Source organism: Chironomus tepperi, unplaced genomic scaffold (genome assembly GCF_022539635.2).
Source record: "Chironomus tepperi strain 1889 unplaced genomic scaffold, CSIRO-AGI_Ctep_v1 contig_171, whole genome shotgun sequence".
In the NCBI taxonomy this organism is placed as follows: Eukaryota; Metazoa; Arthropoda; class Insecta; order Diptera; family Chironomidae; genus Chironomus; species Chironomus tepperi.
This window is the reverse complement of record NW_027226293.1, coordinates 309,354-559,286: the sequence shown is the minus strand read 5'-3', so window position 1 is coordinate 559,286 and position 249,933 is coordinate 309,354. Positions and strand designations below refer to the sequence as shown.

The window sequence follows — 249,933 nt, the reverse complement described above, 5'->3', positions numbered from 1 at the left end:
TTGAATTTAACGATCTTTCACGATGTTTTGGTTTGAGAGAATACGCAAATTTTCTTATTATTTTTAGACTGCCGAGTAAACGAAATCCTGGTAGATCTAGTAGCCTGGTAGCCAAGTCGATTGTTGTATCGGACTTAGTAGAGGGATGTCTGAGATTTTGAAATAAATGAAGGATATTATGAAAAAGCCTTTGGCAGGTTGTTATCTGTAGACAGGAAGATTTGAACCTTTGCAGGTTTGATCTATCTGTGTTGGAACATCTTTTGACAGAATCTGCCATCTCTTTCTATTACATGAACTTGCCATCGCAACCCTTAATGAGAGTATCAAAACATCCAGTATTCTAAACTACGTGATAAATGACGGCCACTAAATATGAATTTAATACACGATTCTAACTCATGCAATAATACTGAGTAATACTTCAAAGTCTGCTTTGATGTACTCAAGCCATATCAAGCACAAAATCTTAAAATGACTGCATATTCAAGGAGCATGATGTAATAATGACTTGAACAAAAAACTTAAACTAAACACAATTGTTTTTATTAAACATCCTGACAGTCAAGTTTTTGCTCAATGCTTCATACCTTCCTGGAAAAGACATCCTAATATATCATAACTCCAGACTCTCGACTCATCATCCATCCATAAATATTTAAATTCGACAAAAATTGTCTTATATCTAAGATATTATTTTTTTGATTGATGGAACCATCATTAGCCTTCGCCATGAACATTTTATAGTAATAACTGGGTAGTGAATATTTTTGTGTGCGATCATCGTTTATTTCTTTTATCGAAACACAATTATTTTTTGTGTTGTTGAATACTTAATATTCCTATTCATCAAAAAATAAAGAACTTTTAACAGAATCATCATCATCAACATTATTATTATCGTAATCCGACTGACATCATTTAATAAAAATGTCTGAGAACATACACGAATGTACCAGATTGAAGATCATTTAGCAATATAATACTGCTGATCTGTTATCAAAAAATATGCAGAAATAAATGCTCATTTCCATTTTTGTAAAATTAGATTCCGGTGAAAGCAGAAAAAACATTTGCAATTATTCAAAATCATGCTCATTGTACATCATATGCCGTGATAAAGAGTTTACAAAAAATAATAAAACTTGTATCATAATTATTCATTGCAAAATTGTACAGGCAATATTTTTGCTGCTCACACTTATTTTGCATTTTTCATGACATGTGAGATAATTTTATTTTCCGTAGTTTTTTGGGTTTGTGTATCTATAGCGTTGCTCGTATTTACTTTCTGTGCACTACATATGCGGTCTATTTTGTAGACAATTTTATTTTACAGCATCCAAATTGATATTCTGTTGTGTAGGATAAAGGAATTAATAATTCAATTGAAATTTTACACTTATTCAGGTTTAACAGCTGGAATTAAATGGCTTGTGTTAGAACTATTTTCTATTTTCCGGATGTAATGTGTGTTAAACATCCAGTTACATTGTTCAAATTGTTTTGTCTTTGAGAAATTGTGTTTTATGTTCAAAACTGGTGCTTTTTTACGTAATTGAATCATAGCTTATGACTAATCTACACGCTATTAACTAAATCAAATCAAATACCAACTGAGCAACTTATTATGACGATAATATAATTAATTATTATAATATTAATTTAGAGCTTGGATCTCACAATTGAATTAATATTCACAATTTGTTTATTGAAAGGTTAAAAACTTTGAATTGAGGGTAAAAACTACGAATTTACCAAAATTTGTATTCAAATCCAAAAGAAATCGTTAAAAACCGTTACAAAATTAACAAGTTATTGCATCTTATCCATGAAAACAAGATGACTAAGGATGTTGCAACTACTAATTATCACTACAATTACATCATATGATGTTCATGTACGATTTACTCATCCTTGATATACCATTTAACTTTGGATGTCGACGATTTTCATTTCATAATTGGATCTCGCTTGAATTCTTAATAACTTGTACAAATATTTATTCTTTGTCACTTTCAATAGTCATTAATCCGGTGTTTATCCTTTAAAAAAAAACTTGACATGCAAACACTATTATTAATAAACGTGATTCTACAAAGCGAAACGAATATAAATTTATATTAATAGAAATCATCAGAATTATATGTATATTCTTGACAAACAACTATGATGATTCTACATTCATGACTTGTACATACATTGGCCGTGAGAAATGTATGAGCGAAAAATATCAATTACTTTTGAGACCGTGCAAAATTTCGCGATATTATAAAATGATTATTTTATTTAACACTGGTCTGTGAACTTCCAAAAATAAAGGAATTTAAATGGATGAGTTTTGGGATAGTGACACTTTGTCAGTTTGATCTAGTGGATCTGTAACTCTGGTATTGTATTGAACAGGGTCCATCAACGATCATTAAAGGTTATAGCGATCTTGGTCATTGCTCGATCAATGATTGTCTCTGATTTTAAATGTATAAATTAGGTGATTTTTGGATGATCAACTAGGTATTGGCTGTTCTGATGACAACAAATTTGAATGTTGTCTACAAGACAGCCTAATTGATAGTGTAGACTAGTGATGGGCAATGAACCGTACTTGGTGTAGGGTTTTGGTCGACGCCTATCACGACCGACATAGGTAAAGATGATAGTTGGTAAAGATTGTCATTTGAATGCCGCTTGAAATCTGTTGCTAGGCGGATATCGCTTGGAACGCTAGGCTGCCCTAAGAATAACATCAAGATATACGTCGATCGGATAATGTCCTTAAAAAATGCAAGATTATCAAAAATTGTCATTAAAATCCTTTATGCCACTTGAAATAGCTAACAGCACCTCTGTCACTCTCAACCCCAAACAATTCCTTACCGTTTTATTACCGAAGATCTCAAAAGAAAGGAGAAGAGTGTGAATATAATAAAAAATACGATTTAATTGTGTGAGCGTCGAATATCCACTATCTATTAATTATTTTAGTCTTACTTTGTCATTTACAATTTTCTGCAAAATATTTCTATTCCTTCTTCTTTGTGTTGCGGCATTCGTTCGTATGATTACTTCTCGAAAAAAAAAAAGTATGTGAATAATTATTAAGCCTTAAGCGATGAATGAGGCTTCTTCTTCTTAGTTTAAAATATTCTATGAAATTCATCTTTTAAAAATCATTCCCGCAACTTCCATCTCACATGCTTTTCTACAAATATATATATATATATATATTGAGATACAAGTTCATGTTTATGTATTTGCTAGCTCCACAAGGTGTAATAATGCATGCAATCAATTATTGAAAATTATTAAAGTATCCATACATGAAAAACTCGTTTGCATGCCTAATACTTAAAAAAATCAAACATTTCTTTAAACATGGAATTTTTAATTGAGAAATTATAGCTTATTTCTTGTTGGATTTGAGAAAAAGAAAATGATCTCGAAACGTTTTGGAATGAAGTTATTTGAAAGTAATTGATGAATGCATAATCCAATAATTTTTGGCTTTCCTTTCAAAAAATCTTACAAATTCTCACGAAATGCAAAAATTTAGTCGTTTCCACTCATAAATACATATATTTTAAAAACTATACAAATTCTAAAAAATCATAAAAAACAAGTTACATGCCCCGGCTCAGCTGTTGAATGGTTTTGAAACTCAAAAAAATAATTGACAAGAAGGAACAGCTTTCCTTTCAAAAACCAAAACAACGAGAACATACAAATTCTACTAAAAATTGACAAAATCACTGAAGGAGAGAAATACCTGGTTTACACAAATTCAAAAATATGAGAGACTTCAACGGACATTGAACTTGATTTTCTCAAGAATTTCGACAGAAAATTTGTAGGAAAAGATTAAATGCATTTTAGACGCAACAATACAGGTGACTGAACATAAAACACTCAATAGCTGTCGAGGTGTTATACGAGCCTACGAACTCCAAAATGAAGACAGTGAAACACTCCTCAATTACCTACAACCACAACAAGTTACTGATGTAAGAATGCACACAAAACAAATAAACGGACATCCAGTAAATACGGGCTTAGTTTTCGTCACCTTCGGAGTGAATTTATTACCGGAACTGATGATTGTTGCATTCGCGTCAATATTCCCTCTCCGAATGAACGCTTGCACAAATTCGGTCATTTATCCAAACACTGCAATAAAAAGGACAACCCTAAATTGCTACAATTGTAACAATGCAAAACATATACAATAAAGAAGATAAATGCACACGCAGTTTCTGTGTTAACTGTAATCAATTAGGACACAACAGCTATTTTTACCGAATACAAACGACAAATTGATATACAAACAATAAAAGTTACTCAAAATGTTTCTATGGCTTGAAAACGATCCAATTTGAAAAGAGTTACATATGCTGAAATCACATCAGCTCAATCAGACACAATCTGCAAACACTGCAATTTTCACAGAAAAAAGAAACAGCTAACATTACGAATAAAAGAATTAGACCTTTGAAAGAGAACAGCCAGGAACTGTGAAGAAACAAAAAGAATAAGAAGTTGACATAGAAATGGAAGATTTAACATAATGACTAACACCACATCAATCCTAATTGGAACATGCGTGGCTACTAACAAATAAATTTACAGGTTCATTAACGAATTTAATCCAATTTTCATTTGCATCCAGGAAACAATATTAAAAACAGATATTAATTTAAAAAACTACACATCATACATAAAAAATAAACAATGTTCATCAAACTATAGCTAGTGGAGGTGTGCTATTTAATTAATAATAATTTTCATTCTTTACCTTTCAATCTAAATACAAAAAAGCTATAGCTGTGCATCTAACATATCCTCTTAATTTTATTCTTTGCAACATTTACATAGACCATAGAATACCAATACAGACACTAAAAGACGAACTTTTCTTTTATCATTACAGGGGATTTCAATGCCCATAACTCTCTCTGGGGCTCACATAAAACTGATAGAAGAGGAACTATCGTATCAGAATTAATTGAAAATTTCGCCCTTACTCTAATCAAAAAAAGAACCAACTCACTTAGCAGACTCCAACGGAAGATTAACATCAATAGACCTAACACTTTGTACACAAAACTTATCCATTTTATAATTGGACAGTGCTAGACGACCTCCATGGAAAACTTTCAATCCTGATTTCCTTCCCCCTCAATCACTATTAAAATACTTTGTACAGGTATATTCATAAAGAAAATATGGAATGTTACCAACGAAACCTGAACTTTGATAACATAGAATTTCCGACAATTTTTGTTTCACTCGTAGGATCATCAATGCTGCTAACAAGTCTATCCCGATTATGAAAGGCAAAAATAAACTGCCATTTTGGAACTGACATCAAAAACAAAATAAAAGAAAGAAAAAAGAACATACGGCTTTATTTAAATACATTAAACACAGACACTCGAAACAATATTTCAAGACTTACGACTGAAATTAAGGAATTGATTCAAAAAACAAAACTGACAGTTGGAGAAAATTTACATCAACAATTAATCATAAAGAAACATTAAGGACATTTTCAATAAAGTCACACTTGGCAAAAACATAAGCACACAAATCAGAAATATGATAGACAAAAATGGTCAACATGCTACAAATCAAACAGTAATTGCAAACATATTAAAAAATACTTTCGTACATCTACAGCGATTCTCAACCCAACGCTTTAAAGATCAGACAAACTCAAATATTCCAATACCTGACGACACAAATCATGAACCATACAATGATTTGAAAGAACTTGGAAAGTCTATTTCACCAGGGCAAACTTATTCATTAGATGATAAAAAATCTTACTCAAGAAGGAAAACAAACATTATTATTTATGTTCAACAATTAAATGAAGGACTTCCAAAAACATGGAAACACTTCTAATAATTCCCATCAAGAAACCGGGAAAGGATCCTAGACAAGCAACAAGCTATCGCCAATAGCACTAAAGCTTCTATTCAATTAATCAACAGAAGAATTCAATGGACAATTAATCACAAATTACTCAACATCTTTCAATCGGAGCTTTACTAAAGGAAAAAGTACCACAGACAATATCATTTACCTCACCGACAACATTCAAAAAAGTTTCGCAAAAGGAACAAACAACAGCAATCTTTATAGATTGACAGAGTCTAAACAAAGTCACAAGCAACATGATCAAATTAGGATTAAAGGCAGGATCATCAATTTCGTCACCAGCTTCTTAGAGCACAGAACCTTCAACATACAACTGGGAAACATTGGAAAAATGTTAACGGGATCCCACAAGGCTCAGTGCTATAAATTTAATATAGTATTCGATGATGTTCTGAGCCATATTGATTCCCACACCAAATTTTGTGCTTACGCAGACGATTTAGTACTTTTCAAGAGTGGAAAAGATACCAAGTCGATAGAAAGGACTTGCAACAAACATTAACAAACACAAACATGCATTGAACAACAACGGACTAGAAATTTCACTTGAAAAAACAAAATTTTTTTACGACACAACAACAAAAAAACATTCAAACTCCCACAATTAAAATCAAGTTTGAAATTTCTAGGAATCATACTCAACAATTTAAATCATAAATCAAATGTTCAAGAACATTACCTAAAAAATGTTCGCACACTATTATGGAGCAGAAAGACAAATCTTACTTAATATTCACTCCGCACTAACCATCAAATTTTACTCAGCATTAATATTCACAAAATTGACAAAAAAGGACGAAAAGAAAATTAACAGTATACTTTGATAGGAGCTTTTGTAACGTTGCAATATGTTGAAACCGGAATGATTCCACTTAAACAACAAAGAAAAATCCAGCTTATTAAAATGGATGTAAAATTATGAGAACAACTCATTCACTCCAGCCTGAAGATGACACCAAAGACACCAAATAAAAACCTTAAAAATTATCATATGTAATTAGACAAGAACTTCTAAGATTAAATATAGACAAAGACACATAAGTCCATAAACAACTTCCTAACAGATAATCCACCTTGGAGAAAATCATACCTTAAATTTGACATCAATTTATAATTCACCACCAGAAATCATACGTAGAAAATTTACATAAATACAAAAACAACGGATATGAATTTCACTGACGGATCCAAAACAATTCACGGATACGGAACGGCAGTAGTAACAGAAAACAGAACATATAAATACAAGTGCCATAATTATTCTACAGTCTATACAACAGAATTATTCGAATTTTAAAAGCTCTACAACACCGACATAAAGACAAAGTCTCATATGTACAGACTCTCTCAGTGCTTCTTAAAAAACACGCAAAATAAAAATTCTTGTACAACAAATACAAGACAAACTACGAGATTAACAACACAACAACAATAATGTGGATTCCCAGTCACATAGGCATTAAAGGCAACGAGGAAGCAGACAGACATGCAAAAGAAGCAACAAAACAAAACCTTTATTCAAACTTTAAATCTTAACTGGTGACATCACTTATAAAAGCCCAGAATTGGCAAAAAGAATTCAGGAATGGAAACATATTAGGTAACATTAAAAAAACAACTATGGACAAACATTTCATATAACAGAAAAGCAGACAATTTTAACCAGACTTAGACTTGGACACACTAGACTAACACACCTTTATCTAATAAAAATCCTCAGCCCCAATATGCTCATGTAAAAAGTCCAACATATATTTGAATGCACCAACTACCAAACAGCTATAGACAATCACCAATAGATATACCTTGCTTGAAAAAGATGTAAAAAAGAAACAGATTTAAATTACATCAAGGAAATTCTTTATGACAAAATTTAATCTGATACACACACACACCAAAACTCGTAGTGTCCGTTTTTCTCTTTTCTCTTTTTTATGAATGAAAATGAATCATTGTAAAAACTATTGGACTTATATAGGTCTTTATTTCTAAAAACGGACCATAATAAAGATAATTATAATAATAATAATAATTTTTGGCTTTCATTTCAAAAAACCTTACAAATTCCCACGAAAAATACTTTTCAATGGTTTTGAAGTTCAAAAAATCGTCTTTCCTTCAAAAAGCTATACAAATTCTCTCAAAAATTACTGTTGAATGGTTTTGAAATTCAAAAATATATTCAACGGACATTGAACTTGATTTAGCAATTTCGCAAGAAATTTGTAGGAAAAGATTAAATTAATTTTTACTCAGAAATCGTAAAGACATCCAGACAGGCAAGAACATGACATAATAAGAAGTCATTTCATTAAATTCTGTCATAAGGCACGTTTTTTATTTTTCAACTATGATTCATTCAACTCTTGAATGAACGTTTTTTAAGTGAATGGACATGAAAACTCAATTTGAAGCTAATTAACTGAGCAGTTTCTCACTATTTGAGTGTGCAAAAAATGGAAGAGGAATCGACATGAAATTTAAGAATTAAACTTTATAAAATATTTTCATGAGCATTTGACTGGATATAAAAAAGTCGTAAATTTTAAAATGCATCGAAATAAAATAAATTTTTTTTTAAAAATAAACAAAAATTGTTCAAGCACAGAATGTTATTTTTTGCGGGATGTAAGACATAGTACTTTGATGCTATTTCTGTTTCTTCAAAAAACACTTGAGCATTCTTCTCCAAAATAAGTAAAAAAAATCTTCAATCCTATTCAATATTCCACTTTGTGGTACGATGAGAAATATGTTAATAGGGAATTTATAATTAGTTATATCCAAGTCGCAATGAGAGCTCGTGAGGAATTTAGTTTTTTTGCTATTTCGAGTGAGATAACATCAACACTTAAAATTCGTGTGAAGTTTAAAACACATAAAGTAAATGTTATTTAACTATATATCACCATCTGTGTGATTTGCGGATATTTGAAATATTTTGGAGATTATTAAGCTGAAAATTAAATTTTAAAGAATTGCTTTAAACTTGTTTCAAAGTTTTAATTTTGAATTTCATGAGTTTGATGAAACAAATTTTTAAAATTGAACATTTAAAATTTAAATTGTACATTACAAAACTTTTAAATTTCAAATTTCAAATTCTAGATTTATTTTTTGAAAATTTAATAAATTCTTTAATTTCAACTCCAAAAATCGTTTAAATTTTGAAACTTTAAAAATTCGTAAAAAAAAAATTCTGAAATTTTATTGATTTTTAATCAAAAAAATTACAAAAGTACTCGTTCTTATCGAGTTACTTCAGCGCATTTTTGTCCCAGCGATCAGTAATTGATCAATAAGTCACTTTCAGACCTAAAAAACGAGATCCAGTAGGATCCAGGTCACTTCCCGATCCAAAAAACAAGATCCAGTAGGATCCAAGTCACTTCCAGGACTTCAAAACGAGATTGAGTAGGATCCAGGTCACTTCCATATAATTTAACAGATATTTATAATTCAAACCACATAACGGTCATGACAAATTTAAATTTTGTACACTAAAAATTATTTGAAAAACACTGTCAATGAAAAAATGTTAAAAATTGTTAATTATAGTATTTACGCGTTGATTTGAAACTTTTAAATGCCCGGCGCCGCAATAACTTAATGGAACTGATCTTTTAAAACCATTCCGAGCTCTCTACGATGTCTAGTTAAAAAGTTTTTAGCGTCAGCCGAACGAACGAACGAACGAACGAACGAACGAACAAAGTGTCTTATTAAGCTACCTTTTTGAAAAAAATTTCAAAAATGCGCTAAAAACTTGGATTTTCCATTTTAAAATTTTATTACCTTTAAATTTAAATTTGGATCTTTATTGGTGTTACATTTTGTATTTAAAAAGTTCGATAAAATTCAAAAAAATTAGATTTCAAGTTTGAATTTTTAAGATTCATTTTAAATTTGAAAACTCAAATTTGAATTTTAAATCTTAAAAGCTCTGTAAATTAAAAAAATTTCAAATTTGATTTTTTAAAGCTCATCTAAACTTAGAAAACTCAAACTCGAATGTCAAAAGTCTATTAATTTTAGAAATTTCTTAAAATTTTCCATTAAGTGCACAAGAGTTTATAACATCCATTAAATCATCCGACCTCATAAAATCCACAAATGCAGACGATCAACGAACTATAAATTGCAACCAACATTAACCTGCTTAAAAATGGCTATTATCAAATTTCGCTGATTTTTAACTCTGTAATTTATTGATATATGTATGCAATACATGCCTCGCAACAACCCAATAGACTCGTGCATATAAAATAATAAAAATTTAAGCGAAACGACTCAATTTGCTTACATCGAAGGAAATTTAGTACGAAAAGAATTCCATTGAAGTTGGTTGCTTCTTCTTTAATGAAATTGAGCCCCACGATTCAGCAGAAAATCATCAATCAACGAGTATGAGGTGCATTAGCCTTATTGAGGTCGCATATTTGCATTATCTTTCTGCATGACAATCAGTTTTTGTGTTTATGCTCAACACTCAAAATGATCCTTAAATAATTTGTCAATTTCATTCATTAAAATCATATTACGTAGGTTCATGTGAAGTCATAACTTACAATTTTTTTAAAGTAAATAATCTGAAGGAGATCAGCAGTTCCATTGAATCAATAGTAACTGTGACTGAGTCAGACTGGGTAATTCTCAAATTGTGCCTACATAGTCTTCCGATGAGTCACGACAATCGTCATAATTCATCGTTAAAAAGCTATCGTTTACAAAAGCGATTTGATTTTTTTTTTTATTTTATTTTTCAGAAGCGTTCAGCCATAAAATATCATAAATGGTTGTTTGTGGTTTGCCATATTAATAGTTACAATTATGATTATATATATATTTTTATCAAATATATATATGTGTTCATAAAATAAAATGACATGCAATGCCATCCGTTCATTATCAGACATGTCCTTGGTGATCACCATAAATGATGTCTTGCATACAAATTATTTTTTTATTCTTATGAATAAATTAAAATGTAAAGTTATTGTGAGGATGACTGCCTTAAATAATAATAACGATTATGTGGAATTAATGTATGCACATAACTCATTTAAAATGATTGAATGATTTTAAAGAAGTAAATTTTTTACATATGGCAAAAAAAAGAAATGTTATGTAGGTATTGGGGTCGGATGTAAGTGACGTCAAACATCAGCTCAGTATCCATCGGGTTGGTTTTCGGCTCAGTAGACGTCGGGTTGATCTTCGGCTCAGTAAACGTCGGTTTTATCCTTGGCTCAGTATACGTCGGGTTTATCTTCGGCTCAATAGACGTCGGCTTTATCTTCGGCTCAGTAGATGTCGGGTTTGTCTTCGGCTTAGTAGACATCGGGTTGGTCTTCGGTTCAGGAGACGTCAGGTTTATCTTCGGCTCAGTAGATCAAGTTGTTCTTCGGCTCAGTTCTACGACGTCGGGTAAAATCGTCAGTAGACGTTTGGTATTCGGCTCAATATCCATCGGGTTGGGTTGGCTCAGCTCAGGTACGTCGGGTTGGTCTTCGTCTCAGTAACGTCGGATTAGTCTTCGGCTCATTATAATTATTGTTTTAAAATTCTAATTTAATTTGAGATTTACAAGATACAATTCCTAAGCAGACATCACTTGACGACATCCACTATGCTATATTAATGAGAGAAACAGCCGCAACATTTGGTGCATTAAATTAGAAATGATTTTTTAAGCGGTGAGAATTTTTTCTGCATTCGTTTGTTTGCTTTTTGATGTGTTCAATTTAAATATTATGTAATTATATGCGAAAAGCGTGACGAAATCATTTAATGGATGTTATTATTTACATTTAGTAAATGTTGATGCTATCTCGCATTGTTACCCAATTTATTAATTAGTCTACTAAAAATAAGTAACATCAAATGTGATGATATTTATATTTAGAAATTGAAATTAATATACAAAATAGGTTTAATGAACTTGATAAGTATTTTGATATCAAAAATAATCAAATTTGAAGTGAATTAAAAATTAATATGCAAAGCTTGCTGTTTTTCAAGGTTCACGGGCTGTTTAGTATTCCTCGTAATTTGATACAATTTTTAATTAAATTTTTTCATTCATATCGTGTAGTTGACTAATCAGTGAGGTTGATTTAAATGTCTGAGTAGCGATTGATCGAATCAATGTCGACGAATTTGTCGATTTATTCAGGAAATTTGCTGAGATTTATTATTGATTCCTGACTTTTGAGTATTTGATATTTTGTAAGAAAATCTACCTATGATCACTATTAAAAGGGAAGTTTTGGATGTATTCCTTTGTTCTCAAGAACAAATACAATAGATTCTGAAAGTTAAACTAATTACAGTTCATTAAGTCCTTTTTCGGCTTTGATTAACATCAAATGGGCCATTTGGTGATGATTAGTTTAGTTCCTATTGATTCACTTTAACATCAGTGTGTCCATAAAACAGTTGAACAGGTTTCTGTTCCTGACTTAAACGGCTATTTCTGCCAACTTATTTTTCTGTCTTCTTCAATTTACGTCAAGTAATTCTCCAATACTTTATTTGCTTTTTACAGCTTTTAACTTTCCAAAACAATCACTGTCTAGCAATACCTGTTTTATGCTTTTTTAATGTGTGATCCGTCCAAATTCACTTCCGTGTGTCCATCTTGATGTAGTCACCTTTACTTCTTGATTCAGAACATCCTTGCAAAACCCAGTCTAAGTTGCCAGTCCTGAATCTAAATTATTTGATATCAGTCTAAATCAACATTGTAATACCGATACTCTTTTCAGTTAGATTCGTATCCATAATGCTCAAGCCATTTCACTTCTCATTCTCTTAATTCATATTTATTTTGCATTCTTTTCCGTTTTGTCTCAAAACTTTCACTTTGTTTGTTTAACATTATTTTTATCATCTGCATGAATTTCAATTGGCGAATCTTCTCCTGTGTATTTTAATGCTGTTATGCCAAACATTAACTGTCGTTCTGTCTTTCAGGTTCTTACGGTATTTTTATAAATATCGATAATAAGACGTTCGACTTCCGTCAATAGATGTAATTACAAGAATATTTCTACAAGAACAAATTACATTATCATGGTATAATTAATAGGTTGGCATTAATAAATTAATTAAAGCCATTTATCGAGCCGTGCAAAAAAAGAAAATGCGCTATTCTTTTACGTGTTGTAGCAATCTTCATAGTTTTCATACCCATTGAATGTGAAATCAATTGAAAGAGTAATGCAATCATGAGATAATCTTGATGCCACTGCTGTTGACTTCCTTATAAATAGTTGGCATTATTCTCTCTTTTTTAATGTCATTGAAAAGGTTGTTTAAGTTTTCCTTTCTTTGGCTGCTTTTTAGCAACATACTCTGCAGCTAATATTTTTTAGGTTGAATAGGATCTTGTATGGTATTATAAAATATTATTTACGATGAGTTAATTCCTTGTTTGCAGCTTACAATGTTTATATTTCAATATTTATTCGTAATTTGTTGGATTGAGGTTGTTTTTCTAATTTTCTTACTTGTTCTGTAAATGAGGAATATTTACAAGTATATTTCTTGTAAAATATTGAATTAGTTGTGTTACTTTTCTTAATTTACTTACTATTTTTCTGAAGAATTCTTGTAATTGTCCGATTTGTTTGCAAATTAACAGAAAATGAGGTTTTTGGCGCGAATAATTAGTTAAGGGCAAAAAATACGTTAAATCACTTTTCTATTATGAAATTTAAATTTTAAAAATACGTTAAATCTTCCAATTACTTAAATAAAGCAATTAAGTACTAAATCAAAATAGATCATGAAATGATTTCTCAAAAACAAAGGAATTAGTAATCTCTTTACTTATTACCTATTAAATATTCTGTATTACATTGTGTGCAAAGCGTATAACATATATTTCTGATCAATCCCGATAAAGCCACCAATAATTACAGTCATAATAATGTGTGAAAATATCGATAATTATGAACAGTCTAATTACTTGAACTGATATCTCACATCTTTTGTCACGAAATGTGGATAATTAGGTCTGGTTACTTCTGTTATATTTGTGTAATGAACAAAGTATTGGGAACAAGTAAATGCGATGTCAATAAACATCTACACAGCCTACATACCAATACGCTATTTTTGGACACACAATAAAGAAAATTTCAGCAATTCTTTTTTTTTGTGTCTTATTCAATTGTAAAACATTTTTTTTTATTTGCAATCAAATGGGAAGATAAGCACTAACTTTATTGCATTGAATTTTTACTTCATTATTTCCAGTACTTCGGCTTCTATTTGACACTCATTTGATCGTACATAATACACGCAGCTGATTGAAATCTTAATTAGTGCTTTTTTTTGTATGAAAATGTACAATCGAGCGAATGATCAGCAAGAAAGTATGTATAGAAAAATATGTAAGAGAAGAGAGAGATATTTCATAGATTTAAATTGCATAACGGTGCTTTTTCATTCATCTTACAATAAATCAATTAAATCATTATGAAGAAAAATTTTCTTCTTTTATTTCTCGCACTAATTGAAACTCTTCTATTTAATTAAGCTTAAACATTTAATTTTTATAGATTTTTAATGAGTTTTTTTGTTTAAGAAAAATTCACAATTTACATTAAACACTTTATAGTGCGCAGTGAAGCACTGTTTGAACATAAATGGTAGAATTTGTTGTAAAAATTGTAAATTAGCATGTTTAATGATTCTTGGTAATTTGTTCTTTATAGTACTTTATAGTTAATGCAAATTATTTCATGGGAATATATGAAAGATTTAATGTATTTTGCATAAATGTGGTTTGTATGATAATGAGTGAGTTCTTCATGAAATCAAATATTAAATTTTTAATTTTTATGTTGAATATTTAACTGCTTGAAGAAATTTAAATGCTTGGTGAATCTGATTTTGATTTTGTGAAGGAAAAATATTGAGTTTTTTGAAAGCAAATTCAGAGATTTTGGAGATCAAATACAAAGCTTTATAACAGCAAAATTCAGAGCTTTTTTGACAGCAAATTCAAAGCTTTTTTAAAGCAAATTTTTGACAGCAAATTCATAGTTTTTTGAGCAAATTTAGACCTTTTTGACAACAAGTTCATTTTAGACATAAGGCTTTTTGACAGGGAATTTAAGTTTTTTGACGAGAATTTTTTTGACAAAAAATTCAGAGCCAATTTTTTTTTGACAGAAAATTCAAAGCAAATTCAGAGCTTTTTTTAAAACAAATTAAATGAAATTCAGAGCTTATTTGACAGCAAATTTAGAAACATCAAATTTATATTTTGACAGCAAATTTTTATAACATATTTTTATAGACAGCAAATTCACAATTTTTGACAGAAAATTCAGATCAAATTAAAAGCTTATTTGATGGCAAATTCAGAGCTTTTTGAGAATTCAATGCTTTTTGAAAGCAATTTAGAGCTTAACAGCAAATTCAGAGTATTTTGAAATCCTTAGAGTTCAAAATATTCAAAAGAAATTTTGAAACTAAAACTCAAGTCCATTCATCTCAAGCATCATTCACTCATTCAAGCACCACTAACCACATCATACCTTACAATCAAAATTTATTACATTCATTAAATTAACCTCTTATCAAAGATATTTCTCATGAATGAAATATTTCTCGCTTTATCGCTTCTGAATGCCAGTTAATTATTTTACTTTTAATGCAATAATGATTTCAATAAATAAATTACCATCCTACCTACCTCTTACTTACCTACTTACAACAGAATCGAGTCTTATTGAATATAAATACAATAATAATAATTTCAATAAACTTCATTGTCTTTTAAAATTTGGGCTCGGTTGATTAAGCAATATCGATGAGTTACAATAAATCATCATATGACACATTTATGCCAATTTGAATGGAATTCTCTTCCAATAAATGACAAAAATAAAAGAATATGAATATTATCTTATGCAAGTCACTAAAGAAGTCACACGAGGATGATATTATTCAGTGAATATCATCAAATGAGATTGGAAGACAATAAGAGCAAAATTATCATATGAAATTTATTCACATTTCCGAAAAGTAAGTGAGTAACAAAAATACAAAAAAGGGAGTCTCGACACATGACAGTTGAGAATGTTATGGAATAAATTGCAAATACGTGTGAAAATTCTTTAATGACTCGCACAGCTCTTTATATCCATTTCGAATTGTAAGTGCAGTTTTGCATTTCATTTTTTGTCTTCATTAAGTATGGAATTGATGATGATGAAGATGACTGGAACGATAACATCGCTCTATATTGCATACCTAAGTTCTTTCCTCCTTCTGAATAAAAAAATGAACAGTTAGACACAGCGTCGAGATTGGCAAGGAGAATAGTGTCAAATAATTGAAATAAAGGCTGCGGCATTAATATAAATAGGAATTGTGGCTTTGTCGACTTGATGACTGCATTCTAAACAAGTTTTTGTACTCATGACTATCCTATAAAAAACGTTATAACTGGGTCTCTGCATAAATGTAAATTACTTAATCCTGAATTCCTATACATATTTGCTTATTACACACACCTCATTCAATGTCACGCGTGCAGTTCTAGGTACGATCATTTACCGTTAATGAAAATTTCTTCTTTTTTATTCACAAGCTTCCTAAATATGCTGAGAAATATCATTGCAAATGGTGCTAATGCTTGGGAGGTCATTTGTGAGTGATGTAACTTCTTAAATTGAGAATGATGTTTCAAAATATGTGGAATTGGAGTCAGAACATGTCATACCTTCTCGTGGTGTTCACTGATATAGCTAAATACACCACTGGCGACCGAACTATGTGCCGGGATATCTACACTAAAGAATAGAGGAAAAGCCTATCCAAACCACCTTGTCTGAAGGGTAACGTCAGCTCCATGCGCACGTCATTAACCTCTTAGGCCGGTCTTTATACAACTCATTATTGTCCGAACATCTAATAAACTTGGGTGCTACTAAATAACCCGAACCATTTCCTTCCCAAGATATCATGGAATTACTGTGTGAGCTACGATGCAAAAGTTCGGGATTTAGAAACTGGCAGATATTACCTAAAGACATTCCCCCTTTCCTCCAACTCAACTCTTAACTTGCTTGATAATAAGCCCGGTTGTGTGCATTCGTCAAGTAAGTAAGTCTACTTTCTATGTTGAGCCATGTCATTGAAAATTCTTGTTGGTGGGCAACTCAAGTGCCGTGACTCACTGGTGTGAGTTGATTCGGTTTTCCAACACAGACTTTAACTGTGCTTCCTCCATCTAGTAAGTCTACATATAAACCTAAAAATTTGACTCTCAAGCTTCATACTTTAAGACATCATAACCAAACAATCCCCAACTAAATACTCCATGTACCGGACTCATTCAATCTCTGATTGTTGGTTATGATTTAGTTTTAATATAAGCGCTGCAGGAATGTTTTAGCTGATGGGAAACAATTTATTTTTGAAGGTTCAACGTCTTCACCACAGTGGCCTTTAACAGCGCATTTCTTCTTTACAAAACAAAAAAATATGAAAAATTTTAAACTTATTCTCAAGTTTCTGGGTCATTGGTTGACCTTTTCACTTACATCATCGAATTATATCCGAAATGAAATTTTTTTCCGTGCCTTTTTCTCACATTTCGAATAATTTTGATGTTGTGGTAATTTGTGAGACAAGATGTTCTTTAAGGGATCCATAAAGCAATAAAGCTAGACAAACTGTAGTGAATGGAGACTCATTTGTAGTCATAAAAGACACGATGGAATGAACTATTGTCTATAAGATTTAAAAAAAAGCAGTAAAATTATATCTTAAAGAAATATTTTTTTTGGGCGTGCAAGGACGCCGTTCATACATTTCCACCAACACCACGTACTATAAGCGTGCTATATGTCATGTTCAATAATTAATTAATTTAAATTGTGATTTATATTAAATCGTTTCAATTAATCTTTTTCTCATGAATTCAATATTTTATTATATTAGAGATGAAAAAAAGCTTCGAATAAATTTTTTTACACAAAAGCTAATATTAATGAAAATTCATAACCAGCATTTGTGAGCAGAGGCATTATGCATCATATTATGGCATGAAAAGAAAAAAATGGAAAGTATTTCTATTATTATTATATCAATTACAATTACAATTCAGCGTAATTATTGCGTATTATTTTTTATGGCAATTGTCAACAGAATTTTTATGGTAATTTCATCACATTTTGTTGTGAGCATTTGTGACAGAATGTTTTTCCTGATTGTTTTGTGCTTATGGGTTTGCAACGGTTTTTATTTTGAAATTTACTAATACATTCAAATTATTCAGCTGTAAAAAAATGTAAAACAAGGTTTTGTAAAATTGTGTTTTTGATTATATATAGTGAAATTGACAGGAAGAACTGCAACAGAACTCATCAGTAGTATTCAAAAAGTGCAAATACAATGTTGAATTTGGAGTTTAATTCTAAAATGATTGATAAAACGTGAAATCAGGTAATTTTATTATTTTGGGAAAAGTTCAACGAAATCTGTCAAAAACACAATATTTATTTATTTGAGTGCATTTAAACTCTATAATGCCTACAGTTTCAAAACAGAATGATTCTAAAATTGGCTTAAATGTTATATTAATGTCTTTAAATTCATCAAAACTATTATTTATCCAAATATTCGATTGTTTGATAGATTTTTCAAGTGTGTTAGTGAATAATTCAAATCTTAAAAATTCGTTAGAATTGTAATCAATTTCTTAAGGAAAAATCTTGAGTATCATCCCAAAAGACACCAAGGAGGCGTAAAAATCAGCATGGAATCCATTCAAAGCACCATTTGGCTTCCAAATTTTGAGTGGAATATGCTTCCATTAGACAACTTTATTTAAAGTTCAAAATTTGACTTTTTTGGGACTTTCCATGATGTATCTAGTCTTTTATAAGACTCGCCACAGCATATTCTACTCTGAAAGGTATTTTGGTGTCATCCATGGATTTAATAGACGTTTTACCCAAGAACAAAAACCTGTTCAACCGCTTTATTAAATCCATACAATTCTAAGTAAATCAATACAAAATAGTCATCATCCAGGCATTTAAATCTGTGAATACCAAACGACAACAAAATTTGACCACCAAAATTTCCAATAAATTTCCATAAATAATGCACAAAAAAGTATCAGTTTGTGATTCACGTTGTGTCATACTTCAAACTCTTTACATTTTTCATTCGACAGTAATACTCACGAACATCTATCATCATCTTTTATATTTTACCTCCTTTTTAACAGTTCTCAGTGTATTTTTATTCTCATTATACATTATTTTTTGAAAAATAATTTCTTTGTTGTATGAGAACAGTCATAATTCATAATTGGACGTCATCTTCATATAGAAGGTAAGATTCATTCAAGTCTATTGTGGGAACCTGTGGCAGCTACTACATGTTTACAATGCTATTTCTAAGTCACACTTACTTATTCATCATCATTATCATCATCGTCGTCATGACCTTGTTCTGAAAGCTTCTTGAAAATATTAAAAACTAATGTTGAGCTGGCTGACGACGGTTAATGGCGAAAATTAATTGCTTGTGCGACTTTTTTTTTACACAGCCAGCTAATAATGAGCTTCTTTTGTCTGACGTTGTATGAATTTCTTCAAGAATTTTTATTTATTTTCGTTCATAGCATTGGAAATTGTTATTTTTGTGCATACAGTGCACACTGTGTTATTTTTATATTTTTTTTGCATACAACATTCTGACTCGTAAAAATAATTTATGCAATTTAATTTAATTCGCTATGAACAAAATAATTTTTTTTTTCATTGCATTATTCCACATTCCTACTTCAAATCCATTGGCGAATTTTTATTCTTACGTGAGTGCACTGTCTGTTTAGTCCCCGAAAAAATGTGATGAAATTCTGAATCTAAAGTTGAAGTTGTAGATGGTGACTGAAGAAAGCGCATTTACTTAGAATATTCAGAAATTTTATAAATGTTGTAGTTGTGTACTTTAGGAAGTATAATTTGCAGCCACATTCAGTTGCTGCATCATAGAATGGAAGTCACTTATTCAAAATATATAGATTTAAATTCACAATGCTAGTTTGGGGTTAGCTCCGGGGTATAAAAGAATTAGAATGACGTAGTACTAGGGCAGTGCTGTCCAAACTGTGTGCCGCGGCACACTAGTGTTCCACTCTTTATGATTTCGGTCTTAGATACTTCCTATTCAATTTATGTTCCGTAGTACACAAAACTGGATCTTTATTAAAACTAATCGTCGACACAATATCAATGAAACGGCGACACAGAAGGGTATTGCTAAGAATAGATTAAGAATCACTGTTGTCAGTCCATACTCTAGAGTATAAAACCATAACTATCGGACATAGACATAAACATTAAATAGATAAGTCAAAAATCATTCAAAACAAATCTAATGCAACAAGAGTAAATTACCTGACCTGTAGACAGACTTTAGACAAACAAAATAAATTGTCTGCACAACTACCCAAAAAACTGAACATGCTGATATTCTAACAAAATAGTCTGTTGACATTATTTAAAACAGTAAAAGTCATTCATAAAAAAAAAATTATTTTCTTTCAATCATCACGAAAATATATCCACAAGTCTATTTCAAATAGTTAAGTTAGGTCAGGAACAAATTTCTAAGGTGCTTCATTCAAACAAGCATGTAAGCACACACAACGTTGAATGAAATGAAAAATAAAACTTCACATTTTGCATAAGTAATGAGCTATTCAAATACGTAGACCTTTTATGAAATGAGCAAATATTCTCGCATAGAATTCTTGATTTTAGAAAATTGTTTGTGGATGGAAAAAAAAATCTTTTATTTCTGTTTCTCATTCAGAATTTAGATTGGAAGCTTGTGAGCATGAAAGATTTCAATTGGAAGTTGCACAATTAAAATGTTTATAAAATTCATATATTCAGTGAATATTTACAAAATCTTCGTCAGTGAGAAACAGAGTTGCAAAAAAAAGCACATGTGACAGGCAAAAACCGTACAATTTCTTAATAATTTGTATAGATTCGTAAGAAAAAAACCATACAAATTATCAAGAATTTGTAAGGTTTTTGCATTGATTCGTAAAAAACCATACAAATTTTCAAGAATTTGTATGGTTTTTGCCTATCACAGTTGCCTGTTTTGCAACTCTGCTGAGAAATACAGAGAAATATTATCATATTTAAGAATAATTTCACATCCGAGAGAGAAAAACAAGCGACAATAAATTACTTTATTCCTGTATCTTATTTAATCTTGTTCTTCATATTGTAAAATATCCAAAAATGCAGTTGTCAAACAAATCGTTTTTTATAGCGTCATAAATTTTAATTTTGATTATAAAACGTCAAGTACACATCAAAATTTAAAGATTTTTTAAAGCTTTTACGGGATGTGCTGTGACTCTTTGCAATTTAACGTGTATAATCATGAAGTTTATAGTCATCTAAAATACAGCGACGAAATAATTTAATTTTTGAGGATTTTTGAAATTTAAATTTAGTAAATTTTTGGTAAGAGAATGGAATTCCTCGATTCAAATTTCTAAGAGGATTAAGACAGTAAGTATTGCAATTGATATTGGAAATTGACAGACAGAAGCCAACAATGGATCCAAATTTAGGCACACTCTGAGGGAGTGCCATGGATTACAATTGATATGTACGACCAGCGAAATAAGAAAGTAAGTGATTTGACAATCAAGAAGAATAATCAATGATTGTAGTATGTCGAGAGCACTGGGTGCTCGCTCTCTTGTCATACCGACGTCAATCGTATAAATTTCTCTAACGACTGAAATATCGATTATTTGATGAGAATCGAACTCAAGTCCTCACAGATGAGATGCTTACAAATTTTATGGTCTTATGACCAACTACTCGGCCACGGCTGACGAACCATAGCAGAGGCCAATTAGCTTATATACGTCTCGATATTCCAAGTTCCACTATACTTCCATACCATAGATAGGGATTCCAAAATGGTTGGAAAGTACAGTTTAAGAACTACGCGAATCAAATTCATATTGGCTAACATTTTTATGGTATTAGAGAGATTGACCTCTTTTGGGAATCGAACCTACATTCTTACAGAAGAAAAAGATTACAGATATCTGGTCTATTGCTTAACCAATCAGCCATAGTTGCCTTATTTTTCAATGGTAAATTCGCATACATATGGCTTGATATCCCAGATTCCACTCCATTTCGAAACTACAAATAGAGATTTCATGGTGGATGTGTAGTAAAGTTTAATCGCTTTTAGCAGCACATATCTTAAATATGCTAATTCAAACTGCATTTCGAATGTATCATTTAGTTTCGATCTTTAGCGTTCAACATTAAAAATTTAAGTTTAATAGCTTAATATTAAATCTCATATTTAAATATGCATATCAATCTTAAAGGTCGATTTGAACTATTATAAGATGGCACTGCAGCAGTTGATATACAATCTGCATGCACCCATAAACAATATCTCATGGATGCAGCTATAAAATTATCCGAAAAAGCTTTGAGTCAACCAAGGCTGTGACATTTTTAATCTTAGATATGCAATCTCTTCTTCTAGGATGAATAAATTTAAAAAAAAACTTGAAAACAATGAAAGTTAAAGTCTTTTAAATTTTAATTTAAGCTGGTTAGAGGAACTCAATTAAAACTGCATTTTATGCCAAGACTAAAGATAGTGACATTGTGTGAGAAAATAAAGCTTTAATGGACGGTGTTTAATATTCTGAATTGGCAGAAGTTCTCGAAGGATAAAGCCGAGTTTGACGTTCTATCCGCGGTAATGGGGCAACGTGCGCCTCCAGTCAAGGAACGCAAATGAAGTCATTAAATGGACAATCGTTCTGTCTGTTGGAATATGTCACTAACGTAAGGAATTTTGAGAATTTTCTAGAACTCGATCATAGGACAGAGTCAGCTTCAAACGACATCTAACTTAGGCCATGTATCACAATTGATCTGTACAGCCAGCAAAGTATGCAAGTATCCTGAGTGGACTCATCTATGATTAATCTAGTACATATCTAGTTATAAGCAACACTAAGTGCATCCAGATGTCATTTGATGCTCCTTTTACTAGACTTTAACTTGATAAATCAGCAAGTTTCTTAATCTGGTAAATACTCATTAAACATCATAATTTATGACTAAAATTACCTTCAAAATATTAACATTTCATAAATTCAATTGCAACTTTCTTCAAAATTTAACAACATTTAATTCGGCATCTTGTTGGCATCACACATGAATCACTGCTAATTATTGGGAAGATTACGCGGTTGTTATATAAGATAAGGGAAAGTTTATCTCCTATGGTTTTTGCAATCTTGCTATAAAATTGTGATTAATTCCGTGTCATCAGTCTCGGGACATTATCCTTTAATGACCTTTATGGCTAGTTCCATTTGCAAATCAGCCATCCAGAATAAATGTTCTAGCGCTCTACCAAGCACTCATAAATAGTTTAGAATCAGCTGATTCTGAAACGTAGAAAAAAAACTCACAAATCAGCTTAACTTAAAATCCAGTATCGAAATGCCATAGCTTCAAATGCTGAATATAAAAATATATCACAGTTCCTCTGATCTAATTCGAAGATTAAATCGAGCAAGATATTATTGCAAAATTATTCAAATTAAGTTTCAGTGTTGATTTTAATGGAATTTTAATAGCAATTCCAGATCATTGATTTGCTTCACAAAATCTCAACGAAACTGCTTCGATTTCGTATTTACTTAAACACTATAATCGCCCAAAAACACCGCCATACTTTACCAATTCGTGTGATTTTTAAGTTGCATTGAAACAAAAAAAAAAAGTAAAAAGCAAGAAAATGTTAATTGGCTCACAGATACCCGCAAATTATACGTAATCATCAATTCTACTCCTGTCTGCTGTTACCTTGCAATTTTAAAACGCAACATTTTTTTTTACTCCATTCCTTCGTTTTCTAATTCAAATTCATGTCATTCGCCTATAAAATGCGATCTAGAGGCGCAAGTATTTTATTGAAAAATGCAGAGAAGTAGGGGTGTAGATAGAAGGTCATATGAGGATGTCGGGGTGTGGATTTAGGATTTCTTAAAATATGTGGAGGACTTTGGGATACATTCAGATCTTTGAGAGTAACATACTGAGCTGTGGAGACTCATGGAGACATCCAATGATCACATTGGATCTTTGGGTGTATTTAGAGTTCATATGGAGATCTAAGCAATCTCGTAAGGATCAACGGCTTCACAGGGATTCTCAAAGATTCAACATGTGATCACAAAGCGATCTCTCAAAATCAGAAAGTATTTGGAGTCACCTTGAGACATAATCAAGGATTATAAGAATCTTAAGATGCACACAGGTTCAAATGAACTCTTAGTATTAAAAAAGCACGGTTTGCTCAAATGTCGATAGCTTTGGTCATCCACTCGAGGATTTTTTGAACAAATTAGGACATCTAATGATCTTAAATTGAAGGATCTTTGGGTAACATGGAAATATCGAGTATCACATGAGGATCTCTAACATTAGTCTGCTGATATCTGTGAAAACGTGGACGATCAAATCCAAATTGAATCGGAATGAAGCTGTCAATATAGATATTAACATTGTACTTGATATTGGAAATGGTGGACGAAAGCCAATGATAAAGCTTCAACTTTAGGTGCCATCTAAAGGAGGCCATGTATCATAATTGATCTGTTTAGCAGCAAGTAAGTAAGTAAGTTTATATCTGAGAATCTTAAGAGCTACATTAGGAACTTAAGAATCTAATGATTTCCTCTAAAGTCATAAGAGTAAAGGCATCAAAAACTCATGAGGATCTCTCGTAGTTAGGATCAATGTTGCTTACAGAAACAAAAGGAATATCTTAGTCCACCTGAAATAGCCTGAAATTTCCCTGAAATCAATCACAAATTGAATAAAAATAATTCAAACAACAATTCCTGTCTGCCTACACCACTGCCGAATGAGAAGTAGAAGAATAAACAAAAGTCACGTTTTGGAAATTCACTCGAAAATTGCAAATGAAGTCTCGATCGCTCCACATATTTTTACATCAATTGGTCTTCATCTTCTTCACTCCATATTTTATGCAACTAATGATCATTTTTTAAGGCACTCAAATTGTAGCATACTTTTGATTAATTGCTGTAATATAAAATGATTTAATATAAGTAAAGTATAAAAAAAAGACTGCTGAGATTTCTTTTTCAATTAACTTTTTTTTCCTCTATTATAGTGACTTTTTTATTTCACATACAATATTTTACAACTTAAAAGCAATAAAAAAATTGTTCGAAATTATGGAATATTAAATAAATTATGAGACTTTTTTTTTTGTTATAGCTTATTTAACATTATAATTGATCTTGGCTCGCAATCTTGCGTAAAGGCACTTGCTATGGTGATTTTTTTATATTTTTTTTTTTCTTCTCTAGAATGAAAATTTATCTTTATTCACTTCCGATTTAAATCAGACGCGTCAGTGCCTTTGGAGCAATTCTTTTTCATAATAATTTATTGATTGGCTGCTGAGAAGATTGTCTGGGATGATGCTGGTTTGGGGATGCGATGGATTGAGCTTTGAGTAATTTTGTGGCTTTATCGAGGTTTTTTTGAGTTACAGCAAGCTTGAACTGAGCAACTACTCAAAAGAAGCCCAAAATAAGTTCATGATAATCTTCCTGGAAGTATTTGATCTCATACTAATCTTTGGATCCAGTCTTAAGTGTCAAGATCCAGAATTTGAGCCATACATAATGTAATTAATAGACTTCTAGTGAGAATTGAACTCACGACTGCGACAATATTAGAGTATAACAGTGTTAATCTGTTCCATAATCACTAAGACACAGAGACCTAACTCTAACTATAGAAAATTCAGCTAAATATGGCTATATACTTCAGAATTTTATTACATCAAATCTGGAATTAAGGATTAATTCATCCTTAATACTCTATATTCTAATGCTTAGAAAATCAATAAAGATTTAATTCCTGCCTGATTTGACAAAAATATGTAATAGAATATGATTAGAATTTTGATTAGCATGCAGGGAAACGGAATTAAATGTTGATGATTGGTTCCTATTGATCCACAGTGAATCGTAGGGCGTTAAGGCGCGAATCGGAATTGATCGGCAATATACTAAGAACCAAGAGGCAGCCAATAGGCAGAACAACCAAATTAGCATTTGTTAGCAGCATTTCAATTCTTGCCATTTGTTAACCAGTCAATGGCAAGTAAATGTCGTGTTGATGTCTAATTCTAGCGTATTTTTACTCATTTGGACTGCCTAAATGCTTGAAAACTGATTGAAATTCGCACATTTGGAATTAATCTAGTCCTAACTGTTCAATTTAACTCAATAATCAGCAAATTTACTTCCTCTACCAAACATTGACCCCAAATAATCTCCTCATCAGTCTCATCAAACTTAATTTGTTTTCTATCTAATTATACACAAATAAATTTACAGGTTTCATACGTATGAATATTATAATACAATACAGTAGTCAGTCAGTTAAATGAGAAAGCAATAAAAATACAATTTTTTTTGGCTTTTTTGAGAAAAAAAATTAATGAATCTTTAAAAATTTATCGATTTATGATTCGATTAACATATGCAAATCCTCTCATTGATGTTGTCAGATTCACGTCAGGAAGTTAAAAAAATTACAATTTGATGTTTTGGTACCGAGACGTTCAGGTAGTTTAAAAGATGCTTATTTAATGATTCAAGGATATTTCTTCATTATTGGATTAATATGAAGAAGGATTGTTTAAATATTATTGGATGTGCATGCTCCCAGGCTATATCCCACACGGAATCTGACAAAAAGTGCATCAATGAGAATTTAAATAAGAAAAAACAATTTCCAAAGTTAAAAAAATGGCATTGAATTTTGATTTACGCGCGAGAATCTTGTCTATTGTGATGCCAATATTGTTCATTCATCATATTCTACATGATGTCGGAACAAAGCATCACCAATAATAAATTTGTATTGGATGTACATGAATTTGATTTTTTTCAAGGTTTTTTAATTAACAATAATGAGATGATTATTAATACAGAAATAATATGGATATAAATGATGATGATGAAATTCTAATGATAATAAATTTTGTTTCCCCATAACAATCATTTAATGTTCCCTGATTGACGATGAAAAAAAAAAGCATGAACATTCAATGAAAATGATATGCAAAAAAATTAATGATTTTTACATGGCTGAATTTTGAAGGGGAGTTGTTCATAAATGACGTCAATATTGATAGTATTGAGTAACTTTACAACCTTGATTTTGAGAGGTGGTATAAGCTTTATCTCTGGAGTTACTACCTTAAATAGATGAAAATAGACAAAACACTAGTGCAGTGCATCTCAACTATGTTTCCAGAAACACTAGAAAGTCAAAAAAGGCTCGTCAAGTGTGTCGCTAAAACTATGACAATTCATCAAATTTACATTACAATTGTAGATTTCTGAGTTGTACTCCAAAAAGGTTGGGAAACACTGCACTAGTCTGTTGCCAAAATCTTTAGTCATCTCGTCCATCTATAGCGGGGCGCTATCTAACTATAGCGCTATATCGATATCTATCTATAGCGGGTCTTGCACTTGGAATATTGAACAATACTATGCTACAACCTCAGACCACCCAGTGTGATACCTAGTCACACCTAGTCTGCTTTTATAAGTTAATTCTTGCAAAGCTTCTTAACCTCTCCTCTGTCCTTTAACAGACGAATCGAGCGTGTTTAAGAGTTTTGATCAAAATGTACTGAATGCTTGAATTGATCAAATGATTTCCATGCAATCCAGTTCCGGGATTGAAAGTCTTAATGAATTGACAAAATAAGAATTCTTTAACATGCTCAGTTAATAAAGTGACCCGAGTGACAACAAAGATGAAGAAGACTCTGCCACAGAACTTTAAAGGCTCTAGCTAACCTCTTTTGCACAGACGACCACAGGATTCCCCAGTATATAGAGTAACCTTTGCAGACTTTGTGGACGGCAAAAGATCAAGAGGAAGACCGAAAATGTCCTGGATTGGTTGTGTTGATAAGGACGCTAGAGCTTCTCCTTCAATTTCTTCATTTCTGTTACTCAGTTGAATGCACTTAAGAGCATCCTCTTTGTCTGTTTAATTAAACAATCCACGTCATTTATGAACTCACCCCACCAATGCTTTTTAAACTCATTTACAGATTCATTATCAATAATATCGTTTTCATTCGTTTTTGATGTGTATCAATTATCGCTTTTTTAAATTAAATATTTAATGACAGCTTAATTTAATTATATTATTATAATGTGTATCAAACTGACAATTTATATCTTTTTTTGGATTTATTATTATAATCACGGACAGTAGCCGGCAAAAATTTTTTCCTACAATATTTTGGGGATGGGGTTCTCAATTTATGTATATGACTGTATTTAGTCAGCTAGCAAATCCATCTTTTTAAAAGTTGGACAATTTTATTTAGAATTTTAGGGAATGTAAAGAGAATTATTAAGTTTTGCATAAGCAGTAAGCAGTTAGCAGTTGCAGTAAACAAAACTCAATAATCCGTCCTTGACCCCTTATTTATTTGATATCCGGAATTATTAAATCACAAAATATCTAAATTTATATCGATAATAAATAAAATTAACATTAACTGACCAAACATCAGCCGTCACATAATCACATAAACAAATATTCGGTCCAACAAATGTCAATTTTATTCATCAATAATCCTAATGAACGTAATTAATCAACTAAGCTCTCGTATTGACACATTTTTGGATGATATTTGGGTTCAAAAATCCCAAAAAAACAACAACAATTTTTTTCTTCATATTATTATGATTAGTTTCGCATTGGAACTAATTTATTTTAATATAAAACTTCTTTTTTTTCTATTAAGTAATTTTATCACACTTAATACCCAAAACCAGAGTTGCAAAACAAGCACTTGTCATAGACAAAAACCGTACAATTCCTTGATAATTTGTATGGTTTTGTAAGAAAAAACATTCAAATTATAAGAAAAACCATACAAATTATCAAGGAATTCTACTTACAAAACCATACAAATGTTTCTTATAAAACCATACAAATGTTTCTTACAAAACCATACAAATTATCAAGGAATTGTACGGTTTTTGCCTATGACAGATGCCTGTTTCTCAACTCTGCCCAAAACACTGTTCCTACATATTTTTTTTATCCCATTCCTTTCTATTATTTATCACAATTTTTTTTATCTTCACTTCGAATTTTATTTACTTAATTGAATAGAATGACACTCGACGCACTTAATATATTCACGTCCAATTTCAGTAAACCTCATTTTCACGATATGAAGTCTTTTGTTGATTTTTAAAAAAGCCTAATGTCTCTAAAGTTTTTGTTGCTCGTACTATAAGTTGATCTTTAAACTTCCATATCGTTGAGTCTTTCACTTTATTTTCTTTAAAATCTTCACATGATTTTTTCAAAGTCTTTACACAATCGGCACGATAATGTTGTAGTTGAGCATCATCAGTGTCAATTGAGAATGATTTGCATGGTCCACCGAGACATGCGAGTGGGAAGTGATTGTGAAGTGTCAATACACGTTCGGGATTATGGAAACATTTAATATATTGATTTGGTTTTGTAAAGTTTGCAGCACGATTAATATGTTGTAGCATGTGCATGTATTTAGGCATACCGGGTATCCAATCATGATCATGATGTGTCTCGTCAAAGAAATAAACATTACGTACATTGTAGGATGGATATGTTGTATTACGTAATTTTTTGCCCTTTTCAAGTACCCTTACCATTAAGTCATGCCAACTCATATCATCATGTTTTGGCATTATTACTTCGTCTATATCCAATAATGCAATAAATTCATATTTATACATATTCTTATACAAACAGTCATTATATGGAATTAATTCATTTTGCCTTTTTTGACTTGTCTTTTTTGTCAAATATAAATGTTGTAGGCCGGGTATATTAGGTTGACCTCCTGGTAATGTTAATGGTGTCACATGTACTTTACCCTCCTTCTCATAATGCTTTAATACTTTTGATATATTTGGATGAACTTGTAATTCATAAAAATAAATTTTGTCGGCACCAAGCATCGTAATTAGTTCAATCCATTCAATCATCTTGACTGATAAATCATCGTAAAGAAAATCTAAGCCCTTGACACAAACAGCAAAGCCTTTTTTACGATCATCGGCTGGTAAATTATAAATAACACGTAAATTATTTGTTGCTGTATCGCATTGTTTCTCGACAATTGACACTGAAGTTGGAACAAGTGCATGAAAAGGTTTTGGTATTTGACATGCGATAAGGTATGGTTGATAGACATTGTTAAAGTAATTACCCCATCGCGAAAACCTATTGTATAGAAGATTAGAAGTATTGAGAAATAATTTAATGCCAATTTGAAATACAATTAAGCAGGTTTAATTTAATTTACTACTTACCAAATGTATTTATATTCAAATGTCTTAACAATTGTTGGATCTTTTTGTCCGTCAAACCAAAATTGACAGTATGTTTTAACACTTGGATTAATTCGATCAATCATACCAAGAATTCTTACAGCAGGACCGATTTTGGAATTTTTTCTAATATCATAATAAGCACCAAATAATTGAAATGTACCATTTGTTGTCTGTAATGTCTGCCAGTAAATATTACTGAATTGTAGATCGAAGATTGATGGATATTTAGCACATTGTTTTGAATTTTTATTGTTTGCTTGCGCTTGAATGGCTTTATGTTTCGTCCAATATGCTATTGGTAGTGATGGTAATTTTTCTTCTACATCTTTCACTAGCTGCTCATCATCAATACCTGTTTTGTTTAAATAAGCAGTGAGTAAAGAAAAAAAAAAGAAAAGAATTTTTATTTGAAATTGAAAATGTGAATGTATTCATGAGTGATGTGATGTGTTTAGGTTTGGGGTGAGAGGATGTTCTGATGTCAAAAGACAGTAGGTTCGGAATAACAGTGTCCAGGAGTAAAGCTCAACCGAAACTTCATGAACCGGATTGTAAATCTGAAAAATCGTATATAAACTAGAGGATCAAGTGATTAATAGGTATGAAAGAGACTATATACTAGTGCCCGGGGATATAAACGAGTTTCCGGGGCAATAAACAAGTGCCTGGGGCTATAAACGTATGCACGGGGCTATAAACAAGTGCCCGGAGCTATAAACAAGTGCCCGGGGCTATAAACAAGTGCCCGGGGCTATAAACAAGTGCCCGGGGCTATAAACAAGTGCCCGGGGCTATAAACAAGAGCTTGGGGCTATAAACAAGTGCCTGGAGCTATAAACAAGTTCCTGGGGCTATAAATTCCTAGTGTATCCAGGGCTATAAACAAGTGCTCGGGACTATAAACAAGTGCCCGGTGCAATAAACGCGTTCCAGGACCTATAAATGAGTGCCCATGGTTATAATCAAGTACCCGGGGGTATAAACAAGTGCTCGCGGCTATAAACAAGTGCCTGGGGCTATAAACAAGTGTCTGGGGCTTTGTTTCCTATACAGTCTATATAATGGGACAAGCCACACTGTGATAAGTTGGGGAAAAGCCACCCGAATCACAAAAATTCATAAAATTCTCAGATTTAACAAATTGTAAAAGAACCCAAGAAGTCAAGAGCAGACATCACTTATGAACAAACCCGCCCAATAAATGTACAGCTATATAAACATCCTCATACCAGTTCTATTATCGACCAGAACTTCATTATCAATATAAGTCATTAGTCTTTCAGATGCAGATGTTGTCGATGTTTGATCCATCATTTGATTCCATTTCTCTTTTTGCAATAAATTCCTATGTAATGGAATTTTCTTGAGATATGTCTGTGATGTTATTGAGACGCCAGCTAAGTCTATGTTGTCATTGTTTATTTTTATTACGCCTATCAATAGAAATGACCATACTGCCAATATAAACAGGAACTTGAAGAAATTTCGCTGTACGTTATTCATAATGTCTGAATTTAAGGTAATTTTGGTATTAAATGCCGTTTTTGTGGATGATGCGTGGGACCCAAACTCTTATTTTTTTTTTGTTAACAGATTGATGCACTGGAAGAAGAAGAAATAATAATCATAAATATTTTCATGTCATGTCTGTTAATGAATTTCGAAAATTATACATTTTTTTTGGATATGATACGAGAGATTCAGTCATTAATGAATGGCTTAATAATTTTCTCTTTTTTTCGCATGCACATTTCAATTCATAGATAAGCTTTTTGTTTACAACTTAACACGAATTTAGTGGTCGGCTGGTTGAAGAAGAGTGGCAAGACAGGCACCTGGCATAGGTAAAAACCGTACAAGTGCTTGGTAATTTGTAAGGTTTTGTCATAGGTAAAACCGTACAATTTCTTTTGGTAATTTGCAAGGTTTTGTCACATACAAAAACCGTAAATTTTTTGATAATTTGTAAGGTTTTGTAAGTAATTGTTCGGTTTTTAAGTCTGTTACAGATGCCTGTGACAAAACCGTACAATTTCTTGATAATTTGTATGGTTTTGTACCTGACAAAAACCGTACAATTTATTAATAATTTGTATGGTTTTGTAAGAAATTGTACGGTTTTTGCCTGTGACAGATGCCTGTTTTGCAACTCTGGTTTGAAGGTCGTGTGTTGATCAGTCACAACTCAATAATTCATGCCTTTCAAAATTCACATCTAATTAGACAGGAGATTTCAATTATGAACAAAAACAGATCGCAGTAGGCGATAACCCTTCAAAAAAATTTTATTTTATTTTCACGAAAAGTTTATTTAATTTTTTTGGATCTCGATAATGAGATAACGATTAAGCAACTTCACAACTAGCTATGGCTGTATTATATATCGATCTCACGGAATCACGCTAATGCTTTTTTAACATTTTTAACATTTTTTATTAATTTCCCGTCATAAAATTCGTTAGTTGACTGCTAAGGCATGCCAACTTTGATGTGAGAACTTTTTCGTGGAAAGTATTTTTAAGTACTGATTAATTTTTTGTGATAAATATTAAAAGGAAATATATTTTATAATTTTTTTTAACAATTTTTTTATCAGTGAACGACAACTTTATGGATAATAGTAGCTGTAAATATAAAAATTATTTTGTTTATCTTATCGTCAGGTATTTACAATGCAGATGGGGGGAATTTAATTATTAAGATTGTTTTATTTGAGCTTTGGAATGAGGATAGAGTTTTGTTATGCAGTTTCTAATGATATTGCGACTTATTGATGTGAGGTCTGATGGTTGGAGGATGCAGATCGCATATTGCAGTGCCTTTTCGACTTTAACGGACTGTAAACTTTATTTGATCTAACTTTGGATAATGGAAGTCTAGTCAAGGTAAGGATTTTGTCATTTTTATGAGAGTTTTCAATTTTTCAGAAAATACTCGAGTCGCATAAAGTGTTCATTGACTAGGTGACACAGGTACAAGTCTTGTTCACTTAACAAAATGCCCAGATGACTGATTTTGAAACAATTAATCATTTGTCAATCACTTGTCTGGTTATAACCAAGAACAGCACAACGTGTTCGATAGGATATGGTTTCATCCCTGAGTCGTTTGCCCTGAGAGCACCGTTATGGCTTATTCCGAACTATTTATAGACCAAAAATGCTATTTGCTGCACCATTTTGCTCGGGAAAGTGAATAACTTGTGAGAAACATAAAATTTTGAATTCGAATTTGAGTCGAGCCAGTATGTCGACTTCGAGCTCTGGAATATATTAATCATATTTGAGTTTTTTGGTAGCTATCCGAAAAGGACAAATTAGTTGATCGATAGAAAATCTGGCATAAGGGTTTGCAAGGCTGAGCCATGGTGATGGATTTAGTTCCATGAAATACGCCGTCCTGATTCCTGATTTTAAATGACTTGTGATATTCGGGCTGCTCATAAATAAGAATATCTTTACTAACCCCTAACATGAAACTCCAATTTCACCAATCTACAGCTTGATTGACACTCTAAATTAATAAAAAGATATGCCATCCTCAACAGTATTTTACAACTATTTATTCAAAAAAATATTCACTCCAAAAAGTCGGCATGCCTTGTTCAACTCTAATAAAAAATGTGATATTTTTTAACGATAAAATATTTTATATATTTCGTAAATTCTCATGCTAAATATGAATTTCAAGATTGCAACAAAACAAACGACAAGCGTGGTAAGAGAGAGCACAAGAGCTGAAAAAGGCCACAATTGAAACGTCAAAACGTGATTCGCATTCTTGCACCCCATTTTTGAGAGGTATTTACTACATCTTGACATTATTATTAATTTTTTAGAGTTATGCTGCTTTCGCTGAGCATTCTTCAAACTTATTTTTATTTTGGAGGCGGAATACAAAAGACTTAAAATGTTGCTGATCTCTTCAGACTTTAATAATACTCAAAGTAAGCTACAAACTAGATCAGTTGAGAGGCCATATTTGGGGATATTTAAATGGATTAATAACTACCAAGAATCGAGACCTTGAGCTTATTTATAAATAATGGCATAAATCGTGTGTGTATTTGGTGATTCAATAAAGAGTTTTTACTGTTCGAAAAAATGATAATTATCTGCGGCATTAAAAAAACTAAGGTTTGTCAGCGGCAAACAAAGAGATCATGAAGAGATGACGAAATTATATAGAAATACTACAATCAGCGGGACACAAATAAAAGCAGCTACAGAAAAAAACCTTAAATTTCCTCAATGCAATTCGCGTGGTGTGAGTCATTGAACAATACACGAGTGTGTACAGCCGTACATAAATTTGATTTGTCAGCAAATATTATTCATATTGACTATTTAACTTAGTACTACTCATTTTAATGCATATGTAAAAGAAGTCTCATTTTTTATTTGTTATGCAAGTCACCTACACGTTCAATCACAATTGCACAATCGGATGCACTTCCCTTACAGTATAAAATTTACGTATTTTGCATACATTTTCCTGAATTGGTTGAGTGAAATTCTGATGGGATTCATTGGTATGTGATGTCTAGCATGTTGAACTGGTAGAAGTTTTTGAAGGATAGGGCAGGATTACGAATAGGGCAGGCCGTACGGATAGTGTTACGGATGCACATAGGCTTACGGATAGGACAGGCTTACGTGTTAAGGTGCTTTTAAACTAGAGTTACATGCTCAGCAATCCTCGGACTTAATAATAGACCTCCTTGTTCATGTGTCATCAAACTAGAGTTATATGATAAACATACTTTCTGAGCGGCAATGGGTCAACGAACGCCCCAGTCATGGAAGTAAGTAATAAATATGTCTAAAATTTAGATTGTTAGAAACAAATGACGGTATTTTGAGATGAGTTTAAGGATTCCTGATGTCTCAACACTTCTCCCCAACATACACCGAGTAGGATTCGAACCCACGTTATCCGAATGTCAGTCGCATGATTCAACAACTAAGCTATCGGAGGATTGTTAGGAAGCGTGGCACTAAACACACTTAAACCTTCTTCAGCACCGGATTAATTGCAGATTTAATCGTTGCCCTCACTGTCTGTATGGACGTTTTACTTTCCACAACTCTGCACTCTGCATGACCCAGGGTATATCAATGCAACGTACTTAGCCACAACTTGTGAGTCGCGAATCACATAAACCGAGTTGGTGTGACTAGAACAGTGAAAAAGCATGCGAATCCAACTAGACTTTCCCTGGGATTGAACCCGGAACGTTAGAATGGTAGTCCGATGCTCTAACCACTTGACCATTGCTGTTAGATCATTGCCCTGAATCACAGCACAAATTTAACAATTTCTAGGAATGGAAGATGAATTGCTCTAAAAATTCTAACATGACGTCATTAGCGAACATGACCCGTTCATGCAATGTGTATACTTAATCATATGAGAAAGGTCTACAAATCATTAAATCAAACAAGAAGAAGAGGTAAAAAAAATGTAAAAAAATAGAGAAGATTAACAACAGTTATAATCCAATGAAGCGATATATCATAACTTTAAATTTTTTTTATTATTGCACTTCTCATGTGTGTATGATGAGGAATAATAAAATACCGTAGCATAAGAGGAAAAAAGGTGAGAATTTCATGCCATTTCATACAAGACTTGAATTGATATTGGCGGTCAGCACACCGCATGAACTTGAGGAAGGAAAAAGCAAAAAAATCTTTATGAAAGACTAAACAGCGTGATGACAAGATTGTATGCTTTTTGGATCATTGCGATGAATGAATCTGTAACTGTAAATGTTTATTGACTTTTAATAGTTTTTTATTGAACAATAAAAAATTGTACTTTATAGCATAAGACATGCCTAAAATGTATATGGTGTCGATTCAAATTTTATTTATTGCATTGTCATGCACCAACCAAATTGACAATTTTGGGTTATAATCCAAATGACCGTTAATATTTTTCTTTATTTTTTTTTTGGTAAAAACAAAAGAAGATAATCAAATTTCTAACAGTGTTGTGGCTCTAATAGATGGATAGTGTTGTAAAATTAAGAGGTTTTCGTGTGAAAATTTGGATGTTTTTGGGGATTTGAAGGGAAATGCTGTCAGAATTGGACAGCATATAATACTTGAAGGACAATGGCTACGATACCGAATTAATGACCAGTGTTGATAATTACGTCAGTCAACCTTAAAAAGCTATCAGAATCTATGATTCTCTTGTTTTAACAGAAAAATTATAATTCCGAATAAAACATCCCGAGTGGGATTCGAACACACGTCCTGTGACTTCCGGTCGCATGCTCCTACCACTGAGCTAACGGGGCTTATTTGACTGAATGACAAAATGCTATATACTCAAAGATACACCTTGGTCGTCATTGTTAGATCTAGTCCGGTATTCCATTCTTTGGGTTTCGTAGCTTTTGCTTAAAGATGGTGGCTTGCTAGACCAGTTGACCCTGTATTAACCAGAGTCCCGATCGTCTCTGTTCCCACATGTGGTTTGGATTAACGATTTCTCACCACGAGAAGGTGGGGATTGTGGATATTTCACCACGTGATTGGTTTAAGGCTAAATGTAGCACTAGGTAATAGCGTAGCCAGGGGGGCCATTAGGACTAGGGACCCCTCCAAAGATTGAAAAACTGTTTATTTTGTAACGATTTTTTTATTTTCAAATTTTTTATTTGCTTTTTTAAAAAAAATTCAAATAAAAAAGGCCGATCCCTCTGGTAAACCTGGCACTAGGCTGCATGCATTCCCAATTCACCACCTTTAGAAAGCTAATCCAACACTGCATCCACAAAAATAACAATCTCTCCCCTGTATCATTTACTTCATTTTTTATTGATTCTCATATTCCATCTTAACACCTTCGTGAAAATTTCTGCATATTTTGGCATCTCCAATCAATTGGAAGCAGTTGCAATATTATTTTATTGAACAATTGTAATTTTTTAAGGGGATCAACTTGCATTTTGAGCAATTTGTGAAAATATTTTTCACCACACATTGTGCATACATGCCCATGTTGAAAAAAGTGAGAATTTAAAAAATTTCAATGGATTTACTGTAGCTATAAATGCCGGATTCAATGAGGTCTATACGTAAAGAATTAATAAAATTTTCAATCAATTTCCAGTCGATCACAATCGTTAAGGCTGAAGCACAATTGAGAGTGTTTAAAAAAATTGAATTAATATCTTTATAGATTGAATCGTTCTTATTCAGCACGAATACATTGTATTGTATAAATTGGCATTAATCAAATATTCATAATTCATAGGCACTAAAAGTTCTGAATGTATAAAAAATTAATTGTTTGTCTTGCACTATTTGTGAATAATAATAATAAAGCATCAAGGAATTTTGTCGGCGACGATATAAAAATTAAATAATTTAGGAGCAGTGGTGGGCAACCTTTTATTTTGAAGGCACACCTTGGTGGTTAGCTTCGAACGAAACTGCACATGGCACACGGCATTGAACACAGGTTCATGGCATTTCAAGAATTTAGGGCGACACACTGAAAGGGAACTTTATTTTGTGGATCGAATAAGAGTTCGTGCAATGCAAAAGACTATACTGTCGATAAAGTCAGTAATCCACTTGGTATTGGTAAATGGGAAACGGAAGTCAGCGATGGAGTCGGCAACACCTTGACAACTCGGTTATAGGCCATGGATCATAATTGGTCTGTCCGGTCACGAAGTGAGTTAACAGTTCTTTTGGCGTCACACTAATGTGCCACACTAGTTCCAGTAGCGACACTGGTCACACACTAGCGACACCTGTGGGCACATTTGCTTCAAATCCGATACAAAGATTGCCCATCACTGATTTACCGACTTCTTATTATCTACTCTATAAATAAGATGTCACGAGAAAAAAATGTGAAATAATTTCATTGTCAAGTGAAAGTGAATCGCCTTGTCTACAGCACATTTAAAAAAATATTTAAATTTTCTTCATAAATATGGTAAACATCATCAAAAAGTAATGTAAAAAAGAAAGAGCATCGCGGAGAGTCAAGATAGCGTAAAAATATAAATCAAAAGGTAAACAGACAAAAATTGTGCGCGATCAGTTTCGCTTTTGATTGCGTACGAAAAAAAATATTAATGGATGATGATGATGAAACAGAAGAGAAGAAGCTATCAAAAATGATATTTTTGGGAGCATTTATTTACGATGTATCAAATTTTAAAGATGATGGGGGACGCTAAAGATGTGTGAATTTTTACAAAATTAGGGATTTTACTGATGTCTCAGTTTTGCACTCAAGTCTCGACAAATCTATATCACTCTTGGCAAATCGCGAGCAGTAATCAGTCTCATCAAATCTCGTCAGGGAAGTCTTGGTCTTGTTAGCGAGAATTTGTACACAATAAGACATCAGTGGGAGTATCTTGAAATTTATACTATAAAATGGGATTCGAACAGTCGAAATAGTTAAATTTTCAGACTAGAGCTTGACTTCAGTCTTCAGAACTGATTACTAAGATGGCTAAATAGGCTATCTATGAGTGGGTGTACGTGGGCTTTATTTGGGAGCCGCATGATGGTTTGTTGCATTTGTATTGCTTGGGAGATTCCAAAAATTCAGATGCTTTCAATTTTAAGGCAGGTCAGTTATTGATTCTCGAAAAGCACACGACTTGAATTGGAAAATCCATCTTTAAGTCAATATGAAAGATTCGATGAAATCCAGCCTTAGGCCAGAATCAAGATAATTTAGCCCAAATTATCGATCCTTATTTCTAAGTGGTGTGTCTTTTGGTTGCAATTTTATAGATTCCAAAAAATTAGAATATTTAAGTGTTTTCCAAACTTTTTTGTGCCATAGCACGCCTTGTCGGTAAGCCACTACCGAAATTGCATACAACATGCTGTTCGAACCACTTCCCACATGCGCTCATAGCGCACACAACACTGAAATATTGCATCAGTAAACCACTTCATTTCACAAAGTTAGAAACCCTCAGGGGGTCCAAAAAGTATTCAAGGCTATGCTCAGATCCACGAACTACTCATTTCTGACATAACTAAATTAAATTTAATCAATAACCCAATAATTGACACACGCAATTTGTAGTCGACCCCCTACAAATTGTATAAATGCAGTGCAATTTCTATGAATGAATCAATAGACTAATTTTAAATAGCTTTTAATAGCTCTTTCCAAAATTATCGACTATTACCATAGAAATTTACACAATTAAGCCTTGTGATGTTTTCAACCAAAAATAATTTCGTGAACTGATCCTATTGAAATGCAATTAAAAGCGACAGCTGATTGTTGCTAAATCTTCATGTATCAAAAAAACACGTTGCTAAATACCAGAGTTGGAAAACAGGCACCTGTGAAAGGTAAAAACCGTACAATTTCTTGATAATTTGTATGGTTTTGTGAGAAAAACCATACAAATTATTAAGAATTTGTACGGTTTTTACTTTACAGACAGAAACCGTACAAATTCTTGCTAAATTGTGTGGTTTTTCTTACAAAACCATACAAATTATCAAGAATTTGTACAGTTTCAGTTGTCTTTCTTAAAAAATCATACAAATTGTCAAGAATTTGTACGGTTTCTGTCTTTCCAGGTGCCAATTTTGCAACTCTGCAAAATAACAAGTTTTGTGTCAAACTGAATGAAATGTCGCACGTGCTTTCTCAAGGAAACAGCTTGTTGAAAATGAAATTTTTTTTGTGTTTAGTTGACTCATTTTGATGCTCGCATACGATAATAATCTTCACTTTTATGATAATTTAACAATTAAATATTTACAATCATTGACAAAACTTTTTTTTGCATTTTCCATTTTTGTTTGTTGTCTCTTTTATGTAACTAATAACTCAATTCAGTCTTTTTTTTGTATGACAATCAAAATCAAAGCATTATTTTCTGTTTGTGCATTTCCACTTCCGTTTGATTCCGCAATTTTATATAATCACTAAACATTCTGTCTTGTATATATTTACACATGTTATGAGATGTACAGATGACAAGCTATGTATTATAATTTTTAAAAGAAGAGTCTCTCAGCATTGTATGGAATCATATGTATAATTTATTGGGTACATGTGTTTAAAAATCTGTGGATGGTAAGCAAGTTGTGGGAGATATTCAATGGTTATGTTCACATATTCATTTGCCATAACCAAGTGTTGAAATTCACTAAACTTGTTGTTAGATATGTACATATGTTGGATATGCTGTTTAGTCTAATACAGCGATTAGAGCTGTGTGATGGGGAAAACACAAGGAAAGGATTTAAGTGAGCATTAAGCCACGCTTCCTAATAGTCCTCGGTAGCTCAGTAGGTAAGAGCACCAGACATGCAATCAACAGGGCATGGGTTCGAATCCAACTCGTGCTATATTCACTTCTTCTCATGAACCTTAGTAAGTTGTAAAGTTCTGAACAAGTGTTCACATTTTGTCCATCAAATTGTTATGATAAACTATAACTTGGAGGTTCTTTTTGGGCAAAGTCAATGAAAATTTGACCCAGAGTTTTAAAACTTCATTCCGAATCAAAAAAGCCGACCCTACTCATTCTTCCGATTAGCAACGTCAAACTTTATCTGACTAGGGTTGAATGATTCCTCATCTGACAATTGTTTCTGATTCATCTGACTGGGGTTTCCTGAATTATCAAGCTCGATGAATCTTAAGACGTCTAATCAAGATCGAAACTAAGTCTAGGACAGAGACCCGAGAGAGTACGCGGGGATGGCCCGAAGTCTCTGTGTTGACAAATCTTGAAACTGAGATCAGAACTGAGACCAGGACAGAGACTGTGACAAGAAAAGAGATTGAGACCAGAACACAGACTAAAACTAGAACAGAGATTGAAACCAGAACGGAGACTGAGATCTCGACAAATCTTGAGATCGAGATTGGGACTGAGACCGGGACAGAGACCGACATTGTGACCCGAAATCCCAATCCTGACTATTCTCGATTCCAAGACGTGAAAGTCTTGATTACAACATAGAAAACTCTTAATCTATCTTATTAATTTACGCATTTGACTTTGTCCTTCACATCACTTACACACGACCCCCTACAACATAAGATTTGTTGCACTTGCATTTAAGAATAAGAGAGAAAAAAGAAGAAGAAACTGAGGATGAACAATAAGAATAAGAAGAACCAGAAAAACGAACAAAATGTTCACACATATGTAACCAAGAATGAAAAAAAATAAGAAAAGAATTGTGAAACTCTACAAAAAATAAAAAATCTGGTGGATGTCTCTAACTGTACATTGCAGTCTCCCATAAATAATAATTTTCATGTTTAAGATAGAAAAATTGTAGACAACTAGATAAAGTGTGCGATAAAAGCTTTTTCTTCTCGACATTAATTTTATTAAGCTAAGAGCACACAATGTTTGCGATGAACTAATTTCACTCAGTTCCAGTATCTTCCTCTATATTATTTTTTTGTTCACTAATATTCTTTATTGTTATTTTATCTCATTTTTATGTTCGTGTGGCGATCATAAATGATTTCTTTTAGTTCTATTTGAGAGTTATTGAGAATTTTTTTGTGTATTTGAGGACTCAATACTTTATTTTGGGTCATGTGGAGTTCCTTAGAATAACAAAACTTATTGAACCAGTTTATTTACTTTTGGGAATGGTCATGTATGGATGTGAAATAATGAAAGTAGTTTTGTGTTTAATATGTAATAAATCATAAGTAAGGTGTCCATTGAGTATTTTATTTGTTGATATAAATTGTTTAATGTTCTGGATAAGATAGTCCATCTGAAGCTGTGGATGGTATTTTGGTGCCAAAATAGATTTGAATCTAGTATCTAATATTGAGTTTAATATTGAGTTTGCCAGTGAAATGTCTAAAGGTTAGTTCATAGATTTTTAGAATTCAAATAGACTAACTTAGAGGTTGGAGCGAACCCAGAATGCTGGATATTATGTCTTAATGCAATACAACGATAAGAACTGTGCAATGATGAGCATTGTATAGAGAAAGAAGATTTAAGTGAGCATTATGTCACACTCTCTAGCAACCTCTGGTAGCTCATTAGGTAAGAGCACTTGATTTGCACTTGAGATGTAATTGAAAGGTCGTGGGTTCGAATCCCACTCATTTTATATTCTATTGATGTGTAAATTTGCTTTAAGACAGACCCTTGGTTGCAGTAAGTGTTTTTGTACACAGAAATCAAGATATTTTGATAAAACATAAGGCACTCATGCTCAAATTCGAAATTTAAGTATGGTTTGTAGCATAGCCAGTCTCCTAAGCCGTATGCAAGCATAGTAATCAAACACTCATGTTTCAATTATACTCAGCATCCTCATTTCTACAGGTCCATCCGAAATTATATGTCTGTAGACAAAAAACGCAGGGTTGCAGTCTTGGACGAACTATGTTGTACAATCCAATAATAAGTATCCTTTAACTACATGATGGACAGAATGCAAGCCTGCACATTGAAAATACAGATCAAACTCTAAATTTAAATCATCAAATTCCAGTTCCTTTATACTAAATTCAGATTGTATGACATCTGATATTTCACACCATCTTAGTATTGGATATCATTTAGACTCAGCAAACACAAACATGATCAAAGATATCATCAGCATTGCCAATAAACATCATCACACGATCATTTATCAGAAGCAAATCTTAGATCCTGTCAACTTAAGTTTTCAATCAACAATTTCTTCAAATTACATCCAAAATCTCATCCAAAAGCAGCTCAAAACCAATTCATCTGTTCACAATAAACTCATTTACTCAACATTTTATTTTTTCTCATCCACATTTTGTTTACTTTAACATTCTTTTGTTACTTTTTATATGTCTTTTCTTTCCTCATTTCTTTTTCCTATTACTTCATCGAGTGATTTTTTATTGAACTTAAATGCTTAAAAAATAATAATAAAATGAAGATCTTTACAAAAAATCAAACAATAAATGATCGTCAAAAAAAGAGAGAATATATAGGCACTTAAGAGGTACCAAAAATGTAAGAAGCATTCTTTTCTTCTTGCTAATAAAGGTAGATTAAGGAAGTAAGATTTTGTTCCAGACTCTACATCTGCAAATGGTAAGCATTAAGATCTTTTTCTTTAAATTTTCGTTTATTAAGAAAATCAAATTTCGAAATGTAATGAGAGTTGGAAGTGTTGTGGGGGATATTTGGATGTTATGTGACGTCATACTTGGGTATTGAATATTATTCGAAGGGAGTGGGGTGTGAGACTAAGGAGAGGAGGTGAGACTCCCTCCGAGTTCACCTTTTGGCTATACCTCTAGCTTAACGAGTGAGGATTCTCCATATCTCTCGCTTAAACCTAGACCTACAGTTCAAAGTGGGATCCGAACCACATAAAAGAGAATAAGAAAGTATATCAATAGTATGACATAGTTGCGTGCCCCTCGATATTGCTAAGAGAGAATAACAAGTTTGTTGCACCGACAATGGATGGAATTTGCATAAAAAGTTGCCATGCAGCTTGCATTGAGCTCATAAGGCTACATGACGTAAATAAGCGATGAAAATATGCCAGCTTTACGTGTTACCCGGCTTGCTCCTCCTTCTGTTTTTGGAAAACACATGGCCGGTGTAAGTTTGGCCTGGAACTAGTTTATTCGCCATTTCTACGACATGCATCTTCTTCGGAGATGTAACCTAAGTTACACAAAGATAAGAAAATGGTTCCAGAAATTAGCATGCCCCTCGAAACCCATATTACCATTGGATCCACCTTCAAACAGACCCAAGTTACCCAAATTCAGTTTCAGAGCAACCCAAACCTCCGTAACATCCGCACAACTCCCAACCAGATTGCATGATTTTCAAGCAAGAGAAGAGAAACAAAAAATTAAGTAGCATTAAAGAATTGAAAGTAAACTTTCAAAATTAGTTATCGCAATTTTTTCAAGCAGCACCGAGCACCGAGTAATGTAGAGAAAATAAAAGAGGCGATTCATTTCAGAAATTAAACTCATTAACGATCTGAGTGGATTTTTTTTATAGCTAAATATCATCCAAATGATCATTTTGGGTAGATATGATATTTGACTATTGGCTATAAAAATATTGATACTGGTTTTTGTGGACATCCGTATTTGAATATCTAGAATTCTTGACATTTTTAGACTCAAATATAAATGTTAGTAGAACAATAAAGTTATGAAATTTATGGGAATTATTTCAAGGAAAAAATGTTGAATGCTATCACGTCGTACACGTCGCGACAAACTTCATTATCACGTGGAAGCGTCACCGCAAATCTGCTGTTTACTCTATATTTGAGATTAGGTATCATTTTTGCAAAGTGTGGAATATTAAGATTAGTTATTCATGACATTTGGATGGTATTTTTAGCAGATTATTATGAATATTTGGGAATTTAGAGCTAATTTTATAGGATTGACGTCAATTTTCAGATTCAGAACCCGAGGGACACGATGCAGGGAGTCACATGTTGTACGACGGTTGCATGGACAGAAATCAGCCGAAACGGTGCAACATGCAACACGGTGTCGTTAGATCAACTTGGCACCTTGCAGAATCAGTCTAAATATACCATCTACAGCACCTCATTATGGTGTCTAAACAGAGTGGAGTCTGGGGTATTGAGTCATACATAGTCAAATCTGCCAATGGGAGCTTAAAACCTCTATAGCCGAGTGGTTGAGCAGTTGACCGGATATCAATGTCAATCTTTTTGTGAGGACGTGGGTTCGATTCCCATCATAGTCTGACCTCTCAATCTTTGTATAGAGTCATATCTAAATGTCAAGGATTCGAACAATGCTCACTATATTCCTCCTCATACATCCCAATCTATATAATACCCAACAAAATGCACTCTAATGCCCATCAACTTCATACAACATTTTCCAACGAGTTTCTCTTCATCCAAAAAAGCAGCATTTCACTTATTCGTCTATGAAACAAAATGCACACTAATGTGATGTAAATTGAGATTGCATTTCGGTAGAAATGAAATACAGCAGCATATATATGCACTTAATGATGTGGCTTATTAATTAAGACAATAGTATCATTATTCCATTAACCGCGCACAACATATCTTGTCATGAAATTAATTTTTTGCATGTTTGAAGGTCATGTTGGGTTAGATCATATATCATGCCTTTTTTGTTTTGTTTCATACAAGAAATTAGGAATGAATATTTTTACTTTTTTTATTGTTTAAAGTCTTTTTATTTATGAAATGTTTGACACCTTCAGTGCTTCCGTTATTAACATTTTTTATGTAATAAATTGCTGTAATTAAATTTCCAAACATTCGCAAATAATTTTTTTTATTGATTTGGAGAATGTCAGGGATACGTGAAGTACTTATATGAAGTTCAAAGGAACAAATTAAAATAATAGTTTAATAATTGTGGTTCAGAAGCGTAGCAAGGAATTTTTTGAAGGATGAAGGGGGTTAGAGATGCAGGGTTAGGGTTAGAGTTAGGAATGCATGAATCGCTTAAGCTTAGGATGATTTTTGGGACCAAAAACCGTTGCAAATTGAAGCAATTATTCAAAAATGGGGAGAAGAGTTAGAGGTCAATCCCTTAGGTTAAGGTTCGACATCTTAGGTTAGAATATGACCCCTTAGGAAAGTATTTGACTCTTTAGCTTGGGGTTTGACTCTTTAGGTAACGGATTGTCTCTTTAGGTTGGGGTTTGACTCCTTAGGTTAGGGTTTGACCTTTTAGGTAAAAATTCAATCAATTTGGTTAGGGTTTGACGTTTTAGGTTAGGGTTTGACCTCTTAGTTTAGGGTTTGATCTCTTGTGTTAGGGTTTTGACTTCTTGGGTTAGAGCTTGACTCCTTAGGTTAGAGTTTGACTCCTCAGGTAAGGATTTGAACCCCTTAGGTTATTGCTTGATCCCTTGAGTTTGAGTTTGACTCCTTTGGTTAGACTTTGACTCCTCTGGTAAGGATTTGAACCCCTTAGGTTAGAGTTTGACGCCTTAGGTTATTGTTTGACCTCTTAGGTTAGGGTTCGACTCCTTAGATGAGGGTTTGACTCCTTAGGTTAGATTTCGAACCCTTAGGTTAGGATTCGACCTCTCGTCCCTCCTAAATACGTCTCTATTTTACTTCCATTTAGATTCTATTATATTGAATTAAAGCTTAAAGTACCTACATTAATATATTTTTTTTGCAATTGTTCTTTAATTCGCTTAATTTTGACACAAAGCACTTTAACATTGTGTATGCTTATTCAAATATCTTATTCAATCGTGTTTCTTCTTAGCTCCTTTTTCTAGCAGAATACACGCCATTATTCATTTTATTGTCTAGTAGTCTGTTTGATTTTTCAACGATTTTTCATTGTTTGAATTTTTTTTAAAGAAATTGTAGATTAAATTAGGCGGATTGAAAGAAATTGCTGGCATAATTCTTGGTAGGTTTATTGTTTTGCAAAAAAAAAAAGATTGAGTTTTTGAGGTTTTTTGAGTCTTTTCAATTATTTTGAATGGATTTTGAGGCAATAAATCAATAAAATTTAAAAAAGAGTAAAATATTTGAAAATCCATTTTAAGCTTAGCTTTTTGTTGAAAATTGACATGTAAATGATGTTAAGAAATGATCTGGTATTAGGACAATAGAGTGAATTTGGATTATGCAACTCAAAAGCTGATTATGTTTTGAAGATTTTGCATTAATGTTGACTCATTTTGAAACTAAGTAAGAAAAGACAATAATTTTGATGAATTGCGGCAATATATGCTAAAATTGACGAAAACCGCTAGAAATTTTGGAAAAGAAGCAAACATTTAGGGGGTTTAACACCCTAACTCCAGCTGAATATGTTTATGACGTGTGACATGACGTGTGACATGACATGTGACATCACAAGATATTGTGGACTGGGAATCTGGAAGATCGGTCCTTCAAATGAGGGACGTTTCCAATTACTAGGTCGACTACTCGATGAAGCATAGCAGTATGGTTAGAGTAAGTAAGTAAAAATGCGCTCCAAACCTTTAATTCCCTCCATACTTCCCAATGATCTTCTATTCTGTTTACAAAACTTATCGTAAATAAATTTTTTTTGTCTAAGTAATTTGCCTGACGTCAGGCAGTATTTGGTACTGACATTGAGAAATAAACAGTAAAATAGCCAAGTTATATTCCGCAAATATTGCATAACTAACTAAAAAGAATTGACAAACGATGCTTAGAAACAGATTGAAAATTAGTAAGAAAAAATTCCGCATGATTAATCGCTGAAATTTAAAATGTGCTTAAAAAGTTATTTTTGTGGCATTTTTCTCATCTTGTTGGACTTCTTGTTCACATATGTGAGTATAAATATGTCGGGGGACTGAATTTTACGACTAGCTATTTAATGGAATTTAATGTCCGGTCTGAGAAAATTAATACTTTTTAAAAAATATTTTGTTTTTGCGAGTTTTTCGTGCATTTCAAACAAAATAGAAATTAAATTTCCAGTAATAATCGCATTTCCAACTCAAAAAACTTTTGTTTAGAAACTGCAGTGCTTCTTCATGCACCAAATGCTACTTAGATAGAAAATAAAACTTTTCCATCATAAATTCAATTTGAGTAAGGCGGATATTGAATTTAGTAACAAATAAAGCTTTTGCATTTCCCATGTGTACAGCATGTGCAGCAGCAGCATCTACATGGAAAAACTTTTTTTGCTACTTTTAAGAAAGGTTAATGAGCATCTCTCCTTCAAATGTCTCAGTAGTATCTATAATTATTTTCTAAATATGTTTTTTTTGTTATGCAACAGACAATAATTAAATATTAATTAGGAATTTCATGTTCCAATGACCGTCATTGACTAATAATCATTGAATTGCTTGGTACATTCTCTAAATGCTTTGTGGTCGTTAAAAAAATAAATATTTTAATGAAATATATTTGATCGTAGTTGACCATGTGTGGATTGGGGTTCGATCATAGATGATGTCTATTTAGGAATTAAATTTTGGGCTCAGTTCTTGATTCCAGAGTGGGCAAAAATACGTTAGAATTGGACTGCAAATGTAAATTAACTGGAATAGTTAACTAAGCTTCAACTGAACCTTAAACTACCAAATTGAAGAATATATTGCAAAAATGTGGAAATTCGACCCACAAAATACCCCCTTGAATATGCCCCTGGGGGGCATCTAAGCAGAGTGGAATCTGGATTGTATAAGCAAATCTGTCAGTGCGAGGGTAAGGTCTCTGTGGTCGAGTGGTTAGCCAACAGACCGGATAACTCTATCACTCTTTGTGAGTACGTTGGTTCGATTCCCAATCTCTCTACCGTTGTCTTTCTGTCCTTGACAACACTCTATAGCAGTAATGGACAACCTCTGTGTCGTTGCAACACTAGATTGTTGCTAAAAATATTTGGAAATGCCAATTAAATGGTGGGTACGGCGGCTCCGTCCGAGGCTTGGCACGCTGGTTTGCTTCCATCTACGTTCGCAACATATGCTGCGAAAAATTAAAGGTTGCCTATCACTGTTCTATGCTGTCAATATGACAAGGGTTAAGACAATGCTCACGATATTACAATTAAGATACTCTATCGGCTACAATTTGAGGATCAAATGTCACCGGAAATCTGTAGTGATGGGATTTGAGTTAATGGATTGTGACAACCATTTAAGACATCTGATCTTCACTGGATATTAACATTATTTGCACAATTTCTAGGTTAGCTGCTTATTTCAGCCTCTTATTCCCCCTGGATGACTCTCTCCATACTGGATGTCTGGATGCTTAATCCAGGCAAGATGCCTGGACGCCTCTCAATTGTCTACGTTCCAATTGGATACATCATTACCAAACTACCCCCGTAGACTTTTTTTAAACATATTTATTATTATTATTTAGAGATCAATTGAAGATAATTAAAGCCCACATCCTGCAAGATTCAATGATTGTTATTCGCAAAAACAGCAAATGAGTCAGGCAATAAATTCAGGATTGAGTCAGATGGGACTATAAATAAACAAAAATATTCAGCTGTATTTTCTCTTTCATTTTGGACATCTTCAGTTGTGCTACATGAACTAAAAAATATTGTTGTTGATCTGATAAGTGTATAAATTATGTAGTCATAGTAAATATGCCAATTACATCAGTTACAGTTATAATAAATCGATTCATCATGATAAGGTGAGACACAAGCAATAACCGGAAAGACTAAAAGCAATTTTGAATACATTAAAAAATATCCAACAGCAAATTCAGTTAGTCATGGATCATTAAATACATTCAGAACTTGTAAGCACATAAACATGGAAGTGGCGCTAAGAAACTAACTTTAATAACTTCCATTGACATTGCCATCTAGACGAGGTTACTGCATGTTTTGTGCACATTATTATTACGTACTTCAATGTGCAGCACATCCAAAAACTGGTTTTATTCGCTTAACTGATTCGATTCGTAACGTAAAGGCGAAAAGGCAATACGACCTTAAAGGTCTACAATTTTCTCCGCTTTACGACATTCTTCATTAAATTATTTTCTTTTGTATCATCATTATTCCCTCTTTATGCTCAGACTATTCCATCAGTCAGTTTTTCTGTTATGGACGTAATAAACGTTCGGCTGCAAAATTACAGCTAAGTCTCCTCATACACTTTTTTTTTATCAACTTTAATGAATTGCTTCCTGATTACGATTCATAAAGAAGAAAAAAAGAGGTTTTCATTCAAAGCTCCGATTTACTATTGCATTGTTTTGTATCTTTTTAATAAAAAGTTCTCAAGCATAATTTTTGGATTTGGTTTTGTATCAAATCTTTCACTCTTTACTAGCTACTTTGTAATTCTAAGTTTTTTCATTATTTTACTTAGTTTGTTTTGAACAATGTAAAGAGATTGTCTTCATGAGAGTTATGGACTAATGAGTTGGAGACGATAGACTGACTTTGAGTGTTGGAAACGCATTAGGAATTGAATTTTTAAATGCTTTAAAACCTGAATTTTAACCAAATTACATGCTAACGGTCAAATATAATTTGAAATTTACAATATTTTCGTAGTTTTACACCCTTTTAGTTTCGATTTGATTGAATTTTAATCAAATTAATGTTTAACGGTCAAAATTATTTTGAAATTTTCATAGTTTTGTCCCCTTTTTATTTGATTGAATTTTAACCAAATGACATTTTAATGGTCAAATTTATTTTAAAATTTTCAAAATAATTTCAATGAAACAATAATTTTACATACTTTTGCGCCCTTTTTGCTTTGATTTGATTGAATTTTTAATCGAATTAGCTTTTAACGGTCAAATTTATTTTGAAATTTACCAAAAATTGCATAGTTTCTTACCCTCTTTGTTTTGATTTCATTTTCAGTCAATTTCATAATTCAAGCAGTAAACATCGACATAATTTACGTTAATTCAATTATTAGACACTGTTAATTGCTGTTTAGCAATACATTAAGTAAGTAGCTTAACATAAGTCAAATTTAATTGCGCGAAAAAGTATCTCAAAATTCATAATTAATAGCATAAAGTCATGCAGGTCGTAAATTTGACAGCAAATCAAAATATTTGCTGGTCAAAATGAAGTCTTTAGCAGTCATTCATTCAGTAAATTGTTATACAAAGCATATAGGAAGAGAAATTATAAAGTCATTTAATGAATTTTGAATGACTGTGAAAAAAAAACTGCGTAAGAGAACCCAGCTTGAACCTTCTGCCGCTTTAAAAGAATTTCCATTTTAGATTTGAAAAATTATTATATAAGAAAAGACGCATCAGAAAAAAATGTCGGTGCATCCACAAAGTGCCACTTCATGCTTCTATCATAAATCAAACTCAACTAACCGAGAAATTAAAGAGATAGAAATGAGGAATTCTTATTCCTTATGCGTTATCTTTCATTTATCAAATTTCATTAATTCATTTTCTCGAACGCCCTTACTAAAAAGAGAAGAATGAGGAGAGGAATAATCTAGTCTATTTACCCGAGTCTTGTGTCTTTTTTAATTTATATTTTTATTATTATTAGCTTATCTTACTACTGTTGTAGACAAACTAATACAAAAGTTTGTTGTTTAAAGCAGTGTTGTTTAAACTGTGTGGTGCGGCACACTAGTGTGTGGCCGCACATGTCGCACATGTGCGATGTTGGTCGAGGCTCACAACTAAGGTGTGGTGCGGCATAAAAGAGTTTGGGTTTTGGCAAAGGAGGACCAAGGATAGACAATCTGTTTCGTGTGAACCGCATGTCGTGTCCAGTTTCGGTCGTGGCTTATAATCAAGATGTGCCATGACACACAAGTGTTTGGACAACACTGCTCTAAGCCAGTGATAGACAACCTGTGTGTCGTGGCGCACTATCGTCATAAAATGCCATGCAGTTTGTTCGTGGTATTCCAAAAAAGTTTGAGCAACACTCCTTTAAACCAGTGTTGCGCAACATGTGCGCGACGGCACACTAGTGAAAGTTCTAAATTTCTTGAAAATGCTATGAACTATCCCATGCGGTTTCAGTCGAAGCTTACCACAAAAGTGTGTCCATAGCACAAAAAAGGTTGTCCACCACTGCTCTAAACCAACTGTAAGCATTCAAAATGCAAACATCATTGTCTATTAATTAAAGTTTTAGCGCTTGTGTTCGTCATTAATTTAATTAGAAGTTAGTCAAGTCATACATGCCCCAAAATAGACCTGAATTTTTCTTACATGACAAAATGCAACTAATTTTAGAATCTTTGAAGCACAATGTAAACGACAGAGGCAGGCAGTCATAAATGTCTAGACGAGTGCAAAATATCTTAATATGAGGAGATCATTTTTAGAGCTCTATCCACTCAAGTTTTACTTAAATTTACATAATTGCTAACTCACGAATATTTTTTTTTCTTCTTTTTTGCACATACTGCTGACTACCTTAACGTTTATACTGTATAAAAAGTTTTTTTGCATACCAATACACATTACCGAGTAGGAAGTTTGCAAACTTCTTGTGAGAGAAATGACATTGATCATTAGACATGAAATTGAGGTAAATTGCACAAAAAATAAATTTAAGAAGATTATTATTGAGGATAATATGGGAATTTTCTTAATGTGCCAATTTTTTGTACATACATAAGTATTCTTGGCTACTCGGAATGGGAAATGGGTTAATCGAGGTAAAATAATGACGGTCCATATAGCAATTGAAATTGATGTTTTGACAAATTATTTCCATTAAATTATTCAATTAATTTTGAGAGGTTTTTGGAGTTGAGATGGTTTTGGAGTTAATGATGATAGGGAATGTAAAGTTATGGATTGTCAATGATTTTGCGCAGGGACTTTAATGGTGTTCAAGGTTCAATTTTTTATACATTTTAAATTAATACATTGATGTGCATAACAATAATTTCTACTAAATTAAGATTATTCGCATCAACTAGCTGTTTTATCTTCTAAGTTTGACTTGACCCTGTCTATTGTTATACTTAAGAGAGTCCTATGATACCTGATTTAGTCAATAACGCCCTAATATTCACAGTAGATCAATAGGAACTAATCATCATCATTAAGTTGATTTGGTTAATAACCTCGGACAAACATCGGTCTCTCAGAAGCAAATAGGAAGTATGCAGAGAAGTGTACTACAAGCTTGGTGCTTGCTCTATCCAAACAACTCATCGTGGTCATTAACGTGTCGCTATATCATCAAAGTAACGGCAAGATTTGAAGAGTCCCTGATGGATGTTCATCACGATCTTTACGGCTGTTTATGGCCCATTATACCTATATACTTGAATGCTTCTAAACTCCTAAAATCCTGTAATTCTTCATCATTAAGATGATCCCTTACGTCAAGAAATTCCATGAGCAAAATAGCTTCTGTTTATGCAGATAAGAAGTCTTAATACAATTTTTATCAGTAGCCGACATGACAAATTCCTCAAATTTTTTACATTCACTAAAGCAATTCCAGTAAATAAGATACCAAAAGCAGACTTTATGGATTGCAAAAGGTCACGCGTACTGCCAAAGAGCTCATGGAAAAAAGCCATCGATCGAGATATCGCGTTTGGAATTGGCAATTGGTAGCTGGCGATAGAGCTAGTTTTAGGCGACATCTAAGGGAGGTCATGGATCGCAATCGATCTGTACGGCAAGCGTAATTAAAGACGCAAGTAAGTAATTAAAGACGTTGCATAAAAAATCTCAAAAATTCACAAACAACCTCTCAAATCTCAAGTCACAAGCCAAGGCACAAGACACAAAATATTACGAAAATATCCATCCATCTGGATACAACCCATATTTAAGATGATTAATTTCATTTGCCTCATAATTTTTGGCTATTTTTTTCAAGTGCAATTGCCATAAATTGTTCCATCTTAATTATGAGAACTGCAAACACAATTACAAAAAACACGAAAAAAACAGATTTATTTCAACTGATCATCATCAAAGTAATTGTTGTGGAAACAAGATTGAAAGTGAAACGTTTACGCTCTCTTTCTCATCCTCACTCTCTTGAAATGCATCGTCAGCACTTTACTCAATGACTTGATATGTTATGGTTGTTTCTAATGAAAATATGCACTTTTTACACATTTTGCCATTCTACTCGCATTCGTTTCTCACATTCAATTCTCTTCTGCTTTTTTTGTGGTTGGAGTAAGAAAGCTACACAAGATATTCTGCAAAAAAACTAGCTTATCGCTTGTTTCTTCTCCAATTTCCAATTTTACCTTGTTTGTTTCTTATTTCTTTGATTTTTTTTTGTTTGTTTTGTGTCTTTTGTATAACTAGATAAAGTTGAAATTTAATGCCATATAGCTATCTTGTATTGTCTATTGGAATACAATTCGACATCAATACATAATTAGTTAGAAAGGCATTGCTAATGGATGATTCTCGTGAGGGTATTGAGATGGAGGAGATTGAGAACTTTGAACTTTGGTTTTGGGGTTCTTAAGATCATTAAGTTTGGTTAGAATTTGGACTAGAAAAGTGTAGTGGACAGTATAGCATTTGGTATTGGCAATTGGCTAAGACAGCCATTGATAGAACCAGTTTTAGACGTCCACTGAGAGACGCCATGGACAACTCAGCTCATCTGTAAGGTGTTGAAGTAAACAAGTAAGTGCAGTGGAAGGCAACCTTTTTCATCCATAACCATGCACTAACTTGGTGGTAAGACATGACCAAACCAAACACGGAATCTGATTCATGGCATTTCCGATTTGACGGCCCACAGGTTGCCGACCACAGAAACAATGAACAGCTACCAAATACTGCAAGAATTCTGCTTTAAATCTACATAAACAAGGCAAAATTTGAGCAAAACAAGTCTCGAAATGATTGACGTAATAATGAATAAACACTAGATAAGATAATCTTCTGCCGAATAATTGAAGTCGCCACACGAATGTGTAAAAAGTATCTACAAGTTCAGAAGTACTTTGCAAGGCCTTGACATGAAATTCGTGTCATTTATAAAGAAGGCTACTTTTTGTTACTTCTTAAGTCTTTACACAATTAAGAAAAGTGAAGGAATAGAATATGATGAATGATAGCAGAGTTGAGAGGAATTTAATGTACTTTAAGGAGTTCAAATTCTACTTTTATTTGAATTTCTGACTCTACGAAGTCAACCAAGTGAGAAAGCGCTTACACATTGGAGTCCTGGTCATTCTGGATAATAGAAGCGACTACTGAAAGTAATTTTAAGAATGGAAGATGTAAAATTTGAACGAAATATGGAGTATCGAAGTATGAATAGGCAAGTTAGCCCATTTAAAAGTAAAGCCTATATGGCCGAGTGGTTAGATTAATGACTGAATATCTGAAGCTTTCAGTTTTGTAAGAAAGTGGGTTCAATTCCCACCAAAGTTACGTTAAATCAATAACAATATAAAATGGTGAGAATTAGATTTGGAAAGAGGATGTAGGTTCGAATCCTAGTTGTAAATTAGGACCTGAGTCGAAGTCGACTAACATTTTGTACGGAGCCGACTTTTCATTACCAAATCCGAGTTTACTTAGAGCTTCTTCGAGGCCTGGCTAGCTATCTTCTAAATATTCAATCTAGAATTATTCAATGCGCCCCTTAGAGTCATGGTTCATCTTCAACTAAACACCTACAAATCGACCTTCAAGCAATAAATTTCTTCTAAACAGTTTATGTACTTTATATAGAAGTCATCAGATCTAGACAAAATCTGAAATAATAAACAACGAAATTGGCATTGAAAGTTTTATATTTAGACTCAAAAATTCATAAATATTATCGAAGATGTAACGGATTTTAAGATGAAAAGAAGACCCTAACTCGTGATTAATTTTTGATGCTAATCTAATTCTATGCTAATAAAATTTTCAGAATATCCATTAACTGAATTAATTATAGACTAGGCAAAATAATTTTCTGGAGCATCTAAAATGCTCAAAAAATCTATAGAATAGATTACCATAATAAACATGAGTATAAATAAATATTTATCATGAGTCACGAATAAATAGTCAAATTTATCGGTATATTTTTCTCACGGACTTGCACTAAAAATAGAGAGATAGAAGAGAATGGAGCGGAAAGCATTTATTGTCACGAATCGATTTATCGATGAGTTGGTTATTGGCAAAAAAACGTAAAACAAATATGCACACAATACCTTTAGATCCATATTCTGTACTTTAAGAAGCAAAAAAAATCTGTGTCTTGCTAATTAAATATCTGTCGTGAATGCTAACATAAGATGAATAGCTGATAGCGGAAACTGACACATTTTCAAGTAACTCTCGAGCTATGAAATTTATGTCATCATAAAATTGTATATATGTTCTTTGCACTACATTATAGTCATTTTACGCGGAATAATGAATATGTGATAAGAGTAATAACAACGTATGATAATTTTTCATTTACACCAGATGATGACTACATCTGCAACTTGCGGATTTGTGGGGATACAATTTTGTGGGAGGAATGTTTGAGGCAGTTATTAATAAGGCGCAGTTTAATCAATTTGAAGTCAAAATGATAAATAGTTTAAAAAGATTTGAAAATTCAACGGTCATAAAATATTTGAAAAATAACGGTCTTTTTGTTTTCAAATTTAAGTTTCCAAAAATTCATTTTTTTTAAAATTTTAACATCAAAAAAAAAATTTTTAACATTTAACGCTGAATTTGATTTTGAAAACTTAGAAGTTCAAAAATTGAACTTTAAGAAATTGTCCGATTTTCAATTTTGAGTTCAAAAATTGAACTTCAAAAATTGAACTTCGCGAAATGCTTCAAAATCTGTTTTTAATTTCAAAATTTGAACCGTTTAGAGATCAAAAATTGAACTTCAAAATTCAACAGCCTTAAGACATTTGCAATCAACTCAAATCTTACAAAAACTCAACCCGACAGACTGCAATCATGCAAATATCACCACAAAGACACAGAAGGCTGAAGATTTGTGTTTTTATGATGACAATGCATTGTGATGCGCTTGAAAAATTGCCGAGACTGATGCAAGAGAGTGAAAAGCCATTCATGTCATCACAATGTTGACATTTCCTTGATTTTTTTGTTTTCATTTTACAAAAAACTTTTCATTACAATTCTGCATAAAAGCATTTACAGCGACATGACTTTTCAATGAAAAACCGAAAATAATAATAATACTTAATATTAAGCAACAAAAGAGGTGATAGTCTGTGACTTTCTTGGTTGTCAGCGAACACACCACAGTCACATGGGTGAGACTTGGTGCAGCTACGTGTTTATGATGCAATAAATTTATGTCATCTTAAATATATTGTGAATATTATTAAACAGGTCATCGATGACAACACAGAGAACTTGAGGACGGAGAAAATTTCACTTTCATTTCTCTTTTTTTTGCCAAAAAAAGAAAACAGTCTACCGGATTTTTTGGAAATATGTTGAGCATTTGTGTCTGTATATGGCAGTGGTAGACAACCTGTGTGACGCGGTACGCCAAACACATTGGGAATTCCAGAACCATACATCGTGTACGGTTTTGATCGACGCTTGTCATCAAGTGTCTCTCGAAAAATCAAAGGTTGTCCACCACTGCTCTATACCGATAAAAAGTAGTGTACGGATGATGAAACTATAAATATTTAGCACGTATGAATAACAATGATGCGGTATAATTTTAGAATGTGGGCATGTATAGTCAGATAAATATGTACGTATGAGAAAAAAGAAGAAATTATATCCAATTCCTGCATAGCTTGTTAGGATGCAATAAATCAATGAGCTATGCCAAGTCTACATAACTTCAAGTTCTATTTTTTTTTTTTTGCTCATAATCATAATAATAATAAATTGCTTTTGTTGCCTGCCTGCTTCATCGCATTGTTATTCACTCAGGAACAACAGCAACAAAAAAAAATCTCATCATCCTTAAAACACGTACAGAAATTGAGGAAGAGAGGGCAACGGTCGAGTGAGAGAAACTCCCAATGAATGCTTTTTGTTGTTGTTGTTGATACTGTTAAATCCTGCAGTTTATTGTATCAAGTGCATATTCTCTCGTTTCTCTTGGGGAGGTCGTGAATGAAGTTTTTTTTATTTTTTTCAAAGACTACGATTACCTGAGAAATTAACACCTTCCATTTATTATTTTATCGCATTCATCCGTGAAAGACAAAATTTATTTTTTTGGTAGAAATAGAATTTTTAAGTAAGAATGAGATTTATTTTGGAAATTGGATGGTGATGTTGTGGGAATTGGGCGCATGGCATGATTTGGTTTAACTGTTATGTAACTTATAAAATTCAACGGCTTTGTAAAATTCAAATTTCAACGATTTTGTTCAATTCGAATTTTAACGATTTTGTAAAATTCAAAATTGAACGGTTTTGTAAAATTCAAATTTCAACAATTTTGTAAAATTTAAATTTCAACGGTTTTGAAAAATTTAAAATTCAACGGTTTTGTAAAATTCAAATTTCAACGGTTTTGTAAAACTCAAATTTCAACGATTTTGTAAAATTTCAATTTCAACGGTTTTGTAAAATTCAAGAATTAACAGTTTAGTAAAATTCAACTTCTCACGGTTTTGTAAAATTCAAAATTTAACGGTTTTGTCAAATTCAAAATTTAACAGTTTTATAAAGTTCAAAATTTAACGGTTTTTTAGAATTCAAAATTCAGCGATTCTTTCATGGAATCTCATCTACTATTATCATATCCAAAAAAAAAAAATCAATCTGCTCCATATGTTTACAATAAATTATAACAAATTTCACAGAAAAAACGCATCCAAAAATTCAACTTTATTTACCTGATACTTTGCAGTTCCGTAAATTATGTCCCAAGATGGTAAAATAAACTATGTGCACAAAATACTGCTGAGTGTGAGGAAACAAAATTTACAGATATGTGTTGAATTTATTTCACTATACGTATCACATGTTTTAACATTATTTGTTTCGTCATCCAACCAAGTGCAAATCTTTGACTTTTGTTCTCGCTTCAAAGGAGACAAAAAAAGCATACAGCAAGCACATAAAATTTATGATTATTTGTATGTCTGTAAAAGAATAGAAAAAAATGAAAGAGAATAAATAAAAAATGTTGAAAAACCTTAAGGTTATTTATTTTAAATTAAGACGATGCCCACACAAACATAAGCAAACAAGACAGGAGAAAAAAAAAGAAATAGATGGCATTAAATGAGGTCGTGGTGCTCCTTTTTATTTTTAACAGAGATTTGTTTCTTAATGTTCATGGTAAAAATTTGACAATTTTTAACGGTTTTCAAAATTTCAAGTCTATAACGGTTCTCAAAAATTTGAATTATTAAGGCTTTCCAAAAATTCGAATTCTTTAACGGTTTCTAAAAATTTGAATTTTTAACGGTTTTCAAAATTTTGAATTTTTACCGATATTCAAAAATTCAAACTTTTTAACAGTTTTCAAAAATTCTCAATTTTTACCGTTTCTTAAAATTTGAATTTTCAAAGTTTTTTAAAAAGTTGAATTTATTTTAATAATTTCCAAAAATTCAAATAATCTAACGGTTTTCAAAATTTTAAATTGTTTTGGTTCATTTTAAAAATTTTAATAATTTTAACGATTTTCCAAAAAATGAGTTATTTCTTAACGGTTTTCAAAAATTTGAACTCATTTTAACGTTTTTCAAAAATTTGAAATTTCCCTCAGTTCTTGTAATTTAAAATTCTTAAAGCATCTCAAGAAAAAAGCAATAAACAATCTCGTCCATCATGATACAAAGTTACTAGATCTCCATCATTATTTACATTTATCTCGAAGGCAGTTCCACTTCCATACCACAACATCGACATCCTCATTTTTATAAAATACAAGAAAAAGCATCAAGTATGTAAATTGTAAATTATGATGTGATATGATCAGCATATCATTACATATCAAAATAGAAATTTAATAATAACATGACGTGCAATTGTTGATTTATATATTAAAATTAACTTAATATAACGATAAATCAAATTTCACCATTAAAGTGCATAGATATAGGAACAAATAAGTTCACTTGCTGTCATAGACAATCAACCACATCCCAGTTTTGTATTTTTATTACAGTTTAACATTTTTTTTTTCATCTTGTTAGACCACTTATTCAGTTGTTTAAATGCGCGCGCGAGATATTTCATAATTTACATAACAACATTCAGTCACAAAAGATTGCCGAAAAACACCAGCAAGTTGACGACGACAACAAGCAATGAAGTTGAACACAGAGTTGTAAAACAGGCTATGATAGGCAAAAACCGTACAAATTCTTGGTAATTTGCAATGTTTTCTTCTAAAACCATACAAATTATCAAAAAACCTTTCAATTTCTTTAAAAATGTGTATGGTTTTATAATAAATTTGTAAGGTTTTGTGAGAAATTTGTATGATTTTTCTTTCAAAACCATACAAATAATAAATAAATTGTACGGTTTTTGACTATGACAGTTGCCTTTATTCAACAACTCTGGCTAAACACAGAGAAAAATTGATGGAGATATGCAGTCTGAAGAGATAAAAAAAGACAACCTTGACGATTGTTTCACGATTAATAATCTAAGTCCGTCTATTCACACAAAAAAAAACCACATCATCTTCAGATTTGATGTCGCAAAAATATCACCATGTGAGGAGAATTAGTTTCACATTAATTTTCGATTTATAAGCAATTTGAGTAGGGGTTTTTGAAGTTGTTTGGTGATTGAATGAATTTAATTGCTGTTGGAATGGGAATGAGTATCGGTTGAGTGTGGAAATGGTTTGAAAAATGACTTAAATTGAAGTTTGATAATAACGAACTTTTGAGATTTGAAAAATAACGGTTTTCAAAAATTCAAATTTTGAAATTCATAATAACAATTATTTTTCAAAAATGAAATGTCAGTTTTTTTTGTCAAAATTGAAATCACCGTCATTTTTCAAAATTTAAATGACCGTTAATTTTCAAAAACATAATGACCGCTATTGGCCAAAATTAAGATGTCAATTTTTTTTCAAAAATAATTGACCGTCATTTTTCAAATTCAAATTCAAATTTAGAATGACCGTTATTTTTTAAAATTTCAAATTTCCGTTAATTTTCAAAATCCAAACAATTCTTTATTCCTCAACATATTGTCCGACTAGCAAACCAGCAACTCCCGTTAACAATATTAAATTACTATCCACATATGCCCCTTTGCAAACTCCACTAACCATGCTAATTTTACATGATCTCCATTTTGCTTCAATTATAAGACAATCTTATAATTTGATAAACCCAATTTCACGGTCACAAGTGGAAAATAATTACATTTATGTGAACGAACGACAAGAAGAGAGACACGAAGTAGTAAATGACTAGTTTTGAGTACACAATTATGAGTTAATCATTCGACGTAATGACCGTTAAACATTTCATCCGTTATGTTTCTTATTTCTCATCTTGAAGGTCGCCTAATAGCAAAATAGATTTAGTGAGAGAATAAATAATATAAAGATTGACAATTTTTGTTGCTTCCGACAGCTTCAATTGAAGTCCAGATGAAAAATGTTATTTATTTTTGTGCTAACTAGGTCGACATGAAAATGCAAGTTTATGTTTCAAATACTTTTTTAATGCTTTTTTGATAGTGTAGTGAAGTGGGGGGAGTTATTCGGGAATGAGGTGTAGTATTGAGGCAGGGTGTGTTGATGTCTTAAAATGAAACTTTAGTGATTGTTACGAATTGAATGGTTTTTAACGTCTAAAAAATATTTAAAAATTTAACGTATTTTTGAAATTTGAATTAAGGATCATAATGTTTCTAAAATTTAACGAATTCTTCAAATTCAAACAAGCTTTTTATACTTTTTTAACGGTTTTTCAAAAATATGTTTTTAAAATTTAACGGTTTTTCTAAATTCAAATAATTGTTGAAGTTTATTCAAAAATTCATTTAAAAATTTAACGGTTTTTCAAAAAACAATTTTGTTCGAAAATTAACAACTATTTGTTATAAATTCAACAATTTAAAAAAAATTTGAATTTTTAAACATTGTTTTTAAAAATAATTTTAAACCTTAACGGTTTTTGGAAATTCAAATGTTGGTTTTCCTTTTAAAATCATCGTTTTTGACAGAATGTAGTTGAAAATAATTTCGTTTATCATTTACGAATAACCCCCACAATAAGAAAAATATGGCAAAGAAATTAACGTAAATCCATTGCATGATTGACAGTCAAATAATGATAATGTGTAAAACGAGTAATAATTTTTAAAAGTCTGGAAATAAAATCTCGATGGAAATGTGTTTTATATGTTAAGGAAAGGCTATAAACTTCTGTTGCAATAGTAAACGGCAAAGTTTTTTCGAACTGCATGTTTGAAACTCGTCTTGCATACATGAAACTTTCTAAGGATTCTTTTTTTTTTATTATAACTGTTGTTGAAGTAATTTAGTTCATACAGATGTACACATGTGAACCATACATTAGATGTAATGCTCGATCGTCTTAAAAACATGTTATGAGTTATAAACATATTTGCAATCAAAAATCTATGAAAGAATTCAATTAAAATTAATTGAAATTTTTTTTTTTGTAACGGAAAAATTTCAAAAAAAAAATTATAATTTAAGACACATAATCTCATTCATTAAAAGTTATAATATCATCGTACGGAAATAACCATTCATACAGCTTTCAATATTGAAATTGTTTTCTTCAACTTTCCACAATTTCCGTTAAGTTTTCATATTTTTTATTTTAATGAAAGCTTTTTGAAATTTATAAACCTGATATATGTATGCAGATGTATATGGTTTAATTGTTAATCTATCAATCAGTAATAAAATTCAAGTCATTGTGTAGAAATGAACAAGAATTATTAAACATGAAATGAAATTTTGTGTTATTCAAAGTTGGCTATGATTTTTGAATGTTTTTGCTGAGAATCAAGCGCATTTCTTGAAAAATATTGTTCAACGGTTTTCAATAATTCAAACTTCATCGATTTTCAAAAAATTCAAATTCCAACGGTTTTCAAAAATTCAAATTCCAACTTTTTAAAAATTTCAAATTTTAACAGTTGTCAAAAATTCAAAATTCAAATTTCAACGATTTTCAAAAATTCAAATTGCAACGGTTTTCAAAAATTCAAATTGCAACGGTTTTCAAAAGTTCAAAATTTTAACGGTTTTCAAAAATTCAAATTTCAGAGTTTTTCAAAAATTCAAATTTGAACGTTTTTCAAAAATTCAAATTGGAACGTTTTTCAAAAATTCAACATTCAGTGGTTTTCAAAAATTCAAATTTCAACTCCTTCAAAATTTCAAAATTCTAACGATTTTCAAAAATTCAAAACTATTTCTTCATTTTCAAAATCATGATTTATCCATTACTCATTCCGCAGAACTCAAGTTCTCTCTCTTTATAATCCCGCCATAGTAACCAATATAACCAATATAACACCTTATTGCTAATAAATTGCACGAAAGGCATTTATGGTATATTTAGGTTGATGAAAATCAATGAACATGTTATTCTATTATTAAGTTTTGTGCCGAAAATAATTGATTAGCAATGCATCAAGTTAATTTATCCTAATTGATGAACTAAAGAATATGAAGAACATCTCTTTGAAATTGCTGATAGCTTTATCTCGTCCATTCATTAATTGCTTTGGGAGTAAAAAGAACTACAAAAAAATAGAACACATGGATGTGAATACAGTAGAATAATAAGAATGAAATATCGCTCTTAGCGAATTGAAAGAGTTTTTTTATATTTTTTTATAAAATGGGTCAAATATACTATGACTAAAGCATGTGTTAAATATGCTTGCACGCTGATTAGTTTTCCAACTTGAAAGAATTCCTCGACAACTAGTTTTCTTCGCGCGGTCGCTTTTTTATTATTTATTTTATTATTTTCTTCATTTGCAGCTTAAAACACACAACAATAATGTCAAATTTTATTATGAGATTAAATGCAATTCCAGGCACTTTGAGTGGGTGTTATTGTGTTGAAAGAATTTTTAAAAAAATAATTCTGAAGCTTTTGAATGGAAATTGAACAATAGAATTTAATTTATGGATTTACCGGTCATTTTTGATTTGAATATTTGGATAAATTGAAATTAACTCTTTAGAATCATTGTTTTGACTCTTTTTATCGACTTTTTCATATTCTGCTGAATACTAATTTATAGTTTTACACCTCTTGAAAAAATATGTTCATAGTTTCACACCCCTTTTGTCGTTTTTTTTTCAAATTATTAGTTCAAAACTCTTTTATCATCAATATTCATAGTTTTGCGCGTTTTTGAACTCTCAACTTTTATTTCATAGTTTGAGACCCCTTTGCAAAATAAATTCAAGTTTCAAGTCTTTTTTGCTAATTTATTTTTTAAATTCATAATTTCAAAACCTTTAAATGCAAAAACATTATTAAATTCATACTTGAGGACTCTTTCGAAGCATAAGTCTCAAAATTCATAGTTTTACACCCCTTTAATAGTTAGTTTCATAGTTTCACACCCTTTTTGCAATCAAATTCTCAATTAAATTGTTTAAAAAGCTTTAACCTTCAACAAATGCATTTCTAAGTGTTAAAATGCGCCAAAATCTCCTCCAAATCAACAAAATTCCATCAAATCATTCAAAAAAGGAGTTCACACAGACAGCAGCGGCATCGTTGTCAAAATATATACACATATTTTATTTCAATTTATCGATTTCAGGCCTCTCGTTTTTTTTATATTTTCTTTTGTTCTCATTCATTTGCAGAGAATTTCGCTAATTGCACATTTCATTTCAAATATCGATTTTCGAATACCTAAATAAAAAAAAATATAAAAAATGAAATTAAAAGAAAAATGAAGGCACTGCAGGTTTTTTTTATTCATGCACCAAATACATTATTTCGAATTTTTCTGCTTTTGCTTTTCATTATTTTTTTTTTAAATTAAAAAGATATTTTTTTGCGGAAAGAAGAAAATCGAAAACAGAATTGGTTTAATGATCATCGAGTAATGATGAGAAAGAATTCTATTCCTGAAAGCGTGAAAATCATAAAAAATAAAAAATTACTGCACGGAATCACAGAAATGAAATGAAAATCATGCGGATAGTTTCAATTTGAAAAGAGAATTTTGCTCTTTGTTGCTCTGTAAATCAGTAAATTGATGATTATTTATGTTTATTTGTTCAAAATTCAATGCGACTTTGTGTTGTAAATTGATAAGAATTTGTCTTACGAGTCACTTATTCAATTGACGATGAACTTTTTGATTGTGTATGATCTTAAAGCTGTTAGATCTGCTTGTTATTGCATAATATTGATGGAATTAGAATTTATGAGTTCAAAAATTCAAATTTGATCAAGTTTGAAGCTTAAAATTCAAATTTTAAGGAGTTTGAAGTTTTAACATTCAAATTTGATCAATTTTGAAGTTTTAACATTCAAATTTGAACGAGTTTAAAGTTCAAAAATTCAAATTTGAACGAGTTTGAAGTTTAAAACTCAAATTTTTTTTAAAAAAATTTAAATGAGTTTGAAGTTCAAAATTCAAATTTAAATGACTTCAAATTTAATGAGTTTATTCAAAATTTAAATTTGAAAATTTGAAGAAATTTGAATGAGTTTTAAGTTCAAAATCCAAACTTGTACAAGTTTAAAGTTTAAAAATTCAAATTTGAATGAATTCGAAGTTTAGGTAAAATTTCAATTCAAAATTCAAAAGTTAACAGAATTTGAGTTTAAAACTAAAATAATAACGACCTTTTGACCCTAAAACATCTGCAATTACCAATCATCCAATTTCTCATCTTAAAATTGCATTCGAAAAATAAGTCCATAATGCAATCTGATTCATTGTTCATTTATCGCACTACATATCATAGTTTCTGCAAGCTATTCTTCCTCCTTTTACCACCACAATAATCTTCAACTTTCGAATCTTTTCTTCAGGACAAATTTTTATTTTTTTTTCGGAAATTCAATCACAAAATTCGATACAATGCAATCAGATGATGAAAGAAAATAGAGGAAAGAACTAAGTTTTTCCGGAGTTATTTTGATGAATGTGGGTCAATTTATTTGTTTATTATCCAAGATAGATACACAAAACTCGTTATATTATGTTTGCTACATCTTTCAGACACATAAATGTTGATGTTGAAAACATAAAAAGCAATTTTTACTCTTTTTTTTCTTTTCGTACATCCACCCACTTTCAAGATACTCTTTTTATTGCCATTTCTTGACTTTGATTTTTAATGAAATTGCCTGATTGATGCAAGTGAACAGTCGCTCATGTTCTATCACTGTTTGCTCGAGAGAGGCGTGTTAAATTTTATGTTTACATGGAGAATGGAATCAAGTAAAAAAAACAGATGATCAAATTGTGAAGTAACTGGAAATAGTCGTGAAAGTTGAGTCATGTCGGCACTTTTTTTCACTTATCGGCTGTCAATCAATGCGTTTGGTTTCAACCCTAATGGGGGTGCAGTCAATAATGTCGTTCGAAATGAAGATTCCTATTTGGTTCCCTCAATTAGATTCTTAGAATGCAATTAAGGATCAACAATCAGGGTCCGATTTCATTAGTAATGGGTTGAGACAGTGTAGCCACACCCCAGGATCTGGCCTGAAACAGAAGCATGTTAAATCGCTTTATTACACTCTACAATTCACAGTGGATCAATAGGAACTAATCATCATCAGCCCGGGCAGCACAAAACGGTCTGCAAGACGCCGCTACATCACCGTATTGACGACAACATGTGAAGATGTCCTGACAGCAATTTGAGCCATATTCCAGAAAGTTGGGTTGATACATATCGATGTTCCAACATTTCACCAAACATCACTTACAATCTCTTCCATCTCCAAAAAAAATGGAAATGAGACATTTTTAGGCACAAAATAATAGAATATTCAATAAATGTTCTATGTGAGAATGTTTGTGATGGGAGGAACTGACATTTGATCCTTTATTGATAAGTTTAATGAAATTTCTGTTTTTTTGCAATTAGACACATTTGGAATTTCTCAACAGAATTTACGCTTGTATTGGATGTACAGAAATGTTTTACTTAACGATGTGCATTTTGTTGATCAAATAAACAAACAATTAGTCGAGTTAATGAATCATTTAGTGGGATATTCCAGAATTAGAGTTGATTTTATTATACAGTTGTAGTACGTTGATTTGATTAGCTTAATGGGAATGTGTATTACTTGTTATTGATGGGAATTCGCATCAAAAAGAGATTTGACTGAATTAATCTTAAGATTCTGGGGATTTCCGAGAGGCACAATGCAACAAAATGTCTTTTAAGTAACAAAAATGGGTCAAAATTGATCATGATGGTGCTGTCAAGACAGGTTCATTGATTAGTTTTAATATGGCAACATAGATGTGGTCTAGTGAGCAGATTGTGGTGTTACTATCTGAAAATGTTCTAAGTGAGTTGCTCCGGAGTGCATATGATGCTAGATAAGGTCCTTACCCTACTAACCAGATCATTGACAAGTTGGTTTAGGATAGCTTAGAGCTTGTTTGAAGTTCACATTAGGGACTGAATAAAAGCCGTACATAACAATTAGAGCATTGATAGGCTACGTGTGTGTCACGACTCACTAGTAGTGCCGTCAATAATTTTTGGAAATAGCATGAATCGCATCTTGCTCGAAGCTACCTAGGTGGATGCCACCAAAAATGAAAGGATGTCCACCACTGTTTTAGAGTATCCATTTATGTTATACAGTATACCTGATTATTAAAAGCAATCCCAAGATCAAGACATCCTTAAGAAGAAGCACTCAAAACTCCTCAAAATCGTCAAAATTCTTCTTAATCCAGTCGCTTAAATTCCTTCCCACCTTCACTTAATCACATCCTCAACTCTCACTCAATTATAGTCCCAACTCTCACTTAATCACAGCCCCAACTCTTACTCGTTCACAGCCTCCTTACTAACTCTCACTCAATTACACCTAATCCCACAATAATCAACGGACACAACCCAACAAAGTTGAACCACAAAAACCCCACAAAATTCACATTCAAACAGAAATTCAGCACCAATAAGCCATTGACTTTAAAATGATTTAATGTCACAATAATGAAACTCATCTAACAAAAAAATAAATAAAAAATTTCATTCAATAAACCTTAAAACAAAAAATTGTCGACACAACGTACGAATGAACAATGAAGTGAGAATTTCAAAACAAGCAATTTTGAAAATGCATTGCAAATTGAAAGCAGCAATGAGAATGATATGGTTTATGTTAGATGACGAAATGGATATTTTATATGTAGGTATGTAAAGGTAAATTCAAAACGATTCATTTATTTGCCATTTATCGGCAATATTTTCTTTAATCTCAATGCCTTATAGCTGTAAATATACTTTTTTTTGTTTCATGCATGTGTGAGTCAGTTCAATAAACCAGATCCCACAATAAGCTTTCAATTTTTTTTCATTTACAATTTTAATCCTTTTTCGGTCTCATATTGTGTGTATGGATAGGCAATTCTTTTAACAAGCTTCTCGATAGATTCATAAAAACACTATAAAATGTTCTATTGTCTTCTTTCAATTATTGGCTGCTGAAGATCTGAACCCTACATATAGTATTGATACATTCTGCTAGCCTCAAGTGGATGTATGAGAAATTTAGTCATGTGAATATCATCATCATCATCATCATCATCATCAACAGAAGAGGTATAGGCATAGGCAGAGTTGTTGATCTAAGTTACTTTCACTGGGGTTAATTATGGATTTTTGTGGATTTGATGGATTAAAGAAGGCTAGCTGCAGTTGTTTAGGATTGTAGCAGATGCAGATCATCGTAAAACTGACAAAGGCAGTCTAGGTTCGAATCTCACTTTACGGCAATATGAATTTTGAAAATTACTTCCGAGATAAATTCTGAAAATCACAGAAATTAAGGGTCGGTTGCTCATCATACCTAAATAGTTAAAGGTATGATCCATCCATTGGATGAGGAATTTTGAAGTCAATCCACAAAATTTGTACATTTCGTGCTTTGGGTGCCGGTTTAACGGCGTCTTTTACATATTCACTTGTGATCATCACACCTCCATATGGTGTAACATAGGTGATACACCAAGAATTGAGGCAAGTACAGATATAGATATAGGTATACACTGACTCATTGAGTAACCACTCCCCCTCCTTCCTCCATTACCTAAAACAGCCTATTTTATGAAATAAAGCAGTGTAGTCCAATATTTATTCCACAAAAACCCCGTAAACCTTGGGTAAATTTGGTCATAGTATACCACCAAGGTGTGCCATGACACAAGCAACTTTGGACAACTCTGAAATAGAGTTATTCCTGAGTCGCACTGCCTGACTACATCCAAAAACCCAAAGCAACCAACCCTGCATTCAGAAATTATTTCATTATGTTGCGTGCCTATTCTCATCCGTACATATAGATAGATACTAGATTGGATTTTAGAGCCGGATGTCGCATAGTTTTTTGTTGAACGAGAGCTAAATTTATTCTTCTTCTGTTGTCAATGCTGCTTGTTTCTCGTTATTGTTCATAATTATGAACAAAAAAAATAAATCTTCTTGTGTATATTATTAAAGTTAGTGAAGCATTAATGCGATGGAAATTATATTGCGTTGTAAAATAAAAAAAAAATCACACAGATGAGTAAAATTAACTACATTTATTGTGATTATAGAAGAAATGAGTGGACGTGAGCATAGAAGATGATCGTTAAAAAAATAAGTGCGAATAAAAAATGTTCTTCTGCCTGCAGCACATACTTTCGCAATTGTTGGATGGAAATTTGCATTACAATAGAGAAATAAATTTTGCATAAATATCGCCATGGCTGAATGTTATAGAATAGAACAAAAAAAGGCAACAGCAGCAACAGAAAAGGGTTAAACGATTGATGTTTTTCTCCTTGTTGTTATTTTGCACAGCACAAAACTCATAATGAATGCTAAATAATGCTTATAAACACACATGACCCACGGTAAAAATACAAAAAAAGAGTAAAATATTCATGAGAGTCTGGCGAGTAAGCAGGCAGGCAGGCAAAGAAGAAGAAGAAGGTAAAGAATGAAGAAGAATAAAACAGTTCGTTGAGATTTTCAGATGATGTTGTTTCTCTTTTTTTTTTTTGACAAAGATTATGCGATTATGCATTTAGTTTGGCTTGTTGGATAGATTCTGTTGAATAATTCTTTAGTTAGTTCCTTTTTGGATTAGTTTTGTCTGGGGATTTGGGGAATTTTTGGTTTTTGATGTTGCTTTGTGGTATGTTATGGATTATTGCTCTTTAGAATTTAGAATGTTAGCTTTATAGAACATAGATAATGGATTTTGAAAATTCTAAATTCTAACGTCCATCAAAAATTCAAAATTATGGCAGTTTTGGATATTCAAAATTTTATCAGTTCTCAAAAATTTAAAATTCTAACTTGCTTTCAAAATTTGAAATTTTACCGACATTTTAGAAATTCAAAATCAATAACGTCTTTCAAAAATTTAAAATTCTTCAGGTTTTGAAAATTCATGAAGTTCAAAAATTTTAACGGTTTCAAAGAATTCAAAACTTAAACGGTTTTTGAGAATTCAAACAATTTTCTAAAAACTATTTTTTTAACGATTTTCAAAAACTCGAAAGTTTTTAAAAGTATCAAATTAATAACGGTTTTCAAAAATTCAAATTGATTTTAAATTTTCTAAAAGTTTTAAAATTTCAATATTTTACCGGTTTTTTGAAAGTTCTAAATTCAAACGGTTTCAAATTCAAAAATTAAAACAGTTTTCTAAGTTCAAAATTTTTAACGGTTTTCAAAAATTCAAATCAAATTTTCAAAAATTCAAAATTTCAACGATTCTTAAAATTAGTGCATTATTTCAGAATTTCTCTAAACTTCAGAACTCTCTCGTCTTCCAGAAGTTCATATAATCCTTAAAAGACACTAAATGCGCTCTAATCCTCAATTCCTTCCAAACCTTGCTTCATCAGTTCTTTCACTCTTTCAAAATAAAAATCCATTTCATTTGCTGTTGCAGTGATTCATTCATTTTAATTGTTAAATATTTCCCGTTCTTTGTTATTCCTCCTATGTTTATGTGCTTCACAATTTTTATGAACAAGTTTTTAATGTGAATTATCAAGTATTATTTAGAGAGTCACAAATGAGGAGTGAAAAGTCTCATTTTAATAATGATTTTTAGTTCTTTTATATTTTTGTTAAATTTACAATCCCGTCTACAAAAAAGAAGGAATTATAATGAGGAAAAATATTAACAAAAGGATAAAGAACATTTCATTAAATTTCGATAAAAATATACATTTGAGTTCTTTATCTCTAAAATATGGTCAATATGTGATTCACTTTTTGCGATTAAAAGCGATGCCTAAAAAACTTAAAATCACTTTTGCGTTAATGTCGTCTTAAATTCCCCCACAATGAGATTTTTATGCAGCAAAATTTGCTTTAAATATTCAAGAGATTCGTTAGGGGTTGGAAGTAAATGACGTCAATTGCTTTAGAATTGATATGCAAGTTTGGTGACATATCAAAGTCTTCATCTTGATGATAAGCTACAACCAAAATTGCACATGACATGCGGAATTTCCATAAAATTTCGGTAATACACCGTGGGCCGCGACACACAGTTTAGACAGCACTGATCTGAGAGAACAAAATGTAAATACGATCAATTTAAGAATTTTTTTTCGCATTTTCGAAAAATTCGAAATTCGAGGAAAAATAATTCGAAATTAATTTCGAAATGTTCGAACTAAACTGATACCAGGTAAGCTCTTTCCTCTAGGACTGATCTGACGGCGTTGCCCTAGGGAAAATCATTTCTAAACACTACTTTATTCTAGTTAAAACTAGAAACCAATTTGTTGTATATATCCTTTAGTTAAACCCTTAAGGAACACAGTATGGCTAGTGCATGCCCTAGCATATAAAGAATAACAAAATTCATTGTCTGAATGAGCAATAGGGGCATAGCTCGAAGAAGAAGGGAGGTGGCATAGGGTAAAAACCACGTGGTATTTAAAAAAAACTCATAATTCTTAAATCCATTTTCCGATAATTGAACAATTTCTGGATAGGACACTGATCTTTCCTCAAGAATAAGTCATAAGATTCACAAATATCCCATTTACATTATTTACATCACTTACAAACGACTCCCCAAATGAATACAAAGAGGAGTTTTATGCACGAGTTTTTTGTTGACATTAATTAACCTGACAATTTTCTTTTTGGTTAAAAGCATAACTGCAACGTAACATGCGCTTAGTCCATAATTGAACTCTATAAACTCAACAGTAACGGAATATTCATTAAAATTTTAATTAAAATACAAACAAGAATGAAAACTTTTAATAACATCCAGGCAAAAAAAAAGAAAGAAAAAGAACAGCAACAAACATTAATTTTATAATACTCTCTTCCTCCTTTTTACTTGTGCTCCTCTTGTGTTGTGTAGTTTGATTAAGTAAAGAAAAAATATCGAAGAGATGAGAATGTTGAAGAAAAAAATTGGAATGAAAGAGTCAGCAGTAGGCATATGAAACGCAACGGATGAAGAATGTGTATCTCAAATAATGTAAAACTGGATTTTTTTTTTATGCTTGTTTCTTTGCTCATTGATCTCCTTTCTTTTTTTTTTTTTTATTTTATCTCTCGTTATTGCGAACATATTATTTTATATTTGAAGCTATAGCTATGCAATGCATGTTTTGATGATGTTGATAATTTATACAAAGAAGCTTAAAAGAAGTAACTTTTCTTTTGAGGATGAAAGTCTAATGCAGAGTTGCTTTTAGAACTTACGATTTAAAATGCACATTCCTATTGCTGGCGGGATTAATGTGACTACAAAGAGATTGATGATGTGTTTGATGTTGTGTTGAGCTTGGAAATGACGTTTTTTTGTGCTTGTTGTGCTGTTTGTGACTTGAAATATTAACAATATGAGAGATTTTTTTGATTATTTGAGGAAAGAGCTGTGGATTGGTTTTTAACGGATTTTGAGAAATTGAAATTGGGATTAAGAATGTTTGGTGTAGTTTTGCATCCTCAATCGATCAAAATTTATAGTTTTAAACCCTGAATAGAAATTTTTTTAATTTTTACGCCCGAATAGATCAAGATTCATAGTTTTACACCCTGAACTGATCAAAATTCATAGTTTTACACCCCGAATTTAATAAAATTCGTAATTTTACATCCTTAAAAGATCATGATTCATAGTTTTACACCCCGAACAGATCAAGATTCATTGTTTTTCATCATAAACTGATTAAAATTCATACTTTTACCCCCGATTTCTCAAAATTCATAGTTTAATACCCCTATATGTCAAAATTATTACTTTTACATCCTGAATTGATCAAAATTCATAGTTCAATACTCAAATTTGTAAAAATTCAAAGTTTTACACCCGAATTTGTCGAAATTCATAGTTTTACACCCCAAATCTATCATAGTTCATAGTTTATAGTTTCACACCCTTAGTTGTGATAAAATTCTCAGTTGCACACCCTTGATTAATGAAATTACAATTTGAAACCTCAAATTGATTAAAATTTATATTTTTACACTCTCAATTGAGAAATAATTCGTAGTTTCACACCCTGAATTAAGTATAAATTCGTCATAGTTCAACACCCTTTTTGCTTGCAAGAAACACGACAGTGAAATAAAATCGTAAGTTAATTAAATTTTCTGCTTTAAACTGTTTAAAATAATCAAATTAATTATGAAATTCAATTTATTTCAATTTAGCATAAATTTAAATAACAAATTACACACGTAACCTTTACAATTGACAAAATATCAACAAATTTATTGCAAAATTGATTAGGAAGTAGGAACAAAAATCAATAGAACTAAAGCATTTTAAGAGGTTTATCACTCAAGCTCTCAATTACACTTAAAGAACTCGAGCATAAATTTGTGAATAACAAGAAGTTCTGTTAAGTGCCAATCAAAAGCAAATTTTCGACCATATTGTATTCTACTTGACTATGAGATGTCAACGTGAACAACTCTGATCATAAATTACGTGGAAACAAACTCTTACGATTGTTTGTTGAAGAAGAAATAATGGAAAAGTTACGATTCATACATCAAAATATATAAAAATAAAAACTATTTTTGTTTTAATCTCTTCATCAACATCAAGAGTCATATAAACAAACTGTCGATGGAAGTAAATTCAATGGAGATTTTTTTTATTTTTTTGTTTCTTAACTATTAGTTTCGTTGGTAACTGGAAATGGCTAGTTTATTTCACATTGACATTGGCATTACTCGAGGTTAAATATTTTTATCCTCCTTTCTACAGTTTTTTTTGCGTGTTTTTGATGAAGAAATGTAGCTTGATGATGCAGTTTGAGCGGTTGAGTTGATTGTCGAGGTTAATCAAATTATATTGGCTGTAAAGGAACCTGTTGCTATCGAGTTACTAGATTTCTGGTCAATTTTGTTCAAAAACTTCTTTAAAATTTCAAATTCGTAAAAACCGTTAAAAATTCAACTTTTTTTAAAAATTGTCGCAAAATTTAAAACTTTAAAAATGAAATAAAATTCAAAATTGCAAAATCGGTTGTAAAATTCGAATTCAAAAAAGCAGTTAAAATTCAAATTTGCAAAATCCGTTAAAAAATTCAAACGTTAAAATTCAAATTTTCAAAATCTTGCAAAATTCAAATTCAAAAACAGTTAAAATTCAAATTTACAAATTCGAATTCAAAAAAGCAGTTAAAATTCAAATTTGCAAAATCCGTTAAAATTCAAGTTCAAAAGCAGTTAATTGTCGATAAAATTTGCAAATATCCCTCAAAACATCAAATTCAAAACAAAGCTCAAATTCGCAAAAAGTCGTTGAACTTGAACTTATTTGAAACCGCGCTTTAGTCCCTCAATCTCCGAATTAATTTTTATTTTTATCATTTTTTTTTTTATTATTTTTGTTTGTCGATTGAAACTCGTTTTACTTTTTTTTCTCTCTTTCTTATTGCCGTTTTATGCTCTGGCACTTCCCCATCGCCAAAAAACGAAAAAAAAGATTCAATTAAATTTAGACGAGGAAAATTTATTACAAAAGTTTTTCTTTTAATTCAGAATCTGCGTTTGAAAATTAATTTTCATTTTTCAAAAAATCGGCCTTGAGCATTTTTTATGAAAAGGTTTTTTCTTACGGAATTAGCATGACTATGGATGAGAATCTTTTCATCTTTAGTAATTAAGCATGAACTATATTATTTTTTGTGGTGATAAAGTTGAGGTGTGGATGATGATTATAGCGCATTTTCATGTGATTTATGACTGCCGAGGTGGCTCGGTGGCTGAATTGTTTCGTACTTGGGTACCAAATTATTGTGATATCGACCAAGCGGTCATGTGTTCAAGACTCGGCAGGGAAACTTTTACAACTGTCATTTTTCGAATCATTTGCAGTGGAAACGCGGCTCACAGCCTTCTTTTGGAGGATAAAGACATATTAGGCTGATAATAGCGTCATCAAAGGAGTGGTTCTGATCCCACTATAAACTATAGGTCTTCTTAGTACACAAGTCTGGCGCACACTCTATCTCGTTAAATAATCATTAGCCGAGAAACGTCCTAGCGCAGTTTTGGATCAGAGGTACAAAACAGGCACCTGTCATAGACAAAAACCGTACAAATTCTTGATAATTTGTATGGTTTTGTAAGAAATTGTACGGTTTTTACCCATGACATGTGATTGTTTTCTAATTCTGCCCTGGATCTCAATCATCTGAATATCTAAAGCTTTGTTTTAGTTATTTATGACTGGAATTGCAAAATTCCATGATTTACAGCCCAATAAAGATCAAAAAGTCAAAACATTCACAGCCAATAAATGTCTGCACTTTAGCATAAATATAAAGTCAAAATATTTTTGCACAAAAGAATTTAACGACCTGAAAAAAAGGTATAAAAAAATTTAATTCATTTTTATACATTCAAGTTGTCCAATGTGTGCCGCACTTATAATCCCTTTAAGCAACCGATTGTGCCTACATGTAATCTTCACAAGCTACCGTTCGTGTAATTAAATTATCCACCTTTTTATCAAAAGAAAAAAAAAAACATTCAACAATAATTGAAGTATGTGGCAAATCACGGAAAATTTCATTGCCAAGCTGAGACACACAAGTCGAAGTGTTTAAGGAATTTAAAATATAATTCATACAGCATTCATGTACATTGAGTCATCAATTGATGATTATTAACAATAAATTTTTTGTTTCTGTCATAAATTGTTAAAATTACGTAAGATGTGATGCTTTGTTGATGCTTTATTGATACTCCTTTGTGTAGTGAGGTTAAGTAAGGGTATAAGAGCATAATGAGGAATTGTAAAATATGTATGATAGTTTGTCGTTTACTTCCTTGTATTGGGTTTGGGAAAGCGCATTTTTTGGGAGGAAAATTGAATTAACGGTCAAAACTAATTCAAAAATTAACGGTCATATAATAAAAATAACGGAAATTTCATACAATTTCATACAAAATTTTTGTTCTTGTGAAGTATAGAATTTCACACAAAATTTTGATTATTGTGAAGTATATAACTTCATTCGTGAGTCGAAGTGGCTTTGGTTCTACTGTGAAGTATGTAATTTCAACACCGATCTAGCGATTCAAAAAATTTTTGTTCTTGTGAAGTATATAATTTCATACAAAGAAGTGGTTCGGATTCCACTATAAACTTAGGTTAGGTTTGTCTGGCGAATTATGATAATTATAAACGCGCAGCTATGGATCTTAAGGTCTGCAAAGCTAATGTTTATTTTATTTTTTTTTTTTATATAATTTCATACAAAATTTTGGTTCTTGTGAAGTATATAAATTCGTAAATTTTTTTTTTCTTGTGAAGTATATAATTTTACACAAAAGTTTGGTTCTTGTGAATTATATAATTTCATACAAAATTTTGTTTCTTGTGAAGTATATAATTTCACACAAAATTTTTGTTCTTGTGAAGTATATAATTTCATACAAAATTTTGTTTCTTGTGAAGTATATAATTTCATACAAAATTTTGGTTCTTGTGAAGTATATAATTTCATACAAAATTTTGTTTCTTGTGAAGTATATAATTTCATGAAAATTGACCGTTATAAGATTCATTCCCTTTAAATTCGTAGATTCAGCCTTAATTCACTTCCTATGAAGACTCAGTTCTAATCCTACTAGACACTCTGACACAACACCAACTCTCCATACCCAACAACTTTAACAAAAACCCTCATAAATAATAAAAATTCATTATTTTTCAAATGGTCATATTGAAAACATCATCAACAAGCATAATCTCCATCAAAGTGCAATGAGGAAAATGTTGAGTACAACAATACAGCGAAAATTATTTATGACGATGCTATCGAGGAAGGTTGTTCACTTCACTCTCTTTAAAAATGAGGAAAGAAACGCTCGTCTCATTAAAATCAATTGATTTGTTGGCTATGAATTATGCGTACATAATATTCAAAATTCAATTAATTATTATTATTATTGTTAATGTTATAGTTTTCCTTAGTGGAATTACGCAAGCATCTATTCAAAATATTACGAAACTTCACATTAAAAAATATGGAAATTTCATATCCATTTCTGACATTTCCACATTTAGTTCTAAAATAAAAATTATGAAATCCTTCAGACAATCAGTCTCGTTTGTTGAGTGGCATTTTTTAAGCATTGATAAGTACTCACATTTCCATGTTCTGTTTATTATTGCTCGATACATTCTGGAATGAATGATATTCGATACAATTCGATATTTGACTATGTCAGGCGATTTATCGTTAATTACAGTGTATTGGAAAAATATGAGCTGACTTTAGTTAAATGAAGGGGTCTTTGACTTGTACAGGAAGGTGCAGCTTAGGATAGGATGGAGTAACGCACTGTTAATTATTCATATAGACATGTGTTAACTGTATAACTGGATTGGATGGAGATTTTTTTGTTCGTTTCTAAAGGTGTACAAATAGGAGAAAGAATTTCTATAAGGAAGGCTGCTCATGTTTGTTTATTGTTATGGATTATTGAGAATTGAGGGGGTTTGAGGGGTTCAATTACATTTGAACTATAGCTTTAAGGTTCAGCTGCCTCCACATTAGAGATATTTAGGTTCAGGTGCCTTCACACTAGAGTTATTTAGGTTCAGGTGCCTTCACACTAGATTTTTGAGGTTCAGGTGCCTTCACACTAGAGTTTTGAGATTCAGGCACCTTCACACTAGAGTTATTGAGATTCAGGTGTCTTCACACTAGATTTATTGAAGCTCAGATGCCTTCACACTAGGGTTTTGTTATTCAGGTGCCTTCACACTAGAGTTATTGAAGTTCAGGTGCCTTTAAAATAGAGTTTTGAGGTTCGGGGGTCTTCGCTCAAGAGTTATTGAAGTTCAGCTGCTTTCACACTAGAGCTTTGAAGTTCAGTTGCCTTCACACTAGAGTTATTGAGATTCAGATGTCTTCATACTAGAGTTATTGAAGTTCAGATGCCTTCATATTAGAAGTTTGAGGTTCAGGTGCCTTCACACTAGAGTTTTGACATTCAGAAGCGTTCACACTAGAAATTTAAGATTCAGGTGCCTTCACACTTGCATCAATTCCTCAATCATCTACAAACATACTCTGTCGTCATCTCAAGTACATCAAAAAAACAATCATAATTTACATTTAATGACTTTTTAATATTCAAATTTCCCAAGACTATATCCATCTCACCATCGATCATCTCATACTGCCAAAAACAGTCAAAACATCATCAAATCATATTCCCGATAAATTTTTTTTCTCACATGCCTTCTATAATTAAATCATAACCTATAGTATCAATCATTGTAATGGAAAAACGTACAAAATATAAAAAATCAATAAAAAAAACTTTTCACAAATCAATATTTCAAAAGTTTCTCACTTCATTTTTCAATGAGGCACAATCACAGCCATTTTTTTACAGTACATGAATTACATATTAAAGTCAACAATGTATAGCATTATCGATAATTTCGTATTATTTCTTTAATATGTACAAGAAACATAGACTTTTTTCTTTATTGTGCAAACAGCAAAGATTGGTCTGGCGCTGGATGTTTTTTATTTCTTATTCATCATTACATTGAAAATCAGATGAAATAATAAAAAATCTTGGAAGTTCTTTTGTTATTGGTTGAGGGATTTAGGCGCATTTTTGTGATGAGTTCAAACTTTGATCATCAAATAACGGTCAATATGGATTTGAAATTAACGGTCAATTTGGTTTTGAAAATTAACGATCAATTTGGATTTGAAAATCAACGGTCAATTTGGTTTTGAAAACAAACGGTCGGAATAATTTGAAATTCTTTGAAGGAAAAATTCCACGTGTTTTTTGCATATTTAGTTTAAAAATCAATAATTTAAGCATTTTTTAATGCTTTTAAGCTATCAAACTAATCAATTAGTCAATAACTCGATGGCACAGAGCTAATGCTTCAAACCAGAGCTCTCTACGATGTCTGGTTACTGAGATTTTAGATCTTAGTCATTCACCCAGCCAAGCAAAATGGAATTTTAATCAAAAACTCTTTGAAAATGAGTTAAAAAATCTAAAAACGAATAAACAAAGAAGAAATCATATCAAAAAAAGCATATTTTCATTTTTATTGAACTCCATAATGTAGAAAATTTCATCATAAATCATTAACATTTTGAACTGTTGTGTAAGAATGGGAACTAAAAAGGTTTTCAAAACAATTTTTATAAAAAAAAAGTCGAGAAATAGAAATAAAAGGAATAGAAATAAAAGGAGCTTATTAATATGTATATTGATGGTGAAGAATACATCCATAATACATAATAAATTGAGTAGAAAAACGAGATGTAGATTAAAAATTAGAAATAGCCTCTTAAAGTTATTTGACAGTTTAGAAGGGCCATTAAAGTAATTTTTTATTAATTCACTCATTTATCTGTCTAGAATAATTTAGTGAAAGAGGACGCCCCTCACATAAAAATACATCTGAAATTTAATAAGATTTTATCAGCAAGCCTCATCAGCTTATGAGTAAACAACAAACGGGAATGTTCACATGTTGGAAACCTTTTTTTCTTTTTCTTTTTTTTGGATGAGAAAAACCCTTAAAAACAATTTTTTTGTGTGTTAACAATTGAGTCAATCATGGCTAGGGCATTAGAAAGAGATTTGAAATTTTGAATATTTTTTGACCGTTAAATTTTCAAATTTATTTTACCCGTTAAATTTTTAAAATTAACTCTTGCAATTTCACAGATATTTTGACCGGTAAATTATTTAATATTTTTTGAACTTAAAAATTTCAAATATTTTTTAACCGTTAAATTTTCAAATATTTTTTGACCGTTAAATTTTCAATTTTTTTGATAAAAATCACATATATTTTCCACATGTCCACACCATGACCACAGTTAAGAATATCTATGAATAATGTTAATGTGAAGGTATTCAGTAACATAATCGGACAGAATGCATCGCACAGTGTGGGACATCGTAAATTTCATACAAATTTATGTCGTCTGAGGTGTGCATGGTAATTATTATACTCAGTAAATTGTTTTTATGAGTCTCACAAAAAAAGACACAGAAAAGATGAAAATTTGTCAAGATTAACATCATTCCATTAGTGACTCAGAAGCTGACATCGCGATTTTCATCCTTGACCCTTACATGCCTTTATTTCCAGCATGTGATTTAACACATTATTAAATTTATTTTGTAGAAAATTAAAAACTCTTTTTATTGGACGTAAATGCGATACGTCTGCAAAATATATGAACTTGCGTCTGCAATATTTATTGAGTGACTTTTTTTGTTCGTTCCAATGAGAAACTTTTTTGCTTTTAAAATGCCTTTTGTAATGTAATTCTTTAAATTGTTCACATAAAAGTAAATTTTTAAAAGCCTGAAAATTAGCCGCAAATTCTCAATGATTCTCGCAATATCATATTGTGTACGACTGTATGTATGCAAAGAGAAATTTGAGAATTTTTAAGATAATTCTTAGTAATAGAATTTGAGAGATTTTTGCTCGCTGTACATGAATCTTAGTTGTTTAGTCGGTTTTGAGACATTTTTAAGGACGTTTGAGGATGCCGTCGTGGTTTTTATCAAGAACTGTTTGGCTTTGAACAATTTTAGATGCGAAATAATTGGAATGTTTTTCAGTAAGTTGGCATGAGATTAATGAGAGAGGAGTTGCTAATGATGTCGTGGAATCAAGGTTGCAGAACTAATTAAATAGTATTTTCATCAATTTTTGATTAGTTTCACACCCTTGAATTCAATGCTTAGTGATAGAATGTATCAAGTACATCGTTAGAGCGATGATTAAGTGAACTTTATTGAAATTTTGGATTTTTAAGTACAAAGTACTGATAAATTAACTCCAAAACATCCTCCTAACTATTCGTTGCCTATTCCCAACATCTTGCACACCATATCCCAATCAACACTACTCCTTAGTCATATCCTATCTAATCCTATTGATTAGTGTATTCCGAAGTCTCAGACTTGACAAATTTAAGAATCGAGACCGAGAGCAAGACCCAAACTGGAACCAAGACTACAAGGGAATATCTCGTCTAGTCTCAAATCTCAGAACCTTAAGAGTCTTGATCTTGTAAGCTCTTACAAACAAAATCTTACTAAAAGTATCTGGTGAACTTAGAATGCCTTATATGACTACCAAAGCGAAGGCAAGAATCAATTTCTTGAACTTTGATTATCAGCATTTTAAAAATAAACAATGTATTCAAATGCTTAGCAAATGAAGAAAACAATTCTTATCGCAAATTTTTTGAAAAAAAGAGAGAATTATGTCAGAAATGTTTACTGATAAGATGGCTATGTATATATTTCAAGGTATTTTAGTCTGATTTCTTAAAAATCAAGAAAAATTATTTGAAATTGCTTTTTAAGCCGTGGATTCAGTTGTTTGATAAGTTATTAATGATTAGGAACAGTGAGGTATTTGGAGGTTGATTTGGGTCACATAAACCATCACAGAGTTGCTGTCCTATTTATAGAATGTAATTGTCGCTTATTGCCATGCAGTAGCCAGCGATAGAGCCAGCTTCAAGAGCCGACTTAGGAAGGCCATGGATCACACTTGATTTGTACGGTCAGCGAACAACAGAACAGAATTGTCGCCTTAAAAAATCAGATTCATGCATTTTCTAAGAAGCTTCTCAAATTTCAATTGATTTGCTTGACCAGCACCAAGAACGTATTCAGGAGGAAGAGGGTTCGGGGGTTAATCAGCGCAGTTTTGAAAAAGATCTTCAATTTTCGTGAAAAAAATCTCAAAATGCTTCTAAATGTTGGTGATCAATGCAAAAAATTCTGACTAAGTCCCTAACTAGCATAACAGAACTCTAAGTCAACTAGAATTTTTTATGGAAACTTCAACTCAAGTCAACTCAATTCCATATAAAATTCAAGTAGACTTCGAGCTCAACAGCATATTAAGTCACTTAGTTTATTCTAACCAGCTTCATTCTTAGTTATTTTCCTATTTACTTCCATTTAACCTACTTCTTTTTATTATTTAAATCTCCTAATATTTACATATGTATCATAAAACGTAGTAGATTTATGACTAAATCAGCTGTTGACTACGCAGTCTTATCTCTTTTGATTACTCAGTCTTATTCTGATTACTCAGAGAATTCTTCAGAATTTTTGTTAATCTTGAATATTTAGTATGAGTTGCTCTATGAATCAGTGGATGTCCACTGACATTCACTTTTAGTTCTCATCATGAGATGAAAAATTCTCTCACAATTGTTAATTCAGTCCAGTGAATAATATTTTTGTGTACCATTAATTTCACTTCTATAGCCTCAATTTAAGCAGTGAGCGGAATTCCAAAAAAACTAGCGCAAAAATTCTTCTTCAAAAAATATTTTTCCTTTTGTCTGCCTTTGCTCTTGCTTTTATTTTTATTTTTCTCGCTCAATTGTTATTAGTTCTTGTTTCTCATTCCCTTTTTCGGCATGTTTCTATTTTATTGCCAACTGAAATATTATCGTCATGAGATGTATGTCTACAACATAACCCATTCATAAGTCTCAACTCATTCAGTTCTGGCAGAATTCAAACAGTAAAAATGAGGTTTTTTTGTGTATGTTCATATTTTTAAAATTAAACATGTGCTGAAATTTTTATGTTATAAATATTTTTAATATAATTTTATTTGTTGGACTTGATGACTGGAGATGATTTTCATTTCGAAATATTTTTGCGAGTCTTTTTTCGAAGTTTGAATTTTGTAGAGAATATTTTGGTTTTAAATATTGAGATTTTTAACTTTTGAAATTTGAATTATAAGATTTTTAAGTTTTGAAATTTGAAATTTTTTAAGATTTTTAAAATTAAATTTTGAACTTCTCAAGATTATAAAATTTTTGAAATTTAAAGATTATTAATATTTGAAACATGAAAATTTTGAGAAATTAGAATTTTTAAACACAGTTTTTTAAGATTTTTGACTTTTAAATTTTAAAATATATTTGAAGATTCTTCAAAATTCAAAATTCAGCTAAAATTGTTAAATTTCAAAATTAAAAATTCTTAAATCTTAAACTGGTAAATTATTGTCATTCAAAATCAATTTTTAGAAATCAAAATTAGACTTTTTATTCTTTTTCGTGAAATTTTTCAGTTCGAATCGTAAAAGATCAAGTTATTGAAAATCAATTTAGAAATTATTTCTAAAATTCATTTTTTAATAATTCACTTTAAAACATTTTTAAGTTTCAATTTACATTTAAATTCAAAACATTGAAAATTAAAATTTAAGATTTTCAAAAATTTAAATTCAACTTTTTAAGTATTTTTAATTTTTAACTTTTAAAATCCAACATTTTAACTTTTACAAAAATTCAAAGTTTTTTAATATTTCATATTTTTCTTATATTAAAATTTTTTAACTTCAAAATTGAAATTTTCTAAATTTTTAACCTTTTAAAATTCAACTTTTTTAAGATTTCCTGACTTTCAAAATTTTAATTTCAAATACTTTTGTCTTTTCAAATTCAAAATTTCGAAAATTCAAATTTTTGATATTTTTAATTTTCGCAAATTAAATTTAAATTTTCAAAATTCAAATATTTTTTTTTTTTCACACATTGTTTAAATTCATTACTAACCATAAACATTAAGGAAAAATTGTCAACCATCCAACTTAACAAGACTGTCAACCAAAAATTCTCTTCCAAAACAGAATCGCAATGATCATCAACTTTGAAAAAATAACAGAACATTTTATGTCCATCAACACTTCATTGGCTTATGTTGCGATAAATAACATCACACAAATATAAAAAACATATAAAAACGAGTTGGACCACTTCAAAGTCACAATATAAAAAATTGTACACAAGTGAAAATAATTAAATTAAATTTTAAGCACTTCTTATTGCATCTAATTCCCGGCCACAAAAAGTACATAATAATGATGGTATTTTTCAAGACGTGTAAATTATTAAAATTGACGAAAGAGAGAAAGTAATTCACAGACAATTTTCCTACCTGCTTTTTGTGGACTGCTCTTCTTGTTAATCAAGTAGAAGAATTATGTATAACAATTTTATTTTAAATTTTCTAAACCTTATTGTTTCATCATCAATAGCGAAAATTTCGATTTCTATGAAAATTTTTTTTATTGCTTCTTCTTTTTTTTAATATTGAATATTTTTTAAGCAGCACGAAACAAAAAAATTTTATATATTTTTTTTCAATAACCGGTTTATATTATCGATTTTGATATTTTTCCTTCTTTTAACACATATTTTTCCTATGAGATTATTTAACATCGATTCCAATGCATAAATTTTGTCATCACTTTTGGTTTCACTTAATTTGCGATTTTTTTCATATTTTTTTATTTTTATTTTATTTTTTAATTCCACCAAGATTTTTATTCCGAATAATTTTAACTATCAACAGCGTCCGAGCACATCAATGCGACTGTTAAGACTGAAGATCAGATAAAATGTACCAAAAAGAAACGAACGAAAAAAAATGATTTTTTTTTTCTTTCGGTCGACGGCAGCGTGTTGCCTTTACGAAATCTCGACATAGACTGAAAATGAAACGCGCATTGCTGAGCATGAGATTGTGACTCTCTCGAAAATTTGCTGTTGAGCTCGCTCGCGAAGAAAAGAATTCTTTTTTTGTTGTGTTTCTCTCGCTCAGTAGAGTAATTTGCTGAACGAGCCTTGTTGCATGCATTTTTATGTCATTTCTTGTGAAGCAACTTTATCGGCCTTTTTTTTCTTTCTATCTCTACAATTATCTGTCGATTGGAATATGTGTGTATATAAATATTATTGTGTGGGGCGTCGTTCGTTTGTTGCGTTTGCGATTTTGGAGTGTTAGATGCAGATTTTGCAAGTGGTTCGGATCCCATTATAAACTGCAGGTCTAAATGGTGTGGTACAGCAGATTTAAATTGCAATGCCTTCAGCTAATAAGGCTGGGACCTTGAAGCCTTACATATACAGATTTGTGAGTATTTTTCAAGTATTAATAGGGTTTTATTAGGATTAGCACATACAGCTTTCAACTTGGGTAGTGCACAACCTAGATCAGTGGTGGACAACCTTTTATTCTTCGTGGAACTCCTTGATGGTGAGCCGTTGATCATTTTTGGCTGCACACTAGTATGCCGCGGCACACAGGTTGCCCACCACTGCTCTAGGTTACAAATACCCAATCCATGATTAATGCCCGAGTGGATAATATTGTAATACTTGAGCACTAGTCATCAACTGGACATTAACTTCCCATCAACTAGTTATAATGTATTTTAGTCTACTCAAGATATCTTCATGTCTATGAGCTGCTAACTTCTTAGAATTCCTTATCTGACAAGTTTGAGGTTGGTGCACGTGACTTGTTGTTTCTTGAGGAATCTAAGTGTATCCATCAATACCAAATTCTCAACTTCTCTCGTTCCAAAGACGTTTCGTATAAGTTCTATTCAGAAAGACTCAATAATTCGCATTACTTGCTGTAAAATTAGTTGAATCAGCCATTAAAGTGACATTAAGGTATTTACACGTATTCTTGATACTTTTTCCGTTGACATAGCGATTTAGCGATTCCCTTCAGTCCACCTTGGACTACGATGTGCAACTCATCAGTGTCACACATGGTATTAGCATTCGGTAACCAACATCCGGCATCATCTAATACAGTCTAATACAGTCCATGAATCACAATTCATCTGTACAACCAGCTCAATATATGTATACACAACCAAAAGCATACAGCGCTACACAACCAGCAATCGACCCTATACATGATAATTTATCTATTTATTTAATTCATTTTTATGCCCGCGTAAAATTTCATGTTATTCAACATTTGGCATTTGTGTATCAACGTTGAGGCTTTTCTTATGCTCGTAAAAATTTTCTTCTCTTTCTTTTTTTTTGTTATCATAAGTGATTCGTTTATTTACGCTGTTTGCGGTGACATAAAGTCATTATAATAATAATAATAATAATTGGAGCAGGCACACGGGGTTAATGAAATTTGCTGACTATCTTTAATCTAAATCTCAGCTCATTTTCTTTTTTTCAATAAGTCAATCTTGAGCATAATCAATTTTATTAGCATTAATTTTTGCAGCTGTAGGATGGAGGGTGTTGATGCTCTTGTTTTGTCGGTATGGTCGAATGATTTAGATGGAGTCAGGACTTTTAGTCTTCATTTATATCAGGACTTGAGGTTTGTGTGAGACCCAGTCGATTAAATTATGCAAATAATTGAAAGGGATCGAAGGGGTATGAAGCTATGTTTACAAAATCAAAATATCAAAGGGGTATGTAACTATGTTTCTAAAAAAAATCAAGGGATCAAAGGGGTATGTAACTAAATTTACAAAATAAAGTATTGAGCACACCTTGGGTCATGCTAAGAAATGAAAATGATTCTCTAAACTCCTAAGCAACGCTCTTTGGAATGTCCTAGAGTGCAAAGATGGTTAGAGCATAGTCTAGGCCATAGCCTATGGTCCGGTCCGTTACTTTGCCTATCCAGGTGTACTACCATACCTACTATACCATACTAGTGACTTACTACTGTATTGTAACAGTATCAATACCGTTCCGTGTTATACTACCGTACTATTGGAAAAATCGGTCCAAGAACGAGGAGCGGACAACTCATGTAAAAAGTGACAAAAAGGTGAAAAAAGTGCCAAAAAGATGAAAAAAGTGACAAACTATGTCATCTGAGTTGACCGCTTCCCCGTCCTTGAACCATCCCTTATCAAATTCCCATTCCCCAATCAAAGTATTCCCTCAACAGCCACATGCTTCCACAATCCAATAAATCCACAATATTTTCAACCAGTCTTTTCATTTCCTCTCATCGTAAAGCAGCACTCGAGAATCATTGACACGCAAAGTAGGTGGCAAAATAAGTAAAAGGTCGAGTACCATTAAGATACTCTTTAAAAGAAAAAATCCATTATAAAACTGATCGATATTTGATATTCTCAGGCATTTACGATGGAGAGAAGAAAAAAAACGAAATCGAATTGCAATCAGTTCTACTCATCCGCAATTTTCTCTTTCGTGTAATCGTCTTAGATATGAAAAAAAAAAAAATATTTGGAAATAATAAATCATTTGTTCCTGCTTTTATAAAAAAGTCTGTCAGCTGATAGCGTCTTTCTATTACCGAATAAGTCACGAAATTTCGCAAAAAGGTCAATGAAATAATATTTTATGATTGGCTACGTTGTTTAATTTCGCAGATTAGAAGTTTAGAGCGTTTATGTTTTTTTGTAATGAAATATGACTTTTTAGAATAAGTTCTGCAAAGAACACACGAATGCCAATGATTCATTGGAAGTTTTGAGAAGAATGAGAAAATTGAATAAGCATTGATTGTGATCAGATTTGTGAATAGGAATTCAATTAATCATTTAAATTTTAATTGTCCACTGTTCATGGGTGAATACCACCGCGGGTGTCTCGATTTTTTGTTTCCAGTTGCTTTTTGATGTGGCCATGTGGTTCAATAGATGTGATGCTCCTTCCATTACTCCTTGGACTATAGATTGAGGCGATGGAGCTGGCAGGGTGGGGAATGAAGTTAGGTTAAGTATTGTTTAATTTATGAGCTAGAGCAGTGGCGGGAATCCTGTGTGCCATGGAACACTTTGATGATAAGGCTCGACCGAAACCGCATAATATTGCCAAAATTTCCATCAGCACACATGTTGCCCACCACTAAGCTAGAGAATGATTCGGGGCTTAAAAACGGATAATTCTTCAATTTTCTTGAGCTTTTAAGAATCACGGAGAGCAGTAATACGACGCAGTGTACATAATGAAATGTCAAAATACCGTTGAGTTAGTCATAATGACCAGACGAAGCTTGCAATTCGGGACTGATTTATAAACATTCTTAGCCGAACTCAAGAAAAATGTTCGAATAGTACAAATTGGTTAATCGATAAAAAATCCTGCTCCAAACCAGCGTGACTCTGATTTGGTGCCGTATCCGATTTAAATTCGACAACATGTCTAAGTCACGCAAGTGACGAATGCTCCGGATCCAATTATTAACTGTAGGTGTAAAGGGTATAGTGCAACAGATTGTTAATCGCAGTGCCTCTAGCTCATATGGCTGGCCCTTCATGCACTATATGAATCACGTCTTGGTCACGTCGGCCTGATGTCCAATTTCAGATCGATAATCAACTTGCGCTACTCAAGGTATGACTTAAACCCATTCAACAGAAAACAGCACATTAACCACCAACTCTGCCATCACTCAAACAATAACTCCATGAAATATTGAAGGATTTACCTCTTTTTATGTAAGCCACGAGATGAAAAAAAAAATTGGGGAAGAATTAACCCGTCGAGAAGGCCACCTAACATAAAATTTTAACCGCGTTTCTTCACGTAAAAAAAAAATTATCCTCGATTTATTTCTTCAACATTTTTAAAATTCAATAAGTTTTCAATGCTGCATCATTTTTATTTTAAAAGCTATTTTTTTGCACATTGCCGACTGAAGATTGCTTAAGTCTTATTCATGATGATATCAAAGATAATGTCCGAGAAAAGTAAAATCGCAAAGAAGTGAATCACACATCAATTCAGACAGAAGTGATATTAATCGCATTGGATGTATAGTATTGAAGTGTAATGCTACAACGACGGATTAATCTTGGAATTCCATAATTCTTTTACATGCAAGGTCGAGTAAACAGATATCAAAGATGGATAGCGTATTTTAGCATAATATTGGAGAAAATGTGCTTTTGATTTGGCTGAAAGCATCCAAAATCTCAGCAACCTGACATCTTAGAGAGCTCGGATTTGAAGTAATTGTTCTGTGCCATCGAGTTATTGGCTTATTGATTAGTTTGGGAGCTTAAACTCATCACAATTGCTTAAAATGTTGATTTATTAGCTAAATATGCAAAAACCACGTGGAATTTTCTCGTCAAAAAATTTTAAATTATTTCGACCGTTAATTTTAAAAACCAAATTGACCGTTATTTGCAGAGCAAATACCAAGAATAAATGCGCTGAAATCCCTCAATTAATCACGCGGACTCTCAACACATCTTTTTCTTCTAAATGTGGAGATGCTCATCACACAAAAAAATGATCATAAAATATTATATAGTCCAATTAAATCCTCAAGGTTGTTTTTGTGTAAGAAAAAAAAAATTGTATTTTTCTTCTATTCCTCACATACCTTTTTGCTATTTGCTATATTAAGAACAACACGGGCAAAAAAAAAAAGTATAAATTCTCATGTCTTAAAGAGAAAGAAAAATTAAGCAAATTATTGCAGGTGCCGCACGGCAGATATATAAAATACCTTAAGACGAGCAACAAGAAGAAGCTCACTCGATGTAATTAATTTATGCTTCATTTCATTTCTATTGTGAAAACTTTTTTATATATCTCATCCATCTATCCATTCTAATTCTAATCTTTTATTAATTAAGAGAATGAGAGAGCCATTGAACTCATTTGTACGTTCGTCTGCCTCTCAATATTATCATTATTTTTTATTGCTGTCATCTTCCTTCTTTTTATAGACTTCCACTCTTTTTTTTGTGTACACTGAGGAATGCATGGATTTTAAAATAAGATTTATGGTGCAAATATTGAGAGGTGATAGCACATTTTTAAGTTAGGAATGTCTAGTAGAGTTTGAAATACAATATGTTCTAGTCTAAGGTATTGGAACTTTAGGACCAGACAACATAACACAGGTTATTGCCCAGCTTTGATGAAATCCGGTCCCTAACCAGAATTTAGTTGGTCTAAAGAAGGATTTTCGGTCATTTTCAATCAACATTCTTTCCAGGAATTAAGATGAAATCTGAGTCCGTTAATGTAAAAAGCCACCATGCTTGCGCCAACGTCAACTTCCACTTAATATGTAATGTTGTGACATGTTGAGGGAACATTTGTAACATTGACAAAAGCTTTATGAAGGTATTGAAAGATTAGCTGCTAATGAGATTTGAACTCTCATCTAAACATCAAAAGGAACTGAATATTGCCGGTTCTGTTGACTGACCACTTGACAAATAAGCTTTTCTTGATAATAATTATTAAGCAGGATTAGCTCCTGTTTTTATCGGTAATCATATTTTTTAAAGCTCTGAACAACTGGATGGCACAAGGTATATGAATGCACATAATCACAAATCATGAAAAGAGGTCGTTCACTTATTATGTTCAAGATAATTTTAGGGGAAATTAAATTGACGTTCCCTACCCAAAATAGAACGTTAATGTTCCTTAGTAACGTGGAACATTTTATTACATGGGAAGTGATTGACCCTAAATTGGTTGGTTGAAGCGTAAACTCTAATCCAGTTTAATTGAAGCTAACTATTTTCGTACCAAAACGTACCTCATTACTAGAAATATTTTCGCGGCATAGTGTGTCGTGGAACTTAGGTTGCTCATCACTGCTAACCACTATGCCTGTTTTTGTACTGCTTAATTGTGCAATAAAGATCCAACTCGAAAATCACAAGCCGTTTAGTTGACTCGAAATCCGACACCAAGCTGACTTGACTCAAGCATAGTGTCAAATTCAAAACAAATCTTGTACTATGGCAGAGTCACGTCTACTTCAGGACGATTTCTTAACTAATTAGACCATTGCTATTTTTTCACTGCTCAAGTTTCGGGACGAAATTGATTGATTAATCGATTTGATGTTTGAGCACTGCAAATGACAAGCAGTCATTCATACCATACCCAATGAAGCATTGAACTTCATATACCTTACTCCATAAAAATTAAACATAATTTTTCTCAAATCATTATCAAATTAACAGATGACAATACATCCAACATTCATTAATAACAAGTCTCCATAAATTTACCGTTTTACAGCGCCAAATATGTCAGTATTTCGGATAAAAATTATTGTTGTATATCGATATAATGTTTGGCACACTTGCCTGTTACTTTTTTCATTCCTCAAACAACATTGATTTATGTTCATCACAATTGAGAATGAGATTAAAAAAGCAAAAAAAAAAAAATTGAAAAAGATTTATTTTGGTCAGTTAATGATGCCATGCGATGATTTTAGCGTATGTGAGCTGATTCTTTGTGCCGTTATTGCTCTCTTAAATTTAATATTTTGACAATGCGGAATGAGAACTTTTTCTTTATATTGACAATTTTTATGCTTGATTGCGCAGCATTTGGATGATGTGTGATGGCTTGACAGCAGTAAAAACTAGAAACTAGATATTTAAAGCACGTCTAATCAAGATTAAGAAGTTAACAAATTTTTAATGAGGAGAGAAAAAGACGAAATGAAAAAAAAGTGTCAAACAGTAGCTCTAAAAATCTATTCAATGTGTGTGAAGCATATTATGAAATACAGCATGAGAATGAATTATTGCGCTCACGCAGTACACAGCATTAATACAATATGCTGAGTGATCATAATTATCTCTAATGAGTCTTTTCATTTTCAGAATATTTTGTGTCATTAATGTCTTAGATTTATATTCTCTCATGTCATTGGACTTAACTACAACTGTTGCACATGTTCATATATTTTGGCTTTTATTTGCTTTTGGGTTGATTAAGAGTGATGGAAATTTGATCATTGTTGGATTTTCGAGATGGAATTAGTCATTCACAGTGATTTGGAAAGGATTCTAAGAAATTGGTGTGGAAGTTCTAAGTTGAGGTAAATTATTCGCAATTTTTTAGACCAAAACTTACTAATCTTATTATCTGGTGCTAATAAAGCGCACAGCTACAAATTCAATACAGATGATAGTCGATAAGAATCGCAGTGCCTCTGCCTTTCACTTCGTGTAGTTACACATCGCATTCCCTGAACGAAGAAACGTCTAACAGGCAAGGCATGATAGCAAGGAGTACCACGTGAAGGTAAACACTTGACATAAGGTCTCCTAACGAGTCAGATCGATAGCTTTCCCAACTCCCCTATCAGTTAGATATCAGATAGTTGTTCTTCTGTATTCTAATGAACGGTCGACTAATCACAGACTCTTCCACTCGGAAGTATGTCACATACCATAGTTTTAGCAGATCAGCTCGTGTTTTGATTGTAGATTGCTTCTTTGATTCTTTACATTAATAACTAAACATTCTCGAGACAGAATCGAGATTGAGATATTCCGGGAATCTGGATGCTTAACTTCGACAAATTTCGGGCATAAAATCTCGTGTAGTTGCTAGAGACAATGACTCCAGAGGTCTGAATTTAAAGATTCGATTCCAGTTATCACCCAACTCCTGCTTCATTGGACAATAACCTAAAAATTATCCGAGATATTTCCTAATTTCCCATTCTCAACTCAGTTCCAGATTCCTGTCTTCCTCAATTCAGTTCCATATCCCTCTCCTTCATCTTTATACAGTAGACATCACTTCCATTCATCCATAAAATTTCTTTTCATCTGAAATCAATCATGGTTAAGCTATTTCCGTAGTAACACATATATTTTTTTTTGTTCTTTTATTTACTTTCCGAATCTCTTCTTAATTCGATAATGAATAAAGATGACTACAACTGTTCATGTGTAAATATTATAAATGGCAAATTATGAGGTAACGGCGACGCATTCAATGGATTGTTTGTTTTTCTTTGTCAAACGCGAAGTGAGAATGTTTGAATTTCTAAGTTGGTATTCAGATGTTTGCGGATAGAATCGAGAACAAATAGGAAGAAGTCGTAGATTGTTGAATTGAGCGCATTCTTAATGTGTTGGTGGAGATGCTTTCACTTATCTGGGATTAGAATTGAGAGAATTGGGTCAAGTTTTGGATGAATGTTTGGGTTTGGTTGAATTTTGATGTGATATTCATAGGATTGGTACCAGAATAAGACTGCGTGGTTGCAAGGACATTGCAACTTCGTTGAATTTAAGGTAGGACGCGATGTTGACGGTATCGTGACGACTGATTTAGACCCATTTTTACGATGAGGAAAACGGTCAGCAGCATTAAGCCGTTCGGAGTAAAGGTTAGCACATCAGATTTTGATCAGTTGAGCAGGTGAACTGTATTATTCCTCTTTGCGTCTTACCGTTAATACTGCATTAGTGAACACGCTGTGCTTCTAAATAAAGGATGGGACATCAAGCACTGTTCTATACTTCCTTGGTCAGCTCTAGATGCACCAAATTCTAAATAAGAATTGATCACTTCACTTGTATAATCTAGTTCTAGTTCTTATTCTAGAGAACTCTTATAAGCTGTTCTAAATCATATCATCAGCAATTACAATTCCATTCCACTTCCTACGTGTTAAACTTCAATTGACTTAATAGTCAAAACGAATTCTAAATTACATTTCCATCTATATATATATTGCGAAATTGCGCTTTAAGAATCTCATGAAATAATTTATTATTATCATGAGCTTACGTGTCTTCATTAATATAGCTAAAAAAAATTCCATTCTTTATAATCCCCTCGGAAACAAAGGAACGAGCAAGCAAGAGAAGAAAAAAAAAACACAATTTTTATGTGTAATTAGCTGCAAGCATTAAAACATGCAATTAGTGACGAACTCAACAACTAAAAATACCATAAATAATTATTTTTTGAGAATCATGACTCAACACATTGTTGGTGTGCTGTTGATAAGAAAATTCTGAGCTCACTTAGAGCATTTCTGTAATTGTTTAATCACGATGTGTATTATTCTTAGTCATGTCGTCAACAAGAACATTGATTTTCAATTTATTTTCAATTATTGCTGTTCTAACTTTATGATGTAGTTTATGATTTATGAATTACTAAACCAGAATCTTGATGGAATCACTAGTTACTGCAGAATATTTGACATTTAAAAACCTGAATTTATGGAAAATCTAGTATCTGAGTGAAATTTAAAAATAGAAAAAATTTAAATTTTCGGAATCTTAAAGCATGTTCTGAGGCCAACATCTGGTTTATAGACGAGACGCTTAGTAAAACTACTTCTGTCGTTTGTGTGTTAAAATTCTTGAATATTCATGTAATTACACCATGATTCAATATAAAAAAATCTACAAAGAATACAAAGCGATCGTGAATTAATGGGCTATTTGGATATGATGTCTAAAATTGAAGTTCAGATCGAGTTTAAGCTATGTGAGATATTATTAAAAATAACTACGTAATAGCTCAATTGGTAAAGTGTGTGTCATGAACTTTATGGTTAAGACTCCCGGGTTCGAATCCCACCAAAAGCTTAAATCAACTTCAGAGACTTAGCAGAATTTTTTGACCCTCCAATTCGACCTCAAACCCTACTTCTTAATACCCCTGAACTATAAATCACTGAAAAGCTAGAGCAAGAGTTCCAGAACCTCAAGAACCTTCTAGGTGTAGAACAGTGATGAAAGAATGTGTCAGCATTAATATGCAGACAGAGAATTTATACTAGCTAGATAACAGAGCCAATTACAGTGTTTGAAGTAACCAGAAAGTTTCACACAGAATTATGATTACAAGAGTTCTAATACCACGTCGCATGTAAAACCAAAAAGTAATCTAGGGACACCTTTATGGTAGCTTGGAGTCAGATTTAAGACTAGCCCGGTTGCACATTGGTCTAATTCCTGCCTCGTGCTAGATTTGTCCCTTGTGTACTCTCTGGGATTCAGCATCAACTTAACATGAATTCTTAGAATATCGCAATATCAAATGTTAGGAACAGGTCTTAAAAGACACAGTTATTAATAATATAGAAACAAATTTAAGAACTAATCCCTAATCCAATCCAATAAGCCACTCCACCTCACACATCACTTAAGAATTGACCCCAAAAAGCAAACAAGCATAATATTATTCAAATCATTCTCATCTTCAAGAATCTAGAATCAAGCACAGTATGAATTAAAATTAAAAGTTTGAACAAAAGTAATTCCATAGTCCATAAAATTAATAGACAATAGAAGCACAACAAGAGAGTTAAAAAAAAATCTCAAAGATTATCTTTGTTCATAGGAAGAATAAAAAAAGGTTGAAAAGGAAGAAGCATGAGGCATCTATGCTGTTTCAACAGTCGTATACATCGCTATATAAAAAAATCAGTAATTTTTTAAGTGTTGTTGTTGTTTTCAGCTGCTTAATTGATTGATTGACTATAATAAGATGATCTCACATCCATGACGTGATGTTTCATCTCTTTTTTCCATGTTCTGTTTTACTTAATTTATCATTAAGATCCACTGATGATGTTCAAATCGTTTTGAACTTATAGCTTTTTGATATCGAAAGATCACAACTCTCATTGGTCACGAAATTGTGCTAGAAATAGCTGAACCATATAGCAAAATAAAGAAATATATAAAATTAGATTACTTGCAGCATCGCTGAAGCTTTTGTTTGTTTCCCACAGACAACTTAAATGATATAATTTTTAGTATTTTGAAGGCATGCAATCAAATGCAGATTGCAAGCTTCTCACTCAACTTGCTTAAACTCATGTGATTTTTTAGCTGGTTTTATGTAGGAAAATGGGAATTTTTGTCTGTCTGGCTGGGTGGGCAGCCAATCCACTGGTGGGTAATCAATTATTATTCGCGGTACAACTAGGTGGTAAGCCTCGATCAAAACCTCACAAATTATACGGTTCATGGAATTTTCACAAATTTTAGATGGTACGCTTGTTTGCAGCGGCACATAGGTTGCCCATCACTGGTTTAATCTAGGTCTAATCACCAATCAATTTGTGTGTTTAACATTATTTTTCGAATAATTCTTTGACAGTTAATTTTCAAATATTTATTGACCGTTATTTTTCAACTGCTTTTTTACATTATGTCAAAATTTTCCTATATTTGCTGATCTTTTTTTCATTTTTTTTCCTATAATATGAAATTTTCCTTTATTATGTCGAAAAACACTCGGAAAAGCCAAGTTTTACCACAATTTTCCTATATTTTTGACCGTTATTATTCAACTGATTTATGCTTTTTTATTTGACATTAAAAAAGCATTTAATTTTTTATTAATTTCCCAATAAAATGCACTTTTTTCAACCATAAAAATGTTTTTATCTCCAATATTCATTACTCTGCATACTCTAGCGGAATTAATTAGCATCCAGTCCTATGATAGATGCTCCCTTTCTCTCTCTTTCACTTATTATTATGCAACAATAATATTTATTTTTCTTTCGATAGACTTTTTAAAAAAAACTGCTCGATGAATGCAAAAAATACATTAATTTGCTGATGCATAATCATCATCATGGTTAAACGATTAAGTCATTAAATTAAACTTCAATTTTCAATTTGGTTATTAATGCATTTTGGTGTATATAATGCCTTTAAACATTCACTTTGACTGAATTGCGCATTAACCAGCATTCAAATAAATTATGAATAACATTTTTGGGATATTTTCGAATTATTTTAGCAGATTAAATGTAAGAAAATTTCAATTTGATGGTTTTATGTTCAAATTTTTGTGTTGCGTCTTGTTTTGTAATAAATTTAAGACTTTGTTTCAATTTTAAATGCTGGTTATGCATTGATGGTTAAAGCGTTATGTATTAAACATTCTAAGAATTAAGGATTGAGGTCATAAAGTTGAAGATTTATTGACTTTAGGTTTCTTTGAAGGAATATATTGTGAAAACAGCATTGTTGGACTAATGAGATGGATACATTGTAGCTTTTGGGATGGTTTGATGCAAATCAGACTGCATTTATGTGAAACATCATCCTTAATAACTTTAAAAATTCAAGAATTTTAAGATTCTTATCTAAAAACTTACAATAATCATTAAATTGATACAAAATATTCACTGGATCTCACTAATTAGACGAATATTCACAAAATCTTAAGTTCCTTTCCTTACAATCAGTAAGTAACTACACATCTGACTCTTAATTCCCGAATAACTTTCTTCAAAACATATGCAAACTCGCAAATTCACAAAATCTTACTGTTTTGTTCCATAAAACGTTTTTTGATTATATTTAGCAAACTTACCTTATCAGATATTCTTGTAAGTATGTCAAGAAAAAGAATTTGTTAGTCTAACAACACGAAAAACGAGCACAACAATAAATTTAATTTAAATGTTTATCTTTTAAATTTTTTAGAACAACAACAAAGGGGTGCGCTACTATGATTTTAGAAAAATAAAATTTAAATTATTTTTGAACGTTAAATTCTGAAAATTCAATAAGAACCAATTTAACTTGCATCGAGAACATTATTTAAATAAAATAATGAGTTTGCTGAAAGCTTCGATAATAAAAATGCTACATAGTTAATGTTCGTCGTGATTATTAAAAAAATCGAGACTTTTATCACATTATTAATAATAAAAATAAAATGATGAGTTTGAGCTCCAATAATTTTTAATAAAAAAAAGCTGAATTAAAGCGAATATATCACAAAAAAGCGGAAACCGAGAGTGGCACATCGATGATAAATATTGCTATTGGTTAAATATATCCTTGAATAAAATGAACAAAAATAAATGTTTAAGCTTTTCTGCTTTTATTGTTTAATGAGAACATGCAGAATATGGCTCGCATAGCATATTTAATGTTAAGATTGCTTGTTGTGATAACATAAAAGCATGACAATTTAAATAGTTGCCACTTGTTTCCAGGAAACAAGAAAAAATGTTGTATGATGGTCAGGTGTGAGTAATAAAGGCGCTTTGCTAATATTTGCAAAATTAACGCTCAAAAAATATTTGAAAATTAACGGTCAAAAAATATTTGAAATTTAACGGTGTTAACATATTTGAAAATCAACGGTCAGAAAATATTTGAATCTTGACGGTAAATAAGATTTTAAATTCTAAAATTTAATGAAAATTTATCGGTCAAAAAATATTTAAAATTTAACGGTAAAAAAATATTTGAAAATTAACAGTCAAAAAATATTTGAAAATTAACGGTCGAATGGACATAGTTTGGAAAACTGCAGATTTAACCGACATTACCACATTAGACAATATGCAACAACTTGCACAAACAAAAAAAAATCACCGTCCACTGACGCTAAACAGACACAAAAAGCAGCTATCGTTTCATAAATCATTCACGCTGCGATGAAATTAACTAAATCTGCATGATAAATAGCTTGAAATGCATCGATGGTCCGAACATTGATAAACGAGAATATTACATTAGTTTTAATGATGCATGCTAATGTCAATAACAGTATTGACGAATGTATTATGAGTGCGTAGCAAAAGATAATGCTTTATGACAGTGATTTCGTGATGATGAGGATGCTGTGATGAAAAATTAATTAAAATATAAATGAAAGTAACAATCACTTGTGATGTAATTCTATTTCATTGTCTAATGTCTAGACTCGACACGAGGTTTCAAAAAAAAAGCACACTGCGTTCTTGATTCGTGATTTTTAAGAGGGAAACTTTTTGTGGATTGGATTGATGATGAATAATATTTTTTTGCAGTTTGATAGGAAGGAACTTTTACTTTCTTTTTATGGAGTTATTAAGTAATTGTTCGGGCAGGTTGGGTGTGCAGAGTTACTACTTTCGATAAAGCTCATGGAGTAGCGTTTAAGGAAGGATTCATGATGTCTGCGAATCGTGGGAATCTCGAGTGAAATGTATCAAGAGGGACACCCTCTGATGTTATACACTTCAAAGGGTGTCCTCTGGATTCGATTTGCTCGAGAATCCATGATGTCTGCGATATCCATGAATGCCATACGATGTCTGAACATATTGGGATTCTTGAGCAAATCGCATCCAAAGGGACACCCTCTGGATACAAATCAGGAGAAACACCCTCTGGATACACTTTAGAGTGGCACCATTCATCCATAGATATCTGGATATCTGGATAACCTTCAGTTTTATCCTAGGTCAGTGATTAGATCACCTTATGTTATACTAATGAACATCGTACTTTTAGAATAGGAAAAAATGTCAAAAATACCAATCCGGCAAGATTCTGACATAGTGTCAAGTCAGAGTTATGAAAGCTCGAGATCGGATTGTTGATCGGTTATTTACTCTGTGCTTAGCAAATGACGATCAAATGAGATTAAAGTAATACCTGTAGCTCTCACATAGCGCTAATCATGTTTGTAGCCGGATGCTTTCAAATTACCATTCCATCTAGAGGTCAAGGTCCTGTTTCTCGGGTATACACTTGATGATCAATGTCATATGAGCTGGTATGATTCCTTCTTCTTCTTAAAATTGTTTTGACAGCCATTTAGTTACTTCCGAGAGATCATAAAACATAGATGGTTTGCCTAACTGGCCAGCTTATCATGCAAACTATCTATGATCCTTAGTTGCCATCTGAGCAACTCTATCCCTGGTTGCCTCCTGTCACCTACCAATACCAAATGTAACACTGTTTTTGGCAGCATCCCTGACATTAATCTACAAAACACCATCGTCAATTTACAACCCAAGTCTGGCATCTGGTATTGTTTAATTGAATTTGTCACCAATAAAAAAAAATATGAAAAAAGAAAATTTGCACCTCAGCGACGAGACTTAACAGCATTTTAATGACTTTTGTAATAAAAAAGTGTTTTATTCCTTAATTGGAGATAATTAAAAGTTTGAAACTTTCTTATGACTGTTATGAAGTTTTTAACTTATCGTTGGATGAAGATTTATTATTTAATTCGGGATATCAGAATTGTGTGAATCTTAAAGGGGGGATTCGTAAGTGATGTTAGTTGAAAATTGAGAGAATTCTAGGCATCAAGGCATATTTAAGCTCGCTTACAGCTTTGTAAAAACTGATTAAAATTTACATTGAATTTTTTCTGCTGGTTCTTGTGAAGTATAACATTTCATATAAATGTTAAAAGGTAATTTCAAACTCTATCAAGCTTATGTCGACTCCAGCTTCTGCATCTTTGACGCTTTTGACACAGAAAGTCACAGATACTTCCTCACCCTCCTTACCATCTGAACATCACTTAAGAACAACCCCCCAAAGGGAAATTCTTGTTTGATTTTTTTTTACGACAATTGCCAATAATGGCTGTAATATCCACGGGATATAGGCGATTATCGAGAATTTATGATGTGCTGTGAAGGGATTGAGTGTTGATTTAATAATTTTTTGCTAGAATTTTTTATGGCTTGCTAGAAGTTATGATTCTTTGATTTTAGGTGTTCAACATCCGTTGTTTGAGATTTTATTGGTCTGTGTAATTAAGGAGGATTGACTTTAGGTTTCATTGATGTTTAAGTAAAGGTAATAATTGCCATAATACAGGTATGGATTTATGTGACATCTCTGACATTAAGCCATAGGTAATCGAGTATTTTTCAGTTGGTATTGGTAATTAGCAAACGGTAGCAAGCTTTTGACACATTCAAAGAGATGCATTTGTTCACAATTAATCTGTAGAGCCGATGAAATAAACCGAAGTAAGCAGGTGAAATTTCCAGGATAAGAGTAACATGTAAATGGCTAAATACACAGACAGCAGATCAAGAATTTGGCAACAAATTGGCAAGGAAAGTGCGTTCGATTCCTATCAAAAGCTGGACTTTATCAGGATTATCAGAAAAATGATCATGTTGTCGTCTCTAACATATTAAAATGTTGTCACAATCGGTTGCCATCATGACGACCTGAGGCCTAGCACCAATTGGCAGCCTTGTGGCCATCGTCATCGACAATAATTTCAATGTGTGAAAATCGAGAACTAGCCAAATAACAACATGTCAACTCGAGCTATATTCTAGAATTACATGATCTTCCAAAACCCACAACATGTAGTCACCCTAATCACACCTCATCAATCTGACTCTGACTCAATTCACCATCCACATCATTCCTACCATACCCGAGCAAATTCTACAGAAAATTGATTTTATCATCAATATAACAACAAAACCTCCGTCTATAGCTTCAATTGTGCTGACATGTTAATGCTTCTCTTTCTATTCGCAAACACAGCACATCTACTCGAATGACCGGAAGCCATACTTTTGCATTTAAAATGTAAAAAAAAAGTATTAAAATTACTGGAATATATTACAGACAAATTAGATCAATTAGCAAGCAATAAAGCCTGAACATTACTTATTATTGGCTTTTTATAAAAACTTTTCTCAAATTTCACACTTTTTAATGAAAAATTATTGCTGGCTCAGTGCTTAAAATTCCAATATAATCGGCTAATGTTTGTTTAATGTAAAAAAAAAATATTGAGGAACAACTTAACGTACGACTCATCAGATAATGATCAGTTTGATTTCCCGGGTAGATTTAATTAAATTAAATAGAAATACGATAGTCATTAAATTTGCCAAGTGCCTAGAACCTTGAAAAGCTATTTACAAATTATCTTCGTCTCGGAGCATAATGCTGTTTGATGTTTACATCCATAAAAGATGACGAGATTAATGTTCATCAATCAAATCATGAAATCGGACGAGACAAAATCAAGCTTTGCACAATATTTAAACAGCAATAGCTTTTTTTTTTGGTGATTTTTTATTTCTTATGCATAAAAAGCATGCTTTGATTTGGATGGTTACGTTCTCAGACATAAATTGATTTTTTTTTTTTCAGTTCCTTGAGTATTTCTTAAGTTAAATGACTGCACATTTAGTCAAGCAAAAATTGTTGAAATCGAATTAATCTTGATTAAGAAATTCTCACGATCAAAAGTCGTCTAAAACGTAACGGTTAAAAAATATTTGAATATTTTATACTAGTTTGAGTGAATTTGTCATCTTGGGAAAAGGAATTATACCAGTTTTTTGTTTACAAACAAAATGAATTGAAATTTGTTCCTAAATTGGCAAATATTGATGAATTTGACAGGACAACTGTTAAATGAAGACTTTGGTGACAAAGATTAGGCTTTGCCAACAGCGGATGAATTGGAATTGCTGGAAAAACAAATGAATCAACTCCAAAATTAAACCAAATTAAGCTTTTAACTTGACAATTCTTCAATAATATCATTGCAATCAGACTAAGTGCTTATTAAGGACATAAGTAAAGTCAGAGCTCAAAGTCGATCCAGATTACGAATGGAAAAGTCGACTTCTTCAAGATAAGACATTAACAAGACAGAACAACAACAAAACAATCCAGCAAACCCAATACATCATTAAAACCACTTCCTTTCAATTCCTAAAATTCAATCTTTATTTCCATCAATAATCACAGCAATCATCCTCATTAATCCACGAACCCGAATTCCTCCTGATATGTTGTATTCCAATGATCATCAGGAAAGGCTTCACATGGATCCATTTTGACATCAAGTTTCCTTGCAGGCGGATGTTTTCTGTCAAGCATTTCCTTTGCATTTGGACAAACTTTTATTTCGTGTCTCTTTGCATTTGGTGCTTCTCTTTTGGGTTTTGGTTTTGGAATCTGATGATTGCAAGGTTTTGGTTGTTGACTTTGATTACTGCAATGCTTTGGCTGTTGAACTTGATTATTGCAGGTTTTAGGACGTTGAATTTGATGATTGCAAGGTTTAGGTTGTTGAACTTGTTGGCTGCAAGGTTTTGGCTGCTGAATTTGTGGATTACAAGGATCTGTTTTTGGAATGTCATGATTACAAAGCTTTGGTTGTTGAACTTGCTGATTGCAAGGCTTTGTCTGTTGAGTTTGATGACTGCAAGGTTTTGGTTGTTGACTTTGATTACTGCAAGGCTTTGGCTGTTGAACTTGCTGATTACATGGTTCTATTATTGGAATTTGATGATTGCAAGGTGCTGATGTTGGAGTTTGAGGGCTGCAAGGTTTTGGCTTTTGAATTTGAGGTGCTTTGACTTTTGAACATTTACAGTTGTTTGTGATGTTCTTGCTTTTGTTGACATGATTGACGAGAATCGTTAGATCTGGATTGCTGTTGCGTTTCTCACAAGAAAATTGACCTAAATGACAATTAGGATTGATTGCTGTTTTTGGACGTGCAGTGATGTGGAAGTTGAGACTGTTGGGTGATTTGCAGCTATTTTGTTTACTTCCACATGAAATAGTTTGGAAATTTACTTCCTTTGCCTCACAGATGTTGATAAAAACTAATTGTGGAGATTTTTCACCCACTTTGCAAGGATTTCTTGATGCAAATTCTTTTGTAGGTTCAAATTCAATTTTCTTTGGTTCTTCTTTCGTGCAGCTATACTCGGTATTGAAAACCTTAACAGGCATAATTTTAGGCCATGTGTAGTCGTCTTGATAAGACGTTGTTGGCTGATTTAGTGCCATTTTATGATACTTTAAATTTTGAAGATGTTTTAGCCGAAAATTTTGGAAAATTAATGAAAAATTTGAGTGAAAAAAATTTCAATGCTCACTTTGGTTTTAAGTTTATTTAAAGCTGTCTAAAATCACAGCACTAAGTCTACATATTACTATAATCATTAATCTCATCCCACCGCTGCATTGCAGTTCCATTGACATATCCAAATTCCCACCTCTGATAGTCATTATATTCATCACATTCCTCAAAATTGAGCTTTCTAGTCTCATGGTTTGCAGTCAGGCACACAGTTTTGTTCTTGTTGTTATTCATTATCTGCATTGTTCCTGTATCATATTTAAATAGCTGATTTCCACCTTCATAATGACAGTCAAATAGACTTACACCTGCTGTATCCATGCACAATTCTGTGCTCTTTAATGATATTTGCTTGTAGAATGTCAATAGCCAATACATTGGTAAAAATGGCTCGATTAAGTTCGGATAACAATCAGTCAGTTCCATGTCAATGTAAGGAACATTTTCAGCATAGATACACAAATTTGAATCATTAGCGACAGACTTAATAGTTCCGGATGCAAATACTGGAACTTGCCTTAAAGGTGGATACCGTGCAGCCATGTCTGGTGCCACAACATCAAGGAAATGCTTAAATGGCTTACAATTTAGATCTCGTCTGATTTTCTTCTGTAATGTCAAGTCTCCTGGATCTACATTCTCAAACTTTTCAGGATCCCGAGCATAAAGAATCTCTTTGTAATCATCCAGCCACACTTCCGCAACTCTTTTGAAGTTTCTAGCTACATAATCGTACTTCCAACTTCTGGATGGATTAATCTCCCTAAATGTGTGTGCTACACGACTGCATGGAACCTCGAACAATCCATCAGCACATAAATGCAGTTTAAAGCTTAATTCATAATTTTCGCCATTCCAAATGTCCAATTGCTCATCATATCCGCCAAGTTCCTCGATGAAGAACTTCCTGTCAATAGCAAAAGCACATCCAAGCATAATTGGTGTTGAAAATGGCATCACTGGATCTTCCAGTTCCTTCCTGATTTCGTGAAAGATCCACATCCAGTCAATGACACCACGTGTTGGATTTAATTCATAATATCCGAAATTTTTGGCATCAAAATCATCAATAATTGGAACTGTGGATATCCTTCGATTATCCTTGATCGGTGCTAGTAGTGGAGGCAAGTAGTTATAGCCAACTTCCATGTGTGAATCAAAAAATACCAAAACTTCTCCAGTTGCTGATCTAGCACCTTCCATTCTCGTCCTTATTAATCCCTTCCGTTCTGGTAAATTAATAATTTTGACCTTCTTTCCAAAATTCAAGTCCACATACTGCTGCAGCTCATCATAAAGCTCTTTCTCTGTGCTTGCGTCATTCACGAGGATTATCTCATGCAATAGACTTGACGGCGATCGATTCCATACACTGTGTATCGTACGTTTAAGCACAGACAGCACCTCATTATGAAAAATAATGATAATCGATGCTTTTGGCAATTTATTTGAATATTTTTGTTCACGACATTCAACTGATCGTAGGTCAGGGACTGAACGATTGACTGAAATTTTATCGGACACAACAGCATAAAAACCAGTTTTTTGATAAAGCTTTTCGTTCCGTTCAATCTCGTCTGGATCATCTAAAAAGACTGGTTTACCTATTTCACCATCACCTACGCGTCGCAATTGCTCGACCATGTATTTATAGTCATTATAATCAATTAGTTCTTCCTGTACGACTTCTGTTCTTAACTCAATCACTTCATTTTCTGAATTGGAACTAAAATTACTATACACAGCAACAATAAAAAGAATTAAAATTGCAAAAATTGAATAAATTTTTAGTCTCTTTTTTGAATGCTTAATCATCTTTAAATCTTCACTGGATATGCTCTCGCGACAAAAGACATCTTAACACTGAACAATTTGTCTCTCAAAAATTGACTTTGGAATGAGATAAATAAATGCAAATGAGGAAGACTTGTGACTAAGATGTGATTTGTTATTGTTTATTTTCGAGGTGAATACAGGTATCATGTTTTGGGCATGGTGTGAATGAGTTGATTTATTGATCAATGAGTATCATGTTTTTATGCTTAATATAAATTTTTTTATCAAAATTTGAAATCGGCATTCAGAAGCTAATAATAAAATTGTGAGTAAAAATCCATTCGCCAGCTCACTAATGCGTCGCTGGCCACAGGATGACCACCACTGTCGTAAATAGAAATCATCTTTATATGAACAGCCTTACGAGCGTGGTCAAAAACCTATAAAACTAATTATTGGCAAGTTGATATCATGTTCTAACTTGCATTCGACCAAAAATCATAGTTTTGCATTTTCAGCATCTTAGACGCGTTAGCCTGGAATTTTTGGTTGCAACTTATAGTTCATCCAACGCTACTGGTCCGTGTTTTTTGTCTGCAGGCTTACAGTTTTGAACCAAACCTAGTTCTGGTTTTCTGAATTATATCTACCCAAAAGGTCAAAACCACCTTAAATTTAAATGTATCTAAGGTAAAATCTTTGGCTCGTGAGAAAAAAAATTTGGGTTCGAATCCTATCATGGTAGCAGTCAGCTTGACAACCAACGTTGGACTGATTAAGACAGATTCTATTTATTATGTCAAATTATTAACTTTATTATATACACTTGAAAAGTTAATACAGTCTATAAGATAATCATTGTTCAAAGTTCAGAGTTTATAGTACGATCCATCACTGCAACAATGTATTGCATAAGATAGACATGTTGATTCTTCTATAATCTTCACCAGTTCTGTCAATCGTCTGCTTCATACCCAACAGAAACTAATAACTAGCACGCAAGAAACTAAACCACAACTTACTGATGTTTAAACCCTTAAACTCTGTCTAAACTATCCTGCTCAATCAGCAGACAGACATTCAACCTTTCTTTACTTCCTCAATGATACTTTATACATCACTGTTTCCTTAGGTGATAACACAAAGGAATTTGGATGGAATTTAAGTTCGCCATACTCCAAAGTCTTATCTTGCAGTTCAAAATTGAATTTTTGAAGAATAGTGACAAGTCCTAGTTTGGTTTGAAGCTTTCCAAGACGACCTCCGATGCAGTTTCTAGATTGGGGAATAGAAGATTCTTAAGCATTAATATACTCAAAATTAGCAATAGAACTCACCTAGGTCCATCTCCAAATGGAGCATACACAATTCCAGAACTAATATTAGCATTTCCATTTGATGAATTCATGAATCTTTCAGGCTTAAATTGCATTGGATTTTCATAAATTTCAGGATCACGTTGCATGCCTATTATTGGAATGAACACTGGAGTGTTCTTCTCAATAACGACATCCGATCCGGATATCTTGTAATCTTTTGTGGTAAGTCTAAGGATGACTGGAAGAATTGGATATTTTCTGAGTGTTTCATCGATGCAGCAGTCAAGATACTTCATTTCAGCCAACAATTCGTAAGTAACTCCCTCAGGTCCAGCTGATGCCATAACTCTGTCAATTTCTTCTTGAACTTTACGTTGGATATCCTTATTCCTGGCTAATTCAAACATACAGAATGACATTGTTGAACTTGATGTCTCAAAGCCAGCACCAAAAAAGACAAAAGCTTGTGCAGTCAATTCATTCATTGTGAACTTTGTATCCTCATTTTCAGTCATCCATTCAATTTCATGTTCATCTTTCTTGTCGGCAGATACATATCCTTTATTTTTAAGTTCTATTAAAAGTTGCATGAAGTCATTACGTTGATAGTTGTTTTTCTCACGGTACTCGACAGTCTGATTGACTACGGAGAACATAAACTCGGTCACATCGGCCGGGAATGGATTAATTTTAAATCTCGTGACTATATCGGGTGTGAAGAATACTAAAACATTGATAACTCCATTTCTTAAGCTTGGTGCGAATAATTTAAGACCCATTTTACGAAAATCATTGTCAGGCTCATTAATGCAGTCATTCTCAACCCCAAATCCAACAGATGAGATGATATTGATTGTCAGTCTTGCCAATAAGTCCTTTAAATCGACAACATTTCTTCCATTTTTGATATTCTTTTCTGTGTAGTCTTGCAGAACTTTACAGCAGTCTCTCATAATTGGAAACATGGCCTTGAGCTTGCCAGAAGTGAATGTGGGAGATAATTTAGTTCGGATATTCTTCCACTTTTGACCTTTTAAATTGACTAAATTTCCAACAAGTGGATGAGCATCAGCTACCTCGCCGGGTGTTGGACGGTCGTGGAATGTTGTGAAGTCTCTGATCATGATATCTTGGAACAGGACAGGATCGTGGACAATTAACATTGGCCGATAGGACATATATCCACCGAGGAATCGTTTATTCTTATGTTTGAAGTAAATGTCAGTAAAAATGTCGGCCATATGAGCCTTAAGTGTGAATAATTTTCCAACATTTCCGACCAAGAATGTCGGTTCCACTTGATAGACATCTCGTCTCGTCCAATATGAGAAGAAATATTTATTTAACAAATAAATAATTGTGGCAATAAAACTAATAAAAATGTACGTATTCATTTTGATGCGCGTGTGGTTTATATGAGAGATGCCGAATTACTGAATTTTTTATTCTCTTCGCTCAGCACATTTATGTATCTCAATAATTTTTGTATGTGTGGTTCCAGTGATAAGTTCTTAAAAGTTCTATGTTATTGAATGCATAACTTAAGCGCATTTTTGCTTAGAGATTAGGAATGATCAACAGATTACAGTCAATTTGGATTTGAAAATTAACGGTTGAAGAAAATTTAAAATTTTATTAGAAAAATTTCATGATTCTTTGCGTATTTAATTTAAAAATCAATATTTTAAACACTTTTCTTCAATTTTTAGGTTCCAAACAAATCGATAAGCCAATAAATCGATGGCACAGAGCAAATAATTCAAATCCGTGCTCTCTACGATGTCTGGTTGCTGACATTTCGCTCATCAGTCAGCCACCCAGCCGAACAAAGTAAAATATTAACGACATTTGTGTTCAAAAATGCGATAAAAATCTTAATACCAATTTTTTCGCGTGTCGATAAGAAAAACAAAAATATTTTAGAATATTGAAGATAAGATTTATGGTAGATAAAATTAGTTAATAAAATTTTAGTAAATGTTTTGAATTTTTTTTAAATTTATGAAAATTTTTGTAAAATTTATGAAAATTCAGTGAAATTTAAATTTTATTCGAAGACTTTTATTTAAAAATTTAAAATTTTGTTAATATAATTAAAATTGTCTAACATTTAAGCAAAATACTAAACATTTAATATAATTAACATATATTTTAAAGTTTATTTATTATATACTTCACAAGTATAAGCAGAAATGATTGGGTCAACTAAATTTTTTCAAGCATTTCATCAAAATTTAATAAAAATTTCGCCATGCTAATTTTTTATTAAATTTTTATCAAACTCTTTCTATGAGTGTACAGATTAATCGCACGTGAATTATTCGCAACAAAACTTTGTACCTTTAATGAAGGTAATGCTCTTAATGACGCATATCATTGTTGCTATGCTATGTTTATTTTGAACTTAGATCCTGCTATCCACTCTCCGAACTTAATCTCGAGTATCCTAGAGGATTAGTGGGCTTTGATCCAAAAAAGAGTTTTGATCCCCAACCTCCCTCAGAGGATCTCCTTGTCAAGAATGCTCCAAGACATTAAAATTTTGAATTTAAATGAGGGAAGACTTTTCAAAAACTTTACCCGCTGCGCTAAAGCACTACCCCACCACTAATTCCTGTCACAAGGTTTTTAAGGTTCAACAATTTAGATTTATAGCTACTAAACAACTTTGACTAAAATTCTTTAAGTCTCGAAAAAATCCCAAATAATCCGTTAGAAAAAAATTTAAATTCAGTATCCGAAAGCTCTTCATGACACCTAAAACCAATTTAAGCTTTCAATGATCATTCAAAAACTTCCATTAGCTTTTACTTTCATGTTAAAAGAGAAATATTACAACATAGTAAGGAAATATGTAACAAAAACTTAAAAAAGTTTCTTATCTTCTAACAAAATTTATCTAATCACTCAAGTAGATCTCCAAAAAAGGAGAAATATTCATTGATAAGCTCTTATCGGTACGGAAAAAAATTATAATTGGAATCACATAATAAATATCATTGAAGTTTATAAATGTTGATGAGCGGAGAGAATAAATTTAGTAGTTCGCGAATAGTCGTTTAATACGCACGTCTCTAAAAATGAACGTGTTTATCGTCATAAGCTTTATAGCCACAATTATTTATTTGGTTAATAAATATTTCTTCTCATATTGGACGAGACGAGATGTCTTTCAAGTGGAACCGACCTTTTTGGTCGGAAATATTGGAAAGATGTTGACACTTAAGGCTCACATGGGTGACATTTTTGGTGATATTTATGAAAAATACAAGCATAAGCGATTCCTTGGTGGATATTTGTCATACAAGCCAATGCTTATCGTCCACGACCCAGTCCTGTTCCAGGATGTCATGATCCGAGACTTCACAACATTCCACGATCGTCCAACACCCGGTGATGCTGCCGAAAACTTTCCACTTGTTGGAAACTTGTTCAATTTAAGAGGTCAAAAATGGAGAGACATTAGAATTAAGCTGTCGCCTACATTCACATCTGGCAAGCTCAAGGCCATGTTTCCAATTATGAGAGATTGTTGTAAAGTTCTTCAAATCTACACAGAAAAGAATATTAAGAATGGAGATAAATCATTTGACTGTAAAGACTTGCTTGCTAGATTGACGATCAACAACATCTCATCAGTTGCTTTTGGTGTTGAGAATGACTGCATTAATGAGCCTGACAACATTTTCCGTAAAATGGGTTTGAAGATGTTCGAGCCAAGCTTCAGGAACGGAATTATTAACACATTAGCATTCTTTACACCGGATTTATTCACAAAATTGAAGATTGATCCATTCCCAGAGGACATAACAGCCTTTGTCTATTCCTTAGTCAATCAGACTGTCGAGTATCGTGAAAAGAACAACTTCCAGCGTAATGACTTTATGCAGTTGTTGCTTGAGCTTAAGAATAAGGGTTATGTGACTGCTGACAAGAAGGATGAAGATGAAATTGAGTGGAAAGAGGAAGCAAAGGCAAATGGTGATGGAAAGACAACAAAATTGACAATTGATGAATTGGCTGCACAAGCTTTCATCTTCTTTGGTGCTGGATTTGAGACGTCAAGTTCAACAATGTCATTCTGCTTGTTTGAATTAGCCAGAAATAAGGATGTCCAGCAGAAAGTACAAGAAGAAATTGACAGAGTTATGGCATCAGCTGGACCTGAAGGAATCACTTATGATTTACTTAATGAGATGAAGTACCTTGACTGCTGTGTAGACGAGACACTCAGAAAATATCCAATTGTGCCTGTACTCTTCAGAATTGCCACAAAAGATTACAAAATTCCAGACTCAGATACAGTCATTGAGAAAGACACTCCAGTATTCATTCCATTGATGGGTATGCAACGTGATCCAAAAATCTATGAAAATCCAATGCAATTCAAGCCTGAAAGATTCCTCAACTCTCCAACTGGAAATCCTAATATTAGTGGTGGAATAGTGTATGCTCCATTTGGAGATGGACCAAGGTGAGTTTGAGGTTATTTTAAGTATTTTTCATGTTTAAGAATCTTTTATACCTCAATCTAGAAACTGCATTGGTGCTCGTCTTGGAAAATTACAAAGTAAACTCGGTCTTGCTATGATGCTGCAGAAATTCAATTTCGAGCTTAAGGACAAATCCTTACAATATGGTGAACTTAAATTCCATCCAAATTCTCTGGTGATTACTTCTCTACAACCACTGACTTTGAATGCTTCAATTAGAAGTTAAATTATGATGTGGTCATAATGATGGCACGTGAAAATCAGGGTACTGCTTAGCTGTTGATCAATTTCAATATCAGCAGAAGAGAATTAGAAGTTTGGAGTGACAATTACAATTATTTTAAATTATTTATAAGCTTTAAATAATCTACAATATCTAATAAAATGGCAAATATTCTCGGGTATTTACTAACTAATTGAAGTAAAATGTTTGTGTTTCTTTAAACGTCATTTTATAGACATTTTATAGTCTAATGACTACTACCAGAAAGAACACTGCATACGAATGTCCGAAAACCCAGCAGCACGACAGAGTGATTCTTCTTTCAGGATAGATTTGATCCCGGATTCAATGAATTCCGGTTTCAGGCAAGAGTCAAGTTAGCAAGAGGTAGCATATCCCCTTTACTATTGTATTCCCAAAGATGTAACTAAACAGTCAAAAAAGCATATACTTGAGAGAATGCTTACCTTAAATTAAGGGTTCCCGATGCTCGGACCGACTCGTTCTCGAGAAAATGGGCAAACTTAATTGTCGAGACCGAGACTTTGGACAACTATGCCTAAAATATACTACATAGATAAGCATGCAAGTGAGCGTTGTCCTCAGCTTACTCTTTTTTAAGAGCACGCTATTTGTCTGCTTAGTGATACTGAGCACAAACCGTTAAAGGAATTCCATTCAAACATGTTCATAATCTAAAATAAATATGAGTGCCTATTAAAATAACGAATTTCAATAATTCGAAACTTCATTTTTGCGAAGCTTCATTTGTTCGACCATATCATTTTTCCGAATAATTTTTCATACAAATCTCTATAATTTTTAAATTTTAAAAAACCGTTGATGAATTCAAGAATTTTATTTTCGTCAAAAATATATTTTGCATTTAAATTATCTTCTTATTTTGAAGAACTAAGCTAATTTAATCGTTTTTAAGGTGTAGAAGAAAATAATTTAATTGTAAAATATATTATAAACGAAATTAAAATGCTTGATTTCATCAACGGTTTTTTAAAATTTAAAATTTATCGAGATTTGTATGAAGAATTATTCGGAAAAATGATATGTTCGGAAAAATGAAGCATTCGTAAAAATGAAGTTTCGAATTATTGAAATTCGTTATTTCAATAGGCACTCAATAAATATAGCTCAAAATCTAATCAAGTCCATTGTATTCATCAATATATAACTTATTTCCAAACTCGACATCGACATTTTTAGAAATTTCATCTGATAAAGATTTAGCTTTCGTCAGTAGACATTCCGAACAGCACAGGAAGTTTCCTAAGGCATCGCTATGTAACAAGCAAAGTTGCTGCAACTGTACATTGACGGCTGATGCTGACCTTTTTCCTGAGTTGACAAAAATACGTTAGAACTTGATATCAACTTGACATTAGCTTACCATCTAGAAAAATGCAGTTGACTGCTTGTGAAAAATGCTTGTGCCACTCAGGCATGCGACAGTATTGTTTGGAAAAATTCTAAAAATTAATGGTAAATTATTCCTAAGTTGTAAAATGTTCCTGCTTAATATGCAAAACTAAAGATCTGTAAAGATTAAAACTTACATATTTAAAGAACTGAATGAGATGAGAACTTTTAGTCAGTCGTAAATCGTCACCGGTGACGATAACAAGTAAAAAGATGTACACAGTCATTGTTCTAGTGCTGATTGCTACCGTAATATTCTTAGTGAATAAATATTTCTTCTCATATTGGTCAAAACGGAATGTCCCGCAATTGGATCCAACATTTCTAGTCGGAAATATCGGGAAGCTCTTTACATTTAAGGAGACAATGGCTGATGTATTCTCAAATATTTATGAGAAGAATAAGCATCATCGATTTATTGGTGGATATTTGTCATACATACCAATGCTGATCATCCATGATCCTCAACTAATTCAGGATGTCATGATTCGAGACTTTAAAGTTTTTCATGACCGTCCAACGCCAGGCGATGCTGCTGAAATATTTCCACTCGTCGGCAACTTATTCAATCTTCGTGGTCAAAAATGGAAGAACTTGAGAGTCAAATTGTCCCCAGCATTCTCATCAGGCAAACTCAAAGTGATGTTCCCGTTCCTTAAAGACTGTAGTCAAGTCCTTGTGGACTATGTCGAGAAAAATATCAAAAATGGAAATAATGTGTTTGACTTTAAGGATTTATTGGCAAGACTGACGATCGACAACATCTCATCAGTGGCGCTAGGTGTTGAAAATGACTGCATTAATGACGATGACAATATGCTGTATAAAATTGGACTCAAAATATTCGAGCCAAGCATAAAAAATGCTTTAGTGCTTACAATGGCATTTTTCACACCAGACTTGATCACCAGATTCAGAATTAATCCTATCCAGTCTGAAATTGGTGACTTTATCTATTCTTTGGTCAATCAGACAGTCGAGTATCGTGAGAAGAATGATGTCCACAGGAATGACTTCATGCAGCTTTTGATTGAATTAAAAAATAAAGGATTTGTGTCAGAATTGAGGAGGAACTCGAAAGTTAATGGAGATAATAACTGGGAAGATGAAGTTAGTGAGAAGGGGAATCGATTGACAATTGATGACATTGCAGCACAAGTTTTCATATTTTTTGGTGCTGGTATGTATCTATTATGTTAGGATTGAGTGGAATCTAAAGTATTGAGGCAGATATAGCTTGATTGGAGCAGGCAGTGATTAATCGACCGTCTGTATAGATGGAAACTAGACATTTAAGGGGAAGATCCAAAAATTCAAGACTGGAACCAGACATACGGTCGATTAGTTGCAGCCTAAAGCAGGCGCATCTGCCAGTTCCAAAATAAGACAGAATGATTATATAATAACCGAATGTTAAGGAAATGGGTTCAAATCCCAACAAATATGGATCAATACTTAAGTTCCTGTCTATATAACAAGAATTCACATGATACCCTCGACTTAACATTATCTAAAGTTTATCTCCAACTAGAAAATATCCATTTTACCTTCTAAATTCCAGGTTTTGAGACATCAAGCTCCACCATGTCATTCTGTTTATTCGAATTAAGTCGAAATAAACAAGCACAACGAAAAGCACAAGAAGAGGTCGACAGAGTCTTAAAAACAGCAGGTTCTGATGTAATAACTAATGATCTGTTGCATGACATGAAGTATATTGAATGCTGTATCAATGAGACATTAAGGAAATATCCAATTGCTCCAGTTCTGTTCAGAACTAACAATAGAGACTGTAAACTTCCTGGATCAGATGCCGTTATTGCGAAAGGAACTCCAGTGTTGATTCCGTTGATGGGAATTCAGAGAGATCCAGACATTTTTGAAGATCCAATGAAATTTAGACCTGAAAGATTCCTTAATTCACCTAATGGTGATCCGAAGGTTAAGACTGGAATTGTTTATGCTCCATTTGGGGATGGACCAAGGTGAATTTTGCTATTATTTCCATCATTTACATGCTTAATGTTTTTAAATTCTTCTAAAACAGAAACTGCATCGGAGGTCGTCTTGGAATGCTTCAAAGTAAACTTGGACTTGCCATGATTCTTCATAAATTCAACTTAGAACTTCAAGATAAAGCCATGGAAAATCAAGAGATCAAGTTTCATACATATTCTTTAGTCTTATCGCCATTGAACAGAATTCCATTGATTGCTACTCTTAGAAAATAAGGATCTAATTTATTAGTAGATTAAGTAGTGCTGTTTTGGATGATTATTGGCATTGTAGGCTATAAATTTGTATTTTGATGACTATATGGCTTTATCAGTGATGTGATGCTTATGATCAAAATTAAATTACAGATCATTATAAAGTCAATGGAACAGACAACGATTAGTCGACTGTACATAAACTTGGCATTATCAAGCAAATCACACAAATTTCAAGCCATTAAATCGACTAATCGCAACCTTAGAAATGCCACAAGACACCTAATTAATAAAAAAAGGAACTGCCCTTACAGGCAAAGAGCATGCTTACATGGTATAAAAATCCCATTATCAAATCTAGATTCTAACAAAGCTTTGAATTGATTATATCTTGTTGACGTCACTGTAACCGAATATCATTAAAAAGTTCTTAAAACCGTTTGGCACAGTAACTTAGTAAAGAATACTTATAAGCACGTGAGAGAAAAATTTTCTTATCAGCCCATGTCTCCTTCCTATCGTCTACTGTAGTTGTTTACAGTTAGTAAACAAGAGCTTTCTTACATGCATTATGTCAAACATTATTTTGAAAACAAAGTCCATTAATATGACAAATCTTGAATCTAGGGTTAAAATAAGATCAATTGTTACTATGTTGATGTTTAAAATAGCTTTAAAAAAAGATCTAAATTTAAATTTATGGTGGCTAAAATTAGCTTTTTTAGAAATTTTTGTCTTTTCAGTTTCTGGAGTGGCTTTTTCGTGTGGCCGAATAGCACACGTTAGTTAATCGGCCAATAATTCTGCTTCATGCCTGGGAGGCTATGACACCTGGCACAACGCCTTTCGATTTTGGATCGATTAACCGACTTGTGGCATTTGAGAATTTGAATTGCACAAAGTCAGTGTCACGCTGACACGGGGGCTGATTTTTGACTGACTAAACGGTTTGTTCTATTTGGGATTGCTTGTCAAATATCTGATCCTCTGTAAGTTAATCGATCAATGCTATGATACTATAGAACAGTGGTAGACAACCTGTGTGCCACGGCACATAATTCCTCTGAAAATGCATTGAACTGGTTGTCGTGTGCGGTTTCGGTCAAGGGTAACCACTAACGTGTACCGTGAATTATAATAGGTTGCTCACCACTGGAGTAGAGTAATAGGCAATTAAGCTTGAGATCATAGGTTCGAATCTTTCTCCATTAAATTTTTTTCATAATGTTTTAAGCGATTTTTCACGTGTTTAGTCACGATAAGTGAATGACCCCTAAAACATTTTTGTAACTAATCCCAACAACAACCAAATCTACTAAATATTTTAGTAAGCAATCAATGTTTTTAAAATAAAAACAAAACTGATAATAAGTAAGTCATTAAGAAACTCCTTTTTCGGAGACTTGATAGCGTAAAACTGTGTCGTCAACTGATGTTATTGCTTACCTTATTTGGAATCTCTGATCAATAATCCATTTTCTTATCAGCATAAAGAGAGACTTTTTAATAGAAAAATATTTTTGGCCCAAAAGCGTGGCTTTCTACGATTAACAATAATTTTGTTAGGAATTTAATAAATTTTATCAGCAATAAGTATTAATTGATGGATCAATATTAGCACGTTTAAGTAATAAACAAACTTTCAAATAGAATTATTGTAATTTTTTACTTATTAATATTCGCTGATGTAGCTGAAAAACAAGTTTTTACATTTCGCATTTACATTATTAATTATTCTGTTTAGGAAGCATGACTTGATTTATAATCGATATTATACTCAAATTTGAGACTTTTCATTTCCTGAATTTGAGTTTGAATTTTGATTTGGTTTCAAATCGATTTTGTTCTTAAAAGTGGAAAGGCAGGGTGTAGTTTAGAGTGAGCTGACCTTTTCGATCCCAAGGCAAGGATTTAGATGGTTTCTCGTCACACCAACTCGGTTTAGGTATTTGCAAGACAAATATTGGGATAGGTACATTGTGTTGGTAAATATTGGAACAATGCAGAGATTTATCAGCTATACAAAGAGGCAAGCTGATAAAAGATGAAAAACGAAAATGACTCGTTGGGCTGGACATGTTGTAAGAAGGCCTGTAGAAGCTGTCCTATAAATATAGCAGTGATTGGCAACTTGTGTGTCCAAGGTGTGCTGCGAAAAATAGAAGATTGTGCATTACTAGAATAAAGCTTTCAAATCTGCCTTTGTAAATGATAGAAATTTACGAAGACGTCCAAAAAATTCGTGAATGCAAGTTGTTGACAGAGACAATGTTGCATTTGATATTAAAAATCGGCAATTGGAAGCCAGTGATACGGTCGGTTTCATGCGACATCTGAGGAAATCCATGGACCACAATTGATATGTACGACCAGAAAAATAAGCAAGAATGTAAGTTTCATTGGTACACATTTCGCTAATGATGAACTTTAAATCAACACAATTTTGAAAGCAAACTCACATGCGAGAATACAAACAAGATAAATAGATACTTAGTAAGTAAAAGCTATAATTGCAAATATTTTTAATTGTCGGTTTGAAAACGTTTTTGATTGACAGTTGCTAACAAATTAACATGTGATTATTATTTTGGTACGAAACTTTGAACTCAATTTTTGCTAGCTTTATTTTTAACATATCTAATTAAAGACCTAAACAATGAGTTGATGATGACATTTTTGTTTTTGGTAATAATAATAAGTTGTGTAGATCAGTGGTGGGGAACCTTTGTGTGCCATGGAACACCTTGGTGGCAAGCCTCGATCAAAAAAGCTCGTGAAATGCGTTTCAGAACATTTCCTAGCACAATTGGGTACCACGGCACACAGGTTGCCCACCACTGTTCTACTGCAGCCTGTTTCCCTGCAGAGTAGGTATCAGAAGATCCAGAACCCTTTCAAACAGCCTAAGAATCGAGCACACTTGTCAAAACGTGACATTTCCATAACTAACTGTCAAGATCAATGGCATATCACTTAAATCTATATGCGTGCGAATGTAATTGCTGCCACAACAATGTTCTCAGCTTTATACTCATTTACATACATTTTCAAATTTTTTGCATTTAGTTGCAATTTACAGCTGTTGTTGATTTAGTTCCTATTCAGCTTTGTTTCTGTAATGTTCTAAAGTCTATCTAGTGATGATTTTACTATCTGTAATATTTTTAATCGGTGTAGTTTATTTGCTGAATATTTACTTATTCAGCTACTGGAAGCGACGAAACATTCCGCAAGCAGAAGGTCAAAAGATACTTCTCGGCGATGCTGCGTCGATGTTTTTGGGAAAGCACTGTCTTGGTGAATTTTTCCAGAGTTTTTACGATAAATACAAGCATCACAAGATCATCGGTGCCTACCTGTCGTACCGTCCAGTTCTAATCATCAATGATCCAGAGCTTATTCAAGACATAATGATCAAAAGCTTCACATCATTTCACGATCGTCCAGTTCCAATAAATGAGGAAGTCGATCCACTGACTAAAAACTTATTTTTCATCAAAGGTCAGAAATGGCGCGACTTGAGAGTCAAAATGTCACCGACATTTACTTCCGGAAAGTTAAAACTAATGTTTACGATCATGACTGACTGCGGTAAAGTCCTGCAAGACTACATCGAGAAAAATTTACAGGAAAATAAAAATATTTTTGAATTTCGTGACTTACTTGCTAGATTTACAACAAATATAATCTCATCTGTTGCATTTGGCATTGATAATGACTGCATCAATGAACCTGACAATATATTCCGTAAAATGGGAATGAAAATCTTTGATCAAGGAATCGTTCAAGGCATGAAGAATGTGATTGGATTATTGACGCCGGGATTCTTTATTAAGCTTAATATCTCACTATTTCATAGGGATATTTATGACTTTATAGTCTCACTTGTCAATCAAACAATTGAGTATCGAGAGAAAAATAATTTTCATCGTAATGACTTCATGCAGCTGCTAATAGAACTTAAAAATCAAGGTTACATTTCAGTTGATAAAAATGCAAAGGATGAAGATGAAATTGAGTGGAAATTTGAACCGACAAATGGACATGAGATGAAAAAGCTATCGATTGAGGACATTGCAGCACAAGTTTTTGTATTTTTTGCGGCAGGTAAGCAAAAGCTTCGGCTTTATAAGAGTTATATTCATGGGATTTGAATAGTTAGGGAATGTTGTATCTTCTCATCTTCTCATGCCTCAGGAATTAAAGCTTTACTCTGGGGCGGCTCAAAGTAGTCCGAATGGACTCTGAACTCCGTTTGACTGTCAAATGGAATCATGTGTTGCTCGGACTTGATGGCATATGTCAATAATATCTAAAAGGTGGCCTAAGAGCAGCATCGTGCCAATTTTATGTCATATCCACTTCCCCCATCCCCCAAACTACCTAAAACTGCTTAATAATCTTCATCATTCTAGGTTTCGAGACATCAAGTTCAACCATGCAGCTCTGCCTATATGAACTTTGCAAAAATCAACACATCCAACGAAAAGCCCAAGAAGACATCGACCAAGTCATGAAGTTTTCTGGCTCATCGGAAATAACCTACGATATTATGCATCAAATGAAATATCTCGAGTGCTGTGTCGATGAAACCCTTAGAAAATATCCAATAATTCCAATACATTTTCGAGAGTCAACAAAAGATTACAATATTCCAAATACGGACATTGTGATTGATAAAGGAACGCCTGTTTATATTTCACTGATGGGTGTTCAACGTGATCCGGATATTTATGAAGATCCAATGGAATTCAGGCCTGAAAGATTCTTGGATTCTCCAACTGGAAGTCCAAAAGTGACTAAGGGATTGGTGTATTCGCCATTTGGTGACGGACCAAGGTAATGTAGAGATTTAGAAAGCCGAGTGGAACAGATTGTGATTTGTTGACTGAATGTCTAGTTATAAACTTGACATTTCATGGCAAGTTGCACAAATGTTGATGCTGTTCTACTCGGAAATGAGCTTTGATGATCTAAGTAAGCTGATCAAGCTCAGTTTCAGATACTTGCACTAGGAAGAACCTAGAAAAAATTATTAAGAATTCTTCGGGTTCGTTTGCTTATTCCTTAATACTCTTGGAAGTCTTAATCAAGAGGGTACACTACCCAGGAGCCAGAACGACTTCCTTTCCTTTAAATTTACCCTTAATTAAGCATCAATTTTTAATATTTTCCTACAATTTTCTTTCTTCAGGAAGTGCATCGGAGCTAGAATGGGAAAATTCCAGGCCATCCTCGGACTATATCTTTTGATTAGTAAATACAATGTGAGCTTTACAGATGAAAGCTTAGGAACAAAGGATCTGAAGTATCATGCAGGCAGTTTTGTGTTGACGCCGTTAGAAAAATTCAATTTTAAAGTCACTCCTCGCTAGAACAAATGAATTTTTAAGTACTTAATTATGGTTTAGATTCTGAGTTATGATAGAATTATTGAATTATAAGCTATACAGCTGAAGCTAAATTTATTTGTAATATTTGAACTAAATTTAAATGGTGCACCAAAGCAGAGTTGACAGTACTTAAGGAGTTCATAAATGCGGTTTTGATGTAGTCCGAATTTCATCGGAGATACTTGCAAGTTGAAGCCTTGCCAACTCTGCATTATAGTTTATAATTCATTCTAATAAAAATGTGTATTATTTTGAAATTTTCACAATTGATGTTTATAATTTAGATCACTGTTGTCCAAATTGTTCTGTGCCATGGAACACCTTTGTGATAAGTCGCGACGATAAAGAGTTATTTGAGATTTATGGAGGGGTTTATAAGCTCTTGGCTTCAGTAGAAATAGCTAAAGCGATGTAACACGTGTCGTGAGGGTCTTCGAATTAGAAAATTATATAAATGGTGAGTAACGACAGGTATCGTATGAATCACACAGTTCATAATGGACGGCAACTAGAAGCGAGAAAGCAGCAGTGATTTTTTGCTTAAAGCAGTGATGGGCAACCTGTGTACCGCCAACATTATTTGGAAATGAAATAAACTGTTAGTTTTGTGTGGTTTTGGTCGAGCTAACGAGCTTCCTGTTTCGGTCAGCCACGAAAAATGAGGCCTTTCAGACGAAAACCACAAATTTTAGAAATTGTATTTCTGACTAGTAAATAAAGTATGACATATTATATATTATAAAGGTCTTTCTTTTATAATAGTTATAGTTTATGAAATTGTCCAGGGTTGGAACACAAGAGCTTTGAATCATGACAAAACCATACTTTTGAATCACCCTAGTGGCATGTTCCAATAACTCAAAAATTTTGTTGTTATGTTTTTATTAGAACATCCAACATACTAAATTGCAGTGAAGAGATATTTTGAATACAACTCTGTACAACTGAAAAATCGTATTTCAACTCTGCCTATTTTTACATGACATTTTCACAAAAATCAGCATAATTAACCACAGCGATTTTTTGAATGATCTAAACGGATTCTGGTAGACAATTTAAAGCATAATTTTATGAGCATAAAAGTTTTTTGATTACATACATTTTGAATTTAAATACGTTAAGTGCTGCAACTAGCAACGAAAAATTAACAATAGTTTTTTAGTTAGAGCAGTGATGGGCAACTGGTTTGCCACAAGCATTAATTGGAAATGCCCTGAACAGTACAACATGTACGGTTTCGGTCGAGGCTTACCACCGAGGTGTGCCACGAAAAACAGAAGATTGCGCACCACTGGGTTAGAGAGTCGACCTTCTACTCTAATAATTTCCCCGAATATAACAGGTGTCGATTAGTCTGCATTACATCCAGATGAATTTGACATAATATGACAAGTTACACAAACGTCCAGTTTACATATTACAAGATTGAAGCCGGCTTAAAATAACTAAATCTCTCTATAAATAGATTTTTATGAATTTAACAATATGTATGCACAGACTCGTAGAGCAACAAATTAAGCCTAATGAGTTTATAATGAGAATTGTTTTGACGACTTTGCCCAAAAAACACTTAAAATTGAGTCAAAAGAGCGAATCCGAGAGCATAAATAAAAAAACGAACATTGCGTCAAGAGTAAATGTCAATTATCAATCACACGGCGTTTACTATAAATTAAAGCCATACATCAAGTAGCTGTTTCAGTATAAAATATAAATTCCAATTGTAAAGAACCCAAAAAAATATTAAAAAATTATGGAATGGGCAATAGGAGTTGCACTCTTTTGTGTTTCTGTGTATCTTGTGAATAATTATTTCTTAAATTATTGGAAGCGACGAAACTTCCCGCAAGCAGATCCAACATTTTTAATAGGAAATTGTGGAAAATTACTCAAACTTAAAACGTGCTTTACGGAGTTCCTTTACGACTTTTATAAAAAATATAAACATGAAAAAGTTGTCGGCATTTACTTCTCATATCAGCCAGCCTTAATAGTCAATGATCCCGTAATTGCACAGCAAATATTAATTAAAGAATTTGGATCATTTCACGATCGTCCAATGGCTATAAATGAGGATATTGATCCACTCACAGGAAACTTGTTCTTCCTCAGAGGTCAAAGGTGGCGTGAACTTCGTGTCAAATGCACGCCGCTGTTTACATCTGGCAAACTCAAGGTCATGTTTCCAGTTATGAGAGATTGTGGAAATGTCTTACAAAATTATATATCCAAAAATATTGAGGATGGAAGTGATGTTATTGACTTTAAAGACTTACTTGCTCGATTTACAATCAATATAATCTCATCGGTTGCTTTTGGCATTGAAATTGACTGTATTAATGAACGCGATCACATTTTCCGACAGCGTGGAATTGACATATTTACAGGAAGCTTCAAGAGAGCTTTCCTTAACTTTTTCATCCTTTTCTGGCCAAAATTAATGCAAAATTTAAAAATTCGATTCTCAAGTCAGAATGTTGAAGACTTTTTCATGTCAATGACCAAACAAACTGTTGAGTATCGTGAGAAGAACAATATTAAAAGAAATGACTTTATGGATTTGATGATACAGTTGAAAAATAACGGTTATGTAACAGCTGATAAGGAACAAAATGGTGATAAAATTAATGGAAGTGAAAATGGAAATACACCAAAGATGACCAAGTTGACGATGAATGAGATTGTGGCACAAGCTTTTGTGTTCTTTGCTGCTGGTAAGTAGATTGGATGTTGATTTTGGATGTTTTAGTTGTAGGTGTGTTCAGTGGGAGTGATTTTGGTGGTTTGCAGCTTCATATGTCACTAAAGGATCTCAAAATGAGCTTCTAATCAAGATATACCGAGAATGACTTGATCTCGATTGTTTCGTGACATTTCGAGAACTTGATCGAGTCAAATTGTAAGAACTGGCTAAGTGACACTGAGTGTACTTCCCGAGCAGCCCATTGTAGTCACTAGAGTGTCTCACGCCACCTTGTTGATGACAGGACGTAAACAATCAGAGTACGGCATCGCAGCTGGTATTTTCGGTCCATTTTAATGGAAAAATTAAATATGCCGCATGGTACGGTTCGGGTAGGAAGCAACAAGCCCTATATAATAACTCAGAATCCATACCACTGAAACACACTTACTAAATTCCTGTCCTAGATCTATAAATCCAATGTTTAACACAATTTTAATTACAGGCTTCGAGACATCAAGTTCCACAATGGGTTTCTGTCTCTTTGAACTCTGCAAGAATCCAGAACTCCAAAGGAAAGTTCAAGATGAAATCGATCAAGTTCTAGGATCAAATGACATCGAATCCATCACATACGAATCCCTGCAAGAACTAAAATACCTCGAGTGCTGCATTGATGAAACTTTAAGAAAATATCCACTAGTATTTGTGTCCAGAGAAGCCGCTTCAGATATGACAATTCCTACAACAAATCTTGTTGTTGAAAAAGGAACGACTGTTTATATTTCTGTGATGGGAATGCATCGTGATCCGGATATTTATGAAGATCCAATGGAGTTTAAGCCTGAACGGTTCCTTAATTCATCAAATGGAAATGCTAAAGTTAAGAATGGAATTGTGTATTATCCGTTTGGAGATGGACCTAGGTGAGTTGTGACTTGATTTTAAAGAATTAAAGCCTGAGCTCAGAGTCGACCTGAGTCGAATCGACATAGAACTCTGGTTAAAGCTTTTGAATGCTAGCAACCTTGCTCAAAGTTCAAGTTGAGTCCAGCAGAGTCTCATAAACCGATTAATCATTCCAGTATGCTGTAATTTTCAAGGTCTAATCTATATTTTTGTTCTGACTTTGACATCATGAGAATTCTATTCTTCTTTACATTTAATTGAAAATTTGCCGTCCGCAGCAACCAATTAAAATACAATTTTTTATTCGTTATGGTCCCAAATTCGTTTTGATTTGATTCAATTTTAATTGATGCAACGCCGTTCGGTTGTTGGTATGAACTTTTAGACAAACTGCGTCATTGTTTCAGTCTGTGCAATTAGAAGGCATAACCGGGTAACAAAATGTATTATCAGCAAGCCATATGCACACAAATTCGGTATATTCTCTGGTGTTAAGCAAACATGGACCATATATTTAGTAAGAACTTACTGTTCTCCTCTGTCAAAGCCAAATGGGACTACATCAAACACACTATCGTTCTTTTCCTTTCTGACTACGTCCTTTAACTTCCACTTGGTCTAGAAAATTAGTCAATCTGCCATAATCAATCTAAATTTTAAAGACTTGGTCAATACTGAGATATGCTTTATAAGCCGATGATTTTAATTTTCCTGTAACTAGACTAATTTTACTTTCTTTTTCTCTTCCACAGAAACTGCATTGGAGCACGAATGGGTAAACTACAAGCTAAATTAGGAATAGTCCTTGTGCTTAGTAAATTCAACTTAGAACTTCATGACAAATCAATGGCTGATAGAGAATTAGAGTATGATGTTATGGCTGCAATTTTGAATGCTCGTGATAAACTTAATTTTAAGGTTTCAGCTCGTTAAGATTTGTGTTAAGTACAAAAAATAATAAGTTATAGGGTTTATAAATAAAGATTTTTTAATTTACTTTTAAAGGGAGTTTTTTTATATATTATTTAATTCCAGAGCTTAGACTTTATTGAATTAAAGCTGAAAAGATCAACATGAGTCCACTTCACTCGATTTAAAAATTTGGCTTGAACTGAAGATGAATAAATGTAGTTCCAATCCTATTTAAATTACCTGACAAATATTGAAAGATGTAAAAGATTTCGGAAATTGTCGGTTGAAATTGTCGGTCACCACCCTTCCGGCAAAGTGTTTTGGATAGGCTTTTATTCTATTCTTTACCAAACGTATCCTGGTACAATAACTTGGTCAACAACGGTGTATGTAACTTTATATTAGAGAATGACGAAAACGCATAACTTGACTTTTGGTGAGCTTCTAATTCCGTTTTCAATATTCTATGTACATACATAAAGATTCTTGAAAGCTTTCGAAAAATTGTGCTAAAAAGCTTAATTTCGAAGCTTCGAACTTAAATAAACTTGAAAGCTTTATTGAAGAAAAGTATCATTATCTAGCTACACTTGATGTACGAATACATATACCAATGAAAGTATAGTAGGTATGTATACAATAGCTTTAGTAGTTAATAGCGTAATTTAGGGGAAAAGAAGCTTTAAGTGCTCCTATATACATAGATACTCAAGTACATTAATCTTTGATGCTCCATTCAAATTAAATCTCCAACATATGAATTTTCATTAAAATTTTATTTCGATTCCATAGGTAATTTAAAATAAATAAATTAAAGCCTTAAAGTCTACCAAGTCAAATCATTTCGTGAATCCTGAAAACTCTTACTATTTGCTGAATAAAATTGTGAGAACCAATTTCTGTACAATTTAATCTGCTTTTCCTCTTTCGGAAGGATTGGATTCCTTACAAATGTTTTATAGTCCCAAATCATAGCATCTCTGGCTACTTGAACAGTCTCGCCATAAATTGATATTTTCATGATCAGCCCTAACATCCCAGATGCATAAAAATAATGTGAAAGTTTCTGCTTGAGCGGCTCAATTGGCGTAACTGTTTGAAGTACCAAAATATCACCGAAAAATGCTTTGAGTTTGAGTACCACATAGCCGGGTCCTATCTGATAGATATCACCATCCACTTGAAAGAACTTCCACAACCAAAATTGGATTATGTGAGTAAGTTTGATATTAGTCATGTGCTTCAAATTTTCACTCACAGACCATCTGAAATTATATATGTGTCAAGCATGAGACTTATCTTATCGGAATCACGTTAATGTGACGACTTACTTTGCATCCCAGAGATGCGTTCCTATGGCTAATATACTTTCACGGAATGTATTAATATCTGTGCCAGCGAACATGCTTGGTCCATGAACAGCAGCCAAATGAGCTGGAATGTTTAAAAATTGGAATTTAAAATTATTTTGACAATTAAATTTTTTGAATTTAAATATTTTCTGGCCGTTTTAAATTTAATTAAGTTTAACCGTCAAAAACAATTTAAATTGGGTTCTCGATTATTCAAAATTTATGGTTTTTTGAAAATTCAAAATTAATTAACGGTCTTTTGAAAATTCATAAATTTAACGGATTTTTTCAAAATTCAAAAAAATACCGGTTTTTTTTGAAAATTGAAAAAAATAACGGCTTTTTTTTTTAATAAATTCCCATTCTTACCTAAATCAGCACCATTCTCCGGAATATCTTGTATGTGTGAATGAATCATAAACTCATTCGTACCATGAAGCCAAAGTTCATTATTCTCCACTTCAGAAATTGCCGGAATTTCCCAAGGTTCCTCATTTTCCACATGATACCAGAGAAAAATCAACTTGTTGACCTCCCTGCATGTCCATTTCTTAATCCTAGAGAACTTTTGAACTGAAATATTACCAAACACTAATCAGTACACACGCACTTTAAGGTTTATGAGCAATCAATCAATACAAATGAAAATAGTCTAGACGTAAACGTGCCAATATTGTTTTTCATCATTGTAAACCCAACTCACCACTTTTAAGATCATCACTGTATGGAATATCAACTAATGAACCATCTTTGCCATCGAAATTCCAATGATGGAATGGACACTTGATGCATTCACCATTCACAATACCCCCAACACCTAAATTTGCACCCATATGTGGACAGTATGCATCCAGCACATAAACTTGTTTCGTCACTGCAGATCTAAACACAACAAAATTTTCACCAAGGCAGTCAATGCTTTTGGCTGTTCCTGGCTTGATCTCATCTGACGTTGCAAGTGCAAACCATCCATTTGGATATGGCGGTGGAATGTTTGTGCCTGGTTTTCTCAGTCGTCTTGCTTGATTGATTGCTGCTTTCTTGTTGCCGGAATCACCCTTAAATGTTTATATCCATAATAAATTAGAATGAGTCATCATAGCTGACATAAAACTAAACTCACACATTTATAATGTAAAGGCACAAATGTTACGTAGTAAATCACGGCTGCAATTACTGCAGAAATTATGTAATACAGCCACATGCTGATTAAATAATTTTAAAATTTGACAAACCGTCTATGTGACCAATTCAACGCGTAAAGAACAACTGACATCCATCCACTATGCGTTAATATTTTTTCTTTATCAATAATCAATTTTCTAATCGTTATCAAGAATTTTTTACGGCTTGATATGAACTTCTAGCATATTTTTTTGGGCTTCAAAATCACAATATTAATCCTTTGGTTTTGATGTTTGCATTTGCAGCTGGTTGACGTAAATGGATTTAAATGTGGACTTTAAATATTAATAAATTGGAACTGATTGTGAGAATTTTTGCAAACTTTTGGCGGCAAAGGTGCAGCTGCATGAAGTCGATGATATAACTATGTTAGGTCTAATGTGGATTATCTCACAGCCTACTTTTACGGTAAATAGTTCAAAACAAAGTTGAACTTGATGAATTTACATAATTTGGGCTTAAAGAACTTAGAAGATGAAACCAGTTGGGTAGGCATCATTCTGGAATGTGTTGGATCTAGAGATTGATCTATGATGAGAATCGAACCCATATTCTTACAAATGCAGTGATTTCGAGTCTGCTGACTAAAAGATTCCTGAATCTAACAGAAAAGGCATGATTCGGAATAACTGGATTCGATTGAGATTCGAACTCTCGTTCTATGATCTCTGATCACATGCTCCTACCACTGAGCTATCGAGGCTTATTCGACTTTACACTTACACTGGCAGATTCACCATTATATGGCATAAAACCCCAAATTCCACTTTGCTCAGACACGTCACCAAGTACGTCACATACTTACATAAGTGCCAAAATCCCAAAAAATCCAACTTTTATTACACCATAACTGACGTACAAAATTCCAATTTTACTCATAATATTTATTTTTATCAATAAAAAAAGTTATCATGATCCACGAGTAGCTTATCGTCTACGTACACTCTTTTGAATCATAAATAAACAATGGAAAGAAATTAATCTTTTTTGTTGATAGCAGAATGAGTAATGTAACATTGAAATTCTCTGAATGGGTTAGTAGGAATCACGTTTCAATCAAAAATTTTGCCTCTTATCTTGATGTTATGTAGTCAAGAATGTTGATAAAAAGTATTAATAAAACTCGTGGGTGTGCCGATGAACTTGAAGATTATGAGTTCCGACAATTTTGGATATTATAAAATTGCTGCTTTAAAAACCGTTAAATTAAAAATTTTGAAAATTATTTTTCTGAAATTTTTTTCCCACAAAAAGATTTATTTTGTTAATTGTAAAGTTAATTTACCAGCAAAATCCAACTTAAATGCACAAATTGATAGAAAAAGTTGGCACACATCCATTCATTTATTCAAAACCTTGAAGATTAGAGATAAATATGACAAATTTAGATTAAATCTTGTTTGTTTACATTTAATATTCGAAATAATGTTCGAAAATTCGAACACCGAATCTTCGAATTTCGAAACATCCAATTTAAGTCTACCAATTTAAATTATTGCTAATATCCTGATAACTTTTACTATTTTGTGAATAAAACTGTGAGAACCAATTCCTGTACATCCTAATTTGCTTCTCTTCCTTAGGTAGTAACGGACTTCGGACGAAAGTCTTACTATTCCACACCATAACATCACGTCCAACATTAACTATTTGTGCAAATAAGATCAATTTTACATATAATCCAGCTAATCTTGATCCATACAAATAAATCTTAAATTTCTGCTTTAATGGCTCGAGTGGAGTTCCAGTTTGAACTGCCAGCGATTCACCGAAAACTGTCTTCATCTTCACAACAGCATATCCAGGTCCTATTTGGTAAATATCAGCATTTAGATGAAAAAAGCTCATTCCAAAAATTCTCATTGACTGAGAAAGGCTGATGTAAGTTGAGTGCTTCTTTTCCTCACTTGGTGTGAATCTAGAATTGGAATTGTGAACTTAATTCTTTAATTTAAGCTGCATTGACTTACTTGGCTTCAAACTCGTGTGTGCCAATTGATAGCTTGCTATTGTGTAGTGTAGTTATGTCTGATCCAGCAAACATATTTGGACTGTGAATTGGATCGAAGTGAGCTGGAAATTTAAAGAACTGCTGTAAATATCATTTTTTTAACCCGAGCAACACACATAAAAAAAGCTCTGTTAAGGCTTCGTCATGGATACATCTATCAATGTCAAATGATAGCCGCTTCCATGTAGAAGCCAAAAGAGAGTCGAAAGGAAGCACCCTTAACCACCTGGAAGTTTTATACTCGACATCAGGCACCCTGAAGCTACTTCTATTGCACGTTACTAAACACATCCGTTCAATTTGTGCTCAAGCAAGATGTGCTACCCCAAAATTCAAACAATTCTCACCAAAATCAGCACCATTCTCAACAATATCCTGGATATGCGCATAAATTTCAAACTCAAGACTGCCATGCTGAACCATTTCACCACTTTCAATCGATGGAATTGCTTCAATTTCCCATGGATCTTCATTTTCGGCGTGATACCAAACAAATATCTGTTCATTGACCTCTCTGGATGTCCATTTCTTAAGTTGAGCAAACTTTTTGACTAAAAATGATGAATTTATCTTTAAAATGTATAGTTTCTATATCTGAAGATACTTACTGCCCTCAATATCATCACTGTATGGAACATCAACTAGTGAACCATCCTTGCCGTTAAAATTCCAATGATGGAATGAACACTTGATGCATTCACCATTCACAATACCTCCAACACCTAAATTTGCACCCATATGTGGACAGTATGCATCCAGCACATAAACTTGTTTCGTCACTGCAGATCTAAATACAACAAAATTTTCACCAAGGCAGTCAATGCTTTTTGCTGTTCCTGGCTTGATCTCATTTGATGTTGCAAGTGCATACCATCCATTTGGATATGGCGGTGGAATGTTTGTGCCTGGTTTTCTTAGTCGTCTTGCTTGATTAATTGCAGACCTTTTGGTTCCTGAAATGTTCTTTAAAAAGGAATTCGGATCGAAATTTGTAATTTAGAATGAAATCTCGAGCAGCTATGCAGTTCCATAAGATGACAAAAATCTTGAACTTTAGAAAATGACTAAACAGACGCATGTATTTTTGATTAAATTAAATAATCAGTTCCAAAAATAATGAAAAATTCTTAACACCGGCAATCTTGTTTGTAAACTTAAAACTCACATGCAAAACTGGTTTAGAGACTGGTTATCAGCTTTTGATATTTATAGCACACATTCCAAATTTTTAAATAAGTTTATTGACTTACTTTTTTATAGTACCATGGCACAAAATTAATCCAGTATATTAGGACTGCTACAACTACCGAGATTACGATGTAAAATATCATTTAATTGATGATACACGTTTCAAGTTTATTGAAAATTAAACAATTCTGTTGTCTATTTTTAGCTTAATGCTAATGAAAATATGTTTTACGTTTACAATTTCAACAGCGTCTTTGTTGTAAAGCAGTTGATAAGCAAATGGATGGTGTTTTATTTTGAATATTTTTTGAGAATATTTTAATCAATTTAGAAGAGAATAAGCATCTCTGGAGAAGAATAAATGTGCGAGAAAATATAAATGTTCAAGTTCAAGTTTCTCAATAATCAAAGATTGTTATGACTTAAATTAGTGTTGGACAACCTTTTTTTTAGTGGCGTATTTTAGTGGTAAGTCTCGATCGAAACATTAAACGGTCTATGGTTCAAGTCATTTCCAAAAATATTTGGCGGCTCACAGTGGTAACATGTACGAAAATGCAAATCATAATATCAGGACAACCCCGTGTCATATGGACTTCACGTGCTGATTTGCTGTCATCACAGTGGCGTAGCGGTGTTACCTTACCAAATACGAGTGACTCATCAAGTCTATGACATTATAAATGCCTTCGTTATAACTTGTTGACGATATTAAATGATTGACTTGTACTGAAAAAGCGTCATGACGTCGTTAAAAAGGGTTCTCGAGGACAAGACTTTGCAGAATTCTCTTGTAGTCTCGGTTTCGATCTTGGCTTCTGTTTCGAAAATTGCTTGACTAAAGAGAACTTAATAACAAGACTTCCTCTGCTTGCGAACTTAATTCAAATGTTTCAGGAACTGTCTTTTGTAGCTGTTGTCTCTTGATTTCTTTCGGAAAGATAAAAGTCTACCAAGTAGCCGTTTTGTTCTTTTTTTGAAGGAGAGGGGGAAAAGGGAAGGTATTTTGTAAGGAGAGCTGATTAATTTCGGAACCAAGACCAAGTCACTTTCTGTCAAATTTTTGACTGAACACATCAAGCAGTTCATCGTACGTCAGAAATGTGATCAGCAATTTTTTTCTATCAATATAATCTGGAAGGATTCGAACTTAGTGAAATGGTCAAAAACTTAAAGAATCTCCAAGAAACCTGAAAACAATACCAAATCCTGTAACATAAAGCTAGTAAATAAAAAAAAAGTCCTCAATTCTTGCTGCATCTTGTAAAAGCTTACATTTATTCTATAATATATCTATAATAATAATAATAATATTAAAATAATAATAAGTGTATATTTTACAAAAAAGTTTTCTCATTCCATCATTTTATTCTCTTAAAAAGCATTGTGTAAGGCCATTAATTAAACTATAATGAGCCCTTAATATTTTTGTATATTACTTCCATTAAATTTTACATGAGTGGAAATAAAACTGAATGAATTTTTGCTCAAGAGTATGTATAAAGTTGTGGTGTAGACATTTACACAATATGAAAATAAATGAAATTTGAATACAATTAAATTAAATAAAAATAAAAAATCTCAATAAGAATTGAGCCTATACAGACATAAAAGCATCTTTCATCTAGATTATGCGCGTAATCATAATTAAGATAGAGTTCCTTAATAAGTGCTTAACTTTCTCGAGAAATTGTCTTAAAATCGGGTTTTTTTTGCTTTATCCATCTTCACATCTTCACTTAACAGAATTAATAAAAATAGATTTAGAAGAGTTAAAGGAGGAAAAAAGTAGTTTTTTGTTTTTATACATCACATGAAATTAATTAAATTTCCAAAATGAATGATGTTTTTTTGACACATAATAATATTAATGTAATGAGTTATGTATCATATATCAAGTGTTATAGATTATTATTGTAAGATTCGAGTTGTTAGGGGTTATTTTTGGGATGGATATGTTTTCTGTTGGATTTGATGGCTTCTTTACGATTTGGATTTAGTGTGAAGGCACCTTTACAATTCAAATTTAGTGTGAATGCGCCTTTTCAACTAGAATCTAATGTGAAGGCATCTCAACAATCCAAATTTAATGTGAATGCACCTTTACAACTTCAATCTAGTGTGAATGCGGCTTTACAATTAGAATTCAGTGTGAATGAGTCTTTACAACTAGAATCTAGTGTGAAGACACCATTACAACTAGACTCTAGTGTGAAGACACCTTAACAACTAGAATCTAGTGTGAAGACACCTTTACAACTAGACTCTAGTGTGAAGACACCTTAACAACTAGAATCTAGAGTGAAGACACCTTAATAACTAGAATCTAGTGTGAAAGCACCTTTACAATTTGAATCTAATGTGAAGACACTTTTACAACTAGAATTTAGTGTGAAGACACTTTTACAACAAGAATCTAGTGTGAAGACACCTTAACAACTCAAATCTATTGTGATTGCTTCTTTATAATTCAAATTACTGTAAATGCGCCTTTACAATTCAAATCTAGTGTGAATCCACCTTTACATTTCACCAAATGTGAAGCCACCTGAACCAAAAATCCAGTTTTCATCCCTCAATCCTCACAGAAAACAATATCCAACCACGACTCATAGTTTTACATTCATAAAAATCACAATTTTTCCTTTATTTATTATCGTTTAATGATTCATAATGTCATCGAGTGGCAGTTCCATCACTTCATCTCAATAACGATAGAGTTCTTTCACATTCTTTTTTATCTAAAAAAAATTTCAATTTCTTTGGCAAAAAATTATTTTTCATTATTTTTTTATAATTTTTCAAATATTAATAATTATTAATAATAATTTTTATAATTTTTTTATAATAATATAATTATTATATTAGTATATCCAGTCCAATTTTTTTTTTAAATTTTTAAAATTTAATTTAATTATTTTCTCATTAATTATTGCATATCCGTCGTCGATCCGTTAGTCGAGACACTAAGTCGTGTTGATGAATTACGTACGGGTACTGGTGGACCGCGAGATCTTCTTTGTGGACTTAATGGAAGATTTTGTTTTACGTCACGAAAAATGACTGGATTTTGCAATGTTCCATTTGGACTATTACTATTACTACTTCTATTAACATTACTAGTATTATTATTATTATTATTGCCATTCCAATTCTCATATAAATTATCTCCATAATGCTCAATCACCCAATTTGTCGTTGACGTTTCACGATAATTTAAATTTGTCTCATAAATTGGATCAGCATCACGAAAACCCAATACTTCACCGGGTGTCATTTGTAGATCCATTTTACACTTTTGTGCAACACTCAATTTTTTATTAACTACACGTTGTAAATCATTCCAAAAGTCTTGAGTTGGATTACATACTGAGTCACAAAGGCGTTTTGGTGATGAATTATTTGATGATGTAAGATGTGTTGCCCGATCGCGTATTGGTGGTGGTGGACGTTCATTTCTTGGTGATAATGGAATACGTTCGATTTCATCATCGAAGCAGACTTTCTTTCTCAATATTACGGGCGGTGGTGAGTCGGCAAATGATACAGACTTTTGTGGTATTGGCGGTGGTGTACTGTATTTTGTATTATGTACGGGTGGTGGTGATTTATATGGCGGTGCTTTTAATATAGTCTTATAAATTGGTTCAACTTCAGGCATTTTTTGGTGCTGTACTATTGTTGGTGTTGGTGCAATAATTGTTGATGGTGCACTGTATGTTGGCTGTTGTTGTTGTATTGGAACTGTCACTGTTGGATTGCTAGGCATTACTAATGACTCGTCAATTGTCGAATCGATCAACGATTCGCGTGTTATTTGCTTAAGTGTATCCTCATCTGGAGGTTCTGGTAATGGTAATGAATTTAATGACAAGGTTGATGCAGTCATGATGCATTCGGTTGTCGTTTCGGGTGGTGGTGGTGGAAGTGATAGCATTGAATCTGTCATACAGGAGGGCATTTTTGATACTGAGTCAATTGTGTCTGTTGATTTGATCAAAGGCTTATATGACACTTCATCGGGTGTAACTGGTGATGGGATGGACTTAAGGCTCTCAAATGAGCATCGATTTGAGTTCTGTCTCTTTAATGTACCATTATTATTGTGTATATTACGACGTGTTAATGTTCCATTTTGATCGATTGTATCATCATTACGTGATGCTGGAGAGTCATCAACTTCCTTAATGAGTTGACGTGTTTTGGACGTTAATGGAAGATTTGGTTTCATTGTTGGCTTTCGTTTTATTGTTCCGGTTGTAAATTCAGCCTCAAATCCATTATTATCATCGGATAGACAACCACTGGAACTTGAACTTGTACTTGCACGTGATAAACGTCCATTTTGACTTCCGACACTAAGCTTATCAGTACTCAATTGTGTTGTTATTGGCGTAAATGAGAGTCTCGTTGATGCTATTTTATCCAAATCCTCACGTGCTAAGTCATCTACTAAATTCTTATAATTATCAAATAATTTCTTTCCATACTTTGCAATACGACAGCACATAATCCACTTTTCAAGTGTCTCTGCATCCTCAGCACACAACATTTTCATTCCTTTACCAGTTATATTAACTTTGGGACATTTTAATGCAAAACCAAAATCTGACGGTGCTTTATACTTTTTCTTCCATCCAATACCTTTGTATACATTGTGTGCATTAAATAGTGCCAAGCACATTAAATCTTTTGATGATTTTGACTTTTCCTTCTCTTTTGGATAATAATATAATCCAGATGCTCTAAGAACAAAATGATATCGTTTCCAGCCTTTCTTTGATTCACTTTTCAAATATAATGGACCTTCGAGTGATATTTGATTATTATTTGTAAAAAACTCTTCGAGTAATAAATTTCTAAAATGAGAAAAGAATTGAGGAATTATTAGATATTGTTGGATATATTGAGGATGTGATAGTATTAAGATAGGGGATGCAATGTAAGGTATATAATGGCATTTGGTATAGTCATTGGGTACACCAATTGATACACATTGCTATGGAGGACAATTTAGATCAGTTGAGCACAACCTGTATGCCGCGACACACTAGAGTACCGTTAAAAATGCTTAGAAATGCCATGAACCGTAAGTCATGTGCGGTTTCGGTTGAGGCTTGTATGTAACATAGTGTAGAATAAGATACATGGGAGTATGCATTATATAAAGGGAATATAGAGTCATATGATGCTTTAGTGAGTCGAATTGGCTCGGTGGCGGAATTACAGGCAGTAATGTCATCAAAGGAGTAGTTCTGATCCTACTATAAACTGTAGGTCAATTTATGCAGTGGTCTGGCGCACCCTCACTCGTTAAACAATCATTAGCCGCGTATCGCCCTGGCGCAGCTCTGGATCTTAAAGATCTGAAAAGCTAAAAGGTTTTTTGATGCTTTGATGATTCTAAGTGACTCGATGGTCTAGTGGATTCATTATTTGACACTCATTGATTACAAACTGACCAAGCGATCATGGGTTCAAGTCTGGGAAAGGGAAAACTTGTTACATGTCCTCGTTCGAATCATATCCAAATAGACAACTTAACAGAATGCATCGTTAATCACTAGTGCTACGGTCAACTATGACATAAGGTAAAGGCAGATTCTGGATAAAGGATATGTGGATAACAAGTCTATATTAATTAATCCTAAGAATGAGGAACTCATCAGTTCCGCAAACTCAATAAGTCCCTTTCCAATAACTCACCTTGATTCTTCATCATGCTCCGTACCCGGTGCCATTTCAAATGACGGTAAATATTTTTCGGGTGTATTAAATAAGGACACTCTGTCATTACGTTTGATAAACAAAACACGATTTTTACTATCGCTACTCCACATTAATAAATTTTCAACTAATTGTTCATGATCTTCAAAAAGGCGTTCAATAAAAAGCTCTGGCAAATACTCTATCAATCCCCATGAGACTTCCATACTGACATGATTTTTATCTGCAAATAAATTAAATAATTGATTATTATGTCATTCATGCTGAATGTAAATGCTTTGACATACCGGCTAATAATTTAGTCACAAAGCCACAATTCATCCTCTCATCAACCAACAATGACTTTGATGAGCCATCTTCGGTAAATGCTTTGACAAACAGCCTCCTCACTGATGCATGCTCTAATTTTTGTAGGGCGAGTTGAATCTTTGAAGATTTTGAATCCTGCAGAAACGTAAAGTAGGTCAAACAGTTAGTCATAAAATTCTTGCCAATAAAAAAAAATAACAAGTATGTAGACTTACTTGAACAAGATTATTTTGAGATGATGGAATTATTTTACTAATATTATTATTATTATGCAATGAACTAAGTCCACTTGATGCTGATGATTCACTTGATAACAGTGATACAGTATCACTGAATGCTGAATCATTATCAGGACTATCAGTACGTTCTGTTGACGTAATAGTTGCTGTCGTACTTGTCGATATTGTTGAATTAACACCGGACACAATAGAACTTGATCGGCTATGGGTTTGTGTTCGACTTTGTCTTAAATCACCTTTTTGTTCCAACATACTTAATTCGGTGAGAATTGAGTCGAGTTCGGACTCTTGTGTCTCTTCTAGATTCGCCATTGAGAATCTGTATGAATTTATTCGTTCTGTTTTTGGTACCGAAAGTTGCTCTTTCGGTCTTAATTTGACGGGAGATTGCTGATAAGTTTCTAAGCCCTGAAAGAATCAAACAAGAATTAGAATTAATTAATAAGCACAAATTTTTCTGCTGATGTCTCACATGAATCTACAACTAAATCTACAGTTCTATGAGCAAACTTTATCATGACCATTAAGGCCGATAGTAAAAAGTCTTTTTATAGTGCACTGCAAGCATGTTTTCCAATGCACATGCGCAAAATTTCTTAGAAATAAAAAGTGCAATCGACTGCAACATTTTGACGATGCATCGAGAGTAAGAGAAGGACGTACAACAACAACAACAATAATGGAAATTTTATGCTGCAATATTTTTTTTTCATTTGCCCCGACTCTCGTGTGTTTTTTGATTGAGTCAGCAAGCAGTTTCTTCTTTTTTACGGTTAGGGATTCTTCATGGGAAATTTTTTGAGAATTTCTTATTTTTCCTCATAACTACAACAACAGCACAGAGATAGATTTATGACTTTGGAACTCTCGAACGTGTTAAACATTTCAAGGATTCACTGCATGTAAATTTTTCATGAATGCGCCAACATATTTTAAGCACATTTTTAAGGAACTTGGGAAAGAGAATGGAACAAATTGGATTATGGATTATCCTGGCAGGACAGGCTGACTTTGTCTATTGTTTATTTTACGAATTTAGAGGTAACTTGGATTGTTTTGGGATGTGCATAATGAGTGATTGATACTCTAGAGGAACCAGATTTGTCTAGTTGAGTGACAGAATACCGGCATTTAAGGGTGGCAGGTAAAAGAGCTCAAATTCAAGATTAATGATATTTTAAGCATGTAACTAACAAGATTGCATCTAGAAGAAGGCTAAGTCACGGTCTAGAGCTGTCAGGACATCAATATAGAGACGCCTAAAGTGTGGACTATTAAATTCTTGCCAACTCTGCACTGTCATAATGATATGAGCTATTCTTAGGTATATAAGATGTAATCAGATTGATTCCTACATCTAACACAGTCGTGGGCAACCTGTGAGCTGCGACACTCTTGTGTGTTTTAGAAATCTCAGTTGTGACTCGAAATATTCTCAAAAAACCCATAAATTGATTTTTTTGAGTCCTGAGTTTTAAATAGGAAATTGTTCAATGGTTGGGGTGTGCCTTGGTCTGAAAAGGTTGTGCAGCACTGGTATAACAGTTGAAAAACTTAATTCTAATTCTACTTCAAACTAATGAAATATTCACCAAGAACCCCAAAGACTCTCATCACACTCAAGTCTACAACAAATGCGCTTTATCCACCATCACCCCATCAAATATCCGTTACTTCCATTTGAAAAAGTACTTAAAAATTCATCGCAGGTACCGAAAAGAATATTCATCTTTTTTATTTCATTTTTTCTTTCTTTTCTGTTTTCTTTTCCATTTAAATGAATGAAATTTGTGAGTCTTTATGTGTGTTTGCAAAGATGGAACAGGATGCACTTATGATAATGAGTGTTGATGCCTACATTTATGACAATTCATTTAGCAACTGATTATAATATGTAATAATAATAAACGTTCGACGCCTCTCTTATCTTTAACTTTCAATGATAACATACATGTACATATAAAAAAAAAAATCTACCCATATATTTCCTGTTTATGTGAGGGCATGAATACAAAGTATTTAGTGTCGCCGACAAAAAAATATTTTTTTTTATGTCGAATATCAAAAATTCGTTAATATTTTTACGATTTTCGCAATTTTTATTTCAATGTACACGAGCACAACATTGTAGGTCATGAAAAAGAGAACTGTTCTATGCTGTATAAATGCTGATCTAGTCACTAAGAATTTTTTTTCCACTCGTCAACCAGCTGCGTCAAAATCATGAACTGAAATTCGATATTTCTCTTCAGATGTTTGTTAAATATTGAGTTAGAAAAACTTCTTCTTTTTTTCCTTCTTATCCATTGTGTAAACTTAAATGATTTAACTTTTTTTTTTTTGAGTAAGCACATCAATATGTTTACTGGAAATGGAGACTTCCTGACTACGCAGTTCTGATGCGCATTTTTGGAGTAAAAAAGTCAAAGTACTTAAGTTAGTGTGTAAATTTTGATAGGAAAATGGGACAGAAGAAGCAGATATGCTGACGGACAAGCTTACAAATAGACTGGCGGACAGACTGACGGACAGAATGGCGGACAAGCGGATGGACAGACTGACGGACAGAATGACGGACAAGCATATGGACAGACTGACGGACAAACTGGCCAAAAAATTGACGAATAGACAAAATGTTTGATAAACGAACGGACAGAATGGCGGACAGACTGACGGACAAGATGACAAACAGACTGTCGGACAAACTGGTCGAAAATGTGACGAATTGACTGACGAATAGGGAGATTGACGGAATTACTGACAAATAAATGAATTGTCGAACTGGCGGACAAAATGACCGATAAACTGGCCGAAAAGTGTCCGACAGATGTGTAGAGTGATGGAAAGTTGAATTCTTAGAAAATGTCAATCTGATTGCCATACTGTAGGACAGATGGACAATCTAATCAACAGAAATTAAAGGACTACCGGAAAAAACAAAACACGAATATCAGCAACATTCTGTTTACAGAAGAAAAACCCTCAAAAAAAAGTTTTAACAAACAAATTCTTTTTAATATTTATTCCTCAATCGTCTCCTAACTGATTCTTCAAACATGTAAATGTAAATAAATTCTAGTCGTTAAAGAATATAAAGATTGATAACACAATTACTGGAACTTTTCCATTCTAATTCATGTGAATTTTTTTATGTAATGTTGTTTATCGCACTCAACATACAAGTTTGAAATAAAATTTAATTTCTAGTCTTTTGTAATAATTATATTTTATCATAACAATGTGATTGTGTAAAACATCTAGAACAATATATAATGAATTATATTAAATACAATGAGTTCATTAGTCTACATATAAAATCTCAAATGACCGCTACCTCATTAAAACGTGATTTTTCATGCCATAATTTAGATAAAGTGAGAAAAGGTTCATTTTTGTTTTCAACTGTCTTATTAATCAATCATAACTTGTAAACACATTATTCTTTAGACTTGTGGGATATTTTATGATTCTTTTGCCATTTTTTTAATTCAATTTTTATTCTCATAACTTTAAAATGTTCACTTTAAACTTCATTAAAATTCAAAAAACTTTTCGAAGTGGAGGTCCAAAAAATTCAAATTCCAAAAGTCCGTTAACTTTTTTTCTAATCATTCACTCATGTCACAATGTGAACGTGTCACATCAAGTGTCTATAAATCCATTAAATTCAATCTAATTTGCATATATCAAAAGAGGTCAAGAACTTGATAATTTCAAACCTTTTTTTATATATATTTGTTTCCGTTAAACCTTGAACGAATTTAGAGCACATCCATCCTCGTAGACAGATGATTTTGTACTGAATATGAATTCTCTCAATTTTTTTTTATTACTTTGAAGCTTATTTTTGTCAACTCAAATAATGTCGAGAATAAGAAGAACAAGAACAGAAATAATTTACGTAGAATATAATTTTGCACAACTTCTGACGGAGCTAATTGAAGCCAATGTCAATGTTTAGATAATAAAAATATGAATGAAAGTTCTTTATCACTTTTTTTTTGAGTAGAAGTTATTTTTCGTTAAATATTTGCTTCCACTTCCTTTCCACATACGATAATCATTGCAAACTGACACAATTTAAAGAATGTAGTGAAGACAATATAATATCATTGAGACATATTATTGTTTATTCACTTATAATGCGTCACTGAACCTTTCAATATCACATTTGATATATCAGAGGCTAAGTCACCTTAATTGTATTTAATTAGGAGGATTGTAGCGTGTTTCTTTTTCTCGTGTGACTCTTGTTGACAGTTTGTTGAATTACGTTTGCTATTTTTTCGAGACATGAGTTGTCATGGAGACTTGATCCGGTTAATAATTGGACAGATTGGTCAAAAATCAATCATTTTTGGTATTTTTGGCGGGAAAATACACGTGGCGATAAATAAATTAAAGATATACTACTATTTAGAATGAATCAGCCTGAAAAATTTTATTAATTCAATTTGCTCACGATAAAACAACAGCTTAATACATTTAAAGTCACATAATACAGCTTATTCAGCTTAAAATTACATTCCAAAGTCTTCAAGTGAGAAAATTTTTGTTGAAAAAATTCAAATTTCTCAAGTTCGTTAGCCTCAACATTATTTCAACTTCTGCAATTAACATAAAGTTCAAAAAACTCTTCCATATGTCAATACATCTACCGCATTAATCAAACCAGCTGATATTGTCGCAGACGACCCGAACGAGGAACATTCAATGCTCAATAAAACTGTCTCCAATAAAAACTGATTAAATTAAAGACAAATTATTGAAAATATTGCTCTTGACAGTTGTTAACATTTAAAGCGCCTCGTTTGTAACATTTTGTTATATCCATATTTTAATCCCAAACAATGAGACCAATAGCTATGTAACACATATTATGGTTTATATTTTTGTGATAATAAAAAATGAGAACTAACGGAGTCGACATTTGGAATAACATTTAAAAAATTCAAATTCCAGATGTTCATATTAAGAAATTATAAAAACAAATGTATCGAATTATGCTTTGGATATTTTCATATGAAATTGTCAAGTCGACGACTGTCGTCGCCTCAGTAATTATTAGTCATCAAAGGCTATTGTAGCAAAAAAATAAAGTTGCTTAAGCTAAATAGTTCTTTGATGTGTGAATTGATATTCAAATTGTTTTTATTATTTTTTATACATATTTGTAATTTTCAACACAAATTCTTTGCTGGATGAAACGCGGTCACGTATTTAGCTTTAATTTTGTTTATGTTAATTGGACAGTGGTGGAGTAAGAAGGGAGAGGAACTGGGGTTTGCTATAAAATGTTCTTGAATATTCTAAGTTAGAATTTTCAGACTCAGAATAGAATTATTCAGCAAAAACCGAAAATTCCCGAACCGCTCGGTACACGAGTGACAGAACCGAACAAATATTCGTGTTGCTTCTAAGTAAAGCCTAGAGCTGCATGAGATAACTTCATCGATTACTCATTGGTTGAATATTCTAGGTTAGGATTTTGAAACTTGAACTAGAAATACTCAACAATAACCATTAATTCGCTCGGTACCCGAGTGTCATACCCGAGCAAAAACTCTGTGTGACTTCTAAGTCTAGTGCCGCATACCTCATTTGAATGAGTTCATACTTAGTCTCGAATTGGTAAAATGGGGCTAAATTGTTTAGAACGTTTAACTTTAAAACCCTGACCCCGCACCTCTACCCCCACCCCTCTTCCTTTAGGTAGATACGCCGGTACATACAATTGTTTAATGGTCATTAATTCATACAAAACGTCACTCAGACACTCGTCCGATAAAATCAGTTAAAATCTCAAAACAATAACTCCACAGTTTCGATACCCAAAAGTCAATCTTTCACCATTGGAATGTTCATTTCATCAATTCTCTTCTATTATATTGTTTAATTTTAGAACCAGGCAATTTAGAGCCATCAAACCTTTTTTTTTCAATGTTTACCTTCTGTCCTTCTGTGAAAACATATAATTAACCTCTCAAAACTGAATCATTTATAATTTAGGTTAAAGTTTTTTTGACTATTTTTTTTTTCTCACGTGTCGCAAAGATGTAAACACACAGCACATAGCATAGGAGAGAAAAAAAAGTTTTTTTTTTCTCGAAACTTATTCATAGGGATTTCTATGAAGATATGCCACACATTGAATGTATGAATGGATGCAATAAATATTTGTCATATTGCAGATTTATTTTTATTTCAAAACTTTATTTCTGGTTTTCTTTTTTTTTTTGTTTTTTGCTTAATTGAGCAAAAATGTTGAAAAAGAAACAGTTTGGATGCACGTGATGTTTGAGACTTTGAACAGCTGAGTAGGGAGAGAAATTGTATTCAAGGGAGATGTATTGTTTGAAATATGATTGGGACGCATTTTGTGCTGTGTCATTTTTTGGGATGGAGTTTTTGTGATGAATTTTGAAGATTTTTTTGTTTCAAATTTAAACGGATATGAAATGTTTGAATTATATTGATGACATTTAGACATTTTTTAACGAATTTATTCAATTTTTTAAAATTTAGAAAATTTAAATTCTTGGAAATTTAAAATTAGAAAATTATATTTGAGAAATTTTTGAAATTTTGAAATTTAAAAAATTAAAATTAAAATTTAAAAAAAATTAACTAAAATTATTAAATTTTAAAAATTTTTGAAAATTTAAAAAATAAAATTTCAAATTTTCAAGATTTTATCTTAAATCTGTTTGAATTCAAAAGATTTTTAAAATTTTGCAATTCAAAATTTATTTTAAAAAATTCAAAAAGAAAATTTTAAAATAAAATATTAGAACTTGAACTTTTAATTGGCGAAACATGAATTCAAAAATTTAAAAAAATTCAAAATTTCAAAATCTTCAAAATTCAAAAATCAGTTTTTAAAATTTAAAATAAATAAATTCAAAAAATTTAAAAAAGTTTTAAAAATTCAAAAATTTCTAAATTGAAATTTCAACTCAAATTAAATTCAATTCAAATTTATTTTCACAATATTTTTAAAAATCTTCAATTTTTAAAAAAAATTGAAATTTTAAAAAAATTTAAATTTAACTTTCCAAAATTTAAAATAAATAAATTTCAAAAAAGTTTGAAAAAATTAAAGTTAAAAAATTCAAATTTCTAATTTCTTTTCAAAAAAAAATAAGAAAATTTTCAAAAAAGTCAAAAAAAATATTTAAAAAGTTTCAACATAAGAATAAACATTTTAAAGCTATAACAATGCAGTATGTTAACATTTTAATTAAAACAAAATTGAATATGAAGAAATTTATATTAAGATTCTTAGTGGTTTCTTATACGATGCCGGTCAATCCATTAACAAAACCGATTCCCTCCAAAACTTTAATTATCCAATAAATTCAATCCAAAATTGCGCTCTAACCTCTTTTAACCTAATAATAACCTCTTTAAATCTACTTACTTCACAAGAATATGTAGAAATCGAATCAAAGTCGGACCATCGATTTGTATTATAATCCATTCTATCCACAACTAATTTATATTTTGCTTATTATAATCTCACATACAATGTATTTTCAGTCTCAACAAAGGCAAATAAACAAAAGAATGCAAGCAACTACAAAAAATTTTGTATTTTTTACGTCTCTCTTTTGTCAAATTTCCTTCGACTTAATTTTCATTTAATTTACTCAATTTACTTCATTAGTTTAAACTTTTTAGATCATCACTGTACATAATGTAATAATAAAAATCTAAGGGTCAATTCTCATTCAGCTTGACCCCTCACTTTCTATCTTCTTTTTCTTTTTGATGTTGCTTCTGCCTTCAAAATTAATGCACATAAATTTCACTTTTTTTCTTTCTTTTTTTTATTTTTGGATATGCATTTCACTTGAACTAAATTCTCATTTTTATTCTTTTGATTCCATAAAGCATGCTCTCCACATGTTTTGATGCTTTTTGACGATAGCGTCGTCTAATGTGTTCTTATTATTATTTTCATGAATTTCACAAAAAATTTTTATTTATGCTGCTTACAATTGAGCGCGACTCAAAAGATTCTTTATATTATTATTTAAGGCACTACCGCAAGTCTCTTTTCATTTATAAAAATATATATATATTCACTGATCATGCCACAGGAAAGATTATTAGAAAGTGCAGCAGCGATGAATCAGCAACTCGATATATTGACGTCTAAAAGAATACTAAAAAGGGAACGTTGTGTACGGGAAGAGAATTGAGAATATTTTGAGAGAATTTTTGAGAGAACTGAAGGGTACGGGATTGTTAATGTATTGTGGCATTGTGTGTATATACACAGCTATAGTGAAGATGCATAACGAATACAAAACTAACCATTAAAAACTTTAAAAAAGTCCATTAAACAGCATGTATAGGAATAAATAAGATGGTGTGAAATATTCTATACATTGAGCATATATATTTTTAATCGTCACTTATTACCCATGTTGATGCTATACTCTGCAACTTTACTCTCTCCTCCTTCTTGATGTTCATGTTTTTGTTATATTTTTAGGCAATAAATTAAAATGAATGAGGGAGAAGTGCCTTCAACTTAGAGTTTTTTTATGAATTTATTCGAGCAGAAGTGTGTTGCATGCGTTCTGGCTGGTCGATTGACTGGATGATTTGAGTTTTGTATACAATTGTTCAATATTAGGCTTGGAATTTGTGCAATTATAATTTTGCCGGCTTGGAGATTCACTTAAATGACAATTATTCAATCATTTCGCAGTTAAAGTCTCAGAAAATGGCAAATAAATGTTAAAACTCAGCAAAAAAAATCACGTTGTTCAGTAAAAAATTTCAATTCATTCCAGTTCGTTTCATTTGTCATGGTCGTAAATCAGCGATTAGAGCGTTTGAAGATGTCGCAAAATTAATGTGATATGACGTCGATGTACACAAAATGATTGTTATGCTGATGTGATGCTCGTGTTGTTATGAAATTGATGGAAAAGATTTTGGAGAATTTGTTGTGAAGTTCAAATTAGTTCAATTTTGTCAAATGCAGTTCAATTCATCTCAATTTCAGTTCAATTCAGTTCAATTCAGTTCAATTCAGTTCAATTCTAGTTCAATTCAAATTTAGTTCAATTCAGTTCAATACAAGTTAAATTCAAGTTCAATTCAGTTCAATTCAAGTTCAATTCTAGTTCAAATTCAGTTCAATTCTAGTTCAATTCCAGTTCAATTCTAGTTCAATTCTAGTTCAATTCTAGTTCAATTCCAGTTCAATTCTAGTTCAATTCTAGTTCAATTCCAGTTCAATTCTTGTTCAATTCTAGTTCAAATTCAGTTCAATTCTAGTTCAAATTCAGTTCAATTCAGTTCAATTCAGATCAATACAAGTTCAATTCAGTTCAATTCTAACCCATTTAATTCAAATTCCAGAAATCCCTTACAATAAATTCAACAAATGCGCTTCAAAACCACCAAAAATCCAGAAAAATTATTACATTTTCGTTTATTTTCGTTTAATATTTCATGAGGTCTCTCAAATGAACAAAATATTCAGCGAAACACATAAAAATTCTTTATTTTTTATTTTATTGACTTCTTCTTGTCTCTTTGATTTTACACAATGAAATTTCATTCTCATTACACACAACACAGAAGAATCATCGAAGAAGCATTTCGGCATCGCAACATTTCCACATTCCTCTTTTCCCTCACAGACGCCAGTTTGAGCTAATTCCGCGAAATTTTTCAATTCATCATTGCTTTCGATTCTTTTATTTTGCCAATAATATTCTCTCTCTTTTGGCACTGCATGCAGTTGTTGGGGTTGTGTGGGAATGATGGGTAGTCATTTTGTGAGGGTGTGAGGGGGGTCTGGATGTGGTGTGGGTGACATGGGGTAGTGAAATGGGACGTTAAAGTTCAAAATATGAGTCTTTAAGTTGACGTCATCAATGGGCATCCCCAATATTCTGTTTAGGGGTTGTGCGTGTATGACGTCTAGCATTCTGTAGGGTATGAAGGGACTTGGAGGTGTTGTGGGTGGCATGGGGTAGTGGCATGGAAGTTTATAGTTCAAAACATGAATCTCCAATTTGACGTCACTGATGGACATTCCCTTAATGTTTTGTTTAGAGAAAGGAAAATCACATTTTCTTAGAATGACTGTGCTACAGCACGAGAAAGAAAAAACAGGGAAAATACATTTTCTTCTTTTTTTCAACTTATGACTCATCGCCTTCATGCATAAAACATTTTCCATTCTCTTTACTTCTCTTCCACTCCATAACAGAAATAAAAATTATGTGGGGAGAAAATCTATTTGATTGAATTTATATAAAAAAAGGCATAGACATTGTGTGTAAGCAATAAGAAGATGGATGCATGACTGATTTATTATGCGAGGGTATTGTCAAAAATGCTAGACATTTGTAATCGTTAGTAGGTCGTTTACAGGTTCACTTTCCTCTTTACTCTTGTCAAAAAAAATAAAATTTTTTTTTCCTTCCGTTCTTTAATAAATTCCGTAGGGATTTTGAATGAATTTCCATGAGACTGAACTTTTATTTTTACTGTATGTAAGTGAAATGTATGAGTCATCTTTTTCGCCAACCAGTTGCTATGGATGTCTTGTGTATATTTCCATTAAAGAATAAATTAATGCTTAGGTGTTTGTTTTTGTTTTATTTGATTGATGTTTCTATAGATTTCTAGTAATTTAATAGGATTAACCCTTGGGATAGAAAAGTAATTCGATGAATTTCTAATGAAAGTTGATTTGTTATTGGTGCTAAGTTACAGAATTGACTTTAATTTAAGTAAAATGCATTAAACGTTTTATTAAAATTGAATCAAACTTAAAAAATCATTTGAAACTTGTAGAATTTTTTAACTGTCAAAATTTTTTTGAAATGTTAAAAATTTTTGAATTTTAACAGTCAAATTTGAATTTAAATCAGTTAAAAATTTGAATTCAATTTTTAAACGGTTAAAAATTATTAAAATTTTAACGGTAAAAAATTTAAAAATCATTTGAAATTTGTAAAATATTTAAATTTTAAAAATCTGCTAAATTAAAAAAAAAATTGAAATTTGAAAATTTTGTAACTCAAAAAAATGTTGAAAAATGTTCAAAAATAGAATTTTTTGAATCTGAATTGAACTTCTAACGATCTAAAACTTTGAATTTTAAATTAAATTGTTTGAACTTTTGTGCAATTAATTTCACCAATCAAAAATAATTTGAATTCTTAACGGCAAAAAAATTATTTGAATTTCTAGAAATCTTTAGAATGTCCTATAATCATCAAATTTCAATTTATCACATCCACCAGCAGCCTGCCATGACAACATTTGGCAAGAACATCAAAAAAAGGCAATAAATTTTCTTTTAAAAACTTTCAAAAAAATCACCTAAAGGACCTTAAATGCGTAACATCTTGTGTAACCCAATACTTTATACAGATAAAGTTGTAGCAAATGTGAAGTTAGAAATATCGATGATGAGTATGACAGTTGACATTTCTCAGAACGTAGAAAAAATGAGGAAAAAAATGTGGATATGTAATTAATAATTCATACGTAGATGCAAAATAGCTTGAATTATCTGATGACGCCTAACAAGAGCACTATAGGAAGTAAATAAAAAAAAATATAGCCATACTTTTTTAAACTATTCAAATAAGTAATATTAAATTAAAGTACATAATTTCACCCTCGAGTCAATCCCTCATTTGCTGACAACATTAACGCTGAATTTTTTATCTCCTGCATTTATTTTACGTCCTTTTTCCATCCATGCACCCCGAATTATTAACTATGGGTATTATGCATATATCATATGGGGAATATCCAACGACTACGCTTCAAATGTGAATGTTCTTTGTGACTGTTTATGTGTTAAGACGCACACAGTTAAGCATTTTGTTGAGAATTCTCACAATTCAGTTGCTGCATTTGTGTAGGTTGAATTGAGAGTTCTTCCACTTAAACGTCGTTGCATAATATTTCATTATTGATGCTACTATTCTATGTCTGTATATATATTTATATATACACAAAACGTTTAAGTACTCGAGATTAAAAAATTCTCGTAATCACCTACGCAAAAATAAACTTCACTCAAATTTTTCTTTCTTTATTTATTTACTTTACCCGAAAAGAATTTATTTATGTTTGCTGGATAGAATGTTTAAGAAACATTAAGTAATAGAATCAAAATCAAGGATCTTCAATGTTTTTTTATGAGAATCTTAAAAAAAAATTCTTCACATTCAATGGGCATTCATTTATTTTTATTAAAAAAGGGTCTATTTATGCAGAAGCCTAACATTTTTCTTTGTCTCAAGTAAGTCCCGGGCGGTGTGTGGATGGGGAATGGATGTTGAATGAATGACTAGTGAATGACTGTTGAGAATTTTGATTATTCATTCTTTAGTATTGATAGTTGATGACTTATTGTGAATATTATGAATTATCAAATGCTGAACTTAGAAAGTTCTGGAAAATTTTGTTGATTTTTCTAATATTTGTTTTTCTTTAAATTTTCGAAAATTAGTTCGAATTTTTGAATTTTTTGAATTTTCAAATTTGTTTAAAATTTTGAATTTTTTTAAAAAAATTTTTGAATTTTCGAATATTGTTCAAAATTTTGAAAATTTCAGTTCGAGTTTTTCCAATTTTCGAAAATTCTTTAGTTCGAATTTTTTTCGAAAATTATTTTTTGAATATTATTAATTTTTTGAATTTTTGTCGAAAATTTTTCGAATTTTTTGAAATTTTCGAAAATTAGTTCAAAATTTTTGAATATTCATTGAATATTTTTTCGAAATTTTTTAAATTTTTTCGAATGATTTTTCGATATTTTTGAATTTTTTCGAAAATTTTGAATTTTGAGTTTTATAATTTTCGAACAATAGATCGAAAAACATGTAAACAAATACATTTTTAAAAAAAAATTTGAATAATTAACCAATTTATGCTTTAAATTACAACTCTCAAGTCATTTAATGGTTTCTTGCCACTTTTTTCGGACAATTTGCGAGCTCAAATCGATACTATCTTATAAATTAAGCTATAAATTTCAAAATTGAATCTTTTAGTGAAGAATCAAAAATGGCGGGAAAAATTGCAAAATTGTCGAAATTTCAATATTTTTTTAACATTCAAACCTTTTGTTAACAAAAGTCAATATTTAAACCAAATTCAGGCTACTTTGGTTGTTCAATCACCTCTCACTAGACTCCCACATAGCAACCACGTTACATCCACTCCCAAATCCCACACTTCCCGGTCACAACAGTCTGAAAAATTATTTTTATTTTGACTCAAAAAACGACTAAGAATTTCTTCTGTATGACCGAAAATATATAAAATAACAACATCGCATTTCTTTTTGTATATTTTCTTCTACCGTACATTTTTCTTTTGTGCCCTTTTCATGTTCCACAAAGAACATTAGACAGAATAATGAAATGAGAAAACGGAAAAAATTTGTCTTATCGATAAAATTTGATCTTTCGGGGCTTAATATTATTATAAAAAAAAATATATAAATTATATCGGAATATTTTTCATCACCAAGAAAAATGAGAAAGAATTAAAGAAAGAAATAAGTCAGTTTAGAGTGAGAAGATCGTCAGCCAGTAGTGTGGAATTCTTTATGGGATTTGTTCATTTTCTTGATGGGGAGCTATTATTAGGTTCAATTTGTCTCATAAGTGATGGAGTAGCTTGTAGATTGAAGGTTAGTATACGATTATGCTGGCTATATTCGATCGAACATTACGGAATGTTCAAGACGGAAGAAGTCGAGACAATATTGCACAAAAGTTATGCAAATTTCGTAATAATTAACGACTATAGTCCACTATGTAGGCCAATTATTCGCAACTGAACGGAAACACAACAAGTTTTGGCCACAAAAATACAATCAATGGCATTCAATAACAATTAATCAATATGATTTTATAGTCTATATGAAAAAAATACGCGGAAGAGCTACTCTTCTTTTGATAGAGTATTAAAAATGATTCAAAAGAAATAAAATGTTTGCTATGGCATTTAATAATTTATAGTAAATTATGTCATTTGGTGAGTTTTTATCATTTTTTGAGCGGCATACTAAGGGGTCGTTCACTTATTACGGTGGCATTTAAGAATATAAAAGCAATGAAGCCTAGTTGTCTGTGGGTTTGATGACAAAAGGTTTCTATAAAAACGACCATCCTGTTTACACGTGGAAGTTTAAAAAATGAAATTTTTTAATAAAAAATCAGGCAAAATTTACAATTGTATGAGACCTGTTAGTTGTAAAGCAAGTTTTTCGACCATAAAAATCGATCATCCTTGTTCCACGCGGAAGTTGAGAATTGAATTTGTAATAAAAAACTAGAAATTACAGTCGAAATCCAGGCAAAGATCACAATTGTATATGACTTGAGGATGACAAAATTTGTCTAACATAAAAACGATCATCCTTGTTCCACGTGAAAGTTGAGAATTAAAATTTTGTTAAAATTATTTAGTCATTATAGTCAGAAATTCAGGAAAAGGTCACAATTAAAGGATTTTTGAATGACAAAATATTCTGTCGTAAGAAGCAATCATCCTTGTTCCACGTGGAAGTTTAGAATTAAATTTTTTATAATAACACAGTAATTATAGTCAAAAATCCCCAGATCACAGTTTTATATAATTTATGAGTGGCAAAACTCGTCTACCACAAAAAAGCAATCATCCTCATTCCACCCGGAAGTTGAAAATTGAATTTTGCTATGATTAATCAGTCATTATAGTCAGGAATTTAGGTAAAGATTACAATTGTATATAATTTGAGGATGACAAAATTTGTCTAACATAAGAAACGATCATCCTTGTTCCACGCGGAAGTTGAATTGAATTTGTTACAATAAACTAGTAATTAAAGTCAGGAATTAAGACTAATCGCAATTATATATGATTTGAGGATTACAAATCCATAAGAAACGATCATCCTATTCCACCCGGAAGTTGAAATTAATTTTGTTATAATGAAGTAGTCAAAAAAAATAAAAAGCGATCATCCTAATTACACCCGGAAGTTCAAAAATATAATTAGTCAAGAATTAAAAGCAAACCTTCCAAAAGAAGCTCCAGAACTATGTCAAATATAAATAAACTTCTAATCTCCGATCCCAATCAAAAAATGCGTCACACAAGCCTCAATCCATTATTCAATCAACATTCCAACTTCTTTAACAAATGCGTCTGCATCAGATCGTGATCAAACATTAGAAATTTATTAATAGGCGTCTAAAAGTTGTCACTGAAACATTTTTATGTCATTCAACATGAACAGAAATGAATGAATTTATGACATTACTTTTTAAATAATCTATTTGTATAAACAATTTCACTCATTAAAGAGTTGACTTTAAATGTGTGTGCATTTACTGTGGATGTGGAAATGACAAAAAAAAGTATGTATATAAAACAACAATTTTGCAAAATTGCATAGTGCATGTACGACAATTTCACATATATACATATATATTTTTGCATTTTATCTCAATTGTTAAGTGCAGGAAGTTGATCTAAATTGATATTTGAAAATTATAGTCAACCATATGTCACAATTCCCATTTAAGACTGAATTTTATGTTTACATACGACTGTATACAGCATACTATCCTGAAGCAAAACATAAAATCAGTTTAAACAGCTTGAATTTTACGCCTCTTAACAGATTTTTTGTTGCCTTTTTTTTACTATTCATGCCAATCTCAAAAATTTTTGTTCCTTGTTTTGTCGAAATAATGTCAAGAGACTAAATGTGTCTGAAAATGTTAATTCCTTCCTTCCATCCATGCCAAAAAGTTTAAAGGCACTTGAAAAATCAAGGAATGTGGAAATACTCCTTAAGGGGTGGGAAGTGCCTGTCGTTTCATATATATTCGTCTTATGGTAGTAGTATGATTAAATTTTATGACTAGACGCAATGTGAATGGAACTGTAATATTTTGCCTTGGCATAGAAAAGAGAAATGCTCGACATTCAAGTTATGTGGGTTATGGGGAAGTGATGTCTAGTGGTAAATTGAGTCTCGAATTACTTTAACGCTAATGTAAAAGGGTGTAGAAGAGGGGGGGGGAAGGGGATGATGACCCCAAACCTCAATTCTCCTGGATGCGGATATGGTAGTATGGCATGACCTAAGAATCTAAGGAATGTCCAAGAAAGGAGCCTTACTCTACCGTCCTGTCGATTCTTATCCTTTCCTTATTCACGAACACTTTCCAGACCTTCTAACCAGCATCTCATCCTGGATACATATCCTGTCCCTGCAGTATCGAGTGCATTGCCCCCTTCATTTCCCTACCTTCCTTACTTAGAACTATTCGTAAAACGTCACATAGTTTCAATTAAATGTGATTTACCCTGGGACGTATACCAAACCCATCAACCTCTCATTCCATCCATATCCTCCCGTCACCCAACTTACACACAACCCCCAAATATCAAAAAAAATAAAATTAATATTGAAATTGTCGGACATAATCTCGTATTAAAATTTTTTGAAATTTCATACAAATTGAAAATAATTAAAATTTACATTGAATAAAAAAGGGGTCGTGTTGGACACGATGTGATGAAATTTTTTTGAGCATTTCTTTAACAATAATCTCCCCGGCCACAGCGACTTATTTTATATTTTTTTTCTATTTATCAATTTTCAAATTCACTGAACTAATATTGCACAGTTGGGAATCCCATTCAATCCAATCAACGACAGACAATGTGTGCATGAACATCGATGGAGGAGCAGGCAATGAAAAAAAAAAAAAAAAATTTTTTAACCACAGCCACTGAATCTGAATTATGTTCCCCCGGAGAGAGTCATCATACAAATAATATTGTTGCCAATGTGCTATAGCTCATAGATATTTTGTTCTCTATAGCATTTACTTTGTCATTTTGTTATGTTTTTTCGATATTTGTTATTTTTTTTTTTCATACGTCCAATATCCATTTCGTAATACACTTTAATGCTTTCTACCAGAGATGTTAGATTGGGCATGAATTTGATGATTTTGTTTGGACAGAACTTGAGAGTTTGTTGATTTCAGACTCTTTATTATTGCGATGCAGTTTGATGGAAATAAAAAATGAGAATTTTGAGAGAATTATGTAGTCAGGGATGGAATTTTGGTTGAATAATGGTAATTAACCCTGTTAGTGACTTGCTTCTTGGAAAGTGACTTGTCCGTTTGAAAGTGACTTGACTCTATGAAAGTGACTTACCTCTTTAAAAGTGGCTTGTCTCTCTCAAAGTGACTTGTTTCTCTCAAAGTGACTTGTCCCTCTCAAAATGACTTGTGCCTTTGAAAGTGACTTGTCCCTTTGAAAGTGACTTGTCCCTTTGAGAGTGACTTGTCCCTTTGAGAGTGACTTGTCCCTTTGAAAGTGAATTGTCCCTTTGAAAGTGACTTGTCCCTCTGAAAGTGACTTGCTCCTTTGAAAGTTACAACCACATTTGAAAGTGACTTGTTCTTTTGAAAGTGGATTGCCCCCTCTGGTAAGTGACTTGCCCCTCTGGTAAGTGACTTGTTCCTTTGAAAGTGATTTGCCCCTTTGAAAGTGATTTGCCCCTTTGAAAGTGACTTGTCCTTTTGAAAGTCCAATAAATCTACAGCAACAAAATCATCCAATAATCCACCATAAACCTAAAACATCATCAATTTCAACCCTGAACTTCATATTTTCCTCAACTTCTGCTAAAGCGATAAATATTTTATGATTTTCATTTTCATTATTATTGTATTATGTTTATGCAGTATGAAAACAATTGACTGAATGCAATTTAAGGCCTTTTATTCGATCTCTGGCTCTTTAAAGCTCAAAATTAAATTCTATATTGAATATTTTTTGCTGGTTTTAATTTAAAAGTGAAAATGAAAACTGATTGCAGCAATTTCCTCGCCAATTTTTCAATTATCACTTTAAAACCTCAATATTGAGTGCTATATACAGTAAGGCATCAAGCTGGAAATTGAGTAATAGTGCGATGGAAACGAATGGAAATGGAAAAAAATTGTTCCTTCCGTTTCCTCACATCGTCATTTACACCCAAGTATCATATCCTATAAATTTTGAACTATAGTAAGTTTGCCATCATATCGTCATCATAGTCATAATGTTCTGGTGTGGTAGAGTTAAGGGATTTAAAGCTGAATTTCCAAAAAATTCAAGAATTTTGATGCAAAACGTTGAGATTTTAGATTGAAAAATTCAAATTTTAAATGACCGTTATTTTAAAAATCTCATTAATTGAGTCGGGACTCGTTAAGGTCTTGTGCTGCAAAATTTAGGGGGCATCAAGTAGATCTGGCAAATTTTAGTGCAGTTTTGGCGAAAATATCCAAAAAAGTTTGAAAATTAAAAATTCAAATCTCAAATGACCGTTATTTTGAAACTCGACTAACTTTACTAATCCCGGACATCTAGAATCCCTACCTCAAATTACACAAGATGTATCAACATCACCAGTATACTATTTTACAGCATTTCACTGTCTATGGCATCACCGATCATTGGATATGATACAAAAACATTAAAATGATTCATGACTAAATCAAAGATCGGTTTATGTCGAGTGTATAGTACACAGTCTCACATCTCCTTCCTCCATCCAACACTTTATAATGCTCACATTGAAATACGTTCATAATTTATTGCGCAATGAATATCGTTCAATTCGTTATCATTCACACTCAGCCATATGCTGCATCACGTTGTATTAACACTCTATGAAGCATACAAAATTTAGTCGTTCAATCGTATTTTTTTTGGTATTGGTATAGTGTGTGCGAAGTTCGACCATAAATTAATGGTATATCGATGAATAATTGACGAAGCTTCGTAAATGCATATTTATTACAATTGAGCTCACAAAATTTTATTTACGTTTTGGGTTTATAATATTCTGGATATAAGCATTTTCAGTCTATCACAATTGTCTCATCAATTACAATTCTCACATGAATACTTTACTTCATTTTGTTGCTGCTGTTGTTGTGTTTTTTTTTTTGGGGAGCAACTTATGTGCATTTTTCAAACATAACATACACATATCTTGATTAAATATTAATGAGAATTGTTTTCGAGTTTAGTTACTTTTAAAAGTTGTGCTATACTTTTTGGGGAGTAAATTGATTGGTGGATATACGGGTTGGAAGTGCTAGACATTATAATGTTTGTAGAATATGTTGTTTAGTTTGTTTTCCTGATTGTACGTGAGAATTGGTGATATGGTTTTCTTGTAAAGGGTGTGAAACTATGAATTCTTGTACCCTTGTCATAGTTTCACACCCCTAAATGTTACTTTAATTCTTATTAATTTCAATATATGTTATTTTATCAAATTATCTAAGATTTGTCTAGGATCGTTTTTTTATAACTTCAATCATTATTCTTCATAGTTTCACATCCCTTTTTTTAAATTTTCAATATTTTGCATAGTTGTTTGCCCCTTTTATTACTTTAACCTTGCCAGTTTTAGCATAAGTTATGGTTCTAGACTATCCAAGATTTGTCTTAGTTTGACACCTTTTTTGGGTAACTTCAAACACTAAAATTCATAGTTACATACCCCTTTTTTGGAATTTAATTTTTTTTTTGTATACTTTTATGCCCCTTTTATTATGTGAAGCTTGCCAGTTTCAGCATAAACCATTTTTCCACGTTTTCTAAGGTTTGTCTTTGTTTGACACCCTTTAAGTATTGCTTCAAACATTTGGATTCATAGTTGCATACCCCTATTCAGAAATTTTCATTATTTTGCTCTTTTATTCAGAGTTTTTGAAGTTCTTCTGCTGTGAAATTAAACTAATTAGACATATGTAGTCTCATACCCCAAACTATCAAATTTTTCATAGTTTCACACCCTTTCCAAACAATATTTCATATTTTTTATTTTATTAAATTATCAAAAATCTCCGCCAAACTGTAAATTTATGTAAATCCAAAAGACATTATCGTCACTGTATCTTAAATCTCTTCCTCCAAGCAGCTCAAGCATCACACAACGTGATAATTATAGCTCATAATACACAGCCGCTGGACAATATTAATGTTTTATCATTTCACATTCCGTTATGCATGATGAGGAAGAACTCCATTCGCTCATTCCACAAGCCACGACAATCAATTTAAAAATGAAAAATTTTTGCTTCAAACCAAAAATGCAATTCAACGTCTTGTCTTAGATTAATTTGCGTGATATTTATTTACACGTGAGGACTTGAGCATCTTTATATATGCTGGTTTTTACTCCCTTACTCAACATCATTAAATTACATCAAAAATCATGATCTCATCTTCTTCTTACACTCGAAAGACATATGCTTCTGCTGCTCTTACTACCATCATCATTAAACATCATCTCTAGTTCCATCACTCGTGTTTCTATTTACCTACATAATATAATAAAAACAGCTGCAAGACGAACGCAGTCGACATAAAGGCTCATTTTTCTTACTTATAATCATTTTAATTCCTTTTTTTTTGTCTTGCACGATGCCTCTCTTGTGTTTAAATCATAAGCACGTGGTTATTAGGAAATGATCTTATTAAAAAATGATTTTTTGATACACAAGAGAGCATTTGTTGTTGTTGTTGCTTCTGACATGGGGTGCGTAATGAAACAAGAACTTTCACTCACACTCGTGAGTATAAAAAATGAATTTAATGGATAGACAAGTGCTGTTGTGAGACACAGTATGATATCAGGTATATTCTACCCTACCACTCTTTTTTATGTACTTTTCCTTGATTATGCCCTCATTTTTTTTATTGCAACTTTGAGCGAGCAACAACGAGGAAGAGCAGCATTGCTGAATAATAAGAACTTTTTCTTTCTTTTTCTTATTTTTAAATTGCTTTCTTTTCATTATGACTCTTTTTTTCTGCGCATTTATGTTAAATAATACAGGGGATGCATTTAGTTACGTCGTTCAGGTCGTTTACTTGTGTATTCTTTTGTTGATGAGGAGAATAAACAAAAAAACATAAGAAAAGAAGGTAGATTCTATGACAATCTTTGAGTACCTTCGGGGATATTGAATGTTATTTTAAAATGACTTAATAGAAAATGAGTTGAAATTGAGATGCTGCTTTAAATTTTTTTTGGTCAATATTTGGGGTTGTTTAGGATCAGTTTACGAGTTTTGAAGAGGAAATGAGTTTGGAGATGACTTAAAGAGATTTTAAGGTAATCAAAATGTTAGTAATCAACATTCAAAATATCATCAAAAGATATATATAAAAAATGAAAATTCAAGATGGCGGAAACACGTGTTCTCCATATTTAAGAAAAAATTGTCAATTATTCAAGAACTATGATGTTTTAGATGTTGAAATTAGTCTTAAAATGAATAAAAAGATGGCAAAAGGACATCTTAATGTAGTTTGATAGCTAAAAAGTAAATAATAATGAATAAATTAAGATTTTTATTAGTTTGCTTTAATAAATAATATTAAGTAAGAGAGAATTGACTCAAAAGTGTATGAAAGAGTGATATTATTGGAAATTATGACCTTAAATGCATGTTTGGCTCTGCTTTTGACTTAACCTTCAATTATGCTACTATACTGGATTTTAAATGGACTACTGGACTCCAAAGTCGTACTCCTCTTATTTTTGGAGTCGATATTTAGAATAGCACTTTGCCATATAGTCCAATATTCCCCGATAACTCAGTGGTAGGAGCATGTAACCTGAAACCGTAAGACGTGGGTTCGAGTCCCACTCGAGATCTGTTCTTCCCCATTTATTCCGAATCATATCATTTCTATTAGATCAACAAATGAACATCACTAACGAACAAACCCCAATATATTCATATCATCTTAGAAAATTATTCAAAACTCATTCATTCAAAACAAAAAAACATTTCATCCATTATGGAAATTGCGCCACAAAACCATCGCCAAACTCATTCTCCTTATTTAATGCTCACATATACAGTGCATAAAATTTTTCATCAAGATGATGATAATAATAATAATAAGAAGTGGCATCATAATGAGAACGAAGCACATCCACACTGTGTTGTCGAGAATTAATGAAAAAATGAAAAAAAAGTAGCAATTTATTGGATTGAAATATTCAATTAGTTCTGGGTTGTAATTAATGATCGAATAAAATAGAAATTTGTTAAGGTAATTTTTCCACTTGTTAAAAAATTCATTAAAAAATTGGATACAACTTCTAGAATTATTTACTTTATAGTTTATACCCACCGGTACGGTTGATGATAATTAGGTCAAATCCCAAGTGAGAGTTAAGAAATTGAAATTGAAACCGAAAAATTAGGGAGAAAGTTTGTCTATCCACCCCCGCATTTATTTGCTTGATGAAGGAAATAATTAAAATGCCATCAAAGCTCATCATCTAATTTTCCGGGATTTTTCGACTATAATAACATTTAAAGTGTGAGACCAACTCCTATGATGATTGCTCTTTAAGGAGCAAACTTGAATTATTTATCAAACTACGTCATACGATGGAGACGATGGAAAAAAATTTCTCAAATACTTTCTTCATTTTCCACATGACATATTTCTCTAATCCCCCCGATGACAATTCCTGAGATGAGGAAAATTTTCTTTTTTTTATCAACTTAATCAGAAATGAGGAATTAAATGGAAACGACAAAAATTCCATTGAGATGGTGATTATTAAATCTCGAGAAAAATAAGTAAATCATCTTCGATCGAGAATGGGATTCTTGGTTTTTTTGCACACACACTTGACATACGTGTGTGTATGAGTTTGCAATAAAGAAAGTTGAAATGAGTCTGAACTGGTTGTTGCGCATTAATTTATGCTAGTGTTATTGAATATGACTAGAAGTAGTAAAAAAGGATCAAATTTGACTTGACTTTGTCTGGGATCGAACCTGGGTCGTTGGCGTAGGAGACTGTCACTCTACCACTTGGCCATATTCACTACTTTACAAGCATATTACTCAACTGTCAAATGATATTTGAATTTTAGCAGCTTTTCTCGAAATCCAAGATGGCAGACTTCCATATTTAGATTTTTTTCGGTTAATTTCTGACCTAATATTCACTTTAGAACTTCAAAATCTATTCAACAAGCAATAAAAACATGGCACAAGTGCAATTTTGAAAATCCAAAATGGCGGACTTCCATATTTAGATTTTTTTCCAAAATTTCTAACTTAATATTCACTTTATCACTTCTAAATCCATTCAATAATCAATAAAAACATGGCACAAGTGCAATACAACACAAAATACCAGCATAAACTCTCAAATTGCTCGTAAATTCATCAAAATAAAAAAAATGCCATCAGCACAGCACATGTGCTTTGTGCAAAAAACATGCTAAAATTTTTTTTTATACCAAATCGATATAATGTGTACGTGCAATGCATGATAATTAAATTTGACATTCATCAATAAGAGTTATGTAAAATGAGATTGGCAGTTTCGAAAGCCCAAACCAAATGGATTTTTTTCTCCTCTTTCTCTGTCGTCTCTTCCTGAAAATATTTTTTTGGGTTAAATTGATGGGTAATATTTTTAGGAGGAACGGAGGACGTGTGATGACAATTTTTGGTTCTGCCATCTGACAAAAAAAAATATTTTTTAAAAGACTCAACACAGAGTCCATTTGTACGTCTGAATATATGTAATGATTTTCATGTTGATGATATCGTAGCCCCCAGGTGCATGAACATGTTAACAGGAAAGCATTGAACGTGACTTGAATAATATTTTATTTTCCTGAATTTCTTGATCAAAATATAGTTAGTCGCATTAAAATTGATGTGTTGATGAAAATTGGATATTATTTACTTACTCTTTCTTTAGAAAATTGTAGCATAAACTATGTATTTTATGTATTCAGCATTAAAATCACAAATGCTTTCGATAAAATGTCAATAGAATCAACCAGTCTATTATGTCTAGGATTCTCTTATGAAAACATACAATATAGCAATTCTCTACGGTCTATGACAGAGGTGGGTAACCTTTAATTATTGAGGCACACCTTGAAAGTTACATTGCACACCTTGAAAGCCACACTAGTACGACACACTAGTGCGACACACTAGTACGACATACTAGTGCAACACACTAGTGCGACACACTAGTGTGACATACTAGTGCGACACACTAGTGTGACATACTAGTGCGACACACTAGTGTGACATACTAGTGCGGCATACCAGTGCGACATACCAGTGCGACTCACTAGTGTAACATACTAGTGCGTCACACAGATTGTCCACCACTGGTCTATTATGATGATGATGAAAACCTTTAGTAAATGACCAATTAACACAACGAAATATGACCAGAATTAAATTTGGACTTATTTCCTATTGTAACAAGATTGAAATCGGGGGTAAGTTATAGAGTAGAAAAAAATGAGAAAATTATATGTTATTCTTTTTCAATACTCCTGTGTGTGCTCCTTTCATCCTACATATTATTGAATTGAAAACAAATGTCCAGACTGCAGAGCAGATGTTACACACTCATGCCTTTATGAGTTTGATTTTTTTTTAACATCTTTTTATTTTTTCTCTTTTTTTCCTTTTGTCTTCTTCTTATTTTTAGTTTTGGAGCTGTTTTTGAAGAGTTGTGGGATGATGTGGTCGGTTTGGTTGGTGTTTTAGAACAATTTGGGTATTTTTGGTAAAATTTTCTGAATATTGAAAATTTGAATTTTGAACTTTAAAACTTCGTTTGAACTACGTTCATTTTTAAATTTTAAGTTCGACAACTTTTAAACTTTGAACTGGAAAGTTCGTTCAATTTTGAACTTGAAAGTTCGTTAAATTTTGAACTTGAAAAGCTGGTTAAATTTTGAACTTTTAAAATTCGTTAATTTTGAACTTGAAAAGTACGTTAAATTTTGAACTTTAATAGTTCGTTTATTTCAAACTTGAAATTAAAAATTTGAACTTGAAAATTTCGTTAGATTTTGAACTTCTTCGAATTTGAATTTGAAATATCCTTTCATTTTGAAGTTAAAAAATTCGTTAAATTTTGAACTTCTCAAATTTGTTAAAATTTGAACTTAAAAAGTTTGTGTAAACATTGAAAAATTTCGTTTTTAACTTCATTATTTTACGCAAAATTGTGAATTTGAAAAATTCGTTGAAATTTGAATTTTTTCATAGCTCCCCAAAAATTTAAATTTCCAAGATACGTTAAAATTTTACTATTTTAAATTAAAATCTGATTTAAATTGCTAAATCAGAACAAATGCGCTTCAACCAAGCTCAAAATTCACAACCAACATCAACTTGCACAATATTCTTTTTTACACTAATTCTCTTTTAACTTTCAATATACAATAAACAACTATGGTTATTTCAAAGACGTTTAATTTAGAATCGACAATCAACAAAGAGAACAAGCACTTATGTGTGTAGATATGATGCATTACACAAAAAAAAGAAAAAAAAAAAATAGAAAAAAGAGAACTCATCCTTAATGCATCACTGCATATTATTGAACAAACAACATGTGCACCTTGAGCATGTCATGAGGAATTGAAAAGAAGATTTTTACAAGAAAAAGAGTCTCGAAAAATACATTTTTTATTATTCGATTATGTGTCGTGTGCCACCTGCTCGTTAATTCTACTCTTTTTTATTATAGCAGCACTAAACATACACTGCACAGCTGAAAAAGGTGCATAATATTTTAATACGGCCAATTTTTTTCATCAAAGCATTTAAAAAATTGAAATTGAAATGTGCATGAATTTTATGGAAATGAAATACACGCGCCGCGACTAAATGCTGATCATCTTGATGATATCTTTTCTCCTTTTCCTTTTTTTTTAGGTTCCAAGAAGAACCAAATTATGATTAAATATGCAAATTGAGTTTCTCAGTTGTGTAAATGAAATGAATTTGATAGCATTTGACACCTCTAATGGATTCTTAAAACTTAATATTCCAGAGAATCTCAGAACAAAAAAAGATAAAGGGAGGAAGTACACTCAAAAAAAAAGGAATATCAAATGAAGTAGACTCACAATGATGTCATCAAAGGATCTTAGTCTAATGCTTTTTTCTATTCTACTACAAGGTTAACAGGGTTAAATGTTGAATAATAACGAAGGAAATTGAATATACAGTAAGATATGGGCACCCCTAAAAAGCAGTTAACGCAATTAACATAAATGAATTTCCATTTGAAGTGCACTCTCAGTCGATGTGTTTATGTATTCATGCTGCTACTGACAATTCCTTTTAGCGGGATTTTTAATGCGATTAATGTGGATTTTTTTGTGTGGACGGATTGACTGGATTTTTATTGACTGGTGTATTTTGGGGGGTTATAAATGCTTTTGTATTGAAATTGTTGATTGGATTTTGTGGGTGTGTAGCTTTATGAGATTAAACTCAAATGGGAGTTTGGGAATTCGACTTAAAATGTTGAATCCTCTTCGAAGTATCAAAGAGGATAAAAACCTCATTCAATAAGTTGAAATCCTCCACCAAGAAGTTGAAAACCCCTTCAACAACTTAAAACCCCTTTTAGAAAATTGAAAACCCCTTCAAGAATTTACACACCCATCTAAGAAGTTGTAAGCCCTTCAAAAAGTTGTATACCCTTTCGGAAAGTTGAAAACCTCTTCAAAAAGTTGAAACCCCTTTCAACAAGTTGCAAATCCCTTCAAGTAGTTGAAAACCCCTTCAAGAAGTTGCAAATCCCTTCAAGTTGAAAACCCTTCATGAAGTTGAAAACCCCATTCAAGAAGTTGTAAACCCCTTCGAAAGTTGAAAATCTCCATTCAAGAAGTTTCAAACTCCATCAAGAAGTTGAAAATCCCTTTCATGAAGTTGCAAACCCCTTCAAGAAGTTGAAAACCCCATCATGAAGTTTCAACCCCTTCAAAAAGTTACAAAACCCTTCAAAAAGTTGCAAACCCCTTCGAGAAGATGAAAACCCTTCCAAAAAGTTGCAAACCCTTTTAAGAAGTTGAAAAAGATCAAAATGCGCTTTATACACTCACCACCAAAGCCTTTCTAACTCAAATCACTTTCTTTCAAAATTTGTGGGGGAACTTAGTACTAAAATCAAATTATATTCCTTCTTTTACTTCCATTTCTACTTCAAAAAATTGCTTTTCATGTCACTACATTTCATGGAAAATTTTGATGAAGTTGATGAAATTTTTGTTGATTCGTTTCCCCCTTTTAGTACCTAATGTGTTCATATGTGCCTATCAAATATTCATAATTATTTCATTATTTTGTGCTTTGTAGACCAAAAGAAGCAATAATAATAGTAATAACAATTCTACGGTAAATGGAGTTATTAAAAAGTTATTGCCTGCCTTTTTCTTTCTTTTTATTACGCATTGTGTAGGCTTTAATGTTGAACTTTATATCAAATGAACCAGAAAGAAGCATATAAATTGGTAAAATAAAAAAAAATTAATATTTTTTGAAGTCAAAATTGTATTTTTTTAATATACGAATATACGTCATCGGCCACATAAATAAATATTAGGTGAAATTCCTGAAATAACGAGTAAGGCGAAAATCTTCATGCGGTAAACGGTGCCGCTTTTTATGGGGCCATTATGATGCTCAGCTTCTGATGATGAGTTTGGGTAGAGAATAATAAATGGGAATTGGGGTTTATTGTGGCTATGTGACAGGTGGTATGGCGCATATTTTATGTGATTTTTGGTGAATTTGGGTCAGAGATTGATTTAACGGATTTTTAGGATTTGAAAAAAAAACTGTCAAAATTTTAAAAATTTTAAACCCGTTAAATTTGAATTTTCAAAATAAGTTAGAAATTCTTAAGTCGTTGAAATTTGAATTCTTAGAAGATTGAAATTTGAATTTTAAGTTTTATTAAATTCAAACTTTTGAAAACCGTGAAAATTTGAATTTTAAATTGAAGGTAATTTTGAATTCTTAAAAGTCGTTTGAAAATTTAAATTCCTAAAAATTTCTAAAACTTGTGATTTTGAATTAAAAATCAGTTAAAATTTCAATTCAGTTAAAGCCATTGAAATTTGAATTCTTAAAAATCGTTAAAATTTGAAATTTAACAAAGTAGAGTTGATTTTGAATTTTAAAAACCGTTGAAATTTGATTTTAATAAAATATTAAATTTGAAATTTGAAATCTTAAAATTGTTGAAATTTAAATTCGTTTGAAATTCGAAATTTTAAAATCTGTTGAAATTTGAATTTTCTAAAACCGTTAAAATTTGAATTTCAAAAGTCAGTTGAATTCTTAAATTCGCAATTTGTAAATTAAATTCCCAAAATCCGTTAAAATGAAATGAACCTTTAAAATACCATTAAAGACTGAACACTTTCTACCTGTAGCTACCTGCAGCCTCAAGATTTGCGCCTCAATTCATCACTTAACCCACATTTCATACCTAAATATCAAAATTTTTTATACAAGCATAAAAGAAATGTCTTTTCTTCTTCTCCTTTTCATCCCATAACAAACGACGACAAAATATTATTATTATGTAGGTATATGCTTGAATGACACTTTTAGTGAATGTACGCACAACATTAAATTGCTAAGAAAAAGACAGGAGTAAAAAAAAAAAAGAAATTTCTAAAGGCGTATATTTCACATGTCTTATTTTTTTTGCGAACATAACACGGTGCCTGAACTTTAAAAGTTGATAAGTGTGAAATTTGATGATGCATACAAAACGAGTACGAATGTGGAATATTTATAGAAATTCGAGATGGCAAGGAATCCTTTTATGTATTTTTTGAGGAAAATGAATCCGAAATTTTACGGGATCAATAGTTTAAAAATTGAAAACAGAATAAATATCCACAAAACGGGAATAAAATCACGTATAGCCTATTATTTCTTTTAAAAATTGATATTACCTTCTTTTCAGATATATCAATATTCAATATAGATAGGGGATATCCATAACAAAACCATACACATTTATTGGATTCTAATGTGTTAAGCTCAATGGCTTTATACCTCTAATTCAATAAAATTATGTTAGATATATGAGAGAAATTTTTAATTAAATTTTACTGTGAGATTTGCCTATAATTTATTTATAGCCAGTTCATGCTAAATGTTAGAATCATGTTGCAAAATAAAAGTTTTATATTTTTCATTCATTTCTCATTCTAAGTACTTTTTAATGAATGTAGGAATGAAATTAATGTCTGGATTATGGAATGGGATAGTGACATTGGCTGAATATATGAATTAGTAAAGAATTTTTAGTTATTTATTGGAATTTAAATGGAAATTTTTGATAATTGTTTGTTTACGTTCTCATATGGAGATTTTGAGTTGATATTTTGAAGTAATTTTAAGGTTTTGAGGTATTTACATCATTTTAGAGCATTAATTAGGAGTGAGCAAAGCTAATTACATCATTTAAGGTTGGTAAAATGTTATCAATCACTTTTTTTGAAGAAATTAGCTAAAATTTAGTTAGGAGTAAGCAAGCAATTTTAAAGTTGACAAATCAATTTGGAAGTTAAAAAATTCGTAAATTTTCAACTAAAATGAAAAAAATGTGGTTTTTGTAAAAAAAAAAAAGTGCGGGAAAAATTTCAAATCTCAAAAAAATAACGGTAATTTAAGCTAATTTTGGTACGGCTTAATTGTTAATTGAATTTCTGTAAACTCCCAATCACATTTAGAGGCCAAGCTCTTAAGACCCCCAGGAACAATGCCACTAACCTCTATCCAAATCTAGTCAATTATCAATCCCACAAAATTAACAATACACGCGCTTCAAAAAAAATCACTTCCATTTAGGTCAATAAGGCCATTTCATCGCTATTCAAAATTGTGATTCTTCATTTTATTCCATGTCAAACATTCAGTATCGCAGACTCATAAAATATATTCATTCAACTTGAGAGTTTATTAGCATTCAAAGTACTTATTAAGACATAAAAAATTTGATACGTGCTCCTTAACACTTAAGCCAATCAGACTGTTGACCATTTCGCAATAAAATGCGCTAAAATCATCAATCGACAAAAGCTTTTTATTTATATGTTTCTATCCACATGCTGTAGATTCTATAAATACTGAAAATGCTAATTCATCGGAAAAATGCCTTCTGTGATGTCGCAGCACATACATAGGCATTGCCATTTTCATAAATTGAATTTTCACAAGTTCAGCATGGCAAGAGAAATTCTGAAAATGTTTTTTTTTTTATTCCATCCAACAACAATTCAAGCAGGCATGAAGAAGAACAAGAATGTCAGGCGCCTGCCATCGCTCAATTGTTAGCAGAACAGAAAAAAATACGAGAAAATTTTAAAAATGTGATACGAGACGAAGAACTTTATTTCGTACTCAATGAATGGATAATGATCAGAACTGTGTGGTAAATTAAGTCGTAAATAAGCATTGCACGCATTCGATAGCTTGTCGATTAAGTTGGCGCTATAATTGACAAGTTTTCACAATTATATTTTTTTTCTTAATAATTGACAAGCGTCAACAAGCATGCCATAAGCGAGTGAATGCAGCATAATAAAAAGGAGGTTTATATTATTTCTTTTTTTTGTGCTGCTGAATAGTTTTTTTTTATGTCAATTGACTCTTGTTTTCTTCAATCATTCAATCACTTAGGCAGAGTTGAGGTTGATGATTGTAGAAGTTATTGACTTGATGGTGGTTGTTGAGTTTTGTAGAACAACTAGAAACTAGCAGAAGTAGCTGTTCTGGCCAGTAACAGAAACCAGTTCAAATGCTTTAGTAACGCCCTACGATTCATAGTGGATCAATAGGAACTAACCATCACGATGAGTTTTGTAGATATTCTAAGAGTCAAGACTGTATTCTTTAGGATTTTTAATATGACAAGATTCAACTATTACAGACAATTGCAAATGCTAGTCTTAAGTCGAATATAGCTCATTTGGACTAAGGATAGTGCTTGTGGTTCAGATTATTGCAATTTTACCACATCTATCCAAGGTTCGAATCTCAAAAAATTAATAAATTATTGGATAACTCATTCTTGTAAAGTTTCCTGACTTCAAAGAATGCTTGAAGTTAGCTAAAAGTCAAAACGTGCCCTTACCGCTACTTAGCATGCTCCTGACTACCATACCCATCTTCTGGTGGATCAGTGGCATCATCTGGCAATATATTCCATACTCCATAATTCTATAGATTCAATGGATTCCACAAGTTCCACAGGTTCAACAAATTCTATAAATTTATCCATAGAATCCATGAGTTCAACAAATTAATCCATAATTTCCATTGATTCCATTGATTCTACCAAAAAAATCCATAAATTCAATGTTTTTTATAAATTTATTCATTAATTCCATGTATTCCGATTAGATGGAATCCATGGTTTCTACCAGATGATCCAAACTCCCCTTCCCACTTTCCCCATTTCCTCCCAATAACCTCAACATCTCTAAATCACTCGCATCTCAATTTAAAAATTCCATATACATTCCAATATCAATCCAAACCACAAAAGACATCTCAATCCTCACCCATTACAACATCCAAAAGTCATTCTAACCCAAAACACACCTATTACCCCAACCCTGTCAAATTCCCATTCAATACTTAATTGCTATATGTACATATGTGAAAATAAATGTCCAATTCAAGAGGCCTCGAGAGTTGAGGTCTGACTAAGAAAGAAGAAAAAAAAAATCAATGTTTAATGTTGCATAAAATTGAATCGCAATTGAGTATTGATTTACCGTAAAAACAGCGCAAGACCATAACCAAGTGAAGGAGTCAGTCAGAGAATCCAATTCATTGTGTTATGATGTTCACTTATCATTCCATTCACATTTCTCTTTATTGCTTTTATCGCAAGAATGTCTTAATATGGACAATTTATCAGTATTTACGTTTATACACTACATTATGCTTATTGTACACGTTGTGCCGTTTAAATTTATCTCAATTTATGTTTGACGCTTATTTTGTTGTAAAAATGAATCAAGTTTTGTAGATCTTAAATTGACTTATTAATCAATTACTGATTGCTGTGACAAAAATGAAAGCATTTCTCATGTAATTTTTTTAAATTTATTTAAAAAATTCTTATTTCATGTGACATACAGCATTGCTGCTACCGAATTACACATAAAGTCTCAAGACTTACCATTATTAAACTGTCGAGCTCTCCCAGCCAATTATTCAACAATTTCTCGGGATCGTCTGTTAACTGCGACATCTTCTTTGATTTTATTCTTCTGCTTTCTTGCCTTATTTAATGCTTCACTTTGATGATGATGAAAATTATGATAAAATATTCTGTAAAAAATAAAAAAAAAATATTTTTTGGATAAATATTTAAATTAGGATCAAGTTTGTTTGATATTAAAATGGGGAAGGAATTCTTGGTGCGCAATCTTTTGAGAATCGATTTTATGGATGATTAGGTAAGGGTTCACAATGAGATGCTGTGCTTTTTTGAGATTTAATTTGAAATATAGACTGGACTGTATATGGATTTATAGAAGTCAAGATGAGTTTAATGTCGTAAGCTATATACGAATTCATGTCATATCGACAAGCACTCGATATAATGATTCAGAGATAGGACTCAAGTGAGAATCGAACCCACGTCCTTCAAATAGAGATTGATACAGATATCCGGTATGTTGTTTAAGCAGTCGACCACTTAGTTCTTATTCAAGTATATGGCTCGGTAACCCAGAATCCACTAAGAACCAAATTTTACAATATATGAAGTAGATATGATGCCTAAATTCACTATTTAATGGTGTTAATAAGTGAAACGATTGAGATTCTAACATTTAGTGTCGCTACCATCCAGGTACTACAGATAATACCTAGTAGCACCTTAATCAATATGACGTTTAGCCATATCGACACTGACACGGCAATATACTGACTCCCTAAGTTAAAATGTCTAAATTCACTAATTAACTGCCCTTTTGGCTCTAAGTATACTGTAGTGTCAGTTCAATTTCAGTAACATTTGAAGGTGTGCTGATCGAGCAATGACTAGGGAATTCCAAAAATACCTAAATATAATATTCACATCACAACACGAATAAGAATCAAAATCCAAATTCCCATCGACTCACATGTGGATTTCCATTCACAAAAAAGCTCAGCAAAATCACATTGACACAATAATTCCATGAGAACATAACCATACACCTGTGCATAAATCAGGTGTCAAATATATGACACAGATTGAATCATAAAGCAGGTCAGTAAAACGATTCATATAAGAGTCGACAATGACATATACACAAAATGAAGACAATCTCAACAATGTCACATGAAAAGCATGCTCAAGAGATATTATATCTTTTACATTTTTCATCAATGAAATTTCCATGCCAATTTTCGCACTGAGATTTATCCACTTGATGAATAATGAATGAAATTTGTATCATCACAAAGTGATACAAATTATTCTTCTTTTCCCCTTCCTCTGTGGAATGTTTGGCGCCATCAGATACCCAAAAAAATGAAAACATAATCCAATTTTTTTTTTGAAGACATTGAATACATTTAAAAAGACAAGTAGTTGGAATTTATAAAACACGTTTTTATGACCGAAACGAGGAAAAAAATCAATTTTCATTTTCAAGTTCATATCAATCTTGTTAACAACGACATAATATCAATTTGGTAACTAAAGGTAATGGATTTTGGCTGATTGAAGCGCATTTTGTGCTTCATAAAGTCAAAGGACTTTAAAATTAGTCATGTTGTGAAATAAAATTTCATCAAAACCTAACGGCCATCAAAAATTTGAAAATCAATGACTTTTAAGAAATAACGGTCTAAAAAATTTTGAAAAATATTTGAAAATAACGGCCAAATTGATTTGAAAAAATACAGTTGAAAGAATTTTGAAAAGGAACTGCCAAAAGAAATTTGAAATCTAACGGCCTAAAAATTTTCAAATTTAAAATTTACTCAAAAAATACCTCACTTCGAAAAGTTTTTTGGCTTTATCTTGCCCAAAAAGCCATGAATTCTCAAAATTCGTTGGAATTCTTGTTCTATAGAGTGGCAAGCATCATATAAGATAGAATCTGCATCAAGAAAGCTTCGTTTAGCTACGTTTTTAATTTAACGTTTTTAATTTAACTACGTTTTTATTCAATTCCCTCATAATCAATCCACAATAAATATATATTACTTCCAGTAGTTTATGTTGCATGTCCATAGAAAAGTTAACGAGAATAACGAAAGAAGAAGACAAAATATTTATTGAAAGACAGTAACTTGACACCCGAACTGAGAAATAAAAGAGAAAATATTTTTTCGACAATCAAGCGACGCTTAATCTTTTTGATTAATTGGAAAGGGCGAGCAATTACAGTAAATGAAATGGTTGCTGTTTCATCATAAAAACTGTCATAAAAAGGAATTTTATGTACTGTATTAACTGATATTAAATATGATGTCTAACAATTGCGATACGGATTGTAAAAGAATTTTTTTTTGACGACAAACTTAATGTGAGCGCCTTAAATGTATGCAAACGTTGAGGATTCTTCCAAAAATATAAAAATATAATGCGAAAATAAAATAAAAGAAGAACGAAAAAAAGCAATTTCGCGAATTGTGAACAGCACATATGGATGTGTGTCGCGATTTTAGTAGGCTGACATGCTGTTTGATTACTTTTAATGGGTGTTTGACCTTGATCAATTTGTTGAATTTGTATCAATTTTTGGTGGTCGAATGAGAATTGAATGCGGATATTGATATAGATTATGTCATGTAAAATAGAACTTGTTTGGATTTGATTAGTAGTTTTTGGTACGAAAGGTATAAATTCTTAATTTTCTTAATAAATGCTTCCTGTGACCACTTGTAGAGTTGGAGTTGAGTTATATCTGAGGTGTAAAGTCTTCACTAGAGAGTCATGTGACTGAGATTTTGTTGATTCTAACTAAATGAATTTGAGAGGTCAATGGGTTAGCGTTACTTCGATGGATTGAAACTTTTGTCAAGATTTTGACGATGTGGGTTCGATTCCTAACATTGATGATGACTTATTTCGATCTAATAAGATGTGAAAGTATGAAATTTTGTTTATTCCGTGTTTCGTCAAACATTTCTCTAAGATCGTATGCATCTAAGATCGTGTCATGACCCCTGTAGTGAGTCATAGACCACAGTTTGAGTATCCCTGCACAAATGAGAGTCAAATCGAACTTTCCTATAAACCAAAGGTCTAGATAATTATTAGAACTTTGAAAAATCATCAATCGTCTACCTAAATCTAGAATTGTGCAGGAATTTGGGAGTTTGAACTCCAAAAATAGACAAAAGTGGCTCAAACTTTTGGGAGTCATGCCAACTCTGCTTAATCCTTAATTGATTACAATTTGAGCTGATTTAAGCTCACCATTTAGAGTTGCTTTTGCCTTTTTTGTACAATTTATACTGTACTCCATTAAAGATCAGCTTCAACTTGTGCACATAAAAAAACCTTTAGCTATTCAGATCTTTAAGATCCAGAGCTGCGCTAGGGCGATTCGCGGCTAATGATTGTTTAACGAGTGAGGGTGCGCCAGACCACTGCACTCAATAGACCTACAGTTTATAGTGGGATCAGAACCACTCCTTTGATGACGCTATTATCAGCTTATTGTCTCTAGCCTACAAAGGAAGGCTGTGAGCCGCGTTTCCACTACATATGATTCGAAAAAGGACACGTGAAAAATTTCCCATGCCGAGTCTCGAACCCATGATCGCTGGATCGGTGTAGCAATAATTATGTACCGAAGTACTAAACCATTCCGCCACCGAGCCACTTCGACTCAACTTGTGCACATGCTCTCCTAAAACTTCAGATTCCATTCAACCCAGCCACTCCAACGTCTGAAATAATGACAATCCAATTGAACTACCTCAAGTATTACTTACTATAATAATATTAAGTCAATTTCTCACTTAAAACAAATTTGTCACCATTTTGGATTTACATTAAGTCTAATACAATAAATTGTTGTTCAATTAACCCTTTATTAGGTAAATTTTATTGAAACAATAGCAATAAAATCTATAATTTATGTATTGTGGTTTTCGCGACAATATGGAGGTGGAATTGACATTTTTTCTAGTTCTATTTCCATAGAACATGATCAATTAGTTCATAATTTACAGTTTAATACCTCATAATGAGGCCTTGAAGCTTCTTAATGATTTTCACGACTAAATAGAATTTCCCAGAACTATTAAGCACAGTCTTTCTCCAAGCAACATTAAATAGTATCAACATCTGTTCATATATCCCCCAACTATAAGAATTAAATTCTTTCTGTGTGGTTGCGTAGCTCCAAATTCAATGGAAATTTAAAGCAACTGTCGCTTTAATTTGATTCCGCTATTCTGATTTGATATTGATCCAAACTTTTTTGTCTGTCACCCAGGAAATTAAATTCTAGACGCACGAAGAAGATGGTAAGAATACATTCACATTAAAGCTATTAAAATTGCCAATATTTCCATAAGTTACCGCTCTTCGGAAGTGGTAAGCCTTGTTTAAACATTTATGGCTAAAAATTTTAACAGTTAAAAAGTTTTTAATGTGCCGAGCAGCACACAAAGTTTGCCTTTTTTTGTGTTTTTGTTCCTAGTCATCGACGCCTCTTTTTAACATTGCTAAGAGAAACAAGGAAGATTGGAAACAAAAAACTTTTTAATTTACTTGTATAAACTGCCCACGGCATTAAAAATGGTCTATTTAATTTTCCGAGGAATAAGCTGAATATGTGCATAATATTTTATTTGGCAGAGTTGTTGATTGAGATTTTGTGCCTTTTTGTAATCAAAATCCGTTATAATTAGCAACTTTTAAATTTTCCCGCACTTTTTGAGGATTTGTTTACTGAAAAATTGAATGAAAATTTGTGGTTTTTGAACTATTTACTGCAATTCAATTCAAAAAAGTGATAGTTATGGCTTTGCTCACGATTTTTAAGCAGTTTGCAATAATTTAAACAACCAATAAACCTTGAAATAATTTAAAATTCAAATTCGAAAACTCGATGTGAGAATGTAATCAAAACAATTGAATTTAGTCAATATTTGAATATCAATATTGCATTCTTATAAGCTCAGAAGCTTAATTTCATCACATTAAGTCATTCTTCACTCAATTCTAACTCAAATGTTCTACAATCCTCATTATATAACCTTCAAAACATCACCACTGCTTATTTCTTATTCACCGTCTTAAAATTATTGTTTGTCAAGTGTTTTCGTGCCAAAATAACTTATTCCTTTGTTTCAGTGTCTCTGAGTTCCTTTGAAATTGAATATTATTTTGCTGGAAGCAAGTCAAACAAACAAACAAACAAGAATAATATTTATACCGCATTAATATACAATTTTTTTATGGCTTTATATTGTATGAAGAGAAAGGTAGGTAGTCGCTTAATTATTAATATCATTACATTCGCAAAGCATGAAGCATAATTAAATGCTAAACAGATTAATTAAATTATATCAGAAAAAGAAAAAAAAAGGCTGAAGTTTCATATTAATTTTAATTAGATCCTTTTTTTATCATGTTAAGCAAATTAAGGTTCTCTTTTGTTATGGAAATTATTACCTGTAATTTAGTTCATCATTACTCATTTCAATTAACTCAAGTATTTGTTATTGTCAATTTCTCTTGTTGCTTCTAGCGACCGTTACAAATTTGACGAGAGGATAATCGCATTAAAAATCCATTATTCTTATCAGTCAGATGACTTCCATCTCTTTCTCGCAATAAATTCTGCCTACTAAAAGGTTTTTTTCAACCCATTTTGCGGAACAAATGTGGTTTAATTTTCACTTTTTTATGCTGATGAATTGGATTGTTTGTTTGGTTAATTGAATCGTTAATAACTTTACAACGACGAAACTTATCGACATTGGGGTTTTGTTAATTATTTTTTTGCCATTTTGGAGGATTAATTGCCGTGGATAATTTTAAAATTTGTTATTTGCAAGGCTGGCAATTTTAGAAAAACTTTTTGAGGTGGAGGATTAAAGGGGAACATCAACTGTATGGTGTTTTGAATTTTTAAGTGCCGTTAGGTTTGAATTAGGAACTTTTGAAGAAAATTGAAGAATTTTGAGGGAAAATTGAAGATTTTTCAAGAAAAATTGAAGACTTTTGAAAGAAAATTGAAAAATTTTGAAGAAATTTTGAAGAATTTTGAAGGTAAATTGAAGAATTTCGAAGAAAATTGAAGAGTTTTAAAGGAAATTTGAAGAATTTTCAAGAAAAATTGAAGAATTTTGAAGTAAAATTAAGGCTCTTAATAATTTGATTTCAAAGCCTTAACCTCAAAACTCAATTCCGACCATCAGATTCATATAAATCTCTCCTAACAAACTAACACATAACCTCATAAATCCTCACAACCTCAATAAATCAGTTCCCAGAAAGCGCTTCATTCATGCCAACACCTACATCATTCCCCGTTCAACTTCACTTAATCAATTCTTTATATTCTTACTTTCCTCATTCTCAAGCAAAATTAAGTTTCGGTTCATTTAATTTATCATGCAACTGTACACACAAGTCAAGAACCAGTTCCTTCTCTTTCGCATCATTCATTATGTGGCTTGTCATAAACTCTCAATTGAGGCTTTATCAATTTCCGTTTCAATATTAACAGCAATAATAATAATGATTCCCTCCCCAAAAAAAAGCAGGCAGCAGCAACAACAAGGCTAATAATAATGAATAAACAGAACAGAACAGTGAACATAATGTGAAAATTAAATTGGAAATGGAAACCCCCAACAATTGAATGCAATAATTTTCCTCGATAATGAAAATTCATGAATTAAATTGGAGTAAAAAGCGATGAAAATTTATTGAACATTGTAGTGAAAGTCATATCTATACGTTTTAATCGGCAATGACTCAACTAGAGACCAGACTCACAATCACATATGTTTTTTTATCCACATATATTTTAATTAAATTTTTGCATCCAACAACAACAAAGACAATGTACATACAATATTCATATGGCTCGTTGATTGCAAAAAAAGACACAACCAATGTGGGATGGATTGTGAAGTCACAGAATTGAGTTGAAATTTGAGATTTTCGGGCAAAAATGGATTTAATTATAATATGCATAGTCATAGCCTTTTTTTGGGGTATATGATGATGACGATGATGTTAATAATAATAACAAGGCTGATGGGGTTAATTGTTAGACTTGGGCCAAACATTCCAACAAATCCCCTAATTATGTTTTTTGGGGGTTTGTTCATTTTAAAGCTCGGATTTGTAACAGAATGTGGATAAAGCTTTAAATTCCTTTCAAAACAATGGTGATGATGATAAAAAAAACTTTTCATCCCCTTCTTCGTCCTTTTAAGCATGCCTCATAAAATTTCATGCTGTCTAATGTACATTAAAATGAATAACAAGCAATAATGTGCTTTTTCGCATATATATAGAGCGAGGAATGAATAACATGAAACTAACTTCTGAGCTGACAGATGGAGGGGATGGGAAAGGCGGCGATGATGATGATGATAATGTAAATGAGATTCAACATTTCATTGAAATACCCAAACATCATCGCGTTACATATTTTATCTTTCTGTAAGTTCGCGTTAATAACATGCGTTAGCATGAGAAAGGAAGTTGATGAGGGATGATGTTTTGGAGAGCATTTTTTTGGGTGTTGAGTGACATTTTGGATTAGTGATGGAAGTGAATTTAGTCAGTCTTGAACAAATTCGGACAATTTTGAACTACTTCGACCAGTTTTGAATCATTTTAAACACTTTCATCCAGTTTTGAATCATTTCGGGCAGTTTTGAATCATTTCGGATCAATTTTAAACACTTTCGGCCAGTTTTGAATAGTTTCGGGCAGTTTTGATCAGTTTTAAACACTTTCATCCAGTTTTGAATCATTTCGGGCAGTTTTGAATCATTTCGGGCAGTTTTGAACACTTTCGGCCAGTTTTGAACACTTTCGGCCAGTTTTGAATAGTTTCGGGCAGTTTTGATCAGTTTTAAACACTTTCATCCAGTTTTGAATCATTTCGGGCAGTTTTGAACACTTTCGGCCATTTTTGAATAATTTTGGGCAGTTTTGATCAGTTTTGACCAGTTTTATATCATTTCGGCCAGTTTTGATCAGTTTTGAACACTTTCGGCCAGTTTTGTATCATTTCGGCCAGTTTTGATCAGTTTTGAACACTTTCGATCAGTTTTGAATGATTTCGGACAGTTTTGAAAAGTTTTGATCAATTTTGAATACTTTCGGCCAGTTTTAAATCATTTAGGACAGTTTTGATCAGTTTTTAACAAATCCACCCAGTTTTTGTACCAAAACATCAAGAATATTCGACAATCTGACAACCATGGCAACTTTAGCACAATTTCAGTCACTTCAAAGACCATGAAATCTCGTTTACTTCAAACTGTTTACAAAGTCCACTTCCTCCTCATAAAAAAAACATCCAAAGAGCAAACTTTCGCTGATTCTCCATCGTTTTATGCACAGGCACTACTTCATTTCATTCATTCATTGAATGAAGTAAAATATCTCGTAAAATGTATTCTCAGTGGGCTTTTATATAATTTATTTATATCATGATTCATTATAGCGTTCGTCGTCGTCACGGATATTCTGTTGAGCGGCTCTCCTTTTATGTATTATGTGTCTTTGGAGAGAAAGACAACATTGCAGACCAGAAGTGGAGTAAAGTTAAATAAATTTATAACAATGAATGAATGCAAAGAATAATGTAAAGATTTATTAAAAGCTTTTGCACTTCTTCCCATAATATTCGAGTCGAAATTGAACCATGAGAGAGCAATATGTGTAGTTACAATGAAGGGATATAAATGGGGGAGATGTGAAAAGGCAGATTCATGATGCAATAAAAGTTAATGATGTTACATACTATACTAAACCCATCCAATACAGCCCACAATATAAAAACAACTACAGCATATTCATTTGTCATGACAATTCCGCTCATTTTCCTTCCTTCCCTTTTTGCCGTTATTTTTTTTTTTTATTATATAGATTTTATTTATCATCGGGAATATCCAACAAGTTTCAGGATGAGAATATGACAAAAGCATAGGAAATGGAAGTAAAATTTTTTATTACATTGGAAATGAATCAATTACCAAAATAATAAAGAAAATCATGAAATGATTTTTTTATTGATTGTATGAAGTTAGCTGGAGATTTGAGTTGGTATTGTAGATATAACCTCAATCTTTAGATAAAAACAAAGTAATCTTAGTCGATATTCTAATAAAAACCAAAATTTCAAATGATTTTCCTGAAATTTAACAATTTTCAAACTTTAACGGCTTTTGGAAATTCAAATTCTAAATCCGTCATTTTTTTTCTCACTTCAAAAAGTTTTTCTTGAATAACTTTCATTCTAGAATGATTTTTAATTCCAAAATAGTGCAAGATTGTTCAAAAAAGTGGCAAGCATCTATTAAAATTAATTTTACTAGCAGAACATAACCAAAACATAATAATTTTGATGTTTTTTCAATTTTCATTGCAGTATACTTTGTAATGATGTCAAAATATCCACAAATATTTCACGACAATTGCCTCATTTCATTTCAAGAGCCATTTAAGATCCAATAAACTACCAATTATATGAATGTCATGGTTTGAATCTTAAATTTTCTATCCAACAGTCAATATTTAGTGCCAAAAGAATTTAATCGCCTGTGAAAATTACTCAATATGAGGTGGATGGATCAATACAATTTTAAAGGGTAAAATGATATGTGATTAGGAACCCGAATTCGATCTTATTTCAAATTAAATAAAAGGATTCCTGACTTGAGTCCAAAATCGAATCCAATAACATTCAATGTCAGAATAAAATCTTGTTATCGTCTGAAAAATTATATTAACTTCACATGACTCACGATTTTCGATTAAAGTTATCGAGAAGAACTAAGTTCATGTTCATGTATTATTGCCCCAATACACATTTTTATAAACGAATTTCTCTAAGCAAACAATTTTTCTTTTCCATATTTACTTCCCCCTTTTTTATTGTACTTCATCCATATCCATAACAATCTTTTTCTTCTCATGGTCTTACCATTCATCCATTCCTCTTACCGCCACAAAGTAAAGAAAACTGAAACATTTGAGAGGGTGGATGGGGGACGTTGAATGATGCGATGAGTCATCAACCATCAAATAAAGTATACACAGTCATAGACGACTGGGGTTGTCGTAGAAGGAGAGAAAATATTTTATTTGTGGAATAAAAGCGTCTCCCGCTAAAAGTAAAGAAATATTGAGTTATGCTGAAATAAAAACGATATTTAGAATTGTGAATTGATGGCTGTAAGAGCAGTTTATTGATATATCCAACACACAACAATTGAAAATCGATTTTTTTTATGTACTTGATATTGTGATGAGGTTTAGCAATCGGAATTAAATATAACAATTTTTTTGTATGGAATTCAATAATGTTGATGCTGTTGCTATAGATGCTTGATTTGAGAATGAAAAAAAACAACTTGACAACCAATAACAGTCAGATCTCATTTAATTCTGTATTTTTTTATTTCAACAGTGCAATTATCCATGAAATATGAGTTTATATGCACTTTAGATTGTTGGCTGGGTAGCTTGACTGAGATGAAGTATTAATGGCACAGAATGTGTGACTTTATTTATGGTATTGAGTTCGCTGTAACGGATTATTGCGCAATTAATACGATCAATTCATTATATCTGAAGCTTATTTGGCGCTCAGTCAATAGAATTGGGAGCAAGTCGGGGAAATTCAATTATTAAGAGAATTGGAATTGAATTGATGATAGAATGATGCATAATGGGTTTGTAGATGGTTTGAGATTATTGAGGAATTGAACTAAATAGAAACAATTTTTTGCTTTCTTAAAATCCATTAAAAATTCAAATTTTAAAAAACCGTTAAAAATTCAAATTTTAAAAAACCGTTAAAAATTCAAATTTTAAAAAACCGTTAAAAATTCAAATTTGATGCTTTAATTCCCTACAAAATTTCAAACCTCAATTTACTAAAATGCGCACAACTCCAATCCAACTCTAAATTCCCCAATAATATCAATCTAACTTCATTTTAATCTGTCATTTGAATTGGAATTACACTCGATATCAAAAAAAGAATTTCACACACGAAAAAAAAGCATACTTTACATTTTCGATTTGTGGGGATTTCATTGTATAGTCACATGATGATGTTTGAAAAAAAATCCGAAAAGAATACATAAAACGAAATTTGAATGTCAAAACAAGTTGATTGAATACTCTCATAAGAAGCAATAAGCCTGACTGCATAAGCATTCAATCAAACATGAATATTCACGTCTATAACAAGAGATTCACGTGAATTTGTATTGTGTATGACGATGGATTTACCGAAATATTTACACAAAATAAATCACGATTTTGCTGCTGCTGCTGCCTGAATTTCTATGTAGTGCGCACCTCGTTTTATTTCCACTAAAAATTGAGATCCATCAAAATTGTTTCCATCATCAAATCGAGAATATAAATCCCAAATAAAAATTTATTCAGGCTCCCCTTTTTTTACACTTACTGCACCGCTACCGTAAAAATTCCTCAATTTTCCATTTAATTGAATCTAGACATACCGTAGTGCAATCTCATGTTGAACAACCCCTCGCCAAAAAATAAATAGCGTAAAATATTTTACGCATCTGAGACGTCGTAAAAATGAAGCTTCAAATGCGATGAAAATCCCTCAAAAAAAAACTTTTATTATGACAATATCGGAGGCATTTAATACCGATTAAATTGTGATATTTTTCATTTAAAATGAGAAGCAGTTCTCATCTGGTTGTCTTACATTCTGTACTAACCGCATTATATTGTAGTTTTATAGAGTAATGGGGGGTGTTTGTGAATGATGAATAGGTAAATAGGAAGGAATGAGATTTTGATGGTTTTCTAGGGTGTAGTTAGGGTTTGGTCAGGTAAGGCTCTCGATATAGTTTTGGATCTGCACTATCAGAAAAGAAATTTTCATGAAAAACCCTATATATAATGCTTGAAGAGCCCAGCCTTATGAGCTGGAGGCACTGCGATTTGAATCTGTTGTACCATACCCTTTAGACCTGCAGTTTATAGTGGGATCCAAACCACTTACAAGCTCTGCACATGAAAAACCCTAGAAAATTGAAGAAATTTGTCCAAAAAAGGAGAAGATGGGTTGGGGGTTGAAACGTGAATACGCCCCTGTCACTAGCTATGACTAGAACACTAAATCAGGACCAGATTTGTTACCTGAGACTCTAAAGCAGAGCTCAAATTTGACTTGTATGTCAAATGAAGTCAAATCGACTCAAATAGACATTTTCATACAATTTGATTCGACTTCGAGCTCTGCGAGTATAAAGTGTTCTTAAACTCATGAAAATAGATTGTAAAAGTGATTAAATGCAGTTTAGTGTCTCTGTGGAGCATTCGGCATGATGTTATTTCGATGTTAGTTCGAAGTAAGTTCGATGTTAGTTCGAATCCTATCATTCCCAATTTTATGCAAATTCTCTCTAAATCTGGCACTTATCTAAAACCATGCCAAACTCACACCAGCCAAGTGTAGAATTTCGGATCCATCAATGGATTTATGCTATTCGGGACCACATCATTCATACATAATCCCCCACATGAACGTCTTGAATATATTCTCGCTAAAAATTCATTCACACATAAATTAGAATTCCTCACTACTTTTCAGTGCACACTTGGAAATTAAGTGAATCGTGTAAGTAAAGAAACGGAAATGATTCTGTCGGCAGGAAACGACAATGTTTCATTCTACTGTCGAATAATAATAATAACTTCTGTGTGCGCTTATGCTCAATACTTTCTTTCGTATAGATTTTAATTCTTTCATTTTCTCTTCTTTCACATCTTTCACAATTTGAAATACAAACCACGCGCGTATACATTCACTCGCATTTAATTAATGAGTCAATGGATATATCCCAAAAATAGATAACAAGTGTAAATTCACCATGTGGGTGTTGAAATGACGCATTTTTCATGAAAATCGGTTGTAAATGTCAATAAATTATCGTTTGTTTGAAAAAGTTTGTGAAAGAAAATGAAATCGGAAATAGCTGAAAACTGATTGTACTTTTGTGTAAAGGTTTTTCCATTCATAGTTCGTGTAGCGTTAAAAGAAGCGATGAGAAAATCATGTGGAGAATGAATATCGAAGTATGTATTGTAGACTGAGTGGGATGGTGAGAATCGGTAGTTAATGATTCGATAATGTCCAGACTTAACAAGAAGAGATCAAATAGAAATACTAAGTAGCTTTTAGAGTTTTCTAGAAAAATTACAATTTCGCTCATTTTAGACACAGAACTTCTAGTTAGAACAGAGGCAAATTTGTCAAAATTGTCATTTTCAACGTATTTGGTACAGTACATTATTGGCTAAGAATGTCAAACTTTGAGAAAATTGAGAACGACTGCTTAATAGCCCTTAATATTGTAGTAAAGAACTTCTGGAAGGAAGCTGTCGATAGAGACAGTATTGCACTTGGTATTGGTAATTAGCAGACAGAAGCCAGCGATAGAGTCAGCTCTTAAGCGCCATCTGAGGTCGTCATGGATCACAATTGATCTATACGATCAGCGACGCAAGCAAGTAAGCTTTAGCGATTATATCGGTCAAGGTTAATACTCCTGGAGTACATCTGAGGTCATTTCACACGAATTTTTTCATCTAATGTTTACATTATAAAGAATAGGAGGTAGTCAATGCCAAATATTGTGATAGAAATCAATACTTATTGAACAAAAATGGATATTTATGATCAGTAATCTTATATTTTATGATAATCCACAAGATTCAAGTAAGAATCATGCATGATACGTTCCATGTTTGGACATCATCATAGTTTTGATCTACTACAAATGTGTTTATAATGACTGTTGATGATGAAAATTGAGAATTTTATTGTTTTTAAGCCAAAAACAGCTTTCAGATCTGTCAATATAATTGAATTAGTTGATCTTTTGCTGATCTAACAGAAAGATTATAATTTCGCTTAGCGAATCTCGAGTGGGATTTGTACCCACGTCGTAATGCTTTAAGTTGCATGCTTTCCGGTCATATGCTCCTACTACTGAACTATCGGAGGTTATTTGACTGTATGGTAAAGTACTTTATTTAAATTATACTCTATCTATGCTAATACTGTACTTCCAATACAGTTGATAGGTCATTTCAGGAATCCCATTCCAACAAATTTGAAATTCAGTCAAAATGTGGTTTTGTAACAGAATGGAAACTAGCGTGTTGCCATATGAAGGCAAATCTGCCAGAAAGACAGTTAGACGTCCATAATCAAGTAATAATCAAGTAATTGCGCGACAGAGACCGGAAATCAGGAGCCAACTATTTAGCAATGATAAAGGTTTGATTCCCATCAGAATCCGAACCGATAAAAATCAGTCTCTAAGACAGTGGTGGACAACCTGTGTGCACCGCACCACAAATTTCGAAAAATGTCATTAATCGTATGACGACTTTGGTTTCGGTTGTGTCTTACCACCAAGATGTGCCACAAAAATACAAAGTTGCCCACGATTGCTCTAAGATCTCATTAAACAATCTCTAAAGCTACTCTGCCCAACATCCGACATAACAAATCTTAATTAGCAATTTTAACGATCTCTATCCACAGACACAAACCATAATGTACCCACAATATACAGTCTAGTCCATTAGATTGTCTTAAAATAACTCTTATCCGACCGCCCATCTCATTTTCCATCAAAGCAAACTCTAAACACAAAGTAGAATTACTGCAAAAAAAAGAGATATATCATTAAGCACTACCGGCCGGATGAGTAGTCAAAATACAAACGGTCATTGCCTTATTTTCAACAATATTAAGTATATACCATAAATTCTTGGTGTATATTTATTATTACTGCCTAGAAAAGGAAAATAAATTTTTCTAGGAGGAAGTCCAATGCACTCGGGGTGCCCATAAAGAATTCTTTATATGATTCGATTTGACATAAAGCATGTGAATGTTGTACGTGATTTAAATATAAATTATATGATTAATGTTCAATGCATTTTTCTTCTATTTTTATGGCGCTAGCTTATCATCCAATCGATGCTTATGCTTAACATTTTTTCACTACTTAGTTCTATTACGCAATTTAAATGCTCAGCATAGCGGAACTGTAAAAAAAGAGCTTTAATTTTATTACTTTACGGTTCATTAAGTCTCTGTTTTTTTGGTCTGCTGATTGGTCGTGTCTTTATGGTCATGCACAAATAAATAAAATTAAAAATTTTATAAGGAATTGATGATGCACCAATAAAACTTAAATTACTAATTATCGATGAATGTCACACAATGCATTTTACTTTGGCACTTTCATTTTAGCACGTTTTTGACACAAGTATAGTTTCTTGCTGAATGCCTGAGCAGTTCATGAATGGAATATCGATTTTTTTGGTTTTTCGGTGTAAATTTGCTAATGCCGAAATTGTGAGAATGAAGGAACTCATTAACATTTAATTTTTGACATTTAAGCAGTGGTATTTTGTAGGTTGCTGATTAAATTATGTTTTGTTATGTTCTGTTGGTTGTTTGGGTATGATGAACATTTTTTGTTGATTTATGATTTGGGTGGCATTAGGTGGTTTTGTTTGTATGTCAAAAGGGAGCTTTTTAGAGAGTAATAGAAGCTTTAATCCTTTGAAGGAAATAGCAAAGAACAGTGGTGGGCAAGCTGTGTGTCGCGGCACATTCGAGTGCGGACAACAATTTTTGAAAATGCCATGAACTGTATGCCGTGTGCGGTTTCGATCGAGACATACCACCAAGGTGTACCGCGAAACATATAAGGTTGCCCACCACTGGTATAGAAGATAAATACTGCATTTTAATTAGTCTTGATAATCAATGCCAGAACAAGAAGCTGATTCGGATTTTGTATTGAAAGTAGAGTGCTTGCTAAAGCCATAGTCAGCGTTACTACTTTAGAGCTGACTTCTTGGAGACTCATTACACAGAATAATGAATAAAGCTTAAGTATTCTCTAGAAAGGGAGTTGTAGATGAAGGGATGGGTGTGATGGGGCGTCAAACCGCATCCACCCCTCCCCTTATTGGACAAAATTCTTTAATTGCTAGGGTTTTTCCAGAATGAAATCTTAAGTAATTTATTTGCCATTTACAAACCAATAATCAGGATGGTTCATCTTATGAAACAGTACAATCAAGGGCGCACTGGGGGAGGCAGGGAGAAGGCAAACTCGAATTTTCAGAATTTTTCGAGACTAAACTCTCATATGTATTAGTGGCCAGTAATTAAAAATTTAAAAACCAAGCCACCCTCCTTAGAAAAGTCTAGCTCTAGATTAAAGGCTAGCGTGAGAGCAACAATCCCCCTAAAAAAGCGCTTTAAACCATCAAAACCCCCAAAAAAAACCCTCCAACTTTCTCTTACTTCCAGTCCTCAAAACCTCAACTTTTTTTTCTTTATTTCCTCTATTCACGCTAAAGACGAATAATTTAACAAAAGAAAGTAATGAAAAGGCGAAAGCTCATCCTAATTTGTGTTCATGCCACTCAGTCATCGATCTCCATTATGTGCTATTAATTAATAATTTCCTTTACATTCATTAACCATTTTTATTATGCATATAATATAGTTTTTTTTTTTGCAGCCGGCAACTAATGATGTTTTAATTAACAATAGAATGAATAAATTGCGATCAATTCCATTCATCATCACTTCGCAGAAGTCAATGGAGATGCGAAATAGAATTGGCGAGAAAAATAAATAAATCAATTGTTACATGGCAACTTGATTCCGTATATTATTGGGAGTCAGTAATGAGTCAATCAACGATATCACAAAAAAATATAATTAATTACTTGCTGACTTCCATTAATAAGTACAAAAACTTGCTTAACCGAAACGACTCAAAATATATATAAAAATTATGACAATTACTTTCCTGTTGTATTCGCTTCCATGATCATAAAAGTAATTTTTACTTTGTACGTATTTTTGTTGTTATTTATGATTGACATGGGCGTACATGTATATAAAGTTTATCGTCTCGTCGATTACCGAGTGACATACAGTAGGCAGAAGTAATGAAAAGGCGAAAGCTCATGTAGAGACTATGTGGACATCGATCTAGTGTTCGAAGAAGTCGACTTGAATTTTATTTAGAGTCGTCGGGTCCACTGAACAACACAAAATATGAGATAACTAAGAGGTATGTGGCTGATATAGTTGGAATCGGGAATTGGCAAACGGTAGCCAGCGATAGAGCTAGTTCTAGACGACATCTAAGGTAGATCTTGGATCACAATTAACCAATACGGCCAGCGTACAACGTATCAACTGTAATAGATGCACCTTTAGAATATGTGGTGTCTGAACAGAATGGAATCTAAGGTATCAAGCCATATAAAGACGAATTTGTCAGTGCAAGAGCACGGCATGTGTGTTCGACTCGTTAAGCAATAGACAGGATATCTGTATCACTCATTTGTGAGTAAGTAGGTTCGATTCCTACCAAAGACCGATCTCCTAATCATTATATAGAGTATTGTCGATTTGAAAGAGATTCAAACAATTCTCACGACATTTTATTCCAGATTCCACTCTACTCACGGTATAGTAGGGTTCAATACAACTTAGACAACAGGCATTTTGCTAGGTGTAGTCGTTGACAGTATTGCACTAGACATAAAAATTGCAAAATGGAAGTCAGCAATAAAGCCAGCTTCAGGTAACATCAATGGAAGGATCACAGATCAAAATTGATGTTCACGGTCCGCAAAATAGGTCCCAAGTTGCCAGGCATAGGAAAACCGTAACCATCACCAAATTAATCTATCTAATCTCCAATCTCGATATGCCTGCCCAGCTACACCATGTGTCGCTCGGCCTTCACAACAAAAAAAGGTTATTCATGTACACAAAGAACCAAAATAAACATGCACAAAGTTCATGATAAAGTAATGAAATATAATTTTTGTATGAAATTTAAAGTTTATTAATCATGTTCATGTATTGTCAAGTTTTCACGTTAATTAAATAACACAATATTAGGGTGTTTCCTACTCATCTCATCAGTCATAAAGAAGCACTACAATTATGTCAGTAAGTTTTTTGAGATGGAAATTGAATTTCTCAACACATCCTATAAATACAAAAACTTTTCCTTTAGGTGGAAATTTCCCAATCAATGTAATAAAAATAATAATTCACACTCGTCCAACATAATTTTCATTACAGTCAATGCCATCGTGCATAAACTTTATGTTGTTGCATGATTATTGGGAAGTTAGAAAGTCAAGTTCTGTGGATGATCATAAGGCGCATTTTGTAGTATACTTAATGTTTTAAGAATCATAGTGACTAGACACATGTCATATAGCATGCAGCACAACAGCCATCCCAAAAAACACATGCAGACCATCCAACTAGACATCATCTAATTCCACTCATACAACAAAATATTTGCTAAAAAAAAAACTTATTCGCTTCTCCATAAATTCGATTAATTTCAATCCTCAGCTTATTCCAATTCTTGCCATCCACGCACGAATGAACACATGCCATAGCATTGCGACTCAATTTAATTTATGCTTTGTATACTTTATTTTTTTTTTTCCTTCTTTTCTTATGTAATATTGAATTGTGAACCAGCAAAACGAAAGATAGAAGATATTCATAAATTGATGTGAAGGACACAATTTCATTTGATTTTTATTTTTATTGTTTCCATGAATATGAACGTATGGAGATATGAAAAATTTTAACTGTATTCAGTCTCATTTTAATTGAACTTGATTGAATTGAAGTTATATTCAATCAACGGTTGCCGATTTTGTCTTTGTTACTATTATCTGCAACGTATGGAGTGTTTTATTAGGGGGTGTAATTTGGGAGGGTTTAGATCAGTGGTAGACATCCTTTGTGTCGTCAAAAATGCACCTACTGGTTTAGAGACTCTTATAAAGAGATGGAGGAGGCCCCCTAATGGTGATTTCAGGGGTTTGGACTGGATCAATTCGTGGCTAACGATAGCTTAGATCAAGGATTAGGTTTTGTCAGGCTACTGTATTTGAGTAAACCAGGGCACTTGAGTAAACCAGGAGCATATTTGAAAATGTAGCAATTCAAGCTTAACCAAAGAATATGGACATGTTCTCGAGTATGCTTTAGCGGATTTTAGTAATATTGTCTGGTTTAAATGAGGTTAATCTAGTTATGATCAAAAACTAGCTCCTAAAGTTAAGTTGCTCAACTTAGCTTATATAACAGCAGCCTAATAATGCTAGAAATTATACAAAACAAGCAGAACCCCGTTCAACCTCTTTATGAACGCCCAATGAATCACAGTCGATCAAAGGAACTAATTATTAAGCATTTTAAGGTTAACAGGATTAATTTGTCTCAAAAAGGATACTATAATGTCACCAGTCATCAATTTCTCGCTTTTCAGACACGACTACAATAAGCAGAATCAATGTGCATTCATGATCAATCGCATCATTAGAACTCAATTAAGAATAGAGTGATTAAGTCAACTCAACAAATTCCCAACTATAGCTTTAGTAACAGCTATTATCAATGCATATCAATTGTAATCCATAACCTCCCATATCTGCCTGAAGCTGGCTTTATCAATGCCATCCATTTGCCAATTCCCGATTCTAATTGCACACCACTGCTTCATCCTCTACATCCTCCCCAAAAATCGAATCTTGATGCCATTTTATCTCAAAAATTTAAATCTTTTTGGTTTTGGCATAAAAATGTGGAAAATAGGATTACGAGATGAATTCATATAATAAGTCGCAATTGTCTCTAGACAATTTAATTCATCAAAAAAAAAAAAATCCCCCGTTATTGTATTGACAGTCGTGTATAAGACAATGAATTTAATCCGGTATGAGCTCGTAAGCATTTTGTTCCTACACACAACTCACAAAAATCCTCAATGAATATAATTCAATTACTTTACAGACTTTTATTTATTTTTACTCACTTTAGCCTCTCCTAAAGACATTTACAATGTTGAGTAATTTTCTTGTGCCATTTTATTTAAGACATAAAGGAATAAAATCTCATTTTTTGTTTATTCAAACTTAATGAAAACAGGAAATGTTTTTACTTCTATTCCTGCTCGTACGTTTTTGCTTTGTTTTGCTAACAAAACAAAATAAATAATTTAGAAATAAAATGGAATGTCTTAAATTAAAGTTGGAGGGATGAATTTTGGTTTCTGGCTGTGTTTAGACGTGGAACAAGCAAAAACAAGCAATGAAGTTAGCACTATTTTTTTGAGAATGACATGATGAACATTTTCTAGACGGTGTTAAGGTACTCGAGTTGTTATTTTCAATTACTGCAACACTTGTGCATTATTTTTCAACAACATGCCAACATTCTTCCGTTGTGTACCTTTTAATTGCAAACTCACTTGCGGAATTTCATTAATTTTTTTGTTTTTTTGCTCTGATCTCAGATGAAATTTTCTCGGTCGGAGATTTTTTACACGAATTTTTACAATATCTTATCCTTGTATGAATTTATGTATGCTGAGTACTTGTGGCAATTATGAAGGTTTCTATGTTACGAGGTGTTCCGCGATTCAGCTTACTTACTTCGCTGCCCGTGCAGATCAAATGTGATCCATGACTTCCCTTAGTTTGTGTCTGGAACTAGCTCTATCGCTAGGAACCGAAAGATTGCCAATTACCTATGCCAAGTGCATTATCATCTCTTTCGATCCAATACAGCTAGTCATCTATAACGTCGTGAGTATTGTGCGAAGCCTTGCCATATTGACAATATCCTATATAATGAGTTGGAATTGGATTCGTGTCTTTCAACGGTAAATCATTTGGAGTGCAGCAGTATTAAGGGAGATACAGCAAAAGTATAATTTATATATGTCACTTTGTCATATAGTCGAGTAACCCTCGATAGCTCAGTGGTAGGAGCATGTAATCGGAAATCGTAGGTCGAGGATTCAAGTCCCACTAGGAAACCGTTAATCGGAGTTACGCTTTTTCAGTCAAATCAACGTAATGATCGAGAATTCGGTTTCCGATGGGAATCGAACTCACATTCTCACATAAATATTGATACAGATTTTCAGTCAGTTGCTTAACCAATCGGCCACGAAGGCCTTACTCTCACATTGGCAGGTTCGCCTATAAATGACTCGACAAGGGCTTATTAAGGGGAGGGGATGGGTGAAATAACCCTTGTGGCTCGATACTCCAGATCCAACTCTACCCATTTATCACATAGCCTAACTAAATCCCCCTCCTGATCAGATACTACACAGATAAACATCAGATACTGCATACAATTAATTGAAAATGCATTTCATTCCGGATCGTCTCAACCTTGATCCAAATTCTCCACCCAACGCAGCATAAAATATAATAATGGAAAGTATGCGCCAAGAAGAAAATTTAAAACTTTTTAATTATTTTAACATGAATTCCTGCTGATTCATGTTGATGATGAAACATGATACGACAAATCGGGCCAACTCCGCAATATATTTTAGTTTTTTTTATGCATTGAATGATGTTTTTATTCAAGGAAATTCTGAAATTCTCTTCATGTAATAATAAACTATTATATTTCTGGAATAAAATTAAAATGTCATTGGACTACATTGTTTTTGCTGTTCTTACTCATTCCACAGCTCTACTCATACATTACAATTTAAGAGTAATTTCTTTCATGTACTTTATTTTGTCTCATGAAATATTCATTTTCAATCTGACTCATGATAAATTATCAATGGAATGTAATTATGTTCGTTTGTTTGTCATTTTTTGTTCAAGGAATTGAAGATAAATTTGGAGTGATTGTTTCGATTGTTGAATGGGATTATGATAGCTACAGTAATTGTTGGTTTCTATGAATTTTATGATGATTTCTGTGAGCATTTAATCGAAGCACTGTCATGCAGAGTTGCAAAGCAGGCACCTGTCATAGGCAAAAACCGTACAATTTCTTAAAAATGTTTATGGTTTTCTTACAGAACCATACAAATTATCAAAAAATTGTACGGTTTTTACCTGTGACAGATGCCTGTTTTGCAACTCACCCTTAGATTGGCTATAAAACTGAATTCTTTTGTACTGGTGTCTTGACTTACTTTAGTCATGCTCATTGAGAGATAACCTCCTTAAGCAGTCTTCTCAAACTTTTTCAAGTGCAAATCACTAAAATTCAATTGAAACCAACTTTTATGCTGAGGGACACTAGTGTACTGCTTATAATATTATGGTAAGCAACCAAAATTCATTTATAGTCAAAGCCCCATAAAGGTTGAGCACCACTGCAATTAATTACTGTTATGAATGTACAAACTCTGTGTTTTATTATACTTTTTGCAACCAACTAGTGTAGGTAGAACAACGGCTAGGCAATAATCTATCATTAGCCCAAATAAGGTATTCAACCCTTAAGTATACATAACACTGTACCTATGCCATGCAATGCAGTCCCCTACAATGACCGGGAGACTCATCAGAAATTTGAATATTTTAACAAAATAGCTCAAATTTTTGCATCTTACAGCTTGTAAACGACACCTAACTTCTTCTTACACTAGATGTACTTGCAAAGACCTTACAAATAATAACCTAACCTCAAAAATTCCCCAAAAACCCCACTCAAACCCCAACAATAATTTATCAAATCTTCTCCATCATTCCCAACGAGCCCCAAGCAACTAGTTTAATTGAGTTGTTAAACATCGAGAAATTTTCATCACAATTTCGATAAAAGAAAACTGCGATAATTTCATACTCATTCCGTTTCACAGTCAGTTCCTATACAATTTGAAATTATAATAAGAAAATAAAATGTTTTTTTATATAAAAAAAAATAAAATAAAACTTTTCATTCTGCTTTCAGCAACAAAGAATTTCAATAATTTAAATCTTGATAAATCTTTAAATTACTATATTGAATTGAAATGAATTTTGCACGTTAGTGAGATTATCAAGTGCCTGAATTTAATGAGCTGAAAGTTTTTCATTTGATTTTATCAACAATTAAATGTTTATTTTGCGTTTAGTTGCATTACTTGCATAAAAATATTATAATAATAATGGAAAAATTGTAGTGAGGATTACTAGATGAGGTAATGGGTTAAGTGTAGCATGAAGGAAGGGTTTGCCATAAAAATCGGGAAATATTTCAAAAATTGTAATGAAAAAGACTAGATGAGGTAATTAATTAATTTGTTAAGGAAGGATGAGGCTTGTTAATGAGGAAGACTAAGAAGCACGAGAAACGAGTTGGGCGGGAAAATTGGGAAATATTCTGAAAATTGTAACGAAGAAGTCTAGATGAAGTGATGGGCGAGGTGTGATTTGCATTAAAAGGAGCATGTATAGAGTGGTTGGCGGTAAAAATCGGGAAATATTCTAAAAATACTGTAAATTTGATCATTCTTAGTAAAAACTCATTAAATTTGGGAGAATATCAATCTAATTATATGACGCGGTTACTTGTCCTGAACATCATTTTAGTGTGTGCGGATCTGTGTGGTCCACAACCTTTACGTTGCTTCCATATAAATTACAAATGTCACCTTTAAGTCATCTAAATACTCATTCAAAACACAGTCCAAAAGTCCATCTATTCCCACAGTTAAACAAATTCCACAAAAACATACCAGATTGACTAACAACAACTGTCACAACCAACGATGAGTAACTGACGTCTATTACAAAACACATTGTGACTCACTGACACATTACACTTAGCAATACACGAGCTAGCTAGTCAGTTCTCTATAAATTGTCTACAAAATATCAAACAAGAAAAAAATTAGCTAAAAAAAATTTGAGATTAGATGTTCAAGCTTCTGTTGCCTACTAAGGCAGATTTTTACGATGCCATTAGTCGGCAAAGGCAGCAGCAAAAAAAAATCTCAATGCATATTGACAAATGTCGCATATGGCGCCAGTAAATTATAACATAAACTTATTTAGAGTTAGAAGTGGTGATGAAATTTTTAGTTTTTTGCATAACCAACAATTTTATGCAAATGCACTGCCGTTGATAATAAAGAAGTCATGAGAAAATAACAAGGCCTCAAAAGTTGACATGAAGCTGACACTGATACGATTGTACATGGCTTTATCCATTGCGATTATAATATAAAAATTGATAAATTGTGCATTGTTTTCTGTCATGATTTAAATGCTCGTTAGTAGCGGTATTGTGAAAAAAATTGAAAGTAGCACAAAATGCACATTTGGCTGTGCACGGAGAGTCAAGTTATGTCAAAGTTTACAGCACTTTCAAACTCTTTTCGATTAAGCAACTTTGATTGGTTTTATTTTAAACTTTATTTTTTTGGACATGACTACATGAATGGAATTGAAAAAAGCAACAAACACGCCTCCGATACATTCAATTGATTTTTTACGAAGAATTTTATATTTTGCCTGAAGTGTAAATTTGAGTAGAAAATTGATTAATGGATATTATAGTGTAGCGCATCTGCAGCAACTATAATGAACTTAAGGTCACTGCAAAATTATTTTTTGCATATTTATTTCCGTTTAACGAAATGAGAGCAGATGGTTATTTGATAGTGGCTTAAAAGGTCAATGGTATCATTACAGTTAAATCATGTGGGTAGTTTATGGACTTTTCCGAGCGACACAAATGAATTTTAAGGCTCTGCTGAACCTCTTTTATTGATACCAAATAGAAGCAGCCTGTTTTTGACTACCATATGGACATCAAAGAAAGAGACTTCATTTGGTGTTAATAAAGGAGGTTAAGTAAAGCCTTCAAAAGCTCTGTGGCAGCCTGCTTCTTTTGTGTCACTCGGGTTTAGATTATTTTAATACTTAAAGTCAATTTAGCAAGATTTGTTTTCATGGCTAAAGTGCATTGTGTGTCCAAAATAGAAACAAACTTGCATAATATAGCAGCGTTAAGGTTCAAATCCTGATTTAAGATTTCAATGAGATTATGATGTTTTGTACCGTCTCTTTCTTTTGGAAGGGTTCGAATCCCAATGAGTTGTGTATAGTAAAGTCAATTTTATAAGTGTGACTGTTATCTCTTTTTAATCCATAATAAACTTCAAATTATTTTTTTTACTTCCCATAGCAATCACACATTCCACATCTCATTTAAGCTTCTGCTTTGCAATAAAATCACTAACCCAATCCTCATCTCCTTCCAATTTACTTAACCCTTTTCCTCAAGTGCCATTGTTCACACATTATTCTTAAAACTGAACTATAAACAGTTATATTTACACAAAATCCATTACAATGTAAGTTTTTTCCGTAAAAACAGCAAACAGACAGTCAACCAGAAAAACTATAAATAAAATAGCACATATTTGCAAACATGCACTAAAATAATAACTTTGTTTTCAATTGTGCGGTCTTGTTAAGTTAAAAAGAAAGACTTGAATGTGTGCTCATAAAGTGAAACAATAAAGAAATGCTCCATCTGGGTGCCAATCGATATTAATCAAATATAATGTGTTTATTGACGCCAAATAAAAAAAAATCGAATGGAAATGATTGAAAGAAAATTAATTACATGTCTGTTGCATCGCTGCAAGAATAACGCCTACCGATCATATGAATTGCATGACTATACATTTGGGGGTCATTTAGTAATGGCGTGGGATATTTAAAGGACTCTGCTGCATTTTAGGGAGGATCTAAGACTGAATGAGATTCAGATTGCTTGTAAATTACTTACTTATTGGAACCATGCTCCGACTTGGAACCTAGGTTGCTGCTAAATGCTTTCAACCTGAATCTATTGCTGGCTGAATCAAAAAAACTGTACAAATTCTCAGTTTGACATCTAAATGACATTTCTTCATTACCGTCCTACACTATGTTGCTCTTGAAGCACCAGAACACCTATTCCCTTGTGGATTCCAACCAAGGGCAGTATAGCAAGAGTGTGTCTCTCCCCCAGCTATAAGACTATTGCATGTTAATTGAATTTCATGAATCTGAATTGGTTCGAGTCCTTAAAAATTTCATTTTGTTACAGTCATCATTTATGCACGATCTGCATGAGAGGTTTTATTGCAGAAAAATTTCAAAATGCGTGGGTTCAAATCCTTCAAATACCCATTTTGAGAGATATGTCATTTGCGCACAACAGGCGTGAACTATCATTTTATGAATACTTGAAAGCTTACTGGACTTGAATCTCAAAAATCTCACTTTGTCGAAATTTCATGATTGATTAGGTTCAAATCCTTAAAATTCTCATTTTGTGGCGAAAGTCATTTGCGCTTGATCTGCAATAGAGGTTTTGTTGCAATAATTTCAGAGCGAGTGGGTTCAAATCCTTTAAATACTAATTTTGTTGCAGACTTTAATTGCACTAAACCAGCATATGAGCTTTCATATAATGAAAACTTGAACGCTGAAAGAATTCAAATCCTATAAATCCCCTATTTCCAATAGACATCACTCACGCACAACCCCAACTCACTCAATAACCACTGAATAAGCAGCAAGTATGCATGTAAAAGAAGTAACTGCCTAAATAGTTAATAAACAAAAAAGAAATATCTGCAAATATTGCCAGGCTGTGTTTGCCGTCTTGACCTATTTTAATGAATAACAAAAAAGGCTGGTGACTTTATAAAGTCAGTAGCACAAACCACGAAAAAAGTAATAAGAAAAAGAGAGACCTCAGATGCGCGTAAACATAAACACGACAAATGGTTCCAGCAAGTACCGCGAGAGTCTCTCCGCAAGATACACAAAGTGAAAGTAATGTTTATATGTAGAAAAAAATAATAATAATGAGCCGATGGATAAAATAAAAGTAGGCGACTTTACCATGCATGGCATTATTACTGTCAAGAACTGGCGTCACTTATAATTAATAGTTAACTAATCTGCAGCATTAATCCCACACGTCATTTACTTAGCAATAAAATATCACTCTAACTATATAATAATAATGTGTAAGGCATAGCAGGTCTCGATTTTTTGTGTGTACTAGGCTTGTCAGTAGTCTATTACTCTTTTACGTATTGTTTGCTTGTGGCTGCCGTTGTCAGCTATGATATACCTCTCATCCATTTTTATAATCCTTGTTATTCATGTATTATTATTATTACAATTACTTTTAATATCCAATAATAATAACAAAATTTAATGGCGTGGGGACTTCAAGGCATAGACACAAAAGTTTTTCGGACCGGATTTTGAAGGTCTTTTTTGCATTCTTATTGGCCTGAATTGTTAGATATTAAAATTGCAGAGTAAATCGGATATAATTTTAAAGAATCTGTAGCAATGGTAAAGGTTGGTCCAATGTCATCCAATTCTATTGCAACAGCTTGTCATGCTTGGACATAAAATTCATTATTTCGACATTTAAGCACTTAATTTAAAGTTTTTTGATTTGTTTTAATTTATTTGATTGATGTGCTTAATTAATTTATTTATTTTTTGAATATTTTTTTTTGCATTACTACTGGTGAGAGCTTTAATCCTGTGAAATGTGATGTACTCAATTATTCATGATATATTAAATGAGCTTAATCGCCTGCTGTGACTGTTTTTGTTATTTGGATGTTTTGACAAATTTGATTGAAATTGGATGAATTTTTAAAGGAATTTTCGGCTTTTTTTATTGAGTTTAATAAGGTATGGAAAAGAAATTTTCAAATTTAAGCTTTTATTATTTCAAATTTGCAAAACTGTTCAAAATTGCTCACTAAGTTGAACTCAAATGAGCAAACCTCATTCAAATTTTACAAATCTGTTAGAAATAGTATTTGAAAAACCGTTACAATTTTATTCAAAATTGCTCAGTGAAAAGGTTTGCTCAAATTTCACAAAACCATTACAAAAAGTCGTCAAGAATTATTCAAATTTGCTTAAAAACTTCAAATAATATTTTTAAAAATTCACAAAACCGTTAAAAAATATTTCAAACTTGAATATAAATTTTTGATAAATTATAGTAATTTTAGAATTTTTAAGAATCGTTACAAATTTAAAAAATAAATTTATGAATAAAACTGAATAAAATTCAAATTATTACATAAAAATTGCACTTTAAGTACATGAATACTTAAGTATAATAAAAATCCCAAGCCATTACCACTGCATCAACTGAAACTAGCTTCCAATCCCTTTAATTTACACACAAATCACATGTAAATCACATTTTTGTGTACGACAATAATAATAATTTTTATTTTTTGCACTTTAAAATAGTACAAGACTAACGATCATTTGGTTGTGTCATTATAATAATGATTGCATGGTAATACATGTCTCACAGTCCCGATATATATAATATAATTTGCGTGTGCACTTAAAAACTTTTATATATTCATTTCATGCATATGAATAATGTGTTTAGTATATTTACATAAATTAGTGTCACTTCCCGTCGAACATGATGGGAATATCCAATAATGTGTGTAAAAGGACAGCGGTGCACTTTGAAATGCATAACAGAAATGCATGATTTGGGTCCGGGATAGCTTGAATAAATTATAACGGAATCAAAGCATTTTACGTCTAAAATTTCAAATTTTCATGTCTAAACCTTGAAAAATTAATGAAAAATTGATGAAAATTAGTCAACATATTTCAAAATTCAGCACATCATAAGCTCTATATCCAAAACTAAGGACAAATTAATAAAGAAAAATCTTAAATTTCAGGCGCCGGATTGAATAAAAAATGAACACAAAATAAATTATGCTCAAAATTTTGTTATGAGTTTATTTTGTCACAAGTGGCGAGGAATGAGTAATGTATAGCATATAGCATATAGGAATTTTCAACTATATCATTTATTAATATCTCACTGAATTTATTAACACTTTTCTCGTCTCATACATATGTGACGCAATTTGTTTTTCAACATATTTAAGCCTTAGAGATAAATTGTTCTCGGTGAAGTACAAACGTAAAGTGGAATTTTTGAAGGGGGCTTCATTAGGGGGGTCGTTTGTTAGTGATGGATGATGATTTGTGGTTTTTTAGGGGTGAGAAGGGATTGAGGTGCTAGTGCGTACATTTTATGTAATACAGCAGCAAAGGGTTCATTTGGATTGACCTCCCAAACGTCCCACTTAGACGTTTGATTTCACTTCTTCCTACATATTTTGCATTCAAAGCTTCACTTGCTGGCACCCTCTTCCCCTCCTACCCCTTGCCCTCACCCCTTACCCTTGCCCATTATCATCACCCCACCATTACGCTTTTTGAACGTAACTCTTTAAATTTCTAAGATTTATGAAGCCAACAACCCAATTCCTCACAATTTTTGCAGTTCATAAGCCTCAAAGAAGGCATGCAAATAAAAATCTCACCTCCAGACGTCATTTACAAACAACCCCCAAATCAAAAATACAACCTTCATCTTTACACTTCTTTATCATCTGATTCCACCGCCTATCTCTTGATAATTCTCTTCTATTGAATGTAGATAAGATATTCATCTTATTCCAATTTTCCCTTGGATTTATTTTTTATCAAATATCTATATTTGTGATGTTTGTGATTGGCACATGTGAAGTATTTTTGTTACAAGATTGTGTAAGCACTCAAAGTATTTCCGGTCTTAAAGATTCATAGACACAATATTTAAAGCATATTGAGACATATTTTGCGATGTGGATTGGAATTATCATAAATTTATTTATTCAGGGTGGGCCAATAGTCATGTATTCGCGGTTTTTTTGGGAATTTTGGGGCAGGGATGCTCAAACTTTGGGTCGCGGTACGCAAATGAGTCGGCAAATGCTTTAGGTGTGTCGAAAAGAGTATAGCAACAAAGTTAAGGCACACTAGATATGTAGGTGACCGTGCCACACCCAAAAAAGGTCGAGAACCCCTGATTCCAATGAACACAATGAATTTTGCCAATTCCAAAAGCCTTTTGTTGAACATCAAAGACATTAGCTTTGCCTCATCATAAGACACAGAACAATACAATCCCGATTTTACATGCCTCATTCATACACATACATGCCATAACAATATCTGACAATAATTCCGCCCAAGGATCTTCCCCTCCGCGCCACATCCACATCCACATCAATGAGATGAAAATGAAACTCGTGTCAAAATGAACAAAAGAAGATGAGAAGCATAAGAAACAATATTTCGTCTGTATATATTATCGTCCTTTTTTCAATTTATTTCCACAACACTTGTTGGCACAGTACATAATCAAATAGAAACAACATTCAATCCGTTATCATCATCATCTGATGTAATCATTTTCTTCCCTAAAGGATGTATATAGACATAAAGATACATTTTTGCGTATGAGACGCTTGTGCATGTAGTGTTATGTATATTTTAAATAATTTTTATTTGTTGAAAAAATATTTAGTCTGAATATTTTCATATTCATATGATATGATATGATTACAAAAAATAAATTCATAACGTATGTACATACGCTTCTGGGCATCTTTAAAGAGCATATAAAACATACATTTTTGGGGATATTTAGCATGTTGAAAGGAGGTATTGTGTACATTATGGAGCTTTGATTGACAGGTTGAATAGAGGTTGAGGTTCTTTGTTATAATGTTTTAATTTTTTTTCAAAGAATTCATTCAAATTGAATTTTACTAAACGATTGTTATTTGAATTCTACAATATCGTTGAAATTTAGATCCTACAACACTGTTTGAATTTGAATTTTATAAAATACGTTGATTTGAACTCTCTTAAAATCGTTGATATCAATTTTACAATACTATCAATATTTGAATTCTACAAAACCGTTAAAATTTCAAATTGAAGAAACCCAGTAAAATTCAAATTTTACAAATCAGTTTTGATCAAAATTTTACAAAACCGTTACAATTTGGATTTAAAAACATTGACATTCAAATCTTCTAAAGCAGTTACATTTCATTTTAAAAAACCGTAAAAATTCAAATTCTACAAAACCGTTAAAATTTCAAATTTTTCATAACCGTTAACTTCTTCAATTCTCCACTCAATTTCCAATACTCCATCGTAAATGCATCACAAACAACCCTCAGTTCATTCACTTATTCGTCATTATTCATTCACCATCCTTAGTATCATGCCATCATTTGACATTTGATGCCTTTTTACGTCAGAGTCAGAAACAAAATACACTCAATAGAGAGAGAGAGAGTGAGCCTCTCATTCATATTATTTGTATACTGATGGTCAGCTCATGTTTACTTTACTCATTGCTGAAAAATATTCAGCATCCCATCCCTCCTTTATATTCAATTCATTTCATTTATTCAGTTCTTTTTTTTTTTTGGTATAAAAAACAAAAAAAATAAAAGTTTTTTTCATTTAATGAAATGTTTTTATTCTATGATGATTATGATATTCAGCCTCTTATACTGACTCATTGCCAAAAAAAAAATGTTTTGACAGTTTGGAGTCATGACTTCTCAGAGTTTGCTCTTTTGAAAAGCAAATTTAATATTTTTTGATTCTTTTTTCGTTGCTTTTTCGTGATGTTTGCCACCTTTCAGCCTGATCTATAGACTTTTTGATGGATGTCGGGTGGTAACTACATGGTGTTCATTAGGGACTTATTGTGGAATGACAGAAATTGAAATTTTAGATGCCCGGCATGCTTTAGTACTGTCAGGCATGTTTTAGTACCGCCTGTCATGCTTTAAAACTCTCTAGAATTCTTTAGAACTGTCCAGCTTGTTTTAGTACTGCACGGCATGCTTTAGGACTGCCTGGTATTCTTTAGTACTGCTTGGCATGATTTAGTATTGTCTGACCAGCTTTAGTACTGCCCGGCATGCTCTAATACTGTCCCACACGATTTAGTCCTGTCTGGGCATGCTTTAGTACTGTACGATAAGCTTTAATTCTGCCTGGCATGCTTTAGAACTGCCTGGCATGCTTTAGAACTGCTTGGCATGGTTTAGAATTTCCCAACATGTCTTAGTACTGTCCGGCATGTTTTAGTTCTACCTGGCATGGTTTAGCATTGTTCGACATGTTTTAGTATCGCCCGGAATGTTTTAGTTTTGCCTGGCATGCTTTCGTTTTGCCCAGCATGCTTTAGTATTGCTCGGTATGCATTAGAATCTGGATCCGCATTTTTGGGCACATCCCCGACAATATGTAAGCTGTAGATAGCTGTAGAATATACCCAGAAGCATGCGCTAATTCACCATGCACTCACGACATGACATCCATTCAAAACTCTATACTGCTCGGGTCATATTGTATAATTTCGACCTTGTTAAGTATATAGTTCACATAAATCATAACATATCAAGTCAGGGGATGTATAAAAAAATATTTAGGTCAGAACATCGACAACAATTAGAAAGGAATTCTTTTCTATTTCTTATGAGCTAATCACTGACATGGAAAAACAAAAGGAGAAAGAAGAAAAGAAGCCTTTTTTCAGTCCTCAAGCAACAGGAAATATTGTACTTCCTCCATACACTGTTAATGCTAGGAAAAATAAACATTAGACATGCATGAATGAGCTCTAAGTAGCATAAATTTTGCACGCTTTAATTCTTTTTTTCTGTCTCTTCCTTGATAGCATATAGCAAGTGTATATGGAAGGAGATTATGAATGGGAACACATAGAAAGATTACAAATGTTTTATGATGTTGTATTATCCTTTTGATGTCATAACTCATGCTATAGTTCTCACAAATAATACTGTGAATAGCAAACAAGTAAGGGATGCAACTGAATCTGAGTTTAATCTAAAGCTAGAAAATATCTTGTTTGATGCGATAAGACATGATTACTCAAACAACAAATGTGAAACAATTTACTGAGTAATTGTTAAACTAAAATGATAATTTGTGAATCTAAAGCGATAAAAATTGTGATTTTTGCTCAAATTTTAGACAGAAAATCATGGAAAAAACCAAGGTTTAGTGAATATTTTGATGACATAGTGTCATGAGTAATTAAATGTTTTAAGTATATACATGAACGCTTAGGTCATTTTACATTGTATTAGCAACTTAAATGAAATTATAGGTTGCTGACTGTTCAGCATATAATGCAAATTTGAATCAAATTGCCGTGAATTCATAAATGAATTGAAAGCAAAACTAGACGTTATTCCTTGAAGAAAAAGAGCCAATGAGTATGGTCATAAAATAGAAGATTCTCAAATATTCTGAATTAGTATACTCAAGACCCAGTTATTTAAGTCTGTTGAAGTTAAGTTTACAATGGATAAAAAACTGATTTACAATTTCCTGATAATTTCGAAAAGTTCCTCATTTTTGGAGTGAATACCTGGATTATAGTCGGGTTCGATTCTCATCAGAAACTGAACTTTTTCAATATTCATCTATACTGAACCTTTACCAAAACCAACCAATCCTACTAGTATATATACAAATGAGCCAATTCTAGGTTGTACTTACCTAACTCAAAAACGAATATCCATTCATTACTTAAAGTGAAGTCAGTATAACCAAACTATACTTCAGTGTTACTCAAAATTTGATCTGCGACACACTAGAAGAAGAAGAAAAATATAGAAAATTTTTAATTAAGATACTTATAAAAGAAAATAAATGCAAAATGAAATAGTAATACAATATAGTGTAAATATGATCGACCCCTCCCCCTCTAAAACTCCAAACTTAATAAAAGCATCGAAAGTTAATATGTGCAAAATTTCCTATTTCGAGATAAATTTGTCTTTGGCGTATCATGGAAGTGTTTAAGTATCAAACATCTACTCCTTGCTTTTCTGCCAATGTTTCAATTTGCTAGGGATTTCCGAAACATAAATGCCTAACTCCCCAAAATTTTTGCATTCCATATCAAAAAATTATCAAATTCAGATTTAAAAAATGATTGACTACATCCCTGCATAGCGGTACCCTAGTAGCTCCACTGTACTTCTCCAGCAAATGTATCACATTGTAAAAACTTTAAGTAGCACCGCTAAAACTTGTAAGAGCTCCCTCATATATACGATAATCTTTAGCCAAGTCATTCTAATCAAGCTAAACCACAAAGCACCCCTTAAAACTTTTAATCGCATTAATGCATCAACTAATCATTTCATGTAAAAGTCATTTCTATTACCCATAATAGAATTACTGACCATCAAATGTCCCAACATTTTCCGCATGAAATAGCAAAAACCGGATAAAGTGCAAGTAATGCCATAATTCATCCATAGCAAGACACAAAAAAACGTGCTAAAAATAACATAATATGTGATGAAATATGTGAGTAGGTAAACATGAAGTGGCTCGTTCATAATAGAAGAGCTTCTTAAAAGCTTTATGATAGAACAATAAATCATAGAAGCTAGTTGTAAGCTAATTGGCCCTTTTTTCTTTCTTTATAAGAATAGAGTGTGATATTTTGTGGATCATCACAAACAATGGATTAAGAACAAAGGGACATTCCATAGCAGAATGAAAGTGTTAGCATGTGACTTTGTGTATATATAAAATGCAGAAAAATTCTCCTAATTGTCTCCACAATGGAAATAAAGGAATGTTTTTTATATTTTGCCACAAAAGAGCAGTTCTTGCTGCTTTTTTTCGGGGTAAGATATAAAAACAATTGAAGTCATTTTTATTATTCACACAGAAATAAAATAAAAGTGAAACAGTTCTTTTTTGTGCCGTTGGCAAAGAGCATAGCAAATTTAATGAAATTTTATTTTAATTTCTTCTGATTTCATGTTCATTTACAGACAACTGTGCAGATTATGTGGTTCTATGTTAGCAATTATTCATCTCCTTTTTTGTAGTCATTTCTTTTATAGCTTTTTGTGAATTTTAAAGTTGAGTTTTAGTGTGCTTAAAGTGTCTTAATGAGTCTAGTAGATGTAATTAACAGAGAAATAGGCTGGATTGTATGATGTTGGATGATTTGGAGCCATAAACATGACTTACATCCTACATATCAAAATTTAAATCATTTTCTACAACTTTGAAATTTTTCTTTGATTTGAATTCAAAAGGTTCAAAATTTGAACATCAAAATCCGTTAAAACAATTTAATTTGAAAATTGTCAGTCATTGAAGTTCAAAATTCAATTCTTAAATATCCGTTGAATTTTATTAGTTCAAAATTTGATCTTTTGAAAACTATAAAGTTCAATATTCAAAATTTAAACATCAGTTGAGTAATTATTGTTCAAAATTTAAATTTCTAGAGTTCAAAAAAGTTCAAAATTCAAATCTCATAAGCCCGTTACAAAACAAAATTCCCAAATCAACTCAAAAAATGCGCTTAATCCATCAATAACTTTTTATCCAACACCACACAACTGATATTCAGATTCATTCTATAATCTCTTATATTTTTAACATTTTGCTTTCTTATGAGAATCACCAGAAGCAGCAGCAGCAGTGAAATTGAAAGAATAAAAGAACGAAAAATGTTCAAAAGAATAAGAGAAAATTGCTTATTTTTTTACAGAATTTAATTTTAGATGATAAAAAAAAGAGAACTTGATAAAGAACTTTGCGCCTCCGTTCAAAATGAGGAACAAGAAGATACCGGAACGCGAATATTATTCTTTAGATTTATCTTATACAACAATCTACTCAGCATAAAGCATAGCAAGAAGAAGTGAATTTAATGAATCATTTGATAAATGAATTATGCTCGGAACTGAATGAAAAATGGTGATAATTCAATAACCTTATGACCAATTCAATCAATATCGATGAGTTTTAAGATAGCTGAAAGAGCGTGAATTGTAATCTGAGATCTATTATGGTGACCTAATTGATGAAGCTCTTGAGATTCACAACAATAATGCTATACACAGTCTCTTCCCATGATCTTATATTATCGCTTCTTTTTTGCTCGATGACTTTGACAATTATGTCCAATGTATAGCGATATAAACGATTCATTTCTCTTGTGGTCGTTCCAATTTTTTTTGTTGAAGCAAATTTCTTATTCGAGTCAATTAAGTGTGAGTTGAGCTAGATTTGATTTGGATGTTGATAGTTTGTACTCGAAGGATGGGTTCATGGAGTTAAGACTCTAAGCTTCATTCATAGAAATCTTGAATGTGTTCACGATTCAGAATATGCACATCATTGGACTGAACCAATTGAACGTCACTTGAAATTACAAATGGCCCTCCAGTCGGTACCACTTGGTTCTATGTAATGATACTTTCCATAACACCACCTCACGGACTAAAAGCATCATCTATGGACATCTAGAACGTCACAGAACATAAAAATCGTTGTGCTGAACCAATTGGGGTTCACTTACCGCTACCAAGTGGCTGCCAAGCACTTCTATATAAAAAATCCTATCCATAAGAACTTATAGACTCAAAGCATCATCCATAAACAACTAGAACGTCCCAGAATATGGACATCGTTGTGCTGAACCAAGAGAGCTACACTTGACACTGCCAAGTGACTCCCCACTCAGTAGCGCTTGGTTCTATCTAAGTGATTTTACTTAATCTTGCTAAGTGACTCCCAAGTCGGTACCGCTTGGTTCTGCTTAATCATGCAATCCACAATACCACCTCATAGACAGCAGCTCACCATATACCGTTCGGACCAAAATTCCCAAGACAGGAACTTAAAAGATTCTTCATTTTTGGCGTTTTTAAAAATCTCTTTCTGGATTAACTCACATTAGATCTTGCAGATGTAAATCATATAAAGCAAGCAATTTTTAGATCCGCAAATCATTTTCAACTCATTTTCTCTTTCATCTCCTTTTACTGCTTTCTTTATATTGCCTTTCATTAATTTCTCTTCTTCTATTTTTTTCAGTTGTTTTATTCCAATTCTATTCGCATGATTTGCGCCACAAAGCATAAAACCGAGCCAAATGGCTGTCGTTTAAAGGTATGATGAGAAAAGCCACACACAACTTATTTTTGCATGGAATATAGGTATGGAATGGATATACACTAAGTGTCATAAAATAGCAAAATAAGAAAAAAAGAACCAAATGTTGGGGCTTGCTGGCTTGCCTGAATATATACATAGATATGTATAAGACTGCTCGTAAAATTAGAAAGTAGAACGAGTCATTGGTACGTTTGCAGAATTTTAAAATCATTTGAAAATCATAAATTCAAATCTCCAGCTGGATGCCTTGAGGCGCACTATGAATTTTATTTTTTATGCTTCTCCTCACTCCTCAATTCGACTTGGACTTGACTTCTTTGTGAGGTATATAATGGTTTATGCTTTATAGTTCGTTTTTAGCTGATTAAGGTCTTCTCTCTTCTCTTCCATTTGAAATGTACTTTGCATAATTCACGTTTTGAACTTTTAATGAAATTTTATTTATTTATTTTTCTTTGGTGAAATTGTGGTTTGTGGGAATGGAGTTCGTAAATGTTGTTGTGACTGACTGTCTACTAATCAGTTTTAGAACTTCAATTGAATTTCTTTTTTTGACAACTAACATTCAAAAATAGTTTGACCGTTAACTTTTAAAAATATTTTGATCGTTATTCAAACATTTGGAAACACAATTCAAAATAATTTTAACCGTTATATTTCAAAATTAATTTTATTGTCAATTTTCAAAAAAAAAAAGTCCGTTAATTTAAAAAAAATTACCGTTATTTATTTTGAGGGAAATCAGTTACATAATTCAAAATAATTTTAACCGTTAATTTTCAAAAATATTTTAACCGTTATTCATCAGTTTATGAATGGATTCTCAGCTTCCTACTCCTTAACCAAAAATGCGCTTTATCACCAAATCGTCCTCAATTCCTTGTCGACAACCAACCCACAAGTCAAATTTTTATGTACCATTCCAGTCGAAATGGTTGGCAGTCATTAAATTTCATTAAAATCAATATTCAAATTTTCAGTTGATTTATATTTACGTGGGTTATAATATTTTATTTCCTTCCCGTCAGTAAATTTTCATTAGCGTACGCATTCGAAAAAATGTCTGTTTGCAAAAAAAAAAGAATCTCAATTCTGTCGATGGATGGAGATGAAAAGCATTTTTTGTGTATAAATCCTTTCTAATATCTTTAATTAATATTCAAGTGCTAATGCTGAGATTTGTTTATCATGGTTGTGGATTTACAAGTTCTCACATTTTCGAGATTGAAATGTTAATCTTAGAATATCGAATTAATGCATCTATAAATGACTACATTCTCGACTATAGATGAGAAAAACAATTACATTAAGTGCAAAATAGTGTATCGAAACTTCTTAACAATCTCTGTTGTTGAGTCAGAAAATTTAAAGTTTCTTCCTTCCCATCTCAATGTACCATAAGTATAATGGATTTCCTTCGACACAAAAAGGAAGTTTTCTACAAAATATAAATATACAGCAACGAGTAATGAAGCATTTAATGTAACATACAATAGTTTTAAAAGCTTTGCGATTAGACTTGAAGGAGGGTTGTGTGCTTAAAGCATTTATAATGAGAACATCGAGTCCTATATTATGTGACTTGACATACTTATTGCTGCTTACGGTTAAAAGCTTTTAAAATCAATTTATAAATGGGAATTGTTCGTTTTGAGTTGAATTTTTAATTTGTTATAATAGAACATGTACTTAAGGTTTGCGATTGTTCACGAATGACGTACGAGCTGGAGGAATTGATGATTTAACTTGTAGATAGTCTTCTGAATGGCTTTTCACTTAATTAAATTCTGCTTAATTACTTCACAATCAATTTAAACTAAAACGTGTGTTTGTTTACATAAATTTGAACTAAAAAAGTTTAAATGTTATGACAAAATCGGTCAAGTAGTTCATTTGAATTGTAACGACTTTTTAGAAATTGCTTGCCCCTTTCAAATTTGCTAAATAATTGTAATTTTCAAATTTAGTAAACTGTCAACGTACCGATGTCCTACCGAACAAGCTGTTCTTTACGGACAACAAAAACCCAATGTGTAGGACGACATGCATTCTTACCCAAAATATCTGTTCCATAAATGGCTTTCGAATACATATCTCACTCCATAGATTATTAAACTTTACATTGCTTTACATTTCCAAAAGGAATTTACGGTTCTCCAAAGGTTGCCATCCCACAATCCAATAATTCTATTCTCGATTCACCCACTGACATTGTCGGTTTTTTGCATTAGGATTTGAAGTAATAATTTTTCACCCCCAACAGTTCAAGAATTCGAACAGAAAATTTGTTAAATAATTCAAGTTAATTCATAAGGAATTAAATTTATATCCACAATAATCTATCAATTAAATTTCGAAAATTTGTGTCACATAAATCCGATCCAATCTCATTTATCTTACATAAAAAAGAAATAAGTCTGATAAAAAAAATGAGAAATCGTAGGAGTTTATAAATGTGTAGGAACAGTGGTGGACAATCTGTGTGTCGCGTTGCACGAAGAAATGCTATGAATCGCATGTGACGTGTGGTTTCGGTCGTGGCTTATTTCAAAGGTCGTGACACAAAATAGTTATCGTGACACAAAATAGGTTAGACATCACTATAATCTGTGTGTCACGTCACACTTGTGTGTGACAATAAGACCATTAAACACATGTCGTGTGCGATGTTGGTCTTGACATACCTCCACGTGATGCCGTGCCACAAAGGGAATGGACAGTACTTTAACCTGTGTGTCGCAGTAGACTCATATGCTTTCAAAATGCAATAATTTGCATGTATTTTTGGTTGTGGCTTACGACAAAAGTGTGTCGTGACACGAAAAAGTTATAACAGCACTGAAAATTGTGTGCCGCGACACACTAGTGTGCGGCCAAGATGTGATAAAATGGATGTCGTGAGCGGTTTCCATCGTAGCACACTACCAATGCGTGACATGACACAACAAAAGGTTGACCACCACTGCAGTAGATTGACCCATATTATGGCGTGTCCCAAGCAGCAATAAATTATTGCAATGAAATGTCAATAAATTCTCAATGTCTAGCCTCTTTTTTTGTGGCCTTTTTTTTCTTCTTCTTATGCTGCTTCAATTGCTTCCCTCATTTTGTGAGACAACTTTTTTTATACATAACATTATGCTGTATAGAGTTTCTAGAAAAGGGGAGATTGTTGAGTTGTAGGACACAGAAGAAAAATTGCCGAAAATGCAAAAAAAAGTTGTCTAGCTAAATTGAGCGGCTTGTAACCAATTTTTTTACATTTCTATTTGAATCTCTTTATTTTCATATTTTATATTTCTTATAATAAATTATTAAGGAAAAAATATTCTTTTTTCCATTGTTATTATTATTGCAATATAGAGGGGAGTGAGTAGGCAATAGAAGAAATGGGGATACATTGAGCACATCCATTTATCATCGGCAATTCTAAGAGGAAAAAGGGGAACAAAAAAAATAAATTTGAAGGAGTGTAATAAATTTTTAAAAAGTAAAAAAATGACTTCTAGAATGGTAAAGAAAAATTGGAATTTAAAGCATGTACATGCTCTATATAGTCAGTACGAGAATGGAGTAAAAGCATTCCATTCTTAGATGTTTCGAAATTAATTTTGGAATGCTATATGTGCGTATTACATTAAACAGAAGTTATATTTAACTCACTTGCTGTGTGTATAATTATTATACAACTCTTTTTTTTTAATTTTTTATTAGCGGTCTTTTTGCAGATATTAATTATTTATGTGGGATGATTGGGTCGTGGCTTCATGAGTCGGATGCAGCTTTGATATATACGTTTTGTGAAGGTTTTTTTAATTAATGGTTAGTGTTTTATTTGCTTTCATTAGCAATTCTAAGAAATTTACAATTATTTCAAAATTTTGAATTTTTCAAAAAACATCGGTTTGAGTTTTTGAATTTTTGAAAACCGTTGAATTTTGAGACTCCTCGATTTTGAATTTTCCAAAGCCGCTGAATTTTAAAAAAATTAAATTTCAAATTTTTAAAACCGTTGAATTTTAAGATTTACACTTTTTTTAAGAAGAATTTAAGATCATTCGATTTGAAATTTTGGAAAAAATTTGAATTTTAAAACCATTTAATTTTGAATTTTTGAAAATCGTTGAATTTAAAATCAATCAACTTTAAATTTTTGAAAAGTCTAAATATCAATTCTTTTTAATTTTTAAAACTATGAAATTTAAAACTTATAAATCTCGATAAATTTTAAATTTTTAAAAGCTTTAAAATTTGAAACTTTTTAATGCATAAGTTTAAAATTTTGAAAAAAATTTAATTTTAAATTTTTAAAAATCGTAAAATTTTGATTTTTTGAAAATCGTTAAATTTTAAATTTCAAAAAAGCTATTAAATTTAAAAATTTTGAATGCTTAAATTCAAGAATTTTGCAAGTTTTAAATCTAAATTATTGAAAACTTTTTGATTTCAAATTTTTGAAATTAAAAATGCGCAATAACCCCTTCCATCCAAATAAAAATTAAACTTCCTCATTTTCGCAAATTTACATGGAATATATCTTCTTTTTCCCTTCACCAGCCAGACTGAATGTTCATTTATTCTTATACACTTAAATGTTTATATATTCTGAATGAAAATAATTGGAATTAAAAAAAAGAAAAAAGAAAAGGCATTAATTGAAGTTTATTTTAAGGATTTCTTCCTCGCTTTCCAGATTTTGCAAATGAGAATATAATAAAAATGTGTGTCTGTAATGCATAAAAATAGAGAAATAAATCTACATGACTATAGCCATAAAACTATACCCAACGTCAACATCGTCTTTGAGTTCAACGAGAGACGGAAAAACTTTTTTTTTTTATTTGTTTTAGTTTTCATGAGAGATATATATTAAATAACATAAGACAGATAGAAAGAGCATTGACCGTTTTCATTTCTATAGACAACGACGCGCATTTCCGTACATTATTAGTCTCCACAGAAAAAAAATATGATAGTCATCGATTAAGTATAAAAGGGAAAAATGAATGAAAAACTTTTTTTTCTTCATCTCGACTCTCTTTATTATTAAAAACATGGAATAATAATAGTCATTCCTCCTCCTCTCGCCCACCTTCTTACTTTTATTTTTACAAATAAAATTATATTTTTATGAATAAACAACTTGAGGAGTTGGAAAAACTTTTAGAATGGTAAAATCAAAGTGAATGGACTTTTTTTTGGGCGCATAATTATCATGGCACATTCACCTTTTGCATTTGCTTTGACCTGGCGGCTGGCTAATAGATTGAGTAATAAACATGAGAAAGAAAAAGTCTATCGAATTCGCAATTTTATATGCTTAATTATTGACATCTGTAGCCTAATATGATTGACTGATTGATTTTTTGATTAGCTATAACTGGAAAGTGAGATGGCTTTTTGATTTCAAACTAATCGCATTTAACTCTTGCCATCTTTTTTAGTGAGAGTTGATATAAATGTTGATTGATTTCGTGCAATAAACATGAAATAATTAAGAAAAACTTTTCGAAGTGGAGAGATTTTTTGCATCTTTTTGAAAAATGATGCAGAAACTGTTTGGATTTTGACAAACTGTTGAATAATTAGAATTTTTAATGACAAAAATTTTGAATTCTAAAAAGCCATTAAACGTTAATAATTGAATTCTATACAGAAAAACACTCAATTTTGAATAAAAAAAAATGCGCTGAATCCTCCAACCTAATCAACTCCATCCAACTATCATCTCCCATCATTCATTCATGAAGTAGATAAAATAAAATATAGAAGAGGGAATAATCTCTCCGTACATAAAGTAAAATGATAAAAGTAAAACTTTTGTCTCGGAACAAAGTTGAATAGTTTTCTCCGTAAACATTAAGTACATCATCATCATCATCATCATTGTTGATACTTTGTTACAAAAGAGATTGAAGAACAAGCATAAAGTAGTTGTAGAATCTATTTGTAGAATTTACATTGCATTACAAATAAATGAATTTTTTTTTATGTCAAATAGTAGAAGAAAACATTCCAAATGCAAATAATTAACATGAGAAATTCCACATGATATCGCTAGATTATTCATCCATTGCATCTCACCATTATTTGCTATTGATATTAAGTAAATAGCATTAAAAAATAGAGAAAAATGCTGGTAATGTTAAAAGATCATCTGATAAAATGTATTGTGAAGAGAATTAACAAGTTGTTCATAGGTTTTCCTTCTACTGATCGTTTATTCATACTTACAAGAACTTGAGTCTAAGTACATTTTATCTAATTATCACGAAATATAAGCGGACGTGCATGAACAAGTAAATTTTCTTAACATATTTCGATTCTGTCTGCTTCTTACACTGTTCATTTAAAGTTTTTGTACGACTTGAACCTTCAATATATGCATTACATACTCAGTAACATTGTTGGGGATATGTAGAATATTAAATTCAGGGGTGTTACTTAAGGTGAGGTCGGTAGTTGTGGTGCTTGAGGGTATGTTATTGGAAACTGGGTCATAAGTGAGAAGTTGTGTAGGAAGAATGAACTAATCTTGCTGTTTTCAAAGTTTTTTGTCATTTTCGAATATTTTTCTTATAGAATTTTCGAAATTTCGAACAAAAATTTCGAATAATTTGTAAACAAAGACAATTTTACTTAATTTAAACTGTTAAGTCTTATATTTCAACATAATTGACTCTTCTTGCTGTCATAATCGACTAATAAGTCAATAATCTTACATAAACAAGTCTCTAAAATCTGTATTTTTGCTTAAATTTCAAAATTTGTATTAATTTTGACTCAGTTGACTTAAAACAACTTTTCCTATTAATGTTTATAGGTTAGCCAACTTAAACTACTTACTTCCAACAGTTTAAGCCACTCAAACTCTACAGCTCAAAGCTACTTAGCCCAAAAATCAATCTCAAGTCTGACAAGCCATTCATAACCCAACAAACATTTACATCCAACAACTCTGAATCGTAAGAAAAACTTTAAAGAACTCTATTACTTTAGTTTAATGCCGCAGAAAACAGAAACTTTTGCCTGCCACTGCTTCTCCTACTTAATACTTTAATGTTTGTGCAATATTCTTTTACTTGCTGTGCTGTAATTTTTCATTCATTCATTCCTTCCGCGCAGCCATACACATTTATAATTTATTATGTTATAAAAAGGCGTAAAGTAACATAATGCGCTGAAATTTATTAATTACAAAATATCCGTGCACTATGAGTACGTGCCATATGTTTCAATTCCCAAAAGTCCCTCGACTTGCATAAACTTTTTGTTGTTGTTGCTGCTTATTTGTAATTAAAACATTGTTGCAGAAAATTTTTCATGTGCCGACATTGTTGAGGAACAAATCTGCAATTTACGGCAATTTAATAATTGCTTATAATCTTTTATAAGTGGATTAATTCATGTATAAGTCATCTCATAGAGAAAAAAGGGAAGGAACGAATGAATAAAAGACATAAGGAAGGCAAATGGTATTAAATTTAATAGAAAAATAATCATTTTGAATCTAATTATGAAGCCTGACTAGTGTTGTGCATGATTTAACTTGTGTGATGTCTCAGACAAAATTTCTATCCAATATTGTGCAGTTAATGAATTTTTATAATGTTCAGAGTGAATACTAAAAATAGTCATTTTATATTCTAACATCCAGTGTTTATGGAAGTACATTAAAGTGGGTTTAAAATTAGATTTTGTCTATATTTATACAGAAAAAACGTTCGCTTCGTGATTCTCACAGATGAAAATTGGGTTAAATGTTTTGTTTAATTTAATTTTTTTTTTTTGTAGAAATTGGAGCGAATTGAAAAGTATTTTTTGCTGGATTTTTTAATTGGATATGCTTTTTTGTAGCCACAAATGTATTTAAACATAGCTTTGAATGTGTATTTGGAATATTAAGTTAAAAACAATTAAGTGCGGTTAAGAACAAATTAACGGTCGTTTAATATTTGAATTCTATTTGAAACATCACTCAGTCGTTTCCCCTTTTATAGTTGCAAACCCCTTATTTGGAAAATTCAGTCTGTTTACAATCATCAAACAATAAACATCTTTTACATTGTTAAGTGATTTATTATCAAATAGCTGCACATCAATCACATTGATTACAGCTGAATCAATAAATTCTTATTCTAGAACATAAAATTTGTGTTATTTTATCATTTTGAGTAAACATCCACGTGGATATTACAAGAAGTTACATAAAACTACAAAGCACATTGCTGGATCTTTCTAAAATTATGTAATTCTACAAGAAAAATCACTGGATCTCATTAAATTCATCTAAAATCAATTGAATTCAACATAAAATCACCTATTTTATCAAGAAATTTAGTAAATCCAATGAATAATTTCCTAAATCAATGAAAAACTTTCTGGATCCTTCACATAAAACTAAATTCAAGTTTAAAGTCCACTGGATCTAAAAACTTCATCCATAAATCATCTAACATCCGCAAAAACACTCAACAACTTCCACAATTTCCACCGCATTTTACACAAATCTCCAAAACAACCAATTAAAATGTTAATTTGCTGTCAAAAAAAATTATGGAAAATAAAAATCATGCAGGTTTTTAATCCATGCAAGCTGAATTAAGTAAGAAGCAATAACGGTGATGAAAATGCTGTCAGCTGCTGCTGTTTGTTGCATATGGGGAAGTGCAATTTCACGGAGAGGAAAATATAAAAAAAAAAGTTTTTTTTTACATACATTTTCATCTCGTCTTTCATTAATATTGCTCTGTCACTTTTACTATACGTGCTTGTAATTTTTCTTCATGCTTTTTTTCGGCGTCACAATTTCTTATTTTGAAATTTTCTTATTTTGTCTCATTTTTTTTTTTTATTTTCGAGGCTTTTGATGTCTAATGCAGATAAAAATAATTCTTAACTTTATGTGTAATCTTAATGACGATAGATCATGATGAGTCTTTTATGAGAATGCGTGCATTTCTTAATTATTTCACAATATTTATCTCTCTCGCTTTTGTCGCATTAAAGGAAACGAGGGAAACAACAAAAATAGAATTGGATGATAAAAAGAGATTTTATAAGTTGATAGATGACAGTTTGTCAAGCTCATCAGAGACCCTTTTCTATCTCTATGTATTTTTTTTTTTTTGAACTTACAAAACGACAGCTTTACAACATCATCTTTATCCTTTACATTACTTATTTCCCATCAAGGAAGTTGAATTTGTAGAGTTGATGTTGGGTGATTGGATGTTGAGAAGGATTGGGCGCATTTAATAATGTTTTTATAATCTTTTCAGATATTCCACTTGTTTTGAAACAGATAGTTTCTGAGTAGACAAAAATACGCTATAACTAGTTGATGGCAAGCTAATGTCCAGTTAATGATTAGTTCTAACGTTCTCGTCCTCTTAGAGTTAATTCAAGATTCCAAAACTGTCCCTTATGATACTCAAATAGCATAGGTCGGTTAATCAATCCAAAATCTGATATCACTTCGACGTGACTTTTGCATGGAGTTGGTTTATAATCGAATTTGGCACGTAGTCAGAGTCACGTCAGCCTGGGGTTTAATTTTTGATCGATTGACCGATTTGTAGTATTTGAGATAGAATCTATAGTTAATACCGAGTCAAAAAGCTAGAGGATTGGTGATGAGAAGAGCACATCTATCTGAATCTATGATAAGAGAGTTTAAGAGCTATTATACGACGCAAACTAAGCCAACTATCTCGAGCGACTTACTAGTACCTTTTAAGTGATGATTTAATGGGATTGAATAAAAGTTTAGTGTCGCTATGCTAACGATTGACCATAGTGCGACTCAGAAGGTAAGTAGATAACAACGTATGCCAACCCGAAAAGCTCAGCATATCCGCTGTGGCATCGAAACGTCGCCAGTAATGATAAGACGTGAACTGCACCATGACGGCTGATTTCGATCCATTTATTACGGTAAAAAGTGCAGTTCATCACATTGTGGTGCTTGGACATTAAACTAATCTTAAATTAAATTAAAAATCTTCACAATTTTTAGAAACCACTCCAGTCACTTATTAGAATTGTAATCCAATCCTAATATCATAACTTCCCCTACATTTATCAAAAAACATCACAATAAAGTCACTCACTTAATTACTAATCAAATAAGTCAGACAGCCAAGCTAATTAATCAACTCATCACTCAAAATGAACTAACAAAAACCCTTCCAATTTCATAATAATACAAGAATCATCTTCCACAACCCCAACACCATCTTCACCCAGCAAAAAAGAGACAGTCACATTGTATGAGACTTAAACCGTAAAGTAATAAATTTATTTCTTTTGCGTTGAAAATTAAAGCTTTAAAAAAAAGGATTCACATATCCCCATATGTATTAATGCTGTAAATATGTTTGTATAAAAAAAGGAAGAAAAAAATTTATGTTCATTGTATATTTCATACTTCTTTTTTTGTGTGCTCTCTCTGTGTATCAACATTTTGTAACGGGAAGAAAGGAACGAAAAAAAAAAATGTAGCACAAAGAGAACAACATAAAATTATCGATTTCCCATTTTACTCTGTGAAAATGTTCACTTTTCCTTCTGTTGCAATTTTTACTGTCTCTCCCTTCATTCTATTACCGAGCAGCACAGGTGAGGAAAGGGTTCCATCAAGACATTTTTAAGGATTAAGACAGCCGAACAGATAAGGAGCTTCGACTAGAACAGAAAGTGAGCAGAACATCGAAAAAGCATCCAAATTCAACTAGACTTTGCCTGGGATCGAACCCGAACTTTGAGTCGACTGTTCGACTTCCTCATCTACTAGTTCATTGCCGCTTTTTGGCTGCTGCTTGCTCATGAGTATGCTGAATCATATTAATTGCGCGTACTGATTTAGGTGGGTATCCTCATGGTCTGTTAGGAAGAACACACTTATTGACACCAAATGACAGACACACCTCTCTCCTCGCTGCCTATTTGGTAGCAGCCCCTCATTCTTGCCTCCCATTGTGAGACCATGCGGCTTACAGATAAAAGCTGATCCGTTTCGGTATCACACAAAGTTCCTCAAGGATTCATTTGGCGTCAAAGGGAAATGGGAGTAAATTAGGATTCCGTATGGAGTCGATTCGAACTCCTTAGGTAACTCTGGAAGGCTAGGGTATGAACGTATCAGGAATAAATGACACCACCCCAAAATTCTCACCTAATGTCTGTATCAGAGTTGCAAAACAGACACCTGTCACAGACAAAAACCTTACAATTTCTTCATAATTTGTATGGTTTTGTAAGAAAAATGCAAAAGCCTTTATAATTTATCTCATGTCGCTCGGGATAATGTGATCTATAGAAATAATAATAGTGAGGTAACTAGAGTCGGGCATTCAAGTTTTATGTGACAGGAACAAACTTTGATATGCTTTTTTTTTTTGTTTTCTTTCCGTCATTTTTTTGCTCCGAGTATTACTTTTCAACACCGAAGACAATGTTTCATCAGAATAATAATGTAAATAGAAAAGTTTGCTTTTTTCCGTCCTCTTCTTCTTGAATTTCAATAATTTTTATGTGCTCGCTCTGGTGTACATTAGAGATATGATACTGAATTTTTTAAGCAACGAGATACTTTTTAAACTTTTATATTTTTACGTCGTTCTTTTGATTTCAATTACAGTCAAAGTTTCTTACATTTCATTTTCATGTGTTTGCTTAATGAAAACCAGCACTTTTAGTTCTGTCCAAATCCAATGTCACAGGGAAAGTTTTGTGCTTTATTGATGTTGTTATTTTGAGGCGATATCCATTTTCACCTCTCTAACAATGTCATTGTGTTGTTTTGGCTTTCGGAAATAGCTTTTGAAAATGTGAAAAGTTTTGGAAAGAAAATTTTAATTAACTTAGGAACAAGTTGAAGTACTTTTAAAGTTAAAGATAATTTAACGGAAATTTAGAATTTAAATTGTGTGTTCAGTGACTTTTGAACTTAGTACATTCAGTAACTCAAAAGTTTAACTCAATAAAATTTGTAAAAAAATCAATAATTCATGTATTTCTCAAGAAATAAGCAAACATTTACATTCAATAGCATAGATTGATAGACAATAATACAACAAATTGCGAATTTAAATTGAAAAACTCAAGTTCAAACATTCAAATCTGCCAAAACAAGGTATTTCACAATAATTTCAAAGTTTTTTCAGCATGAGAAGCACAAAAAGTTGATATTTCGTGTACATTTACGCTTGAATACTTTTGAATTATCTTTTACTTTGTGAGTAAACTTTGATCAAAAACTTTTTAAATCCATAAAATCCTCAATTCCATCACATAAACACAAATTCAAACTCATAGAATATTCCAGACGACACTCATAGATGCATTGAAATGTCCACGAACATTAAACTCCCCCACTTGTATTCCTTAATTTGAAAAAAAAAGTTCTTATTCCTGTATTCCCATTCACAATAAAGAACAAACCGGAAGTACGAAGGTAATATTGATGGAGAAAGAAAAAACTCAGCACGAAGGAGGAAAAAACAGTTTTTCTTTACGCCCCAATTATTCTTCCCTATTCTATACGTTCTACACAATAATATAGGCATTTTCATTCGATGAACAGTAGTAGAGAATAAATGTCGAAATCTTGATGAACACAGCAGGATACAAAAAAAAAAAGAATGTTCGTGACAAAGGTTATCCTTTATTTCAATTTTTACTTCTCCGTACTTATGTTGCAACACGACTTACAGCATAAGAAATATGGTTGTTAAGTCAATTTCGTCATTGTTCCATTCATTATGTCTCACGTAAAGCACACTTCAAAGTGGCAAAATAAGGAAGCACACGGGATGATGTTAAAGACAATTTTTCGGGTGTTATTTCCATTGTGCTCGAGAATTAAGGGGAGAGGCAGGGATGAATGTGTGTATAAAAATAAAGATTAAAATCAAAATGAAATACAGTGAATAATTTTATATTCTATGACTTTACATTGTAAATGTTCCTTTCAAGGTTCTCGACACAAGAAGTCATGACAAGCACTTTCACACTTTTTTTTGTGTAAGGCAAAGAAAAAACATAGGAAGAAGAATTCATTAAGATAAGAAAGCAGTTGTGATTGCTATGTGAACGATAATGAAAATTAACACACGAATTATGTGATTAGAGTGACGTGTAAAGTACCAGCAATGAAAAACATTAGTTTCTCATAAGATTTTTTACATAACAAAGTCAAGGAGGTGCCTCACATTGGAAGGTTAATTTAATCAAGAAATAACTTCATTTGTAAAGTGGTTTTGAAGTCAGAAAAATATAAAAATAAAACTTAACAAGTACTTGGTGCTTAAACCAGTTTCATGCACTCATAAATGCATTCGTGTACATTTACAATATAGCTCTATATTTGAATAAGCAAAAATAAATAAATAGTCGAGAGAAAAAAATATTAAATGTGACGTGGATAAATATGTTAGAAAGTAATTTAAGACTATAAATTAATTTAATGCAGTTAAAGTTGATGATTATGGTAATTGAATTGTTTGTGGTGATTTTTATGTCCATAACGGTTTTTTGGCATTTGAATTAAATGTTTTCAAGAGCTAATTTGAAAAATTCCCACAAAAAGTGATTTTTTTAACAATAACGGTCTTTTGACTTTTAAATTTAATTTCTCAACAGCTAACGGATTTTTCAAATTTGTAATTTCCCGCAAAAATTTTTCCTGCAATTTTATCAGTCAACCTTAATTTCTCAATCAGTAAACATCAAAACAAACAAATTTCTATCAAATTAAACACATAAACCACTTGATATCAAGCAACAATCTCACAATTTAATTGAAATCCATGTAAATACTAATAAATTGCATAAAATTTCTTTAATGATGTTTTTTATTTTGCAAGATAAATATAAGATAATTGAATACTGCACGGCAGTAACGCATTTACGAGCAGAAAAAAAGTCATAAAATTCATTAAGATATACAAACGTATCGTAAGCAACAATCATCACATTACGGTTGTTCATAGCAAGAACGATTAAGTTTGACTGCAGCGTGAAAATTTATTTCTTAATTTAATTTTAATAAAAAATCAATTTCCATATATTTCTTAATATTTATTCAATCACAAGCTCTAAATCTTGTTCAATTGCGTTTCATATTCCACACTTTATTCATGATTTGATGAGTGAGACTTGAATCAAAAAAATATGTAGGATGAATAAGAATAATGAAATATGAATAATACACACCATAGGGATGGGCTATATTGTAATAATGTGCCGCCGAGACTGAATTTATTATTGTTGTTATTGGTATCATGACAATGCAGACGATTTTATTTAAATGTCATAAAAACTGCCGTCAATTCATGTGTGTGTATGCGTATATATATTTGATAAAAACATAAACAACACTCTCGCGCCCAATTTCATAAGAAATTTAATGTTGTTTTTTTTATTATTTGGATTTCTAAAAGTATAATCTTATTGAAGAGAACAAACAAAAAATAAAAAGAATCAAAATTCGTGAAGAATAAGAAGAAAATGAAGGAATTAAAGTATATATATTTATACCTCAAGAAGCCTAAGATCTAAATTTTGTGGACGTTAAGTGACAACAAGAAAAATTTATATAAACACAAATAGCTTTTAAAAGAATTCCGAAATTCCAACTGTTGTCTATCTGCTAACTGATCCAAAATATCTTCATTTTTAATGCTCATTTAATCTATATCAAGAAGAATTTCTTTTTAATAAAAATAAAAATAAAAAAAATAACTTTTTCGATAAATTTCGAGTCTTTCAACTATGTGTAGGCGATTAAAGTGCATTGAGACACACATCGACACACTGTGAGAGCGAGAAGTCTTACTATAACACACATTATATGGCTCTCAATGGGTTCTTTCTGTTCCGACCACGATTAAAAACTTTTTGTACACAAGCACGTAGTATATGAAATTGAAAAGAAAATATATATAGAAGGGGGAACGGTACTTGGATTTCTTGGTTTGCATGTTGCACAATAGTTCGAGTTATAACGAGAAGAAAAAAAAATTCATTTTTATTTCTTGAATATCTCCAATATAATTGCACAATATAAGAAAAGGCAGACGCTATCGTGTGCAATAAAATAAAGTTTGCAAAGTTTTTTTTTTTTTTTTGCACAATCACCTTCCTTACAATAATTGAAATGGAATTGGATGTAAAAAAAAAATTATAAACTTTTCATTTCATGTTGGATTACTATAATGCGTGTATTGCATTCATATTGCTCAGGTAGCAAAGTAAACTGTCTGATTGAAGGATTATTTCATAATTCTTACAATGATTTACAATGTTGGGTGGTCAGTAGAGACATAACAGATGTGGAAATGGAGTATTAAAGAGATTGGGTGGAATTGGTGTGAGAGTAAAAGTTAGATTTGGTGGGAATTGAACCTACGCATAGTCAGAGCTTGAAGTTGACTTGAATCTGTATTGAGTTGAGTTGAATTTGAACTTTGGCACAACTATTAGGATATTCATTGACTGCTTTGTTAGAAAGTTCTTCTATTTGCAAAATAGGTATCTCTTTTCATAGAATCATCATAATTAAGCCTTCTGAATAACATAAATCGGTTAATGCACCAAAAGTCCAGCCTGAAAAGCACAAATCGATTAATCGATCCCAAATCCAGCAGTATTCCGGCGTAATCCTGACTTGTTCCGGATTCATATCAAATCCTTAACCAATTCAGAGTCACGCCGGTCTGTTGTCGGAATTTAAATTGAATCTTGCACCCAGTTGGAGTCATACCGATCTAGTGCTGGATTTTGGATTGATAAACAGTCTAGTCGGTCAAAGTCGCGTATTCGTGATTGTTTTAGCTAGGAATTGAACCAAAGCCTTGGTCGAGTATTAAGCATTTTGTCAATCACATGTTGCTAATCCATTATTGGTTAATCGAGTAATAAAACCTCATATTGAAGTCTATCCACAAGACTTTCAACTTTAAATTATTAAATCCATTATAATTTACTACATCCTTACTTAAACCTTGCTTAAACCAATTTACTAAAGCAACCATCATCCTTCTCAATTTGTTGAAGTCAGCACTTAGAGCTTAAAATTCTGTGCTTCATGGATCACAATTGATTTTATACTCATAAAACTCCAAAATGCGCTTAATCTCCTCAATCTGTTTTGATTATCCACCAAACTTTTAATTCATTTTTGGAAAGAAGTTTGAAGTTTGTATAAACCATCCAAGTTTTGATGCCTTTTAACTTTCGATTCAATCCTTATTTGTACAAAAATAAAAACTTCTTCATTCTCTCAATTGAATTGAAAATAAAATAAAAATAATCAAAAAATGTTAAAGCAAAACAGGAAATTGAGAGCATTAAGGTTCTTTAAAAAATATTATTACAATTCATCATTCATGACTGTGAAAGATATCGTCAACAAAACAAAAAAAAATGCAATTTCAGTGTAAATATGTTGAATTTATTCAAGTGTATTTTAACACTCAACACGCATATTTCAATGGAAATGAAATTTATGACCAAGTAAATAGAGATGCGTTTTTTTCAGGAAAATATATACACACAAACATAAGTTCTAGCTGAGCTCTTGTTTGTTATTAATATATTATTCAAACAATGCACAAAGTGTACATACAAACTCTTTCGTTTGATAAAAAAGAGTGTATATAAATATGGAATTTTTTTAAGGTAAACTTTAAACATATTCTTGACAAGGGGGATGTAGTGAAATTGGATTTTAATGTTTGATTTTTGATAAAGGTCATTAACCGAAGAGTTTTGTCACAGATGAGACTATTTTTTGGGATATTATTGCATTCTATTATTAGTTCTAGAGGCCATGACTTCGGTGTCACTATCGTGTGACACAGGCGTACCACATGACCCTACTAAGTGAAGCACTGGACCATATTAAGTTGACCACTTTACTGTTCATACTTAAACTAGGAAGGAATTGATATTTGGCCTTAATATTGTCATGGATTTGAAATTCTGTTCAAAATTGCAAAATTTTTAAAATTTCAGAATTTTAAACTATGTTACCCACTTGGAACAAAACCACTTGAATTTTAAATTACCATTTACTGTTATTCCCTCAAACTAGAAAATTTTATTTTTAAATAAAGCTTTAATTTTTCAGACAGGATTTACAGAAACCGTTAAAACAAGATTTTTGCAAAATTTTTAAAATTTCAGAATTTTAAACTATGTTACCCACTTGGAACAAAACTTCTCAAAATTTAAAACCATGTTACCCCCCACACAAATATTCTTCATTATTTAACTTTTCAGACAACACCAAAAAAATCATTCTCATGTCGTGTCGTCAAATATACTTAACGTACTCACAAGAAAAAAGTAACAACTAACGAAAGCAGTTCACGCAAGAGAAATGGGAATTAACCACACATTAATAAAATAAATTTAACATTATGTCTCTTTTTAATATGTTTTTAGCATTTCAAAAAAAACAAAATAAGCATTTAAACGCATTCAATAATAACGGTAATTGATGTCAATCAGCTTTCATGGTAATTAATTTTAAACATTTTAATGCTTTGGTCCACCAGAAATAGGATTGACAGCAAATAAAAGAAAAAGAAGTAAAAAATTATCTTAGAAAGTCAACTTTTTTGGATCACATAAAAAAATATGTATAGACAACTTATCGACATTTTCTCACACAATTATAGGGAATCATTAGTATTCTGCTTCACAAAACAAAAAAAAAGTTGATGAAATTCCAACTCAACATAGCATGTTGAAAAACATCCAGAAAATATTGGAATTGAAAATTCGAGACAAGTTGATGAGTCATTGTTGGAATGGGGAAAATTGAAAAGCAATATCTTGAATTTCGAGTGATTTTTTAACAGATTTTAGTCTTTTGAATTTCTAACGGATTCTTAAAATTTGAATTTTTGACAAATTTTCTAACGGACTTTAAACTTTGAATTGCTTGAATTCAGTTTTAATTGACAAATAACAGCTGAATCAATTTTTAAATTTAACTGATTTCAGAATTTCAAATTCTTGGCTGAATTCAGAACTTAATGGACAATTCAGCTGAATCAATTTCTAACTGAATTTAAAAATTTCTAATTTATGCTGAATTTAATATTTAGTGACAATTAAGCTGAATCAATTTGACTAAATTTTAAATCTTTCGCTGAATTCAGCACTTAATTGACAATTCAGCTTAAAAACAATTAAACCCTTTAAAAGCTGCAACAGAGCACATTCCCAAACAAGTACTCAAAATTTGCATCCATCAACATCCACCAAATTGAAAAACTTTTTAATTCCCAACTGTTAATTCCACAAAACTTTCCAAAAAAAATTCAATTTTCCAAACTGCTGAATTCAGCGCAAATTAACACCACAAGACAACAAGACATGATAAAATTTGCATTAAATCCAATTAAAATACCCAAAACGTACACAACAAAGGAATTTATTTGACAAGCATAAATATGCTGCAAATAGTTGATCTAAAGCGATAGATAATTGCTTCGAGCATGTTGTCGTTGTGCATTTTTTATACATCGAAGTGAAATTTGTTCTTATTATTTTTGCTGTTTTCTAATATTCCTCATGTCTGGAAGTTCTTATTCAAAGACACAACACAAGAAATAAATCCACTGAATATTGAAAGAAGCTCAGTTGTATCAAAAAAAAAAAAATAAATATTTCATACGCGACACAATATGCTTATTGTTTTCTTTTGCCTTCACTTCACATTCTGATTCTGTACAGTTTTTAAGTTTTATAAACAGCACCAGAACAGCTTATGCTTCTTTCTAGAATATGTTGCACAACAATAAGAATGAAGAACAACGAAAAAAAAGTATAATTCATAAGCAAGTTCCCAAAAAGACCCGCAGAGCACCAAGCAAAATACGACAAACACGAAAAATCGAGTTGCTTCTAAATTAGGAAGTAGACGAAATTCCACAATCATCTGAGAAAGAGAAATAAAGAGCAGAGCATGAAAGAAGGCCTATGGAAATGATAATGATGATGATGAAAAGAAACTCTCATTGTGGCTTAGCGGCTTAGTCATAAGGTATGGTATATCCATATTTGGCATTTATTGTTTGTGAAATTATTTCTTATTAGATATGCACGATAAGAAGAAAATTTTTTCATGGATTGTGTTAAGTTTACAATGAGATGAGCAAGAGGAAATTTGAAAACCAAAAAATTAATGGAGATGAAGGAGCAGCGAGAAGATTTTTATAGACATGATGACGTGAAAGACTTAAGCGCATTTTCTATTTTGTGTGCAATTTTAGCAATCATTCCTTTATATTCTCCTGAGTGGAACAGACTGCGATTAACCAATTATATACGCATTAATCACCGCAACTCTAAACCCGTGGGGTCATGCTGTGATTAGTCGACAGTATGTCTAACTATAAATTTAAAACATGTCATAAAAAGTCAAGTTTATAACTAGACGTGAGGTTGACTAATTGTAGACTGTTCAAATCAATTATGGAGTCGGCTATTATTAAACATCTGGAAGTTTAGGGGATTGAGAAGGGATAACCTGGGATTGAATCAGCAATAGTCGTTATCTTAGGGAAGCCTTGGAAGACAAATGATTTATTAAGCCAATAAAGTAAGTCAGCAATAAAATTAGATCTAAATCAGTACTTTCAAGGTTCAAAGCATCTATTGAGACAATCGGACTAATTCGATACCATCGAAGTCTGTATCGGAGTCTATGATTGGGACATGGCTATATGAAGTCTATTCGACATTTCCATACAAAATCTGAGTCGACTTCGAACTCTGGAATATGGTATATCGTACTATATGTAGACGACTCTGTCTTTGTGAATGTAAGGACTCTGTAGTTGAGTGGTTAAACAACGAGCCGGATATGTGTAACTCTTTGTGATGATAGAGTCAGGAAGAGAGTTCAAATCTCACCTCATTAGCGTGTTGTCCGATACAGAGTTGCAAAACAAGCACCTGTGACAGGTATGTGTAAGAAAAACCACATAAATTTTCAAGAATTTGTGCTGTTTTCGCCTGTCACAGTCACCTGTTTTGCAACTCTGATCCGATATACCAAGAATCAGCTCAAGGCTTTCGGTTTTATAGGCAATTAGACAGACAGACAACAATAACGCTCAATTTCAAGATAGACAGCTATAAAGATCAAACCGAACCTTTTTTCTCGAGCCCTTTCAACATTACCTCTCAACGAAAATGAGATGAATAGAATTAATTATTCAAGTTTTTTCGTGCCTTAAAAAACCTTTATGGGCGACAATTCTTTCTCTTCTCTGTGTTACATTGAACTTTTGTGAACCGCAAAAAATAAATAAAAAATTTAAATCGAATATGCTGTTCCATTTCATTGTTTTAAAAACCATCCATTTTATGTATGTATTCTAATACTTTGTGGCATTAGTCAGTAACGTTCAGAAGGTATTAAAGCTTAGAGGAGAGAGTTTGTGTCATATAAGTTCTCTGTTTGCTTACTTTCTTGACTTTACTAACAAAATAGTATTAAAATCTCTTTTTATATCCAACATATAACAAACTACAACGAAACATTGTCACGTTATATCCTCATATATTTTACAGTGATTGTTTTAAGCTCTTCAAGCTGCAAACTGAGCGTGACAATGATGTAAATTTTTCCTATTTACGGCAAACGATGAGGTTTTTTTTTTTATTTTATGGCTCACACGGGAATGATATTAATTTCAAGTAGAGTAAGATGATATAATAATAATTTTTTATATATTTTCTTATATGACTTATTATTTTGTGCTATAATTTATATTTATATATTTTTTGATATCATAATTCATTTGACATTCTAGAGAGCTTTTCTAAAACATGGAACGATAGATCATTTCCTTCGATCCAGAGTTGTCAGATAGGTGCCTTTGGAAAGGTGTCTAGCTAGTACGCTTGTCTAGCCAAAGATAGCCAATACCTAGACAAAGGCAGAATTGCAAAACAAGACATCTGTCTTAGACAAAAACCGAACAATTTCTTGATAATTTGTAAAGTTTTATAAGAAAAATCATTCAAATTATTAAGCAATTGTTTTTGGCTGTGACAGGTTCCATTTTCTTACAGAATCATAAAAATTATTAAGAAATTGTAAGGTTTTTGCCTGTGACAAGTGTCCATTTTGCAACTCTGACCAATAACACTGCCTAGCCAATGGAAAATACTAATGTCTTTGATATCAAATCGATAGGTGACAACTCTGCCTGCACCTATACCCATCCCAAAAAAAAAATTCTAATAAAGACAGCGACGACTGAACGAGTAATGTTGATAATTTTTAATAAGTTCATTATTTCGTGTCTGTATTGTCGTTCTTATCAAATTTAACTGCCTTTTTGCATGCTCATAATTTTTTTTTTTTGCCATATAATCTATATTCTTTTTTTTCGCGATATATGAGCTGTGAAATATTAGATTTTGGTCTTTAGGGGGTTTCATAGACTTGAATGGATTGACTAGATTTGTAGAAAGGTTTGTGCTAGATTTTGTGATGTAGTAGGTTGAAAATTGAATAGATTTTTGCAGAATGATGCATGATTTTAATAATAGTACTAGATTTTAGAAGTACTTGATTTAGCAATGTACTAGATTTTAAAGATTTGGAGTAAATTCAACTAGATTTTTACTAGATTTTTTAAAATGTACAAGATTTTTTTTTTAAATTTACTAGATTTTGATTAGAAATGTTAGATAAGTTAACAAAATTTAATAAATTTTCATAGAATGTACTAGATTTTCATATATTACGCTAGATTTTTATTTAATGTACTAGATTTTTAACTAAACTTATTAGAATTTCAACAAAATTAAGAAGATTTTTCTCAAAATGTAATAAATTTTGTACAAAATGTACTAGATCACGTCAAAAAATTAACTAAATTCTTATTTTCAATTTATTAAAGAAGACTTTTAAAAATCTAGTTAAATTCGCTTGTGATGCATTTCAAACATCAATTTTATCCAAGATGCACTTAATTCTTAACTCCTAAACCTCAATACATGCAAACAATACTCAAGATCAAAAAATAAATCTCTTATTTTCTAGAAAACGAAAGAAAATACGCCCAGCATGGAATGATTTATAACATTTATTTCTTCTGATTAATCAGGAGTAAAAAAACACTTCACAAAAACGCCTACAACACTTTAGCTTTGACTTGTTAAGCTTATTCGCTCATTCATTCATTATTAGCACATATATGCTGATTAAAATTGAAACATAAATTAATAACAAAAAAAATATATTTAATTAACAATTTTGATATACGTTATCACAGCGTTAGCACACGCATGGAATCATTTGAGTGATTTAGTGCTTTTAATTGATTAAATGAAGAGTCAAAATATGCTTCTAGTCTAGTCTAATCTGCTTTATCGAATGGAAAAATACATCGAGAATAAATGATGAGATAAGCTAGGCTAAAAATCAGCAATAATCATTGTTATTATTTGTAGAGAAAAAAAAAATATATGTAAACATGATCAGCGACATGAATGCATCGTGATGAATAAGAGGAAGCTTACGTTTGATACAGATTCTCACAAAACAAATAAAAATTCATGTACTTGATATACAAGCAATAAAAAGAAGCTGATTCAACGTGCATTCGGCAGCTTTTCATCTTTCCTTATCATTGAAATTCCTATAAAAAAGTAAGTCAGTGCTCACATAACAATTTCTCATCTGATGTCAATGCCATTATGGAAATAAAAAAATTTTATGCTTCATGACTTTTTAAGAATTCCACCTTTAAAAAAATTTCTCAGCATTTTGCGAGAAAAAAATAAGAATACATTCTGTGACTTATCTTATCGGCAGTATTTTTCCATTTTTAATGTTGTTCCTTTTTCTATGTCAACGTTTCGCTATTGTATACATACATATTAAACTCTTATCAGCAAAATAAAATATATATATATATATTTTTACAATATTTTAGAGTGTGGAAAATTGTTTTGCGATTAGACCGAGAAGCACATTTGTGAAATTTGAGTTGTTTGATCGACCACCTTGGTAACTGTGGAATTTTTTGAGTTTTTTGCCGTTAAATTTGAGAATATTTGAAAAAAAAAATTCGTAATTTTTTGTTTTCTCACTTCGAAATTTAATTTCCAAATTTAAAGCTCAATTTACGTCATAAATCAGACATAAACACTCAAATTGCTAGAAAAACATGGCAAAAGGTAGATAATAGTAGATTAGTTTATGATTTCATAGCCGAAAATGATTAATTTTACAAAATTCTTGTTTGTTTACATTTTTTTTTTTTTTTGATTAACAATAAATTATATATCAAAAATTCAATTTTGACAGAATTTTAAATCGTTCCCAAATTATTGTTTGCACTACATATTATGATCACAAATTCGCACCAGTTAGAGCAATAAAAAGAAAATGAAAGAACTAATTACCTTATCTTAAAATTGCGCTCGAAATCAACAACTCTAGACAGTTGCCAAACCCCACACATAACTTTCCACTCGTCTAGCTCAATAAAATGAAAGTTCTCAAATTTTTTAATTGCGAAAAAAAATTTCCATGACCAGAATTATGCAATAAAACAACAACAAAAATACAAAGTATGCATATATAAATTTCTAAAGTCACGTTTGTGACATGTGAACCTTTACGGGTAGAAATGCTATCTCTCTCACACAAAAAGTAAAAAGTAAATATATTGTCGTTCGGGTACTTTTAATTTTATTTTGTGTATTCAGCAGAGGGAAAAAAATAAATTTATTACTCTGAAAATTTGTTTCTAATTACATTTGATAGAGCAAAATTCACATATAAACGTATTCGGTATAGACTTTAATTTACATTAATTACCGCATATACACATGTGAGTGAGATTTAAGATTGAGAATCTGACCCTGAGTTACTTTGGGTCAAATTATATAACTTTGTATCATTTATTACACATCATTACTATTTTATATTCTCTTTCTTATTCATTCATTCTTTGCCTGTGTGTTCTATATATTCTATGTCCCGCTTTTTAAAAATAACCTGCCACAATAATCGCACTCTATAAAAAGCTGAATTGGTATTATGAAAAGGAAATGTAAACCAGAAAATCCGCAAAAAGATACATAAATTTTTATTATGACACTTTCAGGTTTTCTTCAAATCCAAACGACGAAAAAGACATACTTTTTAAAATATTAAGTGAGTAGGTGAAATATTGATGTATGAATGTGATGTGATTGCGCTTTTGAATGGAATTTTTTTTTTTCGAGAGAAATTTCATATTTTTTTCGAGAATCCGGTTAATGGGAGATTGTTAGGTTGAAGGGTTTATCAGAAATTGTCGCGCAACATCTGTGAAATTTACTGTTGTGATAAAAACGTATGGGACATGTTTTTTTCGGGAGATTTTACGTGCTTCATAGTTAAAATTGAGAGAATTTCATGTACTCGTCTATCATTTTTGAATTATTTGCAGATTGAACACTTCAAAGGATAGATTGGAGTTGAGTTCGAATTGCATATGGAGTCGAGTCGACGTTTCCATGTGAAATCCTAGTTGAATTGGAAATCTGCTTTAAAAGAAGCTTTTGACAAAGACTGCAATGAACTAGGAATTGCTTTATACACAAGCAGAAGTTAGAAATTAAGCTTGTGCTTTAGAAATAGAGCTTGGGCTATAGAAATAGAAGTTGTGCTATAGAAATAGACGAGATCCAGCTAACCTCGCATATCATAAATAGACTAATCGATCCAAAATGCTTGACTTGACTCAGGTTTGGTGCCGAATTCAAATCGGACCGGATCTGATATCAAGCCAAACCCTGAGTAAGACTCACGCCGTCCTATGCCGGATTATGGATCGATTACCCAATTTGTCCTACTTATGAACTTAAATCGCAATTTAATCTGCACAAATGCTTCAAAGTAAACAAAGTAAGTAAGCTTAATCTTTTTCAAATTTTAATTCTTGTCTAATCTAGTTCCAAAAGTTGCTCAAAATAATAGATAATGGCTATTCTTAGAACATAAACTTATCAAATTCACATAACCTCAAATTTAATACACCCAAAAAAATTGTCTAGTCTCGTACACATAATCAATGCCAGAAGACAAACTGTCTAATTACAATACATTGATATATATTTTATAATGTAATACATATGGACAATTTTAAAATTGTGAGGGATATAATAACCAGTGTGAAACTAGATCTGCATATTTTTAATCAACGTTAAACAGCAGTAATGTATGTCAGAATTATAAAATGAAATTGAAATGCATTTCCTCCACTTCAATTGAAGTTAAATTGTTCTTAATATTGGAATTTTTTGCTGGATTCTTCTAGAGTATTGAATGTTGTAATGCAATGTATAGGACATTACAATGTATATGAAGGTATTGAGCATTTGTATGGAAATTTTGCCATATGATCCAGTAACCCCTGATAATACAGTGGTAAAAGCATGGGATCGGAAAACATTGGAAGTGGGTTCCAGTACACACTTTTTGGATCCATAATTTGGAATTAATGCTTCATCTGTTAGATAAACAATATCTATTAATGCTTGAATTTATTACAAATATAGAAAATTGACTTGCAAATTCAAAATTATTGAAGTCTTTATTAATCGGTAATAAATAGGAATAAGTATGAAAATTGGATTTACTTTAAGATTTTGGGTAGGAGTCAAAGTAGAGATTTTGAAATGACAGATGATTTAATAAATATCCAAGGATTAGTCATTTGCTGAAGGAACTTGGAAGAAGCTTTAAAAATTGCAATTTTCAGACAAAAATCATGCAAATTAATTTCAAAAATTTTAAAAGTTTCAAAATAGAGTTTGACTCTTAAAGTCGACAAGCAGCGATTGGTAGACTATTTGTCTAGTGATACACTTGACATTTCATGACAAATTCCAAAAATATAACAATTTTAAAATAATTTATATGACTAAACAGACAAAAGATTGACTAATTGTAGTCAATGACAGCTCATATTTTGAGAATAATCACTAAATTTCGAGTAGAATCTGTGAAAATCTTCATATCATTATTAAATCTGTCACAGGAACTGAGTAGAATCTGTGAAAATCTGTTCTTCTTAATAGTGTGAAAAATTGCATTTGCTTGCAAATCTTTCCAAGTCAAATTTTCAGAAATTTTGAGAATTTTAGCAAAAAATAAACAATTTCAGAAATCATTTAGCATGTTTACCCCTCAAATATTTACCAAACTATTCGCCGAATTTGATATGATATGAAGTCAATAAAGATATGAGATAAAAAGCCGAATTTTATGTGCTTTGCACCACCTGTTTACGACTTATTTTAGCTACAACACAAATGATATGATTCTAATCACCAAAACAAACTTCAATATTGAGCTTTGATAACTCAATACTCCCCATGAAACCGCAAAAGTAGAAAAAATATCAACCTTATCTCTTTAACAAGACTTCAATCCCATCTGTTTCCCAAAAAAATTCTATTCTACCTTAAATACACGTCAGAATCCCTACAACCATGACCTAAATTTACGAATGTCAATTTTAAAGAACCCCAATATCGCGTCACGAAGCCAAACCAAAACGAAATTTCAAAATACGCAAGGAAACTCTCAAAGATTGCTTCGATTATTGCCACAAAAAAAAGTATAAATTTTCTTCCCCTTGAAAAAAAATTGGAAATAAAAATAAAAAAAACTTTATCGTTTCAATTTTCTTACTCACCAAAAATAATTCTAGGAAAAAATTCCACAAAAAAAGTTTTTCTTTGTTATTTTTCTATATTTTCTTGCCAAGTCGTTCAACCTTAAGGGACAGTTGAAACTTCCAAGTTCTCTTGCCTGAATCGTACAAATCGTTTAAATCATTCTTTTTAACTTTTTTGTCGCTTATTTTAACATTACATGTGATTTTTCGTGGCTTTTCGCGTGTCACAAACAATTTTTTGACTTTGTTTTACTTGCCGTTACTGCTTATAATTAATATTATTTTTTTGGGAATATAAATTTGCTTACTACACGTGACAATTCACTCTAAATTTTCTATTATTAAATTTAACTTTTTTTATTATTTTTCACAAAACTTAAATGCCTACTATGATCGAATTAATCACTAAATGTTTTTTTATTATTTTTAATTAAATTAAATTTTTTAAATTTTTTTTGCTAATCCATTAAGCCATTCTCTCGTAGTCACTTGATTTTATATACTTTTTTCACATATTATTATTTAAGTAAATGAATAAAACGTGACAAAGTTTTGATTATTATAAAACCGCACATGAAATAACTCATTTGGATTATTAATCCATGTCCACTTCTTGACCGCTTGTTATTAGTCACAAGTATTACTTTTTTTGCATTTATCGTGTCTATGTGTATGCAGACAGATATTAACCGTACATTGAATGAAAAATATGAATATAATAAAAAATTGAAGAATTACAAAAAAGAATAAACGACTACGGGAAAAACAGAAAATAATATTTTTTAGTATATACGTCTTACATTCAAGACTACCGACTAACGACTGTAACGTGAATGAGAAAATGATTTGAAAGCATGAAACGACAAAAACATGCGCATTGATTACAGATGTGCTTAAAGCTTTTTATACGATTCAACTTTTGATTCTCTTTGGTGTACGTTCGTCGCGTAGATTGTGCATTTCTGTATGTGGAGCTTCGTTCAAAAACATTCAACATTCAATTTGTGCTCCCCAATGTCTTACTTGACGAACTTTGGAACATTGACTTGCACAATGTGACTTCTTACTTCTTGCAATGATTTTTGTGCTCTTGAATGCTTGGCTTGTTAACATTGTTTAACATCAGAAAAGATTTTTCAAAAATTTCTCAATAACGGTCGAAAAAAATTCAAATTTTATGTCACTGAAAAATTCAAAATTTTGAAAACCGTTAAACATTAATTTTTTTGGCAATGCCATATTTATATTGGAATTAACATTTTAATTACATGGATTATTATCAGATTTATGTTTTTCGTGGTCTTTATGCTGTTTGATAATGGCTTGGAAATTTTTCTCCTCCACAACATCGTCCATAGGTGTAACAAACTGCTCTTCTGTTCCTTCCTCATCTTCTGAACTTTCATTTGCTGGATGTTTTAAATAAATATCGGAAAATTCAGTGCCTGAAGGGACGTCAATTACCATTGGGTTAATGTTTACTATACTACTTGTTGCTTGCCCAGCATTTTTGAGTTTTTGCACTTCCTTTTCAGCTATTTCCTTTTTTCTTTGTTCTCGAAGCTTCTCGTACTCAATTTTATAATCTTTTAGATATTCCTCCTTGCCAGCCGTCACGAGCTCATAAAATCTCTCAAATCCAACACCAGTTTTAGCTGATACACCACATGCCTTTAAATCATTATAGAATTCATCAAGTGTAAGGGACATGCTGCGCGTTAAATTGCTGACATAAGATGTTTCCTTCTCGAGAGATTCTTGGAATGACTCAAAATCTCTCATCCAATCTATAGCAAACTCATGACTTTGTACATCAATTTTATTGAGGGCGACAATGAATGGAAGTCTGGCTTTGTAGAGGATTGAGCAGGCATAGAGCATATTTGACATGAATGTTGTTGGACTAATTGATCGTACAATATCCATAACATAAACTACAATTGTTGGAAATCGAGTTGCTAAAGCTTCTGTGATAATAACGCCACTTGCTGACCATGTAAAGACCTCAATTTGACCAGGAGTGTCAATTACACAGATTTTATGACCTTCAGTTCCGGCTTTTTCAATTAATTGAACTACTTTATCGAATTTTGTTGAGAATAAGTTTAATGATGTTACGATTCTATGGAATTAATGCATGACATTAATAGTTAGTGGAATTAAATCAGATTTACTGTATCTTACCCGCCATTTGGACCTAATTTATACTGTTTCATAACTTCTTTGTAATTTACAGTGTCTCTGATGTCAATATTTACAGGATATGGTGTTTCTTTACATGCTGGATCTAGATTTACTATGTATGGATTATATTCCTCTCGATGGAAGCTTGCTAACTTCTTAACAAATGTGGTCTGTAAGTTTACCGGAATGATATTATGAAATTAACAGTAATTTAAGGAAAAACAGCTTCTTACCTTTCCACTTCCAGCCATTCCAAGTACTATTAGACATATTGGACCGTCCTTAATCTCGAAATCGTCTGACTTACTCATATTTCTAGTTTAATTAAAATATTTTTGAAAATTAATCACAATGTTGTTTAAAAACAAAAGAAAATTGTTCACATGGAACGCCCCTCGAATCAATTCAAACATATTTCAACCGTTACACGATATAACGGTCAAATTTTAAATTCTTCATCTCATCGATTTCGATGAATTTCATTTAAATTTTTCGTCCAAAAAGAGCCAAACAGCATTCTAACAATTAATACTGTAATTAACTAAATTAGTGTAATTCGTTTGACTAAACATTAAGTAAAGTGTTAATAAGCAATATAACAAGGTAAATATAATCAAGTTTATGTGATTAAAGTATTAAATTTGTGATAAAAAGAAGTTAAAATTTTAAAGTTGATGATTTTCAAAGAAAATCATTTTTCACTTAATTTTATGCTGTAAATACGTTTTATTTATAAACTATCCTACACAAATTACATTTTACCGTGATATTTGTAATGAAAAAAATTGTGATTTTGCCAAAAATAAAGTCGCAAAATGTATATTTTCATACAGTGAAAGCGTCAAAGGAGCATAATTTAAGCATAGCGACCGTTTATGTGTGTCTGTGTTTGTGAATATTATTCTCCGGACAAATGAGATTTATAGAACGATTTTATGATCTACACATATACATCATATATTTACGTTTCATCATATTATATTTCTTATCTATTAAGTGCTGTAAGTTTTGAGCACCGCAAGAGATCTTCACTTATAGGCTCGAAAATTTCTCCATCGCGCGCATGCTTTAGATCCATAAATGCAAATATTAATGAATTTCATGTAGCTATAATGTAAGCAACAAGTGGAACAGACAACATTCCAGTCAGGTATAGAAATCATAAAAGACATGGAAGAGAAACAAAAGAAGACAAACTAGAAAAGACACAAAAAAAAGAATAAAATCGCTTTTAAATTGCTTTAATTTGTATGCTGTAAGTAATCAAGTTTAGCGACTTAATGTCGAGATTGCTTCTGGATCTTACTTACTGGATGTTTACATAACCATTTGCATGAGTTTAGTCATTTTACCTCAAAGAATATCTACCTGAATATACACAATAATATTGACATAGGTACACGACACAGACAATGTCAGAGGTGCCTGAACTCTTTCCCGCCCATAATTATTTATAAATATATCGAAAAGTTACAAAAGAAGAAGCCCCACAAAGACAGAATATTAGCATAGCGGGGGAATCATATTATTTGACATTCTTCTTATTTGTCTTATACACTTCTACACGTGATATACGAAACGAAAAAATAGAGTCTTGACCGAGATTCTTACAAATCAGATGTTTTATATTTTATTTATTGCTTAAATTAAAGTTAATTTACGTTTTTGTTATTTTCGGTAATTTGAGGGAGTTGCACATGCATAGTATGTACAACTTGACGCTTCATTTCATTTCATCTTGCATTGTTTCGATTCAAGATTTTATTGTCGTTCTATTGTTTCTTTATACTGCATATATAGCAATACATTTAAGGGAAAACTATTCGAGCCCATCAGAATCGTAAAAATATACACATTGAAAGAATTTTCACTACAAAATAAACGATATCGATGGAGATACGACATTTAGCGACATAATCATTTCGCACAACTACTAATGATCGTCGTGATAATTTTTCGAGCATGTTTTTGTTTGTAGAAGCAGCATAAGGTTCGTTTTGGGAACTTATGCTGTTATTATTAGAAGACCTTCATTTGAGCCCTTAACGTCATTGACTGTCTATACACATTTGTCTCGCATAACTAAATCATAGCTAAAAAATGCGTCAAAATCACTCCTACAAATCACAGTAACGGCGACTTTCCTACCACATAAATGATTTTCATTTTCACAGGAAGAAGAAACTTAAAAAAGATCAAGATAAACTGTTTGTTAATCATTCCTACACCATTTTTCTTTTTGCTTGTAGATGTCGCAGATTTCTCATTCACAATTGGCACTAAAGAAGCGAGTTACACCTGTCGTGTTCGATAATGAGACAACTAATAAGGCAGGTCGAAAGAGTCGAAATGGACATAAAGCTGAGAATGGAGATAAATCAAATGGAAATGATAAGAGCGATAAGGATATTATAATTTTGGACGATGAATATGTATCGATTCCAATTGGACGTGAGGAAGTTGTTGATGAGCAAATTTTGACACAACCAGACGAGTCATCACCGTCAACTAAGAGTAAACGTGGACGTAGAACAAGAGGATCTACAAATTCACGAGAATCGTCTGAATTTACAACACCAAAAACTGAAGAAGTTCCTAAAACACCTGAACCAACACCCAAAAAAGAAGAAGCTCAACCTGAATCAAATGCTCAAAATGAGGAACAAGTTGTTCCTGAAGAATTGCCTGAATCATCACCAAAAGAGACAAAAGTCGTTAAATTAAATACAGAACTACCTGTATCATCAAAGCGTCGTTCTGATCGCTTACAAAATGCCAGTACAATTGTAAATCTATCAACTGTATCCATAATGGATCAAAGCACAAAAGTATCAAATGACACAGAAATGACAATTGAAACGCCATCAACAGAACGTAAAGTTAGTGGACGTCGATCAACACGTCCAATTGATGACATTAAATTCACATATCGTTCACCTGATCCTGATGAATCAGTCGCAAATGCCACAATCGGATCAGAAATTGGAGATAATTTATTGGAAACACCACAAACAGATCGTAAGCGTCGCATTGATTCAATGGAAACTCTCGATAGTCCAAAACGTAGTCGATTGGATATTAGTGCATTATTTAACAATTTCTATTCGCCTGTTACAATGCTACGAAGTAGATTCTCGCGCGCAAATCTTGCAAGTACCCCAAAAGTTGGTGATATTTTGAACGAGACAGCTAGTTCCATTGACTTAAGTGACAGCGAATTAAAGGACGTTGATTTGAATGAAAAATCAGAGGAAAAGAAGGAAGAGAAAGTTGAGGGTAGTGGAACCTTAAAATTCATTGTAAAACCAGCCGCTAAAAAATCAGTATGTTCAATTATGTAGGCTCAAGCATAACAATTTTTAATTTGATTAGTTTTTAAAACACATTATTTTCTTAAATTCATTTATTATTACTTTTTCTGTTTCTCCGGATACATATCTCAATCACACAACAAACTATAGTTATTAATTAAGTTCAAAATATGAAAGAATGACCATAATTTAACATATTATATGTTTCTCTTCTTTTTCTATAAGATTCACATTAAATACAAATTTATCATATATACAGAATGAAAAAAAAAAGACAAAAATTTTGACCAATAAAAAAAGATTTTTAAAAATCCACATTTTGATGACTTTATGTTGAATTGATGTTCATTTTTATGCTGCGACTTAAGAGATTTGAATTCTTTTTCTGTCCCAGCTATGCTGCTTCTTTCTCGCTGTGTAACATTGTAAAGTGAATTAGTCTCTAATCTCAAGAGATTAATCAATACAAATGAGTTTCTATTGTAAAATACTTAAGGCTTTTAACAAATTTAAATCACATTAAAAATTTTATAACGGTTTTTGTAAATTTTAACGTTTTTCGTCTTTACGTCACCAACGGCTTTGGAAATTTTAAAATTCTGCAAGAAAAATTAGCGGCTTTTAAAATTTTCTAGAAAAATTAGATGCTTTTTAAATTTTCTATTTTTTTTAATTTTTGCTTTCTTTTTTACTAACGGTTTTGTAAATTTTAAATATCTTGCTTCTTATCGTATTAAAATTCAAAATTTCATATTTAACGGATTTTGTGAATTTGGAATTTTTGCATCTTTACCTCTCTAACGGCTTTGTAAAATTTAAAAGTCTGCTTGTTTTGTAAATTTTTTCGCATCTTTTTTCCAGTTTAAATTATTTTTTAAGCTTTCCAACAAGCTTTACATACCATAGAGCAGTACAACATACCTTAAGTTACGTCTACTTGATGGTTTTGCAATCTAATCATGGTAATCATAGCAAATTATCACAAAAATTGTTGTAAAAATTGGCCAAAAAATTTCAAAACATTCAAAAGGCGCTAAACAGAACATAAATTTCAAATATCAAACAACCGTTAAATCCACGACAATCCCAAACATCATTATCAAGTCGTCGATCATTTATAGTGAAAATAACTGTATATTACTTTTATAACATAGTTCCATATTCATGTATGTTTCAACATCATTCGATGAAAAGTCTCACACATACATCCAGAGGCATGGAAATCACATGTGCAATGAAATAAAAGAGGTGCCAAATTGAGCAAGTTATAATGTAGGAGCACTTTTATGAAACATAATTCTTTTAGTTATATTTTAACTATCGTTTAAGACGGTACGAAAAGAAGATAGCGCCGACAAGAAAAAAAAAGATAGAGGAAGAACTGAATATCTCACACAATTGAGGTGTTACACAATTCATTCAGATAAGCGTGAAAAATTTTTTTAATGAAAATTTTGAGAAAAATAAACATTTTTGCATAAGGAAAAAAGGAAGTAAAATTTACTTAAATTAAATAACATAAGATAGTGCCAAGAGAAAGAAATAATTGTACAGTTATCATATCGACATAAAACATCATACAGTTGCAAATCAAAGTTAATTAATTACCAACTGAAAGGAAAACACCGAAATAAAAAAAATAAAAGAAGAGACGAATATATAAAAAGAAAGTAAGTCACTGGAAGTGTTGAATCAGTTAAAGAGAAAGTTAAATAATACAGAAAAATCTGTGCGTGTAACAAAAATTTCATTCAAAAAATATAATATTATTTTGTGTGCTTCCAGTTGACTTTTTAATACTCAATTCAATAATATATTCATATCATCATCATATATAAAAATGTCTTGGCCATCGGACGTCGGTATTTTAGGCATTGAATTAGTGTTTCCATCATTGTACATTGATCAGACGGAGTTAGAGCAATTTGATGGAGTTTCTGCTGGAAAATATACAGTTGGTCTTGGACAATCCAAGATGGGATTCTGTACGGATCGTGAGGACATTAATTCATTATGTTTGACTGTTGTCAGTAACTTACTCAAGCATTACAATGTAAATCCAAAAGATATTGGACGTTTGGAAGTTGGAACTGAGACAATAATTGATAAATCAAAGTCTGTCAAGTCAGTGTTGATGCAATTGTTTGATGAACATGGAGCAACTGACCTTGAAGGAATTGATACAACAAATGCATGTTACGGTGGAACTGCTGCATTATTTAATGCAATTAATTGGATTGAATCATCAAGTTATGATGGTCGTTTAGCTTTAGTTGTATGTGGTGACATCGCTGTCTATGCTGCTGGATCTGCAAGACCAACTGGTGGTGCTGGTGCTATTGCTATGCTTATTGGTCCAAATGCTCCACTCGTTTTTGATCGTAAAGTGAGGTCAACATACATGAAGCATGCTTATGATTTTTATAAGCCAGACTTAACATCCGAATTTCCAGTCGTCGATGGAAAATTGTCAATTCAGTGCTATTTGAGTGCACTCGATAGTTGCTATCGACTTTATTGTGAAAAATATCAAAAACAAAATCCAGGAGCTGAAGTTATTGGCCTAAATCAATTTGATGCTCTCGTATTTCATACACCGTACTGTAAACTCGTACAGAAATCATTAGGGCGTGTAAGTTTGAATGATTTCCTTCTAACTACAGATCCGGAAAAGAGGAAAGAATTATATCCAGCATTTTATGAGAAATTCGATTCCATCAAACTTGAGGAAACTTACTTTGATCGTGATATCGAAAAATTATTTATGGATTACTCAAAAGACACATTCAATAAGAAGACTAAACCATCACTATTGCTTGCCAATCAAGTTGGAAATATGTACACACCATCCGTTTACTCAGGTTTAGTATCATATCTTATAAGTGCTGATGAGGATGTCAATAAGCTTTTAGGTAAACATATTGGTGTCTTTTCGTATGGCTCAGGATTAGCATCAACAATGTACTCAATTAGTGTAACAAATGATTGTACAAAACTTCAACCATTACTTGATAAGCTTAATTATGTTAAACCGTTGCTCGAACAAAGAATAAAAATTTCACCGCAAGAATTTACAGAATTAATGGAAGTACGTGTTCATAATTCACATCGTACAAATTTCGAGCCAAGCGGTGCAATTGATAGACTTTTCCCCGGTACTTACTATTTAAAATATGTTGATGATATGCATCGACGAACTTATGAGAAACGAGAATGAAACAAATCATTAAATCAATTTGCCTAAATTTTTTTGGAGGAATTACTCTTTTTTTTAGTATTTTTTTGGTATTTTTTTTTATATGGTTTTGGTTTCCAACAAGCAACACTAAACAAAAAAGATGAAGAAGAAGAAATTGTTCTTCCCTTTCTTAACTTCTCTCTATCTTTCTTCCATTATAATTATTATTATTATTATTATTGTTCGTCTAATAATAGTAGATATCTCATTACTGGGTCAGTTATTATTTATGTAGATGTTATTATTGTTATGTTACAGACCAAGGCAAGTGGCAAATTAATGACAGTTTAGTAATTATTAATGATTTCTTTTGTGCTTAAATCACTTAATTTGTAGATGAATTAATAGAAAAATTGCATGATTTTGTGTGATTAGGGTTTCTGAAAGAAGTTGCTAGGGATTTGATCAGTTTGGCGGGAAAAAGTATGAAATAGAAAGGACGTGTTCAGTTCAAATGAGAATTCAAATTTGAAAAGAACGTTAAAATTTAAATTTCAAAAATACGTTAAAATGAATCTTTTTCTTAAAGCTCAAAGTAGACTCGGATTTTGTATGAAAAAGTTGTCTAGACTTAACATACAATTCAAGTCAACTTTGAACTCTGGTTTTGAGTATGAATCAAGTAACTATCCGAGGTAATAGACATTATTAATTATATCATAGATCATCACAAAGACTGATCACTAACTCAAACCTTCCCAGACCAGAAACCCTAATCAATTCTTTCCAATAAACATAATACAATGATTTTTGATTGTATTATTTTCTTAGTTAGAAAAACAACAAATTCTCTATGTCCCCGTACTGCCTACAAATATACTTTATATGAGCGCAAAAAGTAAATTTTAAGCATCATAAAACTTTTAAAAAAATTGAAAATAAATTATTAAATTATGTAAAGAAGATATAAAATCGTATAAACGTGCAGACGTGGCACTTCTTTCATAGAATTGGTTGTATTGTTAATAAAAAATTCCGTACTAAAGTTTATTTAATAAAACGAATGCAATTTACAAAAGAAGATGACGATAAAGGGGTCATTGATGAGTGACGTCTGTCTAAATATTGAATATTGAAGGTCCATCATGATCTGTGAATAGGAAGCAATCATATTCAGAGAATTGTGGATCTTCTAAATTTCAGGCGTCATTTATGAACGATCTCTTGTCCAAACAGCCAAAAATGATAGTACAAGACATGAATATCTCCATATCTATGCTCTTGGTCTTCATTTAAATTTGGAGAAGCATTCCTAATTGGAAATAATATGATTAATTAATTAAAAGCACATTTTATACTCATGAAATGTAACAATAAAATATCGAAATTAATTAGTGCATTAAGGTAATTGTAAGCTTCATATTAAGCTTGTGCTCCAAAATGTTTCTTCTCGTGCCTTAAAAAAACAATTAAAAAACTTCTATTTATGACAAATAATAAAAATTTTATAAAAAAAAAAACAATGATGCAATAAGTAAAAAGTCGAATAAATTACAAATTTCATAATCTAAACAATGAATTTCACCTCTGACGTAGCTTTAATTAATTTTCAGTTTGCGAAATAACTTTCCTCAAAGGCATTAGACAAGAGTAATAGCAAGGTCATGTCTGATGAGAGGTTTTTTTTTCGAATTTACATTCAATTGTGTTGTTTACATTACTGATGATTTATTTAATATAGGTGTGGAGTTGAATGAAGAAGAAGTAAAAATCTATCGACAAGATCGATCGAGTGAAAATATATTCATGCATACATGTGTGTACCATCAATTCATTCAGAGATTCTTGGACAAATTTATATAAATAACTCTCTTATTATTTTCGTTGAACGTACAGCGCGTGATGATCAGATTAAAATTTACGAGGCAAAATTTCTAAGTAGTTTACATTACAAAAAGTGTTTATTTTTGATACTGTTTTAAAGGCAACAACCGGAAGATGTTATGACCTCTTTTGTTTGCTGTAAAAATAATCAATTTTGAAGATCAGATCAGTTTTGTGTAGATGAAAAGGTCAAAACATGCCAGCATCTTTGAAATTTCCAACGATTATTTCAAATTCAAAATATTTGACATAGTAATCTGCCCTTTAAGTAAATATTACATAGTTTCAATCCTCCTAAAGCCTAAATTGCGCCAAATTTCATCAATATTACTCATTTCTCCGTAAATAGTCATCAAAACAAGTCATTCCAGGTAAATTAATATTGATTTCACAATTAAACCAACTCTATTTGCAGTAAATATTCCAGGAAGAAAGCTCAATAAATTTAAATCAACAGACAATTTAAACTTGTCTATTAATAAGTGCAATAGTTCATGAATTATTTATCAGACGTCAGCAAATTCAAACTTATAGTATAGTCTCAAATTTTTCCACCTAAAATCAAGTTTTGCCACATGGAATTACCAATATTATGTCTCAAATTTCAATAATTTATTACCAAAGCTGTTTCTGTGCCGAATTATGAATCATCGACAATTTTTTAGTGCTTCAACAATCAGCACAGTAGTATTCAATGTCATGAGACTTTCTATTACATTAAAATTATCTCAAAATTTAATGATAATTGAAATGTTAATGGAACCATTGTCCATCAAAGATGTTTTAATTAAAAAATCACCACTCATTGTTAAGGTTATATATCGAAAAATCACAGCAGTGCTTCAAAAATCGAACATTCCAGAAGCTATTGAATTCAAATTTGTTTATTCAGCACAAAGTCTATTCAATTCCCAAATTCTCATCAATAACCCAATTTAATTTGAGATATCTTCCAGCGACACATCTAAAAAGCTACAAAAGAAAATAAGAACTTCTCATTTCTCCATTTGTGCGTCTAAAACATGTCCAATAAAAATATTTTCGTTTATTGTCAAACATTTCATCACAAACAACTGGTTCCTGAGCATATACTTCTATTTGATTCCAAAAGAAATCGTTTAGTAACTGTAAATCAGTGAAGCTTCGCGAAGAAGAAGCCAAGTTTATTCAATCGTCTTCCAAAAAAAAAAGAGAATGGAATAGAAAAAAAATTTACATAAAAATTGTAAAGTCACAAATGAGGAAACGTTAATGAAATTCTATTTAGCAGTAATCACTTGACATTTTTTAAATTATCGTGGAATAATAAGTGAAAGGAAGATTCTTTTAAGGAACCGATCAATAATTATTGGAAAGGAGTGCTTAGGAAGACCAAATTAATTGAAGAATAACAAATAATCTGCACGTGATACTTGATGCCACACAAACCGGTCATTACCCAACCTCATTGACTATTTCAAGTTTCATCTGCAGAAGAAAAAAAGAATCACGTGTTGATTCCTTCCTCATGTTTGAATTATTAAGTCTCATTAACCATTCACACTTGACGAAAGTAAACTGGTTGAGGAATACGCAAAATTTGTCGCGATTCTCGTTGATTCTACGTTAACATCCTCGATTGTCTCATCATTAGCTACAAACTTGTCTGGTCTTATCCCATTTATTATCTTCGAAAAAAAAAAAACTTGTGAAATTCAACATTTTTTGAATTCCTAGATTGAGGGGCGATTCGTTCATGACGTCCAGCTTTCAGAGATTTGGAAAATGTCGTGGTTATGATGAGATTTGTAGCGCAGGCATAGGCATAAGATTCATCAAGTTGAGACTTGTTATAAGTAAATTTATAGAAACTTTTGAGGTTAGAATTGGATTATTATTGACATACTTACTTCTGTTGATTTGAATTTTGTGGTTTGATGTTGATCGTGGTGATCTGATAGTGGTTAAAAGTGTGAATCACTGATTTTTCAATTAATATGGTGTTAATACAGATATAATACTAATTTGCGGTTATTCGCTCCGTGGATTCTATGTTATTTTACTATATTATTTGATAAAGCTAGGTTATATCCACAAAAGCATCTCAGAGGCTAACGCTCGAATTTTACAACAAGTTCCAGAGTGGACAAAAATACGTTATAACTAGTTGATGTCTAGTTCCAACTTATTTTTGTCCACTCGCGGTTGAGGAGACTTGAGTCGACTTTTCCAAACAAAATCCAAGTAGACTTCGAGTTCTGCCAGAAGCTTAAAGAATTAAATACAAACTTTCGAGAAACTTATTTTGTGTACCAAATTCCAACGATAATTTAGTTTACTTTGGCACCTAGCAACAATCTTCAATAGAAAATTTTGATAAAAAATTCTATGAGTGCACTGATAAAAAAAAATCTTAATCTCTTTAATCTACCTCATAGCTTCATGCTGATGCTGATAAATAAACTTGCAATGTAAATTTTGGATAAAAAAGACTAATCATGTCCATATCGATCCAAAGTAATTATAAATGACACCTTTTTTATTTGCCAAATACAGCTTCATAAAACAATAAAACTCCAGTTATTAAGCTTGTTGACTCAGACGTAAAACATTTAATTCCTTCAGCACATTCACACCTGCGAAAGTTATTTCTTCTGAAATTCATCTCACTCAGAAGAGGATCTGATTCATTTCATGTGTATCTGCCACCTGATCAAATAATCAGCACAACTCATTGACTTAATAAGACGAAGGACAGAGTTCAATGAAAATCTACAACATTTTATCATTCATTAAGCCACTAAACATTTTCATAAGCATTGACCTCTTCTTAATCAGTCATTCCATTAGACTAGATGACCATGACTTTTTCAAGGTTACAACTTTTTTTTACCGGAATTAATAAAGAAGAAAAAAGCTTTTTGGGAAAATAGTTTGGAATGTTGCAGATGTTTAAGGGGGCAAAATGTTCAAAGCTATTTGACTGAGCTTCTTACAAGCTCCAACATGTGATCAAACCGTTTCTATGATAAGTTTGAAATATCACTAAGAATCTCATGAAATTTCCTGTTTTGATTAACTGGTAGAAACAGTTCCTCAGGTCATATGTTAAAATGGTAAACAAGTTAGCCGCTTAACCTCAAATTGTACTCAATCTCGGATCATCAAATACTTTTAAACTTGTTTCTACGGTATACTAAATCCTGATCCTCATTCACATACTTCTGTTCCTAAAAAAGCGACTCACCATGGCAAATAACTCAATAAGTTTGCAGTAATCGTGTTAAAGTCGAAATTTCCTTAAAAGCCAAACATTTCAAGTAAGAAGACATCATGAAATCATTAAATAGAACCAAGTGATTGAAAAACCAGACTTGCTGCATTGCGACTACCACATACATAAGATTGAAAACAACGTGAGGGATGAAACGGAATAGAGTGCGGTAGCTGGGGGTGAGACACAAGCTTGATATCTGCCCTTGGTTGGAATCCACAAGGAAAAGGCATCCAAGTGCTCCAAGAGCAACATAACGTAGGACGGTAATGAAGGAATGCCAGTTTGATGTCGAAACTGAGAATTTGTACAAGCTCTGGGATATAACCAGCAACAGAGTCATATGGAAGGCTTTTTGGTAGTAACCTAAGCTCCAAGTCGGAGCATGGTTCATTAATAAGTAAGTAAGTAAGTGAGGGATTCTACAGATATCAGTTGGAAGTATTAATGATATGAACTTTGTGTCCTACCATTAATACGACGACGTAGCGAACACATTGTACTGTTCAGGATGAATATTATCAAGGACATGTCAAACCTATCATAGAAGAATTAAGAACAAATCAAAAATCTCACTGTCTAATTGTTTTTAGCAAGCTATAAACAGTTTTCTATAAATATGAGAGTTCCACAAAATCAGCTGGAACCCAACGAAAGAAATTCCAAAAATAATTCCTCTTTGGCAATTCATTCAACAAAAAAAAAGTATTACAGCATATGATTGTTTATGAGAAATGCAGAGAAATCTAAATTGCGATCATGCTGTGATGTATATCGGTATATTAGCTGTAGACTTGACCAGATAATTTCTTACAATTTAGAGCCTTTCTAGTTAAACAGTTTTGATTAAGTCATAAAGATTTGAGGACATTCATTTGATCTTATTTGATAGATATTTATAAACATTTAATTAATTTGATTCTCTACAACTACTTAACCACCTAATGACATTAACATCTCATCTAAATTCCATTCCTTTTACTAAGAAGCAGAAAAAAACCATTAAAAACAACAGTAGTCGTTGATTCCGATATTTGAATGAAATGTGTATACGTGAAATTACATGTTTCATTTAATTCTCCGGTGCGCTAAAATGCTGAATAGAAAAAGAGTCATAATAGTATCATATTAAGTAATTGATACGATGTCCATCAAAATGTTTTTCGCTATTTCATTACTTCCAGCTAAAAGGAGGTAAGAAGTAGCACCAACAAAAATAAATTTTTGAGTGTTTCTATTAATAAGTAATTGCGAATAGGAATTGAGAAATATCGCAGTATTAAATCTGACACATTTCTTTTCATTCCTTTCCTCTCATTGATTTCTTCTTATATTTTCACTTATATCCACTTCAATGAATGGTGATTCAATTCAAGAACGAAAAATGTTGTGAATATAAGCAAACAACATAACAGTTTAACAGAAGATAAAATGCTCATTGTAAGGCGCATTTTCATTTAATTTCATTATTTTTATAAGCTTGGCATTCTGTGAACATTTTGCACTAACTTTGAGACTATAACTCGATAGCTCTAAAACATAACAGTAACACAACAAGAACAATTTCCTCAGATTAAATGCCACAAATAAATTCCTAACATGAGGGGATTAATAAAGTAATTAATACATGAGTCTGATGTCTTTGAAGCACACATTTAGATGCGCTAAAATTGATAAATTTCTAATCATGAATTGGCCAATTATGAGCTATGAGATGCTATTGAGTCTAGTCGAAAGAATAATAGCTGATTATTGTTGGTTATTGTTGAATGACTTTAATTGCTATATCTCTTGATCAAATTTTCGTTTTGTTTTGTTTTGTTTATTTGAATGATGATTAGACTGTTTCCCATTATTATGCAGAAATTGAAAGGAAAGAAGTTGATCCAAGTGCCGAAGAAGAATTTATGTCAAATTTCTTTCTACTTATGGCATTAAGAAAGCCTCGGAAAGATTTGAGGAATTATCCAAAATCATGTGAACATTTTTGACACAAATTTGATGTTTTCTTACATTTAATAAAACTTAGAAGGTATGAAAGCATCACCGTTGAGTACAGACACAATATATGATCACTTCCGTCGTCATCACTTACTATTTGTTTTTATTTGACTGACTCTCATTACATTCTGTGTACCTTCAAGTACTTGACAAACTTGTGAAAGTGAACTTGATGATGAAAAGTGGAAGTTCTTATGGATGAAAATTTCTACTTCCTCTCAGAAAATCACCAGCTAATTTATGATTTCAAGCACTTGTAATTGAAAAAATTGACAACGATGTAAGCAGAGGAAAGACAGCACATATTTCTAATGATGGTGCTGCTGATGATGACTGCTGAATGAAAGTAAATCCAGAACTGGGTTAATGCAACAGCCTTCAAATGAATATCTGTAAATTGCAGCGCTAATGTGACATCATCATTATAATTTTGTGTTTTCTTTTCACTACTGACTTACATTCCTCAAATCCAATCATCATCCATTCCAGTCAGTCTCATGAATTTGATGAAAGTAATTTCTGCAGAACTGCATTTGCCGTGCATGGCATGAAAAAACTAAAGATGAGACTTTTTATATCTCGAGAATAAATGTTATGAGCTGTTAATGATATAAATGCCTGGATTTTGTGCAGCACAAGAGAATCTTGTTCATACGATAGCAAGTAGTGATGTCATAACGTACATACATCTCGCAAAAATAAACTATGTGAAAGACAAAGCTGAAAATGAGATGAAAAAACCGTTTTGTGGCAGTGATCCATTAATAATAAGAACTGCGACTTTTTCTTTAACATTTTTCTCCTCGTATGTGCTTATCCGATACCATAAGACAGTTTCTTTTGAAGCTTAACATTTAAAGTATCATCATCGTCTTAAGAACAGATGAAACTTGACACCAATTGACTATCCATTGAATATTTGCGGTGCGAGAGTTGTCTTAAATTTGATTTATTTGTCAATAGATCACATAACGTTAGTTACATCTTGAGTAGCACTGAGACATAAATTATCAATTGCATGTTGAGATCTTAATCAGTCGATCTGTTTATGTTTAATTTTTCTTACACAATGATTTAGATACCTAAAGTACTCTGTAAAGTACTCATGTAAACAAGAGGGGTTTGTTTATTAATGATGTGTAGTAGTTGAGGGACGATTCTTCCGCAAGAGGGGATGGGAGTTAAATCTTTGGCATGGAGTGCATTTGGGGATTGGGAGAGGGCAAAGTTACACTTTATAAATCAGTGGTGGACATCCTTTATATATTTCGCGGCACACATTGGTGGTAATCCTCTTCGGAACCGCACACGGCATACTGTTCATGGCATTTTCCAAACATTTTGATGGCACACAGGTTGTTCACCACTGATCTAAGTGGAGAATTTTATTGAAAAAGAGGAGCAAGAACGTTTGAC

At 32.0% G+C, this 249,933-nt stretch overlaps 12 protein-coding genes across 18 annotated transcripts; 5 read left to right on the top strand and 7 right to left on the bottom strand.

Annotated features, from left to right (window-relative positions):
- Positions 1-29,014: 29,014 nt before the first annotated feature.
- Positions 29,015-97,280, bottom strand: LOC139088879 (uncharacterized). Of its 3 annotated transcripts, none has more exons than XM_070638213.1 (5): positions 97,259-97,280; positions 58,719-58,967; positions 31,696-32,068; positions 30,446-30,818; positions 29,015-30,356 (listed from the first exon to the last, which is right to left on the bottom strand). In XM_070638213.1, the coding sequence occupies exons 3-5, from the start codon at positions 31,967-31,969 to the stop codon at positions 29,291-29,293; spliced, it is 1,713 nt and encodes a 570-aa protein (XP_070494314.1). In that variant the 5' UTR covers positions 31,970-32,068; positions 58,719-58,967; positions 97,259-97,280; the 3' UTR covers positions 29,015-29,290. The 3 variants fall into 3 exon arrangements, with proteins under 3 accessions (XP_070494314.1, XP_070494313.1, XP_070494315.1); XM_070638212.1 differs by lacking the exon at positions 97,259-97,280 and adding an exon at positions 84,521-85,082; XM_070638214.1 differs by lacking the exons at positions 58,719-58,967; positions 97,259-97,280 and adding an exon at positions 32,140-32,437.
- A 5,316-nt stretch (positions 97,281-102,596) lies between these two features.
- Positions 102,597-105,632, bottom strand: LOC139088840 (N-acetylgalactosaminyltransferase 6-like). Its single transcript, XM_070638151.1, has 2 exons — positions 103,784-105,632; positions 102,597-103,703 (listed from the first exon to the last, which is right to left on the bottom strand). Exon 1 carries the CDS (start codon positions 105,580-105,582, stop codon positions 103,831-103,833), a length of 1,752 nt encoding a protein of 583 aa, XP_070494252.1. The 5' UTR covers positions 105,583-105,632; the 3' UTR covers positions 102,597-103,703; positions 103,784-103,830.
- Positions 105,633-106,352: 720 nt separating this feature from the next.
- LOC139088841 (probable cytochrome P450 6a14) lies at positions 106,353-108,305 on the bottom strand. Its single transcript, XM_070638152.1, has 2 exons — positions 106,881-108,305; positions 106,353-106,818 (listed from the first exon to the last, which is right to left on the bottom strand). Exons 1-2 carry the CDS (start codon positions 108,254-108,256, stop codon positions 106,635-106,637), a joined length of 1,560 nt encoding a protein of 519 aa, XP_070494253.1. The 5' UTR covers positions 108,257-108,305; the 3' UTR covers positions 106,353-106,634.
- Positions 108,306-109,916: 1,611 nt separating this feature from the next.
- On the top strand, positions 109,917-111,751 carry LOC139088837 (probable cytochrome P450 6a14). The gene is made up of 2 exons (XM_070638147.1): positions 109,917-111,336; positions 111,398-111,751. Exons 1-2 carry the CDS (start codon positions 109,943-109,945, stop codon positions 111,579-111,581), a joined length of 1,578 nt encoding a protein of 525 aa, XP_070494248.1. The 5' UTR covers positions 109,917-109,942; the 3' UTR covers positions 111,582-111,751.
- A 1,474-nt stretch (positions 111,752-113,225) lies between these two features.
- Positions 113,226-115,243, top strand: LOC139088856 (probable cytochrome P450 6d5). Its single transcript, XM_070638175.1, has 3 exons — positions 113,226-114,192; positions 114,574-114,997; positions 115,060-115,243. The coding sequence occupies exons 1-3, from the start codon at positions 113,226-113,228 to the stop codon at positions 115,241-115,243; spliced, it is 1,575 nt and encodes a 524-aa protein (XP_070494276.1).
- A 3,172-nt stretch (positions 115,244-118,415) lies between these two features.
- On the top strand, positions 118,416-125,170 carry LOC139088855 (cytochrome P450 6a8-like). The gene is made up of 6 exons (XM_070638174.1): positions 118,416-119,329; positions 119,638-120,061; positions 120,417-120,560; positions 122,368-123,329; positions 123,804-124,224; positions 124,960-125,170. Exons 1-6 carry the CDS (start codon positions 118,495-118,497, stop codon positions 125,138-125,140), a joined length of 2,967 nt encoding a protein of 988 aa, XP_070494275.1. The 5' UTR covers positions 118,416-118,494; the 3' UTR covers positions 125,141-125,170.
- Positions 125,171-125,882: 712 nt separating this feature from the next.
- LOC139088867 (cholesterol 7-desaturase nvd-like) lies at positions 125,883-127,769 on the bottom strand. Its single transcript, XM_070638188.1, has 5 exons — positions 127,595-127,769; positions 127,175-127,529; positions 126,841-127,044; positions 126,451-126,553; positions 125,883-126,384 (listed from the first exon to the last, which is right to left on the bottom strand). Exons 1-5 carry the CDS (start codon positions 127,673-127,675, stop codon positions 125,946-125,948), a joined length of 1,182 nt encoding a protein of 393 aa, XP_070494289.1. The 5' UTR covers positions 127,676-127,769; the 3' UTR covers positions 125,883-125,945.
- Positions 127,770-128,963: 1,194 nt separating this feature from the next.
- LOC139088866 (cholesterol 7-desaturase nvd-like) lies at positions 128,964-131,108 on the bottom strand. Of its 2 annotated transcripts, none has more exons than XM_070638186.1 (5): positions 130,918-131,108; positions 130,276-130,630; positions 130,015-130,218; positions 129,627-129,729; positions 128,964-129,574 (listed from the first exon to the last, which is right to left on the bottom strand). In XM_070638186.1, the coding sequence occupies exons 1-5, from the start codon at positions 130,996-130,998 to the stop codon at positions 129,136-129,138; spliced, it is 1,182 nt and encodes a 393-aa protein (XP_070494287.1). In that variant the 5' UTR covers positions 130,999-131,108; the 3' UTR covers positions 128,964-129,135. The 2 variants fall into 2 exon arrangements, with proteins under 2 accessions (XP_070494287.1, XP_070494288.1); XM_070638187.1 differs by having other exon boundaries at positions 130,276-130,620; positions 130,918-131,046.
- A 1,065-nt stretch (positions 131,109-132,173) lies between these two features.
- pico (ras-associated and pleckstrin homology domains-containing protein pico) lies at positions 132,174-233,535 on the bottom strand. 4 transcript variants are annotated; one of them, XM_070638170.1, is made up of 7 exons: positions 232,725-233,535; positions 202,555-202,648; positions 169,231-169,382; positions 137,107-137,538; positions 136,870-137,026; positions 136,562-136,805; positions 132,174-135,714 (listed from the first exon to the last, which is right to left on the bottom strand). In XM_070638170.1, the coding sequence occupies exons 3-7, from the start codon at positions 169,300-169,302 to the stop codon at positions 133,785-133,787; spliced, it is 2,835 nt and encodes a 944-aa protein (XP_070494271.1). In that variant the 5' UTR covers positions 169,303-169,382; positions 202,555-202,648; positions 232,725-233,535; the 3' UTR covers positions 132,174-133,784. The 4 variants fall into 4 exon arrangements, with proteins under 4 accessions (XP_070494271.1, XP_070494272.1, XP_070494273.1 ...); XM_070638171.1 differs by lacking the exons at positions 169,231-169,382; positions 202,555-202,648; positions 232,725-233,535 and adding an exon at positions 144,551-145,280; XM_070638172.1 differs by lacking the exons at positions 169,231-169,382; positions 202,555-202,648; positions 232,725-233,535 and adding an exon at positions 140,850-140,919.
- Positions 233,536-233,927: 392 nt separating this feature from the next.
- Positions 233,928-235,283, bottom strand: LOC139088874 (GPN-loop GTPase 1). Its single transcript, XM_070638205.1, has 3 exons — positions 235,124-235,283; positions 234,891-235,060; positions 233,928-234,828 (listed from the first exon to the last, which is right to left on the bottom strand). The coding sequence occupies exons 1-3, from the start codon at positions 235,199-235,201 to the stop codon at positions 233,967-233,969; spliced, it is 1,110 nt and encodes a 369-aa protein (XP_070494306.1). The 5' UTR covers positions 235,202-235,283; the 3' UTR covers positions 233,928-233,966.
- Positions 235,284-235,353: 70 nt separating this feature from the next.
- On the top strand, positions 235,354-238,464 carry kuk (kugelkern). The gene is made up of 2 exons (XM_070638206.1): positions 235,354-235,493; positions 237,140-238,464. Exon 2 carries the CDS (start codon positions 237,140-237,142, stop codon positions 238,229-238,231), a length of 1,092 nt encoding a protein of 363 aa, XP_070494307.1. The 5' UTR covers positions 235,354-235,493; the 3' UTR covers positions 238,232-238,464.
- Positions 238,465-239,385: 921 nt separating this feature from the next.
- Hmgs (hydroxymethylglutaryl-CoA synthase) lies at positions 239,386-241,446 on the top strand. Its single transcript, XM_070638203.1, has 2 exons — positions 239,386-239,871; positions 239,987-241,446. The coding sequence occupies exon 2, from the start codon at positions 240,042-240,044 to the stop codon at positions 241,416-241,418; it is 1,377 nt and encodes a 458-aa protein (XP_070494304.1). The 5' UTR covers positions 239,386-239,871; positions 239,987-240,041; the 3' UTR covers positions 241,419-241,446.
- The last annotated feature ends 8,487 nt before the right edge of the window (positions 241,447-249,933 follow it).

Excerpts from the sequence above, each read along its gene's own strand:
- LOC139088867 (XM_070638188.1), bottom strand. The coding sequence starts at position 127,675 with ATGTGGCTGTATTACATAATTTCTGCAGTAATTGCAGCCGTGATTTAC. Across the intron at positions 127,530-127,594 it reads TGCCTTTACATTATAAATGT|GGTGATTCCGGCAACAAGAA; the intron begins GTGAGTTTAGTT and ends TAAACATTTAAG. Across the intron at positions 126,385-126,450 it reads ACGCATCTCTGGGATGCAAA|ATGGTCTGTGAGTGAAAATT; the intron begins GTAAGTCGTCAC and ends ATATAATTTCAG.
- LOC139088837 (XM_070638147.1), top strand. The coding sequence starts at position 109,943 with ATGAACGTGTTTATCGTCATAAGCTTTATAGCCACAATTATTTATTTG. Across the intron at positions 111,337-111,397 it reads CCATTTGGAGATGGACCAAG|AAACTGCATTGGTGCTCGTC; the intron begins GTGAGTTTGAGG and ends ACCTCAATCTAG.
- LOC139088866 (XM_070638186.1), bottom strand. The coding sequence starts at position 130,998 with ATGATATTTTACATCGTAATCTCGGTAGTTGTAGCAGTCCTAATATAC. Across the intron at positions 130,219-130,275 it reads CAGTGATGATATTGAGGGCA|TCAAAAAGTTTGCTCAACTT; the intron begins GTAAGTATCTTC and ends CATCATTTTTAG. Across the intron at positions 129,575-129,626 it reads ACACACGAGTTTGAAGCCAA|ATTCACACCAAGTGAGGAAA; the intron begins GTAAGTCAATGC and ends TTCCAATTCTAG.
- Hmgs (XM_070638203.1), top strand. The coding sequence starts at position 240,042 with ATGTCTTGGCCATCGGACGTCGGTATTTTAGGCATTGAATTAGTGTTT.
- LOC139088856 (XM_070638175.1), top strand. The coding sequence starts at position 113,226 with ATGTACACAGTCATTGTTCTAGTGCTGATTGCTACCGTAATATTCTTA. Across the intron at positions 114,193-114,573 it reads TTTCATATTTTTTGGTGCTG|GTTTTGAGACATCAAGCTCC; the intron begins GTATGTATCTAT and ends TCTAAATTCCAG. Across the intron at positions 114,998-115,059 it reads CCATTTGGGGATGGACCAAG|AAACTGCATCGGAGGTCGTC; the intron begins GTGAATTTTGCT and ends CTTCTAAAACAG.
- LOC139088855 (XM_070638174.1), top strand. The coding sequence starts at position 118,495 with ATGTTTTTGGGAAAGCACTGTCTTGGTGAATTTTTCCAGAGTTTTTAC. Across the intron at positions 120,561-122,367 it reads GGCAGTTTTGTGTTGACGCC|TATGGAATGGGCAATAGGAG; the intron begins GTTAGAAAAATT and ends ATATTAAAAAAT. Across the intron at positions 123,330-123,803 it reads TTTTGTGTTCTTTGCTGCTG|GCTTCGAGACATCAAGTTCC; the intron begins GTAAGTAGATTG and ends TTTTAATTACAG.
- kuk (XM_070638206.1), top strand. The coding sequence starts at position 237,140 with ATGTCGCAGATTTCTCATTCACAATTGGCACTAAAGAAGCGAGTTACA.
- LOC139088840 (XM_070638151.1), bottom strand. The coding sequence starts at position 105,582 with ATGATTAAGCATTCAAAAAAGAGACTAAAAATTTATTCAATTTTTGCA.
- LOC139088879 (XM_070638213.1), bottom strand. The coding sequence starts at position 31,969 with ATGAATAACGTACAGCGAAATTTCTTCAAGTTCCTGTTTATATTGGCA. Across the intron at positions 30,819-31,695 it reads TCTGGTCGATAATAGAACTG|GTATTGATGATGAGCAGCTA; the intron begins GTATGAGGATGT and ends TAAACAAAACAG. Across the intron at positions 30,357-30,445 it reads TTTGAATATAAATACATTTG|GTTTTCGCGATGGGGTAATT; the intron begins GTAAGTAGTAAA and ends TCTATACAATAG.
- LOC139088874 (XM_070638205.1), bottom strand. The coding sequence starts at position 235,201 with ATGAGTAAGTCAGACGATTTCGAGATTAAGGACGGTCCAATATGTCTA. Across the intron at positions 235,061-235,123 it reads GAATGGCTGGAAGTGGAAAG|ACCACATTTGTTAAGAAGTT; the intron begins GTAAGAAGCTGT and ends GTAAACTTACAG. Across the intron at positions 234,829-234,890 it reads AAATTAGGTCCAAATGGCGG|AATCGTAACATCATTAAACT; the intron begins GTAAGATACAGT and ends TTAATTCCATAG.
- LOC139088841 (XM_070638152.1), bottom strand. The coding sequence starts at position 108,256 with ATGAATACGTACATTTTTATTAGTTTTATTGCCACAATTATTTATTTG. Across the intron at positions 106,819-106,880 it reads CCATTTGGAGATGGACCTAG|AAACTGCATCGGAGGTCGTC; the intron begins GTGAGTTCTATT and ends TCCCCAATCTAG.
- pico (XM_070638170.1), bottom strand. The coding sequence starts at position 169,302 with ATGTCGCAGTTAACAGACGATCCCGAGAAATTGTTGAATAATTGGCTG. Across the intron at positions 137,539-169,230 it reads AGCTCGACAGTTTAATAATG|GGCTTAGAAACTTATCAGCA; the intron begins GTAAGTCTTGAG and ends TGATTCTTTCAG. Across the intron at positions 136,806-136,869 it reads TGTGACTAAATTATTAGCCG|ATAAAAATCATGTCAGTATG; the intron begins GTATGTCAAAGC and ends ATTTATTTGCAG.